Source organism: Lepus europaeus, chromosome 4 (assembly GCF_033115175.1).
Source record: "Lepus europaeus isolate LE1 chromosome 4, mLepTim1.pri, whole genome shotgun sequence".
Taxonomy (NCBI): Eukaryota; Metazoa; Chordata; class Mammalia; order Lagomorpha; family Leporidae; genus Lepus; species Lepus europaeus.
The window spans coordinates 131,774,154-132,062,511 of record NC_084830.1 but is presented as its reverse complement, the minus strand read 5'-3'; the positions used below and the strand labels follow the sequence as shown (position 1 = coordinate 132,062,511).

Here is a 288,358-nt window from a genome sequence, read left to right as displayed (position 1 = left end):
TGGACCTAATATCCTGAGCAAGTGGATCATGTGAGTTAAGACTTCAAAGTGTCAAGAAATGAAATGTTCTTGTTTTGATTGTTCTTGTCTTCATTTATTAGTGATATCAGAAAATGCTGATGTTACCAGTTAAAAATATTTCAAATTTAGACATTCAAATATTTTCAGATTGTCTAGTAATTACTAATCATGGTTGAAAATACTGTGGAGCCCACATGGAACAAAACAAACACAATTCCTCCCACTACATAGTCGGCAATTTTGTGAAGTATGTCTTTCTGCTTCTCCTTTCTCACTGGTTTTTCTCATTACTTCTTTTTTTTTTTTTAAACTTTTATTTAATGAATATAAATTTCCAGTGTACAGCTTATGGATTACAATGGCTTTCCCCCCCCCATAACTTCCCTCCCACCCGACACCCTCCCCTCTCCCGCTCCCTCTCCCCTTCCATTTGCATCAAGATTCATTTTCAATTCTCTTTATATACAGAAGATCAATTTAGTATAAAGATTTCAACAGTTTGCACCCACATAGAAACACAAAGTGAAACATCCTGTTTGAGTACTAGTTATAGCATTAAATCACAATGTACAGCACATTAAGGACAGAGATCCCACATGAGGAGCAAGTGCACAGTGGCTCCTGTTGTTGACCCAACAAATTGACACTCTAGTTTATGGCGCCAGTAACCATCCTAGGCTGTCGTCATGAGTTGCCAAGGCTATGGAAGCCTTCCAAGTTTGCCGACTCTGATCATATTTAGACAAGGTCATAAAAGACAGGGTGAGGATAGTAACCAATGATCCTAAGAGTGGCATTTACCAGGTTTGAACAATTATACAGCATTAAGTGGGGAAGAGGACCATCAGTACACACAGGTTGGGAGTAGAGCCATTGGTGGTAGAGTAGAGGTTATGATTACAAAGGAATGAGGCCCAAGTGCACTAGACAGGGCCTAGAACAAAGGACAGAGTCATTATTAGAGGAGCTAAGAAAGGTGCTGTCTAAGCTACAATTAAGTTTTCTGATTGAGAGGCAAATAGAACCTGATAGAAGGGGCTTGATAATAATCTGGTGGGCTTTAGGCCTTGTAAGTTAAGAGGCCCAGACCTATCTATCTCTTCACATGGGGTATATCCTAAGGGAGGTGTGAACCTCCTAGGGGAAGGCACTCTGTTGACTTTCATTACTTGGCTGGCCTGGGAGGAGAGCTGGCCAGGTAAAGGCAGGGGGCATCTCTAACAAGAAATTTACAGTTCTGCCTGTAATGTTGCTGACCCTACTTGACCATCCCCTCAGCTGCAGTGGTCATTTTGGAAGTTGGGCTGAGTGAAGGGCTTTTCAGCTTAGAGCCAATAAGATCTGTGGCTCTGACCTGGGCATCCTTCGACTCCAGGGCAGGTCCATTTCCAGTGATCCAACTCTTGGCTGGCAGAGCTGCCAGGGCTCTTCACAAGCTGACTTCTGCTGAAGCCCAGGCTTACCACCTTGAAAGCCACTGCAGTGGACTGGCCTGTTGGGTCTCCTTGAGGGCAGATCACTGTACAGATCAGCCATTAATAGGCCTGCCACCCATTGCTTCTGATGCCTAGCTTTCTTTTCCTCCTGGTTTGTGTTCAAGCAGACCAGAGGATGCAAGTCAAGGGAGTGCCCGTTTCCCATCTCTATTCTTCAGTGGCCTGAACTACAAGTCTATAGTCACAGGCATGTTCTGCAGTAGTTTTTCTAAGGTAGACAATGCCCATGAGGAAAATTATATTCTCACTTAAAAACTTTCTTTCCTTTTGGTCTGAAAGGGAGGTTTTTTCTACTTACTGTATACTTCGCTGATGGCGAAGTGAATCTAGCTATGAGATTATTATTTGAGTTCTTATTTTGGCTATGCTATTGCAGAAAAATGTTAGCCATCTCTTTTATAAGGTCTAAAGATTAAATTGTGCATCCTACAGATTCCTTCATAATAGAATTAGTTTCCTACCTTGAAGAGAATAGAGAAATGAAAGAACAAGTTGGGCTTAGAATAGAGAAATGAGGGAGCAAGTCCTAGATCACTTGCTGACAATAGCAATATCACATGAATACTTAGCAAACTGTTTCAACCATTAGATAACAACTTAAGAAAACATTTACCAGAAGGTCCAATGCCTTCTATAAATTTTAAGAATCATGTATTTGAAAACACCTCTTAAATATCTAACATGGTGTAGTTTGTTTAGCCAGTAAACTTAAGCACAACCATCTAAAATGTTTTGTTTCTTTCTACCAACAAGTCTAAAACATATGATACACAGATTCAGGTCACACAAATTAAAATGTATCTTTGATTGATTTTAGCAGCTTAAATTTATGGACAATCTTATCTATAAGCCATTTAAAATAAAACTCTTAATAAAATTTCCCCATGTGGACATACAATATGTACACACATATAATATAGCATAATAGACCAATATAGCAATTTTAATAATAGCTTTTAAAATCTTTAACTCTTTTTGTAGATTGCCAATTGATTTGAATTGCTTTTTCTTTTTAGTAACCTCAGTTAACCATACTTTCTCTCAGTTGGTACTGTTAATACATTATTGGCTTCATCTGTTTACAGAGCCATCCCAAAGTACTGAATACAATAAAAGTGGCTGGAAAAAGTCCATAGGAACCTATAGGAGGACAGCTAAACACAGAACCAACAACGCTTTAGTTTTATGGGCAGCAGATCATATATAACTGTGGATGACAAAAGACTTTAAGTCTCCATGTTTAAAATTATAAACTCATCAACCAACAAGAGGCACTTGCTTACTTCACAGTATTTTTGAAAGCACCTGTAGGATTTTACAAGTATTTAACCCTTTAGGCCTCTGGGGCTTTCTCATTAAGATAACTATCATGTCTAGTAACACAAGATCATTAGACTTTTTAATTCTCAAACATTTGTATTAATAGCATTTTCCATTATAGAAACTTAAAGTCTGGTACCACATCACATCTTGACAGTCCTTCTAATATACTCCAAATAGACTGATTAGTTGGTGTCTCTATAAGATGAGAGAGACATAGGTCCTTCGATTTTTTCAGTTGGGCCCAAACTGGAAAAACCAAAGTCCAGGATTTACTGGAAATTTTAGAGCCCAGATTGTTTGAAACTTTGATTTTTTGAATGCCTGTCAAGAATGCCAAGAAGGCTCAAAATCCAAAATATCTGGTTGAAATAAGATTCCTTAAAATAATGACATAACATAGACCAAATTTGATCATTGTTGCAAGGTGATTATTCAAATTTTTGAAAAAAGCACATATTTAAATAACCCATAGCTCTTAATAAAAATTCAGCTGTTTTTGAACAATTAGAATTTAACAGACATCAAGAGAACATAATAGATTACTTTAACACATTGCTTTAACAGAGCATCAGAGTTTAATTCTATGTCAAAGAGAAATTGAGCTTCCTGTGATCTTTTGCTGTGAGGTTTCCTTCCTTTACCTTCTTTCATATTGGTGACCATGTTTCTGTGTTTCTGTGTGTAAGACATCTTTAAGCATCTTTTGCAGGGCAGGATGAGTGGCAACAAATTCTTTCAGTTTCTGTTTGCTATGCAAAGTCTTTATTTCACCTTCATTCACAAATGAGAGCTTTGCAGGATATAGTATTCTGGGCTGGCAGTTTTTCTCTCTTAGTACCTGGGCTATGTCTCGCCATTCCCTTCTAGCTTGTAGGGTTTCTGATGAGAAGTCTGCTGTGAGTCTAATTGGAGATCCTCTAAGAGTGATCTGACGTTTCTCTCTTGCACCTTTTAGGATCTTTTCTTTATGTTTTACTGTGGTGAGTTTGATTACAACATGTCGTGGTGAGGATCTCTTTTGGTCATGTTTATTAGGGGTTCTATAAGCTTCCTGTACTAAGATGCCTCTGTCCTTCTCCAGACCTGGGAAATTTTCTGCTAGTATCTCACTGAAAATGCCTTCTAATCCTTTCTCCCTCTCCATGCCTTCAGGAACTCCTAGAACCCGAATGTTGGGTTTTTTAATAGTATCCTGTAGATTCCCGACAATATTTTTTAGATTTCTAATTTCTTCTTCTTTTCTTTGGTTTGCCTGTTTCCTTTCCTGTTCTCTTTCTTCTAAGTCTGATATTCTCTCTTCTGCTTCGCCCATTCTGTTTTTAAGGCTCTCTAATGTGTTTGTCATTTGCTCTATTGAACTCTTCATTTCATTATGATTTCTAGTCACTATCAGAGTTTCTTGTTCCACTAGTTGTTTCATTTCATTTTGATTCCTCCTTAATATTTCACTTTCACGAGAGAGATTTTCTATCTTGTCCATGAAGGATTTCTGTAGTTCAAGAATTTGTTTTTGAGAACTTCTTAATGTTCTTATCAATTTTTTGAGATCCGCTTCTTGCATTTCTTCGATCTCATCATCTTCATAATCTTGAATTGGGGTGTCTTTTTCATTTGGGGGCGTCATAGTTTCTTCCTTGTTCTTGTTAGCTTGGTTTTTGCGTTTGTTGTTTGGCATGTTGGAGATATTTGGTTTCTTCACTGTGGTGTTTTTTCTTGTTACACTATGGCTCTATATTAAGTGGACTGTCTGCTTTCAGTGGAGCCTTAGAGGCTTGAGATGAGTGTGGACTGAGAGCTGTGTTTGGTTCCTCAGGGTTGAGGGTGTGTCAAGGATGACACTCCCAGGTTAGGTGTGGTAAATCTCTCTTTCTTTTTTTGATTTAAAAGGGAAGTAATTCCACACAGCTGAACGTAATTGGAGGTAGTTAGCAGGCAAATGATATACCCACAGGAGCCAGAGATCGGAAGCTCTTTCCCAAGGACCACACAGGGAATCTCTGCTGCCCTCAGTGTGGGCTCCAATTCTCCTGCAGTCTCCCACTGGGTTGCCAAGTTAGATGCTAATCTCCTGTTATTTCACCCCTCCCCACAGAGTCAGGTTTTTCTGCTAGGCTCAGGGCAGGTGCAGACCTGAGGTCGCCCTGCTTATGACGTATGTCCAAAATGGCGCCTGCTCTGTCTTGCTCGCCTTTGAGAGGTGAGCGGAGAGAGAGAAACTTGTGTCCGTATCAGTCACTTTTTAAATTTTTTTTCTCTCTCTTCTAGTTAGCCTGGTGAACTTTTCCCCACGGAGTTTCAAGCCTCGTTCCCTCTAGCCTCCTCTTTCCGCTTGCCCGCTGGTATCTCGGGCTATGGAGGTTCGGCTCACCTCGCATTCCAGCGCTGGTGCGTTGAGTCTGCCGCTGGTGTCCCGAACTTGGGCTCCCACGCTCTCCACGCAGGTCCACTGTGAATCACTAGTTCCGGAAGAGTTTCCTCTGCTGTTTCATCCCCTACTCTTCCTTGACCCTGCAGTATCTCCACTTATATTAAACTTGCTCTCCCCCCGGACTAAGTGTGCTTCCTGCCTATTCCGCCATCTTGCCGCCTCCCCCTCTCATTACTTCTTGTTTCCCTAAAGATGGCATTTGGATCCCAGGGACAACTTATATAAGTTAATTACATTTGCATGATATTGTTACCTATTGATGTTTCTTGCAAATATTGACTTCTGGATACTGACTTCTGGTATCTGGATATGTCTGGAATCTCTGTAGTATAACACAGCTCCAAGAGTCACTGCATCATAGCAGCCTGTGACTACTTCCTCTCCTTGTTATCCACCTACTGTGTTAGCACCCTCTGCTGAAGGACATTCTGACCCTTTCGATTATAATATCTCTTAACTCTAAGCCTCCTTCTTCATCTATCCTCTCAGCATTTGTTTATGTTGAAACTCTAATTGTAAGTTGTTCCTAGTGATCTTCATTGCAGTATGAAAGGTTTTTCTGAGTATGAGGTCCAAGCCTGGATGCCTCTCTTGTTATTGTTATTCTGTTTCACCCATGCCAAGTGGGATGCTGCATCGTTAAAAGCCAAGGAGTTTGAACTGAGCCAGAAAAATGAGGTCTAGACCCTAGACTCCATTGCTGCTTCTCTTCCCTGACCCCTCTCCTCATTTCTCAGAAAGATTACCCTTTCCTAGGTGATTTTATAAAAGTTCCAACAAAAAAAAAAAAACAATCTTCTTCACTCTGAATAAATATTGCATCATTGCAAATCCAAAATTCTTGATTTTGGTCTATTGTATGGCTAGGCTTGTTAAAATTTCAATACTGAACAGTATTACTAATTTTTTGATTACTAATTTTTTGGATTAAGTTGGTGGCTCTTCTTTTTTGAAAACATGCCTGCATCTCATGACCTAGGATAAATGGTTGAAGAATCCAGCCATTTAGGAGAAGTGCTTATGGCTACCCGGGAAGTAATATTTCAAAGTAATGCATGTTGAAACATATGAACAGTAGTGGGGAAAGGAAGAGTTACATGAGTAAATAAAATACTCAGATACATGCAGATGTAAGTATATCCTTGGATCCAGACTAAGCATTTTAAAAACAAGGGAGTTAAATCTCAATAGCTGAAGTAGTATCATAGATCAGCAGCAAAAACTACAGAATCAAAAATGAATTTAAATTCCCTTATATGTATATTAAATAAACGTAAATGATTTGTGTATATTCTGGTAATATTTATAAATAAATGCATAATGTTTATATATAGCACCTCTACTTGAAAAAATAATCATGTATTTTTCTCTTTATAAAAGGTATGCATAGCTAAATGTTGGAAGTGAGCTGTGTAAGTTGGGACTAATTTTACTATGCACAAAGCAGTGACTTGTCTCACATCTGCTTCCTTCTTCCACATCCACCTTCTTTTTGTTCATTTATGTTTTTCTGCATGATTTAATATATTGAAATATCATTAAATTTTAATGATTTTCCTTTCAGAATGATACAGAAAACAACATTTAAACTGCTGTCTGCTACTTAGTCTGTAGCCAAAAGACTAAATCATTGTGAATAATTGCCTGTAACTCATTTATAACCTTCTATTATCTCAACTTCTTATTTAAGGAGCTAATTAAATGATTCTCCAGAGAATGTTTCTTCCCTTTTCCTTTAAGTTGTAGTTTTAAAATATTTCACATTGTCTCAGAAACCTAACAAATTGATTACTCAAAGTTCCAACTTTTTAAAATATATACAAATGGAATATGTATATATATATATATATATAATATATACTTACGAAAGATTTTTCTCTCCCCCACAGCATTTCTGAGCCAATACGTGGATTTTTGTGCTGCCAAGCTTTGTTTTGGTGAGTAGGGTAAATATTGAAAACAGAATTGAAAGCATTCAAAGAAAGAGGGAAGAATTGTACTGCAAAAAAAAATCTATTGGGAAGGAAAAAAACCTCTTGATGGTTGCTGAGAGACAGGAAAGGAAAGAATGAAAAGTGAGGAGGGAGCAATATTTAGGTGAACAGTGAGAGTTCAGATTTTGAGAGTTTAGAACAAGATAGCAGAAACAAGTACCAAAAAAATTCAAGCTTTTGAGAGAGGGGGAGAAATGTAACAGATATTTTAGAAAGGCTACCGTAGATTTTATGATGGAACATGGCAGACTACTGCTGTGTTGTCTTCCAATGTTTGTTGATGGTTTCCAGCTCTTGTCCCTAGTGGACAGCACATTGTACTTTGACTCTGCCCTGTCTCGTTACAGAATGAGAAGGAAAGAAAGGAAAAGAAAGTGAAGGGAGGGGAAAATACTGGTCATGGGATAGGAAGGAGGAAGGTAGCCACAGGGCCTGAAACCAAGCCCACATAATGTTTGTGTATCAAGGAACTGCTCTTGATACTATTTCACTTCACAAGAAAAACACTTCAAGATCATGACAAGTAGGCAAACTTCTGTAATCACCATTAGGAAACTTCCAGGCTTTTATTAAGTGTGTTTCCATTTACTCTAATCTTCTGAAGATCTCTGTATCTCCTCTTTTCAGGAAATGTTCAAGGAAAATTTAAACACAGTTTTTAAGGTTATTATTTAGCATCTTTGAAACATTGAATGCCTAATGTCTAACTTACAACTTTTTGGTAAAGAACTTTAAGGCCGGCGCCACAGCTCACTAGGCTAATCCTCCACCTGCAGCGCCGGCACCCCGGGTTCTACTCCCGGTCGGGGCGCTGGATTCTATCCCCTTGCTCCTCTGCCAGTCCAGCTCTCTGCTGTGGCCTGGGAAGGCAGTGGAAGATGGCCCAGGTGCTTGGGCCCTGCACCTGCATGGGAGACCAGGAGAACCACCTGGCTCCTGGCTTTGGGTTGGTGCAGCGCGCCAGCTGTGGCGGCCATTTGGGGGGTGAACCAACGGAAAAAGGAAGACCTTTCCCTCTGTCTCTCTCTCTCTCTCTCTCTCTCTCTCTCTCACTGTCTAACTCTGCCTGTCAAAAAAAAAAAAAAAAAGACTGTGTTTCTCTCTCTCTCTCTGTTTCTCTCTCTTTGTGTGTATGTATATATGTGTGTGTGTGACAGAGAGAGAGAGAGAAAGAGAGAGTGAGTTCACTTTGAATGAAAATTCTTTGGTACTTGCCCAGCACATTCTTTCCTTTTACTCATATGCCTTTCCCTCCTTCCAATCCATGCTCCACTCTCCCTTCCTCTACCCTTCAGATTTATTAAAACCTTATCAAGGAGCAAGAGTTGTGATACAGCTGATAAGAGTGACTGGTCAAGTCCCTACTACTTTGTTTTCAGATACAGCTTCCTTGTAGTGCACCCTAGTATGCAGCGGATGGTGGCTTCACGTATGTGGGATCCTGCCACCCATGTGGGACACTCAGATGGAGTTCTAGACTCCTTGCTTTGGCCTCATCTAGTCCTGGCTCTTGAGGGTATTTATTTGACATGGGTACTAAACCAGCAGATGGACAATCAGTCTCTTTCTCTCTCTCTCTCTATCCTCTTCAAATAAGTAAAATTAAATAAGCATTTTCAATAATTGTCAGAGAATCAAGTAAAAGAAAATAATTATCAAGTTATACTTTACTTTGATCAAACAATCCTATCTTGATTATCAAATTCAGTAAAATATATTCATCATTTTGAAAGACATAAAATTCATTCTATTAAGATAAATCAAATTAAAATTCTAAAAATAAGTAAATTCCAAAAAAGTCATGAATGTTCTAACATAAAAGGAATGACATTTGAGGTGTCTATCTACTTTTTCAAACTGTCTACTTTAAAATTAATCCAATTATTTTGATATATAATATATGATTTATTTGTCCATAGATTACATTAATCTCTTGTGTTTCAACTGGGTATAGATTACATTAATCTCTTGTGTTTCAACTGGGTATATTTTGCATTATAATCTACCCATACCTTAACTTGATCCATTTTTCTCTGTATTTTAAATAGCAGTTTGTGGTTTGAGACAAACTTTCTCATTATTATTGTAATTATTTTTTTGTTTCTTTTGTTCCTCCAAAGGAAGTTACCAGCACCTCACTCTGAACTACCTTGCAAATAAATTGACCAGGATAGTTACTGGGGTTGATCTAAATTATATGCACAGTCTCTTTTCAAGGAGTTAAAACTCTAAGATCTTCATCATGCCTATTTTTCATTTTGCAGGGAAAGGTAAATAATAGCTCTGACATTACATCCTTTAAATATTTAATTCAGTAACTTTAAAATCAGTAATTTTTTAACAACTTAAAAATAAAACTTTGACTTCTTTTTCACTCAATAATTGGAAATCACTAACATTTGACTGCAATAATGATTTTAGAATTAATAAGTGGATTCTTGTCCAGAGGTGTACTTGTTCCTATATAGCTCTGGTTACAGTGTAGAATACCTGTCTCCTCAGGTATACACCTTTGATGAATTTGACTCTGAAAATCCCAGTTACACCCAAAATTTCACTCCCCTAGAGTGACTGACTCATCTGGACCACAGACAGGTAGAACCAGTCTGAAAGAGTCATGGGGCTCAAGTGGAACGCACCCAAGTGAATCATCCCTTTAATGTATGAAACCTTAGAGGAAAGAGCAGAGAGAATGTACTGGTTGTCAGGAAAATGCAGGCTTCTCCTGGAAAATGACATCCTCTATTAATAAGATCTAAGGAGTGACTCACATAATTGTCCTAGTTTTTAAGATGTCACATGTTCCAATAAATACCTAAAGCATGTGGGACTGCACTTGATTTTAGAATAGGATTTTTACAAAGAAGGTGGAGATCCCAACTCCCTCTATCATGTCTATATAAATGTCTGATTGTGTGTTTTAGTGTTTTCTGGGAAGTGTCTTGACAGAGAACCTGAGCTGGACAAGTAGCCTTGATCTGAGTGGGCTAACTGACACCATGAAAATATCAGGTGTCTTCCTGCTCCTCTCTCTGGCTCTTTTCTGCTTTTTCTCAGGTGAGTTTTTGTTTTTTCTTAAAATTAAGATCCCATATCTGTACTCAACTGGAGATGACAAGAGTAGTAGTCCAACATATTCAAAATTCTAACAAACTTTATGTGAAAGACAAGTTAAGAGACATCATCGTAACAGTGCTGGTAGCAATTATGATGATGAACATGGTAATGGTGATGATGATAAAGCAAGCACCATTTATTGAGCTTAAATAAATGGGCATCTAGGCATGTGCTAAGAGATTTTCTGTTCAATCTCCAATGGTGATATTCATAAGTAGTCATATCCCTAACCTACTTATACAAAACTGGCACCGAAAAGTTAACAAAATTGCCAAAGGACTTGCAACAAGTAAATAGAACTTATAATTTGAATCCAGATCACAACTGATGTTTGTTCCATAGAACTAGTCTAGAGGATGAATAACTGCAACAAATACTAGTTTGGCTTTTCCAGTGCAAAAGAAACTTTCCCGTCCTTAGTTATTATTACAAAGGACTCACGGAATTGAAATTGAAATAGGGGAAAATGTAAACTCAATAAGAAAATCCTTGAAGTAATTGAACCTTGGTGTTCAGAAACATATATGTTGCTGGTGAACTAAACAAGTTTTTCAAGCAAAAAAATATCTTTGGTCATTTTAATGAGAAAAAAATCTTATGATGATTCAGTGCACGATTGTACATCAAGGTCATGTTTTTTGTCACAGGGCCATCAGAATGGGTGGAACAATTTTATATATTTATATATTTATATATTTACTCCCTTCTACTGTGTTGTATTATAGCAGATAAAGCACATGCTGGAGTCTGTAGACCCAAGATTTAGTCCCATCTCTTCCTGTAGTAGGTTGGGTCAGCTGAAGAAATATGTCAATTGTCTGAAAAATTTTCTCATTTGTAAGATGCTAGCAGTAAGTCTAAGTTGTTGGTATGTCCATGTCTCGTGTATCTTGTCTGTGACAATAGCACATGAATTTAGCACTATTAAAGATTTTAAATTGCAGAACATGTTAAAAAACATTTTATCAATGAGACTTCTAGAAAGTCTATGGTTCACTGTTGCTGCTCATATTTATGTAAACAAATGAAGTTTATTATATGAAGAAATGGGTAAATGATTCTTTCTATATTATGGAGTAAGCTTGATTACTGGAGCTAAATAACTTTTAACATTATAGTTCAGTCAACTGTTGAGATGGTAGAAAAATGCATCCAGCCATGTTAAAATTTAGTTACAATAACAGAAAGTAATTGCTATCATCATATTGCTTCTCTTTGCATAGGAAGATAAACTGTTCATTACTAGAATATAGTTGACTGCTAAACCTAATTTACCAAAGTGTAGACTACTGTACCTAAGTTACCAAAGCATAAGTATTTCATAAATGTAATAGGTATTATTTAGAATGAGTGTCTAAGAGCCTTAATGTTAGAACACAGAAATAAATTTTAGTTCTGGCATTTCCACTTTATAGTTTTGTGACCTTTCTGAGCCCAATTTTCCTCACATATAAGTTGAGGATATAAAAGAACGACTTCTAGGTGGGGAACTGAATGAGAAAAATGTATGTAAGGTGTTTAACATAGTAGTTGAGGTGTAGTAAATATTCAACAAATGTCCATTAATATGATTATTATCACTAAACTGTGATTAAAAAGAGCACTAGATTGGACTCCAGCATTGTGGGCATTGGTCCTGGTTCTGCTGTGCCATTTACCACATATGAGACATTGGGCAAAACTCTGCTCTTCTCATCGCCATTTTGTGCATGGAGAATTAACAGATAATCGTAATAATGAGTTTTCCATGGGTATGAGAACTGCTAAGAGCGTTTACAAAAATATAGACTCCCGGGCCCTATCAGATTTTATATCATGGACTTTTCAGGGATTACTCTAAGAATTTGTATGTGTAGTAAACTCACACTGTTAGTTATGAATCAGTGAGGTTAGTAATCATCACTGAAAATGATCAGTAACTTCCTTTCAAGTGTAAAGCCTCATTCTGTCTTTAACCCCATTAATAGAGATTGAACAAGAGGCATCTCCAGTTCTGCTATGGGCAGCCCTAGAGATGGAGTATACTCATCTATACTGCTTCTCACTATAGGGGCTTTGGGCTTATGTGGAGAGCTGTTGCTGTACTAGGCACACCTCAGAAATAGCTGCAGATAAAAATTCAGCAGCAATTTCCAGGACTATACCTCGGATTTTTACAATTTCCGCTTGTTAAACCACCGGGCTATTTACAATGATCCAAAATTACAAAACAAATATGAAAAGGGAGGAAGAAGGAAGGAAACAAGATTGTATATATTGACTTTTTTTCTCTCTTGAGGAATTTAGAGAGGTGTAGAAGTGGAACTGGTCACAGAGAAGAAATTAAGTTGGTCCTTACCAGTTTACATTTGGGCCAAGTCTTTTTTTTTTTTTTTTTTAAGATTTATTTTATTTATTTGAAAGAGCCACAGAGAGAGGTAGAAACACAGAGAGAGGTCTTCCATTCACTGGTTCACTCCCCAGATGGCCGAAATGGCCGGAGCTGTGCCGATCTGAAGCCAGGAACCAGGAGCTTCTTCCAGGTCTCTCACATGATTGCAGGGGCCCAAGGACTTGGGCCATCTTCCACTGCTATCCCAGGCCACAGCAGAGAGCTGCATGGGAAGTGGAGCAGCTTGGGACTAGAACTGGGGCCATATGGGATGCCGGCACTTCAGGCCAGGACTTTAACCCACTGTGCCACAGCACGGGTCCCTGGGCCACGTCTTTAGAGTTGAAGTCCTGCACAAAGCACAGGAGAGGGAAGGGCATTGTGGTACCGTGGATTAAGCCACCATATCCCATGGGGGAGTGCTGGTTTGAGTTCCGGCTATGGCACTTCCAATCCAGCTTCCAGTTAATGCATCCTGGGGCGTAGAAGATAATAGCTGAAGTGCTTGGGACCTTGCCACCCCCATATGGACCCAAATGGAGGTCTGAGCTCATGGCTGCAGAGGACTCCAGCTCTGGTTGTTGCCAGGATTTGAGGAATGAACCGGCAAATGGAAGATTCTCTCTCTCTCTCTCTCTCTCTCTCTCTCTCTCTCTCTCCTCATTTCAAGTAGATGAAAATAAATAAACATAAAAATAAGGTGCAGAAGAGCAATTTTGAGATCCAAAACAAACAAATAAGCAAACAAACTTAATACCTTTCCTAAATACTTGTAGCACAGGCTTTTTGGGAGGAACTTCATGGACTGAACCTTGAAATGCAATTATTTGAGGGCACTTTTCAATCCAACTTCTCCAAAATGAGACCATAGACGATAATAAATTAATGACAGAGATAAGACTCTAATATTAATCTCCAGATCCTTAAATGTTCTCCCATCCTCTTCAAACATTCTACAAATGTTGCTTCTTCAAAAAAAAAAAAAAAAGATGTCTATAAATTGATCAGCATCCCAGTCTCTACTGCCCCTTAAGAAGTGAGCAGGCGTTAACAGAATGGAACGCACAATGTGCTTTGGTTTCTTGAGATCGCCAAGAACCAGGAGCAAGCGTTGGTGATTTTCCAGTTTCGTAAAGCTTGCTTCTTGCAATTCCTAAGTTACACTGTTTGGATTTTGTGCTTTTTTTTAGGTGTCTTCACTCAAGAAGGCAAGGTGAGTGACTCTTTTTTTATTAATCTGTTCTTCTGATCTGGGTGGATGCATGGCTAGTATTCTTTGGCAAAAAAAGAAGTTTGTCTGTGGGTAAAAGGGCAAAAATAATGAGCTGAACAATTTTGCAGGCCAAATGTAAAAGTCAGTGAAATAATTACTTTTAAAAAACTGTAATCCTTCTATGGGTATGAAATTTTTAGTTTAAAACAGGCTTACATACATAGTCTCATGTTTTGTCAAAGGAAAATGAACACAAATAAAAGTTAGATGGCTCTAAGATAAAATTCATGTCTGGCACTGATTTCACTGTGTGATCATGCACACGTTACTTGACTTCTCTGAGCTTCCATATCTGAGACTACAGAAAAAAGGATATTATCCCTATTCACTTCACAGAATTGAAGTTGCGCTTAAATTACATAAAATATCCTACAGCACTTGACAAACTGTAAAAGGTTATATATAGATTAGTTACTGGCTAATAATTAATAGCTTCTGGAAGAGTTAGGACAGAGGTTATTATTTCTTTCTTAGAAACAAGAACTTAAAGTAGGCAGAAAACTTGCTCAATGTTCCGTATTCAGGACACACAGACTGGTTCACTCAAATCTGAATACAATTTGGGGTTAAAAATTGAACTGGGAACAATTTATCCTCATTGGTGGGCTTTATATTTTCCAAATTACTTCATCACATCTCATATATGAATGGGATTCAATGACCTATAAAGCCCTTCTCTGCCCTAAATATCTGAATTATTATGAACCAAGCCTGTCTTGCCAAGGCTGCTATCTCTTGTTCCCTCAAATATAAAGGACAGAGAGATTCCACTTCTCTTCTGCATGGCTAGAGGGAGGGTGGACTCTCAGTAACAAGCAGAAAAAATTGAAACTGAAGTTAGGAGCATGCCTGCTCAAGTCTGATCCAGTCAAAACCAAAGAAACGAAGATTTACTGACACTCAAGCCATTCTTCTTATGCCAAGAATTCTCTCCATGATGAAACATGTGATGGGAGATTATAGTTACCAATCTAAATTATAGACCTTTAGCATTTTTATATTCTTTCAAAAAGATTATTCATGCTAAGCAAAAACACATTCCTGGACTTCTGGAACTCATGTTCCAGTAAAATTTTTTCTCATAAACATACTTGAAAGTGACCAATATGTTGCTCCCTTTTTAATTTGCCAAGTAGGTACATTAAATTACATAATAATAATAATAATAATAATAAAAGTAAAATAAAACAGTTTGCCATAACTAGTATTTCATTAAGAAGCTGTAGTATAACTCCAAAAGATTCTCAGAATAAGGATTTTTTTAAAGATTTATTTGAAAGGCAGAGTTATAAAGAGAAGATACAGAGAAACCTTCCGTCCATTGGTTCACTCCCCAAGTGGTCAAAACAGCCAGGGAGGGTCCAGGCCAAAGCCTGTTTCCAGGTCTCCCACATGAGTGCAGGGGCCCAAGCAATTGGACCATCTTCTGCTGCTTTCCCAGGAGCATTAGCAGGGATCTTGATCAGCAGTAGAGCAGCCAGAACTCAAACTGGCACCTTTTGGGATGCTGGTGCTGCAGGCAGAGGTTTAACCTGTGCACCACAGTACTGGCCCCAGGATTGTTTTCAAAAGTGAGTAAATTTTACTTTTTGAATCAGTCACTACATTGTCTTTGATGTTTTTAATATTATTTTATTTTACTACCAGATTCTGTATTTGAAAATCATATTCTTAAAGATCTATTTAAATGAATAGTCTAGTTTGGAATTAACAGAACGACCCTCTTAAAAGCAGTGATTGACAATCATTTTCAGTTACAATACTTTTGGCATAATTAGGTTTATTTTTGTTTGTAGCTTAAGATAAAAATTGGAGAATTTGAATACAGTTAATTAAACAATGTTTCATGACTAGAAAGAAGTTGAGGCTCTTCATTTTTCCTGAACAGCTTTATTTTACCTACAAGCAATGTATTGACCAAATAGCTAAATACAACTGCATCTACAACTTTCCCATCTACAGATGGGAAAACTGAAACCCAGAAAGAGCCGGTCAGCTGAAGTCTACTTGTCACTATAAAGCTGTAGAGTCACCATCTCTGGATGTTGGACTCTATATTAGTGGATTTTAATTAATAATAGATAGCAATTGTCAGCGCATGTGAAAAAAGCTTTGAGCAGAATCTCTAAATCAACATAAGATAGTGATTAATATTTTGAAGCAAATATGATAACAGCAGTTTAAAGTAAGATAAGTTGTCTCCATGTGTAAGGAGGATTTGAAAGTAAGAGAACTGTTGTATTGGTCCAGACAAAAAGTTTTGAGAGCTGATACAGATAGTAAATCTGGACTTAGCCACGAGGCCTTGAGGTGAAGACACACATAAAAGGTAACGCTAACAAGGGTAAGAAATGGCAGTGTTGCAATCTGAGGGCAGGTTAATGAATCTGAAAAATGCTATTATGAAAAATGGAATATGGAATGCAAAATGAAAGCTTGGATACAAAACTTTGAAAGAAAAATTCAGAGATATTTTGGACATCCATAAGCTGTGTGACTAAAGGTGTCTCTTAGACTGAAAATCGAGAATCAAAGTTTGAGATAATGAAGTAAACTCATAAAAATAAGTCTGGGATTTATCTGTTCCTTTCGAGAATATATGTTTGTAGATGAAATCAAGATTATAAAACCACCTTCTACATTATTATAATTAGTATTCTGGAGGAAAAATAGAAGGCAACAGAGAAGAAACAGTGGGAGAACCAGTAAACCAAATTTCCAAAACGCTGAAGTGATGAAGAGTAGCACTTCTCATGAAGAAGTCATCAGATTTTACACATGGCCAATGGGTGTATCCCAAAAGGCACCATTTTAAAAATGAAGGTAAGGCCAGCGCCGCAGCTCAATAGGCTAATCCTCCGCCTAGCGGGGGAGGCACACCGGGTTCTAGTCCCGGTCGGGGCACCGATTCTGTCCCGGTTGCCCTTCTTCCAGGCCAGCTCTCTGCTGTGGCCAGGGAGTGCAGTGGAGGATGGCCCAAGTACTTGGGTCCCGCACCCCATGGGAGACTAGAATAAGCACCTGGCTCCTGCCATCGGATCAGCGCGGTGCGCCGGCTGCAGCGCGCCAGCCATGGCAGCCATTGGAGGGTGAACCAGCGGCAAAGGAAGACCTTTCTCTCTGTCTCTCTCTCTCACTGTCCACTCTGCCTGTCAAAAATAAAAATAAAAAATAAAAATAAAAAAATAAAAATGAAGTTAAGAAGGAGAGAGAAGGAGAGAAAGCGCACAAACTAGCTGGGCCAAGCCAAGGCCAGGAGCCCAGGACTCTATCCAGGTCTCCCACATAGATGGCAGGGGCCAAGATTTGAACCATCATCCTCTGTCCCCAGGATGCATAAACAAGAAGCTGGATTGGAAGTGGAGTAGCTGGGATTCAAGCTGGCAGTTCCATATGGGATGCAGGCATGTGCAGCAACTGTGCCAAATACTAACCCCAAAATTTTTGAGAGCAGCTTCAGAAGTACAGAAGAGAGAAATAGGGGGAGATAAAGCCAAGGCAGGCAGTGGTTAAGAACACTTGTATGGCAGATGATGGAGCTGATTTAACCACATAGATAAGTGTTTAAGTGAAAGGAAGAAAAAGTGTAAGCCCATTTTTTCCCAACCAAGTCAAATTATTTTGTTTTCAGTATTAGTAAAGATGACTAATCTATGCACTACAATCTCTCCATTCCAAACTGTTTTAAGAGGCGCAATTCTATGAAGAACCTGAAGAGGTCAGACTGATTCTGAATACTGACATCCATGTGCAGAAAGTAATAACTTTCTGGAGTGGAATACCTCAGGTGATAAATGGAGTTTCTTGCCAAATCCAGAATTAATCTAAAAAACATTTCAAAAAATGCAATATCACTAAAATAGAGTAAACATTAATGGGTTTCCCAAATTCTAGATTTTGATAAAATGTATGTCATTAGTGTTTATAATGCCAACCTTCCACATAACATGTAATATTTTACAAATATTTTCAAACAATTAACCCCTACAAAAACCCTAAGAGATTAGCATTACCAGCCCCTTCAGAACAATGAAGTTCTTCCATAATGTAATATAGGCAATGCATGAGAGAAACAAAATCTAAACCCAGGTCAGTCTAATTCTAAGGGACAGCCTCACAATGCTGCAGCTCATTTGGGACATTTTTATTAGAGTCTAGGGCATTTCACCTTTCTCAAGTCTTCTGAGTGCCTCAAGGATGAACTTTGAGGGAGATATATTATCCTGCCATCAGCCCCAGTCTAGACCTGCTTTGACTTCCACTGACAAAGCAGTGGTTTTTATATGGTTTATAAACCTTTATATGGTTTCCATATAAAGGTGTTCTATGTATATAAAATATACATATTTATATGTAAGTATGTAAAATTTTATAAGTATATAAGATATTTATATATAAATAAATCAAAGAGTGGAAGAAGTTCTGGTGGAGAGATCTTAGTCTACTTCTAAAATTGTGAACACTGTGATCTCTTTCTAGTCCCAATCCTGATGCCCCTTGCCTCATTCTTTGCCTTATGCCTCCATAAGTGGGTGACTCTGCAGAGACATCTGTCACCTTCCACAGCCTCTGAGGCTCACAGAATGTGGTCTTCTTTTGTGTGCAGCCACTAAGCTATAACTTCTTACAAAGTGCATGGAGAGTGCTCTCTACAAGTAAGAGAGGGAGAATCTGCACACCAAAAAAGTTGCTTTCTTTCTAACTCAACTAAAGGACAAAGAATGTAAGAACTTTATTTAAGTTCATGGAAAGTAATCACTGCTAACCCTTGGACCATCACAGCTGAAAGGAACCTTAGATACCATCTAGTCTCCATGTAGATCATTTTATATGAATTCCAGATGGCTCTCAGAACTACCGTCAGGAGAGGCTGACAGCAAAGAAAGATTTCTTTCTATACTCCTAATAGAGAATGATTTCCAATATTCTACATCAACCTGTACAACTGTTTGGGACCACATTTTACACCTTTAACAACACTGGGAAGATGGAAATTAGACTTGGCAAAGGTTTTTTGGATGACAAAACTTAAATGCAAGTACTGTGTGCTTTGTTGAAGATAACACAACTAGAGCAGAACAAATTCTATAGCATGAGTCTCACTTAACTTCAGGGGTTATCAAAGGACATTATAATTTTAAAAAGTGTGAAATGTATCTGTTCTAAGAAAGTTTGATCATATGCCAGTTGATTGACTTGCTTCTGTTTAGTCTCTTCCAGAGACCAGGTAAAGGGGATTGAAGGGTAAGGGAGGAAGGGAGGGTCTAGAAACTCTCAAAGTGAATGTTTTCCCCAAGTACTACTTCCATATCTGCTTTCTAAAGGACAAAAGAGGCTGGATCACAAGATCAGAGGGCCGATTGCGAGGGAAAGGTGTCTTAAGGAGACGCCTCTTTCAAGTAAGAGACTTTTTTGTTTCTTTTCCTAGTTGTCCTGACACGAGAGACTCACAAAGCTTTCACTGAGACACCCTTGGCTTAGCTTCCAAGTTGGCTTTGCTTGTCCCACTGTGGCATCTACCCAACATGCGTGGTTGTTACACACGTTCTTCTCTGCTTCCTTAATGGTGTACTGACTGAGATAGTGTTCATTACTGTTTCCCCTTGACATGACCAATACCCATCCCTGTGTCTTCTATACGTAATACTTCATCAGTGCCTATTTTGTTTGTTAATATTTTAAATAAGTGATTCCTTTTGCCAATGCTCATACATTTCCTTATTAAGTCCTTTCTAAAAATAAATTTTGCTGTGTGTATTTTGGATTTACAAATGAAGCTATGGGATACATATCAATAATAAAAATGTTACTATAGAGAAGCAAATTAATATATCCAGCATCTTACATTGTTACCCATTTTTCTGTTGTTTTTGTGTCAAGAACAGCTAAAAATCTACTCATTTAACATGAATCTCAAATACCTTACAGGTTTATGACCTGCATCCCTCCTTTTGTCCTTCGGGCTTTATAAGCTATTTTCATGAAGCCCAAGTGTTCTAAGTGTGGTCAAAGGTACATGGTGGCAGTTAGTTCTTAATTCTCCCAATGAGGATGTATTGGAAATCAAGTATATTAGATATTTGAAAGTTCTGGATCAACAGTGAGGAAGAATATGTTCAAGCTTTCATAAACATTTCCGTTTTCCTGAACATGGTGTTCACATCTGTCAACTGGTTGATATACTGTTGCTGAATATACCTTGTGAGAGTATTGCTCAGTAGTTTGATTATGAAACAATTGGTAAACATAAGGCAGTGTTATTTTTAATGGAACTGGAATCAGAAAAAAACAAAGTTCCTCTAAAGTGTTATGACACTGTACAAAAAAAGTGCCTTTTAGAGGAGTTCGGTTTAATATATTGCATATCACATCCTCACATCCCTAATATTCAGTTTCCCTTAAACGCCAAATGTTGACTCAGTTGATATTGTGTTTAAAAGAAATCTTAGAACCTGAGTTTACTTCTGAGAGAACTCTATAGCCAAGGATATATTAGTAGCATAACAGCTACCATTCCTTCTATAGAGCCATGGTTACAATCAACCCATGTTCTTCTGAACAAGATTGAATGCAACATTAAAATACTTCTAAACACAGCAACTGAGGTAGCTGTTACTAAATTATAGTAGGCTCACAAATTCAAATTCTACATACATGACTCGGAAACAGAGTAGGTTACAATGGAAACACTGGAATTTTATTTTCAAGGGATAGTAAGTGGACGTTACATTCACAGGGAAAATAAAAAAGCAATCAGGTAATGTCTTGGAACCCCTTACAGGATCAATTATAGCAATGCAGAAGGTGTGCTATTGAAGTACATTAATACAGTTGAAAAAATTAATGTAATTTAATGACCAAAAGCTACCCTCAGTTGGAATGATTTACATGGGGCAAGAGTCCTACAGATAGCATTTAACATCATTAATTTACTACTCAATACAAAAATGTAATGTATTTTCCATAATAAGCTTCATGTTTCTCAAATAGTTAACATTCTGCTTAAGCAGACAAGGATAGCTATTTTCTCCTTGGAGATGTCACAACTATATAGATATACATGACTTTAAAAGTTTGTTGTCCAAAGCTTCTGTTTTGAAGAACAATCCATTAGATAGGATGCACTGATGTGACTGTCACTGTGCTTACTTTGGTAGATTGACTGTGCCGAGTTCCGTGACCCTAAGATCTTCTGCACCAGGGAATCTAATCCCCACTGTGGCTCAGATGGCCAGACCTATGGCAACAAATGTGCCTTCTGTAAGGCAGTGGCGTAAGTGTTATGCTCACCAAACCTGTCCATTGTGCACACAAACTTTAGGATATGATTAAGATGGTTATCTGGATATATTTTTCTTATTTTTTTTACTTATTTCTAGTTAAACACTTCAATATCAATATCAGTACATAATGAACACATTTATTATGTCTGATCAATACCAAGCTTTTCTCCAGAGCAGGTCAATGGGGGAAGATGAGAACTGAATAATGGATGTAGGTTATTGAAGGGCTCTGTGGTGTGCTGTAAAAAGCCAAATTCTGGGGCTGGCATTGTGGCAGAGTGGGTTGACTCCCACTGGAGTGCTGGCATCCCATATGAGTGCCAATTCAAGTCCCGGATGCTCCACTTTCAATCCAGCCTTCTGCTAATGTGCCCCGGAAAACAGAGGAAGATGGTCCAAGTGCTTGGGCCCCTGCCATCCACATGGGAGACCAAGAAGGAGTTCTGGGTTCCTGGATTCAGCCTGGCCCAACCTTGGCTGTTGTGGTTATTTGGGGGTATGAATCAGCAGATAGAAGATATGTGTGTGTATGTGTGTGTGTGCATCCCCCTTCCTACCCTCCCCAAACTCTGCCTTTCAAATAAAAAAAAAAAAAAATACCTGAGTATTTGGCTCGGCTTCTTCCATCTTCTCTCATAATAGAACTGTGACACTGTCAGCCCTTTGTCATTTTTTCCATCATTTCTGCCTTTCCCACTTGCATGTATACTTTCTCTTAGGGAGTGAGCACTTAGTATCAAGAAGTCTAAGGTTCATCAGAACTCTGAGATGTGTTTAACATTGGTGTTTTCTACAGTTAGGCTGGATGGCACTTCTGATTGCATTTAATTAATCTTTGCAGAATCACAGGCATGGGTATCCATAGAATCAAATGATAAGAAGAGCCTTACCATAGTTAAACCTGTTTCCAATCTCTGGTGAGTTCCTATGGTATTGTACTGAATATTCATTTGTCTTTCTGTTTCATAGGAAAAGTGATGGGAAGATTAACCTAAAGCATCGTGGGAAATGCTGAATGAAAGCCAGTGTTTGGTGCTGGCTTGTCAGCACTTTCGTTCTTCTGTTTTCATTTCTGCTTTACTTTTTCCTAGCAAATGCCTTAAATTCATGAAGACACATCTTTTACTTTGCCTGGGTCTTGGGGAGTTCAATGTATGCCTATTTCCCTTGATTTGCTTTTCAATAAAGTAAATTCTGCCAAAGCACAGATTATGCTTTTACTTTGAGATCAAGAGTATATATAGGGGGGAGGAGTTGTAATGTAACAGATAAAGCTGCCACCTGCAATGCCAGCATCCCATATGGGTGCCAGTTGTAGTCCTGGCTACTCCACTTCTGATCCAGCTCTCTGCTGTGGCCTGGGATAGCAGTGGAAGATAGCCCAAGTCCTTGGACCCCTGTGCCCACGTGGGAGACCTGGAAGAAGCTCCTGACTCCTGGCTTCAGATCGGTGTAGCTCCAGCCATTGCAGCCAATTGGGGAGTGAAACAGCGAATGGAAGACCTCTTTTTCTCTCTCTCTCTCTGCCTCTTATTCTCTCTCTCTCTCTGTAATTACGACTTTCAAATAAATAAATAAATAAATATTTTTTTAAAAAAGTAGATACAGATGCACCTGGAATAACTGACCTGCTATCAAGAGACCTGTTTTTCTGATTTAAGTCAGTCATTTAGTCACTTTGAAATCTTGGGAAACTCCCTTTCTCTTGGAATATGCATGTGGATCATGAAGGATTTTGCCAATATGACCATACACTGTGCTTCAATTATTTTAAAATACTTTTATGGGGACAGCTCTTCGGTGTATTGGGTAAAGCTGCCACCTGCAGTGCCGGCATCCCATATGGGTGCCAGTTGAAGTCCCAGCTGCTCCACTTCCGATCCAGCTCCCTGCTAATGTGCCTGGGAAAGCTGTAGAAGATGGCCCAAGACCTTCAGCCCCTGCATGCAAGTGGGGAACCTGGAAGAAGCTCCTGGCTTCTAGCTTCAGATCTGCCCAGCTTCAGCCATTGCAGCCATTTGGGAGGTGAATCAGTGGATGGAAGACCTCTCTCTCTTTCTCTCTGCCTCTCTTCTCTGTAACTCTGCCTTTCAAATAAATAAATAATTTTTAAAATACTTATTTTTAAGTATTTGATCACATAATATTGATTCTTCCCAATTTAAGGAAAATATTTTATATAAAAGCAAGACATTTGTCTTCTACAGACCATAGTTTGTTCATCTCTTTGAAATGGTGGCTTTAGATTATATAATGCATGAAGACATACTGTATTTTGCTTCTCAGCAACATCACATGGTCTACCATATAGAAATATGTTACAAAATGTTCAGTAGAGAATATAAACAAAATCTGTGAGAACCTATATATTTAATTATAGTCAGTTTTGAACATTATTATGGACTGAGAAAACTGGATGAAACATTAGAAACCCTAAGGCCCTGAAGCCTAATTAGCAAATTGCTAAAGAAAACAGATTCAGTTGGAAGAAAACTGAAGGTTATAACACAGCTCTTGGCACAGGCATGTAGCTCAGCAGTTTAGATGTCCACATCCCAAACTGGAGTGCCTGGGTTCAAGTCTCAGCTCCTCTTCTGATTCTAGTTTCTTGCTCATGCGTACTCAGGGAGGCAGTAAGTGATGGATCAAGTAATTGGGCACCGGCCACCCATGTGAGAGACTCAGATTGAGTTTCTGTATCTTGACTGTTGTGGACATCTGGGGAATGAACCAGAGGATGGAAGATCTTTCTCTGGCTCTCTCTGTCCCTTCTCTGTTTCTCTTTCAAATAAATAAATTTTTTTAAAAAAAGATAGGAGTTTATTTTAAAAATAGAACACAGTTTCTTTGACAAAGAGATCAATCTCTAAGCATTTATCTCAATTTATCTCAATTCTAGAATATGTATATATATATCTTTTATATATATATACATATATATAAGATATATGTATCTTTTATATATATCTATATATATAAAAGAAATCCAGATGGAAGCCCTGGGAACTCTTGAGTACTTTCATATAACAAAACATGTTTTATATATAATATATTCCTGAGAAATTTCACACACAAAAGTGAATTTACAATGCCGTAACCTTCACTACAGTAACAGCCATTCACTGGGTACACACTCTGGGGTAGACTCTCAAAAATATTTGAAATACAGCTGTGCTTGTGAACAAGGAGGGCCAATGATCTTTTACTGTCGGAAAAATAGACAAAAATAATCAGTATAATAAACATGTAAATGGCATAATAAGGTAGAAGGTGACAAAGGCCATATGGAAAAAGATTAAGCAGAATTGGTAATAGTTGTACTAAATCAGATAGAGTAGTAATTGGGAAGATCCGGACATGAGGGATTGGACCCAGCAAATATCTTGAAGAATAACAAAAATAGAAGCTAGACAAGTCCTTTAGACTGGAACACACCTGTCATCATTTTGAAATTATAGTCTTTTGTGATCAGGATATTTTTGTTTATATATATATACATATATATAACTATATTTTATATTATACAATTATAACATATAAACTATATATCTAGGTAGTGTAAACTACCTATCTTCTTTCCATCTACCATTTTTTGAAATTCCCTTCCTAAGATTTTGTTCTTCTTTTCCTTGCTGTATTTGTAAATTTATTTTTCTACTCACTAGGAAAATGAAATCCTTTACTTTCTACTCATTGAAATAAGTTAGCTCTTTTGATACAACAATCACTTTGCCTCTTTGGACATCTTGCCCCTGACATGGCCCACTCCTTCCCCTCTCTCCTGTTTGAACCCTTCCCTCAACCGAGTCAAATTCCTGTCCTCCGTCCTTCACACAACAGGGTCATTACCACTGCCTTTCCCTTTCCTGCATGAATGTCTCTAGTTCCATCTTCTGCTGCACTGACTACCCCTTCCTCCGTCCACACAAATCTTTCATCCGCATCTTAATCCCACTACTTATTTCAAGGAATCATATCTGAAAATTGTCAGAATACTGCCTCTTGTCTGGTGGCAAGTTTTTCTTTGAGGATGAAAAGAAAAAACTATAAAAATAAACAACAGTGGACCAGAAATCTTCCATTTCTTAGGAAGAAGAGACAAGTCACATAAAAACAAAGGAACAGTCTATATATGGGATTTGCCTTACAGAGATGTATACATTTGTCAAACCCAGTGAATACACACTGAAAATTTATGCAAATCATTGTTGGAAAGGTTTATATTAAAAACTATAAATGTTTAGTGAAGTCCTAACTATGACATGTACAGTAAAAGTCTTGGGGGAATGATATTGATGCTTACAATTAGTTTTAAATTGCATCAAGAATGGCTTAATGGATAGAAGATGAATAGATATATGATCAGATGTATTAGCAAACTAAAATCAAGTTGAACACACAGAGACAGAGAATAGGATGGAGGTTACCAGGGTTGGAGACGGAGGGTGAAAGAGGAGAAGTAATTCAACAAGTTTGCAGTTAGGTAGAATGGACAAGTTTAGAATCTAATGTACAGCATAAAGACTGTAGTTAACAATTTTGTATTCATACTGAAAATGTGCCAAAAGAATAGGTATTTTAACAGACGCCCACAAAGGTAAGAAAGATGATTTATAAATTAGTTTTCATGTAGTAATAATTTTATTTTTGTATTATCCAAACATTTGGAACACCTTAAATATATAAAATAAAAATTGGGCCGGCGCCACGGTTCAATAGGCTAATTCTCCGCCTACGGCACCGGCACACCGGGTTCTAGTCCCGGTTGGGGCGCCAGATTCTGTCCTGGTTTCTCCTCTTCCAGTCCAGCTCTCTGCTATGGCCCGGGAAGGCAGTGGAGGATGGCCCAAGTGCTTGGGCCCTGCACCCGCATGGGAGACCAGGAGAAGCACCTGGCTCCTGGCTTCGGATCAGCGCGGTGCGCCGGCCGCAGCGGCCATTGGAGGGTGAACCAACGGCAAAAAGGAAGACCTTTCTCTCTGTCTCTCTCTCCCACTGTCTAACTCTGCCTGTCCAAAAAAAAAAAAAAAGAAAGAAAAGAAAATTGAAAATAAATGTGGTAAAATATTAGTGGTATAATTAGGTTTACAGGTGTTAATTGTAGAATTATTTTAACATCACTATATATTTGAATATTTTCATTAAAACTTTTTAAAATTACAACACACAAAGTCTATAATAGGAGCAGATATTGACAATTGTGGATTCATTATTGTGAAATTCAGGACAGAACACACTGTTTCAAGCATAGTTTGTACTCTTTGCTCCATTGCATAAAAAGAATTTGTTATCTAAACACCAATATCTATTGTTATAGTTTCAGATGATAATGGGAACATTGTTAAAACTGACTCACCATCTTGTAATCATTAACTATTCTCATTCTTATGCTCCCACTCCAACTGTTGCCAAGTGGTGTCTTTCTTAGCTCTTCTCCTTCTATGATTTTTTTGAAGGTAAATTCATGACATGGTGTGTCAGTACTTAGGCTTGAATGAACATAGGTTCCTGGGTGCCTGTCTATGACAATGTAAAGGCTTCTTTAAGTGAAATACACACCCACACCCACACACATAAAAAAAGTATTAAAATTAAAAAGGATAAACAAAAGAAAGCCAGAGAAAATAATACATAAAATAATGAAGTAAGTCATTAATAATGATGTCAGCTAAAAGCTTTCAGAATATAGCACACACATATATTATCAAATTTAAATTTAGCAATGGCTTTGAAGGCATAGTCCTATTTTATTAAAAAAAAAAGAAGCCTGAAATATGGAACTTTAAATAATTTGTCAACAATCATATAGTCACAGAACAAAAGAGTCTGAATTTAAAGTCAAGATAATTAATGAAAATATCATAATCCTAAACCATATACCACACAATAATAATAAATTGAGTGACTTAAATGAAAGTGTTGAACTGGAGAGAATCGTCATGCTTATTAGGGAACATCAGAAATATATGTATCAATGATTCAACAATGACTCAAGCAAATATTCAAGGAAGTTGACCTGTGTCTGCCATATTTCTAGTGTGTGTGCTATTGTGTGAATTTTGTGATGAAGTTATGGTTGCAGCACGAGAACTGGTTTCAAATGGATTGACTTGGGCTAGGCATGTGGTAAATGGGTTCCATCATCTTTCTCTGAGTTTATTTTTTCTTTCAGAGCTGATGCCTGTGACTTTTTCACTTTTTAAAATTTTTATTTATTTCAGAGGCAGAGAGACAGAGAAGAGAGAGAGAGAGAGAGGAAGAGAGAAAGAGAAAGAAAATACTCCAATTTGCCTGTTCACTCCTCAAATGCCCACAACGACGTGTGGCTGAGCTGGGCCAGAACCAGGAGCTGGGAACCCAATCCAAGCCTCCCACAAGGTAGCAGGAATCCAATTACTTGAGCTATTGCTTACTGACTTCTAGAGTCTGTTTTTGTGGGAAGCTAGAGCCACAAGTCAAACTCCAGCACTCACAAATGTGACTCACATAGAGTAACCAGTGTCTTAAACCCAAGCAAAATGCCTGCATCTTATTAGGGGTGAGCATTTGGTATGGCAGTCAAGATACTACTTGGACACCTACACTCAATATCAGAATACCTGGATTTGACTCCTGTCCACTCTGGTCCCAGCTCCCTGTTAATAAACATGCTAGGAGCAGCACGTGATCACTCAGGTTGGGTACCTGCCACCCATATGGAAGTCCTGGTTCCAGCCTAACACCACCCTAGCTTTTGCAGATATTTGGGAATTTATATTTATGCTTTCTCTGGTTTAGTTGTTTTAGTTGCAAGCCTTAATTAATATTTTGAAGGCTTGATGTTAATTCTTCTGTAAATGTTTGTAGAATTCACCAGGTATCTGATCTACAGCTTATCTTCATTAGATGTTTTTGATTATCATTAAATCTTACAAGTTGTAAGTCTACTCAGATTTTCTATTTCTTCATAATTCTGTTTTGGCAGTTGGTATATTTCCAAGAGAGTATCCATTTTATTTGTTATTTAACTCATTGGTGTGTAATTGTTCATAGTGTTCTCTAATAATTTTTAAATTTCTTTATTAATAGTAATGTCTCCATATTCATTTCTGATTTTAATACTTTGAGTTTTCTTTCTTTCTTAGTTCATTTACCTAAAGCTTCACCAGTTTTGTTGCTATTTTCAAAAAATCAAGTTTTGGTTTTATTTGTTTTTTCCATTGTTTTTATGTTCTCTATCTCATTTTTCTGTCCTTTAATTATTATTCAATTTTATTTCCTTCTTTTGGTTAGATTTCAGTTTAGATTGCTATTTTTTTTTGTTATTTGAGGATTTTATTTACTTTTTTCAGCCTAAATATGAACTTTTATTTAGTAAATATAAATTTCCAAAGTACAGTTTATGGATTACAATGGCTTTTTCCCCCCCATATCTTCCATCCCACCCGCAACCCTCCCATCTCCCTCTCCCTTTCCCATTCCATTCACATCAAGATTCATTTTCAATTATCTTTATATACAGAAGATCAATTTAGTACATACTAAGTAAATATTTTAACAGTTTGCACCCCCACAGAAACACAAAGTATATAAAAGTCAAAGATGGGTTAATGTTTAGGAGTGAAGTGAGGGTACCAGAGTAGATACAGAAAAACTGGCAACAAGAGGTAGAAGAAATGAATCCTCAACTCTGTTGCCGAAAATATTTGTAACAACACTTGCTGAGCAAGCAAAGCGGTTTTGGGAGAGGCAGTCACACCAGTCTCAGGTCAGGGTGACAATGGCAATTACCTGAATTATTTTATTTTTTATATGAATTGTTTTATGGTAAACATAGTTCTTGAGCTCTCATTACAGAGAAAATTGCTGGCTCACCCAATAAAATATAGCTCATTTTGTAGCAATAATCTTATTGAATGTGCAATGCTTTCAAAATTTTATAGACTTAAGGAGATATCATTACATTCTTGCTTACTGAGTATGTAAAGAATCATTGAGCCCCTCCCATAGGTGTCATAACTAATTATAGGTTCAGTTCAGGGACTTCCCAAAAACCTTCCTACCCTTCTATATAAGCAAAACCAGCAGGATCTCATGAACGCATCATCAAGTATGAATTCCTTCCCACCCCTCTACGGACACTAAGTTGTTGTTACTGAAATCCTAAAATCTGGAAGAGACTTGCTTCTACTTGCTAGCAGTATGTGTACCCAGTCTGTAGGAAAATGTTGTGCCATGCTGCTTAGGTGAGAAATGCGATGTGCACCACAATGGATGTCTTTAAGACCAAGCAAAGCAAACTGTGGCGAAAGGAAATCCTCATTCTTTTGCATGCATCGCCTTCTTTATTCTTGCAGCTCAAATGTCATCTTTTCAAGGGTGTTGGGGCCTGGGGTAACCTTTGCCCTCCTATCAATTCAAATTGCATGAGAAATCACTCTGCGCTCTCAGGATAGCTGTACTTCTAGGCTACGTACCCCAGGTGCTGAGTCCCTGAAAGGAGTTGGATTTAGACATATGTAGTCTCTTTGTTTGGAGTTCTATAAGGAATTATGAGTGAAATCATAACTTACCAAGACTCAGTAATGCCTCATTCACAATGTTCATAAGACATCACATACATAATTTTAGGATAAATGAAAATAATGTGTAAAAATATCTTCATATATACTTCAACATGCTGTTCATAGGCCTATAAGGAAATCTGTCTCTTCAGAAGTGTAATGAAGTTATCGGGTGTGTATGTTCCAGTTCCGCAGAAATTGCCCTACCTGTACTCAAATGCCTGAAAATGAGCTTCAGCAACTTCTGACATACTTGTGTTTGAATCTGTTATGCTTATCTTTATTTAATTAACCATTTTTAGAGCAGTTTTTAAGTTCACAGCAAAAGATGGGTGCATCTTACCTTGACAGCATGTAGCTTCTTAACACAGAACTGGTGATAAACATTCAGCGGAGTGGTAGAGGGTTGCTTTGCAGAGCTTCCGCGCTCTCTGACCTGCGAACTCTCAATGCCTTGTCTTCCTGTCACAGTAACTATAGGCTCTGCTTTGGCTTCCCTTCCAAATGGAACACACAGTGAATAATCCTTGCAGTTCTCTCAGGATTAGAACTGTTTTGTTGCACCAGAGTTAAAAGCTCATGTTAATGCACATCTATTTGCATGTTCATAAGGATGTTGCCTTAGAGTAAGGCTACACTGGTCCTATGTAATGAAGTTTTAAAGTCCAAAGGGGCTTGAAAAAATTCATGGGAAATGGAATTAAAAGATAATGCGTGTTTTCTAAGAACTTTTTGAATCTCTTTGTCTTACAAAAAAAAAACCATAAACTTTTTAAAGTAATTTAATTGCATCAAAGGATAGAGACGGATACAAACATATTCAGAATTGAATATATAAAAGAAACAATTCTGGACCAGCCTGGTCAATATCATAACACGATGCTTTAGTTTATAGTGATGAAAGTGATGTTTAATGATGGTGACTATTCAACACACTTATACTTTAGAATGATTTTTTTTTAATTAGCTATTTTAATTTTCACTGTAATTCTATGGAAGAGATAGTTTTTACAATTCCACATACAATGTTACATCTCATAAGATGAGAAGGCCTGTCTCAGACATTGTGATTCCCATGTGCTAATCTAGGAGATTCAGGGCAACCATGTTTTTCTCAGCAAACCACAATTAGTAGAATACATTTCGAAATAAACTTCAACATTCAAGTAAGATTTAGATTGAAATCAGAAACTCCCATCTAAATTTCTCAACTTCCAGAATTTTCTGAGACCCCTTTTTACTGAAAGCTGAGTCAGTCTTACCTTCCAGTTAAGCAAAGAAATGACCAAATAAATATGTAGGTCCTTGGGGGGTGGAGCCGAGAATAGATGGATACATGTTAAATAGATAGATCAATGATAGGTACAGATAGATAGATAGATAGATAGATGGAAGTGACAGAGACAGAAAGAGAGCAAGAGCAAGAATGCAATGTAGCATAAACTGGCCAGGATCTGGAGGCCAAGATTTGGCTTCTAGTCGTTCTGTAGCTGTCTTCTTTATTTTTTTTATTAAACTTTTATTTAATGAATATAAATTTCCAAAGTACAGCTTATGGGTTACAATGGCTTCCCCCTCCCAAAACTTCCCTCCCAACCACAACCCTCCCCTTTCCCGTTCCCTCTCCCCTTCCAATCACATCATGATTCATTTTCAATTCTCTTTATATACAGAAGATCAGTTTAGTATATATTAGGTAACGATTTCAACAGTTTGCCCCATATAGTAACACAAAGTGAAAAACTACTGTTGGAGTACTAGTTATAGCATTAAATAAGAGTGTACTGTAGCTGTCTTCTTTAATACTGATCAGGTCACTGCCTTTTCCTGGCTATTGTTTCATTACATGCAAATGGCACATGGGAAGCATATGCTCTAAGAGTTCTTTCATTAAAATGTTGTTTCAGTACACTGGCTTTAGAGTCTATGAGACGGAGACTGGGGTCCTGGCTGTACACATATGGACTCATGCAAGTTACTTGTCCCAGAGCTCAGTTCCCATATCTTTTAAAACAGTGTTAGTAGCATGACTTCATGTATATAAGTTTTAGTACAATGCTTAAAATACAGAAATCTCTTAGTAGATGGTAGATACTATTGATAGTAAATCATACAATTTTTTTCAATACTCTCAGAATTATTTTGTCTTATCGTTAGAGTAATAAACTCTTCACCCATTATCTTGGTTTTCTTTTAATCAAATGGCTCCTAGGTTGTGGAATTTTCAAATTCTTTTTAGTTTAGCATTTGCCTCTTTGACAAATACTAGATCCAGAATTTCCCTTCATTTCTCTTTGATTAGATAGCTTAGTTGTAAGGCAAGCATTATAGAAGTAAAAAACATGATTGGATAAAATCACATAAATAGCAAATATAATGATGACAGCTTTGTCTGATCATTTGGAGCCTGATCCCTTCTTGTTCAGTTGTGCAGATAACAAGCCTGGTGAGTATACTTGATAAGTTGTCTTCTCTTCTGTGGGCCTCAGTTCTTCATCCATAGAGCAAGACAGTTCTAATGGAAAACCTGTAAAGTTAATTTCAACAGTAAAATTCTGCAGTTCTGAGCTGTTCTGACTTATCCTTGTCTGCTTTCTTCTTGCAGGGGCTCGAGTCAAGGAGGACTTCAGGCATGTGCTTTTCTCTCCAGTGGGCCCTTTCTTATCACACAGGTCTTTGGCAAATGTGAGCCTGGGTTGAGAGATATTGTGCCTGTTCCATTAAGATCTCCTGAGCTCATTTGGCTGGTCCAGTGAGCAAGTAAAATGATGTTATAACACACTGTTCTGGACAAAGTGTCATCACTTGTCCAGATGTCCTGTATTTAATAATGGAAAAGGACTTGAAAATTGTCTCTCATTGTCTTTAAATAATCATTCATCACATTTCCATGTTAGAAGTTTCTATTCAGTCAAAGCCTCCATAATAGTACATTTTAATAAAAATATGAAATGAATATCACTTATTTTCCAATGATTTTGAGAATGACAGTAGCATATATAATAATTATAACAAAGATAATCATAAACTTGAGCTGTGCCAGGCAACCGAGATCTGAGTGATCTATCATGTATATAAAAGCCTGCCTCAGTTTCTTTATGAATAAAATTCAGCTAATAATAACTAATTCACAAGTATGTGAATTTATTTATGTAAAACACATAGAGAGTGTTTGGTGCATAATAAATAATAAATCAAATGAGCTATCTTTTTTTTACTATCTTTTTTATACAACCCAGAAGTTGTCCTCAGCGCTTATCATCCCATTTGGACGCTAACAAGTAAAGGTAAAGCAGCTGTGATTGGCCTGTCCATGATGCTTCCAGCGAAACTGAAGAGAAATAGCTGAACTGCAGCAAAGGTATGGATGAACTTCCCCAGGAATTATTAACAAGAAACAAACCATCTTCACTTGAATACACACATGTGATAGAATAATTTGACAGTAAATATTAGAGATCTTGAAAAGCTGTACACATTGAAATAGCAATTATTTTCTTTAGAATAAATATTGATACATAAAGTGGTCATCCAAGCCAAATTAATGTAAAAACAGAAAAAGGAAACGTACAATAGCGATTTAGAAAAACAGAACATGTCACATCTTTGTGACGGAATAGCATGTCACTAAATCTTCTTTTTGGAATGTGCATACTACGTGGTCCTATTTTTAGTATTATATTTTGGAATACAATCCATAGAGAAGAAATGGAAGGAAATAAGAAAATATTTACACAGGGTATTTTTGAGCAGGTATAAGAAGACATCAGCATCAGGTGGAGATTCTTGTTCAAAAACCCACCAACATGTGTGTGGCACTGATGGGAAAATCATTACGAATTCTGCAAAGCAGCTTCGGAAGCACATGGAGAGGCTAGAGGGACAGTACCTTAGTAGTTTAGGTCTTTGGTATGTAAATCAGGAAAACTATCTTAAGATTTAACTATGCTGTTTATTTTACAGATGGTTTTTAAAAGATTTATTTATTTATTTGTAAGTCAGAGTTTCAGAGAGAGAGGTCTTCCATCGACTAGTTCAATGGCCAGAGCTTGGCCAAGCCAAAGCCAGGAGCTAATATCTGATCCAGTCATGGATCCAGTCATGAGTCATGACTCTTTGACACTCATGAATCCAAGTCCATTGAGAGGATAATTATGCAGGGGAAAAGTTGCCTTCTTCTGGTGGAAAGCTTTACAAGTTTTTTCTCTTTATACCATAAAATTGTAACTTGGTTAAAAGACACTGACTTTTAAAATTGTCTTCCTTCTAAATAGGCTAAAGAGAAAATAAAACACAAACCAGAAATACTATTCTGAGGATCTTAAAATTGGAATGGATTGAAAAAAAAATTACCTAGTTCACCTTCTTTTCTAAAGTTGAAATTTTTTTAGAACTTAAAGGCATTTTTCCTGTACTTCTTTATACAGATTATGCCATCTAGAACTACACAGATAAAATGATTTCTGTCTACCATATAAATGCCCTTGAAAAGATGGAACCAAGGACCACTTTATCCTTAGCCTGCCCTTTTCAGGCTTATATTTTTTCCTGCCACCAACCTACTTCATGCTATATGTTTTCCAGATCACACATTATCAATGATATCTTTTGGAATTCTCCAATTAATTTAAATTTCTCTTATATAACAAAGCTAATCTTGATGACAGTATTTCACTGTTTTATAATATTGTGTTTATGACCAAGTGAAAATCCCAAGGTCATTTTCACACTATCTTCTGTTGGGTGTAATGTCTTGAGAAAAAATGCTTCTTAGCTTGAGGCTGACAAGTGTAATGTTATTCTTCAGACATGAGACCCATTGTCTCTTGTTACCTCTTAAAAACACATTAGCTGTCATCATTCCCTGCTGGATGCATTCGTCACTTACTAATGACCAACATTCAATGCATTTTACTTCCTTTTAAAATATAATTTAAGGCAAGTAATTAGGACATAATTCATATGAACAAAAATGTCTTGAGATTCTCTAGTAGGAATGGATAAACTCATAGTGTCAATTACTGCACCAACTGAAGATAAGCCTTCCCTTAACAATAAAACTTTGAACACTGGTGCTATCATTTTCCCAGATTTTTCTATTTTAATTTTTAAAGGAGAAGATATCTGATAGATGTATATTAAAGATAAGTTGATATTTATGGGAGTTGGGGCGTGAAGCTCATTTTAAAAATGACCACTTGAGAAGCAACACCTTCCAGTTTGTGAAAGGCACTCTATAATTTTTAAAGACTGTGACAGTGTCTAGCAATTAGGGTGGAGAATTTTTCAAATATATAACATGGTCATGATCAGCATGGTTTATTCGGAGAGCATCTACTGAAGAGTTACGCTTAACTCCACTCGCCAATCAAGTCTCAATCAACTGACTCCGCGATGGGGGTATGCATTTTCCTATCCTTCATGTTCCTGGCCATGTTCTCAGGTAAGAATGTCACAGCCAGTGAATTTCCTTCCAACTCTCTGAATGAAAGAATTTGAAATGTTTAGTGATTTAGGAAAGCTTTGTCAGAGGATTTTCAAACAGAAAAATATCCTTCAGACAGATAAATGGAAAAAGTTAATTCCCCCCCAAAAAAAAAAAAAAAAGATACAGATCCAGAGACATAAAAATAAGTGCCCAGTGTAACATGAGTGAAAAGTTTGGTGTGGCTGAATAGAAGAAGAGGCAAAAGAATTGGAAAGGCAAGATTTTATACAGGAATATATAAGTTCAGTCTGGAAGGTTTATGAGAGTTTATGAATATTCAGGCTCCTGTGATCCACAGGGAATGGTTTTGTGTTATGCTCCTCTGCTTGACGGTAGATTAAAAATGTGTTCAAATCCTGGCCTTTTCTACTGTGATTTGGAACAACCTGTTTATTTTAGTCCCAATTTTTTCATTTGTAAAATGAAAGTAATTATACTTTCTTATAGGGTTTTTATATGAATTTTGTGGATAAGAGCATTGGTCACCATTACTTGAGTTCTTGAGTACATGATATTCAATATACTTCTATTACTGACCTTAGTGCAGCTACATGTACACTTATCATTCAGAGATATAAACTTCTTGAAATAATAAATTACACAGTTAACACAAGATATCAAATTAATGATAATAAAACAGATTATAATTTTTCTCCAAATTATGGCCTCCATCTTTCTTATAGCTAATGAAAAGAAGTAAAGGTAAAATTACTAGGACCTTCAACTTATTATGCTTGTAAGACATAGTGGTTCGCTCCTCTCTTGAGTAACCAAAGAGTTGTTTCACCCTGTTAAGTACATGCATGAACATAACTATTCTGTTAAGTAATATCAATCATGTGGTAGTATTAACAGTAGAATGTCACTAGGGAGGTGTTATTGTATGAGTTAAGAAATAAGAACAGAAAACTAAAAAATGGGACAGAATAATGGAGAAACACACACACACACACACATATATACGTGCACATACTTTATTAGAAAACTGACTCATACAGTTAAAATCTCTTACTAGTACATATGTTCCATGATGACATATACCATGTTGTCACTGCCTGGCTAGATGATAGTATGTACTCAGCATGTATTCATTAATGGATATAACTATGTGAATAGTAGACATGGTGGGCATTTGCATGGAGAAGGTCAAGAAAAGAGAGTTTTTAGGAAAGCAATGACAAGCACACAATGGAGTATAAAATCAGAAGAGGAAATTCTAAAATAAAGCAAAGTAAAAAAGCAAAAATAATTATTTTCCAAATTTTCAATTTAAAAATAGATGGTCAAACCATAATCTATTAATATCTTAATTATTCTTTTGACTTCCAACTTTAGTTTTTATTCTGTAATTTTATTCATATAAAATGATATATTAATATTTTCTTTGAATCATCATCTATACTAACAAATGAAAGAAATAATGCAGCTGTTTATTGCTAGAAGGCTGGCAAATCAATTACGGTAAACTGATCATAAGGAATAACATGCAGGCATTAAGGGATTAAATGAAAGAACTCATTGACAAACAGAAAGCTCCACTAAATTGTAAATGAAAAAAACAAGTCACAGAAGAGTGTCTAAAGTGGGCTATTAATTGTAAGAAAAAATATGCATGCATGTTTGTAAATACACAGGGTATCTGAAAAATTCAACAAAAACCTGGTAAACGTAATTGTGTTTCAGGAAGGAAAATGGGTTGTTTGGGACAGAAAAGGAAGGAAAACATATTTTAAACTATTTATCTTTTTTGTATCTTCAGGATCTGGTTCCTTTTGCCGTGTCACCTATTAAAAAATTAAAAATGACTTACAATTAATATTTCAGCCAATTCATTTTTCCCATTTCATCTACATCTCTAAATGTTTTCCAGTTGGTATTAGCAGTTGTTAATCAACAATATTTGATTCCTAGAACTCAAAGAGACCATGCATATACACATCTGTCTGCTGAAATAATTTTTCTCTTTGAGCTATTTTTCTGGTTGTTACCCATATTTCTTATCTTTTATCTCCTTTAGGAAAGAGACAGGATGTCATATTCTCGCTCACATTCTCTATTGTCTAGTGTATACTTCTCACATTACAGCATTGATTATGCTGCTATACATTCCTATTTACATGTTTGAACCTATTACCAGACTTCTCGGTTTCAAGATGGCAGGACCATATGCGTCTTATGCATTAGTTGTATCTCTAGCTATGATTCCATCATAGAAATACACTCTTTAAAATACATATTGGAGAGGCAGAAAGAGTGAGCTCTCTGGTGCTCCTTGTTCCAGAAGCCTGTAATAGCTAGAGCTGGGACAGGCAAAAGCTACTCTATCCATGTCTCCCATCTGGCGACAGAAATTCAATTACTTGAGCCATCACAGTTGTTTCCAATGTTGTACATTAGCAGGAAGCTTGAGTCAGGAACCAGAGCCAGGTATGGAACCTAAGAACTCTGATATGGAATATGAGCATCTTACCAGCATCCTACCTTCTAGACTAGACACCCACCTCTAGATACGTGTTCTTTGCTAAATTGGATGAGTGGCTAGATTACACCCTTAGACTTCACACAGAGTCGCAGTTTTTCAAAGGTTGGTAACTGCTAAACTTCTGTGTCTGTACTTGGAGCTTAACCTCCTGCAGTAGTTTACTACAACATGCTCAGTGGATAACAATTGATGATACATTTGATTTTAGTTAAGTTGACTTGAAAGTACAAGGATACATACTCATGGAAATATAAGGCAGAGTAAATGCAAGTGCAAGTGAAAGCATAAGTATAAATATGAATCTTCCACACTGAAATAATTTAAAAGTCATATAAATAAAAAATATGTATCAAGGAAATCTGTGAAACATAAATGCAAGTTTGAATAAAACTTTTGAGGAAAGTAAACTCCATATTAAGAAGTCAATAGGACACGGAAATTATCAAATAAACAAACAAACCAAAAGAGGCAGAAAGAAATACAACAAAGGATGAGAAGCACAGACTCAATAGAATGCCAGTGTACTTACTTCAAAAGCCACTTCATTTACTCATTTATTGTTTTATAGACTAGTCTAGGGCTCATATCTGCCAGCTGTTAGATCTAGAAAATTCTGATGGTGTCAACTGTTAAGTGAGTAATTATTTTTATGTTTGTGTTTGTCACAATGTTTTTTCCAGGGTCGTCAACCCAGATTTCCAAACCAATTGTTTTCCAACCAGAAGGGAATCAAGAACTTCAACTTTTTCTAGAGAAAAAAAATGATCTTAACCCACCCAAAAAGCAAGGAGGTAGTTATGAGCAAGGAAAACCAGGCACACTTAGTCTGCAAGGACAACCAGGATATTCTAACCAGCCAGGAAAACCAGGGTATTTTAATCAGTATGAAAGGCCAGAAGTTTTGAACCAGCCTGGCATGTCAGAAGCTTGGATTTTGAAAGGAAATTCAGGAGAATATAACCAAAAAGGAAACACAGAAGCTTCTAATGAGCAAGGAAATTCTGGATCTTTTCATCAAGCAGGGAAGCCGGGGTCATCCACTCAGCAGGGCAAGCCGGGGTCATCCACTCAACAAGGGAAGCCAGGGTCATCCACTCAACAAGGCAAGCCAGGGTCATCCACTCAGCAGGGCAAGCCAGGGTCATCCACTCAACAAGGCAAGCCAGGGTCATCCACTCAGCAGGGCAAGCCAGGGTCATCCACTCAGCAGGGCAAGCCGGGGTCATCCACTCAGCAGGGCAAGCCGGGGTCATCCACTCAACAAGGCAAGCCGGGGTCATCCACTCAGCAGGGCAAGCCGGGGTCGTCATCTCAGCATAGGCAATCACGGTCTTTTTACAATCAAGAAGAAAGAAAAAGTGTGGAAGGTCTTTTGAATGGCAATATAAAGAAGACCCAGGTTAGTGTTACTGCCTCTTCAATTCACCTCAGCCACTCTATTTTGTAAGAACAGAAATGGTAGATCAAATACACTGCATTCATGAACAACAATTTACAGTGATTCTGATCCAACAAAATGAACTTTGCAAGAAGATATTTTCACACTTAACATGGTAACTTATGACCTCTGCACTCTTGTACTCCATCTCCCTTTCTTTTCTATAATTTTCTGCTCAAGCCCTCTCTGTGTCTCTCCACATACTCATTTAACAATAGTCAGGGAAAAGTCATACTAGCAGTTCAAGAGAATCCGTTGGATGTTTCACCTATTTTACGCTCTAAGGACATGGATTTGTAAGTAAATGATGCTTTCTTCCAGATACTATGATGTAATTGAATAAATAGAGAATAATTTACAAAGCAATAAGGTGAGCTCAATAGTGAAGGAAATCATTAGTATTGGACCCCCATTTACTGAACCTATATCCCTGCCAGGATTAACCGTCATATCCATTTCTACCTCGCCCATATCTACAAACCACTGAACTGATATTTCTAAATTGAAATCTGACCTGGTATTTCAGTCCCTTACTAAACATTCGATTTTATATTATCTGGAAGATAAAATACAAATTCCTACACAAGGCATTTGTTTTTCACAATTCAGCTCCTGTGTGCCATCCAGCTTCATTTCATGTCACTCTTGCTCACATGCCATCCATATCCTACAAAGGTCTTTGATTTTCCATTAACGTACTTCTAATACTAATGATTTCCTTCACCGTTGAGCTCACCTTATTGCTTTGTAAATCATTGTCTGTTTATTCAATTACATCATAGTATCTGGAAGAAAGCATCATTTACTTACAAATCCGTGTCCTTAAAGCGTAAAATAGGTGAAACATGCAACAGATTCTCTTGAACCGCCAGAATGACTTTTTCCTGACTATTGTTTCTCCATACAGGGAGGATTTCTCTCCAGAGAAGTAAAGTGGAGGATGTTCGACCAGTACTCAGAGCAGGATTTTGGAGTAAATAAGTCAGGGCTGGAATCACAGCTGAGACATTTAATCCATTTATAATCTCAGGCTTGTCATCTAAGTGCATGAGGCATCCATACCTGTAGCTAAAAAAAAAAATTGAATAAAATATACTCCTTTTTTCAATATACTCTCATGTGGATTAAACATAAGGGGTCAATAAAACAATTGGTAAACTATGTATTGTTAACAATAAATGAGCAATGAATATTTGTTTTATTATAATGTACATTGGCTATTCTATCCTTATCTAATGATCTTTCACATTACTGCAGACTGGCAGTACCATCAGCAAGATTCCAGTTAGAAATGCAAAGTGTCCATCTGTCTTCAAACCAGTCTGTGGTTCTGATGGGAAAACCTATGGTAACCGCTGTGTATTCAACGAGGCAAAGAGGTAAGAAGGCTCTGTATTCATTTACATTAGAAATTCTGTTCTGACCCATGGAGAATAAAATAATGTTTCTCCACATAGCTCTGTCTTTTTTTTTTTTTTCAATAGTGGCTTGGCTATTGTTTGTCCAAAGGACACAAAAAATGATACTTAACTCTTGAAAAGTAAATTTAGTTAATTCCTGGAGTAATGTGATTTATTCAAATGTTAATATGGGAGTAAATTTACTTTTGAGTTGTTTGCTTTCCGTATATTAGTTGAACAACCTGTGTATTTAGCAGTTCTTTGAGGACGAGAGGTAAAGTGGTAAGCAAAACAGTCATTTCTGCTTTCATTGAGCTTTGATGTGTGCAAGAGAAGATGAACCTGTAAAATACACAAAAGAATAAACACTACTACAAAGCCCATGCATTTCTAATTGTTGCCCAATAAGTTTTATTTTAAACTTAATTAATAATATGGAAGCTGACATATGGTTAGTTGTTCAAACCATTAAGAGTTAAAATTCCCCGCACAAGAAATAAGGTGGTTATAGGCTGTTTAAAATGGTAACATGTGATGAAGAAAAAGATACTTTAGCTTTCAGAATGTCTGAATATTCAACTATGAACTATAGGAATAAGGAAGAATACTCTCTACTGTTTCAACCATTCTAGAATTAAGTACTTAAGAAGTCATTATTGCAGAAATAAATAAATCTTAAAGTGTTCCCAGTAGTCATAGAGTCGTTAGAAAGGACACTAGACCCCGGTTCCCTATCTGATGAATAAGGTGCCTGGTGCAGAGCGGAGAAGGGACTGGCTGGGAGGTGCAGATTCTCACTGCAGTCACTGACAGCCGCACACACCAGCACCTAGGCCTGCGTTCCTGCACGCGACTCTTAGACAATAACATTTTCTCTTATTGTGGACATTGATTTCTCCTTTTTTTTTTTTAGGTTGAGTAAAGGAAAACTGAATCTGAACCATGAGGGAAAGTGCTAAACACCTATGTGCATCAAACTACCTGGAACTTCAAAACCTCCTGCAGTTCTCTTTGAACAGTGGATTTCCCTGGGTGTTCGTGAGGTCAGCATAAATCATACAATAATTTTTGGCTCAATGTGATTTTCATTTGTTCCACTGCAAATAAAATTTGTTCCAGAGAAGCTTCTGATTCCACAGGTTGTTTGTGTTTTAGACTTCTCAGGCCTTAGGAGTATCTATGAGCCCTTTGTTCCCAAACTCCAGGAATTCGGGTCTCCTCATTGATGTTCATCCTTTGCGAATCAGATCATTAATTTGTAACTTCTGACAGAAACTATCTCAGGATCGCCCATTTAACATTTTTAAAATTTCTTTTAAAGAAAGGGGTTGGGGGAGAATCTCCTATTCTCAGGTTCACTCCCCAAATGCTTACAATAGCTAGGACAGAGACAAGCTGAAGTCAGGAGCCAGGAAATCAATGCAGGGCTACCACATGGGTAGCAAGGAACCACGCACTTGAGCCATCACTTGCCATCTCCCTGGGTACACATTAGCAGGAAGCTTGAACCAGAAGTGGAGCCAGGACGTGGGCCTAGGCATTACAGAATGGATGTGGGCATCTCAAGTGGTGTCTTAACTGGCCAAATGCCTGCCCTTCTCTACTCATTTCTTTATCTTCTTGTTTGTTTTGTATTTTTAGAGCTTGGTTTATTTTTGATTATTTAATCTATTAAAAACCACAATTAAATAATAAAATTATACCTCAATGGACACATTTTTTTCCAGTTCATACCCATTTCTATTGTAACCAACCTCCACTTGATAACATGGCTGCTAATGAGCTCAGTACATTTGTATATACTCACCTCCCCACTGAAAGTAATTCTCCTCTTCTTTTCCATTTTTCATTCACCTTTTCTTTACTCCACTGTTGAGGAAAGGAGTCTTGGGCTAGGATTCTGTGGATAGTCAAAATCCTGACACCCAGCCCTAGGCAGATGGAATTGACAGAAGTTCATTACTCCCGTATGCTCACAGCCTGAAAGAGGAACACACTGTCTGTCAGGACCACAGAGTTCAACCTGGAAACAGACTGGATGAAATGGACTGCAAGGAGCAGGCTTTGCAGTAGCAAGAGGATAAAACCACCCCTATTTGAAGTGGAATTCTGTGATTGGCTTTTTTAAATAACTGGTGGCCTGGCAGTGAAGCCATTAGTTAGCTGGAAGGCTGGTTGAAATGAAGATGATCCTGCAGATAGGGAAGCTATCCTATTAGGTAGGGGCATCATCTGAGAAATTCAAGGGAACTCATACTGAGGATTTTGGTGATCTGCAAGGCTTAAAGATGTCAAAGCAGCATTGAACATTGAATTTGAATGTCAAATCTTAAAAGCAAAGAAAGAAATATACCTTGGCCGGCGCCGTGGCTTAACAGGCTAATCCTCCGCCTTGAGGCGCCGGCACACTGGGTTCTAGTTCCAGTCAGGGCACCGGATTCTATCCCGGTTGCCCCTCTTCCAGGCCAGCTCTCTGCTGTGGCCAGGGAGTGCAGTGGAGGATGGCCAAGTCCTTGGACCCTGCACCCCATGGGAGACCGGGAGAAGCACCTGGCTCCTGGCTTCAGATCAGCGAGATGCGCAGGCCGCGGCGGCCATTGGAGGGTGAACCAACGGCAAAAAGGAAGACCTTTCTCTCTGTCTCTCTCTCTCTCACTATCCACTCTGCCTGTCAAAAAAAAAAAAAAAAAATATATATATATATATATATATATATATATATATATATATATACCATGTCACTTGAAGAAGTGTTAGGTAGAAACCCCATAATCCTGAGTGCTGGGATGTTTGTTCTAGATCTTATTCTGTGATACTTGTCATTCATTTAAGTTCATCTGTCTAGGTTTTCCTTGCCTCTGCATTGTGGCACTACAGTAAGTCAGGAATTAGTTGTCCACAATATTTTTTTTTTCATATCATAACCTGATAGGTAAATTTTCTTATAATGTGCTTCCCAATATATGTCCATTTTTTCTAATTATTTACATCAATTCCAGTAATGAATAATGTAGAACATAACCAAATTTGAAATTTGAAACAGATGTAAAATCAACTTGAAACATCTTCAAGCATCTAACTTTAGAAATAACACAAAATCAATGTCTGAAATGTACAAAACAAAATTGATCGGTTGCAGTGGAACTTGGATTAAAGAAACCTCGCTATTCTACTATTCTCTCACACACAAATTCAGCTAACCTCTATAGTATTTTCACTGCCTAAGTTTGGAAAATCAATAAATACCTCTGTCTTTCTTTTCCTCCGAGGAACTCTCTAATAGAGTAAATTTTCCTGTATCTTTTTTCCTCAGAGCTCCTCATAGACAAGAAAAATAAGTGGAGGATCAAAGTTCAGGAGGCCAGCTAAGGCACAAATGAGAATCTATGGTAGGCTTAGTGGAGTGACATCCAAGTCATGGGAAGTAAAAGCAGCAGTATTTGTGACATCCAAATGTGGGTTTGGTGCTTTTGCCTTCTGGGTATGTAGAGAAATTCTTGGAGTCAAGAATGCATATTCCTGATGAAAATAGGGACAGAGGTAAACCACGCTTACAGGTATAAAGTGAAAGTGATCATTGATGTATTTATCTGAATAAAATTCAAAAATGCTTTCACTTGAAATACTTATTAATCAGGCTAGATAGGGGATTTTTCTAATTCTTCTAATCAACAAGGCAATGAGTTTGTATGTATACTCTTGCATATTTCTCCATTTAAACAAAAACTTACAATTTATAGTGATAGAAACTCATGTCAGGCAGACTTTCTGCTCCTAACCTTTATAAGGTGATTTATACTGCTTAATAAAGTGTACTTTTATTATTATAGCAACATATTTTCATAAATTTAAAATGGTAAATTCCAGTTGATCATTATTTAAAATTGGAATTAACTACATCTAACTCATATTTTTTTGAATCAAAGGAAATAATTAACATGTAGAGTCTTCACATGCTTATAAAAATACAATGTATAAAGTAAGAAATTTCTTTTTCTGGTTAAATCAAAAAACTATTAAGAAAATGTCAAACAATCCACATCTTCTGAAATGGCAAATAATATGAGAAAATAAAGTCAGTGTTTCAGTAGGCTAAGATAAGGTGATTCAAAAGTTTAATATTTAACTGAAGATGGAACTTCTAAAATTTTAGATTCTTTATTATAAAGGTCATTCATGAAATTGCTTGAACAATACATGGAAATATAATTTTCAAGTATCAGTCTCCTTTCAAGAGCTTTATCCAGGGATCAATTCTCTTATAACAGCAAAGAAATCTTTTGAATATCTACCATGTTTCTTCAGTTTGCAAGGCTAATCTTTTTTATTCAGCAGATCACTGTATTGGTATATTTCAGAGGTTACTGACCATCTAGTTGATTTTTTTTTTTTAGAGGAAAGGCTTATTTTGGGGTGGGGGAAGCCTGACGGCCGGTGGCGGGGGGGTGGGGGTGGCGGCGGGAGTCATATTGGTTTTGAATTATTTTCTGATCCTCATTTCCCTAGAAATGTATTCTTCTTCCTTCTTCCCCCACCTATGAATCATGCCAGACTCTCTGCTGCCAGTGCTTCCAGGTCTGCAGTTTGTCTACTGATAATGTCTCCAGCTATGGCAGTCCTGTTAATGAACTTAATTCCCCTGAATTGTTCCCTCTCATATCCTCTCTCCTTCCCATCTCTTTGACTTTTCCTGAGCATTGAGCTCATCTTGAAAGCATGATGCTTAAAATCATCCCATAGGAAGGGAAATTATGCTTTATTCTATTGCTGACTGTAACTGGAATGTCCAGTGGATTTCATTCTTTAATTAAGACACAATTGAATACTTTTTTGTGATCTAGTGAAAGTATGGATATCAAGGCTAACTAAAAATTAGTTTGTGAAACTCAGGTCATAATGCAATATCTTAAGATACATTCATGCTTTATACAGTTTCATTCTTCTTCCAGTCACTTTTTTTTTCTGAGTGGTTTGTGATCACAAATGAATAAACTATATGTGGAAAAAAATCCAAAATAAATGAGTTATGCATATAGAAATGACAAAAATATTTCTGTAATAAACCTATTATATTAATGCAATTAAAATAGAAGCCAAAAATCATCTTGAGGTGAAGTAATTAAACTATGGCTATTGTTGTTAGCACCTTTATTAGATTTCATACATTTAATTAATTTAGCTGTAACACATTGATAAGTTAGAATAATTATAAAGATAGCTTCATGACAAATCCTTCAAGAAATAGTGATTTCTTTGCAAAGACATGGAGTCTATACTTCAGTTCTTTAATGTATTGTTTGGGTTTATGCCAACATGGATAATCTAGAATTATTGACTTCTCTTATGAGTATCATTGATCACAGCAAAGACTGTCTATGAGGCACAGAAATTTGGATGTTTTTGAAATTTTGAAATTAACAAGTAAAGGTAGTGTTAGACACATTGATTGTTTAATGTTGCTTTCTAAAGAAAAAATGCATATACTATTCAAGTCTGGAGTTGATAGAGGAATAGAAATTATTTTAATGTTAATTTATTTTCATTTACTTGAAATGCAGAGCAGTAGAGTGAGAGGGAGAGGGAAATAGAGAGATGTCTTCTGTCTGCTGGTACACTTCCCAAATGCCCACAAGATCCATGGCTATGCCAGGCTAAAGCCAGTAGGCTGGGACTTGAACCAGCACTTGAGACCTGTGAGTGAACAATGAGAAACGCCAACAAAACTCATCCTTGCTCCTTCCATGTGTTACTGAATTCTGCGCTTTTTAATGTTTTATTTATTTATTTATTTGAGATGGGATTTGGTGAAAACAAAATTAAGCAGTCAAAATTTCTTAAACACTCAGATGAGACCAAATTCTTATCTGCCTCGTGCCTCAGAAGGAGTCAACACTTTTGGTGATATTTCTCCCCAAAAGACGTCAAAAGCGTACTAGATTATAGAGAGTTCTGGGTAGAAAATTGTGCCTGGAAGTCAGGCTGTGGTACTGGAATCCATTCTCTTGGGAGGAGAGGTGCATGTTGAATAAGGATCCAGTAAACTCAACACTCAAGTGAAAGGCAGGATAACCTTTTCTTGCTGGGAGATTTATGAGTAAAGTAGACTCTGTGGAGTTTCCCACATCTTTAGGCTATGGAATGTGATTGAGACATGGGTAGAGTCACACCTGTCCAACTTACTATACAAAAAATACACGATGAAGGGCCTGGAGTTGAGGTGAGGGATAAAGAGACCTAGGCTGGTGAGGAAACATCTTACTGATGAATGTTATCTAAGTGTGAACTAGAAAAGACATGGTCGGCCTGCATAAAAGTTCAGCAGAAAAATGCTGGAAGTTCTTTACACATCCATTTTACATTCATAGGCAAATATCTACTCACACTATGAAACTCCTTTCTCCTTCTGACATCCCTGTATCTGGCAACAAACCAGACCATTTAGAATTTATAATCATAATAAGGAAGGATTGAGTCTGTGAAAAGTGATGGAGGTCATGATAATATTGGAATTTTTCAGTGTATTTATCCAAAAGAAAAAAATATTCAGCCACCAAATTTGATCACAGAAATGATCTTTTAGGAAACATCACAAAACAGAATGTTTTCACCCTCTTTAGTATGAACAAAAAATGCACATTAAGGAATGAAAGTAATTTTATTGTGTACATAGAGGAGTTAGCCTTGCTCACGCAAAATGATTAAAAATAAAAATATATAGCACTTTTATAAAATCCAGAGATTTTCTATAATGCAGTAGTTTAATGTTATTCAAAGTCTATAATACAGAAATTGTTCCTGAAATGTGATTATGTCTAAATCTTCTTTTGAGTGTCAGTTTGAAGGAATCTTTTTTTATATTAAATATTATTATGAGCTTCTTCCTCTAAGATTATCTGTAAGACACACTCTCACAACAGCAAACAGTTCCACTTGTTGACTGCAATTCCATCGGGGGAAAAAATACAATTCCTTCAAAATTTCCCTCATCCAAAGTATAGCTAAAGGTACCCAGGATAAAAGAATTGTAAAGTACATAGATTTTCAAATATAGAAAATAAATTCTAGACACTTACTACTCAATCTTCCCCTATGCCACTAGGAAAACTTATTTTAAATCCTAGGAACACTGATTTTATCTTCACCACAGATTAACATGGCCAAGGTATTTCATTCTTGGGCTTCCACCTAAGGGTAAGAAGACATCATGTAGCACGTGGTCTTGGGACAGAGATACAAGTTAAACAAATAGTCAAAACATGACTGATGCTGAGGAACAATGAGTATTTATAACCCACATTATAGAAAATAGAAAAGAATGCATCAGGTGGGTATATCATGCTCACTGAAGAACTATTTGAGAAGTTTATATAAATAAAAAGGCCATGAAAATAAGTAAATGCATTTTGATATGCTAATGGAAAAAATATCAATTATAAATAAGAAAGACTGTCTTAAAGTATCTGTTCCAAACAGATACTTAGGATATTTGATTTGCAAATTATCATTAGGTAATTGAAGATGAACAACTAAAATCTTAAAAATCACAAAATCTTAGAGGTGGAATGAATCTTTCCCATGCTATGTTCCATCTTGTCTTCTACAAAAGGAGTTCTGTGGACGTCTATGAATTCAAGACCCTGATTGAAAAAACTGTAGTCATTCTATCTGTAGAATCCACGGTAAACCAGGATCACATCACAGCCCAGAGGATGCATAGCTCTATCAAAATTCAGCAAAACCCATAACGAACAAATTTCATTTTTTCACCCAAAATTCTGTTGAGAAAAAAAAAGAAAAATAGAGAATGAAAAATAAGTTATTAAAAGAATGGGTTAAACTCTCTGGGAAATGTACTAAGTGCATCTCAATAAATAGTTGAACTTGGTACATGATGCATAGGCTGGGCTGCTTTTTTTACAATAATCTAGACTCTATCTGTCCCCAGTCTTACACATGTCGTGTTCTTGGGACAGCTGACGCTGTCCTTTGCTTAGACCTTACTCAGTTGGAACCTGCCAATACTGGAGAAAGAAGAGGAGTAGGCATTGCCTAAGTGGTCCTTGAGAAGATGGCAGCCGGGCAATTGTAAGAGCAAAGATTTTATAAAGAGAAACAGTGGAAGGAGGAAATGGGAAAATAGGTAAGAAAGTTAGAAAAAAATCCCACAGAAGGACAGAGGGACAAGAATAGGGTAGAAGTGTCCTATGATGTCCTGCAATCTGAAGAAAGTTTGAAAAGATTGCCTTGGGATTTCAGAAGGCATCACTGCTTCCTGCTTTGCTTATACTCCCTGTAGCTGGAGGGCTGCCAGGCTGTCACTGTGGCGTCACCAAGATCAGCTGTGCATCCTCAAGGCTGCTGAATGTCATCATCTTGGTCTCTAGTCACCGTTAGTATATCATAATAAAATTAAAGTCATTTCTACATTTGCAGAACACTCCATATGATTCCATAGAGAACTATGGTTCAAAAGTATTTGTAAGAAATGAAAACTTGGGGTTGGAGCTGTGATGTAGCGGGTAAAGCTGCTGCCTGCAGTGCCAGCATCTCATATGGGCGCCAGTTCGAATCCTGATTGGTCTACTTCTGAACCAGCTCTCTGCTATGGCCTAGAAGGGCAGTAGAAGATGGCCCAGAGCCTTAGGCCCCTGCACCCATGTGGAAGACCCAGAGTAAGCTCCTGGCTCTTGCCTTCAGATCAGCTCAGCTCTGGCTATTGTGGCCATTTGCGGAATAAACCAGCAGATGGAAGGACTGTTCTCTCTCTCTCTCTCTCTCTCTCTCTCTCTCTCTCTCTCCACCTCTGCCTCTGCCTCTGCCTCTGCCTCTCTGTAACTCAGCCTTTCAAATAAATAAATAAGTCTTTTAGAAAAAGAAAGAAAAAAAGAAATGAAAACTTTAGGGAAAGATACAGTGTTTTCTGGATATCTTTTATAGTTATTACAATTATTTTGTATATTTATGCTATATCTAGAATATTGGTATAATGAACTAACATGATGATTTCTTCACTACTTTCAACCAGTAAATATATATGGTCATTTTCTTACATTTTTTCACTGCAGAAAACACACTTATTCCGGTAAGTTCGGCCATTGCTTGCACAGACTGGATCAAGTTCACTGGTGCACATAGGATTTGATTTAAATGTGTATAAAATACAATCTGGCTGAAAAATATTAAGACTGCATGAAATTTGTCAGATATTGAATATCGCAATAAAATATGATTCAATTCTAATATGAAATACCACATATCAAAAACAGGATAAACACATTCTATATGTAGGCTTAGCAATAAAAACTTTCTTCAGTTTTAAAAAAATTATCAACATTTCATATCTTCTATTATTAACAAAAAAGGCAATATACTTTCGATACATTAGTCATATATGCTCCCCCTTCTGTTATCTCTTGTGAATCTTTTCATCACATTCAAATGAGTCTCAAAACTACGTTTTCTATTTCTCCCTCCCCATTTCTTTTCTACCATTTCACCACACACACACACACACACACATTTTGGTTAGTTTTCATAGTATGGTAATTTACATAAAAAACACTACTTTGTATTTTTAAATAACCTACATTTTAGGTAAACTATTTCCATTCTAACGTTTACAGCTATAATTATTTTTTTCACTGTAGTAATCCACTACACACATACATGGGTTTTTAAAACAGATCATTGAGTTGACACCTTTTTCTTGTTTTACAAGAATGAACATTTCTATGCTAAGCAACATAGAATCTCTCAGATATTTGTTTGTAATAACATTTATTCCCCAAAATGGAATTCTGGGATAACAAGATATGCACATTTTTACCATATCAGGGTAATTTCAAATGATTTTGTTTGTGATTTCTGAAGGTTAATACAGTCACATTATAGATTTTTACTTTTTGAAGGTCCATTTGTTCACATATTTTATTTGGTGAATTTTATTAAAATGTATAATTTAAAAAGGTTAGTAGGTTACCCTTTTTAACTACCTAAATAATTCATTTTGTCTTACCTTTCGCTTTTTACCTTGTTTGAACAGAAGGGAAGCTTCTGCAATAATCGAGGACAAAAAAAAAATACACAAATGAAAAGGAATAAAAACATAAACTTATAAAAAACACAACCCGGCTAGTGAGCGACCACATCTCTTAGCAGCAGATACATTCTACCTGTACTAATATAATAAATACTGCCTGTACTAAAAACAGCAGAAGCAAAATACTACATTCTTAAAAGAAAGCAATTTTAAAACATTTTGAAGTCCTAAATTTACCTGAGAAAAAATAATTTTACATATTACTTTGTAACATCTTCCATTGTTTCTTCAGATTTATAGTTGAGATCTTAGTCAAAGAGGACAATACTTACATGATTCATTCAAATATGAAAAATTAAGCAGTACTTAATTAATTAAACTTTAATGCCTTACAGATTGCTTTCTTCTGAAATTCAAACATCATGAGTTTAAGAGTAATAACTTGGTGCCAGAAGTGTCAGTGTGTATCTTCCATACACCAATGGGCCTTGACTGAAGGAGACTCAGAGCAGATGAACATTGACTCAAATTGTTAAGGGGTTCCAGGTTAGGAAGACAAGAGTCCTACTCATGCTTTGATTTAACAACTACAGAATCAGACTTACCAAAAGGAAAAAGAGTTTTGACATTTTCAATTAAGGATGAGCAAAGAGCTAAGATCTACTGTCATTTCTAACCCACCATTCTATCTCTATTTCTCTAACATGAGAATAAAGAATTTACTCATGCAACTTCAAAAAAAACATAGGTAACATACCCTATTTCACATTACCAATTAAATGTTACTGCCTAACACAATTAGTCCCCCTACTCCTGAATTAAGTAATTGTTGACTGCACTTTCTAGGATATGACAAGTGCTTGAGTCAGAACTAGAAAACACACTTACCAGAATAAAGAAGAAAGGCTAGGAGCATGATGAAAATAGCTTTAATCCATGATGAGTAGGAAGGCATTTTTTCATGTCTGTGAATGAAAATGTTTGTATGGTTTATAACTCATGAAGCAGACAAATTTCAAATGTTTAATGTTCAAACAGAATCAGGCTCCACACTTGGAAACTTTCCTACCGGTAAATGAACTGTCCCAAACCCCTAGATTCCTGATGTATGTCAACTATTTCCTCTTTTATTACTCCAGTCCTAATATCAATAAAACACATTATGTGTGCGAAGAAGTCTCCCTGGCCATGTGAGAGAATGTCTAGGCCAGAGTGCATTTTGCACAGGTAAGCAGTAGCTGCTTGCCTTCCCAACACTTTGGGCTAGCCCCTAAGTAACATAACTATGTTTAAGAAAATCTGCACATTTGGACCTCAGTCATTTCAGGCAGCACTGCCCTAGAATAGTCCTTGCAGCAATGCTACACACTAGAACCGTGTCCCCAGATTCTCCACGTGACCTACCTCAAGGAGAGAGATAATGGGGATTGAGGCCAACAGCTCGGGAGGCTGTGCCTATCTTTTTCACTCTCCCTCCTCAGCTATCGCCTTCCAGTTAAGTCTCTTTTATTGACCTGTGAGGGAGGGAATCAATGGGGTAGGACAGATGGCTCAGAGCAGATATGGCAGGGAGGTATAATGTGTTCTCTCTGGGAGCTATAAAGAAGGGCATGATGTACCCAGAAGAGTGAGGAAAGGGAAAAACAATGAGAGTGATTGTAGATCCCAATATAGAAAAGTAATATGAAATCATCCAAGCAATTGCATTGGAAAGGAACAAAATAATTGAAACCAGACAATAAAACTTTTGTTATCTGTGCTTAGATAAGTACCTGGAAACTCAGTAGATATCAACAGTAGAATATGTTATGCCCAACTGGAGATTTTTCTTGTTTAATTTTCTTTATATTTTGAGAAAATTATAGGTTTACAATTGGAAGAAAAAATGCAGGAGGATTCTGTTTGACTACATTTCCTCTAATGGCAAAGCATGTGAAACTATAATAAGTATTTCAACGGGGACGTCAGGTGAGCTAGAAATTTTCACAAGTACTCTTTTTCATACAAATGGCTAGTAAGTATATGAAAAAACGTTGATCATCACTCATCATCAAAGAAATGAAAATCAAAACTACAGTGAGATATAACTTCATACCAGTTCAGATGGCTATTATGGAAAAAAAAATACAATAAGTGTACCCAGCGAAGTGCAGAAATTGGAACTCTTGTGAACCACTGAAAAGAAAGTATAAGGGTATAGCCACAGTGGAAAAAACTGTGAAGGATCCTCAAAAATTGAAAATGTCTCTCTCTCTCTCACTATCCACTCTGCCTGTCAAAAAAAAAAAATTGAAAATGGAACTATTAGAAGATCCAGCACTTCAGTTCTTGGTATATAGCCACAGAAAATGAAGTCAGTATGTCAAAGAAATACTAGCACCCTGTGTTCATCACAGCCAATATATAAGGAAACAACCTATGAGTCCATGGAGAATGTGTAGTTAAATAAATTGTGGTATGTATACACAATGGACCATTAGCCAGCCATAAAAAGAAGGAAAACTATGTTTGTGAAAATGTGGATGAACCTAAAGGAAATCGTGCTATCTGAAATAAGCTAAACACAGCAAGTCTCACTTACATGTGGAATCTCAAATAGCTCAAATACATACTAGCAGAGAGTAGAATGGTGGTTTCCAGGAGCTGGGAATTAAGGGAAAGGAGGAAATGTCTGTCAAACAGTACAGACTTTCAGTTATAAAAGGAACAAGTTCTGGTGACCTAATGTGTAGGATGAATGATAGTGATTGTGTGAATTAATTTGATTATAGTAATCACTAAACAATATATAATCAAATCCTCACATTGTAGACTTTGAATATCTTCAATCTTTATTTCTAAGTGCTTATAAACAGTCATAGTTAAAGACATACCCTTTGATTCCAGAGCATTTCTTAAAAATTCATATTCAAATTATACACAATTATATAGCCAACACAATGCTCAGTCATTCTTTTTTTTTTAAGATTTATTTATTTATTTGACAGGCAGAGTTACAGATAGAGAGAGGGAGTATCAGAGAGAAGTCTTCCATCCACTGGTTCATTCCCCAAATGGCCACAACAGCTGGAGCTGTGCCGATCCAAAGCCAGTAGCCAAAACTTCTTCCAGGTCTCCCACGTGGGTGCAAGGGCCCAAATACTTGGGCCATCTTCCACTTCTTTCCCAGGCCATTAGAAGGGAACTGCATTGGAAATGGAGCAGCTGGGTCTCCAACTGATACCCGTATGAGATGCCGGCATTGCAGGCAGAAGCTTAACCTACTTTACCACAGCACTGGCCCCTGCTCACTCATTCAAAATGAAAATATTTATTGTAAATTAATAAATTTACATAGCTAACACATGCCACAGATTACCAATGGTCTTCAAATAGTATATCTATGTTTCTGCCATTAAATTAATCTTCTGAATTAGCCGCTGGGCTTTCCTGTTTCTTGGGCTGGAAGGTTGAGAGAAATAAAGACACATCTGTCTTGGATACCACAAAGCAAATCCTAAGTCAAAGAAGGCATTGATGGTTATCATCCCAGGACTACATCTCTACATTTCAACTGACTTGTAAATAAGAAAGAAACATGCATGATAAATTTCCCCAAAGTCTTACATTACTTTTGATATAAATTCAGCATTTAATTTCAGACACATGCTAAGTTGTAGAGTCTAAGTCAGTATGGTTTAACATTTGTGAGCAAAACATTAATCTGGAGTAATTGTCAGAAATTCAGGTTCCTAGATTTGAAAATGGGAAGTTTTCATTCTTTAGGACTGAGAAAATATTAGATAGCTTTACAGTTTTATATTTGTATGTAATATATATATATATATATATGTACATATATATATGCACCCACGTGGGAGACCTGGATGAAGCTCCTGGCCTCCGGATTCAGCCCAGCCCAGTACTGGTCATTGCAACCATTTTGGAGAGTGAGCCAACAGATGGAGGATGTCTCCCCTCTGCTCTTGTCTTTCTCTCTCTCGCTCTCTCTGTGACTCTGCCTTTCAAATAAAATGAATAAATCTTTTAAAAAATTACCAGAATAGGGGCAAATGTTATGATGCCACAGATTAAGTAGTCACTTGGGGGCCGGCACTATGGTGCAGAGGGTTAACGCCTTGGCCTGAAGCGCCAGCATCCCCTATGGGCACTAGTTAGAGACCTGGCTGTTCCACTTCTGATCCAGCTCTCTGCTATGGCCTGGGAAAGCAGTGGAAGATGGCCCAAGTCCTTGGGCCCCTGCACCCACGTGGGAGCCCCGGAAGAAGCTCCTGGCTTCAGATCAGCACAGCTCTGGTGTTGCGGCCAATTGGGGAGTGAACCATCGGATGGAAGACACTTCTCTCCCTCTCTCTCTTTCTCTCTCTCTCTCTCTCTCTCTCTCTGTGTGTGTGTGTGTGTGTATGTGTAACTCTCAAATAAATAAATACATCTTTAAAAAAAGTAGGCACTTGGGACATCACATCCCACACTAGAACGCCTGGTATGATTCCTGCTGCCTGTGTTTCTGATCCATCTCGCTGCTAATAAGCTGCTTGGAGATAGTAGGTGATAACTCAAGGACTTGAGTGTTTGCTACCCACACAGGAGACCTAGATGAAGTTCCTGACTCCCGTCTTTGGCCTAGCTGAGCCCCAGCTGCTCTTAGCATCTGGGGAGTGAACCAGCAGAGAAAAGATCTCCTATCCCTCCCCAATCCTTTAAAAAACAAATAATAAACTTTAAAATACCAAAATTGTGCATTGTGTATCAATCCACTGTTTAAACAAAGGAACAAAGGACAATTTGATGAAGATAATATAATTTATCAGTTTATTAAGCAAAATAAGATGTTAATTGCATCATTAAATAATTGAACATAGAAAATAAAAACCCTGAAATCCCAGGATCACAGAATTGGAAAGAACATTAAATGTCTAGAACTTCATCATGCGTCCTATGGGAGGATTCACCTGATCTGTTAGGAATATAAGACCCTGATTGCAAAAGCTTGAGTTAACTGTAGAATCCACTTCTAACAGGGGGTCATAGTGAAAGCCACAGCAATGTGTAGCTCCATCAAAAAGTCAGCATTCACCGTAACGAGCCAAATTAAATTTGCCGCCACTTTCCCTGTAGAGAAAGAGACAGAGAGAAAGGAAAAGAAGTGATTGAAAGGGCACAGGAAACATCTTGAAAAGTACACCATGGGACTGTACACTGAAGAGGCTGTGCCCCACCTCCACAAGCAGCTGTCCCCACCCCCGCTCCCAGGCCTCCTGTATTTCCACTAGGGGCATACCTGACCCTTCCTACTTGTGCAGCTTTGCCCCAGGCTTGGAACCTGTCCACACTGAGCAAGGAGCTAAAAATTGTGTTAGTGGCTTTTGAAACATAGATGACAATAGGTACAAAGACTTTTTGACGGAGAACAGCCATGAGAATAAAAATGGAACTAATACAGGAACGCTTTGCAGAGCCACCAGACCACAAACTCCTTAAGGAGCAGACAGGTCAGGGATCTGGAGTGGACATGTCCAATAATATCCCTGTCACTCCAGGAAAATTTGGAAGGCAGCATGGAGTTCATGAAGTAAAAGTGAACATCATGAGAATTCTTCCTAGCACAAATGGCTCAATTTGATAGATTTCAGAGTATAGCAGAGATCTCCTTAGCATCAGGACTTTGAAATTATGTCATATTGGCGGCTAGTCTGCCATAGTAATTCACAATAAATTCTATCAACTGACTCACATGTATGTGGAACACCCACCATAGTTATGTTCTGAGAGCTCAACTTTCAGAAGTGAGAATTTCAAGGAAAGGGACAAATGGGTTTCTTCATCTTTTACAGCATCGTTAGTTTTGTTGTCTGTGTATTCTAGATTCCAGTAACATGGATTTACTAAGATTTTGTTACTAGTTACTTAGAAAGAGCACATATGTACTAGTGTGTTCTTACTTGTATGCAAGGCAGAACAAGCATTTGTTGCAGTAAGTGTGGCCATTAGTTGCACAGACTGGAAGATATTCTGTGGTGCAAAACTTGCGAGTGTGAGTATACAGATTACAGACTGTCTGCAACAGACACAGAGGACAACATGAGTGCATCAGACAACGACCATTGGAGTAGAAATAGTCTCCATTCTTAATATGTAATGTCATAATCCAAAGTGAGATAAACATAATGTGTTTATATAGAGTTATTTAATGACAAACATTTAATGACATTCTATTTCTTAAAACTGGCATAATAAAATACTTTTAAAATATTAAAGTAAAATATTAAAAATATTTTTAATGTTGAAGATTCATTCTATAATACATTTTGCTTGGTAAATTTTGCATTGAAACTAAAAGTATGTCATTGTAAACATTAAAAGCGATACGAAATGAAGGAGAAGGGAGAGTGGAGTGTGGGCAGGAGGGAGGGTAAGACAGGAAGTGTCCCTGTGCTCCTCGAACTGCTAAATCTCGTCCACTAAATCTGTATGTATGAAATACAGGAAATTTGTTCATCTTCTGTAAATAAAAAGATGAAGTTAAAGTTTTACCTTTTCTACATTCCAAATCGATCAGTAATAACTTACCGGATACCTGTACATTGCTGATTTTAAATAAAGCGTTTCTGAAAGCAAAGCAGAGATGACAAAGACAGTACATTACAAAAGCATCTCTCTGGTGAGAAGTGCCGGGATCTGTAACAGAATTTCCAACTACTTTAAACAGTGTCGTGCGTGCATTCACTTCAATAGGAAAAATTAATCAATACTCTTCCCTCATTTTCAGATTCTGTCTAATATTTCACAATTATCTTATGATAAAATTCACGGACAACACTGAGCTTTAGGGAAGATACATTTCCTCCAAATTTGTCAGAGAGTTCTCTCCTTATACCATTCATTGACTTAAATGACTCAGAGCTGGCAAACAATAAATCTGATGAGCAAGCACTGGCAGATTTAGAAGATATCATTCCTCCTGCACTTTGCAGTCAACAACAATGGCATTTGAGTTCCTTAAAGAAAATGCAATTTAGGGGCCGGCGCTGTGGCATAGCAGGGAAGTGCCAGCATCCCATCTGGGCACTGGTTCAAGTCATGGCTGCTCTGTTTCCGATCCAGCTCTCTGCTATGGCCTGGGAGAGCAGTAGAAGACGGCCCAAGTCCCTGGGCCCATGCACCAAGGTGGGAGAACCTGAAGAAGCTCCTGGCTCCTAGCTTTGGATTGGTGCAGCCCTTGTCAGTTTAAGGATTACAAACAACATCCTCCATTCCTAAATTACAGAGTTATTTCCTGAATTTTCTAGGGAAGCATTTCACTTAAACTAGAATGGACTGGAAGTTTTACTCACCAGAGTAAAGAGGAAATGTGAAGATAATGGCGAAAATGACTTTGATCTTTGATGAGCAGAGGGACATTTTATCAAGTCTGTGGAAGAAAGCTTTAGGAGTTTGTAACAATGTTACCTGCCAAACAGCATGAACAAAATGAATCCAGGGCTCAGTTTTAGAAAGTTTCTTATTTAAGGAAATGGCTCCAAGCCCCTAGGTTCCTTCTTGGGGCGAATCATCCTCTTCCACTGTTCCCCAAACCTGTGCTTCAACAAGGCTTAAAATGTCATCTCAGAAGCCCATCTACAGAGGTCAAGGAAAGCCCAGGAAACTGTTAACAAAATGGAAGGAGCTGACTGCTCTCTCAACTTTTTAGTCTGCCTGGAAGGAGACTGGTTGCATTAAAACAAAACAAAACAAAACAAAACAAAAATGTGCATTTGAGTCTTTGTATTTTCTCAGAAGATAGGAATGATCCCGGCTGGGACAATGGATCTGGATCAGTCCTCACAGCAGCACTGCACAAGAACACTGTCTCCCTAGATTCCCCATCACACCTACCTCACACAGAGATAATGGGACTCACGGCCAGCCGCTCTGGAGACTGTGGCTGTCCTGCCCAGCCATGGCCTTCCAGCTAAGTCTCTTTTATTGATCTGTGAATGAGGAGCTGGGTGGGGGTAGGACAGATGGTTCAGGGCAGATAAGACACAGAAGTATGCTATGTCCTCCCTAGAGGCTGCAAAGCAGGTGGTGAGAGGTGTCTCACAAACACTTCTCAAGGGAGTTCTCCTCAACAGGATGCTTGGGGACAATTTGTTCTTATGAACTCAAAAATATGAGAAAGGGAGATGATAACAGAAGTAGTTATAGATTCTAAGATACCGAAGACATATAGATTCTAAGATACAGAAGAAAACTTTCCAATCACGTGAGTTCAAAACAGAAAACAAAATGAAGTAGGAAAAATAAAGAGTTTGAGGATGACAGACACGAACCTGTCAGTAATATTATTTAAAACTATATGCATACTGGAATCATGGAGAACTTTCTTTTCTTTCAATTTAATATTTTACTTGCTTTTTTTAAACAAAAATACTTTTAATTTACAATATAGTCAAAGGCTTAATACTCCACTCAATGATTTCAACAAATAAAAATTTAAAATATCATATTCAGCAAGAAAATAGGCAAGACTTACAAACAATAATCAGATGAAAAGACATTCGGCTTCACTCACATAAAGTAAAGTTTAAAAGTCACAGTGTCATTAAAATATAAAAATGTATAATTCTTAGCAATTTGACAAAGATTTAAAACAAAGTTTGACAAAACACTATTTGCAGCAAAACTGATACACACAGACATTTCTTCTTTTGTTTTTTTTTTTTTGATTTGTTTTAATTTTAATTTTAGGGGGAAATTTTAAACAGTAAGAATGCACCATTCTGCAGTCAAAATTGTAAATCCACCACTAGTTGACAGGGACTGGGCATTGGCAAGTTTTAGAAGCTCCCAGAACAGCCCCATGTACAGTAAGGTTTGAGGAAATTCTTCTGGCGCACAGGCTGGAAACATTTGGAACAGCAGAGAAAGAGAGAGAGAGAGAGAGAGAGGGAGGGAGGGAGAGAGGGAGAGAGAGAGTCATATATATGTGTGTGTATATATATATGACTCTCACACATATATATGTGTGGTATATATTTATAGTAGTGTCAGTAATTAAATATTTAAACTGTCTGGACTTAGGTTGTTGACTACAGGGCACTATAACCTTAACCCTACCTGATGTTTCCAGGAATAAACTCATCACGAAAGGAACTCATGATATAGAAATAAACTAAATTCAACTAACGCTGAGGTGAAGTTGCTGGGAAGCTCTTTAGACTCCACGCAGTAGACTTCTCTTTATGTATGCATCAGTAGCCATCAAGAGTAAAACAGATTGCCTGTGACTCCCCCACGCAGCCTAGGAATCAACCAGTATAGGAAATGTTAGGTATGTAAATTATTTTATATGGTTTTGTAAGAAAAAATGAATGTATTCGTTTGTGTAAGAGAATGAGTAAGGAGAAGATTATGACTTTAGATGACAGAGATATTAAAGAGACAGAAAAAATAGAGCCTAATCTTCTCAGTGTCACTTTCTCATGAATTGTGGGCTAAATCAATTCACCACTCAGGCAATAATGGGATAAACTTCCTGGATTTGACCTAAGCAAACATAAACACCAGCTGAGCTTCATACTAGGTCCTCTACTGCGTTATACTGGTAAGTGCAAGGTTTTGTGTTGATTTTTCCTTGCTACTGTTGTTGTTTGGAGAACTCATATTCTTGAAAATACAATTATGATACTTTCAAAAGACACTAGATATTTTAAATTTGTTTCTGACTCGAAGAGGCCAAAGTGACTTGATGATGTTTACTACCAGGAGACACAACGGATTGACTGGGTTGGGCATACTTCTGAGTACAACAAGTGTCTTGAGATTAGAGTCTAATGCCCAGACCCATTTTCATGGAATAGGGAGTTGGAAGTTAAATAAGGAAAGAATAAACTGGCAGACAGAACCTGAGTACAAGAGTGGATGCCCATTTTCCTAGGAGATTCTGCATACAGAGAGTTTATCACAGTGCCCCATCCCAGCTGCTTGTGGGGAATGTGTTTGAGAGGTGAATAAGAGATGTGCCAAACTATCTCTCTACAGAAAAAAATATTAAATGAGGAGCACAGAGGGTAGCTAAAGAGAAGGAATCTCTGGACTACAGAAGGAAGCTCTTATTAATTAAAGGGGTGTATCTCCAAACCAGATAAGATTCTGCCTGCAAGATCTAAAGTCCAGCAGAAAAAATTGCTTTGACTTATTTTCATATTAAGTTGCATGGAAGGGTTGGCATTTGGTGCAGAGGTTAATTTACTACTTGGATCACCACATCCCTTTCTGGACTCCCCAGGTTCAAGTTATGGCTCTGCTTCTGTCCCGGATTCTTGCTAATTCACAACTTCATGCCCTTGGGAGACTTCAATTGAGTTTCAGGTTCTGGTTTAGCCTGGTCCAGCTTCAGCTCTTGTGGGTTTGGGGGGAGTTAACCAATAGATAATGCACTTGATCCTAGCCAAAAGGCCAAGAAGCGATAACCAACAGATAGAGCTTCTCTCTCTCTCTCTCTCTCTCTCTCTCTCTCTCTCTCTCTCTCTCTCTCCTCTCTTTGACTCTTTCTTCCTCCCAACATCTATAATTCCTAAATAAACTTAAGTGAATAAATAAATGTTAATTCACATAAACATACGACCTTTCAATCCAGATATCCCTGTAAACAGACAAAGGGTTGCTGTGCATACAAGAGCCTCTGAGGAATTTTTATTGGAATGAAGGATGATGAAAGGTCAATTGAAAGCTTGGATCTGTGAAAAGTAGCCAAGCTTCCGATAGTATTTGAATTTTCATATATATTTATTCAAAGAAATAAATATTTGCTAGCTAAATTTGATCTCAAATATTATGACTGGGATATCTTTTGAAGAAGCATCAAAACAGAACAAAATGTCCATTCTTACTTAGGGAGATGGAAAACTGCACTCTTAGTATAAAGAATTTAAATTATGTACATAAATAAAATGGTATTGTATATAGCATAATTATTACAACAGTAACACCAAAATATGTGATTTTATAAAACTCTACATCTGGAATACTGAGCCTGTTTCTTAGAGGCAGACAAGCATCTAAATCTTCCTTAGGATCCAAGTTTTGTATTTGTATCAAGAAATGTCATAGTGTCTCAGGGCATGCAAGTCTACAATTGAGACAATGTGTCCTCACTAGGATGCTCAGAGATAAACCTAGGAGTGCAATACCAGAAAGTTTAAAAAGTCTTTCGTGAAACAGAATAGCCAGTTCAAGAGTTCAATGTTGCAAGGAGCGTTGCAAGGAAATAAATAATTTCAAGACAATTCCAAAACACAAAGTAAATGGGCACATGAGGCAAGGTGCAGTTAGAGAGATCAAGAATAGCTCATGTGGAACCTCCAGAATGTTCTCCTACAGGTTCTGGTGCTTCGGGCTAAAGAGGAGCCCAGGAGTCTGTACTCCCAACACTCAAGTAGTGTATTGTGTATTCACTTCCCAATATGTTTCTTTAATTATAGTTATGAAAACTATTCATGCATTTTAACCCATTACCTAACCAAAGATAGTATGAATATTTTAACAAAGATAAAAGTATTTAACATTTTATTGAGTGAAATATTTATGATTATAAATTGTGGTAGGTTTTATATTAACAAACTCAAAATTATTATAATAGCTTTTTTTAAGTTATCAATGAAAAATTGGACACAGAGAATAAAGCTCCTTCAGTTACAGGCTGTTAGAGTTGGAAAGGTTCTTTGACATCCTATGTCCATCCTATGTACCGTAGAAGTCTTCACTTGATCAACCAGGAATGAGAACCTAATTAAGGAGATTCTACTTGATTGCAGGAGCCACCACAAAAAGGGTTACAATGAAGCCACAGGCATGTGTAGGTCAGGCAAAATTCAGCATTCACCATAATGCAAAAATACAAACGCATCTTTACTTTCTCTGTAGATGAAGAAGAGGACAAAGAGAAGAAAGAGTAAATAACTGAAAGAACATTTTCAATTTACTGAGCATCGCATTAAGTGCTTCTCAATGAGGATTTGAACAAGGGACAGCAGAGAGAATGTGCTCCACTCCTACAAGCAGCTGGGTCCCACCTACTCCCCAGCCTTGCACAACGCCTCTTCTCCATCTGGGGAAACTTGACTCTTCCCACAAGCTCAGTTCTGACCTGATCTTGAGACTTGCCCAAATGTGGAAAGAGAAAGGACTAGAGTGTGTTTTAATGGATCTCTAGGGGCAGAAGCCAGTTTGGGGATTAAATAGTAAAGCATTTGAGAGGAGGAAACACCCGTGGGAGACACGTTGTGGTCGGGAGAAAGCTGGCTGAACCTTTAGGTGCAAACTCCTTCAGAGCGAAGGAAACATGAAGGGAGGGTGGGTGGAGTGTCCTGTACATTAAGGTTTGAAGGGTGTCATCCAGTTTGGAAGGCAATGTGGCTCATCAGAGGAGTCCTTCTTAATATTAGTGGGCACATTGCAATGGATTTCAGAGTTCTACAGTCACCAGTCTAGCATTCGTAATTAACAATAATCAAGCTAAGTTAAATTAATGGATTTATATATTTGCAGAATACCTAAAAGACATATAATTAGAGGTCAAATACAACATTTTTTTTTCTTTAAACAAAACTACTTTTAGAAGCAAAAATTTCAGGGAGAAGTACAGGCTTGTTCCTGTGGCTTCTATGAATATAAAGATAGTATAATCATTTTTTGGTATATGTTGCTCCCAGGTCATCATAACCATGGTTTTTACTATCATTTTGTGATGATTTCTTTATTGCTTTGGGAGAGTAAATATTTAATCTGTATTCTTACCGCTTTTCACTGCAGAACATGCATCTATTGCTGTAAGTCTTGCCATTGGTTGCACAGATTGGATCAAGTTCTTTGGTGCACATATAGTTTGAATACAAATTGCAGTTTGGCTATTGAACACAGAGACAACATAGAATTTGTCAGATAATGAAGTTTTTAATAAAATCTTTCTTTATTCTTCATATAAAATTTCATATATTAAAATGGAATCATTATGTTCTATTTCAAAGTTTAATAATAAAACTGAGGTGCCCATGACCCAACTAAGCATGAAATACTATTGTATTGATTTTATAAACCCAATATGCATTTAAAAATCAATACAGGTGGCTGGATGTATTTTTTATAACTTAGCTGCCTGTTCTCCCTTCTGTTTATCCTCAGGACAAATGCGACCCGTTATTTCATACAATAAGAAATCATAAAACATAGCATCTTTTTGTCTTCCTCAATAGTATCACCATATTTGCATGTATGCCTTTATGTGTTTGTAAATATATATGTGCCACCAAATATACCTATATGTAGTTTGTATGTAATTTATATGTAATTTGTTTAGTGCTGGCAATGTTGATCATTTACATATATAAGTTGTGTGTATTCTTACATGAACTACTTTCTACACTTCTTTGACCTTTATCTATATAGATGCTTAGAAATATAGTTCATTGTGTTTAGTTCTATATAATATTCCAATACATGAATATATGAAAAGTACCATTTTATCTATCTTGAAGTACATAATTGGGCTATTGGCTTTTTTATTCCTAAGGCAAGTGATTCTACTTAAACACCCTTTAGCACATATTAGATGTTGTGAACAATAAAACTTATGTCCATTATGAAATTTTTAAATAGTGGTATAGTTTTATCTTGTCTTTAATGCCAATCAGTTTTATATAGCTAGAAAGATTTAATCTATTGACCTTAATATAATAATTACAGGTTTTCAATTGTTTTTATTTTTATTTTTTCATTTGTTTAGAGGATTATTTGGTTACACATTCTTTGTGCTGAAGTTTGCTATTAAAATTGACCTTTTCCAACTTCCAAATTAATCAGTATTAACTTACTGGATTGCGAATGACTGGTAAAGGTGCAAAAGCAGTTTCTGTAACCAACAACAACAACAACAAAAGAATAATTAAAAAGAAGAGGAAAATGTGGACAAAATCATACTCTATGTTGGGAAGTTTCCACATTTCTTAGTAGCAGAAAATTATGAGAATTGCTTACCTACACTAAGGCACTAAGGCCTTACAAATAATGAGATGAGCCTTTTTTGCTAGTACTAAAATACTAAATATACAAAATGACTTCAAATCTGGAAAGAGTCTATAGTTGAAAAATTAATATCACTTATAAAAATAATTTTATGTATTATTTAATAATCCACCAAACTCTCCTTTGAAGATGCTATAGTGGCTTTCTCTTCCCATTTTAATAGATAAGACTGCCTACTCAAAGAAGATAATACTTTGCAGAAAGTCCCATAGTATACCCTGTGAACTAATATGTAGAAATTAATTAGTATTTAATTAATGGTACTCAATTAAAATACGAAGGATATATCCAACTCCTCTGTTACTTTATTCTGAAATTACATGAATCAAGATGAACTTTAAGAAAGAGAACGTGTCAGCAGGCAGATCTATGAGTCCTCATCTTACACAAGACCTTGACCTAGAAACTCAAGTACAAATTGGGCTGCCAAGACATGCCAGGTGTAAAGGTGCCACTACTCTCCTCACTTGGCATTTAAACACCATGGAATTTAACCTTAAGGGAGAGAAAAGATAAATAAATATCTTTCATCACAGATGGATAAAACTCTAAGGTCTGCTGCCCATTCGCAATACTTCTTTATCTCTAAGGTAGGGAATGAGTAAAAGGTAATTCACAGGTGCAGTTTTTAAAAGGCATTGGAAACATGTCCTGTCTTATTTCACCAGCTTACAGTTTGCAAACCCCATAAAACAAGCTTGGTCAGTTCTGAATTACAGCAGTTGTTTGCAGCACTTTCCACATGTGAAATGCTTCAACCAGGGCTGGAAAATTTACTCACCAGAATGAAAAGGAAATGTCAAGGCAATGATGAAAATTGCTTTGATCCATGACGAGAAGAAAGGCATTTTATCAAGTCTGTGGAAGAAACTTTTAGGAATGTTTGTAGCACAAAACAAATTGCCCATGTCCGAGTGAAAGTCTCTTATAGCTAAAGGAACTGTTCATGTTCTACCTCTCTATTAACTCCCTGTGTTCTTCCCCTAACCCTCATGATCAATAAAGCATATTATATGAACATAGGGCCTCCTAGAAACTTGAGAGAAATCCCAGGATAAGTCTTTGAACATTGAAAAAGGAACAGTTTACTCTCCCAACCCTCCGAGTCAGCCCACAAATAGTCTGCCTACCTTTAAGGAAATATTCACAATGGAACCTCAGTTTTTACTCAGAAAGTAAAAACAGGAGAAAAGAGAGAACATGAAGCGGTCCTCACAGCAATGTTAGGCGGTTGGGCATTGTCTAGATCTCCCACCTGACCTACCTGAAGGAGAGAGGGCAATGTAGAGTGTAGACACCAGCTGCAGACGCTGTGTCTATTTTGTTCACCTTTACTTCTCAGTCACGTGTACTCAGCTGAGGATTCTCCATTACTGATTTGTTAGTGCGGAGCTGCGTGGAGATAAAAGAGCTGCCCAAGGGCAGATGGGACACAGAGATATTCTGTGTCCTCCCTGGAGGTCACAAAATAGCGTACGAGAATTCCTTCATATATTTCTCAACAGATCTTCCCCCAGCAAGAGGTTCGGGACAAGTCCATCTGATGCATTCAAAAACATGGGGTGAGAGTGGAGAGGTGCTAACAGTACTCCAAGATCCTATCATAGAAAAAAAGTAAAAGCTTTCTAAGCTCCCAGGCAGAAATGACCAAGAGAATAAAAGCAAGCAAAATAAGGAAGCATTTTAAGAAATTCTACATAGACAAATGCCTATTCTGTAACACTGGAAATACATCAGATTGAATGGATATTTGATTCTTACTGTATTTCTTATTTGAGGTAAATGTAGACTCACATAAAATTTTAAATACTAACGCAGAGTGTTCTTGTGATGCCATTAAACAGATCCCCAAATGGGAACATCTTGTAAAGCTATATTATAAGTACACAATAGGAATAGATACCAGCTGAAGACCTTTTACCCATGTCTAGTTCTATCCCAAGGATGGGACAGAATAATTTCTATCTCATAGATTTGTCATAAATATTAGAGATACAAGTCACCATAATCTAACCTGCCTTTTTTTTTTTGGTGGTAAATAAAGTTAAAATGTAGGAAAGAACCTTTGGTTCTAGCACTGTTCCATGCCAATCTAAATAAATTAGTTGAAGCAAAATTGCACTGAAGTCTGGATTTGAAGTTATTGAGAAGGTATGGTAATGTTCTTATGTTCTACACATTGGCCGTTCATTGTTTCCATTCATTCACAGAGATCACAAGCAGGATAAGCAACCATGTCACAGAACAGGCCACACAGTTTTGAAACAAATCAGTGAAAAGAATGTTAGATGTGTGGGTATCTAATACAGCTTCACAAAGAAAATGCAACACGCTCCAGAGGTAGGAGAAGACAATGTCTTCAAGATGAAAGAGGCTGAGTGCATTAAGTCGCTGCTTGTGACGCTGGCATCCCATAAGGGCGCCAGTTCGTGTCTCAGCTGCTCCACTTCTGATCCAGCTCCCTGCTAATCTACCTGGAAAAGTAGCAGAAGATGCCCCAAGTCCTTGGAACTTTACAGCCACGTTGGAGACCCAGAAGTTGTCTCCAGGCTTCAGTCTGGCCCAGCCCTGGCCACTGTGGCCATTTGAGGAGTGAACCAGCAGATGGAAGACTTCTTTCTCTCTGCCTCTGCCTCCCCCTCTCTGTAACTCCACATTTCAAATAAATAAATAAATCTTAAAAAAAGAGAAAGATGAAAGAGATGTCAAAATAGAGCCGGACAGAAGGATGATGGGGACAGAGCTGATGGGGACAAGAATATTCTCCAACTGTCCAAGGCAACTTCCCCTATACTGGGCAAAGAGTCCCACAGAGCAACACGGATGGCCATCGAGGTCTAGTTTAGGCTTGTGAAACAGCAGTTGTGATATGGACCAGGTTCTCCTCCAGCTTATTGAATAAGGTAATGTTTTCTGGACACCGTATATTGTTGAAATAGAATTCTAGATAAATACATTTACTATCTTTTCAAAGTAGTCCAAGATATTCCAAGGTGTCTTCTCACAGAAGAGGATGAAGTTACTTGGTGACATGTTCCAACGAGGGAGTTGAGTTGGTTGGGGACAGGCCTGAGTACAACAGTATATCTGGAGTTTGAGGGTGAAATCCAAACCCATTCTTATGCAAACAGGTGAGCAATAAATTGACAAACAATAATATCACTTTCAGGGAGCACATGAGTGCAGAGATAGGTTATCACTTCTTTTGGGGAGATTTCTAAAAAGATAAGTCTTATTAAAATGTCCCTCGCCAACTGGGTATGTATGACTTTTACAGGGGAGTAAAAAAATTTCCTATTTCACTCTGCAGAATGAAGATGTAAATGGTACTGATGCTGGCAAAGAGGCAGCGAGCAAGGAGGAGCTGAGGTCTGCCAGCCCTGCTTTGCAGCTCTGCCTACTGCAAACCTGCCTGTACTGCAGCCCTGCTGTACCACCACATCCTCCTTCCCTGCACTGCCCAAGCCTCTTCCGGTCTGTCTGGTGCAAATCTACAACGCCTGAAGTTTTGCTGCTTAGAATCGGTGCCAGCTAAAGATATCCACTATGGTTGCAGACTGCCTGCCCACAAGGACCTTTACTTCATTTTCTCATTATATAAAATGACCACGGTCAAGAGTCACAGCCCCATCATGCACCTGACGCCTTAACATTTCTAGGATTTTTGGAAAAAGGCAGGGAAATGGACAGCACTGACCCCCACACAGAGTTCTGCTGTCTGCGTATTCAATGAATCCCCATCCCTGACACCACCCCTGTGCCTTCAGCTCATAAAGGGGCAGCCCTGAATCTTACTGAATGCAGTCCTTCCTTGAGCTTGTCGACTCATTCCTGCATGTGTACTTTCGCTTTGCATGTAAATAAATTTTGCTTACCTATTGACTTTACCTACATCACATCCTTGAATCACTTCTTTTGGTGGAGAAAAAGTGTGGGGCCAGTCACCCTAACAATAGTTCTCAGAAAATTACATATCTAGAGAAAAATAATACTTTAAAATACTGACATCTACTAGCTAAAAAACTATTGACACCTACTAGAATAAAAACCAAAATATAATTTGAGGTAAATTGCACACCTAAGTATTAAACTAAGATGAATAATTTTCTAGAAAAACTAGTGAATATATTCATTACCTGGGAGTTAGTGACAGGTTCTTAAACAGAAAGAAAAAAAGAAGGAAGAGCCACAGAGAAAAATAAATGATACACAGGATCCCATTATTAGAAACTCTACTCACAAAGATATTATTTAAAAATACATAAAAGAACTAGAATTCAAAAAGATTCAACCATAAATAATCAAAAAAGACTCAGTTCTGGAATATGCATATGTGAGTATGTTTTAATATTGTGTATATGTATATTTATCATTTTATGTGCATATACATAAATATTACATTTCTACAAATCAAGAAAAAGAAAAAACCAACCAATTAAAAGTTTAAATTGAGTGGTTTCTTGAGTTGGATCCCAAAATAAAAAAAGTACATCAGAGAAAAAAACTGGTGAATTCAGATTAATGTATGGGGCAATAATTGTTGAAAGCTTCCCAAATCAGAGGAAAGAAATAAGTATCCAAATGCAGGAAGCTCAAAAGTTTCCAGTCAGATTCAGATTACACAAGACTACAACATTATAGGATATTGTCTTTTGTGAAAAGAGTTTCAGTATTTCACCCATATTTTAAATAATCTTCAAGAAAAACCTTAGTCCGTTTCCCATCACTACATAGCCAATACAACGGTGCCATCTTGGAGTGCCTTGTTTGAGGCCTAACTCCACTGCTTCTCATCCAGCTTCCTACTAATAAGCACCATGAGTGCAAACAGATGATGACTCAAGCACTCGGGTTCCCGCCACCTACAGGGAAGATCTTGACTGAGTTCTGGGCTCTTGGCTACAGCCTGGACCAGCCCTGGCTGTTATAGGCTTTTGGGGAGTGAATCAGCTTCTCTCTCTCACTCTCTCTCTCTCTCTCATAAGATGAAAATAAAATACTTTTTAAATTAAAATTTTAAATTAGCTTTTGGAAGTACAGCAAAAGTGTGCTTCTTGTGGCTGGAAGATGGAGAAAGATCTGATTTGAACCCAAGAAAGTCCTATGTCAATGAAATCATTTCTGCTTATCATTGCAGGACCACTCATCAGCCATTCAACTGATTTGTCATCAAGAAACAAAAAGTGATAAATTTTTCCCAAGACTCTTAAATTTTACATTCTATTTCTATATGGTCTTTAATTCATTCAATTATAGACATGTGCTAGATCCCAGAGTCTTATTTAGCATTCGAATTAAAAAAGACATCTTGGAATGCTACATGGGGGCAAACTGTTGAAATCTTTACCTAATATATACTAAACTGATCTTCTGTATATAAAGAGAATTGAAAATGAATCTTGATGTGAATGGAAGGGGAGAGGGAGCGGGAAAGGGGAGGGTTGCGGGTGGGAGGGAAGTTATGGGTGGGGGGAAGCCATTGTAATCCATCAGCTGTACTTTGGAAATTTATATTCATTAAATAAAAGTTTTAAAAAAAAAGATAAAAGCACCAATAAAAAAAAGACATCTTAATAAATGTAATAACATCATTTAACATTTTATTGAGCAAAATATTGAGGAATTTAAATTATACTTTATAACATCAAACATAAAATTAGGATATTAATTTTTTCAGTGTTGAATTATTGAGCATAGAGAATAAACATGCTGAATTGCGGAATCTTGAGCTGGGAAGAATAGATCGTCCAGAATTGCATCTTGGGTCACTCAGGAGGATTCACCTGGTCTTCTACAAATGGAAGACCCTGATTTTAAAACTAATTTAATCTATAAAATCCGCCAGAAAATAGAAATAAAAAACCATAGGGATTTGCAGTGCCGTCTAAACGTCAGCATCTACCGTAATGAGCAACACTAAATTTGCCACCACTTTTTCTGTAGAAAGAATCAGAAAGAAAATAAATAAATAAAAGAACACAGTGAATGGCCTGGGTGATGCACGCAGTGCTTCTAAATGAGAAGTGTCTGAACTCGGGACACGAGGGAGAAGCTGCACTCCACTTCCACAGCAGCTGGGTGCCACCTCCTCCTCCACCCCACATCCCTTCTCTACTGTGAGGCACAGGAACCTTGCTATGTGCTTAACCGTATCTCAATCATCAGACCAGGCCTAAGGAAGAAGATTAATCAGGGTTTTTTACCACAGGTCCTCCAAGAGACAGACGATTTTAGGTAGTAAATGGGCAAATACTGTATAAAAGGGAACACCTGAGTAAAAAAAGTGGGTAGTAAGGTAGACAAGGCCGGCTAAGCTTCTGACCACGAACTGCTTCCGGGTGAAGGACCAAGGGAAGGGAGCACAGATGGAGCTGCCCTGCGCTCTGAGGAAGCCTTCATGGCGTCGTTCCAGGAGCTTACAATCACTAGTTCCTGCTAACAGGAAGGGGCCTATTGTATGGGATTTCATAATGTAGAGAACAGTGCAGTCTGCTTCTTGCTCATTTATGCTCACTATAGCTGGATTTTGCAAGGCTGATTCCTATGGCACCTAGCATCATGGTTATGGAAATACATCACACTGGCTACTAAGCTGCCACCAGTAATTACAGTTAATTGAATTCAGTTAACTAATTGGTTTATGCATTGTGGAACATCAGTATGATTATATTGATAATTCAAATAGTACTTTTAAATTTTTATTTATTTATTTTCATTTTTATTTGAAAGGCAGAGGGGCTGGTGCTGTGGCACAGCAGGTTAACACCCAGGCCTGAAGTGCCAGCATTCCATATGGGCGCCGGTTCTAGTGCCGGCTGCTCCCCTTCCGATCCAGCTCTCTGCTATGGCCTGGGATAGCAGTGGAAGATGGCCCAAGTCCTTGGGCTTCTGCACCTGCGTGGGAGGAGGCTCCTAGTTCCTGGCTTCAGATGGGTGCAGCTCTGGCAATTGCAGCCAATTGGGGAGTGAACCACCAGATGGAAGACCTTTCTCTCTCTCTCTCTCTCTCTCTCTCTCTCTCTCTCAGCCTCTCCTCTCTCTGTGTAACTCTGACTTTCAAATAAATAAATCTTTAAAAAAAAAAAAAAAAGGCCGGCGCCGCGGCTCACTAGGCTAATCCTTCACCTGCGGCACTGGCACACCGGGTTCTAGTCCCAGTTGGGGCGCCAGATTCTGTCATGGTTGCTCCTCTTCCAGTCCAGCTCTCTGCTGTGGCCTGGGAGTGCAGTGGAGGATGGCCCAGGTCCTTGGGTCCTGCACCCGCATGGGAGACCAGGAGGAAGCACCTGGCTCCTGGCTTTGGATCGCGCCGGCCGTAGTGGCCATTTTGGGGGTGAACCAATGGAAGGAAGATCTTTCTCTCTGTCTCTCTCTCCCTCTCTTTAACTGTCTAACTCTGCCTGTCAAAAAAAAAAAAAAAAAAAAAGCAGAGAGACAAAGACACACCAAGAAAGACCTTCTATCTACTGGTTTACCCCTTCAAATGTTTGCAACAGCCTGAGCTGGGACAGGTCAAAATCAGGATCTCCCACATGAGTGGCAAAGACTTCAGTACTTGCACCACCATTTGCTGCCTCTAGTTGTGTGCACTGGCAGGAATCTAGAAGCAGAAGCAGAGCTGGGACTCAGACCCAGGCACTCTGTTATGGGATGCAGGTGTCCCAAGTGGCATCTAAACTGCTGCACCAAGCACCTGTCCCAAATACACTGTTAGAAATAAGAATTTTGAGGCCAGCATTGTAGCAAACCAGATAAAGTCGTCGCATGAGATGCCAGCATCCCATGTGGGCGCCAGTTCGAGTCCTGGATGCTACATTTCCATTCAAGCTCTCTGATAATGTGCCTAGGAAAGCAGCAGGAGATGGTTCAAGTGCTTGGGGCCCTGCCATCCACATGGGAGACCCAGATGAAGCTCCTGGCTTTGGCCTGGCCCACTCCTGGCTGTTACGGCTTTTTGGGGGAATGAATCATCAGATGTGAGATTTCTTGCTCTCCTGCTCTCTTTGTAGCTCTGTCTTCCAAATAAAAAAAATTTAAAAAATAAAAAAGAAAGAAAGAAGAATTTTAAGGGGCTGGTATTGTGGTACAGCTGGTAAAGCCATCTCCTATTCCATATGGGCACAGTTTCATGCCCTAGCTGTGCCAGTTCCAATTAAGCTTCCTGCTAATGGCCTTGGGAAAGCAGCAGAGGATGGTCCAAGTGTTTGGGCCTCTGCCATCCACATCAGAGACCCAGATGAGGCTCCTAGCTTTGGCTTGGCCCAGACCTAGCCACTGTGGCCATCTGGGGAGTGAACCAGTAGATGGAAGTACTCTCTTTCTCTCTGTAACTCTGACTTTCAAATAGATAAATAAATCTTTAAAAAAGAAATAAGAATTTTAAGCTGGATTTGTGGTAAAGCAGTTTAGCCACTGCCTGCCATGCTGGATCCATATTGGAGTGCTGGTTTGTATCCTGGGTGCTCCACTTTCAACCCAGCTCACTGCTAATGTATCTGGAAGGGCAGCAGCAGAGGATGGCTTAAGTGGCCCATCACCGAACAACACAATCACCTGGGGAGTAAACCAGCGAATGGAAGATTGATCTCTTCTCTCTCTGCCTTTCAAGTAAAATAAATAAATATTTTAAAAATAAATACCAACATTAAGAAAAAGAAATAAGAATTTTAAGGAAATATAGTAGTGTGTAACTTTGATTTTAACCCAAATATTGTGGCTGTTTTCAGTATACATTAAGCTTAGGTTATCAGGAATATGAATTTTCCTATAATATTTCACTACTTTGGAAGAGCAAATATTTACACTTGCATTCTTACTTCAATGCAGAGCAGAAAATGCATTTATTGCAATAAGTGCGGCCATTAGTACCACAGATGGGAAGATACTCTTTTGTGCAAATAGTTGGAAAACTCGTGGAAAATGTATTGCAGTCTATCTGTAAAACAGAGAAACAGCACAAAGTTTATTAGAAAAGAAATATTTGAATCATTTTTCTTAAATCTTAATATGAAATACCACACAGCCAAAATGAATAAACATAATCTCCATTTAAATTTAAAGACAAAGATCTTTGTACCCATAAACCAATAAATAAATAAAGCATTATCAATATTTTTATAAAAACTTTCTGTTAATCAGCAGGTCCCATACTGCATCAATGTGTCTTCATTACATTGTCAACACTGCCCCTCTACCCATGACCTTCCCCTTCCACCTCATTACAGGAAATCACCAAGCTGAATGGTCAGCTTGTGATCCTTTGACTCAATTTATAATTTCACTATATATCAATATACACACACATTACATGTCAGTGTTTTGTGCAGTTTGGGATATCTTGGCAATTTATACAAAGAAAACTACGCTAAATGTATTTTTAAATTACATGCTTTTTTACATATTCTCGTGAACTTATAAATTGACATTTGGAGCAATAATTCATTTATTTTCACCTCTATGTAATACTCTACCATGTTAACATATGAAAATCATTACCATTTATCCTCCTAAAAATTGAGAATTGGGATGGTACTTTATTTCCTTTTGTTTTGTTAGGATGTACCATTCTATTCTAAATATATTTTATATTTTCAGTGCTATATACAATAGCAAACAATGGAAATGATTAGAATTTTGGATAGCATAAACACATCACTCCCTGTGTACATAGGGCTAAGTGATTTTGTATTCACTGTGTTGCTTGATCCTGGCGAAAAAAATAATACATAAATATTTTTACTCATTGAAGTATTTATCTTTCCTATGAATCCATTTGTGTGGTTGATTTTGCTGAGATTTTAAAAATTTAAAAAGTTTAAAATTTATATTTTTAAATTCCAAATGAACCTATAGCAACTTACCCAATTCTGTATACGATCTGGTTTTATGGAAGCTTCTGCAACCAAAGAATAGTTTTAAGAGATAAGAAATCTACACATACATTGGTAGCAGGAATTTATTTAAGTGATGTATTCAAGGAATTGTCACTAAGGATGTGAAAATTTTATGCCAATAATAAAAGTATGAATTCTCAAATATATTGAAATCTTAAAGAATCCAAATGAATCTAATTCTGTGAAAAAGTGTTATTTATTATTTAATAGCATCTAATAACCTGCCTGAAGATACCCCTTTGTTTTATTTTATTTTATTTTTTAAGATTTCCTTATTTTTTGAAAGGCAGAGTACAGAAAGGGAGAGAGGGAATGAGAAACTGAGAGATCTTCCATGCATTGATTCTCTCTTCAAATGTCTGTCACCTCCCAAATCCCAAAACTGCGTGGGTCCAAAGCCAGGATCCAGGAGCTTCTTCTGGGTTTCCCACATCGGAACAGAGGCCCAAGAACTTTTCCAGGCATATCAGCAAGGAGATGGATTGCAAGTAGAGCAGTCAATACTTGAAATCCATTTTTAAAAGTTTTATAGAAGAGACACCTCATTGTGGTGGAAGATAAAAGCCAACAAGAAGTTACTTAAACATGAAACAACTTCTGATTTCAGGGCTGTACCCAATACTAGCTATTTTATACGTAAATCATGCACTTCTTTGACATTTAAGAAAGATAATTTGTTGCCAGAAGTATGAATGAGTTACTTCCTTACATAAGACATTGATTACAAAGATTTACAGTTGGTAAGTAAAAGTAACTTAAAATCAGATTTTCAAGGTATTCTATAAGGGATTCTTTCCTTGCTCGCATTTTGCATTTAACAAACATAGAAACTAATCTCCCCAAAATAACAACAACTAATATGTAATCAAAGTCATTCAGTATAGCAATAGACAAAGAGGGAAATTCAATTGCTCATTCTACACCATCACTGTGCCCTCATTTCTGTAATGTGGGAAGTAAGACAAGACAATCCATTGATGAAATATTTAAAAGGAATTTAGAACACATTCTGTTCCATTTTGCCAATTTAAAAAAATAGAAAAAACAATCACTCCATGCCTAAATTACGTAAGAAATTTACCTGCATTTCAAGGATACATGTTTTAAGGATATCTATGTATTCCACCTAGGACTGTAAACTTTACTCACCTGAATAAGGAGCCAAGGCCGAGATGACAAAAATGGCTTTGATCCATAATGAAAATAAAGGCATTTGATTGAGTCTGTGGAAGAAATTCTTCAGAATGTTTGATACAACGGCACAGAAACAACATTGTTCATTTCCAATTAACAGGCAAATGGAATACAGGGCCCGATTTTAGAAAGTTTCTTGCTTGGGAATAAACTTTCTCCAACACTCGAAATTCCCAGTTAACACCACTGACCTGTTTCCTCTCTCCTCCCCGCAACCTTATAATTCAATAAACATAACATAATGTCAGCAAAATGCCTCCCTGAAGACATGATAGAAAGACTAGGCCCAACACCCAGGAAAAAGTGAGGAGCTTATTACTACTCTAATTCTTGGCTAAGTCCATAAACAACCTGGTCCCATTAAAGTAAACATGATCATTCCGAAGTGTGTATTCCTCAGGAAACAAGTAGGACCAATTATTTCTATTCAGCACCAATCTATAGCAGGACTTGTAGCAGTTCCACAGCCCATGGATCCCCACTTGGCTTACCTCACACTTAGAGGGAAGAGAGATGAGGCCAACATGTCTGGAGACTGTAGCTATCCTGTTCTGTTCTTCCTGAACCATCCACGACCCTGTAGCTAAGTCTCTTTTATTGATCTGTGAGTGAGGAGCTAGATGTAGATAGGACAGATGGTCCAGGGCAGATAAGACAGAAGTATTTTGTGTCCTCCCTGGAGGCTACAAAGCAGGTCATGAGAGGTGCCTAATAAATACTCAGTAGATCTCCCCTTAGCAGGAGGTTTGGGGACAGTTTGATCTGGTGAACCCAAAAGTACAAGGAGGAGACATGGTAGTAAGCCTGGTTATAGATCCTAAGATATGGAAGATATGTGAACTCTTTGCAAGCAGGTGAGTTGGAAACAAATAAGATCATCAAGAAAGAAAAAGAACATGGGGAAATTTTAATTCAATAAAGGTCTGTACTTAGTAAGTTTAAAAAACAAATTTATGTTATAAGTATCTGGAGAAATTTTGCAGCCTGTGGATACACCAATCCTCCATCAAGATTGTAAATTACTTCTCAATAGCTAAGTCCTGGTCGTTGGTATAATGATCATATGTATGTTTTTTTATTTTATGTTTATTTCATAACTTTCATATTGTTGAGCATATTCATAATTTTTAAGCAAAAAATTGATATAGTTAATGAATACAATATGATGAGTTTGGACTTTGGTGATGTCATCACCACCATCAAGGTAAAAAAATTAATCCAACACCTTCAAAAGTTTCTTTTTGACTATTTGGATTTCTTTTTGTTTGGCAAATTGTTTTGTTTTGTTTTTAATAAGGACACTTAGAATGAAGTGCATTTTTTTACCAAATTTTTAAGTGCACAACACCATATTGGAACTATAGGCACTATGTTGAATAACAAATATCTAGAATTTATTCCTCTTGTATAACTTTATACTCATTGAACTACTTTCCATTTCCCCCTCACACAATCCCCTGTAAACACTATTCTATAATCTGCTTCTGTAAATTTGACTATTTACAAACTTCATATAAGTAGAATCAAGCAGGGTTTGTCTTTCGTGAGTAGCATAGTATCTTTCAGGTCCATTTATCTTGTCACAAATGATAGGATTTCCTTTATAAAAATATATTTGAATAGTATTCCACTGCATATATGTACTACATTGAAAATCCATTTTTCAGTTAATAGGCATTTGAGTTGTTTCCAAATCTTGAAATAATAACTGAAGATTTTTCAAATTTGATTTAGAAATCATGATTTCACATATCTAAGAAACTAAATTAACTCCAATTAGAGTAAATTAAAAGAATGAAATCCAGGCACACACTTTGAAAATCAAGATAAAAAGAGGGCATTTTTCAGTCCACTGCAGTGGCTTTCAATGTGGTAAGCCTGGGCTTCAGCAGAAGTCAGCTTATGAAGAGCCCTGGCAGCTCTGCCAAGAGTTGGATCACTGGAAATGGACCTGCCCTGGAGTCGAAGGATGCCCAGGTCAGAGCCACAGATCTTATTGGCTCTAAGCTGAAAAGCCCTTCACTCAGCCCAACTTCCAAAGGGACCACTGCAGCTGAGGGAATGGTCAAGTAGGGTCAGCAACATTGCAGGCAGAACTGTAAATTTCTTGTTAGAGATGCCCCCTGCCTTTACCTGGCCAGCTCTCCTCCCAGGCCAGCCAAGTAATGACAGTCAACAGAGTGCCTTCCCCTAGGAGGTTCACACCTCCCTTAGGATATACCCCATGGGAAGAGATAGATAGGTCTGGCCCTCTTAACTTACAAGGCCTAAAGCCCACCAGATTATTATCAAGCCCCTTCTATCAGGTTCTATTTGCCTCTCAATCAGAAAACTTCATTGTAGCTTAGACAGCACCTTTCTTAGCTCCTCTAATAATGACTCTGTCCTTTGTTCTAGGCCCTGTCTAGTGCACTTGGGCCTCATTCCTTTGTAATCATAACCTCTACTCTACCACCAATGGCTCTACTCCCAACCTGTGTGTACTGATGGTCCTCTTCCCCACTTAATGCTGTATAATTGTTCAAACCTGGTAAATGCCACTCTTAGGATCATTGGTTACTATCCTCACTCTATCTTTTATGACCTTGTCTAAATATGATCAGAGTCGGCAAACTTGGAAGGCTTCCATAGCCTTGGCAACTCATGACGACAGCCTAGGATGGTTATTGGCGCCATAAACTAGAGTGTCAATTTGTTGGGTCAACAACAGGAGCCACTGTGCACTTGCTCCCCATGTGGGATCTCTGTCCTTAATGTGCTGTCCATTGTGATTTAATGCTATAACTAGTACTCAAACAGTATGTTTCACTTTGTGTTTCTATGTGGATGCAAACTGTTGAAATCTTTATACTAAATTGATCTTCTGTATATAAAGAGAATTGAAAATGAATCTTGATGCAAATGGAATGGGAGAGGGAGCGGGAGAGGGGAGGGTTGCGGGTGGGAGGGAAGTTATGGGGGGGGGGAAGCCATTGTAATCCATAAGCTGTACACTGGAAATTTATATTCATTAAATAAAAGTTAAAAAAAAAAGAGGGCATTTTTAAAAAGAGAAAAGCCTCTGATTATATAGTAAGTTGAAAGTATGTTATTGTAAAAATTAAAGCAGAAAAAAAAGAAAGGAATGAGGAGGGATTGAGGGAGGGATGAAGGGAGGAACAGAAGTATGGTTGTCTTAGAATTGTTACCTATGAAATACATGAAATCTGTTCTCTTTATGTCAATAAAAATTTCAAAAAGAGATAAACAAAAAAGAGGAAAATGGCTTATAATATGCAAGGAAACAAAAATATAATCAACAGGTAACTTTTCATCAGAAAATACAGATATGAAAATCAGTAGGATGATATATTTCAAGTATTGAAAGAAGGGGGCGAGTCAACCAAGAATCATATATCCTGCATAATTAACAAATAAATTTAAACCTAAAAGAGAACAAAATCATTAGAGATTGTTGGGAATGCAATTGAAAGGCAATTCATCTATCTAAGAAGATCCAGCCCAGGTTACAGGTCAGACAGTCTGGGGGAGAGGACTCAGGAGTAAGACAGCTGAAAGAGCTCTCTTGAGGGAAGACCAAATATCAAACAAAGACCTCAGAAACTTTCACCCAAGGAGACACAATTCGTTTGGATTCATTTATAGAGGGATTTATGTCTCAAGACATTGCTGTAAATAAACAAACAGATAGCTGTGTTCAGGGAGAGTTGAAGAGAGGCCAACTTGTACAACTACCATTCAAGATGACTGTAACCATACTCAAAGTTGTGTTTCCTTGGGGCCAGCACTGTGGCACAGTGGGTTAAAGCCCTAGCCTGCAGTGTCAGCATCTCATATGGGCGCCGGTTCATGTCCCAGCTGCTCCACTTCCGATCTCTCTACTATGGCCTGGGCAAGCAGTTGAAGGTGGCCCAAGTCCTTGGGCCCCTGCACCCAACATGGGAGACCTGGAAGAAGCTCCTGGCTTCTGGCTGCTGGCTTCAGATTGGCACAGCTCCAACTGTTGCGGCCACCTAGGGAGTGAACCAGCAGAATGGAAGCGCGCGCTCTCTCTCTCTCTCTCGGTCTCTACCTCTCTCTAATTCTGTCTTTCAAATAAATATTTTTAAAAAGTTGTGTTTCCTTGAAAACCAACATCAGAGATCTCAGAATTCTACCAACCAAAAAGCAAACTAACACCAAATCCTTCATAAACTCCTGCTAAAGAAGAAAAATTTGCTAAATCACTTTATGAGATCAATAGTACCCTAATATCAATCCAGACAAAGACATCTCAGTAAAGAAAACGACAGACAGGGGCCAGCATTATGGTGCAGTGGTGTTACACAGCTTGTGATGCCTTCCTCTCTTGTCAGAGTGCTGGCTGGAGTCTGAACTACTCTACCCCTGCTAATGCACCTGCAAAGGCGGGGAGGGGGGGATAGCCAAGTATTTGGGCCCTGCCACTCCTATGGGAGACCAGGATGGAGTTCCTGGCTCCTGGCTTTGGTCATCTAAGGAGTGAAGCAGCAGATGGAAGGCTGTTACTTGCTCTCTCTTCACCCTCATTGCTCTGCCTTCTAAAAAATTTTGAAAAATATTTTTAAAAAGGAAAACTACAGATAAAGTCTTTTACAAATATGGATGAAAATTCCTCAATAAAATACTAAGAAAGAGAATCAGCAACACATAAAGAATTAAATACCATGACCAAGTGGGATTTAGCTCAACGTTGCAAAGTTGTTTCAACATGTCATGTATTGTATCAATAAAATAAAAAATCAAGGGGCTGGCGCTGTGGCCCAGCAGGTTAATCCTCTACCTGCAGCATTCCATATGGACGCTGGTTCTAGTCCCAGCTGCTCTTCTGATCCAGCTCTCTGTGGTAGCCTGGGGAAGCAACAGAAGATGGTCCAGATGTTTGAACCCTTGCACCCACCAGGGAGACCTGGAGGAGGCTCCTGGCTTCCGGCTTTAGATCAGAACAACTCTAGCCATTGTGGCCATTTGGGGAGTGAACCAGCTGATGGAAGACCTTCCTTTCTGTCTCTTCCTCTCACTGTCTGTAACTCTCTCTCTCAAATAAATAAATAAAATCTTTTAAAAAATAAAAAACACATTATCATCCAAGTAGATGAAGTAAAAAGCATTTGGCAAAGCCCATAATTGTTTTATGATTTAAAAAAAATTCAACAATGTAGGAAGAGTAGTGAATTCTCTCATTCTCATAAAGTGTACTTACGGAAATCCACAGATGTTATCATACTTAGTGGGTAAAGACTATAGGTTTTTCATCTAAGGCTAGGAATAAGACAAAAATGTCCGTTCTTGGATCACTTCTATAAAACATTGTTCTAGTGGTTTTAGCCAAGCAAGACTGGAAAGAAAATGAAATAAAAGGCATTTAAATTAGAAAAAGTAAAACTGTCGTAACTTGCAAGTGACATGATCTTATATATAGACAATCCTATTCAACCAAAAAGCTATTAGAATTAACAAATGATTTGCTCAAAGCTGCAGGATACAAGATCAATATACAGAAATAAATTATATTACTACAGAATATATTAGAAATCTGAAAAAGAAATGAAATAATTCCATTTACTGTAACACCAAATAAAAATTAAACAAAACAAAATACTTTGGTATAAACTGAATAAAAGAACTGAAAACTTACACTGAGGATAGTACAAATCATTACTGAAACTAATTAAATGAAGAAATATCCCATTTTCTTACATCAGAAGACTTAAAGTAGTTAGGATGCAATGCTCTCCAAACTGATCTACAGGTCTTTTGATTATTTTTTATCAGATTACTTGGTTTTTATTTTGTTTGTTCTTGTTTAGTTTTGCTGCTGAGTTCCTTACAATACTATGTGTTCCTTACAATACTTTGGCTATTAGTCCCTTATCAAATATACAGCTTGCAAATATTTTCTCCCTTCTTGTAGATGGACTTTTCGGTTTCCTTTGACCTTTGCTGTGCAGAAGCCTTTCAGTTTGATGTCATCCATTTATCTCCTTTGTACTTTCACTGCCTGTGCTTTGGTGTCATTTCCAAGACAGAATTTCCAAGATCAGCATCAAGAACATTATCTTCTATGTTTTCTTCTAGGAGTAATGTAGTTTCAGATCTTACTTTTAATTCTTCAATAATTTTGAGTTGACTTCTGCAACTCAAAATCTCATTCTTTTACGTGTGGAAATCTCATTCTTTTACATGTGGAAATTAAGTTTTCCAAATACTAATACTAATAGGAAAAGATTATCTTTTCCATATATGTATTCTTGGTGCCTTGTCAAAGACCAGTTAACAGCATGTGAATGGCTATATTTCTGGCTTCTCTATTCTGTTCGATTGGTCTACATGCTCCTATAGTCCTGTCTTTATGCCAATATCATACTGTTTAAAATAGATTTGTAACTTATCCATGACATATCTTTCAAATCAGAAGTGTGATTATTCCAGCTTTGTTAAAACATATTTGGAGTATTTGGAGTCCTTTTTGGTTCCATATAAAGTTTAGTATTTTTTCCAATTCTGGAAAAATGCATCTGGTATCTTAATTGGTTTATTGAATATTTAGATTACTTTTAATAGTATGGATATTTTAAGAATTCCAATTCTTCTAAGACATGAACATAGATTAAGAAAAACTCCTGAAATATTCATGGGTTCCACAAATGCTTACTCAATAAATCGCAATTGAAAGTATATTTTAAATGCATCTGTACTGAATATATATAGACTATTGTCATTATTCCCTAACAAATATAGTCTAAGAACTATTTATATAGTATTATGCATTTTAAGTATTCTATTCATTATTCTGGCAGTAAGATGGTAGCAAAACAAGGCATGGTTGCTTGCCTCAAGACACAGTGTGCCAGTTAAAGTTACGAGGGTATTTGAAAAAGCCCATGGAAAACTTTGTGGTTCTGCTCTTGGATGAGCTCCCTCCAGCATTTGCAGTCAGATACACATCAGATTTTCCTTATGAACTGTGCTCTTTCCCGTGTCTGAGGTTTCTGGTGGGTCAAGGCAGCTATCTCAGCTCTATACTTTGTAGGCTAGTGAAAGTTTTTTCACATGGAGGCTAAGAAAGAAAATGGAGATAGAAAGACTTCTTGATTTGTAGCCTAGTACTGGTACAACACCACAGTTCTGCCCCCATTCTTCTGCCCACAGAACATAATTCAAAGAGTAAAAAGCAGATAGCTTTTCTTGATGGAAAGTACTGCAAAGTTGCATTGCAAAGGGAAAAAATATAGGGAAGAATGGAGAATTGAAGTCATTTTTTTGTTCTTTTGCCATCTAGTGGTATCCCAAAATGGAAGACTTAACTCGTGCACTGTAAAATCACCTCCAGCTCAAACTATTTACCCATCTCAGAACTTTTACATGAAAAAGAAACAAAATTACAAGTTGCTTAATGTATATGCTTTGTGTCTTGTATTGGCTTAGCCTGTACCCTAACAATCTGTAGTAAAACTCTTCCTAACTTCTATCTGAATAAGACCAAAGTCAGCGAACTCTAAAGGCTTCCATAGCCCTGGCAACTCATGACTAGAGCCTAGGGAGATTACTGACGCCATGAACAGGAGTGTCAAATTGTTAAGTCAGCAACAGGAGTCACTGTGTACTTACACCCCATGCGGGATCTGTCCCTAATGTGTCGTCTAAAGCCAAGTGATGCTATGACTGGTACTGAAACAGTATTTTTATACTTTGCGTTTCTGTGTGGGCGCAGACTGATGAGGTCTTTGCTAATTATATACTGAAGTGATCTTCTGTATATAAAGAGAATTGGAAATGAAAAAAAAAAAAAAAAAACAAAAAACAACCTGGTGTTAAAATGGAAATGGCATAGAAAATTAATTATTTTGAAAAAAAAAATTATGTGGGATCTCTGTCTTTAATGTGCTGTACATTGCTATTTAATGTTATAATTAGTAATCCAATGGTAGTTTTTTCACTCGATGTTGCTATGGGGGCAAAATGTTGAAACCTTTACCTAATATATACTAAATTGATCTTCTGTATACAAAGAGAATTGAAAATGAATCTTTACATGAATGGAAGGGGAGGGGGAGCGGGAAGGGGGAGGGTTGCGGGCGGGAGGGAAGTTGTGGGAGGGGGGAAGCCATTGTAACCCACAAGCTATACTTTGGAAATTTATATTCATTAAATAAAAGTTTAATTAAAAAAAAAAAAACTCTTCCTAACTTCTGTTTAGCATTTCTTTCAATGTTAACTTCATCTTTGTTCTTGCCTAATCTAGAAGACTTGTTGAAATTTTTGGCACCACACTTTTCTCTTGAAGATCTTGAGTCATTAGATCAAGATTAGATGAGGTGGTCTTAGGTATCCATAGTGATCATATATACTAAAGGCAAGTCTGGGAAAACTGCTGTACATAGCAATGCCTATGTTGTGTATTTGTGTGACCTTACTATGCAATCACGTGGAAAAACTCACTTTAATATGGTAATATTGCAAAAGTGTTTATGAGGAACAGGAAGGGAGAAAGGGGAAAATAATAAAGTCAATGCCATGTAACAAGTTTATTGATCAAAATATTTAATGATTCAGAAAAGTTCTCAATTTCATGCTTTCAACATTAACTGATGATTTTTCAGATTTTTCATAAAGTATTTGGAAATTGACAGATAATTAAAAATTTGAAATTATAGGATTTTTGGAATTCCAAGAATTTTCCAGTTCTTATAGTCTATACAGGTTTCCAAAACAATATTCAAGTACTAATCTAGAACTTTAAGGCACTAGAGACTAAGATTCTGTAGAATTCAACAGCATAATGGGATTATAAGAGGTGTCCTATGAGTGTACAGCACCACATCACAGGAGTCAGCATGGGCCATAATGTTTGAAAGAAATTCCATTGTTAGTATGTCTGCAGAGAGAGAAAACATTGCAAAAAGTAGTACGTCAGATTCCTTCATAGTGTTCAAAATACTTCTTGATGATCATCTGAATAAGACATAAAGCAGAGAGCTTGGACTCTCCTTCTTCAAACAGCTGTGTCCTGCTCTCCACCCCCAGACCTGCTGGGTCCTCAGTCCCGTTGTGGGGCTATTTTCTCAATCCTGATTCGGTATTGGGACCGACCCAGGCATGAGGAGGCAGAAGATGATTGAGTTTCCCACTTTATAGCACATTTGTTCACTTCTAATAATTACAAACAAATAAAGTAAGGCTAATTAATCGGAGTATCTGAAAACAAGGCAGCATCATCATATAGATAGCTCAAACTAATCTACGTGTAAAAGTGAGGTCCCAGGATAAAGTTTAAGGGTATATCCTAAAGCTTTAACAGAAATAAAAGAGATATTTTCTGTGTACATAGTTGCAGACTAAGAGAAACACTGCAGTTCCTAGTATACTGAGACTATTATTTCAATATCTAGATAAGCAAATGTAGACTACTGTACTCTTACCTTATTGCTTTGCAAAATGCACAGACATTACCATAAGTGAAATCATTGGATGCACAGATTGGAACATACATCCTCCTACAGACACGCAGTGACTCTGAGTATTTGTTACAGTCTGGCTGTAATATGCAGAGACAAAAAAGAAATAATCAGAGAGCCACATCTGAAAATAGTGTTTTTAATATGTTATGAAATGTGATACACAAAAAGACATTATATTTACATTGCAGACACCTAATAAAACAAACATCCCTGTAAGTAGAACCCAATTAAAAAATAAAATGTTTCATAATTGTTGTATCCTTACCTATCAAGTGGTTCTCCCATATTGCTTCCAGTCCTAAGCTCAGTTTTTATTTATTATTCACTTCTTATTTTTCCTATTTTTAAAGATTTATTTTATTTATTTGGAAGTCAGAGTTAGAGACAGAGGGAGAGAGAGATCTTCCATCCATTGGTTTACTCCCCAAATGGCCACAAGGGCCAGTGCCAAGCCAGGTTCTTCATCCAAGTCTCCCACAGGGATATTGCGGCAAAAACACTTGGGCCATCTTCTACTGTTTTCCCAGGTGCATTAGCAGCGAGCTGGACACAAAGTGGAACATCCAGGACTGGAATCGGCTCCCATATGGGCTGCCAGCATTGCAGAAGGGGGCTTGACTTGTTATGCCACAACATTGGTTCCTGTTCTTCATATTTTTACCACATATAAAATTATTCATTAAATTTTATATTATTTAATTTGGAGTGATTTTGAAATTTATATGAATAAGCATAAAAACCTACTTTGCTCCTCTAAAAATATGCTAGCAAATATAGATTATTTTCACTGAAAGCTTTTATAATTGCTAATTGAAATACAGTTTTCTTATCTATAGCACTTGATATGAGAATTAAAGACATGCATTGAAACATAGTGGCCTCCAAATGAGAAAGCTTTCAAGCAGAAAAAAACTGCCATGAGATATCCAAATAAAATAAATTAAGTGGCCTCCAGCAAACATTTGAGGACATAAAAACAAAATCTTTGAATTCAAAGACAATTTCTAGGACATAAATTGAGTTAAAAATACATAAACAATATTTGACTGACTCAGGAAAGAAAAAGAAACTAAAGTTAAAATAGTTCAGATACAAGTATTAGATTATAAGTGAAGATTAGATTTAAATAAAAATTAAGTCAAGAGAAAAATTACATATAAACAATATTGGGCCTTTCTTTAGCATTTTACTAATAAATGACTATTATCCAAACAAGAGATTATTGAAAAGAGTTTGTCAAAGGGCTTATTTTGAATATACAATATATTTAATTTTCTTTGATATTAAAACAGAGGTGGAAAAATTATATATTCTGAAACAGTAAAAAATACAATTCATAAATGGAAGAAGGGAAATACAAAAGGGGTACAATAAACCCATTGCTTGTATGTAGGAACTAGGTGACAGGGAAAGAACACCATGAAACTCTGGTAAATGAGATGCTCAGTAGATAAATAAATTTATTTTAAAAAGAACAGTTATGGGGCCAGTACAGTGGCGTAGTGGGTTAAAGCCCTGGCTTGCAGTGCAGGCATACCATATGGGCTCCAGTTCAAGTCTCAGCTACTCCACTTCAGATCCAGCTCCCAGCTAATGTGCCTAGGAAAGCAGCAGAGGGTGGTCCAAATTCTTGTACCCCTGCATACACACATGGGAGTCCTGGAAGAAACTCATGGCTCCTGGCTTTAGAATGGTTCAGCTCCAGCCATTGCAGCCATTTAGGAAGTGAACCAGTGGATGGAAGACTTTCTCTCTCTCTCTCTCTCTCTCTCTCTGTCTCTCTATCTCACTCTCTCTATCTCTATCTCTGTCCCTACTTCCCTCTGTAACTCTTTCAAATAAATAAAAACAAATCTTTTTAAAAAGGACAATTACAAACACTTAAAAAGGCATAAAGAATAATCAAGAGAAAAAAAAGAAATTTTTTCTAAATGTAAACTGTCTCATGTAGCACAAAAATCAATAGGAAAGAAACACTAATAATACACCAGAGTAATCCTTTTTTTTTTAAAGATATATTTATTTGAAAGGCAGAGCTACAGAGAGGGGGAGAGAGAGAGAGAGAGAATATTTCATCTGCTGGTTCACTCTCCAGTTAGCCACAATGGCTGCAGCTGTGCCATACACACACCCACACAAATCAGCATCTCATTTTAGGTATTTTTGCTAAATAGAAAACATAAAAAATAAAAAAGGGCAAGTATGCCCATTATCTCCAACATTGTAGTCATATTCCAGTCAATGTATTAAAAAGGTGATTCAATTAGGAGCATAAGAAATGGAAGTAGGGGCCTGAGCTCTGGCAGAGCAGATTAAGCTCTGAGTGCTGGCTCTGGTCCAAGCTGCTCCCCTTCTTCGTCTTCTTTTTTTGTTTGTTTGTTTTATTTATTTATCTGAGAGGTAGAGTTATAGATAGTGAGACGGGGAGACAGAAAGGAAGGTCTTCTATTCGCTCGTTCACTCCCCCAAATAGCTGCAACAGCTGGAGCTGGGCTGATCCGAAGCCAGGAACCAGAAGCCAGGAGCCAGGAGTTTCTTCAGGTCTCCTGTGTGGGTGCAGGGGATCAAGTACTTGGGCCAACTTCTACTACCTTCCCAGGCCACAGCAGGCAGCTGGATCAGAAGAGGAGCAGCTGGGACTAGAACTGGCACCCTTACTCTGATTCTGATACTGCTCCTTGTTCACGTACCTGGAAAGCAGGAGAAGATGGCCCAAGCACTTGGGCCCTGCCATCCATGTGGGAGACCAAGATGGAACTCCAGGCTCCTGGCCTTGGCCTGGCCCACCTTCAACTGTTGTGGCAATGTGGGGAGTGAACCATCAGATGGAAACTCTCTCTCTGTCTCTCTCTCTCTGCCTCTCTGTAAATCTGGCTTTCAAATAAATAAATAAATAAATCTTAAAAAAAAGAAGACACTGAAAATATTTTCAATGTATATAGCATAATAATGTGATGACATCATTCAAAACTCATAAAAATGTGACAAAAACAAATGTCTAAGAGAAAAATGCTCAAAATTTATGAGCAAAGTCATTTTAAAGAAAATGGAAAAATGACTTCGAAACATATGAAATGATGTTTCATTTTATTCATAGTTAGAAAAAAACACTAATTTGTAAAGTCTTCACTATCTCATGAAAGATCACTCTCACATACAGAAATTAAAAGCCGTTGATAGCTCTACTCTTTTTGTTTTTTGTTTTTTGGTTTTTTTTTTTAACAGGCAGAGTTAGACACACACAGAGAGAGAGAGAGAGACAGAGAGAAAAGGCTTCCTTTTCCATTGGTTTACCTCCCAAACGGCTGCTACAGCCTTCGTGCTGTGGCTGGCGCACTGTGTCGATCCGAAGCCAGGAGCCAGGTGCTTCCTCCTGGACTCCCATGCAGGTGAAGGGCCCAAGCACTTGGGCCATCCTCCACTGCACTCCTAGGCCACAGCAGAGAGCTGGACTGGAAGAGGAGCAACCAGGACAGAATCCGGCGCCCAACCGGGACTAGAACCCAGGGTGCCGGCGCCACAGGCAGAGGATTAGGCTAGTGAGCCATGGTGCTGGCTGATAGCTCTATGCTGATGGAATACTGTGGGGACCAAGGCATTCTTATCATTGTTAATGGGAATGCAAATTAAGACAACTCAATGAAGAATATCCTATGTAGTAAAATTTGTGGATTATTGCTAACAAAAGAACACATTTTTATATTTTATAGTTGTAGTCACAACCTAAAATTTTATTTTGAAAAGATTACTGCACAAGGATACTCATGGAAATATTATCTTCAATTGCAAAATGTTGCTATTTAAATGCTGAAATATTAGTGAGTGGATTATCTCCTGTTCCTGTACACAATAGAGTACTAGCAGCTAGCAAAGATGAGGGAATTTTTACATGAATAAGAACATTTCTGAAGTCCATAAATTTCTAACTTATCCTGAAGAGAGAAAGTAACTCCAAGTGTAACTCTGTAATACATCATTTAAAATTATTTTATTTTTAAAAATATTTGATTAACATGTAACATTTTTTGATTAACATGTACATTTTGTGGGGTACAATTTAATATTTCAACACACATATAATGTAAACTAATCAAACCAGGCAACTAGACCTTCTATTTCCTCATCTCCTCTTTGTGTTTTGAACTCACCAGCTCCTCTCTTTCAGTTTTTTATGCAGTATATGATACATTATTATGAACTATAGTTGTCTATTACACTATGAAACACTAGGGTGTGTTAATTCCTATATGTGTTTGGGTACCCAAAGATACTCTCTCCCATCTTCCCTTCTCTCCTCCCTTTCCAACCTCTAGGAATCACTCTTCTAAGTTCAAATAAATTTTGAATCATGTATGAGAAAGAACACATATTTGTCTTTCTGTTTGGCCTATTTCACTTAATGTAATAATTTCCAAATCTATATATTTTGCTACAAATATCGGGGTTTAATTTTATTGTTTAATAATATCCCATTGTCTATCTGTATCACATTTTCTTTATCCATTCATCCATCGACGAACACCTAGGTTGATTCCTTATCTTGGTTGTTGTGAAGGTGCTTCAATGAATATGAGAGTGCAGGTATCTCTGTGATATGCTCATTGTATTACCTTCAGATACATATCCTGAATTGGGATGCTATGTCATATGGTATATTTTCGATTTTTGAGGAACCCCTAAACTGTTCTCCATTATAGAAGTGCTAAGTTGCATTCCCACCAACAGTGTATAATGTTCTCTTTTCTCCACATTCTGACCAGCACTTCTTATTTTTTTGGAGGTATCATTGCAATCCAGTTTTAATGGCTTTTAGCATAAATATCATGTTTGTTGCCAGCATTTTTCATATCACAGATAATCTCACAATAAAGATTTTAAAAATTGAATATTTTCAACTGCTTAACATATGGCCAACTTACCTCTGCCAAAAAACTAGATGTGAAAGATGATACAGTATCTGCACAAATAAAAAAAAATAAATAATTTGGCATTTCCTAGGATCACATCTATTGTAACAAGAAAGGGATGCAGGTCATCAATGGAGAAGCCACAAGGCATTAAGTGAGTCTTTGACACTGACTGTGGGCGGCCGAGTGCTGGTTCTTGCAGCAGACTGAACTCTGTGCTGAATACATTGCAGTGTTAAAATCTACAACACCCACACTTGAAAATATAATGTTCTTTGTTTTTGTTTTTGACAGGCAGAGTGGACAGTGAGAGAGAGAGACAGAGAGAAAGGTCCTCCTTTGCCGTTGGTTCACCCTCCAATGGTGGCCACTGCCGGCGCACCGTGCTGATCCGAAGCCAGGAGCCAGGTGCTTCTCCTGGTCTCCCATGCAGGTGCAGGGCCCAAGCACTTGGGCCATCCTCCACTGCACTCCCGGGCCACAGCAGAGAGCTGGCCTGGAAGAGGGGCAACCGGGACAGAATCCGGCACCCCAACCGGGACTAGAACCCCATGTGCCGGCGCCACAGGCAGAGGATTAGCCTATTGAGCCGTGGCACCGGCCTAAAATATAATGTTCTTTATTACCCACATCTAATAGATTAGTAAACTGAAGACCAAAGGAGACAATGACTTTCACAAGCCTAGAATTAGAACTCAGAGTCAAGCTTCCTGCTCTGTTTCCAAGATTTTTTCAACAACCACATAATTGTGTCACAGAGTAAAAGACATTTATGAGTTTTAAAGCAGGCTAAATGTCTCCAGAACTATCAATGAAGACTTGCCTGATGAAAAACTATGCTGTTAAAATAAATAATGAAAATTAGTCTCAAATGACATTATTATAACAAATTCCATTGGAGCATATTATGTCCAAAACACATAAAGGATTTAGTTTAGTTAAAGTGCTTCAGCTGCAGCAATAAGAAAGGAAATATGTTATCCTGCCCCAGAATTCAGTGTCATTCATAATCACTAAGTAGTTTTCTGCTTTCATATAACAGGAGAAAAAAAATCTACCAACATATTTCAAAAGAGCATTTGAACTGTGTTCAATTTAGTTTGCCAATTCAATGATTCTATACAAAATGGAACAAACAATAGTGTTCCTAGGATATATCAAACCTTGCCTACGTGGCATCAAATTTTTAGGACCAGGATTATAAAATATACTCACCACAAGAAAGATAAAGTGCCAGCATGGCAATAAAAATGGTTTTGATCCTGAATGAGAAGTTGGCCATTTGATATCCTTAGTCAACCTAGAAGAATGTTACAGAGAAACTTTAAGAACAGTTATGACATAGAGCATCGTAACTTTTCAAAGAATAGACTTTCTATATTCTCCCATTCAAGAAAAAGACAGTTATAACTCCTGAGTTTCTGTATTCCTTGCTTTTCACTAGGGAGCTCATTCCCTTCCTCCTCCACTGCTAAAATCAAGCAGAAATAACCATGTTAACTAATGCATATTGAAAATTCCCCAGACAATATTCTTCATAGCATTTCCGAGTACATGCATTTCAATTTATTCCTCAGAAAATCATGAATAGCTGTTACTAAAAGGACCAGATCTGAAGAAATCCTAACAGCAATTCAACATGTAAAAGCCATCATAATTTATGCCTCAAATAACCTACCTCCAGAAGAAGAAATGGTACAAAGGGAGACCGTGGCAGTCTTGTTCACTCTTGAGTTCTACTCTACGTCCACTCTATTTATTTGTCTCCTATAAAGATCTCTGCATAAGGAAGACAAGAGTCAGGGGAGATAAGTCTCAGAGGGAGCACATGTTCTGGCAGTAGACAGGAACTTGCCTCATTATAGACATCATTAAAGTTATGCCTCCAACAGATACTCAAAGGACAGATAATTTCATCTGATGGACATCAACAGATGAGGAGACAGAGGCTGTGAAATCTTTCCATCCAAAGGGAGCTTTGAGAGTCAAGAGATCTCAGGCAAGAAATGCAGAGTTCCAGGAACTGCAATTTTAAAATATGGCTCAAATCTCAACAGTTTTAAAATCTGGACAGATAAGAATATTTGGAGAGCTTTGTAGAAACTTCAGTGCCTAAATTCCTCCCCAGACTCTGATTCAGTTTTCTACTTTAAATCCTAATCATTTGTACTTTCTTAAGTCTCCAAGATGACAGTAGAGTATGGCTACAGTTGGGGGTAACTGAGCTGGAGCCAGAGAATAATCTCTGGAGCTCCATTCCATCAACCTTGGTACTTCTCTATACTGAAGCTCCAAGTTTAATGGAAACGTATGACACAAACTTATCTGTGGCTAGATTTATTAACATAACATTTAAATGGAGCTCCTTTCCATGTTATCTTACACAAATCAGTGTATTCTTTCTGCATTTCCAAGATGGTAGAATAGGGAGGGAGCTTACTGCTCTAGTCTAGGGGAAGATACCTTAAAAAAAAAAAAAAGTGGAGAGAGTGCAATCTCAGGGAAGAGGGAGGGAGAAAACTGCAGAGGAAACTCCATGCAATTAGAGGAACACTGTAGATCTATGTGGAGGGTGTGGATGCTCACAACTCAGGACCCCAGCAGTGGACAGCCTCAGTGCCTGCTGAGAGTGAGATGAGACCAGAGTGCAGCAGCTCAAGCCACTGGCGATGAAGCTGCAGGAAGAACCTGGCAAGAGTCCAGCTTGAGCTCTGCGGAGAACAGGGTACTTGCCAACCAATAGGAAAAACGAGGGCATATTTCTCTCTCCAAACACCCAGCACCAGTGTTCTGTAACTAGCTGACAGAGGATGGATGCCATTTTGGACACGTGTAACAGCTGTACCAGCTAGTGTTCAGCATGCAGCAACCAGCCGACAGGAGACATCAGAGTCAGGCTAGGAGAATTGACAGGGGACTGGGTGCTCATGACTGTTAGAACTTTGTGTGGTGGGAATGTGAAAACACTGTGGCAGGGCTGGTGCCGTGGCTCACTTGGTTAATCCTCTGCCTGCAGCACTGGCATCCCATATGGGCACTGGTTCTAGTTCTGGATGCTCCTCTTCCAGTCCAGCTCTCTGCTGTGGCCTGGGGAAGAAAGTGGAGGATGGCCTAGCTGCTTGGGCCCCTGCACCCGCATGGGAGACCAGGAGGAAGCACCTGGCTCCTGGCTTCGGATCGGCATAGCTCCAGCCATAGCAGCCATTTGGGGAGTGAACCAACGGAAGGAAGACCTTTCTCTCTGTCTCTCTCTCTCACTGTCTAATTCTGTCTAATAAAATAAATAAATAAATAATAAAAAAACTAGCGTCTCAAGACCCAAGAACAACAAAATCCAATTGAGAACCAGGCAATGGACTTCAATAGACAGTTCTCAAAAGAAAATATATGAAAAAATGCTCAACATCACTATCCATTGGGGAAATGCAAGTCAAAACTACAATGAGATATTATCTTGCCCCGTCACAATAGATAGAATCCAAAACACAGAGAGTAACAAATGCGAGGGTATGGAGAAAGAGGAACACTTTTACACTGCTGGTGGGAGTGTAAATTAGTGCAGCCACTGTGGAAAACAGTGTGGCAGTCTCTTAAAAACTAGAATTAGACTTGCTATGTGATCCAGTAATCCCACTGCTTGGGTATATACCTAAAAGGATTGAACACAATGAACCAAAGAGATACCTGCAGCACCATGTTTATGGCAGCACTGTTTACAATAGCCAACATTTGGAACCAACCAAGGTATCCATCATCAGATGACTGGATAAAAAAAATGTGGTATATATACACAATGGAATATAATTCAGCTATAAAAAGAATGAATTTCTTCCATTTGCAGCAAAATGGATGCAACTGGATGACGTCATGTTGAGTGAAATAAGCCAGACCCACAAAGAAAATACTGCATTGAAAGAAATGTCTGTCGATATCAATATTGTGGCAAACACAGTTTTGTAAAACCTTGTTTCATATCTTTGTCAGAACAATGGTTAAGAATGTTATACTGCAAAGGTATAAATGATGTGTGATTGCTTTAAAATGTACTGTACATGGGTGCAACGGCCATTTTTTCCATTCAATTATTGTTTAGAGTCATTGTCTATATTCCCACTAACTTAGGGTCTTTTTGTTTCTACTTGTTAAACTTCTTACTCTGTGAAGTATTAAGACTTTTCACTGTAATATAATTTTAAAATATATTATCTCAAAAACTAAAAAAAAAATAAAGAGAGAAGGAAGATAGTGGGAGACAGGGAGGAAGGGGTAACATGTTCGTGGAATTGTATCTACAAATCACAAAGAATCATTTAATAACTAAAAATTAAAAATTAAAAAAGAAAAATAAATCAAAATGAGATGAAAAGGAATGCTGTAGTCACCCCTTTTTCTGTGATTTTACTTTTTGTGGTTTCAGCTACCTGTCAATTATGATCTGAATATAACATAGAAAATTCCAGAAATAACATAGCCACTGTGAAAAAAAATCATTTATTAGTTTTTAATTTTAAAAAAGCCACTGTTTTTATTATAATAGTGAACCTTTTGGAGTTGGTGCTATGTCAGTAGGCTAATCCTCTGCCTGCAGCACCAGTATCCCATATGGGCGCCAGTTCGTGTCCCAGCTGCTTCTCTTCTGAACAAGCTCTCTGCTATGGCCTGGGAAAGCAGTAAGAGATGACCCAAGTGCTTGGGCTCCTACACCTGAGTGAGAGACTCAGAAGCTTCTGGCTCCTGGTTTTGGATCAGCTCATCTCTGGCCATTACAGCCATTTGGGAAGTGAACCAGAGGATGGAAGCTATTTTTCTCTGTGTCTCCTTCTCTCTGTTGGTTAATCTATCAAATAAATAAACAAAATATTTTAAAAAAAATAGTGAACTATCTGAAAAAGAAATTAAGAAAACAATTTATTTTTTAATGCTACTGTAAATGAAAATACTCAGGAATAAATTTAACCAACAAAGTTACTATGTACACTGAAAATATGTGTATGAAATAAACTGAAAATGACATGAGTAAATGGAAAACTAGTCTGCATTCATGGGTTAAAAGAATTAATTTTATTAAAATATCTATACTAGCAAAATAAACCACAAATTCAATGTGATCCTTATTGACATTCCAATTCCATATTTCCCCAGATTAAAAAAGAATACTAAAAATTGTATGTAGCCACAAAACAGTCCAAATATGAGGAGTCTTCAAAGAGTTCATGATAAACATATATTATGAAAAAAACTACATATTGATTTCATAAGCGCTTGGTACCAAAAGGAGCCTACCCTTTAATTTTGTTTTTTTTACAAACCATTTGAAATACCCTTGTAGCTAGAGAAATCTTGAGAATGAACAAAGCTGGAGGCATCATACTTTCTGATTTCAAACTATATTACAAAGCTTTAGAAATAAAAAATAGGATGGTATTAGCATAGTAACATAGACTCATGAAACAGAATAGATATCCCAGAAACAAACCCACTCATATCAGGGCATCTAATATTTGACAAGGATGCCAAGAATGGAGAAAAAATAGTCTGCAATAAATGGCACTGGAAAAGTGAATAGCCACACACAAAAGTGTGAAATTGGATCCTTGTCATATACCATGCACAAAAGTGAACTTGAAGTGGATTAAGTACTTAAATGTGAAATCTGAAGCTATAAAATTCCAAGAAGAAAACATAGGAAAATAATTCCTTGGCAATGATTTTTTGATAGAACATACAGGGGAAAAAAAGCAAAAAAAGTAAATAAATGGGATCATATCAAGCTAAAAAGCCTCTGCACAGCAAAAGAAACTATAGCAGAAGAATAGGAAAAATATTTTCAAAGCATATACCTGATAAAGGATTCATATCCAAAAGATATAAATAACTCATGTAACTCACCAGTAAATAATAATTGTAACAACCAACTTAAAAAATGACAAAAAGACACAAGTTCAAGGAAGACATTCAAATGATCAATAGGTATATGAGGGTTTATTTGCCACATGCTAGTTCACTCCTCAAAGGCCTATAACAGCCAGGGCTGGGCCAACCCAAACCCATAAGCCCAGATCTCAACCCTGGTCTTCTATATGAGTGGCAGGGACCCAAGTAGTTGAACCATCATGCTGCCTCCTCAGGTGCCTGTTAGTGGGAAGCTGGAATCTGAAAGCAAGATTCACACCTAAGCATTCTGATGTGGAATATTTAATTGCAGCGCCAAACACTCACCCTGAGGATTTGCTTTTAATGTGATGGTCAGAGAAGTCTTCTCTGAAGAGATGCCATGTGAGTGGATACCAGAAGGAATCAACCAGTCATGAAAGAGTATGTGTGCCTATCCAGAGACCAAAGAGTTTGAATCTGAGGAAGAAAATGGATGGTGTGCTTCAGGTATAAAAAGAGGCCAGAGAATATTGAACAGTAGCTCCAAGGACACTAAGGATTCAGGATTTTATTTCAAATGTAAAGGACCAACACAACTTTGTTTGGACTTCAAAATCCACACTGTTTTGTTTGGAAGGATAAATCCAGAGAGATCTGAGTAAGAAAAGACAGAAAAGTAGTTATAGTTTTGTTAGTTCAAGATAAAAAGAACTAAAAAGATTTTAGATACATATTGAAACTTGAAGTTCTAACTCGTTAATGGATTTGATGTTGAGATCTGAGAAAGAGGAAGATTGAGAATAAACCAGAGTAGGTTTCAATGTAAAAAACTGAGTACAGAGGCAAACTGCTGTTACCTTTAATTATCATAAGGTAAATTACCTACCCACAAATCCAGATACTTTATCTTATTGTCACCTAGAGTTCCTTGGTCTTAGAAGTCTGCAATAACTGACTCTCATAACATCACTATTTTCTTCTCTCAAATTACGCACTGCAATCCATAAAGATCCTCTATTTTGACGCCTCTGTTTTCTTCTATCATCTCAGCCCAAACTAATTTTCACTGCTTTCCTAACTTGATTCCTAATGACATTCATCTGAACTCCTCCTTTTCTACTGCCCACCGTTCTCCTGCATCCATCTTTCTGCCTTATCTATTGAGTGAAACCCAAGGCCTCCTGTCACAGTTGAACTTCATCCATCTACTCACAATCTTGGATGGTGAATGTTTACAGGGAACAAAATGGTACAGCAGCTACATAGATTAAGAACAGCATAAACTTAGAGTTGCCACCATCAGAAATATACCCAATGGTGCTTACCTCAATCAACATTCAAAAGTTCAATTTGATAAATAATATCTGCAAGCAAACACAGATAAGAATTATGAGAAAATTTTTTTCTCTATGTAGGAGAAGAAAATTATATACAAATTGATTACCAATTGATTAATGAAATGTGTGAATCACACTTTAAATAAAGGCAGTTGTTTGAGCTCAATAATACATAAAATGTAAATCCTTAATCAATATTAAACTGATTGATCACTGTCAAGGATATGATGATGATTTCCTGCCATGTATGTTCAATTCTCCTAACCACTCTTTCAAGAAGTTACCAGTTTTGTCACTTTATAGCTGAAGAAATGGAGGCTCATGGATGAGATGTGATCTACAAAACTACTCAGCTATACACTGTTGGTGGGAATATAAACTGGTACAACCATTATGGAAGACGTTATGGAGATTCCTCAGAAAACTAAAAATAGATCTTCCATATGGCCCATTTTCCTGGGAATATACCCAAAGGAAATGAAATTAGCATATGAGATACCTGTGCTTCCATGCTTACAGCTGTTCAATTCATAATAGTAAAAAAATAGGATCAACCTAGGAGTCCATCAACTGATCACTGGATAAAGAAAATGTGGGGGACTGATGCTGTGGCTTAGTGGGTAAAGCCGCCATCAGCAGCGCCAGCATCCCATATGGACTCCAGTTCAAGTCCCGGCTGGTCCACTTCCAATCCAGCTCTCCATTATGGCCAAGAAAAGCAGCAGAAGATGGCCCAAGTTCTTGGGCCCCTACAACCACGTGGGAGACCTGGAAGAAGCTCCTGGTTTGTGGCTTTGGATCGGCACAATTCTGGCTGTTGTGGCCATCTGAGGTGTGAACCAGGGGATGGAAGATCTCTCTCTCCCTGCCTCTGCCTCTGCTTCTCTGTAACTCTGCCTTTCAAACAAATAAATAATAAAATCTTTAAAAAAATGTATATATACACGGTGGAATACTACTCAGCAAAAGAGTGAAATCCTGACTTTTGCAACAAAATTGATGCAACTGGAAATTTTTATGCTTAGTGAAATGAATCAGATGCAAAAAGACTAATACATAGAGACAGTATGAAAAAAATTCAATATATATGAGTGAAATTGACATATTTGGATTTGAATATTGCTATAGCCCTTGTCTATATTCCTTCTGAACAGTAGTCTTTCTACCTTTTACTTGAATTCTTTGTTTAGTGGATCATTAAGCCTTTGACTATAATATTTTATTGCAAAAGTTAAAAAACAAGGAAGAAAGAGGAAGGGAGGAAGGCAGGAAGGAAAGGATCATTATACTCTTAGAATTAAATCTATGACTACATTAAATCTGTTCTCTTTACAGTAATAAAAAGTATTTAACTAGTAAACAACATATTCAAGGCCTATTATTAGTGTTCTCATTATAAACTTTGGATTTATTTTTCAATACCTCACCATCACCACGGTATCTGTAGACAACTAGATACTTAATTTAGAAAAAACTTAAATATTATCATTTCTGACATAATGCTCTGATTTTTGCTAAAGATAATTAGTTAATCAGAGAGATAGGAAATAAAATGTAAGGATCCTTAGGCAGAGTATTTCCAGTTTAGGAATGTTAGTAATGTGGCAACAGAGGCCTAGAACACTGGAAGAATTTATTTCAGTGAGTTAGTTGCACTGATGAGAACCCAGAGTTTCTGCTTCTCTCCATAGGGGCCTCAGACATCACATATTGTCTCATTTCCTTTTACAGGAAATTAGTTAGAATGATACATCCAGAAAAACAATAGAATTTTTTAATAATTGTGTCAATGCTCACAATGTTGGTAAAAACAACACAGCCTTAGAAGACTGCTGAATTTCTTATGCTTTGTGGAATCTCAGTACTTTTATCCCAAAAGGCAAGCAATATTACTCACCCAAAACAGAGGAAAATACCAAGATCTAGAACATAATGACTTTGGTTACCAGTAGACCTCGAGTCATTAGGTTTTTGTAGTAAAACTTCAATAAATTGTGGGGGAGAACTGTTGAGAAATGCACTTTAGTTTTCCTAAACCAAGAGATATGTTTCTAGAGAAACAGATTCCAGGGTCAACATCAAAAAAGAAATATCAACACAAATGAGCATATTTCTTATCCCACCGCTTGTCCATCTGTACTTTCAACGTTTCTCTCTGAGCAAAACCGAAAATGCTTACCATGCAGGGCTCTGCCTGTCTTTACAGACACTCAGTCCATCTCCATTAAATCCACTCTTGCTAAAGAGGAGGAGATTCACCTCCACCTGAACCGGGGTCATCCAGGGGCTACAAGCAGTGAATGTAGAGGTCTTACATACTCCTTTAAGCACAATCACTTTCCACTGACATTCCTCGAAAGGAAAATAGGAGAGCAAAATCAGTAGTCTGTCTGCTACTATCCAACCAGAGGCCTCTCTATGATTGAGCTTTTTGTAAGCTGTCCTGCTGGAAGGCAAACGTAACAGTCCAGGAGAAGTAGGACAATGCAGCACCCTGAACCAACCCTGGAAACTCTTTATACAAGAGGCTCTGGAAGGCGCATCAGAGCTAATTATCCACAGGTGTGTGGGCAAAGCCTGTTCATCTTGACATAAAGTCCCAGAACAGTGGAAAAATGAGAAACCAAACGAGGTGACACCACCCTTTTATAGCGAGAAGACATTAACAGAATATTCTGCTTAAAAGAATCAGCACCACAAGGACCATTGAGGCATGGAAAAGCATTGCTTGTCTAGAGCACAGTAATGAGTCTCAGGTGACCAGTTTCGACACAGCTGTTGACCTGAGTTGAGTGGAAAGGCTAGAAAGGGGATTAAGTGGTGTGAGGCTCTGAATAGCTAACTAAAAACGTCAATAATGCCTTAAAAGCAATACAGAAACAACAGATTTTTGTAGAGGGAAATATAGCAGAGTAACACCTGATGTGGTAACTGTCCTACTTCATCAGCATGACTCAGATCTTTTAATTAGAAAATCTTGGGATTAAATCTTCACTAGCTTTTTATTACTACTACTGTCTTTTAAAACTTTTACTTACTTATAATTTTATTTTATTTGAAAAGCAATGAGATAGAGAAAGAGGGATCTTTTATCTATTGGTTTATTCCTCAACTGCTTGCAACTGGAAGCTCTGCGTGCTAAAGCCAGGAGCCCAGACTCAATCCAATTTTCCCACATGGGTAGGAGGAACCCAAGTACGTGAGCCATTACCTGCTGCCTCCGAGGGTGAACATGAATGGGAATCTGGAATTAGAATCAAAGCCAAGCCTCAAACGAGGCCCTCTAACATTGGATGTCCAAGCATCTTAATAGTTGAGTTAAATATCTGTCCCTATGTTTTATGTTTTTTTTTCCAATTTTATCTAAAACCATCATTTTTGAAATGAGATTTGTCATAGTTACTGGACGAGAAGTTACAAATTTAAATTGCCTATTGTACAATTACCAGAAGGAAAATAAGCCAACATGTTGAAATATACACAAACACATATCTCCCAACAAGTAGGATAAATTACAATGCTTCATTTTAAAAGTAATGGTTAAAGATATAAGCATGCTCCTATTTTATGGAGCATTATATTTGGGTTTCTGGAATAGTTACACTACTAAATAGTTACCTGAGATAATGGGTAGGAATACAGTAAAATATCTTTAATGCCATGAATCTGGAATATGGTATCTAACAATAACAGTAAATGCTTCCATAGCACTTAATATGGGCATACTATTTTTACAAGTTTACACATATTCATTTTTTCAGTCCTTCCAATACCTCCATGAGGTAAGCTTTATAATGCTCATTTTACAAAAACTGAAACACAGAGAAGTTAGATAATATTGAGAAGATATAATTGTGATAGCTGATTTTTTGTGTGTTATGACTGGGATAAAGGATATTCAGATAGCTAATGATGGATGTCTCTGTGAAGGTTCTTCCAGAAGTTGGCATTGGATCAGAAGACTGAGTAAAGATTAGATTGCCCTCAACAATGCGGGTGAGCATCATCCAATCCTTTGAGAACCCACATAGAATAAAAAGGCAGAGAAAAGTTGATTTTGTTCTCTCCTTGAGCTTATCCTCCTACCCTCACACATCAGTGCCCCCAGTTCTTGGGCTTTCACATTCAGACTGAGTTATGGAACCAGCTTGCAGATGGCAATCATGGGACTTCTAGATCTACATAACCAATCAGCCAACCCCTCATGACAACTCATTTCTCTAGGGCACAGAGAAGTTAAGCCAACATTTATTATGCCTTATTGCATATTGGAGCACTGGTTCAGGTCCTGGCTCCTCCGTCCTCTGTTTCCAACTCAGGCTCCTGCTAATGCATCCTGAAGCAGTGGATGATCACTCAAGTGTGTGGCCCCCTGCTGCCCATCTGGGAGATCCGGATGGGGTTCCCACTCCTAGTTTCCACCTGTGCCTAGCCCTGATTCTTGCAGGCATTTTGGCAATGAGTCAGGGCACAGAAGGGCTCTCTGCGTGTTCTCTCTCTCTCTCTCTCTCTCTCTCTCTCTCTCTCTTACACACACACACACACACACCTCTGCCAAGTAGATGAAGATAAACATTAAAATATTTCTGTACATCTGTATATATATATATATATCCTACTGGTTCTATTTTTGGGGAGTGCCATAGAGGGTATAACCCTGACTAATACAATACCTTAAATATCATGTTAAATGTTGGAAAAATACAGTTACAAATAAAACCTCCCACTCAGCCAAAAAAAAAATAGAAAAAGAAAAAACTCTCCACAGAGATCTAAAATAAAATATTTTATGATTAAAAGGGATTAAATCAGAATGTGCTATATAGCATCACAAACACTCAGTTAAAACATTATAAAGACAGAAAAATCTCACCCATTTATATACCAAGCTGTTACATTCATATTCTCAAAAAAATTATGACTAATCTTCAAAGAGGATTTAACAGCAGAATTTCTCAGTTTATCCTAAACTCATGTGGTAACTGGATTGACTATCTGTGTTAGCTCATTGGTTTAATCAATGGGAAAAATAAACTTCTAATATTTTTATGACAACTTGTTTGGAGTGAGACACCAGCCAAAGTTAGGCTCTTACCATCCAAAGAAACTAAAAGACAGGGTGCCAGCTTCCTTAATGATTATCTTGAATTGTAGAAGCTGGCTACTGACTTATTTAATTCTTTCAAATGAGTTTTTAAAATTTATTTATTTGAGAGGCAGAGAGCCACAGAGAGAGAGGCAAACAGAGACAGAGTTTCATCCCCTGGCTCATTTCCCAAAAGTCTGCAATGGCCAGGACTGGGCTGGGCAAAGCCGGGAGACAGGAACTCAATCTGGGTACTTCTGTGGGTAGCAGCAACCCAATAACGTGGACCATCACTGCTGCCTACCAAAGTGCACATTAGTGGGAAGTTGGGATCAGGAGATGAGTTGAGACTTAAACTGGCATTTAGAATCTAACTGGTGTCTTAACTGCTAGTCTAGATGTTTGCCCACTTTTCAGAGAGGTTTCCCACTTGATGGTTCACTATCTGAATGCCCACAATGGCTGGGGCTGGGCCAATTCTAAAGCCAGGAGCCAGAAACTCAATCCAGGTCTTTCTCCTGGGTGGCAAGAATCCAATTACTTGAGCCATCACTGCTCCTTCACAGAATATGCATCAACAGGAAATTAGGATTAGGAGCCATAGGCAGGTATTGGACTGAGGCACTCCAATATGGGATGCGGCTACTTGCCAGCTAGGTCAAATAACCACCCTTACAAATCTTTTTAAAGGATTGATGTATATCCCAAGTCGGCAGAGGAAATCCACAGTTACAAGTTTTCAAAGTACATGCTTTAAGGAAAGGGAGGTGGAGATAACTTCCTTTTTATACTAGGGAGAATTAAAATTTAATTATCTCATTTTTAATTTACTCAGATCTTCCAATAATTAACTGTAAATATTTTTGCAAGTATTATTAAGTCTTACAAAATCCAGGTCTAAGGAGTATTTAGATAAGAAGGCTGTTGAGTTTATTTACTTATTTATTTTGCAAAGCCTACTACTCCTGAGTTTCAGTCCATTCTTGTGTATGATAATTTAGCTTTGGATAATTAATTGTTCCATCTTTCTAAGTAATGTTCCTCATGGCCGTTATCTAGCATCAAAGTGTTCTAAAACATTCATTAAAGGGTATATATTGAAAATCCATTGTTTAATGTTCATAGTTCTCATTGTTTTAAGTCTTGAAGACAAACCACCCTCTGGTCATTTTTTGTATCTTATAATATAGTAGGTTGCAAAATCTTGGACAAATAAATATTTTTGGAGTTTGATTTTTTAGCTCTGCTTCCCAAAAGGAATGTGGACTACAGGAATCTGTAAATTTGTTCATTTCTCATAACAGTAGAAATAATATGATAAAAAATAATGTTTTTGTCTGATTTTGTATGTTTTGGTATCCCCAAGGTAGGAGCTATCGGTATTGAGACCCTTTACCACAATCTGAACATAAGTTTGAACATTTTAAAAACATTCTTTATTTTCAGGCTGGCGCCATGGCTTAACAGGCTAATCCTCCGCCTTGTGGCGCCGGCACACCAGGTTCTAGTCCCGGTTGGGGCGCCGGATTCTGTCCCGGTTGCCCCTCTTCCAGGCCAGCTCTCTGCTGTGGCCCGGGAGTGCAGTGGAGGATGGCCCAAGTCCTTGGGCCCTGCACCCCATGGGAGACCAGGAGAAGCACCTGGCTCCTGGCTTCGGATCAGCGCGATGAGCCCGCCGCAGCGGCCATTGGAGGGTGAACCAACGGCAAAAAGGAAGACCTTTCTCTCTGTCTCTCTCTCTCACTATCCACTCTGCCTATCAAAAAAAAAAAAAATTCTTTATTTTCATTTCTTTGAAAGTCAAAGAGAGAGAGAGAGAGAGAGAGAGAAGGAGAGAGAGAAAGGGAGTATTTTGCTACTCTATCTCTTGTCCTAAATGCCTCTAATAAATAGGGCCTGGCTGGGCCAAAGTCAGGAGCCTAAAACTCAGTCTACATCTCAGAGCTGGGCAGCAGGGAGCCAGGTATTTGAACCATCACCTGCTGCCTCCCAGGGTGCAATTATCATGTAGCTGGAATTGGAAGTGGAACTAGAACTTGGATTGCACATGGGTATCCTAAGCAGCATCTTAACCACTGCGCCAAATACCAACCCTGCACTAGTTTTTGAGGAATGGAACCTTCAGCCTATTTAAATATCAAACAACCCCTAAACTGAGAAAAACCCTTACCTTCCACAGGCTTTATACTATGAAATCCTAGTACATCAGGAATCTAATAAAATTGGTTGGGAAGAACTTCCTATATTTACTTTCAGTGTGGCTTGTAAAGATATCTGCTAACAAATAGTGCATCTTTTCAATGATTTGAATACTTCTGGTTTTTTGTCAAGTATAGTAAGAGGCCTTTATATAATCATCTTGCACTGAGCTGACTTTGTAGATGACACGGCAACACTAACCAAGCAAACAGAATCCATGATAGATTTATTTTGTTAGTAATTCCTATAGCTGAAATTTCTTTGAGCCCCCTTTCAACTCATTTGTCTATTGCCTTTAAAAAATCACATTTTAAAAACCTAATTGAGGTTACCTATTATTTTAAAAGTGGAACTTGTAAGTTCAGGATATACTACATTTTAACAGCAGCCTTTTTAACCTCTGTCAACAAAACTATGGCCTTTAAAAACTTCTCTTTTCTGCTCTGTGTGAGCCACAATTAAAAACTGGTATTTGAGCAAGCAGCTGCAAAACCTCTAACAAATCAGTTATTAATATTCCATGAGACAAATCAGTTCCCATTAAAATTTTTAAAATTCTCTATTTTCCCAATTATATAACAAGCACCAAATGTATTTGCTAAGTCCAGAACCAAGAATTACAAGTTCTATTAACTCATCTATTTTTTCAAAGTTCATTATATATAAAATATGAGTTTCTAAAATGTTATAAGAAATCAGCATAGCACAGGAAGCCTTAAGTTAATCAATTTTAACCTGAGTGAATAACTTCGATAGATTAGGTAAACACTAACAAATACACAATATGAACAGACATGTCAGATAAAGCAAGTCCCCTTTTCTCTCTACTCCCAAGAGAATTGTTAGAATCTTCCACTAAGAAGGAAAAAGAAGAGCCTATTGCAAACAAGTTATTTTTGGCAAGATTACTATCTTCAAATTTTGAACTTGGAGGCACTGAAAGGCTATATCTGACCAAAGATCATAGCACGGAGTACAGCACTGTTGGACTGGCAAGTTGAGGACTTGACATTCTGGCCACATTGTGCTTGCAGGGGATCAGGAGAACAATTCAGTCCAACAAACTCTAAGTGAAAGTAAAGCCAAAAAATTTTCAGTGCTGATGAGAGATGCTTCAGAATTCTTTTCCCCTTGACATCATGACTAGTGATGATTTGAAGATGAAGGGGGCGATGTCCAAAAAGATCCAAGGATGCTGGATGGAGATCTATAACAGGCTTGTTAACCAGTAGATCTAAATTCGCTGCAATCTTTCTATAACTAGTATCCATATTCCACTGCAAAATCTAAAGGGACAAATCCCACTGACTGAGAAATATTATGGAGTTCATTTTGGTGAGCTTGAAATTCCTGAAAGAGACCGGTGTGGCGGCTCAATAGGCTAATCCTCCCCCTGCAGCGCCGGCACACGGGGTTCTAGTCCCAGTTGGGGCTCCAGATTCTGTCCCAGTTGCTCCTCTTCCAGTCCAGCTCTCTGCTATGGCCCGGGAGTGCAGTGGAGGATGGCCCAAGTGCTTGTGCCCTGCACCCGCATGGGAGACCAGGAGAAGCACCTGGCTCTTGGCTTTAGATCAGCGCGGTGCGCCGGCCGTGGCGGCCATTTGGGGGGTGACCCAACGGAAGGAAGACCTTTCTTTCTGTCTTTCTCTCTCTCTCTCTCACTGTCTAGCTCTGCCTGCCAAAAAAAAAAAAAAAGAAAGAAAGAAAGAAAGGAAGGAAGGAAGGAAGGAAGAAAGAAATTCCTGAAAGTATTTATGTCATCAGAAAAAAGTATATGATGAAACCAATTATGGCCCACTGTCAACTTGAGAAAATTAATAAGATCTAGCTAAATGTCTGCTAAATATTTTGTACATCTAGAGACAAAATCAAGTAGATTCTGGGAGACAAGGATCACTGATATTTGACACCATCTCCTGACCCTCCTTTCCATCCTACTGAATTGGAATGCACACTGAAGAAGCTTAGGATTTAGAATTTTTAATGAAATTTTCTGTGATTATTAATTAAGCAAATTAGGAAAATGCTGACTTCCAAGGACTTTCCAATGAAAGATAAGATTAAAGAGGTGGTGCCCACAGAGCTGGAAGTCTCTCACCCTCAGATGGGGTACCGCCAGCCTAAAGTAGACATGTTTCAATAACACTTGTCTTTCATAAAACAGTCTCAACACTTTACTTTGGCAGAAGTTAATAATTTGAAAAACAAATTGAATGAGAAGAGTAATATTATATCTTGATCTTGGGGTTTATTTTTCACTATCATCACAGGTAATGAAAAGAAAATCACATAAAATTAGAATGTGTGAAGGATATCAACACTTTGAGGTTGAACGACATGATACATGAATTGAAAACGTCATGAGTTGAAGAAGCCTAGTATTCGTCATGAGTTGAAGAAGCCTTGTGTTATCTGTGAGTTTCCAGTGTTAGATTTACAGAATCAGCCTCATTACACACACACACAACCTATGACTCTTCCCTGAGATATTTTCTGACGCCTCCACAAATCTCTAGAGTCTCCATCATGCAGAGAATTATTTAAAGATACGTTTATAACTAAGCAAGGGCTTGAGCTACTCACAGAAGATATTCTTGCCCTCCCCTATCATCATGTCATTCAGTTTAGTGAATAAAGACTTTATAGTTTCTGTAAACATCACAGTCTATCAAAAGCCAAGCCATGCTTCCTACCTGGGTAAGAAAGGGCATTTCCAGGCAACAAGTCAAAGTCTATGGTGATGCTTATGGAGTCTATCAGCTTAAACTATTTGTCAAACTTTTAGGAAAAGTTCTGAAATGGAGTGGTATTCAACATTTTAAAATAAAATAAAAATTTTTATAACATTTTAGGACTCATAATCAACATTAAAAGTTGAAATTTACTGACTTTACAGCAACTACAATATTGCTGGATATGATAAAATGTTTGGCAACAAAGTAATCTTATCATTTAATGTCATACTCCATGAACTTTTTGAAGTCCCCTTGCATGCAACACCTCAAAGGATATGAACAGAGTACTAAAAGTATTACAACACTGGAGTGGGGATATCAAGAACCTGGAGTTCTGGAACAATGTTTGGAGATATAAATTCAGGACTCATTGGTATTAAAGTGGAATTAAAATTCATGAAAACTAAGTGAGATCACTTAAGGAAATAAAGAAGACAACTCTACTCTGAGTGCTACAATAGAAATAATTATAAAAACCAGTAAAGGATACTGAAAAGGAGCAGGAAATGATATGAGGGGAAATCTAAGAGCCAAGTTTTAAAAGTGCTATCAAGAAGAAAGGAGTAATAAAGCCATATCAAATGCTCCTGGTAGACAGCAAAAATGAGATACTAGAATGCATTCATATTTAACAACATGGACGTCATTACTGACCTTACCAAGAATCAATAGAGTGATAAATCTGATAACTTGATTTAGAATGGGATTGGGAGGAAATGGGCCAAACAGAAACTGGACAGCAAGCACGGTCAACATTTTGAAGGTGTTTTACTCCAAGTAGAAGTGAACAAATGGCACAGCAGCAGGCAGGAAAAATACAGTTAAAAGAAGGTTTATAATGTGGGATAAAAATCAATGTATTATATTCAGACAAATGACAGAAGAGAGAATAAAAAAATAATATAGGAGAGAGGTTATTCTTGAGCAGGTGAGAAAAAATAGGAGTTATGTTTGGTACACATATGCATTCACAATCCCTGTGAATTGCTTGGTCTTGGAATATCTGAATTTTCAGTCTTTGTAGATAGCACATCTTTCCAATGTAAACGAGTCCATATGAGCTCACATGAACAATGTACAAGTTTTTCAGGTGCCACATATCCTCAATAACTTTTTTTTTTTTTTACAGGCAGAATGGACAGTGAGAGAGAAAGAGAGACAGAGAGAAAGGGCTTCCTTTGCCATTGGTTCACCCTCCAATGGCCGCTGTGGCCAGCACATCTCCCCGATCTGAAGCCAGGAGCCAGGTGCTTCTCCTGGTCTCCCATGGGGTGCAGGGCCCAAGGACCTGGGCCATCCTCCACTGCACTCCTGGGCCATAGCAGAGAGCTGGCCTGGAAGAGGGGCAACTGGGACAGAATCCAGTGCCCTGACCAGAACTCGAACCCGATGTGCCGGTGCTGCAAGGCAGAGGATTAGCCTATTGAGCCGGCCTCAATAACATTTAATATCATCAATTTTATTTTAATCACTTAATGAGGATTTTATGACACTGGGTTTTAATTTCTATTTCTATTTCTCTTACAACAAATTATGTTGATTCTTGTTATGCAATACAATGGAAGCCACTTGGAAAACTGAACAGCCTCTACCAGAACATTTCTCTGAATCATCATAGGAAAGAGAACCCCACTTACCAAAAATTTGTAACCATATATGAATGCTTACAATAGTATATGTCTATTCTGTATCCTGAAGCATTATACATCTTAGGATTATTTGTTAAAATAGTCTGCTTGCATTAATACAAATATTTTCTTTGTCATAATACTACATTTTGTATAATTTTCATTAAAATTTCCTTTTAAATTCAGGTTACATATAGAAACATTAGTTCATTTGTAAGCATATGGATAGAGCACTTGGTATTCATTATTAATTTTAAATATCACTGCATGTATTCCAGAGCACAGAGTCTGTGATGCCTTGCATTACTGAGGCTTCCTTTACAGCCTAAAGCATAGTTTATTATTTATTATAAGTGTTCCCTGAACACCAAGAAGAAAGTTTACTTTGTTTATCTTATCTAAAGTTGTGCGTATATGTAAGAGTCAAAGCTAATTTTACTTAAGACTTTTGTCTACATTTTGTAATAATTGCTTTCATTGGTTCACAGTGTTCTGATTTTTGTCTTTCTTGTATAGTGATTGTACTTCTTAAGAGTCTAAATGACTTGGTATGGACGCTCATGTGCCCGTACATTTTGCCTGATAAAGTGTCCTAAGGAAGGACTGAAGTCCAGGCCCTGTCCAGGGCCTTCCTGGTGATTAGTCGAGGTGGAGATAAGTCAAAGGTCAGAGATCTGGACAGAACCTCAGTCAGAGCCACGCATACTTGTACAACTAAACCTGGGACCTCCTAGAATCACCTGCTCAAAGACATGTGCAGCTTCAGTAACAATGGTTGCCGTGGGAGTTTGGAGGAAAAGGAGTTGGAGGAGGGAATAGCCTATGGAAAGTGCTCAGCTCACATTTATTTGTGTCAGTTTTTAGCCAAAGCAGGGATTTTACACTAACCTGAGAGGGTCTTTGAAAAGTTATTGAAAAAATGTATATTATAAAAGAAACTATACATGGATTTGAAAAATTTTGGTACCAAAATAAATGTGTATTATTATCATCATCATAATTATTTGAGAGGTAGAGAGAGAGCAAGCGCTCCCATTTGCTGGTTCACTTCCCAAGTGTCCATGATAGATGGGGCTGGGCCAGACTGAAGCCAGGAGACAGAAACTCAATCTAGGTTTTCCATACGGGTTATAGGTTATGGGCTGAACCACCACCTTCTATCTCTATGGTCTGCATTAGCAGGAAGCTCGAGTCAGGAACAGAGACAGAACTTATACCCAGGCGCTCTGTGATGGAATTCAGGTATCTTAAACAAGTGGCTGTCTTAAAGAGGATCTCCAATAGCATCTTTTTTTTTTTTAACTTATTTGACAGGTAGTGTTAGACAGTGAGAGAGAGAGAGAGCGAAAGAGAGAGAGAGAAAGGTCCTCCCTCCACCAGTTCATCCTCTAAATGGCAACCACGGCCAGCGCGCTGCACCTATCCGAAGCCAGGAGCCAGGTGGTCTCCCACGCGGGTGCAGGAGCCCAATCACCTGGGCCATCCTCCACTACCCTCCCGGGCCACAGCAGAGAGCTGGACTGGAAGAGGAGCAGCCGGGACCAGAACTCAGCGCCCACATGGGATGCCGGTGCTGCAGGCGGAGGATTAGCCAAGTGAGCCACGATGCGGTGCCAGCCCTCAAATAGCATCTTAATCTCTAAGCCAAACACTCACCTCTCAGCTTATCTTTTAATTCCCTTTTTCCATGTACCTTTTCTTGAACATACTTCATATTATCTATGGATACCATTGGCTTCAGTGTTGTGGCTGACCTCTGTGGTTTAGAAGTAAAATATGGCTGTAGTCATTAAACAAATTATTAAAGTTCAGGTTACGAAATATTGATGAAATATGGGCTGTCTCAATATTCTAGGTGGCATCATGACTGGCACACCTGGATTCTCCAGGTGGCTTGTTGCTAGTGGGAGGTAACCTTGTCCCTTTACCTCAGTGTGCCTCGTATTATTTTCTCTGTGGGACATGATATGACTAAGTTGGCAAGTCCTGCTCTCTCCATGTGCATGAACTGAATTGTGGAGATTGAGAACCTGTTCAAGTTTTGTTTAGTAAATACAGTGAATTGATGTAGCTTCCACTGGCATTCCCTTTCTACCACCACTGCCTTCAAATCTTTGTTACTCACTGACTTGTTTTAGCCAGCTGCAGTCTAGTTTCTGAGTACCTGACATTTATCTGAGGGCAAATCTTGTCAGAGCTCCCTTCAAAATACACCAGGAAGCTGGTGCTTTGACCCCACCACCCCCGGCATCTGGACACATTTCTCTCTTGAAACACAGCAATCCAGTCTCCTCACTGCTCTCTTGAATTTCTTCTTAGCTCTGTGTTTATTCTCAACACAGCACACAGAGAAATGGCTTTTAAGAGTCATTTCCTTGTTCAACTACTGTTACTATTTCTCAGCGCTTTTAATGGCAAACTCTGTATAACGCCTGGCAACGTCTTACCTTTGGTCATACTCCCTTCACCATTTCTGCTTCTTTGTTGCGGCTCAATAGTCTGATGTAAAACATGATTCTTGCTCTTTGAAACTGATCTCTTCTCCCTTTCCACCAGCCACACTGGTCTCCCCATCCCCTACCAGGCCACCCATATTTTAGCCTCAAGTCCTGTAGGCCAGCTCTTTCTCTCTCTGCCTCTGACTCTCTGTAACCCTGTCTCTCAAATAAATAAAATGAATATTTAAAATAAATAAATAAATAAAATTACACCTTCTTTCCCAATTCCCCTTCCTAATAGAAAAATATAAAATGTCCAGGAGTGGTTGCAGGAATCTCTGTGCACCATTAACATCCTACACATTGGAGGAAGGGAACGAGGTTGAGAGCTGAAGGGGTAAATCTCCTTTGCAATACTCTAAGCAGTGTGAATTGCCTATTATAGCAAATGGGGTAGAAATGAGCATACGCATGTACACACACACACAAATACATTTGCAAAATTCAAATATTAATTCTCAAAACCAGACTAATATATTTTATGCTATAGGCTCTGATGCATAAATGAGTTGTGAAGTTAAAATAAGTCATAAATGATACAATGATGGAATAAATTAGAAAGAAACAGAATAAGAAAATATTACAGTACATTACACACAGTGTGACTACAATAGTGAAAAACTTGTTTTAGATATGTTTGTGCATATATTTGAGTTTTGAATACAATTTAAAATATATTTCCTACTATGGATTGCTGTTAAAAAATATGAAAAACACCCATATGAACATGCAAAAGAGTTAAGTAACTTCTGACTGTAAAATTCCCATCTCTTCCTAGAAGACACCCTGTTTTTAAGCAGACCACTGTGTATTTTTTTAGGCTCCAAGAACGTGCTCTTTCTGCTCTCCCAGAAATAGAAAGAAACCAAACATTTCTCTCTAATGAAAGTGCATTTTTAGTAAGGACTCAATTATCTTTAAAAGTAGGCCTTTGATCGCTCCTATTTTACTCAGGTAAACAGAAGAAAGTGTTCTCTTCTTTTGTTATCTTATGTGGAGTAGTTTCCCTCTATTCTTCTGATATTAGTCCCACACATGACGTAGGCTGACATTACCAACTATCACATCTCATGGCTGATGGCCTTTCTACTTCCTGGATTTCTTTATGTTGCTTGATTTTTTTTTTTTTGACAAAAATAAACTTTTTATCAGTTTCTTTGTGTCTGGTGTAACAAAGCAATCAGCAATTTAATAGAGTTAGGTTTATAATGATGTTTTGAAGACTCGGGAGCTAGGAATTAATTGGAATAATGCTGAACTAACAGAAAATTGGGGCTTGCTTTTAATAAAATTATGACTCATAAACACATTAATTCTAATGGACTCCATGCCATTTCTTTGGCCTAGCATAATGTCTAGCACTTAGTGGGTTATGAATAAGGATGAATAGTGTAAGCCAAAATTCTGGCCTTTCTCTTTTGCTAGTATCCAGATAATGTCCATGAAACAGCTAGTAAGCCTTATAGTGCAATATGAAGATACTTCAAGAAGTCTGTAAAAATTAAATTAAAAAATAAGTTTATTTGGCATCAAATTTTTTTTAAATCCATATATAGAAGAGGTCTTTAGGTTAGTTTCCCAGTTCATTTTATGAGATTCCAAAATGGACTCCAATACAACAGTAATGGGGGACTTGCACAACCCTTTCATCTATGGACAGATCAAAAATATGGAAGATCAACAAAGAAACAATAGCGCTAACCAATACCAAGAACAAAATGGACCTAATGTCTACAGAATCTTTCATCCCACAGTTGCATGGAACTTTCTCTAGGATAGATCATATGCTAGGCCATAAACCAAGTCTCACCAAATTAAAAAAAAAATCAAAATCATACTATTCATCTTTTCTGACTGCAATGGAAGGAACCTGGAAATTAACAACTCAAGAAAAACTTAAGAAGAACATATGCAAACACATGGAGACTGAGCAACAGGCTCCGAAATGTACAGTGTGTCATAGAAGAAATCAAATAAAAATAAAAAAATTTCTGGAAATGAGTGAAGATGACATTACAACATATCAAAACTTACAGGATACAGCAAAAACAGGATTAAGAGGGTAGACTATAACAACTGGTGTCTACATAAGGATTTGGAAATATACCAAAAAATGAGCTATTGATGCATCTCAAGGACCTAGAAAAATAACAACAAACCAAACCCAAAATTAGTAGGAGGAAAGAAATAATTAAAATCAGAGAAGAAACAAACAAAATGAAGACAAAAGATCAGTAAAATAAAGAGCTGTTTTTTGGGGAAAAAAAAAAGGAAAGAGACTCAAATCAATAAAGTCAGAGATGAAAAAGGAAACATAACAACAAATACCACAGACATAATATGAATTACCAGGAATTACTACAAAGAGCTGTATGCCTACAAACTGGAAAACATAGAAGAAATGGATAGATTCCTGGACACATACAATCAAAATGAGTCATGAAGACTCAGAAAACCTAAACAGACCAATAACCAAGTCAGAAATTGAATCACTAATAAAGACCCTTCCAACAAAGAAAAGCCCAGGACTGGATGGTTTCACTGCTGAATTCCACCAGACACTTAAGGAACTAATTCAAATCTCTCAAGCTATTCAGAACAACTGGAAGAGAGGGAATCCTTCCAAACTCCTTCTGATAAAGTCAGTATCACCCTAATTCCTTAACCAGAAAAAGAAACAACAGAGAAAAGAACTACAGACCAAATTATTCTCCCCCTTTCTAACCCAGTGCCCCATCTCCTTTTCTATTGATTCCCTCACAAATCACTTCACTCTTTACTTGAAACACTTCACTCTCTAACTTGAAAGTCTTAAGCTTACTTCCCTTATCACTGTTTCCATAGCACACCTGGATTAGGCTTGGGTCACAAACTGAGTAAATGGGAGAACGTGACTTCATCCAGACTACACCTTTACTATTACACAGCCTGCAGCTGCTCACATCTGTCCATGATCTCGCCAAACTGTGGTTCTATGCTTGGCTGTATCTAATAATATTGCATGCACTACAGAATGAGGGAAAAAAGGAGTAGGTAAGAGCTCTGAGAGGATCATATTATCCACAGCAACTTCCAAGGAGCCACTGAGTTAGAATCTTCCAAATGGAAACATTGGGAGCTTCCTATATTACCAGTCACTACAACCCAGCAACTAGGTAAAACAAAGAAAACAGAGGTCAGCCATTTGGTGCAAGTGTTAAGATGTCATTTGGAATGTCATCATCCTACACCAGAATGCCTAGGTTTGAGTCTCAGTCCACTTCTTATTTCAGCTTCCTGCCAATCAATGCAGACCCTTTCGAGGCAGCAGGTGATGGCTCAAGTACTTGGGTTCCTGACATCCATATGGGAGAACCAGATTGAGTTCCTGGCTCCTGGCTTCTGCCTGGCCCAGCACTGGCTGTTGCAGGCATTAGAGGAGTGAACTAGCGATAGGAACTTTCTCTGTGTCTATCTGTCTCACTCGCTCCCTCTCTGTCTTTCAAATGTATAAAATAGATAAAATAAAGTGTAAAGGAAAACACATGGAAAATACTAAAGTGATTACTTTTATCCTGCTCATAACAGAAGTAAACAAAACCTCAGTCTACTGACAGTTGTGACCACCCTCTACCATTGTCTTGGTTATCCCAGTCCCAGTCATTTACCCAATTTTTAAGCATTTACCAGCACCTCACTGCGTGTTGGGACCATATTCTTTCCTTTCTATTTCCATGTCTAAAAGAAAACGGAAGGACAACAGAAAAATTAAGAATGTATAAAACATTATAAAAAATGAAAATTTTTAATGAATTATCAAGTGACAATAAATTGTCACAAAGTATTCTTTCTGATAAAATCACTTACTGACACTGTGTGCAGAGGCTTGTAATGGTGAGAATTGTAAACAATATGTAACCTCAGGCATCTGAGTGGTTAGGCATATCTTGGAGATTAGACAGCAATTTATTTGAGAATCTAATGTAAGAATATATAATCTTTTTTACTTAATGTAAATTTAAAATATGTTATCTCAAAAACAAAAAATAAAGAAAGAGAAGGAAGGAATGAAGGAAGGAAGGTGAGAGGGGGAGAGAAGGAAGAAGGGAATATCATTATATTCTTAGAATTATATCTACAAATTACATTGAATCTGTTAAAAACTAATTAATTTTTTAAAAATTTTAAAAGAACATGTAAAAATATGCATGGAGGATTCCAAACCAAGATGGCAATGGAGTCAGAGGCTCTGTGACCACCTGCCCACCCAGACGTCAACATGAATAACTATACACGCACCCAGTCACCTTCACAAGAGCTACAGAAGCCAGGTGAGACACCACAGTGCCTCATTATGCTATAAGAAAAATCTCATTTAAAAAGCAAGAAGGTGCTTGTGTCACCCTCCACCAGCTCCATAGAGCCTGGCATGCAGAGACACACACACTTTGAGAGAAGAAAAATGAACTGAATCCCACTGCCAAGACCACTACAAAAACATTCAGTCAGACTGAACCTCCCTTTCTGGGTCCCCAAGCCCATTTCTGCAGAGTATTTTCAGCTTTACATCCAGGTAGCCTCTTACCCACCCAACCTCCAGCACAAAGGAAACCTCCAGTCATGTGGAGAGGTCAGAAGAGAAAGCTTAGGATCATGTCTCAGAACCTAAAGACTGCTACTCCTGGCCAGTGCTCACATTCTTGCTCACATACTTGCCAAATGTCAAGTGGAGACCTGTGTTTGGAAGGGTCACACTCATTTTGGTGTGTATCACTGCCAGACTGGGGTAGGCTTAGCAGACACCCCCAGGACTTTGTGGGGATCTGTGACTATGCGACCCAGGTGTGACCAACCTGGGGCCAGTCTGATTGACTAGAGAGCTGCCTTTATCACCATCCTTCAACCTTTGACAGATAGAAAAGGGCCTAGGGACCGTGTCTTGGGACAAAGTACTTGCTTGGTAAAGCCCAACATTGGGCAGATCCTGATGGTCTTTTCCTTGGCAAGTACCTGTGAACAGACTCTCTGGACTTGCCCCATTGACAGGTAGACACCTGTGCACTGGTAAGACAGACTTGTTTTGATGGGAATCAACACTAGCTTCTTGTAGGCCTTGTGTGCTCCCATAAGACTGCACAAGGTATGGTGACTGTGAGACCCAGGTGTGACATACCTAGGGCCTACCTGAGTAGGTGAGGAGCTGCTTCCATAACTCCTATTACAACTTTAACCAGACAGTAAAGAATCACAGGACAGTTGGAGACTCATTGCCAGACCCATAAAACCCAGCACTGGGCAGATCCCAAAAGGTCCCGGACACTAAGCCAGTGCTTGCAGACAGAACTAGAAGTTGTTCACGTGATGCTGATTTGCAGATACACAGGTGCAGGAGTTATGAGGTCAGCAGTTTCCAACAAGGTATCAGGGACAAGCCAGGGAGTCCAAGCAGAAGTTTGCTTTCCCTCAGGAATGACAGCTTAGTCCTACGCTGCCTGTGGCCTAATGTCTGAACATAACCATTCTGTAAATCTTATTTAGTTTTCTAGTTATTATTCACAGTGGAAAGGCAAGCCCAATAACAGATAGTCTGCCACAGTCAGAATTAGAATCCACAACCAGTGATTTAATTTACACTGGAATGCTGGGTACAGTTTATCTCTGATTTGGATATGTCCACTCTGTATATGTGTACATAAAGAAGCAGTAATATTGGCCTAAAATATTTAATTCCTATGTATGTTTCTTTTTATTATAGTTTTGTAGTACACTGGTTTTATTTTTCTGTTTATCAAAAAAGGTATAGAATTTTTCTGAACAAGATTGTGATGAAAGTATTTACTAGGTTACATGGTGTACGAGCGCCCTCTTCAGTTGCCAAAGAGAAGTGCAACTTATAAATACTAAATGACATCTTTTGATGAGGAAGGGCAGGATCACAATCATTTGATTCATTAATGGTACTCTTAAAATATTATTTATTTATTTTGTATTTAAAGTGTGAAAATCCTGAGATACACATACAGAGATACAGGAGAAAAATTTTCCATATACTGGTTCACTCCCCAAATGCCCACAATAGCCAGAGGTAGGCCAAGTCAATGCCAGGAACTTGGAACTCAATCCAGGTCTCCCGTCTGGGTGGTAGGGACCCATGCACTTGACCCATCATCTGCTGCCTTTGAGGGTATACATTTGCAAGAAGTTGGATTGGAAGTAGAGTAGCCACAACTTGAGTCAGGCATTCTGGTTTGGGATGTGGCAACTTAACCACTACACCACACATTCACCCTCATTAGTATTTCCAAATTCAGATTTTTGCTTCCCTCTATTCATTTATTACAAACCTCTACAAAATATCTCTGTTCTCTTCAATGCTTCTTCCCCAGACTCTTTGCCTACTCAAGATTTCCATGTCTCCCCCCACCCATTTTCTAAATGCCTTCATTGCACCATGCCTTCAGCTAGTAATCTAAAGAAATAGGCTTAATACTGTAAATAGTCTTCCAGTCCGTGTAAGAGGCTCTTCTGATGTTGAACTTCCGGTAATGTAAGCAATGTCCCATCAGCGGCATATCATGTCCACAGTCTCCTGTCCTCTACATGACCTCTAATCAATTCCTCACCTCTGCATGGCTGTCGGAGCTAAAGCTGCTGGTACTCCTTGAAGTGCACTTCCCAATTACATGGAATGTGGCATGAGTGATGCTATCTATGGACAAATGTTCCACTCACCAAAATTGCATCAGGGTTATTTATTGTCATTTAAAAACACTCAGAGAAACCATAGCTAAACTTCTTCTGGTGATTGAAGTAGGGCTTTCTGGAAGACATTATAAATGCCCTGTCTGAGGGATTTTCCAGTTCAAAAGGAGACTAGTCATTATCACTGGGTTGAGAGAGCACATAAACAAACATTATCACAAACTTCCAGCCCTTCCCTCTGTTCCCTTAAAAGGCCATCTGCCTTCTCTAAAAGTTCATTTGTTTTTCCACAGAAGCCCTTTCTCCCAATCCCATTCCTTTATTATTAAGACCCTTGTCTTCAGCTGTTTGGAGAGCCCCTTGTTTGCGGGCTCCATATGCACAGGACAAAACTCTGTCCTTACTCCTGAGACTCTTCATTTGCAGGCCCCCAACTATTCAAACTGTAAATGACAGGGAGAAATTTTTCTGAAGAAATTGGATGGGATGCTCATGACTCCCTCCTCACTCCAACGAACTGCAACGAACAAGGCAGCAGTAGTAAAATTTCTTCCCAAATTTCCAGATCTCTGCTCAGGGCTCAGCTGAGTGAAGGTGGTAAGAGCTTCTCCTTATCTCTTCTAAGAGGGATTTTTTTCAAATTGAGATTTACAGGAGGAAACTTTGGTTAGAAATTGATAGTCCTCTGAGTATGTGACTCATTATAGATAGCCATTATCTGCCTTTGTCCTGTGTTGTGTTGTCTAAAGTCATTCTTTGTAATAAGAAAATCATAAGGTAGAACTCAGCCACAAGAACTATAAACCTTGTTGTTCACCAATAAAACTGGATGAGCTTCTAGTTCCATCTCAATCCTATGTCTGGAGAGTCCGGCTTCAGAAACCAGAGGAAGGGCAGCAGATTGCCTCTCAAGTCCACATCTAGAAGTGCTCAACCATTAAGTTGGGAAACCGAGACATAAGGGTGCCATGGGATTGTCTAAATATAAATCCTTCTCTTTACTGCTGACTTTGTTACCTGTGGCAACTTGTTTCTTTCTCTTCAAACCATGAAAATTACTTTGGTTGTATTTTCTGTTTCCACTTTGAGGATGCTGCCTTTATGTGTGGTTAAGCCATAAAACAAGCAAATAAAACTCTTATTGGTTTGAGTTACATTTGGAATGAGTATAGTCTTTGACATGGGACTCAAACCTCAGCCTTCTTTGTTTGAAAGGTATTATTTTTACTGGAAGTTCTTATTCCTGACACTTTATTTTGAGGCCTCTCTGTTCTAGTCTGTTCCTTCCAAGGGAACTTCTCACTTGACTGAACCCCTCCCCTCTTCTTCTCAACCCCCTGCTGGCTGAATGTTCCACTAATATGGCACTAACTGTACACTTCCTTTCTTCTTGATGTGACTTTCCTAAGCCCATTGGGTGCTGTCAATGAGCATAGGAACACGAAATGTCACCATCTAGAGCAAAAGCCATGTCTTCCATTAGACTTTTTGTGAGAACAAGTGAAAAAGTTAAAAGCTGTCTCTGTAATATTAGTGGAAATCGTAAGTCATCATATTGTGTAAGTGATCTTGTCTAATCTGGCAGATCATTTTAAGATTATAAAAATATAAAGTGAAGAAGAATCAGGACCAGCTTTTAAATAAACTAAAAAGGTTTATGCCTTAGTCAAGGTTAAAAGATTTAAATGAAAGTTGTCAAGTCTCTATTTGTGTTTGTATATTTTTAGATGTACATTATGTATAAACTCCTAAAACTTGTGATTCAAGTTATGATTTTTCAACTTTATAAGATGATGCAAAAGCAATATATATGTAATAAAAACTACTTACAATTTTGAATTTGGATCTGTTAATAAATTTAATCTTTCTGTCACATTGAATATTGCACTATGAAGAAATATATACTTATTAAATTACTACACAGTCATCTCTTACCTAGATTTCCCTTTTAAAAAAGATTACTAATAGTTGAAAATTATAATAAATATATATGTGTAAAACTACTAGACATAATAAGGATGGAAGGAAAAAACTTTGGGTGAAAAGTATGAAGGAATGTATAATGTGTTGATAAGGGGGAGAGTAATCTTATTCTTTTTTTAAGATTTATCTTTATTTGAAAGGCAGAGGTACAGAGGAAGAGGCAGAGGGAGGGAAGGGGAGAGAGAGAGAGAGAGAGAGAGAGAGAGAGAGAGAGAGAGATACAGAGAGACATAGAGTCTTCTAACTGCTGCTTCACTCCCCAAATGGCCACAATAGCCAGAGCTAAACCAATCCAAAGCCAGGAGCCAGGAGCTTCTTCCAGGTTCTCCCACATGGGTGCAGGGACCCAAGTACTTGAGCCATTTTCTACTGCTTTCCCAGGCCATAGCAGAGTTGAATCGGAAGTGGAACAGCTGGGACTTGAACCAGTGGGACTCGAACCATATGTGATACCAGCACTGCAGGCAGCGGCTTTACCCACTATGCTACAGTGCTGGCCCCAGTAACCTTATTTCACGGGAAAATAAACAAGCTGACTTCAGTTCCTTTCTTCATATTCAAGTTTTACCATAAATAATAATCCCATAATAAGCAACCAAGAACTAATGGAGGATCTGAGTCAGCGATGAGTTCATGTCAGTGTTTTGGAAATAACATTCTTGAAATATCTAAAAAAATGGAAAAATTATCCTGCAAGTCAGAAAGAAGGCACATGACACTCATGGATGTAAAGACTATATTTAATGTTGTTTCTTTTTCCAAATTTAGGACTGCAATCAAGATTTCAGGAGGGTTACTTACTGGTGCACTAGAAACAATCATTCTAAAATACATCTGAAAAGACACAATTTAAAGAATTTCCAAAAACATAGCAAACAAACAAAAAATGATGAATGGGGGCTGGCTCTGTGGTACAGTAGGTTAATCCTCCACCTGTGACACCAGCATCCCATATGGGCGCTAATCCCGGCTACACCTCTTTCAACCCAGCTCTCTGCTATGGCCTGGAAAACAGTAGATGGCCCAAGTGTATGGGCCCCTGCACCCGCAAAGGAGACCGGGAAGAAGTACCTGGCTCCTGGCTTCAGATCGGCGCAGCTCCAGCCTTTGCGGCCATCTGGGGAGTGAACCAACAGAAGGAAGACCTTTCTCTAAGAATCTTTAAAAAAAAATGATGGATGGATTTTTCTTCCCTTTCCTGTTCTTCCCATTATTATTCTCTTACATATTTACTGAGTACCTATTACGTGGCAAAAAAAAAAAAAAAAAAAAGGAAAAGAAAAAGCTCTTCATTGTGGTTATAAATCACAATTAAGTACAGAGAGGATCATTTGTTTCATAGAATATATAGTCTAATTACTCTGGAGGCAGTTTTGAAGGGTTTAAAAGCACTGGCTTTGAAAAACAGTGAGATTTAATGTAAGAGAAAACAAAGATGCTGGCCAACAAAGGCAAAATATATCATATACAACATTCTCAGGATACAGTTCTAAGAAGACTGTGGAAGAACAAATCAAGCACAACATTCATTTTCTCAAACAATGTAAGGAAAGCAAGCAAACATGAGGTTTGGAGTTAATCACATCTCTGCCCTTTGTGGCATCATTAGGAGTGAGTGTGATGAGGAATGTGAACCACATCAACAGGTGCTAATAGAAAGAAGCAGGGCCGGCACCGCGGCTCAATAGGCTAATCCTCCGCCTAGCGGCGCCGGCACACCGGGTTCTAGTCCCGGTCGGGGCACCGATCCTGTCCCGGTTGCCCCTCTTCCAGGCCAGCTCTCTGCTGTGGCCAGGGAGTGCAGTGGAGGATGGCCCAAGCCCTTGGGCCCTGCACCCCATGGGAGACCAGGATAAGCACCTGGCTCCTGCCATCGGATCAGCGCGGTGCGCCGGCCGCAGCGCGCTACCGCGGCGGCCATTGGAGGGTGAACCAACGGCAAAAGGAAGACCTTTCTCTCTGTCTCTGTCTCTCACTGTCCACTCTGCCTGTCAAAAAATAAAAAAAAAATAAAAAAAAAATAAATAAATAGAAAGAAGCAAACAAATGAATGTGTAGATCCCTAGGTAAGTTGACATAGAGTAAAGGACAAAACAGGAAAAGCGTCTAGAATGTTAAAGAGGGGAAACAGGGCTAATTCATCCTGCAGTTTGTTTAATCAGTAAAGAACGGATGAAGTTTTTCACTCAGTGTGGATGGCATGGGGTCAGATAACTGGGGGAAAAAAGGCTCAAAAAAAGGGATTTGTACGGGACAGATGGCCTAAGTAGCAACAGGACATTAAAGAGGCTTCCTTGAGAGTCTAGAAGGCATAGGTAAGTAACAACAATAGCAGAACTGTATAGTCAATTGTATAGTACTTTTTCTATCCTTCTCCATAATCAAGGTCTGGAAGCTGAATTGACCTAACTTGGAAGAAAGAGGAGACTACAGAGCATGATGTCAACAGAGAATGAACAGACATGTAAAGAGGCTAAATATAAATGTCAGACCACAGGGTTCAGTCTGGTACAGGAACACAAAACAACAAGGTACTAACAATACAGCATAAATTAAAGCCTGTGAGGTGGAACTTTTCAAAATCATGGCAAATTTTTTTAACTTTTATTTAATGAATATAAATTTCCAAAGTACAGCTTATGGATTACAATGGCTCCCCCCCCCCATAACTTCCCTCCCACCTGCAACCTTCCCCTCTCCCGCTCCCTCTCTCCTTCCATTCACATCAAGATTCATTTTCAATTATCTTTATATACAAAAGATCAATTTAGTATATATTAAATAAGCTTTCAACAGTTTGCACCCACACGGAAACACAAAGCGAAAAATACTGTTTGAGTACTAGTTATAGCATTAAATCTCAATGTACAGCACATTAAGGACAGAGATCCTACATGAGGAGTAAGTGCACAGTGACTCCTGTTGTTGACTTAACAAATTGACACTCTTGTTTATGGCGTCAGTAATCACCCGAGGCTCTAGTCATGAGTTGCCAAAGCTATGGAAGCCTTTTGAGTTCACCGACTCTGATCATATTTAGCCAAGGTCATAGTCAAAGTGGAAGTTCTCTCCTCCCTTCAGAGAAAGGTACCTCCTTCTTTGATGATCTGTTTTTTCCACTGGGATCTCACTCGCAGAGATCTTGGCAAATTTTTGAACTTGCCAGAGCTGAGGTGTGGTGCAGGGCAACAAGTGGAGAAATGGGAGGCTTGGGCAATGCAAATATTTGAGACATTGTGATTTCCCAAACAAACAGAAAAATATACCCAATAAATGTAGAACAGGCAAGACTTCTGAGAAGTAGAGATAGAGCAGTCTGGAAAGACTAGTACCTGCTTGAATCAAAATTCACCAAAAGTTCTGGAACATGGTGTGACATTAACCTGCTATGCAGGTAACAAATCCTTCAGCTGTCCGTTCTTCTTGTTCTCGTGACACACAAACAGAAATCAGAAGTGCAGAGCCTCCAAGTTTGTCCTTGCCTGCTGGAGCATGAAACATCAGAGGGGGTGGCTCAAGAAACAGATCAAATTCAGAAACAACCCTCAGAGTAAATTCATGCCACACAAGTGGTCAGTGTCCTAAGCAAGGAGACTGCCACTCTGCTCCCCACATTCCTCACCACCAGACATTCAGAACAGCAACTCTTCTCAAGGTTAGTTGGGAAATCAGGTTTGGTCCCATCATTCAGGTAATTTCGCTTTGCCTTCACTGTTCTTAATCCATGTCAGTGATTTTTCCCATCACTGGAAGGTCTCAACACTAACAGTGAGTCAGTCTCTCTCTCTCTCTCTCTCTCTCTCTCTTTTTATTACTTTTTTCCTCCAACACCCTCCTTTTCTTTTCTTTGCAGGTGAAAGTAAGGGGAGTCTCTATCTTAATGTGGTTCTCCTTTGTTTCTCTATGTGCCCACCTGTTAGAATTTGAAGCAGAGACATGAATTCCCTAGAACATGATGAAAATGAAGAAATGGACTTGAATAGTCTTTTCTCTCTGGGTCTAACAGACTCATCTCTACAAAGTAAAGTTTGATTTAATAAATCGCCAATTTGGTGTATTTAAGCTTTTATATTAATACCAATTGGCCCTCTCAATATTCTACAAAGTTCATATTTCTTCTGAGACTCACACATCCAGGAGATGCTGAATCTAGGACTGAAACTCTGATTCCTGACTACCAACTCCATGCTTTCTTGCATCTCATTCATTTCAATAAATCAATCCAAGGCCAAAATGTTAATGGAAATGTGTATTATGTGTTAATGGAAATGTGTATTATGAAAAAACTCTATGTGGGCTTCAAAATGAATATATGGCTTAATTTCATTTTCCACAAACTTCTGAAGTTCCTGTCTGTACATATGTATGTCTACTGATTCTTATATCAGGGAAAGTACACATAATCGGTATAACCCAGGACCAATAATTCCATTCGTAATCACATCTTTATATTTGTGCCCATGTGACTGGCACAACAAAATGAGAAACTAGCTAGGAAATTAAGTACTTCACGTGAGAGAAACTAGTCCATGCCAGGAAATCAAATAGCTTGTGTTACAGGGTGACATGTGCCTGCATATGAGGGACAACTCTACTTCACACCTATTCTACTTCACACCCAGAATTCTTATGATTGTATGGTATGTCTATAATCACTAATAAGAGCATCCCAGTTTAGGTAATAAACTGTAGGGAAATTTTATTTATAGGTAACATGTTTGGAGTCATGACGCCTGAACGAGAGTCCTAGGGTCAACTTTTGTTCCAGGCCAGGACTGTGATGTATGTAGGCTGATTATTGGCAGAAAGGAAAAAGTTAGTTTTCTCCCCTTCCCAAGAGCAGAGGGACCTTTCAGGCCAGTGAGGCTGTCAGGGTCAACTGCAGCGGAATGGCACCCTGTTGGGGTATGGGGTATCTGATGTTTGGAAAGCCAGATCTTCCAGAGATTAGGACTAAATTGTCTTGGCTATTTTTGTAGACTTCACCAAAGAAGGATACTAGATGAAATCGAATGGCTGTCTTTCTCCAAAGATCATATTTTTCCTGGTATCCTCTACTTTGGCACATACTGTTTTTTCAGGTGAGTGACCTTGTATTTTGGCAGATATTAAATACCTGATTTTCTTAAAGTTGTACGAAAGGGAAAAAAGTCATTTGTGATATTGGATGGGGAATGCTTTGTTTAAATGTAAGCCTTTGAGACTGTCAATCAAATTCAAGTATCATGGAAAGATATTTCCCTGTGGGGCCGGCGTTGTGACACTGTGGGTTAAGCTTCCACTTACATCACCAGCATCCCACATCAGAGTGCTAGTTCAAGTCCTGCCTGCTCTGCTTCTGATCCACCTCCTGCTAATGTGCCTAGGAAAGCAGCAGAAGATGGCACAGGTGCTTGGGTCCCTGTCACACATATGAGAGACCAGGATGGAGTTCCTGGATCCTGGCAGAGACCTGGCTGTTGTGGCCATTTGGGGAATGAACCAGGAGGAAGAAATCACTTGCTCTCTCTCTCTTTCTCCATTTCAAATAAGTAAATAAATCTTTTTTTTTTAAATAATAACGTTTTCCTAAATGGAAAAGTCAGACTTGTTTTCTGCCTTGTGGATTCTCATGCCCTTTTCAAAAGAAATCCTCGAAAGTAGAACAAAATTGTAATGTTTGTGTGAGTAGGATTTTTTTCTGATCAAAACAACAATGCATTTTCATCCAGGCTTCAGCAGGTTCTTTAAATGATGAGAATGGAAAATAAAACAGAAACAAAAGCATTTGTGAGAATTGTGCTCAGATCATGTGTGTGTCTGAATAGTTTGGGGATAAAACTTATGTCACTTGCTATTACAGGTTAAAGGATGACCTCTTAAAATATCTAAGATCTAATATCAATCACCAGAAGTTTTGAATATGCTATTTCTCTTGGAAAAAGATATTTTTGCAGATCTGATTAAGGTTCTTGAGATGGGAAGATTATTCTAGATCACTGAGGTGGGAACAGTATCATCACAGAGATTCTTAGAAGAGGGAGGCAGGAGGACAGGGCTCAGAAGGAGATGTGACAGTGGAAGCAGAGGCTGGAATGATGTGAGAATGGAGCCATAGTCCAAGGAATTCGGGTGTCCTGTAGAGGCTGAAAAAAGTAAGGAAATGGTTCTTCCCTAGAATTCCAGAAGGAATGCAGCTACCACGCTGGTGCCTGGGTTTTAGGGCTTCCTACCTCCAGAACTGTGAGATAATAAACCTATGTCATTTGAAGTCACGAATTTTGATAATTCCTTACAGCAGTGACAGGAAACTAGTACACTAGGAAGAAGTTACAGAGTAGTAAAGCTGATGCTACAGTATATCTTACCTACTTTTGCATTCTTACATTCTCCATAAATGTTTCACAGCAAATGCTCTGTAAAGGAATATTTAAAATTTAGCTACCATCAATTAATTATCTGCTATGTGTAGATTCTCTGAAATATATTTTATTATTTTATGTAACCCTCAGTTGGACAGAATTTGATTAATCATAATAGTTGGTTGGTTCAATAAATGTCACTGGGACCCATCACATATCAATTTGCATTCCCACCAGTAACATGAAAATACATCTTCCTTAACAACTAATCTGATAGCTGAGATGACATTTTAGTCTATTTTTAATCAGCAATTTTCTTCTCATGGGTGAAGCTGAATACGTTTTGTAGATTGTAAGGATTAGTTCTATATCCTTATTGAGGATGTGGGTGAGTGTGAACTGTATGTATTTGGTATCTTGCATGCTCTGAAATTGATTTTATTTTTATTTCATCAATTTTAAATAGTTCTGAAGGACCCCAAATCTGGGAATCGAGTGGTCGCCCAAAGACCCAAAACTCTAGCCCAGTAGATGCAAAAGCAAGAGGATATTTAATAAAACGTTTATACAAACGGGCTCCCCAGCACCACAGGCAGTCGAGAAAGAGAGCGAGGGAGCCCCAGCAGGGGTTACAGCAGTTTTTAAAGACAATAGCCACCTGATTAACATATGTATGTGGGGCGTTAGGTGATTAGCTACCTTGAAGGGCAAACTCTTGTTTCGATTTTAGCGAGGGAAGGGGTAAGTTTATACAATGGTCACAGAACCTTATTGCAACTCTTTTCTGGACCCCTGCAAGTTTTATCGCGTGAGACAGTTACACAGAGCAGTTTCCCAAGGTTATTCTGCAGGCGGGTGGAGACACAGTTATCCTAAGGAATGGCTACTGTCAGCAGCCAAACTTTTTAACCCTTTACTATAATATTATTTTAATATTTACTTTTAGCAGGGGTCTTACAGTTCTTTATATACTAGAGATGTTAGCTCTTTATCAAATACCTTTTAAGCCTATATATGTTTATTTTTTTGCCAAGAAGTTATCTTTAATTTTATGTAATAAAATATATCAGTCTTTTCTGTTAATGTATTTAGATAAATGAGTCATTTTCACAAAGTCTCTCCCTATAATTAAGATTAAAGAGGGATTCTGTCATATTTTAATGATTGCATTGCCTTACTTTTTTTTTCATTAAAAAAAATTCATTTGAGAAGCGGAAAGGGAGAGAAAGAGTCAGAGAGAGCTTCCATCTACTGATTCACTCTCCAAGTGCCTGCAGTGGCTCAAAGTGGGCTGGTACTCAAACCAGGAACGAGGAATTCAATCCAGGTTACTCTTTGTTACAGGGACCTAAAGTACTTGGGCTATCGTTGCTGTCTCTCAGAGTCAGCACTGCAGAAAACTGGTCAGGAACCAGATTCAGGATTTGAACCCAAGCACTCTGACATAGGATGTGGGTATCTTAACCACTAACCTAAATGTCTTCTCCAGGTTTCATTTTTAATATTCAGATCCTAATTCATTTGAAGTTTATTCTTACTTGGTATGCAGTATATATGGGTAATTTATTTTATTTTTACTAAATGAGGCACATTATTTTTCTTTTCTCATAACTACACCCAACTTCTTTTGTCATGTAAATACTTTGACTTTATAGGATTAGATAAAAACATGATCATTTTCTATTTAGCATGATCTGGTCCTGGAAAGATTATCAGGTCTTTTGTTTACTTTCTGGAAATATTGCTAAATACTACTTAGCATTTCTCTATTAACTTTTGAAAATTCTCATTTTGGGAACATTAGAATATTTTCTGATGTTTTAAATATTTAACAGTGAGAAGTAAGTAATAGCCAAACTACAATAAGCCCTTTCCTATTCCTCTACTCCTACAAACTCAGTCTCCTGAAAGCCAGGCAAAAACTGGAAGCCTGGAACTCTATTTGGGTCACCTTTATGGGTAGCAGGAACCCAAATACTTGGCCTGATCTATTAGTTGCTGCCTCTTACCTGTATCAGCAAGAAGCTGAATAGGACGTGGAGTTGGGACTTGATCCCAGGCACTCCAATATGGGACGTGGGCATCACACACAGCAGTTTAACCCACTGTACCACAACGCCCACCCAACTTTAAGTTTTCTTGTCATCACTGAGTCCTTTAAGCACAATGTGTTCATAGGAACTAGCCTAATACATTACTTACTGCATCACATTTAATCTTTACAATACTCTTAAAATGCAAATAATTATCCCAGTTATAATGAGGAGGAAATCAGAGACAAGAGTCCAATAACTCACTGAAAATAACATTGTTTATAAGTTATGCACACAACCACACAACATTGTTTACTCTCTTCAATTACATAGGAAAGCCATAAATATGACTGTGAAAATAAAAGTAATGGATAAAGTAGCTAACACAGGAATGGTGTCTACAAATACTGTTGCTATAAATTATTTTGTATACTTTTGAGCAAATGTATAGTTAAGTCATAGTTCTTTATTCCAAGTAGTTTCAGTAAGAAAAATCATATCCCATGGAGCACTTTAACTTACTGTTTGCACTTTATTTGCAGGGATTTTCAAACCACGTGACAGTTCTAAATGGCCTACGGTATATTTGCATTTCTAATTCTAGATTCTCTTTCTAATAATGATCAATGTCTTGACCTGACTTATCTAAAATTTAATGAAAGTAAAGTAGAAAGAAAGGACTTTATCTGGACTCTGGCATGTAGCTTAACCTTTCCCGGCTTAGATGCTTTCCAATGCAATAAAAGCATTATAGTATAGTAATAACTTATAGTAAAATGAATACATATAGTCAAATAAAATATATGAGTCAGTGTATTTCTGAGGATTAAGTGAAATAACACCTGTCATTTACTCAAAGTCACAAAATTGTGGTAAGTCCAAAATTTATTCCTAGTCTCGATACAGAACCTTCATTTTACCAACCACTCTTGAGCCCTATCGTCTAGAATTCACAAACACATCTATCTCTCCACTCAGAAACTTCCTTCTGAGTTAGAGACCAAGGTTAAATGAAAACTTCACATTTGGAGTTAAGCATGGACATTATAAGGTATGGATTGAGGAAATGATGGGATGGGGCAGACGCTACAGTCAGAAAAACAAAAACAAAAATTGGCCACCTGGTGGGAAGCCAGAGCACAGGAAATTTTTGAAAAGATCAATGAATTGTTAAGATTTGCTATTATTTCTATCTGTGGCAGAAGTGATAGGCAAGGCACAGATGGAATTGAATAATACGAATATTCATTACTCCTATGATATTTTGTGGTATGCGCAGCCCCCGTGCCATATATATCAGCCACTGGATCCTCTTTATGATGCAAACTGTCCTAATGTGACAGCGTATGTGTGTGCTACAAACATGCGTACTTACCAGAATGAGTGTTTCTTCTGCACTGAACAGTGGTAAGTTAAAAATAAAACACCATTACTATATTTTTTCTCTATGTTTCTTCATGTAAGTTCCAAACAACATAAGCCAAGGAATTAGGTTTTACTGATGTGTACCATTAAAAAAAAATAGCCTGTTGTTCATGAAAGATTGGGGTAGGGACAGGCATGTGGCACAGCTGTTACAACAATGCTTCAGATGCCTACATCCAAGTGCTGAGTTTGAGTCCTGCTCCACGTCTAATTCTGGATTTCTGCTAAGGTTCATGTGAGAGGCAGCAGGTGATGGCTCACGTGGTTGGGTCTTCTGCCACCCATGTGGGAGAACTGGATTGAATTATTGGCTCTCAGCTTCAACCTGGCACAGTGTAGGCTGTTGCAAATGTCTGAGGAGTGAACCACTGCATAAGAACTTTGCCCATCTGACTGACCATCTGCCTGTCTCTGCCTCTTTGTCCCTCAAATTAGTAAAAATGAATACATTTTTTAAAATTTAAAAAAGAAATATCAGGAGCAGACTATTTAGACAGCAAAAGTTTCTTTTAAAAATGTAGTTAACATTCACAGTAGACATTTTTAATAGAATCGCTTACATGATATTTTGGGAGAATTTCAGAGATCATATTTATAAGAAGTCTACAGATTATATTCAAACAATAAATGAAAATCCATTATTTTAAAAATCACTCAAATTTTCTTTCACAAGTCACACTGACAAGCCTATGTGTAGTACCTTATCAATGTCGTTTGAGAGATATTAGTAGATATAGACACAGATAAAGATGAAGATAAAGCAATAGGTATAAATGAAGACCTAGACATATATACAGGCACATACTATTACATATGAGTAACAAAGTGGTTATGTTTCTTACATGTATAAAAATTAATAGCTAACTTGCAATATTATTTGCCTTTCAAATAATTTCAGTAGGAAATTTAGATTAAAAATCAAGAAATTCCTTGAGATATATTTTAGCACCATTTGACGCTGTTTTTAGAAGTCAGCCTATGTCTTTTTTTTTTTTTGGTCAGGCAGAGTGGATAGGAAGAGAGAGAGACAGAGAGAAAGGTCTTCCTTTTTGCCGTTGGTTCACCCTCCAATGGCCGCTGCGGCCGGCGCATCTCGCTGATCCGAAGCCAGGAGCCAGGTGCTTCTCCTGGTCTCCCATGCAGGTGTAGGGCCCAAGCACTTGGGCCATCCTCCACTGCCTTCCCGGGCCATAGCAGAGAGCTGGCCTGGAAGAGGGGCAACCGGGATAGAATCCGGTGCCCTGACTGGGACTAGAACCCAGTGTGCTGGCGCCGCAAGATGAAGGATTAGCCTGTTAAGCCATGGCGCCGGCTCAGCCTATGTCTTGACAGTAACCCTTCCACAATTTGTGAGATCTCCTGGGTTGGGGTTCCAAGCCTACTCAGGTTTGATGATTTACTAGAAGGCCTCATAAATATAACAGCTGTCATTTTCATTGTATCTATTTATTACAACGAAATATACAAGTTTAAATCAGCCAAGACAACAGGGTGAATAGGTCTAGGAGTATCACTGTTGTGGCTCTATTTTACCTCTTGGTAGAAAAATCCAGTATGTCTATGCTGATTGGAAAAGTACTGAGATGGGAATGGGTTACAGGATGAAACTTTTTTTGAAAAACTTCACAGAATGGGGCCAGCACCATGGTGCAGTATGTTAATCCTCCGCCTGCAGTCCCGGCATCCTATATGGACGTCGGTTCTAGTCCTGGCCGCTCCTCTTCCCATCCAGCTCTCTGCTATGGCCTGGGAAAGCAGTACAAAATGGCCCAAGTCCTTGGGTCCCTGCACCCCGGTGGGAGACTAGAAAGAAGCTCCTGGCTCCTGGCTTCAGATCGGTGTAGCTCCGGCCATTGCAGCCATTTGGGGAGTGAACCAACGGAAGGAAGACATTTCTCCCCGTCCCTCCATCTCACAGTCTGTATCTCTACCTCTCAAATGAATAAAAATCTTTAAAAAAAGAAAACTTCACAGAACACTTTTTTGGATAATCAACACATAAAGAACGTACTGACTGTGGTGGTGACAAACAGGAATAAAAAAATGATGGATGTAAAGGAAATTACAAAGCAGCCTTCTTTATAGGACTTAAAAGACAAAGAAAGTGCATTTGAGAACAATGCCCACTCTCCTTATAATACTAATCTTCTTTCTTTTCTCTTCCCTTTAGGGAATTTGGTTCTCGTATTAAATTTGCCAAATATGGAAAATGTGATGAATGATTAACAGAATGCCTCCATTTGCTTATTCTTTTAGCTTCCAAATATTATTTCTTTTGAAATTTGATGGTGTAAATTAAATAACACATCCCTATGCTGTACCAAATTTGGAACAAAATGGGGGAAAAAGGGAATGTAACTCACAGATAACCAAGTATCACTTTATTACAAATAAACATAATAAAAAGGAACTAACTAATGGACAATTCATTTTTGGGACCTGATTATTTAAAGATATATATTGTGGAGCTTCCAAGTTCTGTTCACCAAGTGGGTTTTCTGGCCCCCCAGTGAGTAATGCTCACAGAGTGCAAGTTTCCTTGCACAGTCACTCCATACTGTGTTTGTCTCACTTGTAGATGAGCAAAAGAGAAAATATTTTCCCTGCAAAGGAGGGAACCACTGAGTCACTTAGGCCTATTGCTATTTCTGCAAACTCCCCAAATAGATAACCTAACACCTTTTGTAGTTGGAGAAGTAAGTTATCAGAGAGAGATGAGGAATATCATGACAATGGATGTCTGTTACTCAAAGCAATGACACTAGCACGGAAATGAGATCCAAACTCTGCTCTCAGTCGTCACTGCTTAGTTTGAGTTATATTAGCTATCAGTGTCCTTGGCTGTAGCAGTTCCATAATTACCTTGGTTTGGATTATTTCATTGTTTATGCAGGTGAGTCACCCATCACTTTGCCTGGCATTTGGCCTCAGGTAGGTAATGACTACTTTGTGAAAGTCACTAGTATTCCTTCATTCGTTAAGCAATATTCAGGTCTTTTGATCTTCTATGAGCTCACATCAGGTAGCAAAAATATCTCACTATAACCAACATGGAATGTTGTTAGCAGCTGTTTTGGGAATTGAGGTTTAAAGAAAGCAATGGAGTGGACATCTTCTGCTGCTGTTTTCATATCCCAATATCTACATTTCTAGTGTCAGAAACCCCAATTACCTCTTAGCAGACTTCTCAAACTTCAGCTTTTGTCTTCAGTTGTGTTGATTCCATCATGATCCCTGTGGAGCCTACCACCTAGGCCTATTCTAACCTACAAATAGAAGTCCTTCCACCACAAACATCAGTATAAATATCAGTAGATGACTCAAACAGAGCCTCTAGTCTTGACCTGGAAGTGCTGCAAGAAAGACTATCTTTTCTCTTACACATGGACCTGGAAAATGTTTCCTGAAAACTGAAACTAGTCTCTGGTGAGAAAAAATAGGGCCTCTTTAAAAATGAAATCAAGGCCAGCGCCGTGGCTTAACAGGCTAATCCTCTGCCTTGCGGTGCCGGCACACCGGGTTCTAGTCCCGGTTGGGGCGCCGGACTCTATCCCGGTTGCCCCTCTTCCAGGCCAGCTCTCTGCTATGGCCCGGGAAGGCAGTGGAGGATGGCCCAAGTCCTTGGGCCCTGCACCCGCATGGGAGACCAGGAGAAGCACCTGGCTCCTGGCTTCGGATCAGCGAGATGAGCCGGCTGCAGCGGCCATTGGAGGGTGAACCAAAGGCAAAAAGGAAGACCTTCCTCTCTGTCTCTCTCTCTCACTATCCACTCTGCCTGTCAAAATAAATAAATAAATAAATAATAATAAAAATGAAATCAAAATAGAGACAAAGAAACAGAGAGAAACTATATTTCAATGACATAAATTTATTGTTTCAAGCCATCCCTGCATCGTCTGTTCTTTGACTTCTCTTTTAAATGGAATAATAAATTCCCTCTTCTCTTACAGAGTTGGTATCATGTTTTCTGTTCCCTGAGACAAGCCAAATAATAGATTCAAGAAGAAAGGACTTTGGGGGAAGAGAACTAGTCTCTGGGTGTATTGCTTTTGCAAAAATCCTTTCTCAGAGTGTAACTATATTGGAAACCACTCTTTGGTCACAAAGCCCATATGGGCATCTTGACCCAGGCATTAAAAAATATATAAAGAGGTCAATTTTTAAAAAAATATTCAAGAAGTTCAGAGACAGAGAGACACAGAGACAGAGACAGAATTCCATCTGCTGGTTTACTTTCTAAATGCCTGCAGTCATCAGGGCTGGGCTAGGCTGGACCAAATCCAAGAACTGAGAATCCAACCCAGGTGAATGGCAGGGACTTGGAAAGCTGAGCCATCACCTGGCCTCTTCTGGGGTCTACTTTGCAGGAAGCTAGAATTAAGAGAGCAAGGACTTGAACCCAGGAACTAGAAAATATATAACACCTTTGTAATTTTGAGGACCAGGAATTCTTTTCTGTCAAGGGAAGAACACGTCTTGTAGAAGTGAAATGTATTCCCTATTATTGATCCAAGCTATTGAATGCCCTGCAGGCATCTTAACCATTAGACCAACAACCACTCAAAATGTTAACTTTTGGGGCTGGCACTGTGGCATAGCAGATAAAGCTTCTGCATCCAGTGCTGGCATCCCATATGAGTACCGGTTTGTGTCCCAGCTGCTCCACTTCCAATCCAGCTCTCTGCTATGGCCTAGGAAAGCAGTGGAAGATAGCCCAAGTCCTTGGGTACCTGTACCTGCATGGGAGACCCAGAAGAAGCTCCTGGCTGCTGGCTTCAGATCAGCACAGCTCCAGCTGCTGCAGCCAATTGGGGAGTGAACCAGCAGATTGAAGACCTCTCTGCCTCTCCTTCTCTCTCTGTGTAACCCTGACTTTCAAATAAATTAATAAATCTTAAAAAAGGTTAACTTTTATAAAAAGCTTAATATGAATTCATGATTACAGAAAATCATATTCCTGCAAAAGAAAATCCATAAGCAATATACCATGGCTGAATTACTAATCATGGCAACAGATCTTTATTTCAAGAGAACAAAATACCAAAAGATCAGCTGTATCTCAACTAGCGAGTTCTAGAGAATGTCTTTATCAAAGTCATCTCTTGAATATTCTTGCTATTTCATGCTTCTTCTCACTAGCCCTTATTCCGTGGGTCTCTTCCCTAACAAACGTATCCACTGTGTCCCCAGATCCTTGGTTGTGTGATAAATAAGCTCACCTACAGGCTCATCCTCATTACTAAATGCTCCTTGCATTTCCTTGCCCTGGCTGACTCCGGAGTTTCCCCAAGGGTGATGCTGGCATAGAGCAGAGTGGAGCATGCCCATTCTGCTACAGGGCTGCAGGGGAGACTGGCACTTTACTGATTTTCTGAGGCAGCTTCTGGGCTTTTGTTTCTCTGTCCTATTGGAAAGGCAACATTAAGCACATGGTAGCTTAATCAGTCACTTTAGCACTGTTTTTACATTCTGGCCATGCTCCCAAAGTAACATACGTATTTTGGCTTCTAACATAGCCTTTCTTCCCAACATTCATGTCATTGTCCTACAGCGCTTCACGTCCACCTGGTTGATCATCCATACCTTAACTTGGCAGTCTCAGCCGAACATTTTACTTATTTTTTTAAAGATTTATTTATTTGTTAAAAGGCAGAATTACAGAGAGAGAGAAATAGAGAGAGGGAGAGAGACAGAGAGAGGTCTTCCATCTGCTGGTTCATTCCCCAAATGACTGCAACAGCCAGAGCTGAGCTGATCCGAAGCCAGGCGCTAGGAGCTTCTTTCAGGTTTCCCACACAGGTGCAGGGATCCAAGCACTTGGGCCATCCTCTGCTGCTTTCTCAGGCCATAGCAGAGAGCTGGATCGGAAAAGGAGCAGCAGGGACTCGAGCCACAGGCGGTGGCTTTATCTGCCAAGCCAGAGTGCCAGCCCCTCAGCTGAACATTTTAAATGTCAAGTGTGCTACTCTCCAATGTGTTTATGTGTTGAGGAAACCCACTTGTGCTACTCTAATTTAGAATTCATTCCTAAATTACACACATTCCTATTCAAACTCCTCAAATTTCACGACACAAATAGATTGCAAGGCATTCAATATCCCTGTGATCAATACTAAGGACTACATTTCACTTCTACAGGGCATGCTCTCCCCTTGACAGAAAAGAATGCTAGTTGCTCAAAATTGCTAAGAGTGTTATACAGTGTTTGTGGGATGAAAAGGTTTTCTCTTGGTGGCTCTGTGGCACAGAGAACTGAGGGAAAAAGACACAGCATAAGGACTTGGGTTTGCTTCCTATTACAACCAATGTGACTTGTGACTGACGTAAGTCGTAAAAGGAAGTGGGCATCACCTTCTCTACCTCTTATGTGAGTTTTTAAACTTAATACACAGGACTCTTTGTAGTCATTAAAAGCATGCAAATAAACAGCATCACTGTCCAACAGAAAGGCATAACCTGATGTGTTCTAAAGGATGTTCTAGTGGTGCAAATACTGGCCTTAGGTGTGAAACATCTCTGATGCTTCCATATTACAAAATCATTTGAGAAACTGTAGCACCGAAGAGACAAGTTTTAAAATGACACTTTCATTCACCCCATTGTGAAATTATACATGTCAAGCATTGTATTGATTCTTCCCAACACAAATATCAACAAATTCCTTGACTTGTTTGATTGATTTTTAAAGATTTATTTATTCATTTCCCTTTTAAAATTATTTTTTCATTTATTTGAAAGGCAGAGTTAGAGAGAGTGAGAGAGAAGCAGAGAGATCTTCCATCTACTAGTTCACCCCCTCAGGTGGCCACAATGGCCAGAGCTGAGCGGATCAGGAGCCAGGAGCCTCCGCTGGGTCTCCCATGTGGGTTTAGGGGCCCAAAGACTTGGGCCATTCTCCAATGTTTTCCCAGGCACATTAGCAGGGAAAAGGATCGGATGTGGGGCAGCCAGATCTTGAACCAGGATCCACATGAGATACAGGGCCCACAGGCTCTAGCTTTAAATGCTATACCACAGCACCGGCTCCTATTTATTCATTGCAAAGGCAGAGTGACTGAGGGAGAGACAAAGCTAGAGAGATCTTCTATCCACAGGGTCACTTCCTAAAGGCCCTCCCAATAGCCAGAGGTAGACTAGACAGAACCCAGGAGCCAGGAGCCCCATGCAGCTCTCCCAAATAGGTGAGAAGAACCCAAGCAGTTGGACCATCATCTGTTCCCTCTCAAGTGCATTCGTAGGAAACTGGATTGGAAGCATAGGACCAGGCTCTCCAATACAGATGAGGGCATCCCAGTGGTGGTTTAACCCACTGTGCCACAACATCCGTCCCAAATTGATGTTCTTCATAACCAAATGGTCTTGGTTGATACAGAAAGATGAAATTATCACTATGTTTGAGACTGGGGAGATAATACCTGAAAGTATTATCTTCGCATTTGGTTCCTTTGTGTTCCGGGACATTACTTATCTCTACCACTAGATGCCAGCCTCACTCTTCTAATTTGGTTTTACTTGACTAGTTACTTCATGGGCAGCTCTCAACTCTCTATCACCTTTCAAGCTAATCACACAAACCATCTCTACTGGCCACAAGGAAGCTCTTCTTTCATTTTCCTTCTCCCTTCCCTCGGTGCCCCCACCTAGTGAGTCGATTCCAAGAGCTTTCTTTGGAGCTGGTGTCTCTTAGGGCTCCAAAGCCAAGCACATTCTACAATGTTTCCTTGTTAACACTAACTATCTCTTATAGCCTAACACTAGTTCATTATTTAGTCTCACCATCTCTTCCCTACCAAAAATTATGATAACCAAAATAAAAATCTCTCCCAAATGAGAAGGGTGGTGTAAGGAGAATAAAAATGGGAAATCATGGAAAATTCCATCGTTTATTTTTTCACCAAAAAGTAGAGAGCCCACATTTGTTCTATTTTAATAGAGAAACAAATGAAGCTTAGCCTAGAAATCTCTTATCTTTAACTATCTTCACTTTAATATGAAAATCCTGTGCTGTTTGGAGACAGACATGAAAACAGGTAGAAAACCATGAAGTCCAGGGGGACTCTGATAAGTGGTTCTGGGTTCTGGGTATAAGCTGAGAATGGAAACAATGACACGAGGTCCCACATGAGAATGTGAGTGTTCCAGTACAGGTGAAGGGGTGGAGGGACTCCCTGGCAGAGCCCATGGGCAGAGACAGTTCAACAATTATGCCAGGTTCAATGAACGTATGCACCATGCCAAAAGCCAGAAGTGTATCTTATTTTTATTGTTTCAGTCTCCTCCACAGCCCTACTATCCTGATACCATTCTCACCCCCATTTTATAGATGATAAAGCTAAACTTAACACAAGGTAAGCAAACTATGTAATACTATAGATTATAAAGGAGGATTGAGACATGAACTCAAGATACGCTGCAGCTAGCTATAAACTGATATTGTCTGTAAACACACATAAAAAAGAGGGCAGGCAGAGGAAACGATAAGAGATTTTCCAAAAGATACAAACCATATAATCTTTAAAATATTGATCCTGTCTTTTAAGAAAGCATTCTGCCTAAAGGCACTAATGGACAAATGCATACCAAGATAAAATGCTGTTTTCAAAATTGTAAAAGCAGTCCTCATGTGGAAGCCTAGTTTTCTTGCTCTCTTTGCAGCTATTTCCAATAAATCAGCAGATACTCTTAGTATCAACTTTTAGGATTTTATATGCTGTTACTCTATTTTCTCATCTCCAGAGCTACTTAATCTCTATGAAACAGTAAGAAATATTTTTAGAGCCCAGGCAAATGAAATCTGTTGGTTTCAAGAATACTTATTGGGTATCTATTCTGTGCCATTCACTATATGAGGCACAAGGCAGATAAACCCCTGTTCTTGTAGACTTCACATTCAAAAGGGCTTGTGCAAGGGCATGGTTCTAGAAGGATAATAAGAACCACAAACTAACAAAGCACAATCTGAATGTTAGAGAAGTATACGATGCCACGGAAGATCAATTTGAGGAGCCGACATTTGGCTTAGCTAGAAGTAGGAGGAGGAGGCCAGGTGAAAGCTGAGGATGAAGCTCCAGACACACAACCAGTAAGGTCCAGAGTTAATTTGGCCTGTTTTAACAGACAGATGGGGGATAGGAGAAGATAGGAATCAATGTCAAGTTCACAGAGATACAAAGGTTCCAATAATGTCATGTAGGTGCGGCTTTTTAAGCCATGGGTAGAAGTCTAGGTCTTTAAATGAGATGACAAGCCATTAAAACAATGTTCCTTCAATACTTTGATACTTGGAGCTAAAGCTTGGCTCTTCTACATATTTTATCAGTAAACACTTCATCTGTTTCATGACTGATTTTACAGATTCTTGCTCTTCAAAGCACAAGATCATTGTTAAAAATGCAGATTTACAGGGGCAAGTGTTGTGGCATAGCAGGTTAAGGCTGCCACTTGGGACATCTGCATCCCATAGCCAGTACCTGGGTTTGAGTCCTGCTTCTGCTCTGCTTCTGATTTGCTTCCTATTAAGGTGCACCCTGAGAGGCAGCGGATGATGGCTTAATTACCTGGGTTCCAGTCACCTATATGGCAGATGTGGATAGTTTCTGGCTCCTGGCTTTAGCTTGGCCCGTCCTGGATAGAGATTGAAAGTGGATGGAAGATATCTCTCACTTGCTTGCTCTCACTCTCGGTCTTTTTTTTTCAAGTAAAGAAAAATAAATATTTAAACTTTTAAAAACTCCAGAATTACAGATCTCATCTTAGATGTACAAAGTCAAATTTGCATTTTATCAAGATCCACAGGGAATTTTCATGCATATAATTTGAGAAGCATTGATTTCACTCATTAGAGGAGACTTTCTGAAAGATAAATGCATTTAAAAAATGTATTTTCCAGCTGGCGCCATGGCTCAACAGGCTAATCCTCCGCCTTGCGGCACTGGCACACCGGGTTCTAGTCCTGGTTGGGGTGCCAGATTCTGTCCCGGTTGCCCCTCTTCCAGGCCAGCTCTCTGCTATGGCCTGGGAGTGCAGTGGAGGATGGCCCAAGTGCTTGGGCCCTGTACCCCATGGGAGACCAGGAGAAGAACCTGGCTCCTGCCTTCAGATCAGTGCAGTGCACCGGCCACAGCGCAGCGGCCATTGGAGGGTGAACCAATGGCAAAGGAAGACCTTTCTCTCTGTCTGTCTCTCTCACTGTCCACTCTGCCTGTCAAAAAAAAAAAATGTATTTTCCCTATAGGCAATACAAATTTTCCAGAGACATTGTATGGCTTGGTGTTAATGATTCTGAGCAAGGTTCATGACCACATCTTTAGTGGTCAGTAGTTAGTAGTTAAAAATACAAGCAGTATGGAGCAGGCATTTGACCTGGTGGTTAAGACATTGGTTAAGACACCCACATCCAATACTGGAGTACCTAGATTTGAAACTCAGATCTGGCTCATAATCTAGCTTCCTGATAACAAGACCTGAGGAAGTAGTAGGTGATGGCTCAGGTAATTGGGTTCCTATCCCCCATGCAGGAAACCTGGATTGAGTTCCTGACTCAAGGATTTGGCTCTGACCTAGTCTAAGGCATTAGGGGGCATTTAGGAAGTGAATCACCAGATGGGTGTGTCTCTGTGTGTGTCTCTGTCTGTAGAAAGAAAAGAAAGAGAGAGAGACAGAGAGAGAGGAAGGAAGGAAGGGAGGGAGGGAGGGAAGGAGGGAGAAATGAAAGACAAAAAGAGAGAGAGAAGGAAGGAGAGAGAGAAAGGAAGACTTCGTTCAAATTTCAATTCTGATACACAGTACTGACTTTCAAGTTACTTAACCCACTTGTACCTTAACTTTATTTTTTCTCTTTCAGTTAATTACACTCAATTTTTATTAGATAACTTTAAATACTGATGGGATATCGTGAGATATCTTGATACATGTATATATCATGCAATGCTCAAATGTGACTTAATTTTCTTATGTGAGAAGAACTGCATTTGGTATGTAAGGACTCCTTTACAGCACTTATTTTTATTATTGTCACTACTTTACAATTATATCACCATCATTATTTTACTATCAACACTGTCACCCTGTGTTCCTTTCTCCTGTACAATATTAGGAAAGTTTGAGTGAGTTGGGAGAATCACACCATTAATGAGAATTATAAATCAATTGTGATGAAAGTTACTGTGAGAAAATATAGACACTCAGATCTCATTAGACATTATTTTCCTTGAATACCTTAATATTTCCATGACTCCACTATGACTTTTGTGCAAATGGTTCATTAGTTTCATCTTTTTCATGACCGTAGCTCTAGTCCCATAGTTCAAATCTCCTGATATACACTCTATCTGAATTTTATACCATAACTTGCAATCCAAAGGTTCAGACTCAAACATCACTTCTCGTAGGCTGGCTCTTTCTCCCAGTTGTCCCTGTTTCAATTTTTCGAGTATCACTCTCAGTCATGAAGCTTGTCAAACATGCTGTTCTTCCTTTTATCTCCTCATGATTCCATCTATAACCACAAAGTCACCAAACTCCCTAGGGAAGGTCTGAAACTGTATGCTTTTAAGGACAAACCTTTTCTTTAATTGTGAAGACTGAGAAGGGTGTTTGTCTTAGCGGTTAGGGTGTCTCTTAGGACAACTGCTTCCCATATCAGAGTGCTTGGGTTTGACTCTCTTCCTGCTAAGGGCACCCTGGAGGCTCAAGCAGTTGGGTCTCTGCCACCTATGTAGGAGACCTGTATTCAGTTCCTGGCTCCTGGCTTCAGCCTGATCCAGTCGTGGCTGTCAGAGTCATTTGGTGACTGAACCAGAAAGCAGGAGATCTCTGTTTTTTTTCTGCCTCTCTCTCTCTCTCTCTCTCTCTTCCCACACTGTGCTTTTCAAATAGATAAAACACATTAAAATTTTCAAATAACAAATTTCAAAGACTAATACTTTTATAGGAGATACTAAAATGAATTACTAGAAAATGAAATGATAAAAAGTCAGAAAAAGTACAAGCCAAACAATTATAACTTTGGATAAAAATTAATTTTAATAAAATCAATATATATAAATATGACAATGGACATGAATAAAACAAAAATACCGTATCTGTTTATTTGAAAGTGCACGTATACATGATTGATACAGTTACACAATTTTTGTTTTTCTTCAATTATAAATGTTGAGTGAAATATGAATCATCCATTAAAAACACAGAGCATTTTGAAAGAACACTGTTTTCATGTTCTTCTTGCTTGTTAACTCACCTAATCTGTTGACAATGTCTCTAGAAGATAATGTGTATCTAAATTCTTTGTGTGTTGTTGTTTTACTTAAGTAACACTCATTTTTAAAAAGCCAATTTCACAGAGAATATTTACATGAATTTTGGAAAAGTATTTTAAGCAATTTCAGCAAGCTCAGCATCTTCAGTTTTAATTTTTATATTAAATGAGAAAAGGGATACTGATTTTTTTAAAAAGATTTATTTATTTATTTGAATGTCAGAGTTACACAGAAAGAGGAGAGGCAGAGAGACAGAGAGGTCTTCCATCCACTGGTTCACTCCCCAATTGGCCACAAGGGCCATAGTTGAGCTGATCCGAAGACAGGAGCCAGGAGCCAGGAGCTTCTTCCAGCTCTCCCACACAGGTGTAGGGGTCCAAGGACTTGGGCCATCTTCTACTGCTTTCCCAGGATCGGAAGTGGAGCAGCTGGGATACAAACCAGCGCCCATATGGGATGCCGGCGCTGCAGGCGGCAGCTTTACCCGCTATGCCGCAGCGCCGGCCCCAGGATACTGATGTTTTAAAATTAGCCTCTAATCCTTCATCAGCAGCCGGCTTCAAAAATTGCTGTGTAAAGTTTGCCAACATGAATTTACATTTGTTGAAAGAAACCATAAATTTCCTATTTCTGAATATTCTTTTGACAGAAAATAAAATTTGACTTGGATATAGTGCTAACTCTTTGGTTGAGGAAGCATCCCGTATGTTTTCTTCTCATTTCAGGATCAGTATCAGAATATAAGTCTATGCAAAACTTCAGTTTAAGACCATATTTGTTGACAGTGTAATTTGCAATTTTTGTAACTGTTCAGAGTCAGTTGCAATTATTGTCAATGAAGAAAAGTAAATCCTTTGTATTTAGATATATGTAAACTACAAAAGTCTAGTCAAGTTACGCAGGAAGACGCTTCACCAGTGTACTTACATTAATATCGTACACCAGGTGTGAGAACATTGTGGTGAGTGTTGTTGAAAAGTGATAGCTAAGCATCCATCTTTGCTGAAAATTCAGATTTCAAATACACATCTTTGATCCAGTCTTCAATGATGTCTCAGCTATTCTGTATGGATATTTAAGTTTTAGCAATCTGAAGTAATATACAACAAGGAGCTCCAAAAGTTCTAATGTATTTTGAGCAAACATTAAACTTCTGTTTCTATCATCCTTTTATTTACTTATTTTAGAGTTAGGTATTTATTTGAGAGGCAGAGTGAGAGAGACAGAAAGAGATAGACAGTGCCTATCCTTTGGTTCACTTGTCAAATGCCTACAATGGCCAGGATTGGGCCAGGTCCGAACTGGGAGCCAGGAACTTAATTCAGGTCTCTCACATGAGTGGCAGGAATCTAATGACTTGAGTCATTACTAGCTATCTCCCAGGGTCCAGATAAACAGGAAGCTAGACACAGAAGCTACAGCTGAGTACCAAACCTCAGTTCCCCTGTATGGGACATGGGCATCTTAATGGCTCAGCTAAATACCCACCTCATTCTTTAAAATTCAATAGAGGAATTTAGTGATAGTTTCTTTTGAAGAATTATTTTGATTTGAGTTTATTTCTTCATGCTTTGTACATGAATGTTATTTAAAAGTTAGTGTTTTAATTGTTTCATTAAACAATAAATCCCCATAATTGATGAAACATGATGGTTTTAGCTGTGAAATTCTTCAAGAAAAACATTTACCTCTCTGAATCCCACACAGATGACTTGCTTATAAAATTCCTAGGATTTTGGTAAAACCATTTGAGTCAGTTTATCACAGAGGATCTCTTCAGTAAAGAAAGAAGTTATGTGTCATGTTGAGGATAATGAACCTGTGAGAGGAACTGGATGGTGGGCAACCATGAGAAAAAGAAAGGATAAACAGTACTCAAACAATTTTTTACTATTCTCTGGACCAGTATAAATATAATTAATCTGTTCTGCCATATATTGATTTTTAACATATTACCAATAAAATTTATAGTAAAGCCTATTTCATATTTTCCCATAGACACAAAAGAATTACATAAAATAAGTTCTTAAATGCCATGGTAGAAGAGGCTTTTTAATTAACCATTTCTGGGGCTGCTGGCGATGTGGCGCAGTGGGTTAACACCCTGGCCTGAAACGCCGGCATCCCATATGGGTGCCGGTTCAAGACCTGGCTGCTCCACTTCTGATCCATCTCTCTGCTATGGCCTGGGAAAGCAATAGAAAGTGGCCCAAGGCCTTGGGCCCCTGCACCCGCGTGGGAGACCCGAAAGAGGCTCCTGGTTCCTGGCTTCGGATAGGTGCAGCTCCGGCTGTTGCGGCCAATTGGGGAGTGAACCACTGGATGGAAGACTCTCTCTCTCTCTCTCTCTCTGCTTCCCCTTTCTCTGTGTAACTCTGATTTCAAATAAATAAATAACTCTTTTAAAAAATTAACCATTTCTTAAATCTTCCCATCACTACTTTTTTTTTTTTTTTTTTTTTTTTTGACAGGCAGAGTGGACAGTGAGAGAGAGACAGAGAGAAAGGTCTTCCTTTTGCCGTTGGTTCACCCTCCAATGGCCGCCGCGGTAGCGCGCTGCGGCCGGCGCACCGCGCTGTTCCGATGGCAGGAGCCAGGTGCTTCTCCTGGTCTCCCATGGGGTGCAGAGCCCAAACACTTGGGCCATCCTCCACTGCACTCCCTGGCCACAGCAGAGAGCTGGCCTGGAAGAGGGGCAACCGGGACAGGATCGGTGCCCTGACCGGGACTAGAACCCGGTGTGCCGGCGCCGCAAGGCGGAGGATTAGCCTACTGAGCCACGGCGCCGGCCTTCCCATCACTACTTCTCCAGAGAACCCAGACATTCCTTGTTTCTTCTCCTCTCTGGCTCCAACTTCTGCTGCTGCCCAGTTCATTGTGTTTGTTCACAGCTTCTAAGCTCTGGTTAATCTTCCAATGATGCCCTTCCTGTTCTCTGGTTCCACTAACCTTGACTGATTGTCTCCTACATGTTTTCCTCTTCTTGTCTTTTTCTATTTACTTCTAGGAAAGACATAGTCTGTCCTTGACTCACTATCTCCGAAGAAGATCCCTGGTTCATTTTTGTCTTGGTCTCATTTTCTCAGCTCTTCTGTTTCCCTTGGGTTTCTTGTCTTGGGCTTCTCCCTCCTCTTGCCCTTTGGCAGTGTCTCCAGCTTCATCTGTCTGGTTGGATCAATCCTACCTCCCAGGCTTCTTTCAGCAATTAAAATATGACTTACATTTTCTGCTCCTGTGTTCCTAAAGACTTTCATGTCCTCAACTACTTCCATCCCCCATAGCGTCACCATTTGTTCTTTCTTCATGTCTTCCCATTTCATTGCTTCTTTTGTCGTTCTCTCCTACCGCTCTTGTGTATTTAGCAACTGTTTCACTTCAGCTGCTTTTATTCCCGCAATCATCACCTTCTGAACCTAGAGTAGACCTTCATATGCACATTGGAATGCCTGAGTATCTCACAGGCTACATCTGTTTCGAAGTTCCTCCCAATTGCTTCTCCACTTTGTTTTCTAGCTCTTCCAACAATGGTGGATCCCTATCCTCTCTCCTGTTCTTATTACAACATTCCTCCTTTCTAAATGCTATTCATATTTTAATTACTGAATATTATGATTAGTGGTGCATTAATCCTTGGATTATAAAGTTGACTGAAATTATGTTTTTGCAAAAATTAAAGAATAAAAGAAAGGAAGAAAGGATGGGGATTGAGGGAGGGAAAGGGATAAGAAGGGAATTATGGCCATCTTGTTAGAATTGTACCTATGAAATATATGAAATTTGTTATCTTTATATTCATAAAAGTTGAAAAAAGAAAAATGTTAAGAAATTTAAAAAAAGCTGCTCCCCTCTGCAAAATAAACCCATCCATACACACATACTATTCACATTGTTGCAGCTAATTTGTAAAATTCTAGTTCCTGTGCTGTGGCTCCTGTAGCTTTTTGGTTTAGCTCTCTTCAGTAACTCTATACTTGTCAGCTAATCTCATTGTTGAAATCTGCATTCTTCCCCCAATACACGTTATTTTTCTTTCCTCATCTATACTATTTTCCCATTGTTCACCGATTCTGGCTACTTCCGTGTGTGGGTACCACACGGGTGTCCTAAACTTACATCCTATGATATTTAATCCACCTATGCACATTCTGCCATTTCTATCCTACTCATTTTTCAACTGTTCAAGAAGAGCTTGAAAATGTCCCTGAATCATTTGCCCTTGCCCACCCACCTGGCTTGTCCTGATATACCCCACCAATTGTCAGAACCTGGCTTTTATCTTCATAGGAAACTGATGTATTCAGCTGCTTATTAGCCTAACTGGTCCCATTTGATCCTTTGATTATTTCAAACTTGGAGTTGATTCTATTCTATTCTTCAGTCCTTTTCAGACTCTAAAATATATTCCAACTTTTTCCAGTGACTTCATCCACAGTTTACATTTGCTTAGCTGCCTTGTTGTTTGCTTCTTATTCTGTTTTACTTCTAGTTTATGCTTAAATTACCCACATGCTCATTTCCTAAGCTGATCCCATATCCCGCATTACTTCTAGAGTTAGCCAAACTGCAAATGCTGAGGACATAGCCTTCCACATAACTGTTCCCACTTATGATACTACATGCAGGTTCAGAGCCTCCTTAAACTACACTCAGGTCCAATAATTTACTAGCAGGACTCACAGATCTCAATGAAGGCTGTTATCCTGATGGTATAATTCATTACAGGGGCAAGATACAAATTAAAACCAGTTAAAGGGAGAGACACAGAGCAGGGACAGGGCAAAGCCTACTTTGTCACCTTCTGAGGAGTCAGGATGACTACTTCCCATGTGGCACCTATGTATGACAATACACATGGACTACGGCCAGTCAGGGAAGTTCCATAAGCCACTGTATCCAGAGTTGTTTTAGAATTTCATCACATAAGCAAGATATATTGATTTATTCATGATTGATGACTGATTTTTCACATTACTGAACTCAGCCTCAAGTCAACTGAGACCTAGTGACCCAAAGCTTCCACCCTAAGTCACATGGTTTTTCTTTCTGGTATTCTGAGCCCTACCCTAACCTGTCATGTATGGCCAGCTCCACCCTGTGATGTGGTGTGGACAGCCTGTGTTCCAAACAAAGACACTCCCAAGACAAAAAAAAAAATTATATCCCAAAATCCTAGGGCAAATGCCAGATACTTTTTGGTATATGGCCAAATTCTTCACCACACCATCCAAAGTTCTCTGATGCTACCATGCCCTCCAGAGTTTGGAGATTGATCTAAAACTTACTTCTTCATATTTATATTATGTAAGCATTTTTGACTTTTGCTTTTCTCTTTTTTATTTCACAGAAATTGTCCAGACTGCCTCACTTCTTTTCCTTGGTTCCCATTTCATAACGTCTTTGAGTCTTCCATTTCCCACATAAAACTGGAATTGGAGTTTGTGAGGGAGAGTCCCATTTAATTTAAAAAGCTACTGAGAGATCTTCTTACTTTTCTACATGCTGAATATTAAGGTCTGTGGTAAATTAAGCCTGTGATTATAGAGTGGATTAAAGTTTAAAACATTAAATTTTAAAAAAAGAAAGGGAGGCCTCACCAGAAACTAACACTAATGGGACAGTGATCTTGAATTACTGGATTCCAAAAGTCAAGAAAAAGAATTTCTGTTGTGCAGAGAGAGAGAGAGAGAGACTGACTTAGCTTAGGTTGCACAGTTGGTCAGTGGCAGAGCCCAGCTGAGCATTTCCTTCTCTGGAATGCTTCAGCTCACATGTTACTTTGTCCCTTCTTTCAATTTTGTTGATTGCTTTTTTTTTTTTTTTTAACAGGCAGAGTGGACAGTGAGAGAGACAGAGAGAAAGGTCTTCCTTTGCCATTGGTTCACCCTCCAATGGCCGCTGCGGCCGGCGCACCGCGCTGATCCGAAGCCAGGAGCCAGGTGCTTATCCTGGTCTCCCATGCGGGTGCAGGGCCAAGCACTTGGGCCATCCTCCACTGCACTCCCGGGCCATAGCAGAGAACTGGACTGGAAGAGGAGCAACCGGGACAGAATCCGGCGCCCCGACTGGGACTAGAACCTGGTGTGCCGGCGCCGCAAGGCGGAGGATTAGCTAGTGAGCCAAGGCGCCGGCCATTGACTGTTTCTCACTTAAGTGGGTCAAAATGGGTTTTCTCTCTCAACTGCTAAACCAGCTACACCAATGAGCTGATCTCACTGCCCACCACTCCCATTTATGTCTCTTCTTTCCTTTCTTTCTTTTGGCTTAAACTCTTATTGAATGTGAATTCATGAAATTCCATGCTGGTTATTGTGGGGATAGACACAGAAGAATAAAATAGAACCATTTCTTTCAAGGAGCTTGAGGTGACCAAGGGAAAAATTGCAACATTAATAAAAATAATTAAAAGGGAAAAAAATAAAGTGATACTTATGCAACTGCTTTTGGCACCCTAAAACAAATCAAAACAAAACAAAAAGCTTATTGGGGCTGGTAGGTAAAGCCACTGTTTGTATCCTATATCACAGTGCTGGCTCAAATCCCAGCTGCTTCATTTCCAATCCAGCTTCCTACTAAAGCATTGGAAAATGATTCAAGTGTTTGGGTCCCTTCCACTCATGCGCAGGACCTAGGTGGAGCTCTGGGCTGCTGGCTTTGGCCTGGCCTAGCCCAAGCCATTGCAACCATTTGGGGAGTAAATCAGCAGATGGAAGCACTCTCTCTCTTTCTCTCCCCCCCCTCTCGCTCTCGCTCTCACTCTCTTGCTCTTTCTCTCTCTCTCCCTGCCCCCATCTCTGTCACTCTGCCTTTCAAATAAATAAAATAAATATGAAAAAAACTACCACTCCCTTTACCTCCATATTTCCAGTCTTCTTGCCATGGCAAGGGATGCATATTCCATTCCCTTCAAGAGAAGGGGGCCACAATGCTTGCTTCCTTCTATATCCCTTTCCCTCTCTAATCCACTAATACACCAAGGCTCTGTCTCATTTCCAATTATTATTACAAATTTTTTTCTTAATGTGGAAAAAAATTTAAGGATGCTTTTCATATTTAAAAATTTTGGTCAAATTATCACAAATCCATTAAACTACAATGTCATTATAGCAAAGAACAAACTGAAATGGGTGTTATTATACAAACATTAAAATTGGTGATAAGTCATTTCATCATTATTATATTGGCACAATGTGAGTGGATCTTTAATGAAAAGATACATGGCAGGGGGAGAAGACAAGCAGTCACTTTGGAAATAATCCATAGCTATTAGGAGAGGCTCTCTGTCTCTACCTGTGCCACTTGTGGGCAGGTTTGAAGGTCTGGAACAACCATTTGGGTGATGGTATGAGGAAAAAACAATAGTCACTCTAAAAGAGATAATGACTTCCACTTCTTGTTCTCTTATCAAGAATGAACACAGTCAACTGTTCAGGGATATTGGTTCCAACATCCCCTACAAATACCCAAATCCTTGTATGCTCAAGTATCTGATATAAAATTGTGTAGTATTTAATATAACCAATAGGGTCCTCTGGTATACTCTAAATCACCTCTAGATTACTTATAATACTTAATACAGTATAAATGCTATGTGAATAGCTATTACACCACATTGTTTAGGGAATTATGAGAAGAAAAATGTCGGTACACGTTCAGTACAGATGCAAGCACTGTGTGCCTAACTACATAATACAGGATCTATGGTCGTAATTTTATGGTGCACAATAAGCACAGGAATACATTTAAGTTAGAAATTTAAGAAAGAGTAAATATGTGGTAGAAGGTGCATTTGAACCCAAGTTTTCTCCAGTCAAATTCACTCCTGTCTTGTTTTTTAGTGACTCTTACAGATGATAATTATATGAGTCATCTAGCACACCTCCAATAACGCAGAGCTCATCTCCTAACAGAGTATTCTATTCCATGTTGGCCAGATATGGTTATTGAAATAGTAGGAAAAAAATATAGATTCCAGGATAGTACCCACATCTTCTTCCTACTGAGCCTATTGAAAACTTTATGGCATTCAGGTTCTACATTTGTGTCACTGTATGCACCTGCATAGTGATATCATTCATTATCTCCAAAATCCAGTTGTTCTTAGAATATAGGGCTATCTCTCTCACTGTCTAGACCATCTCAGGCCATAAATTTCAGACCAGAATCTAGGTCTATTCACTCATGTGAGTAAAGAACACTGCAGTATTCTTTGGGACTCAGCCACTGTGGAGTCTAGCTCCTGACAAAACTCTCCTCCTTCTGCTCTGGCCTTCCAGACTGTGGGCATCTCTCCAAACCCTTCTCTTTTCATTTGCCTTCTGGTAGTCTCCATTCAACCTGACATTATTTTACCCATCTGTCCTCAATACTCCCTCCCCCACAGTTAGTCATGCTGTATTAATTTGGAACAAAAAGAAGAAAAATGTCCCTGTGACTCCTCTCTCCTCTTTCGCCCCTTGAACCTTGCCACCTATCCACCACTTTCCATTCCCATTTCAGACCACAGACTGGTGAAAGGGGTATAATTACTGATCAGGAAGTTTATGAATAAAAAAAATATGATGAGGATTTGCAAGAGGGAGAAAAGTACAAAAAGTCTCGAACTTACATGGTCCAACATCTGACTTTTTGATATTCTATTGGTGAAAACAACATGCATTCAGTAGAAATTGGACTTTGATGTTGAATTCTGGTCTTTTCTTGGACTAGAAGCATGCATGACAATACTTTCTCACAATGCTGGGCAATGGCAGCCTGCACAGCTCCCAGCCAATCACGGAATCATCACAGCAAACAACTAATGCTCAGCATGCTGCGTTGCTGAGCTATGATGTTTGGGAGGTTAGTTATTAAACGCATGTAAGACATAATATTTTCCATTTATTCTGCATTTATCATATGTAACTCCATCATAAATTAAAGAGCATATGTATATAAAACATTTTAAGGTATACTGTCTTATTGGATGAAAACTTACCCCAAATTCTGTATTTGCAAAGTTGTTCTGCTTATCATTCACTAACAATCATTATGTATGGGGCCCTTTACTACTCTTCCTATTCTCAGGCATCTTAAGTTAAAGGACTATTTAGAGATTAAGAGAAGCCCCCTTTGGAGCCAATGTTGTGGCTAGTGGGTAAAGCCACTGCCTGTGACACCAGCATCCCATATGGGCACTGGTTGGAGTCCTGGGTGCTCCAACCAGTGCCCATATTAGCTCCCTGCTAATCTGCCCGGGAAAAGCAGTGGAAGATAGTCCAAATCCTTGGGACCCTACCACCTACATGGGACACCCAGAAGAACCCCCTGAATCCTGGCTTTGGACTGGCCAAGCTCTGGTCATTGCGACCATTTGGGAAGTGAACCAACAGATGAAAGATCTCTCTCTCTCTCAGTCTCTCTCTCTCTCTCTCTCTCTCTCTGTAAACTATGGTTCTCGAATAATTAAACTAAATCCTTTTTTTAAAAAAGAAAAGAAATAAAAATAAAAACACAAAGAAATTTGAGTCTAGATATAAAATTTCTCTCTCTCTTCATCTCTCTCCCAAAGTATATATATACATAAATATTTTGACCTAGAAATTTCACTACCATTGATGTACTCTACTAATATAATACATAATACTACCTGTACAAAAGTATTGGCAGAAAATATCTTTATGTCAAGGCAGATTATTATGCTTGATGTGAAAATGGGAAAGAATGTTGTGGGAGTGCACAGGATAAAAATGAATATAACCATGATAGACTATCCAGAGAGCTTCTACTAAATCTCTTACCTTCCTGACAATCTGGACACATTGAGCTTTTCATCAAGAATTTTGAATTCAGATTTTTATTCATTATTTGAAATTTTTTTTTTGACAGGCAGAGTAGACAATGAGAGAGAGAGAGACAGAGAGAAAGGTCTTCATTTTTCATTGGTTCACCCCCCAGTGGCCACCGCGGCCGGTGTGCTGCAGCCAGCGCACCGCGCTGATCCGAAGCCAGGAGCCACGCGCCTCTCCTGGTCTCCCATGCAGGTGCAGGGACCCAAGGACCTGGGCCATCCTCCACTGCACTCTCAGGCCACAGCAGAGAGCTGGACTGGAAGAGGAGCAACCAGGACGGAATCCAGCGCCCTGACTGGGACTAGAACCCCGGGTGCTGGCGCTGCAGGCGGAGGATTAGCCTATTGAGCCGCGGCGCCAGCCCATTGTTTGGATTTTGACAATGAGCACATACAATATTTCCAACTGTGCCAAAATTTTATTTTATATTTCTCTCACCTAGAATTTGCTAATAAATCACCACCAAAGATCAAAAAGGCTGGACACCATTTGAGTGGTGAGAATTAATACTATTCAGTAATACTACTGCTATCAAAAAAGAGTCCTGTGTGAACTGAACTCAACTTTGACTTGGGCAGAGGTGACTGGACATTTTAGGGACAATGAGAACCTAAATAATGGAAGGGTGGAGTTTGAATCAAGTCAGGGAAGTGGAAGTTTTTGAAAACCAGGAGGACAAGAGGTTAGTTAATGACTCAACCCTCTGAGTTTGCTGAATGCTTCTTTTCCAAGGGAGAAAAATACTTCCTGTATCTTTTTATTTTTAATTTTAAGTTACACAAGTTTCATGTATTTCATATATACAGATTTAGGAACATAGCAACACATCTCAAAGTGCAAAGAAAGGATTTCTAATTGCAAATTTTTAAAGTAACTACTTTGCCTCTGGCAGTCTTGAGCTTTCTCAGGCTCACACTTAAGAAAGGCTGGGATCATCCTAGGGATACAGCTTTGAGCTAGCTATTAGAAACTGTGCATGGGGCCAGTGTCGTGGCACGGTAAGTGCCGTGGCATGGTAGGTTAAACCTCCGCCTGCAGTGTTGGCATCCCATATGGGCACTGGTTCATGTCCCAGCTGGTCCTCTTCCAATCCAGTTCTCTGCTATGGACTGAGAAAGCAGTGGAAGATGGCCCAAGTGCTTGGGTCCCTGCATCCATGTGAAAGACCCAGAAAAAGCTCCTGGCTTTGACCTTGCCCAAGCCTGGCTGTTGTGGCCATTTGGGAAGTGAACCAGGATGGAAGACCCGCCCCCCCTCTGTCTGTAACTCTACCTATCAAATCAATAAATAACAAAACAAAGAACAAAGAGAGAGAGAGAGAGAGAGAGAGAGAGATAATATATAAAGATAGAGAGAAACCACGCTAGGATTTGTTCAAGTCTCGGTGTGTATTGGAGGGAGAAGGATGGGGATGGAATCACTGTGCTTAGAGTTTACAAGTTTTTCTAGGGCAAGGTTGAAGCCTAGTTAAGAAGAGGGCTCAGAAGACTCTGAATGGACTTTGGTCAAGAACAGAATGTCACTATGAAAATACTTCAAACAGTTCATGGGAAAAAAAAAAGGAAGAACAAAATGGGAAAGTTTATTTCAGTGCTGCAAATTTTTAAATCCATGCACACCTTTTTCATAATATGTATTTTCCATGAATTTTTGAAGATACTTTATGTATCAAACGTGAATAAAGTCAAGTCGATAAATCCAAGATGTATTGGCTGAGAGCCTAATTTGGGTACATGCCCAGGCTTTCAGCATTGGTTGAAGACTCAGACCATCTAAACAATCTTTGCCTTTATCCCCATCTACCGGGATTTCTCACAGATAGGAAAATCACTTTACACTGAAGCATGAATATTGCTGCGGACATCTGATTGTTAGAAAGCTCCACTAACCTCAATTCAAACCTATATTCCTGATGCTTTCAACCATTAGGGGCTTTCATGAAAGACAGAAAGATGCTTCTCTCTCTCTCACTTAACAGTAAAAGAGGAATCATCTGTCGTCTACTCAATGCAAACTTAAATGTATCTTCTCCAATAAAAAAAGAAAATCTCAATACATCCTTCTCCTTTCTTAAGTCTTGTTACTTGTATTTATATCTTTCTGGCCATCTGGTCATAATACAGAATCTTAGGACTATTTAGCAATTATTTATTGAGCCATTCCTACTCTGCACTGTGCTAGGTGCTATAATAGGCAGTTAAAAACAAAAAGATGGGCAAGATCTTGTTCTTATGTTACCTGAATTCTAGAAATGAGAGACAATGTACAAATAAGTGAGTAGGGAATGTCAGATAGTCAGTGTTTCAGAAATGAATGCTGTGATGAAAATCAATTAAAACTTATATGATTACAAATGAGGCATATCATAAAAATTGAATAAATAAATGTTGCATGGATATTTGACACTATACACTACTAAGACACAGACCAATTGAAATCACTGGAAGGAGAGCTTAATAGTAGTAAATAATAAGAGAAACTTGGAGGTAAGTCAATTTAAGGAAAACAAAATAGGTGAATGAAATTCTCTACCTAATCCGTGGAAATTTGAGTGTAAAACATTTAGCCTAGTCACGGAAGATACAGGCTACAGCCTGTTTTTCAAGTTGAGTGTTTTAAGAAAAATGCAGCCATTTTATAGAATATAGAATTGGAGAAAATAGGATCCCTGAATGGGCTGGTACACCTGTGCTAAGCCTAACTGTTTTCTTCATACTAGCTGAACCCCTGGCTCCAGGAGAGCAGCTCCTTCTCGTCAATCAGGTGCCTGTTCAAATACTATCTCCTCTAAGAAGCTCGCTTTAATCACCTAATTTAATTCATCTCCAACCCTCCCCTTTCCACTCCATTATCTACTCTAAAACCACGATATATTTTCTATAAAATACTTGTCAAGGTCTGAAATCATACAATCATGTTTTGGATGATGTTCTTATTTTACCATATAAGAAAGTGATCTCTGTAAGAGTCATGGAAGTCTTCATCTCCAGTGTGGAGAACACTACCTGAAACAGAGAAGGGAAATGTTAACCGTCTAGTGCTACTTGATTGAATATTACTTTATTGTCATTAAGCAATGTTGTGTTAACATGTCAGGGTCTGGTGGGCTTATCGAACTCTGTACTATAAAGAAAACATGAAAAAAACATTAACTAGGCACTCTTGAGCTGCGAGTCTGAAAGCTTCCTTCCGAAAGAGGGAACACTCTTGCTCTGATGCACTTCATTGTTGTGAACCAGAAAGTATGGAAGCCAGATACAGGAGGAGTTTTGTTCAATGTGATAATTTCTGAGCAGTACAAGAAGGCCAAAAGTTCAGTGATATTCCTTGGTAATGTATCTGGAAAACTGTTGTAAATTCTTACTTCTTAATGTCCAAGTAAACAATGTCATACCTTTGGATGTTATTATATGTTCAGTAAAATAGTAAGTCAACTATGGACAATTAAGTTTAGGAGAAATTAAAGTGAAAATATTATGTACTGCAGAAAATTTCCTAGAATATTTAATAAAATAAAATAAATTGTGAGCCCCCTCAAAAGAAAGCATACATTCAGTATTTTCCATAACTGGATGAGGAGAGAATTCTTTTTTAAAAAATTTATTTTTTAGATTTCTCTCTCCCTCTTTCTCTCTTTCTCTCTCTCTCTCTCTCTCTCTCCCTCCCTCCCACCTTTTCTCTTTCTCAGCATATAGACAAATGGAGAGAAATCTTCCAGCTGCTAGTTCACTCCCCACATGCCTGTAACGATCGTGGAATTCTTTTTTCTAGAAAATATATATTAAGATTTCAGGGGACCAAGGGGTAGGCATTTGGCCTAATGGATAAGCTGCCAGTGGAAACACCCACATCCCATACTGGAGTGCCTGGGTTCAACTCCTGACTTCACTTTCAATTCCAGCTTCCAGCTAATGTGCACCCTGACAGGCAGCTGCAGATGGCTCAAGTAGTTGGGTCCCTGCCACCCACACATCAGATCTGGATTGAATTTCTAGCTTGCTTTGGTCCCATCCAGGGGACCATCTCCTCATCCTGTCTCTCAAACAAAATAAATAAATAAAAATTTTTGTAAATGACTTCATGGGATATCAGGGTCTTGAAAATCAAAGGTCTACGATTCTCAGGATGTGAAAAGGCCAAGAACTCTGGGGTCTGGAAGTAGAATATTATAGATGAATCGTGTTCCCCTCCCCAAAATTCACATGCAAAAGCTCTAACTAAATGCCACTATATTTTGAGATATGAACTTCAGGGGGTAATTAAAGTTAAATGGGGTCATAAGGGTGAGGCTTTAATGCAATAGGGCTGATATCCTTTTAAGAGGATAAAGAAACACTAAGGATTAAATCCACAAATAAAGGCCACATGAGGACACAGCAAAAAAGCTATAAACCAAAGAGAGAGACCTCGGGAGAAACCAGTCCTGCTGGCATTTTGACTATGGATGTCAAAACTGAGATAAAATAAGTTCCTGCTGTTTAAGCTCCCCAGTTTGTGGCATTTTGTTATGACAGTCTTATAAGATTAATACACTTTCCAATATTGGCCAACTCTTGGGTTATAGGTATCTTTCAGCACTGAGTAAGATAGACATGATTTTACCAATAGGGCTGAGAGCTGGGTGTGAGGTCACCTAAGAGCAACATGACTCAGTAGGAAAAAAATCGCAGTTTCTATTCATTCACATCATCTTGTCCCATGATTGGAGCTATTTAATCTCAGTGGCTCAAAGATAATTGAATGCTAACTAAAGCACAGAATCCCTGTCTATGTTAACTTCCTGTTCCCACAAAAGGCAGGGAACAAGGTCCTGACAGACACAAGGTCAAAATTCAAATATACAGATCTCTAGCTCACTATGGGCATAATCACAGTGGAACCTATATTAAAACAAACAAAATAGAACAAGAAGACCTGGAGTATGAAGGGGCCACACAAAGGAAAAATAAGAGGAAAGACAAAAACACTAGTTAGTCCAGCCAAATCTTGGGCAGTGATTTCAAAACCATTCCAGGAAGGAAGGCCTTGAGTGGTTGGTGTGTTTGCTAGGTATCAAAAAGCAACATGCCCTGAGGAGTTGGCTTCCCTCCCAGCCTCACTCATCAACCTTGTTTGCCATTGTGTTGAAGGTCAACTTTAAACTCTTTTATTTATTTCTATTTTATTTGAAAGGGAGGGAGGGAAGGAAGGAGAGAGAGATGTGGGGAGGGAGGGAGGAAAGGAGGGGGAGAAAGCAAGGGGGGCGGGGAGATCATAGTTTCTGGCTCATATCCCAAAAGTTCACAACAGACAGGGTTGGGCAAGGCCAAAGCTAGGAGTCCAGAACTCCATCTGTCCCCACATGGGTTGTAGGGACTCATGTACTTGAGCTATCACCTGATTGCCAGGATGTGCCTTAGCAGGAGGTTGGATCAGAAGTGGAGTAGCTGGGACTCAAACCAGGCAGTCTGATATGCAAAGTGTGTGTCCCAAGTGGACACACTGCTATGCTACATGCCTACCCTGAAGGATGGATTTTTAACTTAAAAACTTGAAGCAGCAATCTAGATTACTTTCACTAGGTATAGAGGAAGAAGAAAGCACATTGAAAAAGGGACCATCACAGATTGCTGCTTAGATAGATGGGGGTATAGATAGGACAGGAATCCTCGGCCCCTTACTCGGTCATCCTCTCTCCCCACTGGGAACCTCCTGCTTTCCAGATGATTGGCACACAAGAAAATGTCATGCACTTCCCCAGTGCTCTGCTGCTTATTTAAAAGAGCAGCTGTCTTTCCAGAATCCTCTGTAATACCCTTATTATTTCAGTGTCCAGTGTGTCTCCATATCTACCTTGTAAATTTAGGCTTAAAGGCAGCACATCAGAGTGGTTGGAAAGCATCTGCTCTTTACCTTAAACCAACCAATTCTTGGAGCCATCATTGTGGTACAGCAGGTGAATCCGCCATCTACAATGCTGCCAGCATCCCATAAGGACACTGGTTCTGGTCTCAGCTATCCCACTTCTGATCCAGCTCCCTGCAAATGTACCTGGGAAAGCCATGGAAGATGACCCAAGTACCTGGGCCCCTGCCACCCATGTGAGAGACCAAGATGGAGTTCTGGGCTCCTGACTTTGGCCTGGCCCAGCCCTGGCCATTGCAGCCAGTAGAGGAGTGAACCAGCTAATAGAAGATCTCTCTCTCTCTCTCTCTCTCATGTTACCTTAAAAATAAATAAATTTTAGGGAAAAATATTTCTCTAATCCATGTTTCATCCAGTAAATAACAGAGAATAACTGTAGGAGTTTCCTAAGTTTCTTCTAAGGTTTAAGTGAGAGAGCTCACACAGCAGGTGTAGCACAGTTCTAGCACAGGGTAAGTGCTTAACAAATGGCTACCTTTTCTTTTATTAATAAAGTATCCCATTCCTATAGCTGCAGTCTGCACCTGGGTTACTACGAGCTGTGGCACTGGCTTCCCTATTTCCTCCAGCTTATTGGCTGAGAAACTCCTCATTCAGGTCATGCTGCAGTTAGACTCCCTCACCCTTAACTAATCCTCTAATGAGTCATCCTCCCCTTCCTGTGGCACTTCAAACCTAAGAGGAAAGAAACTTTCCAAACTCTCAGGCTTTCTTCCTACTCTGTTTTGAATTTCTTCTGCATTAACTTCACCATGGCTTCCCCAGGATGGACCCATGGGCACAGTGAGTCTTCTAGCCTTCAAGTCCCTCCCTCCACCCTGCCCCCTCTTAGGAATACATGAAGGAATGAACACACTACCCTCTGCCTGAAGTGTATGGCTTCTCATCTCCAGATTACTCTCATCCCAGCGGGACCCTCAGTAATTTGTGGCTCAGTGTCCAGCTTGAAATTTTCCTCATCATGTAAACAATTACCAAACCCAAACAAGGCCACACCCTTCATCTCCACCCATCCTTCAACTGCTTTATTTTTTGATACAGTCTCAGGATCATTGTCTCAACATCACCTCTAAGAAATGAAATCTAATACCTTACCTTCTAATCACAGCCTCAGTAAACAACTGTTCATATTCCCCATACCTACAAGTTCACATTTTGCCCAAATCTTGACCTCTACATATGGAAATGCTTACAAATTTCATAGTCCATCAGAATATTCTGGAATCCGTAACTCTTTTCCAAGACGTGTCACCTCCTAACAAGTCTTTATGGTCCCCTCAAGTCTGAGATGTACCCACTTCCTATCCATAAGGTCACTGGTTTTCATTTTACACTCAGAATCACAATGAATTTTGGTAGAAATATCCAGAGTGGTGCAGACTGGCCTTCTTGAATCTAGTGCTGGTTTCATCTAGTGGCATTTGGTTTTACATCCATTATTATTTATCTGCTATGTTCCCACTGATGTCTGTGCCAATATTTCTCCATACTTCTCAAGCTTCCAGATAAACCTAACTCTTCCAAGGCAAAAGGCAACCCCAGAGCAGGCATTTGGTATAGCGATTCAAAGACCACTTGGGATACTCAATCCCCTACTGGTTCAAGTTCTAACATTGCTTCCGATTCCTGTTTCCTGCTAACGCACACTCTAGGAAGCAGTAGGTGATAGCTCAATTACTTGGGTCCCTGTCAACCATATGGGAGACCCAGATTGAGTCTTTGGCTCCCAGTTTTGGCATGAAACAGCCCCAGCAATTTGGGGGATGAACAGAAGATAGAAGATTAATCTCTGTTTCTGATTCTTTCCCATCTTTGTTCCTTTCAAATACATAAATAAAAACTTTTAAAGACTCCTTTTTTATTTGAAAGGCAGAGTTGAGAGAGAGAGACTAAATCTTCCATCTGCTGGAAGTGGCTGCAATCACCCAGATTAAACCAGGCTGAAGCCAAGAGCTTCATCTGAAACTCTCATGTAGGTGGCAGGGACCCAAGCACTTGGGTCATTTTCTGCTGCTTTTCCTAGGACATTAGCAGGGAGCTGAATCAGAGGTGGAGCAGTTGGGACATGAATTGGCACCTAGACAGGATGCCAGTGTCACAGGTGGTAGTTCTACCCATTATGCCACAACACTGGCCAATAAAGAAACCTTTTTAAAAAGACCTAGTTCTTCCCTTTGGATCTGAGACACACTCCAGTATGTTTGCCATTATTATCAAATGCTATACACTGTACATAATTACATGTGCTATACTTTTCTATGACTAGCAGTGAAACTTGCTGAAGCTTCCTTCCATTCCTCTCATCTCTTTCAGCTCCAAAACATTTTTAAAAAATGTGTGACCCTGTATTTCCATGTCACCCTGATCACCCTTTGATCTCATTCCTACTACTCTTAGCCAAAATTGCATTTTCAAACTGCAATAATGAAATCATGGCTTTTCTCAGTATTCATTTTCTTCAAACTTTCAGAGAAAACAATACAACTTATAATTACCTCTCTTTATAAGACTCTTCACTTCATTTCTCTTCCATGACTGAGCACAGTTAACTCCATTAATTGTTATTGTGATTACTGAATGATTACCTAAATCTTCTGAACCTCAACCCACTCACTGGTGAGATTAGGATAATAAAAATTCCTTCTTCCATGAGTTGTCATGAAGATGACATTCCACATCATCAGTTACCATACATCAAGATCTAATTAAGAGTTTGCCATCCTAATAAACACACACACACAACCCTGCATACATATCTACAACAGATTTTATGTATAAAAATCATGTGTCACATAACAATGTTTTGGGACACTTGTTCCATAAAATTATAATGTAGCTAAAAATTCTGATCACCTTGTGACCTTCTAACCATCATAATGTCATAGTGTAATGTGTTACATTTGTAGTACATAAACCGATATACTACACCTCCAGCCATATAAAAGTATACCATATACCATTAATGTACAATACATAATACTTGATAATGATAATAAATTACTATGTTACTAGTTTATTTCTACTTTATTTCTATTTTTATCATTAGAGTGTATTTCTAATTACAAAAAAGCTTACTGTAAACTAGTATGCCATGCTACACTTACTGCAGCCTCATACATCTCAAGTTCTGCATCTCTTAATTGCATCATTTTTCTGTGCTTGACTTAGTATCTGTTGCTTTGTTTACTGTGGCCCTGAATCTCATGGGCCATACCATGTAGGGGGCTCTACCATCTAGGTTTGTGTACGCATACTCTATGATGTCTGCAAATGATGACATCCCTAATGATGCATTTCTCAGAATGCAGCCCTATTGTTAAGTGGTGCCTGACTCTGCGTGCATGTGTGTGTGAAAAATCTTCATGCTATGTGCCAAAGTTGTGGTGCAGAGGGTTAAGCTGCTGCCTTTGAAACCAGACCCTATACTGGAGCACTGATTTGAGTTCCAACTGCTCTGCTTCCAATCTGTCTCCCTGCTAATGTGTCTGGGAAGGCAGCAGATGACAGCCCAAATAGGTCTCCATGTGGGAGACCCAGTTGGATTTCCAGGCTTCTAACTTTGGCCTGGCCCAGCCATTGCAGCCATTTTGGGAGTGAACAAGCAGATGGAAGATTTCTCTCTCTCTTTTTCTGTAACTCTGCCTTTCAAAAAAACAAAACTTTCAAAAAAAATCTTCACATTCAAAAACACCCAGTTAAGTAAATGTCATATCTAGAATGTCATATCTAGAATATTTAGAAATAAGGAAGAAAAGAGTTCAGAAGTTAATATAATTCATATATTCAAAGGCACATCACCAATAATTTCAGAAGGAAGATTCCAAAGAGATCCATCAAACCTAGTGTCCATGTGCTTAACCACTGTATTATATTGCCTCCCAAAGAAATTGCAAAAGTCCAAAATTTTAGAAGGCCTTGCAATATCATTTATTATTCACTTAATTTTTTGTAGATGTTATTTCAGAATATACAGTCCATCCTTTCTGGCTGATATAAGCTCACAGCATTTACATGACTTATTCAAGACCAAACAGCCAGAAGGTGTCAAGAGTAATATGGCCATGTCCTACTCCAAACCTCATTAATGCTAAAAGTCACTGTTTCTTCCACTAGGTTCCAGCTTGCTTCATAGGTTCATTGCCTCAAAATGAAGAAATATTTTTCCAGGAGCCAAAATATAAGCACAGTTATAGTCTATCTAATATAAGTTTAATATCTTCCATTTTGGTAATGAAAGAGAGTTCAGGATTTTCACTTATTTCATAACTAGACCAGTGTCCCATAATTAATCTGCTCTACAGGAAATTTAGAATTCAAAGTAACAGTTCACATCTTTGAAGAGGCAGGAAAATACTTCTGTCCTCAAACAATTAATCTGTTGAACATATAGGAAACAGCAATTAAGTACAAGGACAGCAACAACGCCCACGGTGTGACAATGTTTTTGATTTTCTTAGGGCCAACACTGACTCTGGATGACCTCACAGGAAAGGTGGAGGAACTGAGACTTGCCATATAAGCATGATCCCTCTCTCCTAGGGTGCAGCCCATTCAGCTGTGGTCACCATCTCAGAGCCACCTCTGCATCACAGCCATGTCCACCATGAGGATCGCTAGGGAGCTCCTTGTGCTCTGTGCAGTCATCCATTTCTGCAGCAGCTCTGGTGAGTTAGGGGAGGACAGTGCCCATACAGCATTTAGCTTCTTTTCCTAAGTGATACTTCTTGGGATATGAGCATCTAAAAGAGTTTGGTTGTGTGGATTTAAAGTGCATAGGTCTGTAACAGAAACAGCCCTGGTCTGGGAAGGGAAATATCTTACATTCTAGCAGGTGTTAGAAGGATTTGGATCTCAGGTCTTCCTTTTAAGGATTCTTATTTGTACCTATGGACCAAAAATTTCCCAACTTCTCCATACTTCTCCATTTTATAAGGACAATGAAAGTTGTTATTGTTATTAGAAACTGTGAGATTTTCCCAAATCAATATAGGAGGATTAAATCAAACATAATTCTCCAAAAGCTGGGACACAATTGAAAAACTACTTAATTAAAGTAAGTTTCTAGCTTTCAAAACACATTTCATTACATTCCTTCCTTTCAATCAGGAGGGAGAGGATATCAAAGCTCTTGGGAGTGGTGACTGCAAGATTTATTGCTATCTGCCTTTGAACCATTACCAAAAGATGTAATGAGCTCTAACGATTGTTCTGTGATCAATACAAAGAGGAAATTTGAGCTATTCTCTACCTAAACTAAGGACCTACCTAACCCACTGGTCATTCAACTTCCTTAGCTAACAACTAGGATTTTGCATAAAGATGGGGAATGTGCTGAGCCTCATTGCCAGAGGGGATTCAGGGTCTTTAATTGTAGGACAAAACTTAAACTAATTAGTGAGATTTCAAAGCTTTAATTTTCTATTTACATTTCTTTCAGAAGTTACCAGTCTGCCTGTAACAAAGGTGAGTATATTGAACAACATTTTAATTTGTATTGCTATTGACTAGTAGAGAATGAATACTTATAAATACAGGATTAATTTGTATATTTAAAGAGGTTGAAAGTGGCAGCAAACACAGATAAATAAATGGCCTTTCCTTTTCAGAATTCCACTGAAGAAATATAACATTCATATGAATAAAAATGGCCATATCCTTAACTTATTTTTTTAAAAAAATTCCAGAGCTAAAGGAGAGAACTGCCTTTCAACTGAGCAATTAATGATATTTTTTGTGAATGAATGACATATGAAACGCAGGGCAGAGGTGCCTTGATTAATTGCACAAACTCTGGATTCAAATCCCAACTCTACCACTTATCAGTATTATACAAGCTATGTCTTATACAATCTTACACAAACTATGTCTCTCAGCTTTAATTTCCCCACCTGTAAATAGAGGTCATAGAAGAAGCTATCTTATTCATTTGTTCAAAATACTAAAGAAAATCCATGAAGAATTAAGCACACAGAAATGCTCAGCAATTGTTAAATGAGTGTAGCATTAACAATATGAGTCTTGTTGGTAGTACTACCATTTTAATATTATTTCTTACAGAAATAACCACAGCAGCATCAAAATATCCAAACTGGAGCTTCTAGCTCTTGTAGCCTGTCCTAGCCTTGTTTGAGGTCTGGGAGAAAAGCTGGACATTCTTTTGTGTCTGACCAGGTGGACTGCAGCATTTACAAGAAGTATCCTGTAGTGGCCATTCCCTGCCCCATCACATACCTGCCAGTTTGTGGTTCTGACTACATCACCTACGGGAATGAATGTCACCTGTGTACTGAGACCTTGTGAGTACCTTGGGAAGAAAAGCAGGTCTGGAAGCAGTGCTCTTCACTACAAACTCTCCTCTTTGCAGCACTCTGCCCAGCTCTCCATGGGCTGTACTTACTCTCACACATAAAGGCTGGTAGGGTCAGAAATCTGAATGCTATCCAGTCAGAACAGGGTTGGGCCACCTGCTCTTTCAGCTTAGACTGCTCCCATCACAGGACATCCACTTCCTGTATGTCAACTGTAAAATTCCAGCAAGACCAAGATTTCTCAATCTACTGTCACTGGAGTCCAGAGATTCTGTAGAGGCAAGTCATGAGTCACCACAGGTAATAAGGAGGTTATTTAGGGTAGTCTCCAACCCCAATCTCAGCTTTTGGATATTTTAAGTAGTAGAGTTCCACACTATATCTTGTTTGAAGAAAGAACCCTAAACTCCACACTAAAAAGTAATTGAAAACCTCTATTTTGCATGACTTCTAAGATTTAATCACCCTAATAGGTTTATTCTTAGATACACTATGTCTAGAGATCCTTTTTACTCAGTTTCCTAGAGTTATCTAACTATCTGTAGTCTTAAGAAGAGATAAGGTTGCCAAAATGATTGTTTTTCCTTTATCTAAAATAGAGGATGCAAGCTGTCAGTACTTGGACCAGAATCCCATAGACATGTTTTGCTTATGTATTCTGTGCTTGGCCCACACAGTGTTTTTGAAGAAATGTAACTAGGCAGATGTCACTTCTTTGGTGCACGATGTGCAGCTTAGCACAGACTATCTCAAATCAAGTCCACTTTGATATTTGTTAACTGCCTTTTAGGTTCCTGCATTTTGTCTACTTCCTTAGATCTTGTGTTTCTCATATTTGTGATTTTCCTTACAAGTTAGAATATCATTTAGACTCTGAGCCCAGAATGACATGTTTATGTATTTATTACTATTCTGCAAGTTTTATTTCACAAAAGAAAAGATTCTGTAACACAGATACACACTTGGCTCCTGATCAGGAAAGTTGCGATGTTCAAGGGCATGGATAGGAAAACATGGCAGACCAGGAAAAGCTGAGGGATAGAAAAGTTCAACTTTCTTTGTTAGTCTTCTTTCTTTATTGTTTTAAGATCCTGAGTGATCAGCTGGGTTCTAAGATAAGTGGAAGCAACAAATGGGGCAGAATATTCACTGGATTAGGAAAATTCAACTCTGTCAAAACTACCTGTGGCAAGAGCATTCCTTTTGGGTAACTCCATTCTCTCATGTATAAAACAAGGCTGTGTTTCATAATCGCAAAATTTTCTTTCAGGTCTACTATTGTATAAAACTCCTCTTGTGAATCTTGTTAACTTTGTCTTCCTTTAGGAAAAGCAATGGAAAAGTTCAATTTCTTCATGAAGGAACATGCTAATTTCTCAATGGATGTGGGTAGAGAAAAATGATACATATATCATCAGCAGCATCACCCTTGGGCTCTGACTGACTTATGTTCATCTTCTCCGAATATCTGAGTGGAAGCAGAGCCAGGTTCAGAGTGAACTTTATTGAGTGGAGAAAGCAGCTGTGCTCATCCTACAAACTCAGAGTGATTTTTAAAATACCTCAGTAAAAGAATCTCCCTCCAGATGCTTATCCTTCCCTCTGTTTATATTTGTTTCTCCATCCTCAAGGTATTATCTCAGTTAATAAAGAAAATTGAGGAACACACAAGTCTTGTTTGGGAGACATTTTGTACAAAGAATTTCAATTATCTTCCAAGAAAGATGTACATATACACATACACACACACATGTGCACATGCACAAATATCATTGAATACCTAAATTTCCCCTGGAGTTTTTACCCACTGGGATCTAGCCTATGGATCATACTGGTTCTTTACCTTGGTTTATTTTCCAAACTTCCCTAAAAGGGAAAATCTTTTGTTCCTAGAAGGAAGAAATCATTCCTAGAAGGAAGATTATAGTGGTCACTTCTTTCCATAAGAATTTCTCATGGGCCTAGTTTTACTACAAAACTGATGGAAAGATTACAGTTCCATCATTGTTGTAGGGGTGTAACTGTTGACACTCTACTTGAAAAATACATTCACAAGGTTGACAACCATCAGGGCCAGTGAAGACCAAAAACAAAGAAGTTCACCCTTTTTAAAACTGACAGACTTTCAAATATTTGAAGATGAACATTTTGTTTCAATTAAAATTTATTTTCTCCAGGATAAAAATCTCTGCTTATCAACCATTTATCAACTCTCATAGTCCTCATATTTGTCTATCCTGGACCATTTTGCCCATATCTATTACAATTATGCATTGACTATTGCAAAGTATGTTGATATATTGTCCAGAAGTGGACTAATCACCCTAATATTTATTAGAAAGGTGCAGAGAAATATAAACTATCACCTCTACTAACCCTTTCCTCCTATTAATACAGCCTAATAAACTGATGGCCATAATTACAACATAGAAACATCATTAGAGTAAGATCTGAAGTTTGCAAATATCAGGCTTGATGCATAATAATAATAAACTATCTAAAATAAATATATCAGAACCCCATCTCACTGATTATAATTCAATAGAACTGAAGAAAGCCCCCAAAGTAAAAAACCTTTAGTTTTTATACATTCTGTATTGGAAAAATCAGATATACACATCTGACCCAGCTCAAAACCATAAGGTATTTGTGGAAAACAAAATCACTGCTGCATGGGAATAGCAAGAAGCATTTCTTGAGGAAGGTCAAATCTGGTCCGGGTTCAAAGCGGCAGAACTGTGTCTCTGCATCAGAGTCATTCCTGGCAAGTGGGAACTGAGCTCAACCTCCAGTTCTCTCCCTAACTGGCCCCTAACAATCTCCCACCCACTGTCAGTGTCTGTGAAGATGCATTGTAAATATGTCCATTGTCAGGAAGGTTTAGCCAGAATATCCACTCAACACAGTACACACAGCAAAGAAACAACTTTCTCCACAGTGACGGTCACATCTTGTTTAAGGATCTGCATTTTAACATTTTGGTTTTATTCTGGTAAGCCATAACATCCTGTCTGTTACTCATTAAGTCTAAGAGTATACTTAAGGGGAAAAAATGAGTGCTTAATCACACAACAAAATTGTGTGATGGAAAATGGAAAATAAATCTTCCTGCAAATAATTTTAATGGGCAATTTATAAAGATTTACTTATTCATTTATTTGAAAGGAAAAATGACAGAGAAGGAAAGATAGAGATTTTCCATCTGATGGCTTATTCTCCAAATAGCCACATTAGCCAGGTCCAGGCTAGGCTGAAGTCAGGATTTAGGAACTCCACCCTAGTCTCCCACATGGATGGCGGGGGTCCAAGCACTTGAGACATTCTCTGCTGCTTTCCTATGCACACCAGGAGTAAACTGGATTAGAAGTGGTGCACCTGTGACCAGCACTCCAACATGCCAGTGTTGCAAGCAGCAATCCAAACCACTGCACCACAACGCAAACCCCAACGAGCAATTTTTCATCTTTATATTTTTCCCTGTATTTTCATTTTTGTTAAATCTTCTTGGTTATACCAAACATAGCATTGGTTTGATTCTATTATGAAAGGTTGAAAATATATATTACATAAATTATATAAATATATAAAATTATATAAATATAAATTATATAAATATATAAAAACATTCAGTTTCATATTTTCTAATCCCAAATCCAATCCTCTTTTCACTATGCCATGATGATTCCTATGGCAATGTGTTATCATTCACTCCAAATCTAGAGAAAATAAGCTATAATTAAAACAACTGGGACTGGCGCCGTGGCTCACTTGGCTAATCCTCCGCCTGCAGTGCCGGCATCCCATATGGGTGCATGGTTCTAGTCCCAGCTGCTCCTCTTCCAGTCCAGCTCTCTGCTGTGGCCTGGGAAGGCAGTGGAGGATGGCCCAAGTGCTTGGGCGCCTGTACCCGCGTGGGAGACCAGGAGGAAGCACCTGGCTCCTGGCTTCGGATCAGCGTAGCTCTGGCCGTAGTGGCCATTTGGTGAGTGAACCAATGGGAGGAAGACCTTTCTCTCTGTTTCTCACTCTCACTGTCTAACTCTGCCTGTCAAAAAAACAAAACAAACAAACAAAAAACTTTATTTTATGTGATGTATGGTCTTGCATGAGCAAAAACCAGTTTTGGAAAAGAATCAAAGAAGTTGAGATCTGCTCCAAATCATGTCTTATTCATTAAAAAAAACATTAAATATGTCCTTTACTGAATGAATAAATGCAGGCAATACTTTTCAGCACTCAATTTTTTGTGGTAAAAAAATAAAAATGATTTATTTACAAAACTTCAAAGAATTTTTGCAGAAAATATTAATTTTTTTTGATAGGCAGAGTGGACAGTGAGAGAGAGAGAGAGAAAGGTCTTCCTTTACCGCTCAATGGCCACTGTAGCCAGCACGCTGCTGCCGGCATACCGGGCTGATCTGAAGCCAGGAGCCAGGTGCTTCTCCTGGTCTGCCATGCAGGTGCAGGGCCCAAGGACTTGGGCCATCCTCCACTGCCTTCCCAGGCCACAGCAGAGAGCTGGACTAGAAGAGGGGCAATCGGGACAGAATCCGGTGCCCCGACCGGGACTAGAACCCGGTGGGCCGGCGCCGCAGGCGGAGGATTAGCCTATTGAGCCGTGGCGCTGGCCTACAGAAAATATTATTAACTATGAAAGGAAAAAAGTAACTTTATGTTAGAGAAAACTGGCAGAGACTACCTTGCTCAAGTGATCAAAGTTAGCATCATTATTGATAAGCTATTCAACATCACATATAATACTATCTGAAAAGAAACACTGGAGAACACAGCATAACTTCTTGATTCCTCTGACCAAAAGAAGCATAATCTGAATATAATCATAAAACATCAAACACAAATTCAAGAACATTCTACAAAATCATTCGTCTATAATTTCCAAAAACCAAAGAAATGTATCAATGTTCTTCCTTGAAGGAGACTTAAGAACATGACAATACATGATCCAAATGGATATTTATTATTATTGCTATTGTTATTATTGAGGAATAGTTCACATAGCATCAAATTTGTAGCTTTAATGTGTATAGTACAGTAGTTTACAGCCAATTCACAAAATTGTGCAACTATCATCACTATCTAATTCCAGGACATTTCATAGTTCCATAATGAAACTCCATATCCATTATCAGGAACTTCCATTACCCTATCTTTCTAGCCTCTGAAATCACTAATATAATTGCTGTTTATGGATTTGCTTTTTGTGATTAGGCGCTATGTGCTGTGTCAGGCTTCTTTGACTTAGTGGTATAAGGTTTTCAAGATTAATTCATGTTTTTGCACGTTTTAGTAAATCATTTTTTTAGAGCTGAATAATATTGTATGGATACACTACATTTAATCGTTTGTCAACTGAAGAATAATTAGGTTGTTTCCACCTTGGAGTTATTATGAATAAAGTTGCTACACAGGTTCTTGTACAAGTTTTTGTATGGAAATACATTTTTAGTGATTTTGGGTAAAAGCCTAATAGTAGAATTTCTAGGTTACATACTAACTCTATGTTTAACTTTTTGAGAAACTACAAAACTATTTTCCACAGCAGCTGCACCATTTTACCTTTACATTTACACCAACAATGTCTAAGAATTCTGATTTTTCTGCATCCTTGTCAATACTGCATCTTTTTTTCTTAAGTTTATCCATCTATTTAATGAATGTGAAGTGGTATCTGAATTAGGTTTTGATTCGCACTCCCTAATAACTAGCAAAACTGAGGCTTTATTCATTTGCTTTTGAACATTTTTATTTCTTTGGATAAATGGCTATTCAGAACCTTTACTCATTTTTTAAACTGGATTGCTTGGTTTTTATTCTAGAATTCCATGTTCTTTATATATTTCAAACACTATTCCCTTGATAGATACATGATTTGCAAATTTTCTCCCATTCTCTGAGTTGTCCATTGAAGTGCAACATCTTTTAATTTTCATAATGTGCATTTTAACTATTTTATCTTTGTTTCTTGTACTCTTACTGTCATATCTAAGAAACCATGTCCCATTCAAAAGTCAAGAAGAGGGGCTGGCGCTGTAGCACAGTAGATTAAAGCCCTGGCCTGAAGCGCTGGCATCCCATATGGGCACTGGTTCTAGTCCTGGCTGCTCCTCTTCCGATCCAGCTCTCTGCTATGGTCTGGGAAAGCAGTAGAACATGGCCCAGGTCCTTGGGGCCCCTGCATCCATGTGGCAGACCTGGCAGAAGCTCCTGGCTCCTGGTTTCAGATCGGTGCAGCTCCGGCCGTTGCAGCCATCTGGAAAGTGAACCAGAGAATGGAAGACCTCCCTCTCGGACTCTACCTCTCTCTGTAACTCTGTCTTTCAAATAAATAAAATAAATCTTTTTAAAAAAGTCAAGAAGAATTATGTTTTAATTTTCTTCTACAAGTTTTATGGTTTTATCCCTAAAAGTTTTTAATCCATGTTGAGGTAATTTTTGTATAGGGTTCCACATTGTTTTGCATGTGGATATCTAGTTGTCCCCATACTAACTTTTAGAAAAACCACTCTCCAAAGTACTATCTTGGCATCCCTGTCAAAAATCAATTTACCATATATGCAAAATAACCCTGTAAAAAAAAAAGACAAAAATAACCTGATGAGACATTCTCAAAAGAAGACATACAAATGGCAAACAGCCAAGCGAAAAAAGGGTCAACACCTCTAATCATCAGAGAAATACAAATTAAAATGACAATTAAGTATTATCTCATATCTGTTGCATGGGGTAGCGTTAAAAAAAAGTACTTAGTCAGTGTTGGTGAGGGTGTAGAGGAAGAGAATCCTCGTATATTCTTTATTTTCTCTTTTTTTAAACTTTTACTTAATGAATATAAATTTTCAAAGTACAGCTTATGGATTACAACAGCTTCCCCCCTCCATAACTTCCCTCCCACCCACAACCCTCCCCTTTCCTGCTCCCTCTCCCTTTCCATTCACATCAAGATTCATTTTGAATTATCTTTATATACAGAAGATCAGTTTAGTATATATTAAGTAAAGATTTCAACAGTTTGCCCCCCCCCATAGTAACACAAAGTGAAAAATACTGTTGGTGTACTAGTTATAGCATTAAATCACAATGTACAGCACATTAAGGAGAGAGATCCTACATGATATTTTTAAAAATTGATTAATCTTCTATGCAATTTCCAATTTAACACCAAGTTTTTTTTTTTCATTTTCAATTATCTTTATATATGGAAGATCGATTCAGTATATACTAAGTAAGGATTTCATCAGTTTGCACCCACACAGAAACACAAAGTGTAAAAATACTGTTTCAGTACTAGTTATAGCATTACTTCACATTGGACAACACATTAAGGACAGATCCCACATGAGACGAAAGTACACAGTGACTCCTGTTGTTGATTTAACAATTTGACACTCTTGTTTATGGCGTCAGTAATCTCCCTAGGCTCTAGTCATGAGTTGCCAAGGCTATGGAAGCCTTTAGGGTTCGCCAACTTCGATCTTATTCTGACAGGGTCATAGTCAAAGTGGAAGTTCTCTCCTCCCTTCAGAGAAAGGTACCTCCTTCTTTGAAGGCCCCGTTCTTTCTACTGGGATCTCACTCACAGAGACCTTTCATTTAGGTCTTCTTTTTTTTTTTTTTTTTTTTTTTTCCAGAGTGTCTTGGCTTTCCATGCCTAAAATATTCTCATGGGTTCTTCAGCAAGATCCTAATGCCTTAAAGGGCTGATTCTGAGGCCAGAGTGCTATTTAGGACATCTGCTATTCTATGGGTCTGCTGTGTCTCCCGCTTCCCATGTTGGATTTTTCTCTCCCTTTTTGATTCTATCAGTTAGTATTAGCAGACATTAGTTTTGTTTGTGTGATCCCTTTGACTCTTAGACCTTTCAGTGTGATCAATTGTGAACTGAAGATGATCACTTGGACTAGTGAGATGGCATTGGTACATGTCACCTTGATGGGATTGTATTGGAATCCCCTGGCACATTTCTAACTCCACCATTTGGGGCAAGTCCAATTGAGCATGTCCCAAATTGTACATCTCCTCCCTACCATACAACCCAGCCATCCCACTCCTTGGAATTTACCCAAAGGAAATTAAACTGGCAAACAAAAAAGCCGTCTGCACATTAATGTTTATTGCAGCTCAATTCACAATAGCTAACACCTGGAACCAACCCAAATGCCCATCAACAGTAGACTGGATAAAGAAATTATGGGACATGTACTCTATAGAATACTATACAGCAGTCAAAAACAATGAAATCTGGTCATTTGCAACAAGATGGAGCAATCTGGAAAACATCATGCTGAGTGAATTAAGCCAGTCCCAAAGGGTCAAATATCATATGTTTTCCCTGCTCGATGACAACTAACTGAGCACCAAAGGGGAAACCTGTTGAAGTGAAATGGACACTATGAGAAACAGTGACTTGATCAGCTCTTGTCCTGGCTGTTGATGTACAATGTAATACTTTATCCATTTTAGTATTTTTTTGTTCCAGTACTGGTGGTTGAACTCTGTAATTAACACACAATTATCCTTAGGTGTTTAAATTTTAACTGAAAAGTGATCCCTGTTAAATATAAGAGTGGGAAAAAGAGAGGGAGGAGATGTACAATTTTGGACATGCTCGTATATTCTTGACCTATACTAGTAACCTTATAAATCTGTTCTAATGCAGTAAGCCAGCCTCCATGGAAGAAAAAAAAAGGCATAGCAGTGACTTAAGAATATTAATTACCAATGACAATAGGGAAGGATATGCTACACAGACTAAGTTCTTAGGTAAATTCTCAAATAAACCATAATGCTCTCTCCACTTTCCCCATGCCAACACACAATGAAAATACTTTATAATTCTTTAGGAAAACAAATCCCAGTTTCAAAGTGACTCTAATTTTTTTTTCAGTTTAAACACAAGGCTGCCTAAAAAGATCTTGCTTACATAGGATAAAAGATTACCACAGTGCTGCAAGACATTTCTAAAGAACTCAAGAGACTTTGTGTCAGGAATTTCTAATTTCTGGATTGTGCAACATTTATTTTTCTATTGGTGAACACTTAACCCTTGCATACACATCTACAGATCTCAGACTCTGGAGCCAGTTTTCACCAGAGAAGTAGAAGAGGCTTAAGCAACTGTAGTCCCACCCTGCCCAGTATTCTGACACTGCTGTAGAGTGACAGTTATGTTAATCCTCCTCTGACTCTGGGTCTGAAGTCTTCAGATTGAGTCTTTTCTTGGTCTTCAGCTAACTGCTTTCTCCCTGGCCTTGAGCACCCCCTATTATGGTTTCATCCTGGAGTTTTGGTGATTTCCCTATATCTGGCATTTAAGGGTAACTATAATCCTAAATTAACTGATCCTCAGAGGAAATATGAGCTAGAGTTTTTGAGACAGATTGGTCTGGATTCCAGTACAAGCCAAGTTGTTTAAAAATAAATCTTGAAAATATTATTTAATCTCTTTGTGCCTCATTGACAACTGTAAAATGGGAATAGAAATATCTATAACTTCTAGAATTTTTACTGGATACATTTCCATGTATCCATGGAAAGATGAGGAAGGGAAGATTTGGAAAACTATAATTGGAAAGAGAGTACACAAGTTACAGTACAAAATAGGAGCTCAGTTTCACCAGGCTTTTTGAAATATGTCTCAATAACAAATTATATACATGCTTAAGGTCAGGAATGGGACATTGAAGGTCATTCTATACAATGTTTTACTTCATTTGTGAAACTTGAAAAATAATAGAATTTTTTTTACATTTAAAGATTCTTAAATATTATTCCCAACACTAGTAACAGTCAAAATTTCTTATTTTGCCTCACATCACCAAAACTTTATCACAGCATAATTCTGGAATTTGGAACTTCTCATCTAGGCTACTGATCTTCAAACTACTGCAAATAGTCCAGAGGGTTCCATGGCCATGACTCAGGCATCCTAATAGGAAAATGAAGACTAGGGAATGAAGCTACCACATTTCTACTTCATCAGAGAACCTGTTATGTGTTTATATTGTTTATATATAGCATTTTCCAACTCCACTATTTACTCTTGTGATTTTCAATAACTTATGTGTCTCTCTGTACCTCACTTCACTCATTTTTGTAGTCTTGGTAGTCATAATACTTATCTCACAAATTTGTTTTAAAAGCTAAATGAGTTAATGTACACACAGCTAGAAAAAAGTACCTGACATAAAATATGCTAAGTATACACACAGTTATTACTATTAGTATTAAAGTGTTTTGCTGCTAAAAAAGTAAAAGTTAAAAATGTGGAAGGTGGTCACCCTCATATTCAATAAAGGAATAGTTTCTTCAGGGTTCCTGACAGATATTCAACTATCCACCATAGCACATTTAAAATCATGAGTGCTAACTGATGGTGAAGCGTTATTATTAATCCTGAAATTATTTATTATTATTCAAACTTTTGTTAAAACGATAAGGAAAATTTTATGTGAGAATATTACAATAGGAGTATTGTAGTAGGGGAGAAAGGTTGGGATTCAAACCAAATTCAAAGAGGACAAGTAGGGATTTATAGTGAAGACTATGGGAGAGGATTGTCAGTGCCTGGAAAATTACTAAGAGGAGATGTTAAGGTTAGGTAGATTCTTGTCAGACTTAACTACAGTATTCATACTAAAGAGAGGCCAAGGACCTTTATATCAGAGATGAATGATGAAAAATTTGATCAAATATCAAAAATGATGAGACATCAAGAATAGTGGGATGATGGGATGGGTACACCAAAGACAGGCTAGGGTACAAGGATAAGACCTTTGTGGTAGCAGGTAAAGCCACCATCTGTGACAATGGCATCCCATATGGGTGCTTGTTCATGTTCTGGCTGTTCCACTTCAGCTCTCTGTTGATACCCTGGAAAAAGCAACAGAGGATGGTCCAAGCATTTGAATGCCTGCTATCCAAGTGGGAGACACAGAAAGCACCTTTTTTTGGCCTGGCTCAGCCCTGGCTATTGCAGTCACATGAGGAGTGAACCGCCAGGTAGCAGATCTCTCTGTCTCTCCCTCTCTGTAGCTCTGACTTACAAATAAATAATCTTTAAAAAAGAAAGAAAAGAAAAGAAAAGAAAAGAAAAGGAAAGGAAAGGAAAGGAAAGGAAAGGAAAGGAAAGGAGAAGAGAGAGAAGAGAAGAGAAGAGAAGAGAAGAGAAGAGAAGAGAAGAGAAGAGAAGAGAAGAGAAGAGAAGAGAAGAAAGAGAGAGAGGATTCAGAGGAAGCTGACTGACATTGGCCAAGGACAGAGTCTTTATCAAGCTATGTTAGGGCAGTTGCAGAGTTTCTCATTGATCATGACAATATGCAATACAATATCTAAGGCACAGAACATGCACATGAGTATTTATTAAATGATCAAGTAAAGGGAAAAACAGATAAATATCTTGCATGAGGTCATAGAGAGAATGATGCAACTGACAATGAATTCAAGTCTGTAAGACTACCACAGGTTCAGTTCTCAGGAACATTCTGAAACTAGTCCGGAAATAATTCTGGCACAAGTTCCAGTTATCTTTATCCTTTTAAGGACAACAAATATGAATTGCAGCCTCTCAGCCTTAGATATTATTTTCATTAGTGGTATACAGAGTTTCTTTCAACTCTACCTATAAAACTGCAGATGTTTCTTTAAGACTTTTTATCAGATACTCTTTTTCTAAAAATGGCACATTCTAAAATCAGTATTCTAGACTTTATCATTTATGACCCAGGGCTTTTACCATCTCCTTTTTGATCTATCAGCCTGAGTTTGTAGACTAGGCAGGCATGGCCAAAGCTTCAAGAACAGTTAAGAGGCCAGTGTTGTGGTGCAGCATGTTAAAACCTGCAGTGCCAGCATCCCATATGGGCACCGGCTAGACTCTCAGCTGCTCCACTTCTGACCCAGCTCCCCAGTAATGTGCCAGGGAAAGCAGCAGAGGATGGCCCAAGTCCTTGGACCTCTGCACCCATATGGGAGACCTGAAAGAAGCTCTTGATTCCTGGCTTTGGATCAGCTCAGCTCCAGCCATTGTTACTATTTGGGAAGTGAACCAGTGGATGGAAGACCTCTCTGTCTGTGTCTCTGCTTTTCTCTGTAACTCTTTCAAATAAATAAAATAAATGTAAAAAAAAAAATTAACAGTTGAGCCTTGAGATCTACTCATGCTAAGATGACCGTATAAAAAAGCTCTTTATGGTCTGCATGGATGAGGTCAGTGATCTTCTGAAAGCCTTTTGCTAAAAAAGCTAAAGATTTGTCAGGTAAATGAGGATGAGTGCTCATGAGCTCCACCAACTCTACCACCCCTTTAAATGTGAGATTTGGGGGAAAGTTATTTCCTTGATAAAAAGCATTGATCCCGCCTGCAGTGCTAGCACCCCATGTGGGCGCTGGTTCAAGTCCCAGCAGCTCCACTTCCAATCCAGCTCTCTGCTTTGGCCTGGGAAAGCAGTAGAAGATGGTCCAAGTCCTTGGGCCCCTGCACCTGAGTGGAAGCCCTGGAGGAAGCTCCTGGCTTCGGATTGGCTTAGCTCTAGTCGTGGCGGCCATTTGGGGAGTGAACCAATGGTAGGAAGATCTCTCTCTCTTTCTGCCTCTGCCTCTCTGTAACTCTGCATTTCTGATAAATAAATAAATCTTAAAAAAAAAAAAAAGCTCTAATCCCTTGGCGCCAGCGCTGAGACACAGTGGGTTGGGCTGTCACTTGTAATACTGACATCCCATATGGGCACCGGTTTGAGTTTCAGCTGCTCCACTTCTGGTACAGCTCCCTGCTAATGCACCTGGGAAAGCAGTGGAAGATGGCCCAAGTACTTGGGCCCCTGCCATCCACTTCGGAGACCCACAAAGAGCTCTTGGCTGCTGGCTCCTAGCTTCCCCTGGGCCTGACATCTGGGGGGTAAACCAGCGGATGGAAGATCTCTCAATCTGTCTCTCTTCTCTTTCTGTAACTTTGCCTTTCAAGTGAATAAACCTTTACCAAAAAAAGCACTGATCCCTTTATATGGCTGAAAAATATTCCATGTGCATATATACTACATTTTCATTATTCATTCATTCAGCAATTCAAAACTAGGTTGACTCCACATCTCAACCACCACAAATTGTGCTGCAATGAACATGGGAGTACAGGCATCCCTTTGATATGCTAACTTCATTTCCTTTAGAAATAACTCAGAAGTGGGATAGCCTGGTCATATAGTAGATGTATTTTTAGTTTATTGAATAATGGCTGCACAAATTCACTAAGTCTGCATAAGGGTTTCCTTTCCTCACATCTTCACCAGCATTTGCTTTTTTTCTTTTTCTTTTTTTTTGGAGGGGGTTTAATTCTAGTGTTCCACAGCACAGTGAGTGAATATACTTTCAGTAAAGTGTTATATTCTGCATAAAGAACTAGAAAAGAAGAGCCAGTAGGCTCCAAACACAAGGAAAAGGTAAGAAAATAGAAACATTAATTGCTGATTTGATTAGCAGACATTGTAAATATGTGTCAAGATAGTGTACTATATCCCATGAAAATGTACAAATATTACTTATTACTAAAAATATTTTAAGAAATTTTAAAAGGTTTTTGGTCATTGCTTGCTCCTACTGAATCAACATTTTGGCGTGAATACCTCTTTCTGCTCAGTCTGGAGAAGTGAAAAGGAAGTGATATTGGATATGGGAAAGTGACAAAAACAATAAAACAGCTGGGCTGAACATGTTCCTGGAAAAAGTACTGTAACAAAGAGTATTCAGTAATCTCAGGGAAATTATTTAACTTCCTTAAACTCCTTCATCTGTAAAACAAAGAAAGAATAATAATATCTCTCAGACTTGTTAATATGATCAGGTTACATAAAAATGGGCAAGTACTCATAAACCTTTCAGTTTGTACAGAGGTAATGCAATATCTTCCACAAGAAAAGAGTTCCGATGCCTAGCAGACATTTATGACACCTTCCTGGTATTCTGCCACTGAAAATAGATCTTTCACAATATATAAGGCAGGACTCACATTGCTGGGCAGACACACAAGGTTACTTTTTCTGCCTGCATCTGACTGCCGTTGGCCGGTCCAGCAGCATGAAAACAGCAACATCTGTCCTAGTCTTATTTCTAGCATTTGCAACGATATTTGGTGAGTATCTCTGTCAGAGCACTGCCTCTGCCCTATTATAGGCAGCCCGTGTTATTTTCTGTCCACAGAAATTCTGGAATACATGGATCATATAGGTAATAGGGGAAGCTTTCTGAAATGCATTTTTGCAGCTAATTGCAAAATCACATTACATCAATAGTTGTGTGGATGTTAATAGTTGGCTAGGGTCAAATGCTAATCCCTACAGATACTTTCTGTAACATTTAGGGAAGATGATCATTCAGATTCTGCTTTGAGCTGATATTACCATTTATGGGGACCTCATTTCTTCATAAAACATTACAATATATTCTTTGTTAACATGAGGTATTGTTCTTCCATTATTAAGTTAAAATACACTTCCCTAGGTTTTTAAACTATGGGTTCAAATTCTACCATTTATGCCTGATACGTAAGAGTGATGCTTCTTACACATGTGGTTCACTTGCTTTTTCAGCATTTACTGAACTCAGACTGTGAACTAACCTGAGTGTGAATAAGACAAACTACTCTTTTCTCACAGTGGCAGTTCCCTCCTTTTGGCTCCATGCCAATGCTGCTCCAAAGAAGGGGGAGGAGGATTAAAAAGATCTGTATTAAGGGTTTCAACCTTTGACATTATGCCGATACACAGTTCTCAAGAGAGCCTTATATTCTTATGATAAGCTGAGAGATAAAATGGAATTCCAAGATTGTTTCTCTAATAACATTAGGTTCTTTCAGAGTTTTAGTTTAACACTGTCATCACTGCTTTTCTTCCAGATACAAAATGTGTCATACAGGAGGAAGAGGTTAGTATATACATTTCATTAAATTTATTTTATTTATTGGGGGGGGGGGAGATAACCTCCCATCTGCTGGTTCACTCTCCAAATGCCCAAGATGTCTGAGCCTGGACCAGAATCGGGAGAGACTGAAGCTGGCAGGTGGGAACTCAATCCAAGTCTCCCAGATGAGTGGCAAAAACCCAATTACGAGAGAGATCACTACTGCTTCTGAGGGTATGCATTAGCATAAAGCTAGAATCAAGAGTCAGAATCAACTATTGAATCCAGGTACTCCAATATGTAATATGAACATTTTAACCACTAGGCTAAATGCCCATTCTAGTACATACATCTTAATATAAAAATCCTACCAGTAAAGAAAAATTTTACTAGTGAAGGAATACTTGATACAATATATTAATTAATTTTTGTGTGTTTGATGATTTACTTTTTGAGTACCAAAACTGATTTTATTAAAAAAAAACTATAGATTTCTAAAATGAGGTGGTAGAATAAAGTGGTGAGACACTAGTGTCAGAGTTATAAAATCTTTGGCTTGAATTCCATCTCCTTGGTCCTGTGGCTGGCCCTGTACAACAGGACTTAAGATTACAAGAAAATTGATTAGGGCAATATCTAGCACATAGTAAAGCTCAATAAGAACTTTGTGAGTCTTATTAACATTTTTAAATAAGGCTAGGACTGTGGTATAGTGGGTAAGGCCATCACCTCTGGTGCCAGCATCCCATATGGGCACCAGTTTGAGTCCTGGCTGATCCACTTCTGATCCAGCTCTCTGCTGTGGCCTGGGAAAGCAGTAGAAGATGGCCCAAGTCCTTGGGCCTCTGTACCCGTGTAGGAGACTCAGAAGCTCCTGGATCCTGGCTTCGGATCTGTTCAGCTCCAGCCATTGTGGCCATTTGGGGAGTGAACCAGCGGATGGAAGACCTCTCTCTCTCTCTCTCTCTGACTCTGCCTCTCTATAACTCTGCCTTTCAAATAAATAAATAAATCTTTTTAAAAATGTTTTTAATTGAGTCACAGCTTTATGTTTTCTATCTTAGTGAAGATCTAACCCTTGCTTCATGACTCAGATTAAAATATGAATATTGTTGAGAAAATATAGGTGTGGTAGCGAAACCTTTAAATCAGTGCTGAGGCAATTTGAGTTCTAGTCTACATTATGTTGCTTATTAGTTATGTTATCTTAGGACCCAGGCAATTTATTTCACATCATAGATTCTTTGATCTATAACCATAGATATAGATAGATGGATGGATGGATAGATAGATAGATAGATAGATGAAGAAAATAATAGGGGGTTGGGGATATATATTTCTAAGTTCAAGCTATCATTCATGATTGAATAGCTGAGTGAATGACAAGATTTACAGAAGGTTAAGAGCTTGGAAGCATCCCAGTCACATTTTGAGCGTCACTTCTGGGATTTTAGCAGGCAAAGAGAGAAAATGAAATTATGCTGGCATAGCCTTAAGTATGGGATGTTGTTGTTTGTGTTTTGCTGTACAAAAACCTTAAGGTCTTCCCACCACTATGTCATGCATACTAGTCTTCACACTGGCATCCTCCAGCTCATCCAAAACCTTAGAGATGTATGGACAATAATATCAGAAAAATGAATTAAGGGGAATGATTCCAATTTCAAGTCTGAGTATATCAAGTACAGACATGAACAACTCTTAAAATACTACATCTGAAGTTCTGGCACATTGAGCTGCGGATGCACAATCTTTCTTGTATAGAGATTCTGTTTGTGTAGGCCTGGAAATGAAGTCAAGAGACAAAAACAGTAGCCATCATTTATTATTTTCCAAGCCCTGCAGAGAAAGTGTGTGTGTGTGTGTGTGTGTATCAGTGTGAATCTACTTTCTACTTTTTAATTAAATCTTACAATGTAGTCTTTATTATCTTCATTTTATGAGTAAACAAGATAAGGCTTAGGAAAGTCAAATAATTGTTCCAGGGTTATATAGTCAGGACTTGAACTCAGATATGTTTGACCTTAGTGTTCATACTCTTTAATATGCACATTGATTTAAAATACCAAAAATATTCTTGGGAATTTGCAACCTGCTTCCACAGGCAGCTCACCACCTTGCTTTTACTCCAGGGATTTAGACAGTGATTCCAAGTGTGGTGTTAAGATGCATTTGTCTAAGGGCTGGCAAAGTGTGTAACAAGTAACTTGTTACCAATAACTAATGATAAAAGTTACCAATAATGTTAATAGTCCTTAACATTACAGTCGTTTTCCTTATAGTATATCACACACTTGCATTAATTTTGGACATTTTAACTGAAAGAGAAACTACAGGACAATTGATACAGAAAATATATTGTACTTCTGGGTGATTCCCAAGAGAATGGTTACATTTGTGAATGTGCTGTATGTGAAGAACTGATGCATCAACCAGTGAAGTGTAAAAAATTCTACTTCTAAACAAATTATGATTTGAGAACCAACTACCGCAAAGGTTTTTTATCTATTTTGTTCATTTGAAAAGCAGAAAGAGGGAATCAGAGACAGAGACAGAGATCTGTAATCCACTGGTTCACTCCTCAAATGTCTGTAACAGCCAGAGCTGGGTCAGGTTGACTCTAGGAGGGGGTAACTGAATCCAGGTTTCTCAGTACTTCAGTCATTATCTGCAGCCTCCCAAAGTGCACATTAGCAGGAAGCTGGAATCAGGAGCAGAGCTGGGACTTCAACCAAGGCGCTCTGATATGTGATGCAGACATCCCAAACAGCATCTTAACTGCTGTGCAAAACACCTGCCCTAAGCCAATTATTATTTAGGTTTTTAGATCCGATAAAAAAAATCTTTGCACTTGGCATATCTCAAATGAGTTAGATGAAGACCAACATTTGTAATAGGATATAAATGAATAGAAAGCCCTCTGAAATTGCTTGGAAAATCCCAAATCCTGGGAATAATTATTTTCGTGAAAGAATTTAAGGTTTTAATATGCCTTCTCAGGTTGACTGCAGTCATTATGAAAAGCTACCACCAGGAGAAGAGAGAATTTGTTACGAAATATATGCACCAATTTGTGGATCAGATGGCAAAACTTACGCTAATGATTGCTTCTTTTGTTCTGAAGTTAAGTAAGTATTCAAATGTATTTTTTTCTGTCTTTACTATAAAGTTATATATTAAGACAAATGTACTCAGTTGAAGATGTGATTTAAGTTATAAAGAATATCCAAATCATCTCACATTGACTTTAACAAATAGAACCTTCCAATTTATAGGAGTTGAGAGTCCCTGGTTTGAATTTATCCCTACATATTCTGGCAGGAAGAATGAATCAGGGAATCCTAGAACCTCCACATTGGACAAAAACTAAAGGTCATCCTATTTAACTTTCACCTGACTATTATTGCTTAAACTCTCTCAACAAAGAAGTAATCAATTCATCTCACAGTCTATGCCTGATTATTTCCAGGGAGAAAAAACATCCCCTTTCCTCAGTCCACATCTGTCAGAATGAGCCATGTGTACTGTTAAGCTTCAGGAACTAGGTTTGGATATGTTACAGTCCCCTAATGATTAGTACAAAAGGGACAGAACCTGAAAAGCCTGAAGAGTTTCATCTGTTCAGAGTATGACTTCTCAACAAAATACTCGTTTGAGCTATAGTAAAAAGTATATTTCAAAGGTGAAAGAGATAAAAAGGTTTTGTTTTTTTTTTAAAAAAAGTGTTTTTCTTTTTATTTGAAAGAGTTACAGAGAGGGGGTGGGGGGGTGAAAGTCAGAGCTCCAGGAAGAGGGAGAGACAGAATCTTCCATCTGTTGGTTCACTCCCCAGATGGTCACACTGGCCGGGGCTGAGGCCAGGCCAAAGCCAGGAACTTGGAGCTTCTTCCGGGTCTTTCATATGGGAGGTAGGAGCCCAAACACTTGGGCCATCTTCCACTGCTTTTCCCAGGACATTAGCAGGGAGTTTTATCGGAAGTGGAGCAGCCAGGACATAAACCAGAGCCCCTAGGAATGCCATTGTTGCCAGTGATGGTTTTACCCACTATGCCACAAAGCCAGTCCCCATAAAAGTAGTTTTAAGATTACAAAGTAATCATCTTCATTACATATTAGCATACTAAAAGTATAGAAACATAGATCTTTTAAATATTTTCAAAAAATCCACGGAATGAAAAAAAGCATCTAATACATGTGGCATATTTTCCTGGATCTTTTTTAAAATAAGAGAAAATCGGGGCCGGTGTTGTGGCATAGCGAGTAAAGTCACCACCTGCAGTGCCGGCATCCCATATGGGTGCCGGTTCAAGGTCGGCTGCTCAACTTCCTATCCAGATCTCTGCTATGGCCTGGGAAAGCAGAAGATAGCCCAAATCCTTGGGCCCCTGCACCCACATGGGAGACCCAGAAGACGCTCCTGGCTCCTGGCTCCTGGCTTCAGATCAGCATAGCTCTGGCCGTTGCGGCCAATTGCAGAGTGAACCAGCGGATGGAAGATCGATATCTCTCTCTCTCTCTTTCTCTCTCTCTTTCTCTCTCTGCCTCTCCTTCTCTCTCTGTGTAATTCTGACTTTCAAGTAAAATAAAATCTTTAAAAAAAATAAGAGAACATTAAAATATTTTATGAAAAGGGACTTCTAAATGAGTGTTTCCTTTAAACGAAAAGTACACTGACATACTTTTGGAGATAAAAATTCATATGAAATATTTTTGAGTTTCATCATTATGTAATCAACAACAGTTTCAAAAATATTCCTAAATTACAGTCACTCTTTCTAAAGATGTCAATAAGTAGGGAAACTTGAGTACATTTTCAAGGTTCATTGGTGGAGCCTGGATGCTAACGAAATGCCTATGGGCTCAGAATTTCTCATCTTTTTTTCTCTGCAGGAAAACTGATGACAAACTGAAATTCGTACATTTTGGAAAGTGTTGAATCTATCTCGTGATTCAAAAATATGTCTTAATGCATCTATTCAAAGAAGACACTTCTTTTCTCATATAATCTATTCTATATTTTCTAACCTTGTCACCAATTGTTGATTTATTTCTTCAATAAAATAGAACAGAATGTAATAAATATACAACTGACTGTCTTTGAGGTACAGGTAGAATCGACTACATTTGTTTTACGTTTGTAAGTTTAATAGGCCATCTTAGGGCCATATTTTGTGTCAAAGGGGTCCATTAAGACCAGTAGTAAAGGGTTCGGCACTGTGAAGCAACAGGTTAACACCCTGGCCTAAAGGACGCCGGTTCGAGACCCGGCTGCTCTATTTCCGATCCAGCTCTCTGCTATGGCCTGGGAAGACAGTGGAGGATGGCCCAAGTCCTTGGGCCCCTGCACCTGCGTGGGAAACCCAAAGGAAGCTCCTGGCTCCTGGCTTTGGACCGATGCAGCACAGCTCCAGCCATGGTGGCCAATTGGGGAGTGAACCATCGGATGGAAGACCTCTCTCTCTGCCTCTCCTCTCTCTCTGTAACTCTGACTTTCAAATAAATAAATAAAATATTTTATTTTGTTCTCTCCTTTTCTATTTTTTATTTTTTAACTTTTATTTAATAAATATAAATTTCCAAAGTACAGCTTTTGGATTACAGTGGCTTTTTCCCCCCCATAACCTCCCTCCCACCCGCAACCATCCCATCTCCCACTTCCTTTCCCATCCCATTCACATCAAGATTCATTTTCAATTATCTTTATATACAGAGGATCACTTTAGTATATACTAAGTAAAGATTTCAACAGTTTGCACCCACACAGAAACACAAAGTGTAAAGTACTGTTTGAGTACTGGTTATACCATTAATTCACATAGTAAAACACATTAAGGACAGAGATCCTACATGGGGAGTAAGTGCAAAGTGACTCCTGTTGTTGATTTAACAATTGACACTCTTGCTTATGGCGTCAGTAATCACCCTAGGCTCTTGTCATGAGTTGCCAAGGCTATGGAAGCCTTTTGAGTTCGTCAACTCCAATCTTATTTAGACAAGGTCATAGTCAAAGTGGAAGTTCTCTCCTCCCTTCAGAGAAAAGTACCTCCTTCTGAGAGAGGCGGCAAGATGGCGGAATAGGCAGGAAGCACACTTAGTCCGGGGGGAGAGAAAGTTTAATATAAGTGGAGATACTGCAGGGTCAAGGAAGAGTAGGGGATGAAACAGCAGAGGAAACTCTTCCGGAACTAGTGATTCACAGTGGACCTGCGTGGAGAGCGTGGGAGCCCAAGTTCGGGACACCAGCGGCAGACTCAATGCACCAGCGCTGGAACGCGAGGTGAGCCGAACCTCCATAGCCCGAGATACCAGCAGGCAAGCGGAAAGAGGAGGCTAGAGGGAACGAGGCTTGAAACTCCGTGGGGAAAAGTTCACCAGGCTAACTAGAAGAGAGAGAAAAAAAATTAAAAAAGTGACTGATACGGACACAAGTTTCTCTCTCTCCGCTCACCTCTCAAAGGCGAGCAAGACAGAGCAGGCGCCATTTTGGACATACGTCATAAGCAGGGCGACCTCAGGTCTGCACCAGCCCTGAGCCTAGCAGAAAAACCTGACTCTGTGGGGAGGGGTGAAATAACAGGAGATTAGCATCTAACTTGGCAACCCAGTGGGAGACTGCAGGAGAATTGGAGCCCACACTGAGGGCAGCAGAGATTCCCTGTGTGGTCCTTGGGAAAGAGCTTCCAATCTCTGTCTGGCTCCTGTGGGTATATCATTTGCCTGCTAACTACCTCCAATTACGTTCAGCTGTGCGGAATTCCTTCCCTTTTAAATCAAAAAAAGAAAGAGAGATTTACCACACCTAACCTGGGAGTGTCATCCTTGACACACCCTCAACCCTGAGGAACCAAACACAGCTCTCAGTCCACACTCATCTCAAGCCTCTAAGGCTCCACTGAAAGCAGACAGTCCACTTAATATAGAGCCATAGTGTAACAAGAAAAAACACCACAGTGAAGAAACCAAATATCTCCAACATGCCAAACAACAAACGCAAAAACCAAGCTAACAAGAACAAGGAAGACACTATGACGCCCCCAAATGAAAAAGACACCCCAATTCAAGATTATGAAGATGATGAGATCGAAGAAATGCAAGAAGCGGATCTCAAAAAATTGATAAGAACATTAACAAGTTCTCAAAAACAAATTCTTGAACTACAGAAATCCTTCATGGACAAGATAGAAAATCTCTCTCGTGAAAGTGAAATATTAAGGAGGAATCAAAATGAAATGAAACAACTAGTGGAACAAGAAACTCTGATAGTGACTAGAAATCATAATGAAATGAAGAGTTCAATAGATCAAATGACAAACACATTAGAGAGCCTTAAAAACAGAATGGGCGAAGCAGAAGAGAGAATATCAGACTTAGAAGACAGAGAACAGGAAAGGAAACAGGCAAACCAAAGAAAAGAAGAAGAAATTAGAAACCTAAAAAATATTGTCGGGAATCTACAGGATACTATTAAAAAATCTAACATTCGGGTTCTAGGAGTTCCTGAAGGCATGGAGAGGGAGAAAGGATTAGAAGGCATTTTCAGTGAGATACTAGCAGAAAATTTCCCAGGTTTGGAGAAGGACAGAGGCATCTTAGTACAGGAAGCTTATAGAACCCCTAATAAACATGACCAAAAGAGATCCTCACCACGACATGTTGTAATCAAACTCACCACAGTGAAATATAAAGAAAAGATCCTAAAAGGTGCAAGAGAGAAACGTCAGATCACTCTTAGAGGATCTCCAATTAGACTCACAGCAGACTTCTCATCAGAAACCCTACAAGCTAGAAGGGAATGGCGAGACATAGCCCAGGTACTAAGAGAGAAAAACTGCCAGCCCAGAATACTATATCCTGCAAAGCTCTCATTTGTGAATGAAGGTGAAATTAAGACTTTTCATAGCAAACAGAAACTGAAAGAATTTGTTGCCACTCATCCTGCCCTGCAAAAGATGCTTAAAGATGTCTTATACACAGAAACACAGAAACATGGTCACCAATATGAAAGAAGGTAAAGGAAGGAAACCTCACAGCAAAAGATCACAGAAAGCTCAATTTCTCTTTGACATAGAATTAAACTCTGATGCTCTGTTAAAGCAATGTGTTAAAGTAATCTATTATGTTCTCTTGATGTCTGTTCAATTCTAATTGTTCAAAAACAGCTGAATTTTTATTAAGAGCTATGGGTTATTTAAATATGTGCTTTTTTCAAAAATTTGAATAATCACCTTGTAACAATGATCAAATTTGGTCTATGTTATGTCATGATTTTAAGAAATCTTATTTCAACCAGATATTTTGGATTTTGAGCCTTCTTGGCATTCTTGACAGGCATTCAAAAAATCAAAGTTTCAAACAATCTGGTCTCTAAAATTTCCAGTAAATCCTGGACTTTGGTTTTTCCAGTTTGGGCCCAACTGAAAAAATCGAAGGACCTATGTCTCTCATCTTATAGAGACACCAACTAATCAGGCTATTTGGAGTATATTAGAAGTACTGTCAAGATGTGATGTGGTACCAGACTTTAAGTTTCTATAATGGAAAATGCTATTAATACAAATGTTTGAGAATTAAAAAGTCTAATGATCTTGTGTTACTAGACATGATAGTTATCTTAATGAGAAAGCCCCAGAGGCTTAAAGGGTTAAATACTTGTAAAATCCTACAGGTGCTTTCAAAAATACTGTGAAGTAAGCAAGTGCCTCTTGTTGGTTGATGAGTTTATAATTTTAAACATGGCGACTTAAAGTCTTTTGTCATCCACAGTTATATATGATCTGCTGCTCATAAAACTAAAGCGTTGTTGGTTCTGTGTTTAGCTGTCCTCCTATAGGTTCCTATGGACTTTTTCCAGCCACTTTTATTGTATTCAGTACTTTGGGATGGCTCTGTAAACAGATGAAGCCAATAATGTATTAACAGTACCAACTGAGAGAAAGTATGGTTAACTGAGGTTACTAAAAAGAAAAAGCAATTCAAATCAATTGGCAATCTACAAAAAGAGTTAAAGATTTTAAAAGCTATTATTAAAATTGCTATATTGGTCTACTATGCTATGTTATATGTGTGTACATATTGTATGTCCACATGGGGAAATTTTATTAAGAGTTTTATTTTAAATGGCTTATAGATAAGATTGTCCATAAATTTAAGCTGCTAAAATCAATCAAAGATACATTTTAATTTGTGTGACCTGAATCTGTGTATCATATGTTTTAAACTTGTTGGTAGAGAGAAACTAAAAACATTTTATATGGTTGTGCTTAAGTTTACTGGTTAAACAAACTACACCATGTTAGATATTTAAGAGGTGTTTTCAAATACATGATTCTTAAAATTAATAGAAGGCATTGGACCTTCTGGTAAATGTTTTCTTAAGCTGTTATCTAATGGTTGAAACAGTTTGCTAAGTATTCATGTGATATTGCTATTGTCAGCAAGCGATCTAGGACTTGCTCCCTCATTTCTCTATTCTAAGCCCAACTTGTTCTTTCATTTCTCTATTCTCTTCAAGGTAGGAAACTAATTCTATTATGAAGGAATCTGTAGGATGCACAATTTAATCTTTAGACCTTATAAAAGAGATGGCTAACATTTTTCTGTAATAGCATAGCCAAAATAAGAACTCAAATAATAATCTCATAGCTAGATTCACTTCGCCATCAGCGAAGTATACAGTAAGTAGAAAAAACCTCCCTTTCAGACCAAAGGGAAAGAAAGTTTTAAAGTGAGAATATAATTTTCCTCATGGGCATTGTCTACCTTGGAAAAACTACTACAGAACATGCCTGTGACTATAGACTTGTAGTTCAGGCCACTGAAGATTAGAGATGGGAAACGGGCACTCCCTTGACTTACATCCTCTGGTCTGCTTTAACACAAACCAGGAGGAAAAGAAAGCTCGCCATCAGAAGCAATGGGTGGCAGGCCTATTAATGGCTGATCTGTACAGTGATCTGCCCTCAAGGAGACCCAACAGGCCAGTCCACTGCAGTGGCTTTCAATGTGGTAAGCCTGGGCTTCAGCAGAAGTCAGCTTGTGAAGAGCCCTGGCAGCTCTGCCAAGAGTTGGATCACTGGAAATGGACCTGCCCTGGAGTCGAAGGATGCCCAGGTCAGAGCCACAGATCTTATTGGCTCTAAGCTGAAAAGCCCTTCACTCAGCCCAACTTCCAAAGTGACCACTGCAGCTGAGGGGATGGTCAAGTAGGGTCAGCAACATTACAGGCAGAACTGTAAATTTCTTGTTAGAGATGCCCCCTGCCTTTACCTGGCCAGCTCTCCTCCCAGGCCAGCCAAGTAATGAAAGTCAACAGAGTGCCTTCCCCTAGGAGGTTCACACCTCCCTTAGGATATACCCCATGGGAAGAGATAGATAGGTCTGGGCCTCTGAATTTACAAGGCCTAAAGCCCACCAGATTATTATCAAGCCCCTTCTATCAGGTTCTATTTGCCTCTCAATCAGAAAACTTAATTGTAGCTTAGACAGCACCTTTCTTAGCTCCTCTAATAATGACTCTGTCCTTTGTTCTAGGCCCTGTCTAGTGCACTTGGGCCTCATTCCTTTGTAATCATAACCTCTACTCTACCACCAATGGCTCTACTCCCAACCTGTGTGTACTGATGGTCCTCTTCCCCACTTAATGCTGTATAATTGTTCAAACCTGGTAAATGCCACTCTTAGGATCATTGGTTACTATCCTCACTCTGTCTTTTATTACCTTGTCTAAATATGATCAGAGTCGGCGAACTTGGAAGGCTTCCATAGCCTTGGCAACTCATGACGACAGCCTAGGATGGTTACTGGCGCCATAAACTAGAGTATCAATTTGTTGGGTCAACAACAGGAGCCACTGTGCACTTGCTCCTCATGCGGGATCTCTGTCCTTAATATGCTGTACATTGTGATTTAATGCTGTAACTAGTACTCAAACAGTATGTTTCACTTTGTGTTTCTATGTGGGTGCAAACTGTTGAAATCTTTATACTAAATTGCTCTTCTGTATATAAAGAGAATTGAAAGTGAATCTTGATGCAAATGGAAGGGGAGAGGGTGCGGGAGAGGGGAGGGTTGTGGGTGGGAGGGAAGTTATGGGGGGGGTGAAGCCATTGTAATCCATAAGCTGTACACTGGAAATTTATATTCATTAAATAAAAGTTTAAAAAAAAAAAAAAAAAAGAAAAGTACCTCCTTCTTTGATGACCTGTTCTTTCTGCTGGGATCTCACTCACAGAGATCTTTCATTTAGGTTTTTTGTTTTTTCGTTTTGTTTTGTTTTGTTTTGTTTTGCTACAGTGTCTTGGCTTTCCATGCCTGAAATACTCTCATGGGCTTTTTAGCTGGACCAATGCCTTAAGGGCTGATTCTGAGACCAGAGTGTTGTTTAGGACATCTGCCATTCTATGAGTCTGCTGTGTATCCCGCTTCCCATGTTAGATTGTTCTCTCCTTTTTAATTCTATCAGTTAGTATTAGCAGACACTAGTCTGTGATCCCTTTGACCCTTAATCCTATCAGTGTGATCAATTATGAACTGAACTGATCACTTTGACTAGTGAGATAGGACTAGAAAATGTAAGGCCCTGAAATTGATTAAATTTTTCTCAGGCTAAGATAACACCTCCTGTACCTAATTTAGCTCTTATATAATCCCTGAAATGTGAATAAACAAAAGGGAGACTTCAGTCACACTTAGAAAATACTGCTTTTCTAGATGTTTCTTATGGTTTAGACACTGACAGCCATGAATTGTGACTGCTCTTCAATAGCTTCCTACCAGAAGATGTCTACAAAATGCAGCTGAAAAAATGTAAGCGTGACTTTGTGTAAGTTGCCATGTATTCGTTGACATATCCATTGTTTTTCCTTCCTTGAGATTTAGGGCCTGAAACTTATGTATCCCACTAACACATCATATGTTGCTTGAAGAGCAGAGATTTGTTGTTGTTGTGCCCTGTTGTAATTCACAACTCTATGTATTTAATGAACACATATCTACTGATCCTTACTTTGTCAGTGTCACTGCACAGCCTTATAGAATACAAAGGTGAGCAGAGTAAATTTGATCTTATTCTATAGAAACTTATATCCTGAGGAGGACTTTGATATTCTTGATACAACATCTTGCATAGAAAAAACACATTTAGTAAAACTGAATTAAAATTGATCAATACTTCCATTGGTTTATAGCAACATCGCATTGTACATGCATTAAACATATGGAATCTGACTATTTGTAAAAAAAAAAAAAGTCAAAATAGAGTCAAGTCCTTTTGAGCTCTGTAAAACCAGAAATATCACAAATCTGTCAGAGATATAGGAAGCAAGACTCTCCAGCACAACGATTCAAACTAATTCCTAAAGAATTCAAGTCAAATGGTGTTTCTTATTGATTACTTTGTTTCCTCTTTTGTACTTTCTCTGGGGGAGTGAGCTACCAGAATGATGCAGGGCCTTTATTATGATCACTTGAAAGCACTCCTCAAAAAAATCCTTTAAAGATTTTGAAAACATTAACATAGACTTCCTTTATTAAATATCCACCATCTGCCAGATACTGCTAGAAATGCATCAGTGAAAAAGATGTTGGGGCCACCACTGTGGTGTAGCGGATAAAACCGCTGCCTGCAGTGCCAGCATCCCATATGGGCACTGGTTCAAGTACTGGCTACTCCATTTCCAATCCAGCTCTCTGCTAAGGCCTTGGAAAGCAGGAGAAGATGGCCCAAGGCCCAGTGGCAGCGAGCCCCCTCCAGTGCCTATTTTGAGACTGTAGAAGCAGTGTGGGCAGAGAAGGAAGAACATCTTCCACAAGCTTTCAGCTCCGACAGCAGAACCTGGCTTACCAAAGGGGTTCCCTGAAGCTGCATGGGAGACCCAGAGGAAGCTACTGGCTCCTGGCTTCAGATCAGTGCAGCTCCAGCTGTTGCAGCTACTTGGGGAGTGAACCAGTGGATGGAAGACGTCTCTCTCTCTCTCTCTCTCTTTGACCATCCTTCTCTCTCTGTGTAACTGTGAGTTTCAAATAAATAAATCTTTACAAAATAAGAAAAATGAAAAAATTAGTCCTTTCATCATTGAGCTTTAAGTCTACAGAGTAAGAATGATTTTAACAGTACATCTACATATCTCTACACACACAAACACACGCAAAAATTAGACTAAACTAACTTAGTTGAGTAATCAAGACCTCCCTGAGAAGGTGACTTAAAAGCACAAACTCAAATAATGGGTAGAAGTTAGCAAAAGAAGATCATTTCTGGGAGTGGGCTAAGTTGGAATGGTTGAGGGAAATAACCATGGAGTTATCAATAATAATTATTCCAAGAAGAGGGAACACCAGTAGACTGCAACTGAAACATAGATCTCACCTTTGATTATTGTTTACAGCCTTTGTCTACACTCCTGAGGAAAAGTGGTATTTCTACTTACTGCTTGCTGAATTCTTGATATACTGGAGAGGTAAGCTTATTATAAAGCAGACTAAAATATATCATTGTAAAAATTTAAAGAAAAATAGAAAAAGAAGGAGGAGGGAGAGAGGGAGTGAGAAAGTGAGGGAGGGTAGGGTGGGAGTAGCATTATGTTCTTAAAACTGTATATATGAGGGGGCCAGCGCCATGGCCATTTGGTTAATCCTCTGCCTACGGTGCCGGCATCCCATATGGGTGCTGGGTTCTAGTCCCGGTTGCTCCTCTTCCACTCCAGCTATCTCTCCAGCTGTGGCCCGGGAAGTCAGTGCAGGATGGCCCAAGTGCTTGGGCCCCTGCACCCGTATGAGAGACCAGGAAGAAGCACCTGGCTCCCAGCTTTGGATTGGTGTAGCGCCAGCCATGGCAGCCATTTGGGGAGTGAACTAATGGAAGGAAGACCTTTCTCTCTTTCTCTTTCTCTTGCTGACTATAACTCTACCTGTCAAATAAAAAAAAAAACTGTATATATGAAATACATGAGATTTGTTCCCTTTATATAAATTTTTTTAAAAAATGCTTTAGTGGGTTTCACCACCTACAACCCATCTGAAGTGGCTACTTCATTCTCCAACCTCATCTCCCTCTATTCCGTACTTTTCCCCAGCTGGGTCACCACTCTCAGAGCTGCCATGTGCTCTGGCATTTGCACATGCCTGTCCTTCCTCTATTAATTCTCTTTCACAGTGTCCACCTCACTGATTCCTTCACCATCTTTCAGCCTTAATGTCATCTTCCCTCAAGAGCTTCTTTGAATCTAGTCTTCCCAGACTAACTTGCACCATCCTAAATTTGCTTTAGCTCTGTAACTATCTGTCTCTATTGTGTTGTTAGCTTGTAGCTGGGCTTCCACAGGTGTTCAACTAATGCCTTGTAAGTTAACTGAATTTGGCTCCTATCAACAAGCAAGGAAACCACGATGTCTTATCCCAGATAGCCCTGAATTGTCACTTCTGATCCAGCTCTGACATTAGAATATCCACATGGGATCTGTTTGTGCTCCACACCAATCCAAACTCAGAATGCTTCTTCAAATTCCCTTTAAAAATCTACAAACATACAAATAACAGGAAGCAATAAATGCTTTTTCTAGAGACTATGGAGTAACCTCCAAAGTGGCAGTTACTTTATTACATTCCCATCATCCCTTTCAAACTACTATGTAAAATCCTTGTCATATGTAATACAAAAATTGCCATAAAATTTTAAAGACACACAAATAATGTAACATAAAAACAAATGTATTATCAAAACCTACTGCTAGAACTGAATCCTATTAAATTCTATGAAATCCAACTTTGTTTCATTGTTAACTAGCTCTTCTTTATGTTTAAGCAAAGCAGGCTTTACGACATCCAATAAACTGCTGTTTCTGGAACAAGTGACTCATATCTGTCACAGAACAACATTAAGCTGAAGCATTGACTCTGGAATGTTAATTAACAAGAAGGGCACAGACCAAGGGCATGGAAGCAAAAGACACAAATACATTTCTTAACAAAACACATCCATGGGGACACATCCTGAAAAGTTTTCAGAATTTCTTAAGGAATTCTGCACCTAAAGACAGCAGTCAAGTTAAATTTAAAATTTTTTGGAGATTTATCTATTTATTTGACAGAATTAGGGGGAGGGAGAAAGAGAGAGAGGGAGAGGAGGAGAAAAAGGGGAGGGGAGGGAGGGGGGGAAAGAGAGAGAGAGAGAGAGAGAGAGAGAGAGAGAGAGAGAGAAAGAGAGAATCTTCATCTGCTGGTTCACAGCCCTTTTGGCTGCAACAGCCAGGTCAAGGCCAGGACCAGGAGCTTCATCCAGGTCTCCTGCATGGTGGCAGGGGCCCAAATACTTGGATCACCTTCTGTTGTTTTCCCAGGTGCATTAGCTGGGAGCTGGATCGGAAGTGGAACAGCCGGAACTCAAACCAACAGATTGGGATGCTGACATTGCAGCTTGACCTGCTGCACCACAGCACCGGTCCTAAAATTAAAGTTCTTAGGAGTTCATGCTTACACACAGGAAAGGGACTACTAAAATTCTCTAAGATGCTTCTGGAGAGTTCCAGAAACTGTAGGAGACTGTGAGATCGTTCCCGGTCCTCAGTCTCTGAGGCACTCCTTTCTGGAACATGGGATATTTAATGCTCACAAATAGGCTCAGAGTTGAAACAACTGAAGCTCCACCCAGACAAGTTTTAAGTGACACACTGAAGCGTAAGGCTGATGGTTAGGTTTCAGTTTACCCCATGTCTCAGTCTGGAATCTCACTCTGCCTGTGTGTGACACCCCTCTTCTGGTCCCTGCTGCATCCTCAGCCTGAGCCCCTGCCTCTGGTACTTTGCACGGGTAGGCTTTGCTCCTTGCGCTTCCTGCCCACCTTACTGCTAGACATGGAGCCCACTGGCAGACACTCAGAGACACTGGCAGACTTGTGGTTTGCACCCTGGTCACCCTGCCCCCACTGTCCCTCTTTGGGTTGCCTGTCTGGGCTCCAGTTATTTTGTTATTTATCTACAAGGTACACAAACTGAACTACCATCTGTTTGCTGCCACACCCTTTGGGTGTTAACTTGTTCTCCCTGACGGACTCAAATTATTGGTGTAGCCTGTACAATGATTAAGATGAGGGGTGGAGGAGGCTTCAGAGGTGGAGAACCTTGGGGCCAACATTAGGTTTACCACATCTGAGTAACCTAGAGTTAGTGTCATAATCTCAGAGGTTCAGTGCCTGCATTGCAAAACAGGGACAGCAGTAGTTCCTTACAAACTGGCATGAACTAATGTATAGATAGAGCATGACATTGTGCCCAGCATGGAATTAGCTAACAATAAATGGTAGATTTAAAAAATAATAATGACAGGTGCCAGCACTGTGGCATAGTGGGTAAAGCCGCCACCCGCAGTGCTAGCATCCTATATGGCCCGATCCAGCGCTCTGCTATCGCCTGGGAAAGCAGCAGAAGATGGCCCAAATCCTTGGGCCCCTGAACCCACGTGGGAGACCTAGAAGAAACTCCTGGTTCCTGGCTTTGGATAGGCCCAGCTCCTGCTATTGTGGCCACTTGGGGAGTGAACCAGCAGATGGAAGACCTCTCTCTCTCTCTCTCTCTCTCTCCTTCTCTCTTTCTTTCTCTCTCTCTCTGCCTCTCCTTCTCTGTGTAACTCTGACTTTCAAATACATTAAAAAATCTTTTAAAAATTAATGACAAAAAATGTGACGTCATATTTATCCTCTAAGTACATGGGTGTTCCTAATTTATGTTCTGGCACCTTCTGTTTTTTTCCCCAACTCTGTCCTGTCACAATCACCACCCCCACCTTCCCCTGTCCTGAGATCCAGCACCAAGAACCTCCTATGAGAGCAGACCATCACTGTCACTGACGCAGAAATCAACAAAGTGGTTTGACTGCAACAAAATGAGAATACACAACTGTTCATTAGGACCTTGTGAAAAACATTTTTAAGAACTGTCTTCATTTTTAGAAAATAAAAGTATATGTATGTATACATCTATTTTTCTGGTTTTTAGCCCTCTGAAAGCAAAGAATTAAGTCTTATTAATCTTTGTAAATTCATATTTGTTTATGTATATTTACTTATATTTATTTTTCTATTGATTCACTTGTACATGTCACTTTTTTCCTTCTTTTTTTATTTGGAAAACAGAAAGATGGGGGAGAGGGAGGGAAGGAGGCAGGGGGAAAAAGAGAGAGTATCCATCCACTGGTTCACTCCCCAAATGCTTGCAGTTGCTGGAGCTGGACCAGCCAGGAGCCTGGAGCTCAATACAGACCTCGCACCTGGGTGGCAGGTACCCAAGGACTTGAAGAATCCCCTGCTGTATAGCAGGATACACATTAGCAGGAAGCTGGATGGAAAGTGGAAGAGCCAGGACTGAAATCAGGCATTCCGATATGGGATATGGCGTCCCATGCAGCCAGCTTCACCACTGTGCCAGATCTACTTCAACATTATCAATTTCCTAAAAGAATGTTTATAATATTTACAATGGTATACCACCTAACAGCTAATTCAGTTATGGAACTTAATAGAACTTGAAACAAAAACAAAACACAGGTATAATAAGTTAAGGGATTAATCTCTTTTTTTCTGACTAAAGAAAAACAAGGTTAGTGGAACAGATATGTTGTTCAACACAAATAAAACTTGTTGGAATTATGATTGACAACCGTACTCTTTGACTCCAGAACTCAAGTTCTTAAACAATGCTGCGTTCCCGAAGCAACATCATAAACCTTAGCCTCAGAGAAGCTCATCAGAGAAGAATCTGGATGTCTGTATTCATTTTCAGGGAAATAAATTTGATTCTCAGCTACCCAGCCTTTCCAGGTCATGAGTATTATTGCCATTATTGTTATAGAGTGCCTTCCAGTCCACGAATCCAAAAGTCAAGAGAAACTGCTAATAGGCTTGTTATAGAACCATTCAACGACTCTTTGAAAATGTTACTTTCATATTCAGAGTTTTTGCCGCATTTTTCAAGAAAAGACACCAATGAAAATTATCTTGGTTACATCTTGATTCAACATAACTAAGTTAATTCCTAACATTTTGCATGGTGAGAAGTAACAAATGTTGTTCTTACTTTGCACAAGTTAAGTATTCCCTCTGAGGTTGATCACAATGGAGGTCTCTAGAGCCATCACAATGTATTTGACCATTTAAGGTTAGCCTAGTTTGGAGACAAGGCAATCATGGAGTCCAGCTTCTGTACCAGTGGATTTTCTTTTCTTTTCTTTTTTTTTAAAGATTTTATTTATTTATTTGAGAGGTAGTGTTACAGACAGAGGGAGAGACAGAGAGAAAGGTCTTCCATCTGCTGGTTCACCCCTCAAATGGCCGCAACGGCAGGAGCTGTGCTGATCCGAAGCCAGGAGCCAGGTGCTTCCTCCAGGTCTCTTATGTGGGTGCAGGGGCCCAAGGACTTTGGCCATCCTCCACCGCATTCCCAGGCCACAGCAGAGAGCCAGATTGGAAGAGGAGCAGCCGGGACTAGAACCGGCGCCCATATGGGATGCAGGTGCCGCAGGCGGAGGATTAACCTACTGCACTATGGCACCGGCCCCTGTGATTTTCAAGATATCCACACAGATTCTCACTTAAGTGTTTAAGGATGCCAGAGATTTTCCTCTCTAAATCTGAAGAAGCAGCTTCCAACAGAGAACAGATAGATTCACAGTAGATGTCTGATGAGCTTGTATCAACAAATTTATGGCTCTTGATAACTCATTCTCTACTGGACAGCAGAGATTACTTCTTAAACTTTTCAACCAAAATCAGTGAGTGGACTCTTCTGTTTTGTGTCCAGTCTGTAATATGACCTGCCAGATTTCCAGCTCAAAAAGAATCCAAATAAATGGGCAGGGGTTGCTGCTGTGCCACAGCAGAGTAAGCCACTGCTTGTGAGAATGGCAGCCCACATCTGAGTGCTGGTTCAAGTCCTGGATGCTTTGCTTCCCATCTACCTTCCTGATAATGCAACTGGGAAGGCATCAGATGATGCCCCAAGTACTGGGGCCCAGCCACTCTTGTGGGAGACCAAGATGGAGTTTCTGGCTCCTTACTTCTGTCTGGCCTAGACAGGGCTTTTGCGGTCATTTGGTACCCAAACCACAAGATGGATGATCTCTGTCTCTCTGTGGCACTGCCTTTCAAGCAAACAAATCTTTTTTAAAAATAGACAAAAACAGTTAGTGATGAAGGCTTTACACATCACTGCATCAGACTCACAAGAAAAAGGCACTGTTAAAAAAAAAAAATGGGTAATGAACCCAGGAACTTGTTTTTAAGACTTATTTCAGTCATTGACTAGTTCTAAGATCTTAGACAAGTTATTTAACTTCTTTAAGGCCTAGTTTTCTACTCTATAAAATGGAGATGATGATAATATGCACCACAGACCTATAAAAGGAACTTCAAAATGCTCAAAGAATGGGGCCAGCATTGTGGCATAGCAGGTAAAGATGACATCTGTGATATTAGCATTCTATATGGGTGCCACTTCAAGTGGCTGCTCTACTTCTAATCCAAATACCTCCTAATATGTCTGGGAAAGCAGTAGAATATGTCCCAGTCCTTGGGCCCCTGCACTCACACGGAAGACCTGAAAGAAGCTCCTGGCTTTTGGCTTTGGTCTGACCCAGCCCTAGCCATTGCAGCCATTTGAGGAGTGAACCATCAGATAGAAGATCTCTCTCTGTCTCTCTCTGTAATTCTGGTTTTCAAATAAATAAAAACAGATCTTTTAAAAAATATTCATAAGAAAATTATATTTAAAAAGTTATTCTAGAGGTAAAAACAATTCAAATCCAAGTATAGTCTTCATAATATGCATTTTCCATGAATGTATTGTATGCAGAGATTTCAAAAACGTTTCCTACCAAAATAAGCTTTTTATATTTTATTTCCCATGAACTTTTTGAGGTAATCTAATTTTTGTTAATCAAATGATACAATATATGGATTTGCTAAGAATTGTTCATGCACAACCCAAATGTAAAGTGGCATTAATATGGATCATGTTAGGTAATCATGTTTCACAAGGAAATCTTTCCCATGATTCATCAGGTCTTTAAATATATTCTAGGGTCCTATTATTGGAAAAAGTCATTTCTCAACAGAGATGACACATCTGGCCAAGATATAATGCAGTCTTTCAATGGGCTAGGCAATAATTGCAAGTCACTTTTCTTGCCTCCACCTTACTGCCCTAGCCTACCTCTTCCATTTACCTTCTTCACTGAGAACCTGTGTCTGGAAAACCTGGGATTCTTTTATCTCAAACATTAGCAAGCCTGCTTTGTTCTTTTCTTTTTTTTAAAAAAAAATGTATGTTTCTTTCTCCATCAAGAAATCACTACAACACATAATCTCAGGATCATAGTAGGCCATAATGTTCATCTAGGCCAATTTCCTACTACATTAAAGAGCTTCCTATGAAGTGTCTGAAAGGTGATTATCATCTAACCTCTGCTTTGATGCAACAATTCTCTTATTTAAAAAAACCCCACCCCATTATTGACCTGCTTGGGTCAACAGAGTATTCTGACTTTACTGAGCAGAAATCAGTGTTGATTTAACTCCTCATTTTTGACAGATGCAACATTTTGCATGTTTAAAAAATATATTTGTCCATTCCATATTTACTGAGTACTGAATATGACCTGGAAATAGGTGTTAACTTAAATCCTAATTCTAATGACCACTTTCCGAGGATAAGGGTCCTTTTTTGGTACTCCACCTCCCCCAAAGGAACAACTGTCATAGTCCCACCTTTGCTGAGTAAGTTAAGTCTCATCATTACTTTGATTCAAAGCCTTGAAGAGAATACCATGTTGGCTTGGAAAGACTAAAAACTAAACCAAATGAACAGATTAATTTCCCTAAAAGGGTTTGATTTCATTTAGATACAAGTATGCTTGCTTCAGAAAAAATGGTCATGTTGCAACATGGGGTATAGAATTACTAATTTCATGTAATCTGAAAGTGGAGATTAATTTTTCTATCTCCAAATCAAAAGTCCTTTCATATGTCTTATAGTACATAAAAGATATGACATAGAATCACTTATCCAGGACCAGCACAGTGGCATAGTGGGTAAAGCCACCGCCTGCAATGCTGGCATTTTATATGGGCGCCAGCTTGTATCCTGGCTGCTTCACTTCCAATCCAGCTCTCTGCTATGGCCTTCAAAAACAGTAGAAGATGGCCCAAGTACTTTGGCCCCTGCACCCACATGGGAAACCTGGAAGAAGTTCCTGGCTCCTGGCTCCTGGCTCCTGACTTCGGATACGCGCAGCTCCAGATCGGTGCAGCTCCAGCCATTGCTGCCAACTGGAGAGAAAACCAGTAGATGGAAGACCTCTCTCTCTCTTTCTCTGCCTCTCCTTCTCTCTCTGTGTAACTCTGACTTTCAAATAAATAAATTGTAAATCTTAAAAAGAAGAATCACTTATCCAGAATCATCAGAAGTGAACTTAATATGGCATGTAGTTTTGATTTGTAGCTAAGTATTTACTACTTTAACTATCAATGATGGTTTTATTTTTTTAAAATTTGGGTTTGAACAATTAAGGGTGAAAAGCAGAGTTAGAGAAACATGCACACACACACACACACAGGGTAGGGGAGACTCTTCCCTCCATTGGTGTACTCCTCAAATGACTGCAATGGCCACAAGTTGGCCAGGCCAAAACCAGGAGCTAGGAACTTCATCTGATCTCCTGCGTAGGTAGCAGGGGCCTAAGCACTTGGGGCTTCTTCAGATGCTTTTCTCAGATGCATTGGCAGAAAGTAGGATCGAAGTGGAGCAGCAGGGACTCAAACTGGTGACAATATGGGATGCTGGCACTGCAGGCAGCAGCCTAACCGGTTGACTCACAACACCAGATCTTGGATTTGAACCATTATTAAATGGAGTCAATAGAGCACAGCAGGCAAGTGCATGGCTTTAGAATCAGACAGAATGCTGGTTCCAAACTTTGTCATTATGACTATGGCAGATCCTTTTAATTGTCTGGACCTCAATTTGCTTAATTATACAACAAAGAATTATAATATGCATCTTAATGAACTGGTGTGAGCTTAAATGGCATAGTTCTTAAAAAAGTATTAAGCATAGCCCTTTGTGCATGGTAAGAATTCTAGGATGCATGGGGCCGGCACTATGGCAAAGCAAGTAAAGCTGCTGCCTACAGTGCCAGCATCCCATATGGCTGCCGGTTTGAGTCCCAGCTGCTCCACTTCTGAACTAGCTCTCTGCTATGGCCTGGGAGAGCAGTGGAAGATGGCCAGGTCCTTGAGCCCCTGCACCTATGTGGGAGACCCGGAAGAAGCTCCTGGCTTCAGATTGGCACAACTCTGGCTGTTACAGCCATTGGGGACTGAACCAGTGGATGGTGGAGCTCTCTCTCTCTCTCTCTCTGCCTTTCTGTGTAACTCTGACTTTCAAATAAATAAATAATCTTTTAAAAAAGTGACTGTGTATCAAAATTATGAACTTTATAGGCATAATCTATTCAAAAAAATTCACATTTTTTTGGTTCAAAGTTAAATACAGAAGTGGCTTCATTTCTGTATTTAAGCTTTATAAATAAACTCCATTTGGAAGATTCTTTTGGAACTTAATGTGTCATACATTCTCTCTAAAAAGTAATACTCTGCTGATGTATAGGATTTTCAGAAAAGTCTTTTTTTTTCACACCATAAGCTGCTTGCTAAGATGAACCAGAAAATCATAAATAATCCCTCTTGAAAGCTAGTGCTTAAATCCTCTGCCCCAAAGTCCACAAATTTGTGTCTTAAGTCACAGTGAATACTCCTAGAGACAGGAGACTCACTCTGCACAATTTGCAAAACTTATTCCTGAATAGCTAGAAAGTACCCCAATTTTTTCCTATATGTTAAAAATTGGCAAATGGCTTGAATGTTTTGCTAAATCTAAGATATCTTTTTTGTGCTAGAATCTCCAAAGAAGGATTTAAAGAGTTTATTAACAGAATGAAATAAAAGTTTCAAAATAATCATCTTAAAATACACATTAGTAGTGCATCAAGAAGCAAAGTATAGTTACAATCAAATCTTAACAAGTTCATGTCTGTCATTTTAATTATTTCCAAAATGTAATATTTATGAAGAAAAACAAGCATCAAACACACCAGCAGTATACTGAAGTCCCCTCACCCTCACCAAAAATAATAATAATTATTATTATTATTATCCAAAATAAAAGGAATCTTCTAAACTATTTTTATTCTCTAGAAAACAAAATTTTAAAATTATGACTTAATGGATACTAACTACATATGGTGAATTAAAAGATATTGTTCTTTAAAACATTATATTAGTCACTAAGACATTCTTGGACTGCAGGTATTCCCTTCAAAATTGTTGACAAGTAGGAGTAAATTTTTCCTATCATAATGGTAAAATCTGCTGCTAAGCAAATTCTTACAGTTTAGTATTTGTCATTTGTCTTTGTTTTTCCTCCATGAAATAAGTATTAAAAATTTTGAATGTTCAGTTGGGCAAGTGAAGTGGTTTTATAATAACTCATAGCTCACTCTAGGTACAAGGCAATTATTTCCCAGGAAAAGTGATATTTTTATCTATCATTATATATTTAATTGCTTTTTAAGTAGAATAGATCTCAAGGATATTCTCCCTGAAAATTTTAGAATGAAAATTAGATCTTTTGGGTTTACCTGAATCATAATTAATGGCCAATGCAACACAGATTTTTTTTCTGCTAAAAACTTCTTTCTTGACCAATAGCAAGAATCTTGGCTCAATGGGCCAAGACACACTTTTTATTAACACAGGCTAGTAAAATAAAGTCTATGCTTTGGTTTGTTCACATGGATTCTTTACTGAAACTGGAAAAGTGAAGGAAAACATTTCATACATTAAAATTACCACCCTGACTTCTGACAATTAGAACATGTACTTCTAACAGGAGATGATATCCCCTAAAGTGTGATACTAAAAACTGCTTTGAATGAGGACTCTTGTTCTTACCCTCCCAAGGGGATTGGTTAGAAGTATGTACAAATAAGATCAAGTTAAAGATGGGTTAAGGGAATAATCTAGAAGGGGATTACAAGGTTTTAAAAGGTAGATGTCCTCCACCAAAAGCTCCTAGCCTTGTGTAAAGAGGCATGGCTGGAGAGGAGTAAGGACAAGGTCCTACAGAAATTGGGAGTCCAGGGCAAATGAGGACACAGGATTCATTTTACACAGGTTTAAAGATGCTATCAGGACAGATACTTACTAAGTTATTATGAGGAATAACATAACAGAGAAGGAAGGTACCCAGAACATAATATAACAATGTTCAATTAAATAAATGTTATGATTTTTGTCGTTGTTGCTATGGTTATTGGAACACACTTGAAAAACCAATAGGTGCTACAGGAACACAGGTAGTATTTTAATAATACTAATATTTTTGGATCCTATTAGACACTGAAAGGCTCTGTCATTGATGATTATATAAGGAGAATCCACATGTGTGATTGTTCTGAGTTTGGAGAAGCTCTCTGGATCAGCAACAAAAGGGTATTCCTAAGAGGTTTGAGGTTTGGATCCCTATTTCTACTTTCTGGTTCTAAGCCTTTCTCAAGCAAAGCTTTCTTCCAGGTGGACACATATTTCTAGCACATTGCTTGAATCATTTAGAGATTACTTAATAACAAAGATAGAATCTCTTGTTTGAATATAATGCAAATACAGAGTACTCAGCTGATACTCCTAAGTCATGCCTCTTGAATCCATCCTATTGCCCTTGGTCACTTCAGTACCATGAGGATGGCATGTGTCTTCTTTTTCCTGGCTTTTCCATTGATCTTCAGTGTATCTCTCATCTACCACTGCCCTTACCACTGCCCAGCAACAGCAGTCCCTTGACTAGTGGATGCTCAAAGAATTCAGAGTTACTGTCATCTCCCAGAGGGGTGGGTATGCTTTTCAGCTTACAGGAACTTTAGAAATGTATTTTTAGCATTCTTTGACATTTGAGAAATCACAGAATCTCAAAGCTATAGACTATAAAGAGTCTCAAAGACTATAAAGATCTCCCCCAACTTCTCATTCATAGAGGAAAACTATTCCATATCTCTGAGCTACTACATTTGCTTCTGTCTCAAAAGCCCTGAAGGTGAGGAATTCAGGCCTCTCTAAGGCAGCTTGTTTCAGGTAGGCATCTCAAGCATTCAGGAAACTGTTGTTCTCTTAATATTTATCCATGTTTGTTGATGTGTAATGTTCCAGACACTGGACTAGGAGCCCAAGATGCAATGACAAGGACAGCTCTTTGTCTTCAGTGTGAACCAGCATGCTAAATATGGCAGTGGTTACTTGGGTGACCTCTGGGGTTAGCCTTTCTAGCTGTGAATTCAGTAGACAGAACTGATGGCCTCTATGACCTTGAAGGAACTCCCTAACACTTCTTTACCTTGGTTTTCTCATCTGTGGAACTGAGATACTATTAACATTTACTAATAATTGTTATGAGGAATTAGGCAAATGTATGCATTCTTTCCTCTGTCTGGAGACATGGAAAATGAGTTTCTTAGTTTACTTGAAAGGTTTAAGTAACTTAATGACACTCTCATGCCTACCCAAACCATTACCTCTCCATAATAAGTCATCCTAGTTCTTCTATCCATTCCTAAGATTTGATATCCAGATCCTTCATCATCTTTGCCTCCCTATAAAGCCCTACTTTGTGTGGCATCCAGAACTTAACACATTACCCAAATACTTGCAAATATTTGTCACTAGGGTCCTCTAGAATAGTTGTTTCACAATGGGGAATGGAAGCACTGAACAGGGTGGGACTTGTCCTGGTAAGTACTGAGTTCTGATAGATACAGAATGAGAACCCAGGCTTCTTGACTCAACTTTTTTTTCTTTTCACTCTATTTCTCTATATAAAAAATTGTCTGATCTAAGACAGTCTATTCAAACCCTAGCACTGAGAAGAACCTGGTATTTCCAGGAAATCGAAGAACAGATCTTAGTTTTAAAAGAATTTTTTCTTTAAGACATTCTCATTCTGTTGTTTTGTTAACAATATGAACTAAACTGCGTGGCATCCAGTCATAACACAGCCTTTGGCATAAAATCACTCACTTAAGATCTTTTAAATGTATTTAATGAAAGGAAGAGTGAGAGGGAGCATACATGTATGCAAGAGAGGCAGAGCTACCAACAGCTGATTCACTCTGCAAAGAACCCACATCTCAGGCTGGGCCTTGGGCCACAGCCAGATCAATGCAGATCTCCCATGTGGGTGGCAGAGACCCACATATCTGAGCCATCTTCCACTGCTTCCCCTGGAATGGGGTGTGGGGAATGGAACCCAGGATGCAGGTGTCTTGATTGCCATCTTAATTGCTAGGCAAAATGTCCATCTGATTGTTTCCAAGCCTCTTCCTTGTTATGCAATCCAGGTATTATAACAAAATCACACACAGTGGCCTCATTTTTCCATGGACATCTCTCATTTTTAATATGCTTTATGTTAAATATGAGATATAGGAGATACTAGGTAGCATGTCTTAGGGAAGAAGGATAGGGTAGGGTACTGAATAAAAAGAATATCATATGACATAACAACTGCCTTTAGAGAATAATGAATGAAAGGCTCTAGAAAATCATCTCTTCAGTCTAAAACTGTGCTATCCTAACATATTAAGTCACTTTGGACCTGCTGAATCACAATCTTATGAATTGAGGGAAGCAGGGACAGAAGGCAGACTTGTAGATTTAAAAAAAAAAAAAACCAAATGACTTCTAAAGTGACTGTCCTCACATTTGTTTCTCTCTTCCTGGTTAAAAACCATATTGTAGTTCTAGTGAACTGAATAAAAATCAATCAGGGCTAGTCATGTGGCAGAGCGGTTAGGACACCACTTGAGCTGCCTGTACCTCCTGTCAGAGTACCTAGCTCTGCTCTCAAGACCAACTTCCTGCTAGTGCTCACCAGGGGAGGTTACAGATGATGGTTCAAGTAGTCAGGTGTCTGTCACCCATGTGAGAGACCTGGATTGAGTTCCCAGCTTCCTGTTTCAGCCTGGACCAATCCACTATTATGAGTAGTTTAGGAATGAACCAGCTAATGGGCAATATTTCTTTCTCTCTCCAGCTCTAAAATAAAATAAAATAATTCTAAAAATAAACAAATCAACATTAAATTATGTTGTCATGCCATGGCTCTACGTCAATTAAACATGAACTATTTCCCCTGGAAGTCTTCTTAGTTTTTGATGACCTGGTAACTTTGCTCTTGATGTCACATGTAAATGGATCATTAGCAAAATGACATCATAATGGAGGTCTGAGTTCTCTTAATGGGGTCATAACCCTTGGTTGAGTGGGAGAATTGAACCGTAAGAGATTTTCTAACAAACTCTTGGCTAAAAGAATTCATATAGATGAAAAACTTTGTTCCTAATGGAAAAGATGAAAACTTTCTTCATGGTTGTCTTCACTATTGGCTATTTCTCATGTAAGGATTTGTTAAAGAACTTAAGAGGGAGAATTAAAAATTTGACCTAGGGGAAATTAAAAGTCAATGATAACTTTTCTTAGGTATAAGAATTTTGGGGACTTTGAAACTTTTCTCAGTAATGAAAAATTCACTACTCAATTGGAATGAATATCAGTGGTTGAATCTATTTTATAATATTCTATGAAATTTTCCATATACAAATTCAGAATTGAGATACTTTAAGAGACTATCTGTGGGAATTGTAACAAATATCTGACAATTTGATTTCTGAGCTGAAAATTTAAACTCTCCTCCCTCTTCTTCTTAAACCTTTCCCATCATACTATATCACAAATTAGTATTTTGTGAATGCGTATACACAAATGTATTCTACACAAAGTAGGGTCAGTTTTTGACACTATTAGAGCACCAATGGACATTATCAGATCTCAAGAGAGGGCTAAGCTTTTTCTAATTAACTGCAGCAAAGTGACACCATCAAGGGAAGTCCATGATGTGAAACTGTCTGCTGACTGAATAGTGCTGGTGGAGGGGAAGACAAGGGAAAGGCTCAGTTGCAGTGCCTTAAAGGAATCAAGTTGTCAAAAAGAACACAAAATATGAAGGTGAAAGAAAGTTTTAGCAGTTTTGGGAAGTGGATGTTGACATACAGATCCCAAAGGAGAAGACTTCTTACAAGCAGGTAGAGTTTTAAAAAGGGGTATAACGAAGACATGCAGTGATCACAAATGAATATTATGACAGAATTATTAGCTAGCCAGAATGACTATGCGAAACCAGACCTTTCACTAATGGGTCTGCACACTGAGCAGCCTAACAGTGATGATGTGCTGAGGCCCAGAAGGTGAAACTTGAGATTGAAACCATCCTATCAAAGGTCAGCACTAAAACTAGGAAGGGTTTAGGGTGAGTTCCAATAAGTATCCTTGGCATAAGAGAAGAAAGAAACAGTGTTTGGGAATAAGGGATGCCTAGATAAACCTTGTGAGGAAGAATCATTTATTTTTCCATGACTTTCATGGTTATTGACTGATACTGATAATAGGCTAATTAGGTGTGCAACTTTCTATGCTGCATTGTTTTATTTGAACATTTCTACACATTTTTATTGCAGGTACTTTTGTTGAAAGTTCACTTAAGGTAAGTTTGCCATTTCCTAAACAAGAATAATTTTTCCAATATTAGTCTTATAAAATTAATGTTGGGTTAAACCATGTTAAACCACACAACACTGCCAATATCTGACCATTTTCAATCTATATAATGGCAATTTTATATAGTTCAATCTAAATGTTTGCATCAAAATAGATTCTCAGGAAAACCAGGATTCATCTCTGACCCTGGCTACTTCCTTATGCCTTTATACACCACTCTCAATTAAAGCTCCTAATGTTTGTTTTTATATTTTTTCCCTCCCTTTAAGTTTATTGCTGTTGCCCAGGTCCACGTCCTCCTCACCTCTTGCCCATCTTGTTGCAATAGGCTTTAATGGTCTTCTTCCATTTAGGTTTGCCTGCAGTTTAGAAAACTATGGCCACCTGTTTTTGAAAATATACGTTTCTTAGAACACAGGCATGCTCATTCCTGTATTTTTTTTTTTATCTATAACTTCTTTCTGGCTATAAAAAAAAAAAAAAAGTTGTGTAGTTGGAACAGAAGTCAAAAGGCTATTTACCACCTGGTTCTTAACATGAAAGGTCTACCAACTGCTCCTCAAACTTCTGCAACCTTGAGGATGGACTTTGTAAAATACAAATCTGACTGAGAATTCTGTTGGCTAAAAGTACTGCCTCCTGGTATCTACAGGATAAAATTTTTGCATGCTTTATAACAGTCTTCTTAATCCAGTTCCTTTTCTTTAAAATGGAAATTTCCCTTCATCTTGGTTCTAAATAACCTTAACTATTTTAGGGTCCATGCTATTCCAGTTCTGTGTCTTTGTGTTTGTAATTCCCTCCAATTATACATCTCCCTATATTTATATGCAATTATAAAAGGCATTTGCATCTTTTAAGAAGCCACAAAAGCCCTCCCAAATATACTATGGAGGCATAACCACTGAAAGAAAGATTAAAGATATAAACAGTATTTCCCAAAGAGTGATCTGAGTACCTCCAAATGGTATTATTATTTTAGTTCATATGTGAATGAATTTATTTTAATAATTACAATTTTTTTCAAGCAAAATATAACTCCAAACTTAAGATATCATGGATTTTCACACTAACAACAAATCTAAGGTTGCTATATTTTAGAAGTTAGCCAAGAGCTGGGATTAATTTAATCAAGACACTCATATCTCACATTGTAGTACATGGGTTTAATTTCCGGTTCTGGCTCCTGATGGCAGCTTTCTGCTAATGGAGATGGCTCAAGTAATTGAGTTCCTGCTACCCACAAGGGAGACCTAGATTGAGTTCCTGGCTCCTGACTTTGACCATCCATACCCAGATGTCATGGGCATTTGGGGAGTGAACCAGTGGATGTGAGCTCTATGTCTGTGTGTGTGTGAGTCTCTCTCTTTATTCACCACCCCTTCCCTGTCCCCTCTTCCCTTCCTTTCCTCTCTCCCTCTGTCCCTCAAATAAATACATTTTAAAAATAGATTCTTAAAGTGAGCCAATGAAAAACACTTTTAAAGTAATACATGAGTTTGAAAGGAATCATGAAGTAAGGCACTGAAGTTTGAGATACATTGTTGAAACGGGAGCCACTGAAGTCTTACACATATGAGAGTAGCCTGATATATTGAATATTTGGAGGAAGCTGTGATCTGAACCACTACAGAAGACTGGCAACTCATTCCTAATCTTACTACATATTTCTCAAGAACTTTCTAAGCCCTGTCTTACCTGTAGATAAATTATTCTAAATGTAAGGTCCTCTAAGATCAGATTACTCCAATTCTAGTACTATCACGGAAATAAAAACAAAATGGGACGATATTGGGGAAATTTAACCTGGCAGGTTCTTTTCTTTCTTTTGTGGAACGCTAGTACTCCAAGGACTGAACAGCAATGCCAGAGTGGGACCAGACAGTGTGTCCTTTTCCAGGCACCACAGTTAAGGAGGCCAGGGGGAGCTCTGATGAACAAAAATCATTCTAGAGGCATCTCAAGAGTACTTATAATCATTCCCAGACAGTGATTGGAGTCATGTTTGTCACTCGTGAGAATGGTTTCCTTCCCTTCTAATAAGCTGTGAATGTGCATTACACAGACATGGATCCGGTAGCATAGCTTCAGATGCCCTACAAGGTGGTAATCCCAAAGGCTCAGGCTGCTGAATTTAAGATAATGTAATCCTAGGCCGGCACCGTGGCTTAACAGGCTAATCCTCCGCCTTGCGGCGCCGGCACACCGGGTTCTAGTCCTGGTTGGGGCGCTGGATTCTATCCCGGTTGCCCCTCTTCCAGGCCAGCTCTCTGCTATGGCCCGGGAAGGCAGTGGAGGATGGCCCAAGTCCTTGGGCCCTGCACCCGCATGGGAGACCAGGAGAAGCACCTGGCTCCTGGCTTCGGATCAATGAGATGCACTGGCCGCAGTGGCCATTGGAGGGTGAACCAACGGCAAAAAGAAAGACCTTTCTCTCTGTCTCTCTCTCTCTCTCACTATCCACTCTGCCTGTCAAAAAAAAAAAAAAAAAGATAATGTAATCCTGACATTCAAGGTTTAAAAGAACAATTTTTAAAGGATTTATTGATTTGTTTGAAAGGCAGAGACACAGGGAGAGAGAGGGAAGGAGTGGTTTACTCCTGAGATGGCCACAACAGCCAGGGTTGGGGCAGGCTGAAGCCAGGAACTCCACCTCAGTCTCTCACGTGTGTTGCAACGTCCTAAGTATTTGAGCCACCTTCTGCTGCTTGCCCAGGGGCAGTAACAGCAAGCTGGATCAGAAGTGGAACAATCAGGACTTGAATTGGTGCTCATATGGAATGCAGCATCACAGGCAACAAAATATGCCACAACACCAGCCCCAAAAGGAAATATTTTATCTCCCTACTGCAGAACACCCAAACATTTATATTAAAAACCATTAAGAGATGATTGTGGAATGGAAGGCTTGATGTATGAGTTTTGTTTTAGGTCATTATGTGCGGTTACTATCAAAAGAAGATTTCCATGCAACAGAAACAGAAATGCTCCATAAGAGTCAGTCCATTGTGTGCCTCTAATAATGTAACATATCCCAATTCCTGCGTGTACTGCTTCGCTAACATGTAAGTGATCTGATAACCAGAACCCCCTTTTTAAAATCATATGTATAGTTGACTTATAAGTCAGGCATATACTATTTATAGTTTTTGGAAAATGTGTGTGAACTCCTGAAAATGTGATTCCATAAATTAAGAATAGTGTCACAGGAGTTTCTGTTCCACTGGCTGAAACTAAAAGGGAGTAAACAAATGGGACTATGAGTCCCGCCTCCAATTTCCCAAGAGAAGCCTCCTTTTTATTTCAAAATTAGTTTCAATATGAAATTCTACATGCAGGAAGTCTCTGTCCCTAAAATATTAAAAATTCTAGCTATAAGAAACATCACTCTTTTCAAGAAAAGACTAATGCAGCAATTCTCAGCACTCAAGGTCAGAAGACCTTGGGTTGAATCCTACCTATATGATTAGGTGACACTGGGTAGTCTGTCTCATAAAGCTTCCAAACCTCAAGTTCTTATCTACTAATCTAACATATCTTCTGCTTCATTTGCTACATACACTCCATCCTCACAGACTGTTCTTTCTTGATATTTTCAAACATACGAAGATTTTCCTGCTTTGCTAAGAGTGTGCAAGTGTCCTCTTCCCACAGAAGTGCCTTTTCCATGTTTTCACCACTCAGGTTTCACTCTAAGCATATATTCCCCCAGGTGCCTCCCATGACTATCCTACATAAACCAGATTCTCCTCTGACATTTTTCCAGGTTAACCCCCCTCTTTTTCCTCTATAATATTATCATTAACTCCCAAATATTTTACATTTCTATTTTGTTATTTTTGGCCTATAATCATCTGTAAGTCCCACAAAGTTGAAAGGCAGACTTTTGATTTATTCCTAGCATCTAATACCATATCTGTATTAAGTAAGCCCCAATAAGTATTGTTGAATCAATAGGTTAATGACTCGTGAAAGCTAATTTTTTAAAAATGTTTATCTTATTTATTTGAGAGGTAGAGTTAGAGAGAGGGAGAGTCACAAAGAAAGGTCTTCCATCCACTGGTTCACTCCCCAAATGGCCACAACAGCCAGACCTGAGTAGATCAGAAGCCAGGACCAGGAGCTTCTTCCAGGTCTCCCACATGGCTGCAGGGGCCCAAGCACTTGGGCCATCTTCTACTGCTTTCCCAGACCATAGCAGAGAGCTAGATCAGAAAAGGAGCAGCCAGGACATGAAACGGTGCCCGTATGGGATGCCGGCGTTGCAGGAGGAGACTTAGCCTACTACACCACAGCACTGGCCCCCTAAAGGTAATTTTTTAAAAAATGTAATTACTGCCGGCGCCGTGGTTCACTAGGCTAATCCTCCGCCTTGCGGCGCCGGCACACCGGGTTCTAGTCCCGGTCGGGGCACCGATCCTGTCCCGGTTGCCCCTCTTCCAGGCCAGCTCTCTGCTGTGGCTAGGGAGTGCAGTGGAGGATGGCCCAAGTCCTTGGGTCCTGCACCCCATGGGAGACCAGGAGAAGCACCTGGCTCCTGCCATCGGAACAGCGCGGTGCGCCGGCCGCAGCGCGCTACCGCGGCGGCCATTGGAGGGTGAACCAACGGCAAAAGGAAGACCTTTCTCTCTGTCTCTCTCTCTCACTGTCCACTCTGCCTGTCAAAAAAAAAAAAAAAATGTAATTACTCATTGTTTTGGCTCAGTCTCTCAGAATGCAATGTTTGGGGTATAGCTCTGGATGGGAACCTCAGCTCTTCCGTTTAAACTATGTCTTAGGACAAATAACTTATCCTCCATAATTACCTCAGAGATGAGGTGTGAGCACTGAAACATACAGAGGACTCAACAAAGTACCTGTCATGTGATGCTCTTTCGTTAATATGGCAGTGAGTGACCCTGTGTTGCTGTCAACTAGAAGACCAACCATCCCAATCTTCCTGGGACTAAGGTTTTTCCTGGGACATGCAGCTTTGAGTACTAAAACAGTACATATGTGTGGACCTATGCTTTTATTTTTCTTGGATATAAACCCTTAATCGCGTATGAAATGTGATAACTCTGTTTAACATTTTGAGGAATTGCCAAACTGTTTTCCAAACAGTGGCAATATTTTACAATCCATTAACAATTTGAGGGATTCCAATTTCTCCACATCCTCACCAAGACTTGTTACTGTCTTTTTGCGCTAACTATCCTAATGAGTGTGAAGTGGTATCTCATGATTATGATTTCCATTTTCCTAATGACTGATGATATTAGACATATTTTCATGAGCTTATTAGCCATTTGCATGTCTTATTTACAGAAATATTCAAGTTGTTCATTACTCACTTATTAATCATATTATGTTTTTATTGTTGACTTATGAGAATTCTTTATATATTCTGGTAATAAATTCTTTATATTAATTTTGAAATATTTTATCCATTATGCAGGTTATCATTTTATTTTATTAATTGTGTCCTTTGAAGCATAATTTTTATGAAGTCCAATTTATCTATTGTTGCTTATGCTTTATGTGTTATAAGTAAGAAACCATTGCTTAAGCCAAGGTCATAAAGATTTACTTCTATATTTTCCCCCAAGAGTCTATAGTTTTAACTCTTACATTTAGGTCTTTGTTCAACTTTGAGCTAGTATTATTTTTTGCATATGGTGTGCTAGAGGGGAGCCAACTCCATCGTTTTACATGTAGATATTCAGTAGTCATAACAACATTTGTCGAAAAAAACCTATTCTTTCTCCATTGAATTGTCTTAGATCCTTTGTTAAAAATCAACTTACCACAAATTTAAGAATTTACTCCTGTGGATTATGCCATATACAGTGGCACAACTGCCTTTACTAACTGTTCTCAAGGAAGTAGTTATTGCAGATTTCCTATAAATTACTGAATCTAATGACCTACTATTAGAACATTAAATTTTTTTCCTAGAATTTCACTATTTGAACTGGTATTCTGAACAGCTCTCTATATTATTGTTTAACAACATCCTTACTACTTCCTAAGAATAGACCCAGAATAGCCAAAATACCCCTGAAAAGTGCAAGATTGAAAAACTCATATTTACTTATTTCAAGACTTACTGCACAAGACAGTAATTAAGACAGTTTGGTACTGGTTTAAAGACAGACATATAGACTAATATAATCATGGGGAAAATTATTACAACATTTACCAAATGTGTAAATCTGTATGTTAAGATGTAGAAGAAGAAATCAGTGAATCCTGAGGCACTTGGGAAAAATCTATTGTCTTTTCTGAATCTGAATTAATTCATCTGCACAAGAACCATAATTATGGGTACCTTCTAGGATAGACTATGTTGAGACTCACTGTAAAAGTGACAGCAAAGCAAAGATGTCTCCAGGGAAGAAGGGTCTAATGAGAAGCAAAATTTTGTAGCTATGGGCTGACTATAAGCCTGGAGTTTAAAAACCAAGGTCTTTCTTCCTTCACAGTTCATATTCTAAAACAACCAGGTTAGGATGCAGAAAGGCTAGATTTCCTAAAACGGTCTCTAAATATGTATATCAATTTCTCTTAGAGCTTTGAATCTTACTCTTAAAGTTGAATACCATGGAAAATGCAGAAAGCCCTCAAACTCTTGAATGTCACGTGATTTTCGTTTGATCATCATGAGTGAAACCATTTGAATTAAGCATCATCTTTCCTTCATAAAGCAGAGTTTGTCATAATTTCTTATTTTTTTCAAAAATAAATTTTAACTGTATGGAAAGCTCCTCTTTGACTCAAGACATGTTTAATGAACTGCAGTAGAAATGGTTCTAGAAATACGAAGCTGAATAGAAAGTAACCTTTGTCTTGAGTAACTCAAATAGGTTAACTGGATAATTCAGTCATTTAATCTCAGTCATGAGATTGAAAGACATGGCTACAGTTTTGCTCTTCAGCAGTAACCAAAACAGGTATGTGCACTAGTGTAGTTTATAATCCATTGAAGAAGCAAGACAACAAATGACTATTAAATGATATGATAAAGAGAAAAACAACCCATGGAATCCACAAGTTTATCTTAGCATTGGCACAATTAGTCTCCTACTTACCTTTGAATCCTGATGTTCTCCTGTTTAAGATAAACAATTTTATAGAACATTCACATCAGATAAAGCCACCATGTGACTAGGATGGATCAAGACAAAGGCAATAGTAAGCTGTCTCATGTGAGAACAAAGGCAAGCATCAGCATTGTCCAGGCACAAAATAGTAAACATTCCCCTACCACAACAATGTAAGTGATCATTGCTTCTTCACCAGCTATACATTTACCCTTAGAATAGTCTTCTATTTTTTCTAAATAAGGATTTTTAAGATATCCAGTTACAAAATTACTTCCACTTTCTGAGAATATCTAATCCAAAGCAAAGCTTTTTCCTTATACTTTTCTGCAAATGCCCTATGACTCCCCAGATATATGTACTCCCATGCTGCAATAAATAATGAACCCAACTTGTTCAACTACAGGTGTGTTCCTGGTGGTCTCTGAAGGGAGGGCATGGCGAATGCAAAACTGGAAAGGGGCAATATCATCCCTGTTGCTCAATCCCTCTTTTTTCTCACTTCTCTCTCCGAGGGCATAAAGAATATGAAAATGCTTGATCTTGGACAACTAAATTAAGGAGTAGGGAATGTTTTCTCTATTATTCATTCATTCACTCGTATGCTACTTTGCTCTAAAAATAATTCAAGGTGGCTAATACCATGTAGTGGATTCAAGCAGTTAGCTGAGAATTGTCATACAAAGAAAACATTCTGATTTAAAGAAAAAAAAAAAAACTGATAATGGAACTATAAGGTTGCAGGCATGTACCCCAAGTGACACTGATGTTCAGGAGGATACACCATCCCAAATAAACAGGGTTGATATATTAGGTACTTGCTATCAGGTCATACCTAAGTCTCTGTCACCATAAGCATTTTCTTCCCTTTGCTGGAGACTTTTTATTTTCACTTCCATTCTCAACTCCTATTCCTTGTGAATGGCAAGCTCAGTCCAGAGACAGGATGTAGAAAAGAAAATACATTTCCCTCTTGAAGAATATAAGAAGAACTAATTAAATCCTCTGGTAAATCTAAGTCAAGTCACTGTTGGTCTAATGATATTTCAAATGAACCACTGCTAGTCTCAAAAGGGGAAGTTAAAGTATATAGGGACTCGATTTCCACTTGTTCCAATGTCTGGAGTGGTACTGGTTGTACTCAGTAGGCTAAGGTACTGCAAAGCACTAGATTGTCCTGCACAGTGAAAAACTGACCTATCCAGAATGCTAGTAGTATTCCTATTGAGAAACACTTCACCCGTAGATGGCCAATGTCTATTATATCCATTGCTCCTGCTTCTCTCCATGCCCACATCATATATAAGTAATTAACGATAGTACATGCCATTGAGGTGGATATAGCCTCAAAAATCTTTGCCAACATAGCCACATAGGCATGCCTTCCCATCAGATTTCACAGGATAAACCAAACTTAAGAGGGGTATTCAAAAGGTCCATGGAAATGCATATTACTAAAAACCTACTTATGAATTTCAAGATTTTTTTGCAACAAAATAAACTTTTAATTCCATTTCCAAAAAACATTTTTGAAGTACCCTCCTATTTGTCACTGTTGCCCTTACCTTTTTAAGATTAAAGAAGCTTCATGGTTTCTGAGACAGGGTCTCCACCAGGTACTTGAGTGCTCTTCCATCTTCCTATGCCTGTAGCCATGCCTTGGCCATCTGACTGCTTTGATAGTCTTTTTAAGACAGGTGCCCTTTCAGAGTTGTATACTCTGGCTGAGGCCCTACATCATTCCAAAAGGTCTTTCTGACAGTAAAACCTACCAGCATTAGCTCTCTAAACATCACTTGTTTCTAGCGCAACAAGTGAGCTACACCCTCTACTGGAGAAACCACATGCAGTCTATTGAACTTCTCTGGAAGCATAACACCCTTTGTCTATCACTTCCAGTACTGGTCAAACTCCCTGGGTTTTGCAAAAAAAAAAAAAAGAAAGAAAAAAAAATTTCAAAGTGACTGAGGTTAAAAAAAAATTAAAAAGGAACAGGTGAGGAAGGGGACAGCTTACATGGCTGCTATATCTGAAAATCTAGAGGAATATCTGAATTGGGGTATGGCTGAATCTATGCTCTCCAAAAATTTTGCCAGAAATTCTTCTCTCTATGAAAGACAGCATGGTATACATCCGTGCTCTTCTTGATGCCATCTTTATTATCAAATGTGGTTTCCGAATCCAACCTCTCTCCCAGCCCCAGTGGAAGACTCTGGGAGCTCTAAAGTTTTAACTTCAGTGGAAGAAATATTTTCCCTTTCCAAAATTCTGACAAAGAATTTGAGTCTTATTATATAAAAGTACTTCTAAAAGTGGAAAATGCAGTTAAAATATATTTTACAGTAAATAAAGCTTGAAACCCCTGTATACATACTAGTCAACGTAACAGTTTCATTCAATCATAATAGCTACAAAATACATAATACTCATTGAAATGGACTGAATTACAAGGCCCTTCAGAGGGCAAGGATGGGTCATATGTCAGGAATTCAGCCCTTGCAACTTCAATTACCCAAAAATAGCTCAGAAGCAAGAAACTCTTGAACAATAAAATAATAATAGCTAATGTTTGTGGAATGTTTGCATGCCAGACACTGTTCTGAGGGGATTACACACATTACTTCACAAGAAACAAAGATAAGAATGTGGAAAACTTGGAACGTTTGCATGTTGTTGGTTGTCATTGAGAAAATATCACTAGTTGGTTTTTACGGTGATTTGTAGGTATGCTTTTGTTTCATTTTCCAAACTTGAGGCAGGAAACCTATCTCATCCATTAGGAGTTCTAGTTCTATCACAGTACTTATTTACACAAGAAGGTAAGTTATTCAAATGAAGCAATTGTCTTCAACTGAATAAAAAATTCAACTCAACTGAAATGAATCTTAGTGAACGCCTTCTATATATGTCAGGCGCCACACTAAATATTTTACATACAATTTCTATTTATTCTTCAAAACATTCTAAGTAACAGAATAATCCAAAGTTTGTTTCATTGAAAAGGACAGAAGCAAATAATGTGGGAATAGAATTTTCTTTTCCTTTATGGGAAGAATGTGATGTGAAACTAAAGATGCATAGTACATGAACATGATGAGGTGCACTGTTTTGTTTTCCCTCCCAGAGCGCCAAATTAAGATACACAGTCTGACACAGGGAATGGGAAAGCTGGAACTCTGACTGTCCAAGACAAGACGAAAACTTGGCAAACTATGGTTGGGAAAGGAAAAGAATATTAGGTTTGGTATCAATCCAGAGAAGAGTAGAAGAGAACAGGGATTCTCTAAGCCATTTTCAGTCCTTTTTGCCCCACAACAGTCATGATTTTTTTCCCTCCTCCCCCACCATTTTTGTGAAATTGGGTGTACGCAGCTTCAACACACATTAACTTCTGTCCAGGTGTTTGTATCCATTTAAATTTAGAAATTTTAGCCCATAGAAGTTATACGCATGTAAAGACAATACAAGATTTGGGAAGTAAAAATCTGGATTTCGGTCCAGCCCCGTGACATTGTGCAAGTCAATTATCTTCCCAGAAGATACTTCCTTACCTGTAACAGTAAAAAGCAACTATTAGGAGGATCCCTGCTTGTACATCAGAGTCCTAGGAGTTTTTAAGGAAATACTGATGTGAAAGTCCTTTGGCCTGGCAAACACCAGGGGTTTTCAAAAAGTTCAAAGAAAATATGTGTTATGAAAAAGTTATGCATAGATTTAAAAACGCTTTGCATCAAAATAAATTTATCTTTTAATTCCACTTCTCAACGACGGTTTTGAAATCGCCTCACTTTGTAAACTAAATGCGGAGACAATGTCTCAGAATCCCAGAAGGAGCGATTTAACGTTTACACTTTTAATTAACTGCAATCTCCTCGCACACACTCCAAGCCCCAAACGCTGAAAAGGTGCTCTGTTTTAATTGAATGAATTCTGGAAGCATTTCTATTATTACCTATTGGCTTTGCAAATGAGGAAGTCGAGGTCCAAGAGCTTACCCAAGACTACAGATTATCAGCCAGGCTGAAGGCCGAAACACTTAAGTGGAGATGGGAGTCCCCCTCCTCAGACACCGCTAGCTTCCCGCCCAGCGCTTCAGCATCACGTGACGTGCCTGGCTCAGTTTTCCCGACATGCCACGCTTACCATGGCTGCCTCAGCATGACGCCCCTTTCCACACCCAACATGGACGCCAGGGCCGGCCCGGCCCCGGATGACAAAACTCCGGAAACGCCCGAGCGGCGGCGGAAGCGGAAGCGGCTCGGCGGTGGGGGCCGCGGGAAGTGTCTGTCGCGTCTCTCCCTCCCTCTCAACCACAATAACAGACGAAGGGCCGGCGTTCGGTGAGGCGGAGGCCGAGCGGGTCCTGGAATCGGGACGCGGACAGCAAAGCCGGGGTGCGTGCGGCGGGGTGGAGGCGACCGGATGAGGGCTCTGGGGTCGCGGCCGCCCGGGCTGTCGGTCTCTGGTCCCCGTCGGGCCCGGAGCTCCCGGTAAAGCAAGGGTCGAATTTGTGGTTCCTGACTGTCTAGGCCTTGCTTGCGGGGTTTGCCACCGTGTCTGAACCTGGCTCAAGACTCCAGCATATAGAGCTCTTTCTTGGCCTCGATTTTCTCGAAGAAATGGTGAAGGTTTGGCCTGGACGACTTTTGGGACGTCCTCCCAACTCCAGGCGTCACGAATTGCCCAGTGTAGTGTTTAAGTCGATGTCTCGGCCAGGTGACTGAGGAAGGCTTGTCGGCAGCTTACTGAAGGGATGTCTCTGAGCAGGACGCCCTGAATACATCTTCGGGAGGCTTCTACGCCTGGGGACCGAGAGTCCTGGGTGTTAGCCTTACCTTGACCACTGACTCTCTGTGTGACCTTGTGTGGGTCCAGTAGCCTCTGCCACACTTTGCTTACTTGTAAAGGGTTGTGTTGGACGCCTTTGACATCCTGCTAGTTCGGAAAAGCAGATTCTCAACTCCCCTTGCATAGAGTCTTTAGAGACAGAACTGAAAGGCATGCCCTCCCTGCACCCTAAATAGCCAGAAATCGACCCAGTAGAGATGGCTGCTGCTATGTGTCTTTCCAAACACCAAGCTGGCCAAGGGCAGCTGGACACTCAGGGAGGTTCCTGGGCGGTGGGAAGCTGTTATCTACAAGATTTTGCCTTAAAAACCAAAATCAGCAGTGGAAATCATTCCCTAGTGAAAAACAGGAGACACTGATTTTTATGCTTAAGCTACTGTTTAAAAGGTGCTTCACTTCGGGCAAATCCTTTCCTCTGCCTGGATTTGAGGTTTATCTGTCAAAGGAAGGTAGTGCATTAGGTCACTGATTCTTCATCCCTGTTCCCATTCTCCCCAGCACCACTGAAAGGGAAAATGACTCTGTAAGGCCATAGTTCTCTGGAGAAGGTGGGGTATAGAGAATACATATTATGTAGCTGTAGGTAAAAAATGCCTGTGCTTGTAATTTTTATCTTTCATTTTGAGAATTACTGGTTTGGATGATCTGTAAGCCTCCTTCCCTCTCTTTAAAATTTCTGATGCTCATATTCTAACTTTCTCTTTGAGTAAAGAACATGTGTTTATTGAAACGGCTGTATGCCTGGAGGTGCAGTTTATCTTTAGTCAAAAAGATGCTAATGCATAGTGTAGGAGGAAAAAGGAAAACTCGATTTTAGCACAGTAACATTGGTATAGTGAAATGAAAATGAACTTGAATGGGAGTTGAAGACCTGGAGATCCTCACCTCTGCACTGGTATGCTGTTCCTCTGGACTTTGACAAGCAGTTCACCTCTCTGGCCACACTTTCTTATCTGTAAAATGAAGGATTGACTTACATGATTCTTAGATTCTTTACAGCACAATAATTTTTTTTCAATATGAGCTGCTCAGTAGATGTGGTGTGGTATTCCTTTAGATATTAGAGGGTTAGGCAATGGATATATAAAGTATTCTATTAATTTAATGATGGTGCAAGGTTACTTTGATATAAGCAAGCTAAAGCAAATAGAAACTAAAAAAAAAAAAAAAATTTAGAAACCCAAAGGGCAACTATATGTGATAGCAGCAAATCACAGCATTGTAGCAGATGTCTTTGCCCATATGTCAGAATCCTAGAGAGTTTTCATAAAGTCCATGGAAAATGTGTACTATGAAAAAGCTATGCATAGGTTTAAAAATTCTTTGCATCAAAATAAATATACCTTTTAATTCTATTTCTTCATGGCAGTTTTTGAAATCTCACTCTAAACTGCATGTGGAGACAATGTCCCAAAATCCCAGAAGGGGTGACTTAATGTTTACATGTTTAGTGAACTGCATTCTCAGGGAAGCCCTGACCATTTTGGATCAATGAGGACATGGGAAATGTGAAGTAGCAGAGGGTTATTTTTGGCAAGGATAATGAAAAGTAGTTTGAATTGTAATAAATGGGAATGCCTGAGGTAAGAAATGGAGTAAAAGCACTATTTCATTCTGAGACTTCAAATTTCATGGGGAGGAAGATGCTGTTAATTAAGAAAAGGAGATTTTCTAGGCAGTTGTCATTGATTACATACAGAATGAGAAATTTATTCAAAATTGTGAAAACTTTATAAGATCCCTAAATTCTTGGTCAGTTGTAAGGTAATTTGGTTTATCTGTGCTCTATGAAATTTATGAAAAAAATAGAGAGAAATGTGCTAGCAAGAGATAGGCTCGTGTTCCATAGAATCTGATGTGATCCGAGGAAAGGAGTAATTAGATTAAGTTGGGAGATGGAGGAGGATGTTAACAAGATAGAATAGGTATAGGAAGATTTTTAGTTGTGATGGATTTGGAGAGTAAAGGAGTGGAGATCGGTTTTTTCGGGTATCAGCTATTGTCAGAATTATGACCCATAAGTGTTAAAACCCTTAGGAGTAAAAGATTAAAAGGAAAACTTGATTTTGTAAGCAAGGATGTATTGGTGCTTCTGTGTAAGTGTTAGAGGCAGCTTTGAGTATTAAGGGTTAAAAGATAGTGGTAGTTTGGGGAGCAGTTCAAATAAATTAGTAGAGACATAGTTTTATTTGAGATGAAACAGTGATTTGAACCGGCAGGATAGAAGAGTAAAGCACTGCTTAGAGAAAACTTATTTTTGAAGAACTCAGGCTTAAGAATGTGCTTGGGACACCAGGACAAAAGCAGTGCTTCCTGTGGCTAAGGTCTGCTAAATAGGCAGCCACAGAATGATGGTAGAGTGATCCAAGGTAGCTATAGAATACTCTGTGGAAGCCTAAGTGAGATGGACCATAAGCGCTAATTTATGAAGGGGTGTGTAGTCAGAGGCAGTTCTGTCAGAGCATCCAGAAGCCCATCTCCAAACACTGGGACACAGCTCTGGAATGCAGGGAGACAGCTGCAGTGGCAGAGGACTTACTTGATGAAAGGGTGTGTCATGGAGGCTGGAAATCTGAATCTCACTCTGAATCTGACAGTACTATGTAGCCATGGGCTAATAACTTAGCAGCTTACCTGTGTTGTTCTGTTTTCTCATTGAAAACTTAGGAGCCAGTCTTAGATAAGGTTTTCTGGATGAGCTTTAATTTCTGTTTGAGCCATTTGAATTGTAATATTGTATAAATGAGACTGAGGCGAGAAGGTGCCACTTTGATCATATTCTCAGATGGGTTTGAATCCACACAATATTGAGGACAGTGTGAATATGTAGTTTCTGAAGGCCCCTTCAACTTTTAACATTTTTGAATTCTATAATTTATCAGGATGACATGTCATTGAGATTCAGAGTCTAAGCCACTAGAACTTGATAACCCTAATAACACCTGGTATTGGAAAATACAGTCTTCACATATTTGTACTCACCTGTTACTCACCATCCATTGTCTGTTCAACTAGGTCCCCTCCAATTCCTTTTTTTCTCCGATGCTGATAACTGGAATTTGTTTCCTCTTTTTAAGTTTTCTGCTGCTTTGGTCCTAACTTAATGGTGTTTCTCCAATGATGGCTGAGTATTTATTGGCATTGGTGGTATTTCAGAAAAGAGCTGAGAAGAAAGCAAGTCAAAGAAGACTGGTCATGGCACTTTTATACTTTTCTGACTTGCTTTTAGCTCTCTTCCCATTAAAAGGAAAAGCAATTAAGAATGAGGGTGCAGCACTTCTGAGAGACATTATTGCCACTTGGGACTTAGCATGAGTTGCATGGTGTTTTCTTCTGAGGGAATTCTGGCTTTACTGGGTATTTCATTTAATGAAGATGAAGCAACTTTTGTTGTCCTTTATCAAGATTGAGCAGAGTGAGAAAAATAAATGAGTCTTTTAGTGAGAAAGCTTTTAGTATCCTGAACACTCCAGAGATACTTGCTTGGACTGGACAGGGCTGGTGGATTTCTCCTGGTTGTAGGTCCTTATGGGTCAACCTCCTAGCTGTAAGCTAGAGATCCTGTCCTTTTCCCCAGTGTTTGTCTGGTAAGTACCTTCCCCATCAAAGGCTTAGAACAGGGGAGTTGCTACTCCATCTGCAAAGCAGGTGACTACAAGACCAGTTTTTCAGTTCTAGACATGATATGAGAAATAGACAGTTTTCCTAAGTTTTTGTTAGTCCTGCTCATTGAGGCTTTTTTGATGATTGGTGTTAATACATACTGAAGATTAAATAGGTTTTTGTGGGTTTATTGGAGACCTAACCTCTGTATAATGTTGGATAACACCAAGTTTGAGAATAAATATTTTTGAGTTCTAAGCAAGTAATATCTTATAAGCTTAGTAATATTTAAGATACAGGCTATTTGGCTTAAAAATTTAAATGTAGCTTATGTACTGAGGCAACTGACACAAAATCACAGCACTGCAGAATAGTAAGGAATAATCAAATATAGACTGATAAGAGTACGGTGTTAAGTTATAAAGAGGTGTGGTTTTGATGAAAAAAAAAAAGGAAACGGCTAAGAAAGCTTTTTAAGGTATTAAGAGTTAAGATCATGATCTCTGAAGATTTGTCAAGGTTCTTAAAGTTGAAACTTATGCTAAAATATGAAAATGCAAGAATGATTAGTCTATGCTAGTTTATAGTCTTGTTGACACTTTATATGCTGTAGGGTCACTGTTATCGGTGTCCTTAATAGAGTAAAACCTGATTGCATTGTTCCCTGAGTTACAGGCTTGTTGCTGAGATTATTTGAATGCCTTCATAGGAAGAGTGTTCACAAGAGCATGAAATGGTTCTCAGTAGCAGCCTTGAAGCTACTGGCTGCATAAAAAATAATGGAAAGATTGGTGGATATGTATATATCAGGCATTTGAGAATTTATTATGAGTAAGGACTTGTTATCACTTAGAGATTGAAGAGTTAAAATCCTTTCCCTGGCAGAAACATGACCAATAAAAGACTATATAAATAGCTATAAAAGCATATGCTAAGCCCCACAGGGAGTGCTCATGGAGGACTTAACATTTAAACTAGGTTTTGAAGGCAGGATAGTTTCATAGGCAAAAAAGAAAAGAGAACTCCATTCCAATTAGAGTTAATAGCATATTCCAAATAAAAGACCTGTGTTTGTTTAGGGAACTGGTAAGATACTGAGTGTACCAAGGAGCAAGTGGTAGGGCTTGAAAGATGAGATTGGAAAGGTAGCTTGAGACCAGATGGGAAGGATTTTGTCCTCTATGAAGCAGGATCCCTTGTGGGCTTATTTATTTTTAAGAAATAAAAGTGTTCATAGGTAAATGAAAATTTTCAGATAGTACAGAAAAATTCAAAGTGAAAAGTTTCTTTCCTGTTCTTTCTAAACCTCTATTCTCACTCCCCAGAAGTAACTGCCATTAATATTTTGTCCCAGATCCTTTCAGAAATGTGTGCCATATGCTATATTTTGATTTTTGACTTAAGAATGTAAAGTTAGAGGAATATTTTTGAAAGATAAATCTGGATTCAATATGTAGTATGTTATGATGAGCATTTTATTTAGGATTTTTGTTAGGCCTATTGTGTGGTAGACTTTGGTGTAGACCCTGGAGAGGCGGTGGTGGGTGTTATTTAGGAAATTACTGTAGTACCTCATACAGGTATGGAGAGAGTTCTTGAAAGCCAGCAGGAATGAATGTAAGAACAGAATTGTAAAGTTGATGAAAATAGCCAAACAAGTGGTTATGAAAAATGAGAAATCAGGATATATTTGGGCAAGGTTTCTAATTTGGGAAAACCAATGGTTTGGAACCATAGCAAGGAAAACAAGTTCTCTGTGTGTGTGTTTCTCTTTTGCAGAAGTGGGTACGGTTGTGAAGAGAGTTCACTCTGAACATAATTTTTTTTTTTTTTTTTGACAGGCAGAGTGGGACAGTGAGAGAGAGAGACAGAGAGAATGAACATAATATTTTTGAAGGATGTTCAAGATACTGAGGTGAAGGTTTCTGATAGGCAGAGAGAATAAAGGTCAGATTTCAGGAGAGGTAGATGGTAGAGTTGTTTGTTTTTTGTCTTTTTTTTTTTTTTTAAGTTTATTTGTGCTATCGGTAGTCTGCGGAATGGGTACAGTTGCCCAGGGACAAGGGCGCTTGTGGATGACTTGGCAAAGGAGACTGAGCACTGGTTGTAGAGGAATGAAGATAATTGAAGAAATATCACTTTGGGAACCAAAGAATGAGAGGGTTTTAAAGAAGGTACCCTGTGCATCAAATGGATCAGATAAGGGAGGCCTTGAAAGAGGCTGTTGGATTTAGTAACTAAAAGTTCACAGTAACCTTACAGCAATTCCAGGAGGTATCGTAAGATGGAAAGATTAATTTGGAGAGGTGAGAGGAGTAAATAGGAAAGGTAGTCAGTGATATAATCTGAAGCATGTGAGTGTAAATATTTTTGTGAGTGGTTTCTGAGTGTAAACTTTATTTCTCCAGAGGTCTATTGCCAATATGTGAATATTATATTTAAGCAAGCCTCTGAAAAACCAAAGTAGATTTCACAGATTCATTGTACTCTAGCTTATGTACCTACTCTTTGCAGAATTGGTTTTTTTTTGTTTTTTTTTTTTTTAGGAGCATCTTGTGATACCTGTTTATTGGCATCCACATGACAATTCTAAAAGCTTATTTCTCTGGCTTTCCAAGCTGTAGCCAGTTAGAAATAACAAATTAGGGTGTGTGTGTTTGGAGTGTGAGTGGGATGCAGGGAGAGGCAAACATTCTGACACCTGCTAGAAGTAACAGCAAATGACCTTTCAGTGAGGAAAAAGAAACCAAACACAGGCATAAGAAAAAAGGATTTACTTAACCTTGTAGTTGACATGCATTTCTTGCTGAAGCAGAGTAATCCCAGGACTCCCATACCTCAGCAATCCTTGGCCACCTGGTGCCCTTCTCCCTTGCTGAGGTGGCTGTAGTGGTTTCCTATTACACTTAGGATTAAGGGCCTGCCTAGAGGTTCAGCCTCTTACTCCCATTTTCATATCATACTCTGTACGTTAACACCTTTGCTTTGATTTCAGTTCCTTGAAAGAGCTAGGATCCTTCCAGAATCCAGATAGTATTATTTGTACCACTGAGAATTTTTTCCTTCCTTCCTACTCCCTTTTTGCTGTTATAATTCCTGTTCTTTTAGAAATCAGCTTAATTGTCCATTCCTTAGGAAACTATCAGTGACTTAGGTCCCCTTGCTATTTGCTGCTTTAGAGATGTGTTTGCTTTTTTTTTTTTTCCTTTTATTAATTTATCGATGAAAGGTAGCACTACAGAGAGAGACGAAAAGAGAGTTTCCATCCACTGGTAGGAGCCCAAGAACTTGGACCATCTTCTGCTGCTTTTCCTGGTATTTTTAGCAGGGAGCTGGATGGAAGTGGAACAGCTGGAACTCGAACTAGCATTCGTATGGGTTGGTGTCCCAGGTGATGACTAGACCTGCTGTGCTACATCACAGGCCCCTGTGTTTACTTTCTTTAAAAGGTTTCCTCTCTTTGTAATCCCAAACTCATTTGCATGGTTGATGTCTGTTTCTGCTTGCCTTCAGGATCTTTTGTTCACAATGCTGTACACACAACAGGGGTTCAAAATAGATGTGTGAAGTCCTGTCTGAGTTAATGAATATATGATTGAGCCTCCTTTCAGTTGTGAACCTATGTCACCTCCTCCATCTACAAAGTTGTCAAGGCTAAGGAGGCCAACATTTCATATAAGCTGTTCTGTATCTTGGTCACTATAATTAAAATATTTATTCTCAGACAATTTGACAATCAAGGTGTTGTACTAGGTGCTGATCAACAAAGCAAAAGAACCAGTTAGGAATTAATTCACCTGACCTTCTTCCTTCTCCTCCATTCCTCCCTCCATCATTAAACCTTATTTTAAAAACAAATTGTACATGTGATGCAAAAGAGAATTAACCTCAAGGGAGAAGGGTAGTTCCATTCTCCCTCCTTATTGTATATTTATTTTTAGAAGAGGAGATCTGTATTTTATCAGATTCACAAAGGAATCTGTGACCCATCGGCATACTTTTAACCTGTTGCTTTCTAGGTGGCAGCATGAAGAATTTTAAAGGTTGATTTATGTACACAGAAGTAAATTTGTGGTAGATCCATCACTAGAGCCAAAGAGTCGCTTTGCCTTCTGTGGTAGGAGTATTTCTAGAATTATCTGAAGCTAGAAGAAAGGGTTTTGATTACCCAGTTTAATGATCTTCCTTTACATTGAAATTAATACTTGGAGAGGGGCCTGCGCTGTGGCGCAGTGGGTTAATGCCCTGGCCTGAAGCGCCGGCATCCCATAGGGTGCCAGTTCAAGACCCGGCTGCTCCTCTTCCGATTCAGCTCTCTGCTATGGCCTGGGAAAGCAGTGGAAGATGGCCCAAGTCCTTGGACCCCTGTACCCACGTGGGAAACAGCCATTGCAGCCATTTGGGGAGTGAACCAGCAGATGGAAGACCTCTCTCTCTCTCTCTCTTCCTCTCCTCTCTGTGTAACTCACTTTCAAATAAATAAATAAATCTTTAAAAAAATATACTAAGAGAAATTTAGCAAGTTAACAACAGAATACAAATTAGAATACAGGATTCTCTTGGACTTTTGCTCTTTGTAAACTGCATATGTGTATTCTCAACTAGTCTTCAGAAAAAGATGTTCTGTGTATTTTGCATGAAACAGATATTTTTATTCATTTGTGTTTGTATTTTAATATGAACACTATTTTACCTAGAGTTTTGTGTTTTTGTTTTTGTTTTTTTTGACAGGCAGAGTGGATAGTGAGAGAGAGAGAGAGAGAAAGGTCTTCCTTTTTGCCGTTGGTTCACCCTCCAGTGGCCATTGTGGCCGACGCATCTCGCTGATCCGAAGCCAGGAGCCAGGCGCCCGGTCTCCCATGGGGTGCAGGGCCCAAGCACTTGGGCCATCCTCCACTGCACTCCTGGGCCATAGCAGAGAGCTGGCCTGGAAGAGGGGCAACCGGGAGAGAATCCGGCACCCCAACCGGGACTAGAACCTGGTGTGCTGGCACCGCAAGGTGGAGGATTAGCCTGTTAAGCCACGGCGCCGGCCTTACCTAGAGTTTGATAAGGATAATTTCTGTGTTTGACTTTGGGATGCTGCTTTAGTCTGTGCTTTGCTTTCTTTTTAGGTGCTTCAATCTCAGGTAAACGAGGGAAGATTTTGATACTGGAGACAACTCAGCAGCAATGGGGCCGCGAAAGAAAAGTGTTAAAACCTGCCTCGTGAGTAATGAAATCCCGGAGGAGACTATATCAGATGAAACAAAAGATTACATGAATCAGCTGTCACATGAAGTACTTTGCCATATTTTTAGGTAAAGTTTTGTTGATTGACTTTTACCTATCTGGGATATATGAGAGCAAACCCTAGAGCTGTGATGACTCAGTGGTAGCCCCTACACATGTGTGGCATTTAAATTAAATTGAAAAACCCAGTTTTTCAGCTGTACTTGCTCTATCTCAAATGCTTAGTTGCCACCTGTGGCTAGTGGCTAGTGTATAGGACATAACAGAGTATTAATAGAAAATGCTTCTTTTGTCACAGAAAGTTCTGTTGGACAGCCCTTTTCTAGACTATGTTTCTAGGCTGATTGGAATTTTTATTGACTTTTGTGATTGTAGCATTGCCATGTGTATACAACATAAGGTGGTCTTTCTGTCTCTACCTCTCTTGTAACTCTGTCTTTCAAATAAATAAAATAAATCTTAAAAAAAAAAAAGAAAAGAAGAAAAAGCTGCATGGTTTCAAAACTTTTTTGCACCAAAGCAAACTTCACTTAATTTCATTTTCTACTAACTTTTTGAAATATCCTCGTGTAACTATGAAGAAAAAATATATTTCTTATTCTTTGGGCAAATGCATTGTATAATAATCTTCATTTTTTGATTGCTGATCTGTTCTTATTTAATGAGAATATGAAGGTCTTCAAAAAGCTCATTGAAATGCCTATTATGAAAATCTACATGGATTTCAAAAATATTTTGTACCAAAATAAACTTTTAATTCCTTTTTTCTAAGAACTTTTTGAATAATATTGTATAATATTAATTCAGGCAAATATTTCAAATAATAATTATGAAGGAAAAATGCCAAAACTTGATTAAGAAAACAAATTCAATATTTTTATTGTTTATAAAATGTGTAGTCATGTAGTTTCTGGAAATTATTCTGCTTATATCTGAATTACAGAGGCTGAAAGTGGTTAGAGGCAACAATAATGCTTTTTGATGGATTTGATTGGATTCTCTTATTTAAGTAGTTTTAAAGGGAAAGCAAGAGGGCTGGAGGTAGAAATAGAGTGGAGAAATGTTCAGCACACAGAAGTGGACTTTTATTTTGGAAACAGCATGATTTCTAGGAATTTAAGTCAGAACAACTGTGTTGACATCCCTGCCCTTTTTTCCACTTACCTGGCTGTGACTTTTGGCTGGTTTGACTTTTCTGAGTCCATTTCAACACTTGTAATATCTATTATATCAATGACAATTTCAGCAGATAACAGAAATACACTCAATAGGAATTTCAGAAGGGAGTATTTACAGGGCTTGCAGAGCCAATAAGGGATGTTGAAGAATTCGTCTAAGGGACTAGCAACAGTGGAAGGGCAGCATTGCCCCCTGCAGCTCTCCAACTGGTACCTCCCTTTGGTCAAAGTCAGCTGTTAGCCAGAGGAGGGAACATAGCAGGGCAGAGATGGGGAAGAAAGGGGACTAGGAGAGGGCTGTGTGGCAAACCGCAACAAGCTACATAACTTTGTAAGGTAATTGTAAAATAGAACAGCACAGTGTTTGTGACACCATACAAGCTTGATAAAGGGTAGCTTTTAATTTAAAAAAATATATAGGTGAGGGTGGTAAGAGAGAAAGATGAGATTTTCTGATCTTTCAAAATATGTATTGAAATTATTGGAAATAGAACAAAAATGGAGGTTAATGAAAAATTTTAGGAAGCAAGAGATAATATGATCAGAGAGAAAGAAGTTGTAATTCAGATGAAGTGTCATGGCTTAACCCTTATGCAATATATTTTATCTATATGTGACCTTCAAGGTAAAAGATGTAGGAAATAAAATTGATTGCTATAAAATTAGTCAGCATATTTGTTGACAGCAAAAATAGTAGTGTCAGGGCCAGTGCTGTAGCATAGCGGATAAAGCCGCCTCTTGTAGTCCTGGCATCCCATATGGTGCTGGTTCGAGTCCCCGCTGCTCCACTTCCAATGTAGCTTTCTGCTATGGCCTGGGAAAGCAGTGGAAGATGGCCCAAGTACTTGGGTTCCTACACCCACGTGGGAAGACCTAGTGGAGGCTCCTGGCTTTGGATCGGCACAGCTCCGGCCATCGCGGCCAATTGGGAAATCATCCAGCGGATGGATACCTCTCTCTATCTCTGCCTCTGCTTCTCTCTCTGTATAACTCTTTCAAATAAATAAATAAATCTTTAAAAAAAAATAGTAGAGTGTCAAGCAGCAAGGGGATGATTGAAAGGAAGAAGAGAGTTCCTAAAGGAAATGGATTCTGTAAAAAAACAAAAAAGAAATAGTATTAGTTCAGATTGGCAAGTTCTGCTCACTCTTTCTCATGTGCCCCTTGGAGCCTAAAATACACTGTAATTTTTTCTTCCTTCCTTTCTTTGTTTATGTATTATTTGGTTATTTTTAAAACTATTTTTTCTGTGAACACTTAAAAAGAAGGCAGATTTTAATCAAACGACCTTTGGAGAGAGCTCAGCACTTTATTTGCATACTTGAATATTTGCTCACTTTTTTGTTTTTAGTGAAAAAGCTTAATGACCTTTTACCTGTAAAATACTGGGAATGTTCCTAAGATCCTTTTTCATTTGAGTTGTAGGGCAATGGAGGAAGGGAAAATATTACTTATTACTAAAACAAAGTACTTGCCCATTTGATAAATATGAGTTTCTTTCTTGTCACAAAGGTACCTCCCTCTGCAGGATATCATGTGTATGGAATGTCTCTCACGGAAGCTAAAGGAAGCAGTGACACTGTATCTGAGAGTTGTAAGGGTTGTGGATCTCTGTGCAGGGCGGTGGTGGGAATACATGCCAAGTGGTAAGTGACTTTAGCTTGTAAGGTGCAGTAGAGCACTACTAGAAAATAGTATTATTGATCCTGTAATATTTTACTTGTCCTGAGAAAGGCATTCTAAGTTACTTCGTCTGTAGAAAAGCAAGATTGTATTTAAAGTGTTTACATTAGTTTTAGATTTGTAAAGTGCATTTTTGCCTGAAGCTGTATTGCTTTAGTCATCTTCAGTTTTAATTTTCTGCTTGAAGAACTACTTTTAGCCTGTTGCATAGATATGTGCCTGAAGAACGCTTACTGAGTCCTTGATTGACTAACTATATGTGTGTTTTTTATTCTGTAAGGAAGGGTTTTTGATAAGTAGTAACATTGTTCATCATAGTTTTCCTCTACACCTTAACTACACTCCCTAGTTAAACAAATAGTTACCTATTTTTGGAAAACTGTTATAATAGGCCCCAGTATTTGCACTTCTAGAATTTTCATTTCTTTAGCACTTTTTAAAAGCCTATACTAGGCCTTAGAGGTTCTTAAATAAGGCGCTGACTTTGCAGGTGAATAACTGAGTCACTTTACCATAATGACCTCAGATGAAGAAACCAGTGGAAGAGAAAGCTGATGACTTTAGCTAATAAGCAAAGTATACCTGAAAGGAAAAATAAAAATGAAAGGCCAATCAAGACTTTTTTTTTCTTAAACATTAATCTATTAATGAAAGTAGTCACTGTCCAAGAGTTTTGAATCTGTCTTTTTTAATCTCCTTTTTCTCCAGTGTCTGGAGATAATGAGACTTTAAAAATGTGACAGGACTGAGGGGGTCAGGAAAGAAATCCTTAACAAAAGTGAAGGGCTGAGGAAATAAATTGTTTTGTTCTGTGGGATAAACAAACCCTGGAATATTGTGCACTTTGAAGTATTTTAGCCTTTCAAGAGAAGAATCAAATGATAACTTTTGACCAGAATACGTGCCAATATATACTTGTAAAAAACATTGCAAAGACCTAATAAGGCTAGAATTTAGTTTGGAACGAAGCAAACCATGGATAGCTTCAAAAACTTTGAAAAGCCATCCTAAGGGAAAAGGATTCATCTTATTTCAGAGGATGATCATTTAATGCAAGAAAGAAAAAATTTAGGGAATTGTGAAAATGATTCTTACTCCTTACAATAGTTTCTTTAGCAGAGGTAAGGCCAGCAGACATTCTGGAGATGGAATTATTGCACTATAGAAACAAACAGGATCACGCGTGCTGTGATCTTAGCAGTAATCTCTCTGCCCCTTCTCAGAGAGTTTGCCCATGGCTAACTTTTAGGCTGGGGTGAATACCTTGAGCCCAGGGCTTCCTGTCTCTGTCATGAATATGAAAGAATCAAAGCAGCCAATCTCTAGCCTAGAAGAAGATCACACTAACTGCTCACTAATACTACCCTTGCCTGTTCCCTGGAGTTCTAACACTGATCCTTTTCGTAATAGTACTTCATGGTTTACATAGGTGATTTCTTTGGATTCTCACATCATCTCTGTAGAGAAGGTGGAACTTTCCCCATTTAAGATGACATTGTGTTCAGACTTAGTTTCAGATTCCAGTACTGTCACTTACATGCTGGCTCTTAAACTCTTTTTACTTCATTCTTTACATTTGTAAATGGAGTGATAGTCTTATTCATTGCATTGTGAGAATAAATGAGAAAAATGTAGAATGGTTAACATAGTACATGCTCAGTAAGTAAAGGTATGTATATGAGAGTAAGAAGAATGGCTATAATTATGGAAACTTGGTAATCCTCAAGGTCCTATCTTATTCTTCACTGTGTGATTCTAAAGTTAACATATGTGTATTAGACCTGTACAAATAGCACAACCTTGACAAATTTGGTACATAAGACCTAGTCATTTGGAGCTTAATTTTATTCTTGAGACTTAAATTTTTTTTGTCAGTGGATTTTGCACCATGAAAAAAGCCCCACTAATAGGCAAAACACCATATGCTATGGCAATAACTTGCCTCTCTCTGCTCACATCTTATTGATTCCTACCATGAACCACAACTGGCTTCACAGGTAGTTTTCCAGCCGACTCAGCATCCTCTCAGTTTAGATGATTCCTACTCTCTTAGCCACCTTGCATCTGTCTTTTTCAAAAGAATGAGTTATCTAAAATGGCCTGAAAGTGATAGTTAAAACACAGGACATAGCAGTTATTAGGAAATGGATAAAATAAAATAATCTAGCATGAAGTGGGAATTCATTTGAAATCATATCTTAAAATTTGTATTTTCAAGGCCGGCGCCGTGGCTTAACAGGCTAATCCTCCGCCTTGCGGTGCCGGCACACCAGGTTCTAGTCCTGGTTGGGGCTCCGGATTCTATCCCGGTTGCCCCTCTTCCAGGCCAACTCTCTGCTATGGCCTGGGAAGGCAGTGGAGGATGGCCAAAGTTCTTGGGCCCTGCACCCGCATGGGAGACCAGGAGAAGCACCTGGCTCCTGGCTTCGGATCAGCACAATGCGCTGGCTGCAGTGGCCATTGGAGGGTGAACCAACGGCAAAAAGGAAGACCTTTCTCTCTGTCTCTCTCTCACTATCCACTCTGCCTGTCAAAAAAAAAAAAAATTTTGTATTTTCACTTGTGAGTTCCACAACAATAACAAGATTTTATAGATCAGAGAACACCTTTGTGGGGAGGGCAAGAGGGTGGGTGGTCCTTCTGTATCTATCAACCAAATAGATCCAAGTCATTTGGGTTAAGAATTTGTTCCTATTTGAAGATTTCTATGCCTTAAAAGAAACAACAATAAAAAGACAGTAATAAATTAAAAGTCTCAGCTGTAAAGTATTAACTCAGAGTATGTGATGTTTCAGACACATATCCTCTGTTACTAAAGGAATATGAATACATTTTTTATTGTAACCATTTGTTCAGTTTTTAACTTTTGATAAAAATTATAAATACCTAGTAAATGAAAAGAAAGATGAACTTAACCTGGCTTTAAAACACTTTGAACTTCTCAGGCTTCACAGATTCCAGTTTTCTCACGCTTTTAAAGAAGATGCCAGATGTTGAGCAGCTGTATGGTCTTCACCCTCGGTATCTTGAGAGGCGAAGAGTAAGGGGCCATGAGGCTTTTAGCATTCCAGGAGTCCTAGAAGCTTTGCAGGCGTGCCCAAACTTGGTGGTGAGTGCACATGGTTGAACATTTTGACATCAACTGATGGATGAAGTAATGGACTTCATTAGTGATAGAACTGATGTTCGCTCACATGCAAACTTCATCCATAACAAACTTTGGTTTAGAATTCCATTGTGTACTTAATATCTTAGGATACAGAAAGAGGCGCTTTGAGTGCTAAATAAAAAGTTGTCTTATGTCTGTCTGCTTCGGTGTTATTTTCTAGGGTGTGGAAACTTCTCATTTGGAGTTGGTAGAATCCATTTGGACATATATGCCTCATGTCCATATTTTGGGAAAATTTCGTAATCGTAATGGAGCATTTCCAATTCCTCCTGAAAATAAGCTGAAAATTCCTATAGGAGCCAAAATTCAAACTTTACATTTAGTTGGTGAGTACTTGTTTCTTACATCACATGTAATTCCTTGAAATGCCATCTAACTGACTATTCATTGAAAGAAAATGTTGAGGATTTTAGGCGTGGCTTTTTTGATTAATGTTGGCAAAGAAAATGCTTAGACAATTTGGATAAAAATTTAAATTTTTCATTAAAGAACTCCTCCAAGAGGAAATACTACTTCTTAAATAGTAGTATTGCATATAATTACTATATACAATATATCTATTATCATATAATCTATTCCCTTTTTGAAGAAAGTTTAAATAATTTTGAAAGTTTCTTTCCCCCTCCATTGAGCCAGAAGCCTTCCCTCCTCTAATGTTTACCTTTTGGTCCAAGTTCTACCCTCTAGAGGAGGACTTTTGATAAAACTTTTTGAAATGATGCAGATATCCTATATATATAGTCCCATTTGATATATATTTTCTGAGGCTGCTATTAACTGAAGAACTGAATAGTTTATTTATTTACTGAAATAGCCATGTGTAGCTTGTTGTGCCTTTATTATAACTTAGTTGTAGAAAATTACAAACAAAGCAATTCCAGATGATTTTGACCTTACCAGCGTGTTCTCCAAGCAAAGTAATCCTTGCATGTCCTTCAACCCAGATCCAAGGTGAAACTCTGCCACTTAACCTTTTCCCTGACAAATGGAGATATGGTCGTCTTTTTCCAAACACCTTATTTGCACTGGTCACATTGTGTTTTATATGTCTATAAATATCCTTTTGACGTTATATCCCAGTACTTTCAAGCTAAGGGATGATGGAGGCCGATATTTTCTGAAGTTTAATTTGTTATCTTTGGCCTAGACTTAAAGAGATTTTGAGGGGCTTTTGTTTAATATAGTTTGACCTTTAATATTTTTTATTTAATATTTTATTTAGCACGTAGATAGTGTGTATATGTTGTATTGCAAACATTATTCCAGGCATTAGAGATGGTTTGATGGACTGAAAACTAATGAATTTCTGGAAGAGGGAAGGTAGCAGGGATAAGGAGTAGGTCTTGAATAACATTTAGGTACGCATTTCCCAAAGAAAAGATTTCTAACAGTCCCTCATTTATAGGATCAGAGAGTGATCCTTAATGGGAATTTAGATACCTGCTTTGAAACTGAATTTTCAGATAATAAAGGAATTTTGTAACATCTGAAGTTTCCAATATAAGCTCCTTAAGGTCAAAGACTGTTTTTATATCTTTATATTTTCCACAGTGTCTATCATGTTTATTGCAAATAGAAATTTTATTGAATTGCATTGATTTATGTAATCTCTCCAACAGTTTAGCACTTAGTATATGTGATGGAGATAGAAAGGTATATAGTAAATTAAGGAATATGAATACTAGTAGGGTATGGGCAGTTATGTCCCTAGTTTATAGATTTGTGGCAAGCTGGATTGAACATAGGGTATAACTCCTGAATCTGTCTCATTAGTATTACAACTTCATGGTGGATGCTTAACTTGCGTTTGTGAATTCTGCATCTTGTATCTGAATCTGTACCTCATTCCTCTGCCTTTCTCTCTTTAGTCTCTTCCCCTTGTGCATGTGCGTAGTTCAAGCTAAAGTTAACTGTGATGCTTTTTGAGAGCTCAGTTAAAGAGTAATCCTTGTAGTTACTGTGGGAATATCCTGAAGAGTTTAGCTTTTCAAGATTCAGCCATTTAAGTACCCTATTTTTGCTTTTCTAGTTATTCTTGCTAGAAGTGCTTTTACTGTCTCAAGTTTAATTAAAAGTTGCATTAAAATGGTTTTGCTAGCTACTGCTGGTCACATACCATCACCCTAGATTTTGGATTTCTTTCATAAATTTACATCTCTTCCATGGCTTTTCTCTAGCCTACAGTATTAGACTTTAAGCAAGTTTCTCATACTGCTTCTTTCCATAGAATTTATGTCCTCTTTCTTCCTCATCTTCTGAATTTTCTGTTAGTTTGCACCCCTCATTCTTCCAGATGTGTTTCTTTGAGGAAATGATCCCCAATATTAAGCCACTCATGGATCAGAGGCATTAAATACCTTTATTCATTTGAAATTCAAAAATAAGTGTCAGCCTTTTTCAGTCTCTCAGCACCATGTTGACTGGATTCTACCAGATATTTACTTGCAGATCTTTTAAGGTTGATACAGTCGTAGAAGCAACTTTTCAAGTTCTACCTCTGGAGATCTCCTAGAAACCACACTATTTAAACTCAGCCAGCCTGATTTTGGTCCAGGAAATTTAGTTTTCCCACTGGTGGGACAGTGGGCATTGGTAGTCAAATAATAAATTTGTGTATTCCCTCTACATCTTCACAGTTGTGCTTCCAGTAACCTCTTTTCATTTTACGTTTTCTGGGCAAAGCTATCCTGGAAGAGTTGTGGAGTTACGAGGAAGATGTATGTAAAGGGTAGAAATGCTTTTTAAATCCTTTCTTTTTGTATGTCTTTTTAAAAATATTAACCCAAGTAGGCTATTTATGATTTGCCAAAAATGTTTTTTACAAGGTTGTTTTAAATAAGCTTAACTTGAAAGGCTTTAATTATGTAATTTATTTTGATAAAAATATTCTTGAATAAAATGTTAATTTAGACAATATACACTTATTTTATACAGAAAGTTTTCTTTTTTTCTTCTTTCTTGATATCTTGTTTTAGGAGTGAATGTTCCTGAAATTCCTTGTATCCCGATGCTAAGGCACCTTTATATGAAGTGGGTAAGGCTTACTAAACCACAGCCATTTAAAGACTTTCTTTGCATCAGCTTAAGAACTTTCGTCATGAGGAATTGTGCAGGTAATGGTACACAATTACAGTGGAATTAAACGTGTTCTTTTCTAAAATATCCTAAGGCAAAGTCCATAGCTGCATTTGTAAATCTGTAAATAAAATGACATTATGCTGTTACTGCTGTTCCTATTATCTTTTGAAGGTAAATACACCTTTTGTTTTAATAGCATTAGAAACATGATTTGGTTTGACCTTTGCATAACAAAACAAGAAAGAATATCTACATATTTCTTATAACCACTTAGACTTTTCGTAGAATTGTTTTAATAAATGTTAATCTACTTTCTTTTTCTCTGATTTCTAATCATCTACATGTCAAAGTTATCTGACTCAATCTACTTTAAATATTTGTTTTCGTATTATTCTTAGGAACAACAATCTTCAGTGTCCACTATTGCCCTAGGGCATCAGCTTCACAGTCCATAACGGACAAGTCCCCTCTGGATATCCTTATTTCTCTCTTTTCCTGGTGTGCCTTCTTTCCTAGTCACAGCTGTTCACTCAGTGTCCCCTACACAAGCGTACAACTTTGTCCTGTGTCTTTCCTTATTCTCTGCTGCTGTTTCCTTCTCTTGATTTCTTTCCCTGAGTTTTCTTTAATTCAAAACTGTAGAGATTTCAGGGAATTTATAAAAAATGCTACATTATCTCTCCATTGTTATTGAAAAAACCCTTTTGCTGAATAAGTGAATGATTAATAAGCTAACACCTTCATTCATAATAAGAATTATAGGAGGTGAGCGTTTGATACAGCAGTTAAACTGCTGGTTGGGACACCTGCATCCCATTTCAGAGTCCCTGGGTTTAACTTTGAGCCTCACACATTATTCTGGCTTCCTGCTATCGTGCACCCTGGGTGGCAGCAATTAATGGCTCCAGTAGCTAGATCCCTGCTACCAGTGTGGGAGATCCAGATTGAGTTCTCAGCTCCTGGCTTCAGACTGGTCCATCACCTGTTGTTAGCATTTGGAGAGTGAACAAGTAGATGACATTTTGCTGTGTCTCTTTCTACCTTTCAAATAAATAAAATAAACTTTAAAAAAAAAAAAAGAATTGTAGATTATAGAGAATCATAAATTGTGAGTTACTCATTTCAGTCACTGTTTTGATCTTTAAGGCAGTTAACATTGTTTCACTGAAGGATTTTTTTTCTCCCCTCTAGGACCCACAAATTCCTTAAAATATGTCCCTTTAGTAACAGGCTTAGCCTCTGCCCGAAATTTGGAACACTTAGAAATGGTCCGAGTTCCTTTCCTTGGAGGTCTTATTCAACATGTAGTTGAAGACAGTTGGAGATCAGGTATTCATTTTCTTTAGTTACTAAATATTTTAAAAGTCAATATAAATATTTTGTTGAGTTTTTATTTAGTCTCATGAATATTTTGAAAAGTTAATGCTTGCTAGTAATTGTACTTTTTTTTCAAGTAACCATGGACTAGTGTTAATTTCCTTCTTATGTATGTCTTAACCTCAAATGGTACAGTGATAGGGCATGTTCTCTCATTTTGTAATACTTATTACATAATTAATATGAGCGGTTCCAACTGTTACATTTAGACTCTTTCTTAGTAATGTTAACAGGGATTTCTGATGCCCTTTGGTGCTAAGAGATGTCTTGTGACATGGACACCCTGGGCCTCCAAAGGATTTCAGGCATTAGTGATGTTAATAGCTAACATTTGTTTAATGCTTTATAATATATAGAATGCTTTCATGTTTATCACTTGGATATTAAATCCATCTATCAGATCATGGCTTTTGAAGGAGAAAAATATTTTATTTTTAGATCCCTTAACTATAGCTAAATAATAGTAAGATACAGAATGTATCCTATATTAATCATATCTGGTAGCAAAAAAAGAAAAAAAAGTTTTCACTAGACAATTACTAGTTGAAAACTAAAAAAAAAAAAAAAAAAAAATCTAACATTGAATATCTAAAATAAAGGCCGGCGCCGCGGCTCACTAGGCTAATCCTCCGCCTTGCGGCGCCGCACACCGGGTTCTAGTCCCAGTCGGGGCACCGATCCTGTCCCGGTTGCCCCTCTTCCAGGCCAGCTCTCTGCTGTGGCCAGGGAGTGCAGTGGAGGATGGCCCAAGTACTTGGGCCCTGCACCCCATGGGAGACCAGGATAAGCACCTGGCTCCTGCCATTGGATCAGTGCGGTGCGCCAGCCATAGTGTGGTGCTACCATGGCGGCCATTGGAGGGTGAACCAACGGCAAAAGGAAGACCTTTCTCTCTGTCTCTCTCTCACTGTCCATTCTGCCTGTCAAAAATAAAAAAAAAATAAAAAAATAAAAATAAAAAAAAAGAATATCTAAAATAAAATGAGAAATCATCAAATACCAATGGTAACAAATAGACGTAGTTAATACTGTTAAGATACAATAAAGAGGGCCGGTGCTTTGGCATAGTAGGTTAAGCTTCCACCTGTGGTGCCAGCATCTCATATGGACACCTGTTCAAGTCCCAGCTGTTCCACTTCCTTTTTTTTTTCTTACTATTTTATTTATTTATTTGAGAGGTAGAGTTACAGACAGTGAGAGGGAGAGCCAGAGAGAAAGGTCTTCTTCCGTTGGTTCACTCCCCAAGTGGCCGCAACAGGCGGAGCTGCACTGATCCGAATCCAGGAGCCAGGTGCTTCTTCCTGGTCTCCAATGTGGGTGCAGGGGCCCAAGCACTTGGGCCATCTTCCTTGCCTTTCCCAAGCCATCAGTAGGGAGTTGGATTGGAAGAGGAGCGGCCAGGACTAGAACTGGTGTCCATATGGGATGCTGGCATCACAGGCAGAGGATTAACCTACTGCGCCATGATGCCAGCCCCCATGCTCCACTTCCAATCCAACTCTCTACTGATGGCTTGGGAAAGCCAAGGAAGATGGCCCAAATGCTTGGGCCCCTGCACCTGCGTGGGAGACCTGGAAGAAGCTCCTGGCTCCTGGCTTCTGGCTTTAGGCTTCAGATAAGCCCAGCTCTGGCTGTTGTGGCCATTTAGGGAGTGAACCAATGGCTGGAAGACCTCTCTCTCTGTCCTTCCCTCTCTGTCTATAACTCTGCCTCTCACATAAATTATTTAAAAAAAAGAAAGAAAGAAAGAAACAATGAACAGTAAGCACTACCTTCTTAGATATTTTGCCAGTTAATCATGTCTAATTAATGTGCTATTCATTACACTCAGTCAAGGATGGAACAGGCTCCCTCAGGACCAACAGCATCATTATTATGGCTTACAGAATAAAAGGCAGAAGGAAAAAGAAGGCCGTAGGGAGTCCATTTACTAGAGAGAAGACCTGCAGAGAGATGTCAAAAGCTTGTTTGTATAAAGGGCCTAAAAGAGAAATAGAAACTTTTCTTCTGTAGTCAGTATTTAAGAACGCCCTTGCCTTTATAATTTATTCTAGGAGTCAGCATACTTCATGCAAAAATTAAATCCAGATGGATCAGAGGTCCAAATGTGAAAAAGAAAATATTAAATATTTTAAAATAAGGTTGGTGTATTTGGTACAGTGGTCAATGCACCACTTAGGACTACTAATGGTTCCAGCTTCCTGCTAATGTATACTTTGTGAGGTAGCAGATGGTGATTGAAGTAGTGGAGTTCCTTCTACCCATGTGGGAAATCCAGATTGAGTTCACAGCTCTAGCCTGTCCAAGTTTTGTAGACATTTGAAGAGTGAGCCAACAAGTAGAAGATCCTTGTTTGTCTGTATCTCTCTCTCTGCATTTCAAATAAAAATACTTTTTAGAAATATTTTGAAAGAAAACTTAGAATATATTATTGTTATTGAGTATGCAAACATTTCTTAAACAGGACACCAAAAAGTACTTACTATGGGGCAGGCATTGTGGTATAGCCAGCTAGGCCACTGCTTGGGATACCCATGTCCTGTATGGGAGTGCCTAGGTTGAATTCCGACTATTCCACTTGCAATCCAGTTCCCTGCTGATGAGCACCCTAGGAGGCAGCATGTGATGGCTCAAGTACTTGGATCCCTCACACCCACATGGGAGATCCTGATGAAGTTCTTGGCTCTAGCCTTAGCCTGGCCCATACCAAGATGTTGCAGGTATTTAGACCGTGAACCAATGACTGGCAAATCTGTCTTGGTACCTCTCAAATAAATAGGAATAAGTAAGTAAACATCTTTTTAAAACCTACTTGCCATAAAGAAAAAGTTGATAAACTGAATCAAATTAAAATTAGAATTTTTTTGGTTTATCAAAAGGTATGATTAAGAGTATAAAAAGCCAAGCTAAATAGTGGGAAAAGGTATTTTGTGATACGAATATCAAAGACTTCTGAGATTAGTAAGAAAAAGGCAAACACCACAATAGGAAAAATGGAAAAAGATTAGAATAGAAAAACCTTTATGTAAGGGCTACCCATTTGGCCAGTAAGCATATGAAAAAAAATGGATTTCACTAATCATCAGAGAAATGCAATTTAAAACCGTATGATGCATAAGTACAAACATGACTATGCCTATACATGACAAATGTGAAAACAAATAGTAATATTGGTTGGGTTGTGGAGCAGCAGGGCCTTTCTTTAGCTTAGTGATATAAATTGATAAAACCATTTTGGCAGAATCATGTTGACCATAAACAACAACAATGATAGCATTTCTGGCTTTAAGCCCAAACAGAAATGTATGCCTCTGTTCACCAGAAGACTGATTCAAGATTATTCCTAGAAGCACAGTTTTTAATAGACCCAAAGTGGAAACAACTCAAGTGCCTATCAGCCGAAAAATTGTTAATTAAAATGTGGCATACTCATTAAATGGAATACTGTGCAGAAAAACGGAATGAACAGATTACAGCTGCATACCGCAATGTGGATGGACAAATCTCATGAATAAAATGTCTGGGAAAAGAAGCCAGACACAAAAGTGTGTGTACTTTGTGATTTCATTCATGAAATTTCAGAACAGATCAGTCCTTTGTGAAAATTCACTGAACTAAGGAGAACATAAATGATTGTGTCACTTTTCTTATATGTACATAAAAATTTTCAAAGCATGAAATAAAGAATAAGTTGACATTAAAGTAGTGCTTGTCTTAGTCCACGTGATACATGAGAGGTTCAAAATTTGGCCAAAAACAACAAAGTTCCCTTTGTTAGCTCTGGCTTGCTGAAAATCCTCACTTAACTGTGTAAATCTTTTGGATTCGTCCCTGGATGCATCAGAACGTTTTTTTCAGAATCAGTATCTGCTTTCATCTCTTTTTAGAAGATGATTAGTAGTTACTAATCTTGAATGCAGAAACAAAACTTAGATTTATTTTTAAATCAGTAATTATCGTCTGTGGCCACAGTAGGGAAAATTTGTCCTATGGGCCTTATAAAGCCCACAAAATCGTTTGTCCTGGCCCTGCCAAGGCAACCACAGGTGGGACTCTACAAATTCAATAGCTCAATATCAGGCTAATTTTTATGTTGATAATTTTATATGGCCTGCAAATGATATGATAAATATCCAGATAGCCCTTGGCAGAAAAAAGGTTTCCCACCCTAATCTAAGGTATGTATAAATACCTTTCTGGAAGTACTGTGGTCAAATCACTTAAATACCTGTTTTTGTTCCCTTTCTTCTTCAGGTGGTTTTAGAAATTTGCACACTATTGTTTTGGGAGCTTGTAAAAATGCTCTTGAAGTAGATCTTGGTTACCTCATCATCACTGCTGCCCGTAGGTATGTTTCCTTTTCATGTTATACCTTTTGTACTAGAATTAATAATGTTATTTTTCTGTTTTATAGAAACTTGAGAAAATGTATGTGTGTGTGTACGTGTACATGAAGCTTGATCATGCTTTATTCAGATGAAATACAAAGGAGTTTTTTAAATAGCCAACGATGTTACATAGTAGTAATCTTGAATTGTAACTGATAACCAGTTGAGCTCTACTACATTCCTAGCAAGCTGTGGAAGGGCATGGTCTCATATCCGAGAAAAACAGTCAGCTATCCAACAGAAGTTGCCTTTGAAACTCTGCTGTCAGCAGCCTTTTCAGGGAACATTTTCTCAATCTGTTTGATAATCTGAATTGTTTTAGTTAGTTAGTAGTAGTATTTACTATTTAGACAACAGTGTTTAAATTGGCTTTTCCAGGATCTGACCTTGTAACAACTTAATATTTTAGCCAGGTAATCATATTACGTTATGCCACATTTACTGTTTCCTATATATAGTAAAGATCTGTTTCTTTTTTTTTTTAACATTTACTTTATACTGCATTAACCTTTTCTTCAGTTTATTCAAAATGAAACTCTTAATTTCCATCAATGGAATATTAAGGATATAAGTGAAGTAAAATGAAATGTTGCTTCTAATTTTAAGTAAGTTAACATCTAATGGGAGAATGATGTTAAAGAAAGGAAGGGCATTTGGCACAATGCTTAAGACATTGCTTGAGACACCCACATCTTATATCAGACTGCTTGGATTTGAGTCCCAGCTCTGCTTCTGATTCCAGCTCACTGCTAATGTGCAATCTGGGAGTCAGCAGATGATGGTCCTTGTCATCTATGTGGAATACCTGGATTGTGTTACTAGCTCTTTGCTTCAGCTTGGCCCAGCCCTAGCTGTTGTGGACTTTTGAATGAACTAGTAAATGAAAGATCTCATGTTGTCTCTCTGACTTTAAAATAAATAAATCAGTTAATTTAATAAAGATGTAAATAGCATCAGATGCATATTCTCCCTTTGACCCAATCAGGTTTAAGAAAGCACTTGAAAAATTTTAAGAGTCTTGCTTTGTAGTTTCTTGTTATTTTATGTGGTTTGCATCTTTTATACTTTTTAGGGGGGGCGGGAGAGTCGTTGACACCTGTGACATTTTAGTAAAAATATAAACTGCGTTTAGAGCCTCACATCAGGTCTAATGATTTTTGTATTATTCTGATACATATCTCTTTGTTCATAGGTTGCATGAAGTTCGGATCCAGCCTTCCCTAACCAAAGATGGTGTCTTTTCTGCCCTAAAGATGGCAGAGTTGGAGTTTCCCCAGTTTGAAACCCTTCATCTGGGATATGTAGATGAGTTTTTGCTGCAGAGTAAGACTTGTTTTATTTCCTAGGGTTGCTGTCAGGCATTAGTCACCTGAATAGGGATATGTCATATTTTGCTGAATATGAGACAACTTAAAAATCTTCAGCGCTCTCACTTCTTGTAAAAGAAACTTAAATTAAATATGTCAGTGATTTTTTTGGTCCTGTATTGCTTCTGATATTAGCATACTATAGAAAATATAATGATTAAAGGTTTACCAAAAAAGGATCCTTATTTTCATTTGGTATTGTCTCTACTTTACTGCCCAAGTTTCTTTCCCATTCTGCTTTATTTTTTTTCACAGAATGTCATCTTTGGTTCCATTTGTTGAATTTGACCTACCACACTCTCGAAGCTTTTGATGGTCCTCTCAGATGAGGTCCTTTCCCTGCCCATGCTCTTCATTTCCATAATAAACCCAGTGGGGGTTCTGGATTTTCCAGATAGTGTGAGCACATAATGGTCAGTATTTATTTAATGATCATTGCTGTTGGAAGTCTTGTTCACAGCACTTTCTAGAATGCATTGATAATTGAGAACTCATTCTTTTGGGTTTAAATGCATGTCAGTTCATTATTGAAATGTTTTTCCACTTGGCCTAAGAAAGACATGCAAGAAAATTTCCACCAGAATTTCTGAGTGCAGATTTCTGCTAATGTGCTGCAAGTGATGGCTCAAGTAGTTGGTCCTTGCCACCTACATGGGAGATCTGGATTGAGTTCTTGGCTCCTGTTTTTATTTTTATTTAAGTATTAGTTTTTTCCCCATGTAATTTGCAACAGTTCTTTATTTGACACTGTCATACCTGATGACATTTTTTCTTTGGATCTAATTTCTTTTATAGAAGAACAAGGCTTAATTCTTCAGATCAGGATGGAGGATGGTCCAGATCAAAGAACTGACAGTATTTTATTTTTTGTTTCTAATATATCTTACAATAATTTTGTCAACCCTCTAATTCTGTTCCACAGTTTAAGTTCTTAGTAATATTGGTGCAGAATTTCGTAAAGATCATGTTTTTCTAGCCAGTTTAATGTTGAAATTACTATAAATTGATACAGCCTTGAGAAGATAAGCTTTTCTTCAAAATAACTTTAAAATGCTAAAGTAGCCTAATGATTTCATATAAAATTAATGTATTTAGTATCTGTGTAATAGCCTAAAATTAATAGCCTTGAAATTTCTATGATTTTGTTTTTTGTTTCCTAGAAGCTGTTTATCTTTAGGTCATTTACAAGATTGATTCAAGAATTCTCTTTATAGCTAGTTATTTCCCTATAGTGTTTCTCTCCCTCAGCACATAATTTCAATAGGATAAAACTTTACGTTCTTGACCAGAATTACCTCATATTTTTCAACACAATTTTTGTCATAGTCTGTTTCATATTTAATAATTTCTTAACTTTGTTTTATGAGACTTTCTCTTCATATTTACTGCAGTTCAATCATTTATTCCATATACATTCTCTTCTCTTTTCTTCCAAAGACTGTGATGATTCTTTTTCAGAAGAGTTGCCAGGTACTTCTAGCAGACTTTCTTGAGAGCAGTGAGATTATGCTGCTCACTGTACGCTTTCACTTAGCTTCTCAGTAACAGTCTTCTCATCAACTCAGATTTTGAATTTTGCTCTGGAAGATAGCAGGTAGCTTCTGGTAAAGTTTGCCCCTTTTTGTTATAAAGGGTTTGGCAGAATAGATATATACAAGTACTGCCTTTTTCTCCAGACATTTATCCTAAGATGACAATACCAGATTCAAGAAATGGTTGTGCTGAAAAGCAGACACTGTATATTAGGAATAAAGAAAAGTGAATGGAATTGTTGAGTGACTGACATTGTTAAGGTACTGATGACATGTTGAGAAAAATCAGTGACCCAAAGCTGAATACTTAGAGAAGGGTTCTTCATTTACATGGATTGATGCCCTCAAAGCCTCAGCTGAAGGTGTTAGGGATGTCAGGACAATCCTCAGAAGTAGTAGTCAGTAGTAGTCTTTATTTCTAGAGCTTTGGTGAGCAATAGAATTGAAGCCTGCCTGTTCCTAGTCATGGGACCTCTGCCAGTTATTTAAGTCTGTGTTTTCTCAATTTTTAAGTGGAAATAAGTCCTTTACCTCATTTTCTCTTGAGTGGCTCTGTGGAGGAGAAAACTATACATACATTTTTAATAGTCTCTGACACTTAAGATGTGTTCTGTAAATGCCAGCTTTTACTTTTAGCTGACCAATGAGTTAAAGAAAGACTATAAACAGAAATGAATCTCAGAAACCATCATCAATGTTTTGAGAGAGTGTGACAGCAGGAAATCCCAGAGCAGGGACAGGTTGAATGCATAAAATAGATTTGTCACGTTAAGCTGCAGCACGTTTGTGGACAGTGCCCAAGAAACAGGTGCAGTTCAAGATTGACCCTATCTTAAGGTAAAAGACAAGCTGCATCTTGAGTCCAGCGGACAGGAATATGGTTGTTAGTGGGGAGTCTAAAGAAAACAGCTTGACTAAGTTGTGAAGGATGGACTAAGTTGAAATCTGTAAGAAACCTCAGTAACTACTAAAGACAGACACTGTAATAAGAGTTAACTTATTTATATGGAAAGTGAAATTGCAAGTTTGATGTTTTCAACTTGTTCTGAGTTAAAGGTATTGTAATGTTCAGGGCAGCTTCACCACAGTAACAGTTTTCTTTGAAATCTGTATCAGTTGCTTGTAAGGATTATGAGATATTTATTGAGTGTTTTGAATTCCCAGAATTATCCTGGGAGGCAGCAGATGGTGGCTTTAGTACTTATGTCACTTCCACCCAGGTAACAGACCTAGATGGAGTAGATTACAGGCACCTGGCTATGGCTTGGCCCAACAATGGCTGTTATAGGCATTTGGGGAGTGAAGCATAACTGAAGAAAAGACTGTATAGATTCATACAATGGTGAAGTTTCACTTCTTGTATAGTATGAAGTTTATGTTTTTAGAATCTTGTGTAATAATATGTAGAGAAAGGTAAACTCTGGAAATTGAAATTTAGTTTGCTGCAAAATCTCTCCTTGTGTCACTCTATCTTTCAAATAAATAAACATTTAAATTCTCAGCACTATAAGGACGCAGAACAAGTAACTGCCAACTAACTGGGCAGTCCCTTTTTTTCTTCAAGGAACTCTTATCAGTGCAGAGTCTTAGAGAATGAGGGGTGAGCAGATGGAAGAAAGAACGACAGAAGGCAAGGGGTAAGGTGGGAGTTCCAGAGACATGATCTAGGATGGAGGGTCTTCTTGTACTTAGACCCATCCTGCTAGTTTCTGACCAGACAGTGATCCCTAGAGCACCAGTGGCATGTGTTTGGATTGGAAGTGCATTTTCAGAGGATAATCTATTATTTACTAATCAATACCAGGTACTCTAAAACTGAATTTGAATTCCCTGTGTTTGCCTTTCTCTACATGTTACCACAGTAGACTCCAAAAACATGATCTTTATATTGTACAGAAGTTGCATATTTAAGATCTTAGTTTCCTTATAAAAGGTAAAACTAAAACTTTACTGTGATATGAACCAGTATGGTCAGCTGTGCTTCAAGAACTTTTGTTTTCTTTTTTCCTTTTCTAAATAGTTGAAAATGATTTTTTTCCTGTTATCTATCCCTTGTCTTTTAATATAGATTTTTATTTTGTGTAAGCACTGCCATACATAGAATATCTATCCTAAAATTATACCTGAACTTGATAAGGAACAAATGACTCAGAATGATCATAGAGTCTGATCATATTGGATACTAAGGTACAAAATTGACCATACTCCATGACACTTGAGAATTTTACTTTCTGTGAAATTGATTTCTCTTTCCAGGCAGAATGGCTAATGCAGATCTTGTGAAGTATGGTTTGGCTGATGTGGTGGAAAATCCTGGTATCATCACTGATATAGGGATGAAAGCAGTCAATGAAGTTTTTTCATGTATCAAATATCTGGCAATTTACAATTGCCCCCATCTGCATAACCCGTACAATTGGATCTCAGGTATTATAGACTAAATAATACAGCTATATATTTATATTGCAAGCATATGTCTGTTTTCTGTGTGTTGTGATTGAATTCCTAAAGTAAAATGTAGGTATTTTATATATATTATTCATCTAAAATCTGTGAACCTTTGTTAACTGAGTTAGAAATATGTTCATATTCAAATACCTGAAGTTCTCTGCCTACAATATTTGCACTGTCCTGGGTATGTATTTGAGTGCCCTGATCTTCACATGAACATCTTTGAGTCAGGTACATAAAGTAAAAGTTAGGAATTATTTCCTAGGATCTAGGATATTAGCATTGTTTTTTCCTTAATTACCTTCAAAATGGCACATCATCTGAAAGGACAAAGGCATATCTAAAAACTTTAATTAGGTGGCTTAGTAAACACTAACCTGAGGTTTAATTTTCTGTTGACTAGAAATCCTAGATGTGTAATTTTTGCATTTGCTATTTTTCATTATGACAGGAGTTCATTTTACTCCCTGAGAGAATACAGATTGAATGCTTGGGAGCAGAAGTGTTTTCAGATTTCAGATTTTAGGGATGTGGTGAGATTTGAGAATATTTCTATAGACTTAAATGGCTAGGCACCATAGTCCAAAAATCCTCAATCCAAAATGCTTTAAGATCTGAAATTATTTATTTGAGAGTCATGTTAGCACGCAAAAAATTTTGGATTTGGAATATTTTGGATTTCAGATTATGGATGCTCAGCCTGTAATACTATTTGCTGCTTTAAAGGTACATCTTAAATACCTAAATATACAAACCTTGAAATAAATTCAGGTCAAGGAAGTTTTCTTTGTGACATACACTTTAACCAAGCAGAGTCCCCCTCCCCCCGACATCTGCAGAACAGCCTCCTTACTGTCACGTGACCCTGGTCATTCCCTAGGGTCTCTGTTCTCACAAACCACTTTCCAGGTCTGTTTTAGGGTCCTGGCACTTCTGTTGAAATCACTCATTAGAATGGCCATGTCTCACCTATACCAGAAATTAAATCTTGTCCCTAGCCCAGCTAAACCAAGAAGTTTTTGAGAAATATGAACTTTAGGATGTAGCAGGTGTAGATCACTTTTTAAAAATAACATTTATTGGGTTTTTGGTTTGTTTGTTTTCTAAATACAGAAGAGTATAAAGAAGAAAACAAAAAATGGCCTATAATCCCATCACTCAGAACTCCTGTTAACACTTAAAAAATAAAAATAATACATGCACTTGATAAATTTCAAACAGTACAGAAAGGTACAAAATGAAAAGTCTCCTCTTCTCAAAGGTAACCATTATCAACGGTTTCTTGTATATTCTTCTGGACAGATTATTTTGTGCATATTACAACCGATACATGTATAGCATTTAAAATTATTTATATATGCAAAAGGATCTTAATCTGTATACACTGTCCTGTAGCTGTCTTTTGCACTACCTATGTTTTGGAGAGTGTTCCATATCAACGAGCATATTTAGCTCTCCTTCGTTCTTTTGAAATAGCTGCATAATGTTCTGTTAAATGAATGTGCCATAATTTCTTTATCTAATGTCCTGTTGTTGAAAAGGCATGTAGATTGTGGAGTGAATCCCATTTACATCAGGGCTGACTTAATATCAAGTTAATGTTTCCCAGGCCATTTAGTTTTCACAATGGAATTAGAAATGCAAACTTCTTAGTTTAAAAGTCATCAGGTTTGAGATCATGGATAAAAGAAAAGTTAAAGAGAGAGGATTTGAAATTCTTTGTGGACTATAGCAAAACTCATAAAAGATGTGATAATGTTATTTAAATTCTTTTTGGTCCTGTCATTTCTTCAACAGACCACTCAAGATGGACTCGATTGGTTGATATCAACTTGGTGAGGTGCCATGCTTTGAAGCTGGACTCATTTGGCCAGTTTATTGAATTGTTGCCCAGTCTGGAGTTTATTTCACTGGACCAGATGTTTCGTGAACCACCCAAGGTGAGCCCCTGAGCTGGGATTTTTTTTGGTTTTTGTTTGTTTGTTTTTAATAGTTTCCTTCACAGTGTTGGATTTCTTATTGCCAGCCTCAATGAAGGTATAAAGTTTGTAATGAATTTTTTCTTGTAAATGATATAAAAGGTCTCTAGGAAGGGTAGGGCAAGGGTGGGCATGGAAATTTAAATTAAGACAAAAATTACTATTTTGAGTAATTAAATCTGAATATAATAAAGATCAGGAATTTATTTTGGAAACATTTTACTTTGCTGCTGTCTTTTCTTTTATGTACCCTAGTATATCTTAGGTTGCCCAGTTGTATAAAATTTTACTGAAAAGTGCTTAAAAGGGGTAGGCATTTGACAGCGGTAGAGAAGCTAGCTGCTTAGGATGCTCACGTTCCATATCAGAGTGCATGGTCTTAAGTCCCCATTCCTTTTCTAAACCAACTTCCTGCTAATGCACACCCTGGGTGGCAGCAGATGATGGCCAAAGTACTTGGGTCCATGCCACCCATATGTGAGATCCAGATTCAGTTCCAGGTCCCTTGGCTGTAGCCTGGTGCAGCCTTTGCTCTTGCATGCATTTGGGAAGTGAACCAACAAATGAAAGATCTCTGGGTCCCTGCTTCCAAACAATCAGAAAGCAATTGAAAATAAATAAATAGTTTAAGAAAGAACTATGTAATGGATAGAATTTTGTAGCATCATGGCAATAAAAACTTAATTACTCCTTCAACTAATTGTGTTCCTTCTTGTCAATTATTAATAGATAACATTCCCACTATTCAAGTAGTGCACAATAATTGGGGAAAGTTTAGGATATGAGGTGAGATTACTGGGTTTCCTGTTCCAGCTGTAGCACTTATGGGTCCTCTGCTGTGGGCATCATTTGTGAATCAGGCCAGTAATATTTTACCTTGCTTGAAGTGCAGTGAACCTTAAATGAATTTTTTCATGTGTATGTGAAAAGTACTTTATAAAGTACTATGTGAATATTAGTTCTTATATAATAGTGAAAAGAAGGATTTAAAATGAAAATGTGTGCGGTTTGGTTTTGTCTTAGGGCTGTGCTCGTGTTGGTCTGAGTGCAGGCACAGGAATTGGAGTTTCCTCAGCCCTTGTGAGCAATCAGAACTCCAACAATGACAATGATAACAATGCCCAGAATAACAATGCCAACATTCATGATAACAATCACCATCATCCAGATGACTCAGATGAGGATAATGACTTTCGGCAGGAACTGCAGCCTGGAGAGCAGCAGTTTGCGGCTGAAGGTAATGCAAATCTCTCCTGAGCTTCACATCGAACTGATGATGTATTACTTTGGCTCTTATTTCTCTGACCTCATCCTGTTCTCTTTTCCCCTGTTTGAACTTCTCAGTTTCTATATTCAAGGGATCTAGTTGACAAGGCAAATGAGTAGGTGGAATTTTCTTTCTCTTCTGTTTCTGGGGTATCCTGTCTACAGAGTTTGTAAAGGAACTATCAGGATGGGAAGGACTGATAGATGCCATTGCATTAGGGTGCAACGATAGCCTTAGAAGCCTGATTTAACTGGAATTTAACTTCCAGGTTTAGGTAAAGGAGCATTTTACTATCTCCTTGATCATGAAAGTGGAGAGCATTTTTGGATGTTCTAAGAACTGAAAAAAATGAATGGCAACCATGTGATAGACATGGCACCGTTAACATACCTTTAAGCATTAAATCTTCGCCAACTACCCAGCAAGTTAAGAACATGAATTAATACTTACTGGGTTTCAGTTATGTAATTATCTGTCTTATTTCCTTTAATATTGGCTGAACACCTGCTGAGTATCAACCCGTGTATCAGTAGATTCCATCGGCCCCTTTACTGATGAGTGAGGATGGAGTGAAATTGTTTTCTTACCAAATTATCTAGTTTCCTAGCCGACCCAAAGAACTGGAAAAGGACTATTAATCTAACCATCTTTTTGCTACCCTTTTGCACACTCTTAGATGTAGCCAATATTGAGAAATAGGGTGTCCTAATGTTATATAACTACTTTTATAATGAAAACACACTGTGAGGATCGCCTGTATGCAGTATCTTTACTTTTTCATTCACAGATTTTTTGTAGAAAACTTTTCTTTGCTCTTGGCAAAGCCATTAACAAAGCAGTCATCTATGATCATTACTCCACTTGCATCTTACTTGACATCTCAACGACATTTGACTTCGTTGCCCACTTCTGCCATCTTAAGATACTCTCTTGGAACTCCAAAACCATTTTCCTGGCTTTTCTGCTACCTCATTTAACATACGTCTCCTCTGTTCCTCTTTGGTCCTTGATTTCTCTTTATACATTTTCACTGAATCTCATTACTTTGTTACTTACTGTATGCTGTTGAATTCCCAGTCTTTATTTCCAGCCTTGAAAAGTAATTCATGCTATATGCAGCTATATGTAGCTCCATGGTTTTTATTTCACTCTTAGCATTTTAAACATACGATCAAATCTCTATCCTCACACCCACTCCAAAAAATGCAAAGAGAAGTGCATTATTCACAAGTACTAAGGGTGAGAGGGGTGTGAAGTCAAATATCATCTGTCTGACTTGTCTGAGTGCCGTCATACATTGTGCAAATCACTAGCAAAGATCTGAACATGGCAGGGCATGGGCCATCCATGGGAAACTTAAAATAGCTTCAGTGCAAATCCTACAAACCTACTTGTGGTTGGCATTGATACCCTACACTAGAATGTTTTCTGTTGTGAAATCACGTATTTGTACAGCAAGGACAAAAAAATACACATTAAAGAACACATTTGACTTAATTCCTATCTTTATTGATTTAAGAAAGAAAATGAAATTTAAAGTTTAAAATTTGATTTATAAATATGGGTTTTTTAACTTTATTTAGTAAATATAAATTTCCAAAGTACAGTTTACGGATTACAATGGCTTTTTCTCCCCTATAACCTCCCTCCCACCCGCAACCCTCCCCTTTCCTGCTCCCTCTCCCATTTTATTCACATCAAGATTCATTTTCAATTATCTTTATATACAGAAGATCAATGTAGTGTATATTAAGTAAAGATTTCAACAGTTTGCACCCACACAGAACATAAAGTGTAAAATACTGTTTGAGTACTAGTTATAGCATTAATTCACATTGAACAACACATTAAGGACAGAGATCCTACATGAGGAGTAAGTGCACAGTGACTCCTGTTGTTGACTTAACAATTTGACACTCTTGTTTATGGCATCAGTAATCACTCTAGGCTCTAGTCATGAGTTGCCAAGGCTATGGAAGCCTTTTGAGTTCGCCGACTTTGATCTTATTTAGACAAGGTCGTAGTCAAAGTGGAAGTTCTCTCCTCCCTTCAGAGAAAGGTACCTCCTTCTTTGATGGCCCGTACTTTTTACTGGGATCTCACTCGCAGAGATCTTTCATTTAGGTCCTTCTTTCTTTTTTTTTTTTTTTTTTTTTTTTTTGGCCAGAGTGTCTTGGCTTTCCATGCCTAAAATACTCTCATGGGCTCTTCAGCCGGATCCAAATGCCTTAAGGGCTAATTCTGAGGCCAGAGTGCTGTTTAGGGCATCTGCCATTCTATGAGTCTGCTGTGTATCCCACTTCCCGTGTTGGATCGTTCTCTCCCTTTTTTATTCTATCAGTTAGTATTTGCAGACACTAGTCTTGTTTGTGTGATCCCTTTGAATCTTAGACCTATCAGTATGATCAGTTGTGACCTGAAATTGATCACTTGGACTAGTGAGATGGCATTGGTACATGCAACCTTGATGGGATTGTATTGGAATCCCCTGGCACATTTCTAACTCCACCATTTGGGGCAAGTCAGCTTGAGCATGTCCCAAATTGTGTATCTCCTCCCTGTCTTATTCCCACTCTTATATTTAACAGAGATCACTTTTCAGTTAAATTTAAACACCTAAGAATAATTGTGCCATCCCACTACTTGGAATTTACCCAAAAGAAATTAAATTGGCAAACAAAAAAGCTGTCCGCACCTTAATGTTTATTGCAGCTCAATTCACAATAGCTAAGACCTGGAATCAACCCAAATGCCCATCAAGAGTAGACTGGATAAAGGAATTATGGGACAGAATCCGGTGCCCCGACCCCAGGCCAGCTCTCTGCTATGGCCCGGGAGTGCAGTGGAGGATGGCCCAAGTCCTTGGGCCCTGCACCCCATGGGAGACCAGGATAAGCACCTGGCTCCTGCCTTCAGATCAGCACAGTGCGCCGGCCGCAGCGCACTGGCCGTGGCGGCCATTGGAGGGTGAACCAATGGCAAAGGAAGACCTTTCTCTCTGTCTCTCTGTCTTCACTGCCCACTCTGCCTGTCAAAAATAAAAAAAAAAAAAAAAGAAATTATGGGACATGTACTCTATAGAATACTATACAACAGTAAAAAACAATGGAATCCGGTCATTTGCAACAAAATGGAGGAATCTGGAACACATCATGCTGAGTGAATTAAGCCAGTCCCAAAGGGACAAATATATGTTCTCTCTGGTCGGTGACAACTAACCGAGCACCAAAAAGGAAATCTGTTGAAGTGAAATGGACACTATAAGAAACAGTGACTTCATCAGCCCTTGTCCCGACTGTTGATATATAATTTAATACTTTATCCCTCTTAGTATTTTTTTTTGTTCTAGTTAATACTATTGGTTGAACTCTGTAATTAACACACAGTTATTCTTAGGTGTTATAAATATGGTTTTAGTAGATGAGAGACTTGAATACAAACTAAATACCTAAGATACAGAAAAAGTTATTTTGAATTTCTAAGCTATAGTTATGATAATATTCAACTTCAGCAGTTAACTAGAGGACTACTATCATGTACAGTATTTTCAATTTTATTAAAAGCAGAGACACAAAGGAATAAGCAATAATGGAAAGATTGAAGAATAGCAGGAGGAAGCCTAAGAACACAAAAGGTAATGGCAGCATTTATAGAGTAAGAACAATGGCTATAAACATTAGGTTTCACAGGTCTTGCCCAGGTGGCAATATATTTAGTTGTATTTATTGCCACACATATACATCAGGTAGATTTTTTTTCAAAAATAATTAACTGGAGAAAGACTGTGATTCTTGGTTAAAACTAAGAGGAGTACAGGGCTTCAAAATAAAAATGACTGTCAGAAACTGTTAGTTAAAACAACTGACATAGATGGTTCCACTCACATTTAGCAAAGTGTTAATAATTAATTTGAAACTGGTAGTGACATGTGGCTCTCTCTAATGTATAATTTTTAGAAATTTTTATGCTTGACCTTCGATTTCATTTGGTCCAGCTCTAGAATGAATCAAATTGCTTATCGTTGCTCCGTTCTTTTTAATTTCAGTTTGCATTAAGTAATGGACTTTAAAAGAAAAGCATTGTATAATTTTAACAACCATTTAATTTGTATAAATTAAGTGGATTTGTTATAAAATGCTATGATGAATCATGGTGTTTTGTGGTGAACATTATCATTAGTGCAACCTCCAAGAAAAATATGAAGTTGTTTGATTTGCCAAACTTTCATAAATTAATAAGATTTTCCTTTTTTAAATGTATTCTTCCAGAAGGCTTATGATTATTTAATTGTTGTCTGGTTAACAGAAAATATAACTTCTTTTCTTGAACTTTGCTGTACTGTAATAAAACAGAACAATAGATATTCATGTTTTTTAAAAGTTTACATTGTCCTAACAAAATTTGTGCGTGTCAAAATCATGCTTATGTAATTACTAAAGCATACTGTTTAATTGTTTAAACAAAGTTCTACCTATACATCATGTAAGTAATTTTTCTATCTTGACTTAAAACAACTTCAGGAATGTGATGTGTTTAAGTATAGTGTTATGGTGTGCACGCTCTTGCCCCAGCTACCCTAACTTAAGCACTGAGTAGAGTTGCTTTGCAGCTTTATTGATAGCAGGGATTCACAAGCAAGTGTGCCTCGGCGTCACTTGGAAGACTTGCTGAAACACCGCTGAGCCTTGCCCTCAGAACTTTGAGTGAGTAGGTCTGAGTAACTCCAGAGAATTTGCCTTTCTGACAAGTTCCTCGATGGTGCTGATGCTCATGGTCTGGAACCATACTTAGAGAACCAGTGCTGGTGGAAAAGCCTTTATTTTTTAAAAAAATTCATTTATTTATTTGAAAGGCAGAGTTACAGAGAGGCAGAGGCAAAGAGAGAGAATATATTTCATCTGTAATAGCCAGAGCTGAGTTGGTCTGAATCCAGGAGCTTTTTTGGGTCTCCCACATGAGTGCAGAGGCCCAAGCACTTGGGCCATCTTCTGCTGGTTTCCTAGGCTATGGCAGAAACATGGATCAAAAGTGGAGCAGCTAGGTCTCAAACCAACACCCATACGGGATGCCGGCACGCAGACAGTGGCTTTACCTGCTAAGCCACAGCGCCAGCCCCAGGGCCTTATTTTTAAAGCCTAAGACAAAGTATAATCTGAAAATAACCCCAGTAAGTGTATTTTGTTTTTTAAAACAAAATTAAAAAATGAAAACCAAGAAGCAGTTAATCAAAACCAAAGGCATCATCATCTCTTTGCCAGAGACCAAGTTAGTGATAGTCTTTCTTTGCTACCTACCTGCTCTCTACAACATTGAGTCCTTTAGCAAGTCTTACTGTCACTAAAACATTCCCCATCATGTCTTTCTTTCCTTTTCCATTGTAACAAACTTTTTTTAACATAAATGTTTTTTTTTTTTCAATACCCTTTTTTTTTTTCTTTTTTTGACAGGCAGAGTTAGTGAGAGAGAAAGAGAGACAGAGAGAAAGGTCTTCCTTTCCGTTGGTTCACCCCACAATGACTGCTGCAGCCAGCGTGCTGCGCTGATCCGAAGCCAGGAGCCAGGTACTTCCTCCTGGTCTCCCATGCAGGTGCAGGGCCCAAGGACTTGGGCCATCCTCCACTGCCTTCCTGGGCCACAGCAGAGAGCTGAACTGGAAGAGGAGCAACCAGGACAGAATCCGGCACCCCAACCAGGACTAGAACCTGGGGTGCCAGCGCCGCAGATGGAGGATTAGCCTATTGAGCCACGACGCTGGCCAACGTAAATGTTTGAATAGCTTTTAGACTGGTCTTCCTACTTTCTCTGTAGCCCAGCTAAAATTAGTTCTTTCCTAAAATATCCAGGGTACTTTAAAAAAAAAAAAATGACAATGTTGATCCCTATTTAAAACTGTTTTATAGCTTTCCATTGCCTTAAATTAAAATCCAGGTCACAAACTGGGGTCTCTTGATCTTGTCCTGCTCTGCATCTCACAAAACATGCTTGAACATACCATCAGGCATCTACAGCCATGCTAACTGGTGTTTCTTAGAATTTCCCCCATCTACCTTTTCAAGGTAGGCTTCTTAATGATAAGTTCTAAACTTAAATGTTAATCTCTGAAGTGTCTTTCCTTGCTACTTGATCTTAAGTAGTCACCAATCCACTGTCACACCGCACTCTTAATTTTGTTACATAAGATGTTGCTATCTGATGTTTTTATTAATGTTTTTAAGAAGGTTTCTTTTACTTCCCGTACTGGAGTAACCCATGTTTCCTGGCACCTTGGAATAGTAACAAACTGTAGTTGATCCTCAATAAATATTTAAATGAATGCAACGAAAGAAATTATCCAAGTTTGGGGCATTCTATTAAGTTAAACATTTCCCCAGATTTTTCTGGTATCCTCATAGCAGGTGCTCAGCACTTTGGAAAACCTTATCATACAGATAAGTGAATGCACTTCTCCTCGTGCCTTTCCTTGCATAAAAGCCTTCTAGTGGTTCCCTTCTGCCTACAGGAAACAGTTCAAAGCTTTTTAGCAAGACTTTCTAAGCTTGTTGCAAACTGAGGCTCAGGCTGCCTTCTCAGCCGTATTTTCTCTTTCACATACCTCATCACAACACAAGCACCTGTTCTTTATTTTCGCTGGACCACTCACTCTTCTGGAAAAAAAAAAAGATGTGGCATACCTCCTGGTATGAAATGTCATTTCATCTCAGTGAATCTTTCCCTGATCCACAGGAAAATGAGTTGCTTCTCCTCTGTCTGTGTTCTCCTTGAACTTTTGGACTGATCTAGCATTTGGTAAATACGTTCTAGCATTTGACCAAGTATGTTCTGACCTGACCTTACTCTGTGTATATGCCATCTCTGCCAGAATATGTACATCCTCTTTAAGAACCAAGACTGTAGATTTCCCATCTGCTTGTGGTTATATATATAAAAGCAAGCATAGAGCCTAATACAGTATGTACACATTAATGGCTAATTGCTCTTCATAGTTTATTAGAATTGAATGAGAGAAGGAAATTGATTTACTTTTACAGAAAATTTCCCAGGAGGTCAATCTTCATTTTGTCACTAACTGGAATGTAAATGTCACAGGCTAGAGCTGGGAAGAAATTCCAGATGAGACATTGAACAGAAAGGGGAATGTAATTTTGTGTATGTTTAAGACCAAAACAAATCCCACTGTCTTCATGAAAGTTAAAACCTTACTACTATATATTTCAGTGACATATATCTGAATGATGACTTTTTGGATTAATCCTATTTTTCCTTCTTTCTTTGTAAATTGTATGAGTTTGTTTTGTCTCCTTAAGTAGGTGGTTTATTTTTTTCAAGACATGAATCCTGCCTTCTTTTGCTGGTTTATTCATTTCACTCAAATGGTTGGTTCATTTCAAAGCCAAGTCATTGACCCTGCCTAGGTATTGAGGATACAGTGGTGATGAAGGTGGACACAGCCTCTGCTGCCCTCTGAGTTGTGTCCTAGCAGGAAATGTGAAAGGTAGTTCAGATTAAGTGTCCCTTATCCTAAATGCTCGGGGCCAGGGTGTTTCAGTTCTTGGAATATTTACTGTTTGAGCACCCCTAATCTAAAAGTCTGAAATCTGAAACATTTTAAGTGATGACATGATGCTCAAAAATTTTGGTTTACAGAGCATTTAGGATTTTGGGTTTTTGGACTGGGGATGTTCAATCTGTATTCCTGTGATTATTGCAAACTGAGACCAAAGATGGTTGGAAAGAAAGAAGGTAAGTAAGAATGAGTGCCTTGGATATTCACCTGAAGAATTTAGATTTAATATTTTAAAGAGGTGGTAAAAGCCAGGAATTGTTTTATTTACTTCCTCTGGGAAAGTGATTGTTTATCTTAAGAAGATACAGAAAACTAACTGAACATTTTTTTTGGCGGGGGGGGGGGGGATGATAAAATGATTTTATTTAATAAATATAAATTTCATAAGTACCACTTTAGATTATAGCAGTTCTTCCCCTCATACTTGTCCTCCCACCGCAAACCATGCCACCTCCTACTCCCTCTCCCATCTCATTTTCATTAAGACTCATTTTTAATTATCTTTATATACAGAAGATCAACTCTATACTGAGTAAAGATTTCAACAGTTTGCACCCACACAGACTTACAAAGTATAAAGTACTGTTTGAAGACTAGTTTTACCGTTAACTCTCATAGTACAACTCATTAAGGTCAGAGGTCCTACATGGGGAGCAAGTACACAGTGACTCCTGTTGTTGATTTAACAACTGACACTCTTATTTATGATGACTCATGTCATGAGCTGCCAAAGCTGTGGAAGCCTTTTGAATTCACAAACTCCGACCTTATTTAGACAAGGCCAATATCAAAGTAGAGGTTCTCTCCTCCTTTCAGAGAAAGGTACCTCCTTCTTTGATGGCCCCTTCTTTTTTTAAACTTTTATTTAATGAATATAAATTTCCAAAGTACAGCTTAAGGATTACAATGGCTTTCCCCACCCCCATAACTTCCTTCCTACCCGCAACCCTCAACCCTCCCCTTTCCTGCTCCCTCTCCCCTTCCATTCACATCAAGATTCATTTTTAATTATCTTTATATACAGAAGATCAACTCTATACTGAGTAAAGATTTCAACAGTTTGCACCCACATAGAAACACAAAGTGAAAAATACTGTTTGAGTACTAGTTATAGCATTAAATCACAATGTACAGCACAACATGAGGAGTAAGTGCACAGTGACTCCTGTTGTTGACTTAACAAATTGACACTCTTGTTTATGGCATCAGTAATCACCCTAGGCTCTAGTCATGAATTGCCACGGCTATGGAAGCCTTTTGAGTTCACCAACTCTGATCATATTTAGACAATGTCGTAGTCAAAGTGGAAGTTCTCTCCTCCCTTCAGAGAAAGGTACCTCCTTCTTTGATGACCTCCAGCAGGATCTCATTCACAGAGATCTTTCATGTAGGTCATTTTTTGCCACAGTGTCTTGGCTTTCCATGCCTGAAATGCTCTCGTGGGCTTTTTAGCCAGATCCAAGTGCCTTAAGTGCTGATTCTGAGGCCAGAGTGCTGTGTAGGACATTTGTCATTCTATGAGTCTGCTATGTGTCCCACTTCCTATGTTGGATGCTTCTCTCCTTTTTAATTCTATCAATTATTATTAGCAGGCACTGGTCTTACTTATGTGATGCCCTTGACACTTAATCCTATCTTTACGATCAATTATGAACTTAAACTGATCACTTTAACTAGTAAGATGGCATTGGTACCTGCCAACTTAATGGGATTTGGAGTCCCATGGCAAGTATTTAGCTTTACCCTTAGGGATAAGTCCAAGGGAACATGTACGTACCATCTCCCTCTCTTATTCCCACTCTCATTTGTAGCAGGGATCAATTTTCAATTGGATTTAAACACCTAAGAATAATTCTGTGTTAAGTAAAGAGTTCAACCAGTGGTATTAAGTAGAGAAAGAAAATACTGAAAAGAATAAAATAGTAAGCTATTCCTCAACAAGGGCTGATCAAGTCATTGCTTCTCATAGCGTCAGTTTCACTTCTCCAGGTTTCCTTTTAGGTGCTCAGTTAGTTACCACAGATCAGAGAGAACATAGGATATTTGTCCCATGCTTATCTCATTCAGCATGATGTTTTCCACATTCCTCCATTTTGTTGCAGATGACCGGATTTCATTTCTTTTTTTACCACTCTGTAGTATTCCATAGAGTATATATCCCATAATTTCTTTATCCAGTCTTCTGCTGATGGGCATTTCAGTTGAGTCCATGTCTTAGCTATTGTGAATTGAGCTGCAATAAACATGGAGATGTGGATAGCTCTTTTATTTGCCAATTCAATTCCCCTTGGGTAAATTCTGAGGAGTGGGATGGCTGGGTCATGTGGTAGGGCTATATTCAGATTTCTGAGATACCTCCAAACTGTCTTCCATAGTGGCTTTACCAGTTTGCATTGCCACCAACAGTGGATTAGTGTGCCTTTTCCCCCCACATCCTTGCCAGCATCTGTTGTTTGTTGATTTCTGTATGAAAGCCATTCTGATTGGGGTGAGGTGAAACCTCATTGTGGTTTTGATTTGCATTTCCCTGATGGCTAGTGATCGTGAACATTTTTTCATTTGTCTATTGGCCATTTGGATTTCCTCTTTCGAAAAATGTCTCTTGAGGTCCTTGGCCCATCTCTTAAGTGGGTTGTTTGTTTTGTTGTGGTGGAGTTTCTTGATCTCTTTGTAGGTTTTGGTTATTAATCCTTTATCAGTTGCATAATTTGCAAATAATTTTTCTCATTCTGCCTCTTCACTTTGACTGTTTGTTTTGCTGTACAGAAACTTCTCAATTTGATGTAATCCCAATTTTTAATTTTGGCTTTGGCTGCCTTTGCCTCTGGGGTCTTTTCTAAGAAGTCTTTTCTTGTGCCAGTGTCTTGCAGGGTTTCTCTGCTGCTCTCTAATAATTTCATGGTGTCAGGTCGTAGATTTAGATTAATCCATGTTGAGTGGATTTTTGTGTAAGGTGTAAGGTAGGGGTCTTGCTTCATACTTCTGCATGTGGTGATCCGATTTTCCCAGCACCATTTGTTGAAGAAACTGTCCTTGCTCCAGGAATTGGTTTTGGCTCCTTGATCAAATACAAGTTGGTTGTAGATGTTTGGATTGATTTCTGGTGTAAACTAACTGAACTTTATGTCTGGCTTAATACAAGAATAAAATTACACCTTCTCTATCACTGATAGCCAATAATAAATAAGGATAACTTTGATGCATATAAAGCATTTAAAGATCTTAAAATATTAAAAATGCACAGTTTGTATCTATTAATGATCTTTGGCACACATTAGCCAGTAAATGATACTATAGAAACTAGAAAGTAGGTGGAGAGAGGTGCAGTTTAACTTCCTGCCCAAGATATCCTTGTTTAGCTGGTAGGCACGATAAGATTGATTGCCCAAGATAATCACAAGGTTTCCTAAGTAGCTGGCTTTCACCATCTTCAAAACAGATAGCTTAGAGGGAAACAAATCATACAGACATTCTTGGTAACATCTGCAGAGATGAATGTGGCCCTTTCTTCTCTCAACTGCGTCATTTTCTCCTTTCTTTCATCTTATGGCGATGGGCTTTTCTCCACTGTGTGATTTTCATTTCCTCCTCTATAGAATAATTGAACACTTTTTGTTAATACCGCTACAATGAAGCACAGGAACCTGCTGTTTTTCCAGAATGACTTCAGTAATCTGGAGGCTGTTCAGTCCTCAGAACTGCCAGTTTTGCTTGCCATTGTGATTTTTTTTTATGCCTTTCTTGGTTTTCACTTTGACTTTTTTTTGTTTTTTTTCTTGAAGCATTGAATGAGATGGAAGACATGGTACAAGAAGATGGAGAAGTAGTAGCTGAGGATGGGAATGACACTCCAGCTCATAGTCAGGCAATTATTCCTGTGGATGTTGATGAGGAACAAGCAGGTAATCAAGTGACTCTTCCTACATTCATCATTCTGACTGCTGGAGCCTGACTCTGAGAAGACTTGTTTGCCGACATTGACAGCCACTGATGTACTTTATGGTGTTTATTGAAGCATGCAGCATATTCTTGGTATTCTTTGTTTGTAACTGTGACAACAACTGCTTTTCTATGTAGCCAGGTATCCATGTCTGTCTGTCTCTGTTTCCCTTTCCTCAGCCTCATCCCGATTTTGTGTGTGTGTAGAAAAAGAAAGCAGTGAATTGTTGATGGAAAAATTAATAACCTGATTAAATATTCTGCTTATAACTTCACATCATCTCAGTTGGGGAGGAGCAGTGGAGTGGTTGACTTGGTTTAATAAAGAGACCAAGATCTAGACTGTGTCATTTCATGACTTATGGCAGACAGTAGATTCATATGCCCTCAAAGATTACTTTATGCAACCCTGTGCTTTGCAGATGGGAACTAATACTCTTTCAAAAGTTTGATAATATACTAGAGACCGTTCAGCTAGCAGTCAAGGGAAAGATTGAGGTTAAAACTCAGATTTTCTCACTCCTGATCTTTTGTAATGCTACCTTGTCTTTGAATTGAAAATATCTCTTAACTGTCCTTGTTTTAAATGTCTTACAGATGTGCTCACTTATTCAACAAATAATTACTGAATGCCTACTCTGTGCCAGGTGTTGTAAAATGTGACTGGAAAAAGACATGGAAGGTTCCTTGGAGCTTTCATTTGGTTGATGTTGCCATTATTAGTCACTTGTCAGAAAATTGGGTCATAATAGCTAAAGGTTTAAGAGTTGTACTGGAAAGCAGATAAAGGATGTTCAGCGTAAACGTACATACTCAAATAGCAAGAACGCATCTAGCTTTCAAGAATGTATTTTCTGTTCTTTTTATTCTCCATACTTGGAAATAGTACTTTACATAAGAGCCTTTCTTGGGCACAAATTAACTGTTAGGCCTGTATTTTTTGTTTTAGGACCTAGTGGTCTTCAGCGTGTAGTAAAACCAACCCCAATAACTGTTCATGATTCAGAGAGTGATGATGAAGAAGACAGTCTAGAACTCCAGGAAGTCTGGATCCCTAAGAATGGTGCTCGGCGTTACTCTGAACGTGAAGAAAAAACTGGAGAGTCAGGGCAGTCCAGGGAACTGTCAGGTGAGCAGTTGTGTCTTCCTCTGTTAGTGAGAGTCACCGTCAGAACTGACACACGTGACCTTTGTATAATGTATCCCTACTGCAGCTTATGTTGCAGTTCACACATTCCTTAGGGAATGTGATAGGAAGCAAGAAAGGCTATTGCCAAAGTAAGAGGGTAATCTGGGTGGTACTACCATGGGCAAGTGTAGCACAACAAAAATGTTAATGAATGAGGGCTCAGGGAAGAGAAGTAAGTGTTTTGAGTCCCCCAATGGAGGCTTTAGGTAGTTGCGCATCACAGTATCAGGGATTAATTATTAAGAGGCCTGTTGGTCATGTAAGGCATGGCTACTGAGTCATCCAGAGCAGTGAACAACCAGTCATTCCCCAGTTAATAATCTGTCCAGCTGTGCTTAGTATTGGTGGCCAGTGCGGTGCTTGAGGGAGAACTCAAGTACATTTTCCTAATCCCTTGCCTTCCTTTAAATCTAGTTAGTACCTTTTGCCATTTGTCTCACCAAGAGTTTATAATTCTCTTAACTTTTAGATTCATACATCTTCCTTGTCTTTCCCTTTCATTTCTCAGAACTGTGTGCTTACCACTTTTTGCAAAGGATAAATTTGTTTTTTTAATTATCCACTCATTTTTCCCTTGTATGCCATTACTCCTTAATACATTTGAATGTCCTTCAAACAATTAACACTGTACCTGAAATATATATGCACTTCTGTGTATAGAAAACTCAATTCTTTGGCCTTGGAATAATTTACTAACCACTGACTGATTATTCAATTTCTGTTTTACTCATCTTAAGCAATAACTTTAGTTGGAAGGAGCTTTTCTGGCAACTGAAATTTAGGAAAAGTGATATGGCCAACCTACTAACATAATGTTTCCCAAAAAATTCACTTTCTAAATTTAGCAACTAGAACCTCTGTTGACCAGATGAAACCTTATTTGCTTACTGCTTTATACACTCATTGAGCCTTACTGTGCCCCAGGTACTGTGTTAGGCATTGTGAGGGATACAGAGATGATATAAGTTATGGTATCTTTAAGAAGCCTCTAGTATGGAGAATCAGGTGAGAAACACAGATAATATTCCAGGGTGTATCCTACAGTGGCTTTGGGGTGGGTGTGCAGAAGAGATTGAACAGAGTTCCACAGATGACAGATTGGTGAGAACAAAGACCCTGAGGCAGTGGTATATTGGGATACAATATAGCATCTAAATAGAGGGGACAAAATGGAAAGATAGCTTGGAATCAGATCATGAAGAACTGTGAAGGCTGAGCTATGGAAGTCTAAACTGTGTAGGCACTAGGTAACCATGGAGAATATTTAAGCAATTCAGTGAGATAATCACATTTGTATTTTAGAAAAATTAGTATACATTGTTTCCTGTTCCAGATTTACTCTTGCCCTTTGTCCAGAATTTATACTGAAATCTTTTCTTTTCCTCGGGCCGTTCTTCTTTTTCTGTAAGCAGTAAGTGGAAAAGGCAAGACTCCACTTCGAAAGAGGTACAACTCCCATCAGATGGGCCAGTCGAAGCAGTTTCCCCTCGAGGAAAGCAGCTGTGAGAAAGGCTGTCAGGTCACCAGTGAGCAGATCAAAGCCGATATGAAAGCAGCTAGGGATATTCCTGAAAAGAAAAAAAACAAGGATGTTTATCCCAGCTGCAGCAGCACCACCGCCAGCACAGTGGGAAACTCCAGCTCACACAGCACTGCTTCTCAAAGCCCCGACTTTGTAAGGACGGTGAACAGCGGCGGCTCTTCCGAGCCTAGCCCTACAGAAGTGGATGTGTCCAGGCAGTGTGTCTGCTCCCCCGGTGGGTCAGAGGACTCTGAGGCCATGGAGGAGGGAGATGCAGAGAGTTCTGTCTGCCCCAGATGCTGCTGTCACAGGCCCCAGGAATCCCAAAGGAGAACTAGCAGGTGTTCTGATGAGGAACGTCCTTCAACCAGCCGAGCCTGTGTTGTGAATGGCCCGGATGGTACGAGATCCGCCTTTTCCTTTAGGACTCTGCCACAAGGGGGGTCTGCAGGCCCAGCACATGATGAGAGGACTAATGGGAGTGGCTCTGGGGCTACAGGTGAGGACAGGAGGGGGAGCTCCCAGCCTGAGAGTTGTGACGTGCAGTCTCATGAAGACTACCCTCGGAGGCCCCTAACCAGGGCCAGGAGCAGACTGTCCCATGTACCGCTGGTATCTGAGTCAGGTATGACAATGCTCCCAGGATTAGCAACTGCAGGGTAGGGCTGGAGAAAGGCATGAGCTTGTCCTGTGAGTTTTCTTACAAAAAGCCAGTTTGGCGAATTAAATTTGTTTTGGGGGTTCTGTTGATCACATGTATTTTGAATTAATTTTTGACAGTGGGTTGGTGGGTGGGGGTGTAAAATAGTTTGTAAAACATCCAACCCAGAAAATTCAAATTGTTTGGCTTAGAGAATGTAACTGTATGTATTTATCTTAAAGTCAATGCTGATTGTGATGTTGAAGCTGCATTCCACACTTAAGGAAATCTAAACGTAACCAAAAACAAAGACTTGAAGTTCCTAGGGCTGGGGGAGTATGTCTCACTAAAGGTTCCTGGGGATATTCCTATGTCTGTGCAGTATTTAGTAATTTTTTTTTTGTAATCAAGTTTTGCTTCCAGTTCAGTTTGCCAGGACATAACCAGGTAAGTAAATAGTTTTGACTGAGAATTACTTGGATGAAGATAATCCTCAAAGCAGATGTACTTAATTTCATTAATATTTGTGATATGTATGCCAAATCATTGGGTTGAGCAGCAGGAGTAAGTATATTTCTTGATCATAATTCAGTGTCTATTTCTGACCTTATTGAAAGGCCTTGCTAACACTTCAAAGAGTATTCATGTTTTTATTTGCCCATTTATTTTAGTTTAGTTTTTAAATTCAGTCAGTGTTTCAGTTTAGTCTGTGGGAGCTAACATTGTTTTTTATCCCAAATTGTCACTTAGTTGTTTGAATGGTATTTATTGATATCCATTGCCAGGCCATTACTTTGAAATGCTTTTTGATCATGTATGAAATTCATAGATACACTTGGGTTATCTCAGGGCCTTCTTTTCTATTCCAGTGTTCTGTCCTCTACTATTCACAATTTTCTTGACCCGTCATGTGTTTGTCACTTATTTTTATAGATGGCAAATTCTAAAAACAAATCTTAGGTTTTGTTTAGAATTACAATAGAGACAGTTGTAAAGAAAATTGTCATTCTTACAGCACTGAGTCTTCCTATTTAGAGACCATTGTGTTTCCCATGTTTTCATGTGTCTTGGTAAACTTTTAGTTTTCTGTTGCTGTTTTAATATGGATTTTCATAGTAATTGTTGGGATTTTGACATTTTCGTTTTTTGACTGTGTTCTTTTTATCACCTTTAACCATTTCATTCTGACCTGTTTCATGACTGGACCTTTTAATTATGTTTAATAATTCTCTGGATTTGAAAGGGGGAAAAACACACTATGTAGTCCTTTTTTCTATTATACTTATTATTTTGTCCCTTTTTTTTTTTTTCAATTTGAGAAGACTTTCTAGTGTCTGTACTTGACATGGTTATAGTAGGTAAATGATTTCCTAATATTTTTTGTCTATTTACTTTCAATTAACAGGTTTTTTGGGGGGTTATGAAGTGCTGATTTTAATATTATCTAGGCCTCTTTTGGAAAAAAAAAAGTTAGGTTGGTGGTTTACAAACTATTTTTAATCTAGCATGTTGTTGATATCTATTGTCCATTAATTTTTAAGGATTTGAAGAGGGAAATCCACACTAATAAAGGAGCAATCATGATAGTTGTGGAATTTTTACAAATCCATTAAGAAATAATATTTGACTTTTTAATTTAGTTATTGATATGTGACCTTGTAGGGTATTAAAGCCATGTAGAAGATATTTAGTTATTTATATTGTAAATTTCTGTAAGTTGTTCTTTTTATCCTCACTGTATAATAATTTATAAAATAAATACGACAAAATCACAAATTAGGCTGTCAAAGAATAGCATTTAAGATTAATTTATTTTCTTAAATACTGTCTCTGACACCCTAAGACTGTATTGGTCTGCTTTTCTGTTTCTGTAACATCTTCAGGATTAATATGAACCACACATGTTGTAATTCCACGTTTTACTCTCTGTCTTTCCAATAGACCATGAGCTCTTTGAGGGCAGGGACTGTGTTTGCTTGTTCACTATTATATTCCCAGCTTCCTGCACTATGCCTTACACAGGGTGTGGAGCTTAGTGAATAGTTGTGAACCTAGTAAGTGTAGAAGCTGTCATTGAGATATCTGAATGAAATTGGGATTATGAAATCACAATGAATTGTCCCTAAACAAAATTAATTGTTCTGAAACAGGGAAGGAGGCATAAGAGGGTGACAGTAAGCACAACGAACTCCAGTACATTTTCCTGTTACATTGGGAAGCTGGGAATTTTCAAAGTCATCTACATATAAAATGAGACTTAATTTTACAACTTTTGTTTGGAAACATAACACTCTAATTTGGATACTGTGGAGAGGAGGAAATGATCTGAAGATCAATTAAAGTAGAGGGAGAAAGAAATTCAGGAAGGTAAAAAATTTGAAAATCGAATTAAAAAGGGCAGTGTCAGTAAAATAGCCTAGGGCACTGTTGAGGAGTGCAAATAGACCTGTTTTTTGTTAGTTTACCATTTGCGGTTTGGAGGGAGGGTGGCTGGGCCTGCTGGGAGGTTCTGAAGGGAAACAGGACCCACAGGATGTTAAAATTTGTGTGTGAATTTTGGCTGTTAGGTTAAATATACTGCATTGAATTCAAATTTTCTTGAAATCCCTCCAGGATACTGTAGAAGGGGGTCTTCATTGGGTAGCTTAGGTTAACGTGTTTTTTTAGGAACCCCAAGAATTTGATGGTTTCAGAATCTTCAAAGAACCATGATGGGTAGAAATCTGGGCTCCCTTTTCACCTCCAAATGAAGCAGCTGTTTTCAGCTATTTTGTGTAGAATTTCACGAAGATTCCAATTGGTACAGAAAGGAATCCAGTATGTAAAAATCCACTTAAACTAGATTTCTAGAATTTCCATCTAATCCCAAGCTCGGAGAATTTGCAATATTTGGACTTTCTCTCCCTGTCTTACTTCTTTAGTCTTTTGTGTTTAAACTGACAGATTTACAGAGTGGAATATTTGTGATCTAGCAGTAGGATCTGAGAGAGCAGTATGCTGGAGAGTTAATGCATGAAGATCAACTGAATTTCATTCAGTATATATAGTGTTACAGTATATTTAAGTATCAAAAATGAGGACAATGATTAGTCTCTTAGACTATATATAGCTGCTTTAATTAAGTAGTAAGTTTAACTTACAACTTATTTTTAAATAAAATCAGAATATTTGCTTTTACAATTATAATGTTAGATTAATGCTCATACTAGTAAATAAGTTAGAATCTTACAGATAAAAGATTGAAAGTTTTATAAGCATAGTTACTGGCATCAAATTGCATGGGTTTGACTCCTGGTTCCCATTTAGCACCTTGGCATTCCATTTTACCTTACCTTAGTTTCCTAATATATAATAAAGGATAATAATAAATCTGTCTCAGAGGACTATTATAAAGATTAGATTAATACAAGTTAAACCCTTAGAGTAATGCCTGAAACAGTAAGTGCTCGTAAGTATTTGTTACTCTGTTTATGTGCCTATAATACATGACTGCCGTTCTATAAATGTTGAATGCCAGTTCATTTAATAAATGTTCATTTTAGCTTGTTGCTGATTGCTGACAGTGAAACAAAGCTGAAATAAAACAGTGTTGTTGCCTTCAAGACATTTTTAGTTTAAATGAAGAAGACAAAACAAGTATGTACAGAAAACAACAAAACAATATAAAGTGTTTGGAGTTGCAGGATGATTTATTAGATATGGGTGGCATTTGAGCTAGACATTTCAGGGATAGGTAGTATTTCAAAATGTTAAGGTGGAAAAAAGTGTTCTGAGCAGAAGAAATTAGAGTGATTAATGGCTACAGAGATATTGGTAATGAGAGACATAGCTCTAAATGTTAGGCATTGAATCATTCACTAAGTAGCAGCCAATAATTTAAAAAATTTTAGCAAGAAAGCTGTGAGTTTTAATCCAGCCGTAGTATTTAGGATGTTTTTTGAATCAGAAAGACTAGAACAGGAATGTTGATTAGATTGTTGGAATGGGCCAGGTATGAAAAAGTTGCTTTTTGTTTGTTGTAGGTGTGTTTTAGGTAATGGAATGTGACCCTGTTTTGGAATATTCTGTTGGAAATACTGATCTAAACCTTTTCTGTTGGGAACTAAGTTGTAGATGTGAGAGTTTTTGGAGTTTATATATATGCAATTGAATACGCTCTGTTGAAGGAAAGAAAACAAGACTAAAATTTGCAATGTTTTTGCCTCTTCTAGAAGTTGCCAAAACAAAGCCACGTCATGCTATGAAACGGAAGCGGACAGCGGATAAATCCACTAGTACAAGTGATCCTGTGATTGAGGATGACCATGTGCAGGTAAAGAAAAAAACCTCACTTACCTTTCACAGTCCAGCCTTGTTCTCGAGTAACGCAGAACTGAAGCATCTATCCTTGTTAGTTTCTTGGTTATGAAGAAAGCAAGTTTGTAACAGCTAAAAGTTTTCAGTTGTACCAGTGAAAATACTTAAGCCTTGAAAAAGAAAAAGAAAAAGGGAGAACAGAAAGATAAACTCACATGTAACATTTTCTCCTTGCAGGTTCTTGTATTAAAATCCAAAAATCTTGTGGGAGTCACTATGACCAATTGTGGAATCACAGATCTAGTGCTAAAAGACTGTCCCAAAATGATGTTCATCCATGGTATGTATTTGGATCCATGTTATATTATACAGTAGAATAACTGAATTTAAAGAAGAAGTCATAAAAAATATAATTAACATTACTGGATTATTTTTCAAAGGAAACATTGTGCTGAATTATCCTTAATTCTATCCTGTTCTGTAATTCTCAAATAATTACTCTACAGTAAGAGTCCATGCGTAGGGACTTAGTTCAGCTTTTAAAATAGCCTCTCCTCCAAAAGATCATTGCTCTGTGATCTGGCAGTGTGGATTAACAGTATGTATGAGTATTGGAGTCTGTTAGAACTCAGCTCCAATCCCTGCTCAGCCATTTGCTAGCTGGGTGATTTGGGATGGTTTGATGACTGCACCTTCACTGCTTAACTGCTCTGTATTTGATTAGGATGATCAATCATTCCTTAATTCACATCACATTATCACTAGTCCAGGCCATACCTTTCAGTCTCATTTGTCTCAATTGCAAATCCTATCTGTCCCCACCATATAAGCCCATGCATTTAATATATGTCCTTCCAGTATACCATTCATGTCCTTATTTACATAGCAGTTGTATATGTCTGTCTCAAATAGAGGGCTTTTTGTGAGCTTTTCAAATTTTAAATTTATGTCCATACATTAATGCGTTTTTTTTTTCCTTTTTCATTCGAAAAAGGAATTTTTATATCCATTAATAAAAAATTATAGACATCTGATTTACTCCTGGTTTTGGACAAATTTTTTGTATTTTCTTTTAAAGATTTATTTATTTGTTTGAAAGCCAGAGTTAACAGAGAAAGAGGGAGAGACAGAGAATCATCCATCCATTGGTTCACTTTCCAAGTGGCTGCAACACTCAGGGGCTTCATCCAGGTCTCCCACATGGTTGGCAAGGGGCCCAAGCACTTGGCCAGCTTCTACTGCTTTTCCAAGATGATTAGCAGGGATCTGGATTGGAAGTGGAGCTGAAAGGACATGAGCCAGCACCCACATGGGATGACAGCATTGCAGGCTGCAACTTTACCTACTGTGCCGCAACACCAGCCCCATTCATTTTCTTCTATATGTAAAATGTGCATAATTATGCCTAACTCATAAAGCATTTGTGAAAGTTAAATGCAGTGATTGATATGTCCATGTGTATATGTGTCTAAACACCCCATACTCTCACTTTAGGGTCTACCTTCTTGTGAACAACTAGTAATTTATAGTATGTTAGTACTGCAAAAAATATTGGTTTTTTTTCCTTTGTACTTCGCTTATGGTATAGGTAGTAAACAAAACACAGAAATCCCTTTAAAAGGTGCTTGCCAAACATTTTGTTGTGAGCTAGGAGGATCCCAGAAAAGAGAGGTGAAACAGGTTCAAACATTTACCTCTCTCTTAATTTCTACAAGACTCCAGATCCTGAGGACCCCAGACACCAGAGTTCACTGTGAAGAAGTAGTACTTTTCTCTGTCCCAACTAATGAGTTCTTTGGTCCTCAAAAATCTAATGAAGCATCTCCTATTGGAGTTTACTCCTAAAACAAAACATGAGCCTTTCTCAAGCTCAGAGATCCTCACAACAGGACTGGTCTTTTTGGCCTTATGGCAGAACTGAAAGAACTTTCAGTATGTCAGCACCCACTCTCTGGGTCTGATCTCTGAAAATCTGAAACTCTGCCTTCAGACGATGCTGATTGTCGTCTCCTTTTCTCTGAAAGGAATGGGAAAGTAGCTTTCTGAGAATCTAGGTAGTTTTCACCTCTACACTGGACTGATGAGTGTCTTCTTAGCTTCACTAATCTGGTAGATGAATCACATGACCTAAGCTGGCCTTCTGCCCTTTAAACCAAATTGTTTAGCTCAGTTTAGCACGGGACAAAGGATCTTAGATAATAGCTCAGTCTCCAGATACCAGGTCAGTTAATGGCAGATAAGATGACCAGATTAGAACAGATCTTAACTATGTCTGGGTTTACAGCTGAGAAACTATTGAATCTTTATCACCATCTAATCCTTTCCCTTTTTCTTTCAGTTCTCATCCCAATCCTCTTCCTTCCACCATGTCACAGGTGACATGAAAATGAGTCTGAAAGGCAGGATACTCACTTAGTGTTTAGACCTCAAAGTTAGTTGCAACTAGATTGCTCAGGAAGGTAGTGACATTTAGGGCAAGGATCTACAGAAGATGTCCTTATAAACAATAAAAACTTCAGCAAATTAGCCTTATGCTTTTATGCTTTTATTATCTCTTCCATTTAATCACACTTCTCACTTGAGTTGAACTAGGTTGAAATTTGAGATAAAAGGGGGAGGGATATTTTTCTCAGGTTGGTATACTAGTGCAGCTTATTTTTCTGTATAACCTCATGTTTTTTTTTGTGTTTTTTTTTTTTTTTTTTTTTTTTTTTTTTGACAGGCAGAGTGGACAGTGAGAGAGAGAGAGAGACAGAGAGAAAGGTCTTCCTTTGCCGTTGGTTCACCCTCCAATGGCCGCCGCGGTAGCACGCTGCGGCCGGCACACCGCGCTGTTCCGATGGCAGGAGCCAGGTGCTTCTCCTGGTCTCCCATGCGGGTGCAGAGCCCAAACACTTGGGCCATCCTCCACTGCACTCCCTGGCCACAGCAGAGAGCTGGCCTGGAAGAGGGGCAACCGGGACAGGATCGGTGCCCCGACCGGGACTAGAACCGGTGTGCCGGCGCCGCAAGACGGAGGATTAGCCTGTTGAGCCACGGCGCCGGCCTATAACCTCATGTTTTATTTGTTAAATGAGAAGACTGTTTTATCGTAGACTAGCATTTTTAATAATAAAACTTCCTGCAGTGATGGAAGTGTTCTGTTTATACACTGTTCAATAGTCACGTGTGGCTGCTGAACACTTGAACTATGGCTAGTAATTGAGGAGTTGAATTGTTAATTGTATTGTATTTTAGCTCTATAAATTTAAATAGGTACAGATGGCTAGTGGCTACCGTATTAAACTATACAGCTTTAGACTAAAGTATCGGCTATTTCTTGGTCTGATTTTAATGATCTGCTTTTATAATTATTATAGGAATCAAAATCAACTCTGCTTACTTCCTGTGAGTGGATTTAAGCTAATATATATATGAATTACTCCAGGTTTATTTTTATCATTAACCATAAAATTATATAATTTACTTATTTAGATTTCATTCCTTTTTATTTATTTAAATAAATAAATAAAGAGTGACAGAGAGACAGATGGACAAATGAACATAGAGATCTTCCACCCAGTGGTTCACTTTGCACATGCCTGCAGTAACCTGGGCTGGGCCAGGATGAATCCAAGAGCCAAGAACTCCATCCACGTTTCCCACATAAATGGCAGGGGCCCCAAGTACTTGAGCCATCACCTGCTGCCTGCAAGGGTGTACATTAGCAAGAAGCTAGATCAGAAGCAGAGTGGGTACTCAAAACGAAGCACTCTTATATGGAATGTGGGCATCCCAAGTGGTATCTTAGCCATTGGACCACACACACCCCGACTCCAAAATTGTATGCTTTTTAATTATCCCTTTGAGTAAATGTTTCCAAAGCAATCCCTGTTTACGTATTTTTTGGAACATAGTTTCCATGACATTAAAATTTTAAATAAAAAACATATTTTTTCCAATATGGACTATTAGTGTTTATTAGTGTTTCAATATGGAATATTTTTATTTATATAAATGGAACCAATTTCATGTATCTTATACATACAGTTTTAAGAACATGACCCTTCTTACCCCATCCTCCCTCCCTCCCACCTTTCCTCCTCCTTCCTTTCTTATTTTTCTTTTAATTTTTGTGATAATATATTTTTTCTTTGAGATTAAAAAAAGATATTTTTATTTATTGAAAGAGTTAGAGTGAGAGATCTTCCATCTGCTGATTCACTCCCCAAATAACTACAATGGCAGAAGCCAGGAGCTTCTAGGTCTTCCACGTGGCTACAGGACCCAAGCATTTGGGCCATCTTCCACTGCTTTCTCTAGTGCATTAGCAGGGAGCTAGATCGGAAGTAAAGCAGCCAAGACAGGAACCAGTGCCCATATGTGATGCCAGCACCATAGGCAATGGCTGTACCTGCTGTGTCACAGCACTGGCACCTGTGTTTTTTGTTTGCTTGGTTTTCTTTTTTTAACCTCTCCAGCTTCCTAATCTATTTCTTTTAGAGTAGGACAGATTCTAGATTTTTAACTTTCATTGGCTAGTAAACCAAGTGTGAAGGGTTTCAGAGATGTGAATTTGAAAAGGGAAAAAAAAAAATCCCTTCAAATCCACAAAGGCAAATTATAAATGTATAATACTTTACTGTCTTAGTTCCTTTATACCATGTGTTGATTAACTTAGATAATATGAAAACTGTATTTTAATGTCCCTTCTAGCACAGGGTGAGCACATTTTTAAAACACAACAGAATCACATTTTCACATCTTTTTGTCAACTGTTATTTTTTGTGAGAATATTTGGCCTATGTTAAACATATTTACAACTACATTATTTTGTGCTAATAGAATTTGGACCAGTCCTCCAAAGCTGATTCCAAATGAGATGTATATTGCTCTGTTATTTTGTATAATTATTTATGGAGCTTACCATTGTTTTCATTTTGTAGCTACCAGGTGCAGGGTACTGAAACATTTAAAAGTAGAAAATGCACCAATTGTAAACCGATTTGACTATGCACAATGCAAGAAATTAAATATGGATCAGGTACTAGACCAGATACTAAGGATGCCTCCTGAGAGAAACCGCATCATATACCTACGCCCGATGCAGCAGGTAAGGAGCTCTGCCCCTTTCGGTGGATGCATATATGAGGGTGTTTCAAAAAGCTAGTGGGAAATGGAATTTAAAAGATAAGCCTGTTTTGATGTGAAAAAAAAAAATTTCTAAGCCTATGCATGGCTTTTCGCAATATGCATTTTCCACAAACTTTTTGAAAATCTCCATATTGTGATTTATTTTTGCTTGTTTGTTTGTTCTTCAGCCCTTTGGAGTTAGCCATTATCATTATTTGCTCAGACCATAGTAATGATTCTTTAGATTCTACACAGTTCTTTTAACCAAGCTAGACTATTCTTGCCAGTCTTTCTCATTAGTGCCTCTCTACTAGATTTGTGTGGATTTTAGCAAGTTACATGATGAGGGGAGTTGTTAGAAACAAGTTTTTGTTTTGTTTTGTTTTTAGGATTTATTTATTTGCTTATGTATGTATTTATTTTAAAGGCAGAGTTACAGAGAGAGGCCTCCCATCTGCTGGTTCACTCCCTAAATGGCCACAATGGCGAGGGCTGGGCCAGGTTGAAGTAAGGAGCCAGAAACTCCATCCAGGTCTCCCACATGGGTGGCAGGAACTCACGTACTTGAGCCATCTGCTGGTTCCTAGGCACACTAGTAGAGAACTGGATCAGAAGCAGAGTAGCCAGACTTCCATCCACTGGTTCACTCCCTATGCAGCCACAATGGACTGGGGCTGGGCCAGACTGAAACCAGGAGCCAGCAACTTCTTCTTCTTCTTCTTTTTTTTTTTTTTTTTTTTTTGACAGGCAGAGTTAGACAGTGAGAGAGAGAGAGAGAGAGAGAGAGAGAGAGAAAGGTCTTCCTTTTCCGTTGGTTCACTCCCCAAGTGGCTGCTTCGGTCAGCGCGCTATAGCCGGCATGCTGCGCCGATCCGAAGTCAGGAGCCATGTGCTTCCTCCTGGTCTGCCATGTGGGTGCAGGGCCCAAGCACTTGGGCCATCCTCCACTGCCTTCCCAGGCCACAGCAGAGAGCTAGACTGGCAGAGGAGCAACTGGAACTAGAACCCAGAGTGCTGGCCCCACAGGTGGAGGATTAGCCTAGTGAGCTGCAGCGCCGGCCAAGAGGAGCCAGGAACTTCTTCCAGGTCTCCCATGTGGGTGCAAGGGTGCAAGAAGTTGGGCCATCTTCTGCTGCTTTCCCAAGCCATTAGCAGGAAGCTGGATTGGAAGTGGATCAGCCAGACATAAACTAGTGCCCATTTGGAACGCTAGCATTGCAGGTGGCAGCTTTACCCCCTATGCCACAACTCCAGCCCTGCCATACTCTGTGGCACACTGACAGTTTAACCATCTGTGCCACAAGGCCCACTTCCAACAGGGTTTTATACTTACTTAAAGTTACCTGTGGTTAAGAGTGCAGACTCTGGTTTTAGACTGCCTGATTCAAATTCTGACTTTCTGACTCCCAGCAGATCACTAGACTTATGTCTTAATTTCTTCAACTGTAAAATTAGAATACTAATAGTATACCTGGTGTTATTGTGATATTTAATACGTATGATGTGAAGGAACAGTTGCTGAGTATAGTAAGCAATCAGATGATAGTGGCCATTATTATCCTTATTATTAGGAATGTGCTGTGTATATGAGACTCTATGCTTGATGTCAAAAGAGAATTTAAAGTAAGCATTTATAGTCTTTGTATGAGTCTGTTCAACAAATTCTTGAGTCTCTCAACACTCAGATTTTTCTGGGTGCTGAAAAATACATTGAATGTTATCCTTCCCTGAAGAAGTTTGTCTTCCTAAAAAGGAGATAAATGTAAATGCCACTAAGATTGCCAGTGTGGGGTTTGTAACTAGGGATAGGAAAGAGAGCATTCCATCAGAAAGCAGTGTGAACAAGGACTACAGGGGAGGCAGGAAAATGTGTTTCCTTTCTCAAAGTGGGCAACAGGCCAGTTTGAATAGAGTGAATGGTATCATATATTCACAATTCTGGAATGCAGTCAATACTTAACCCCATAAAATACGTATTCAAAAGTAGACTCTGCGTTGACTGAGATTGGTTACCTCATTGAAGATTCTTTGGTTTAATGGATACTTATGTAACAGTGAAATATCAATCACTGAGTTCCCTATACTGCGTAACTGGTAGATCTTGCTTCCAGCATGACAGGTTCTGTTCAGATCAGAATGTGATTACATCAGCCAAAGATTTTTTTTTTTTAAGCTGGCCCAAGGAGCAATTGATCAAACTCTAGGGGATAAATTACTAAGGCTTTCACTTTCTGAATCCAAAGACTTTTGTGATGTCTTCCACAGGTGGACACACTAACTTTAGAGCAGAAGCTGTTTAGTGGTCCCTACCCCTATCACATCTGTATTATCCATGAATTCAGTAACCCTCCCAATGTCCGGAACAAGGTGCGCATTCGCAGCTGGATGGACACTATTGCAAACATCAATCAGTAAGTCACTCTGCGGCCCCTAAAGGCCTTTTCAGTCATTTCTCATAGCCAACACTCCCAGAAGCAAATAAGTTGCAGTAGTTTCCCCTTCTCTGCAGGGATGTATTCCAACACCTCACAGATGCCTGAAACCATGAATAGTACCAAACCTTAAATATCTGGTTTTTTCCTATGCATACATACCTGAAATGAAGTTCAATTTATTCATCGGGCACAGAAAGAGATTAACAACAGTAACTAATATACTCCAATAAAAGTTACTTCAAACTTACGAGTTGTTTCTGGGGTTTTCCCATTTAATATTTCAGACTGTAGTTGACTGTGGGTTCTGACACAGTGGAAGGCAAAACTATGGATATGGGAGGACTGCTGTATTCTTTATTTTAAGTGATTCCATCTGAGCTTTTTAGGCAGACATTTGAAATTAGCATAATTAAAAACTGAGGGAAATGAGCATTTAAAAAGCATACATGTATGTTTGTGACTTTTTATTTTCAAACTTAGTGAAAATTACAAAACAGACTATTTATTCATATATATTTAACTTCATTTCTTTAGCCTTGAGATACGGGAAAGAGATCAAATTAAAGAGAATCTTAGGAATGATGTTTTATATCATCAGAAAATTGGACTTTTTATCTACTTGTTATGTGATTTTTGTGTTAAGTACCTTCTTCATAGAAGGCATTTGCTTCAAGAATGGCTTTCTTTCTTGCCCCATTTGATTTTGAAGATAGTGAAAAAAGTAATTTTGAACAGGCTAGGCTTATATTCTTTTGTTTGAGTGTATCTTACTTTTGTTGAATATTTAATGTTTGGCTTGAGCTGTTCTATAAAATCTGGACCTGAAGCAATTTTCACAGCCTCTTACCTACTGTACACCCTAACATTATTTCCAGTTTGTAATTTTTATTTAATTTTTCCTGTTGCCTCCAGAGAGCTCATTAAATATGAATTCTTCCCCGAAGCGACCCGAAGTGAAGAAGACCTAAAGAAGTACCCCAAGTACCCCTGGGGAAGAGAAATATATACTTTAGAAGGTGAGTTTTTAAAATGATCGTAAAGCTAAATAGCTGGGAGCTACATGAAGGGACATGCCTTAGGGATGATATGAATGTAAATCTTAGAATTCCTCAAAATAATGCATGATTGGAGTATCTGCAAGGATGCAGGGACTAGATCATTAGCTCTGCCTGTTTGAGTCTTTACCATCCCTCGAATAATCAGAAGTACTATTGAAACACAAAACATAGAGAAAAACTCATAATTGCTATAGGGTGAGCATTGGAAATGACTTGAGGACTCCTGGCTCACTCTCACTTTTACGTTCTGCATATAAAATACTCAGTTTGGCCCTGTCAGCACTTCACACCAGTTGCAATATTACTTCTGTCTTCTTATTTTAGGTGTTGTGGATGGAGCTCCATACTCCATGATTTCTGACTTCCCTTGGCTGAGGTCACTGCGGGCAGCAGAGCCCAACAGCTTCGCTCGATACGACTTTGAAGATGATGAAGAAAGTAATCATGACCTGGCTTTATTTGTATTCTCTGTTTTTAGTGTATCTGCACTAAATACTTAATATGTTTTTGAGAGTTAGGAGAAGTGCAGCTTTTAAATGGTTTCCCGGTATACATGTTTTTATTTTCCTCTAAAGAAACAGCTCTGAATTTGTATAATAGGTGCTCAGTGGACTCACTGGAGATATTGACATTTCCACCAATTTTATTTTGGTATGATTTAATCAGATCTACTGCCTTAGGCATCTTTAATATAAGACTAAATGAATGGGACCCATTCCATGAAGTATCCATGTATCAGTTACATTATATTTCAGTAGATAAGGATAGCTTATGCACCAGCTGATATACATATTGTTCTAATTATTGTACATGTCTTCCCTTTTCTGTCTCATTTTCAAGGCACCATCTATGCCCCTAGAAGGAAAGGACAGCTGTCTGCAGACATCTGTATGGAGACAATAGGAGAAGAAATCTCAGAGATGCGTCAGATGAAGAAGGGTGTGTTTCAGCGAGTAGTGGCAATTTTTATCCACTATTGTGATGTCAACGGAGAGCCAGTTGAAGATGACTACATTTGATTGGTCCCTGTTTCTTTCCGGCTGTTCTGGCAGAAAGCATCTGAGACCATCCAGCTGCCAGAATGCTCCACAGAGGCTTGGGGCAAGCAGGGGGAAGGTGCTGGCTCAGTTTGATACATAGGCAATATATAAGGAACATTGAAATTGTATACAAAGATTTGTACATAAAGGAAATATACAAAGACACTTCCTAAAGTACCAACTTTATATCATATGTTTATACAATTTAATTTAAAAATCCATTTTAATGAAGGCAGATAATTTGAAAGAGTTCATTTTCTTTTTCCTTAGTTCATAAAGTATCTTTTTTTGACTGAGCCCTCATTTATATGTTCTTAATCACTGTCATCCCCTTAAATCTGTGCCTTTTTCTTCTTGAGCAGAGCTGTTTGAGTAAATCTGTTGAAGAGTGGTTGTGTCTGTGTGCTTTATTTTGTTATTAAAATACCAACTAAACCCTCTAGACAGAGAAGGCTATGTTTGTGTACAATGATGTGTTTTTTTTTTTCTTTTCTTTTCTCTTGGCTTTATAATTGCCATGTTTCTTAAAAATCAAAAAGACTCGTGAGCTTAAAATAAATGACATGGAAGGAGAAATGGGAAGGTTTCCAAAGCTTTTCTAGTTATTTATTTCCACATCAATTGTATACCTGCTTTATCTTCAATATAAAAATAAAAGTTTATTAAAATTTTTTTCTTGCCTTGGACCTGAATCCCTCCTTTTAAAGAGTAGTAGCAAAGACTGCATAGAAAAGCAAGATATAGTTTTGTCTAGATAAGACTTCAGTGTTACCCAATTTATTATCTCTTTTAGAAGTTCTGGGGCTGCGTTATGTTCTTTTTTTTTTTTTTTTTTTTTTTATTCATTTGAAAGTCGAAGTTACACAGAGAGAGGAGAGGTAGAGAGAGAATCCGCTGGTTCACTCCCCAATTGGCCACAACGGCCGGAGCTGTGCCGATCCGAAGCCCGGAGCTTTTTCCAGGTCTCCCACGTGGGCACAGGGGCCCAAAGGCTTGGGCCATCTTCTGCTGCTTTCCCAGGCCACAACAGAGAGCTGGATCAGAAGTGGAGTAGCCGGGACTCAAACTGGTGCCCATGTGGGATGCCGGCATTGCCTGCAGCGGCTTTACCCGCTAAGCCACAGCGCCGGCCTCTGTGTTACGTTCTTTAACTCACAGAACTCTTAACATAGCACTAGGAACTACTGAATATAGGTCATCAGGAAATGACCTTTCTTTTTCCTCAAGGTGAGAAATTGCCCTGGGATGGCAGGGATATATGTTTCTGTTGTGGTGTCAAGGATCAAGAACAAAAACTTTAGGTCAACACCCGCATTCTAGTCATGACTTTGCCACTTGCAAACTGAGTGACTTTAGCAAATTAAACTCTGAAGGTCTTTGAGAAAATGTAGAAACTCCTTGCAAATAGGCATTGCAATTATGGTCTGTATAAAGTGTAAATGTTCTTCAGGATTTTTCCAACCCATTCATTTACAAGAAATTAAAGCCCAAAAAGGCGAAATTACTAACCTATGGTCATGACCTGGTTTAGGCTAGGTAGTTAAGACAAGAATCCCATGTATCACTGAGCTACCTCTGGTGTTAATGATAGAAGTACAAGAATGGCAGCAAGTTTGCCTAATATAATATTCTGAATAATAGTATCTTTCTTCACAGTTCTTTCTTCAAAGGCTCTTCAGAGATTCTTCAAAGATTTCTTCACAGTTCTCCCTACAAAGATTCTTCTGTTACATGAGGAAAAATAATTCAACTAGGTACCATGTTCTGTCACTCTTTATTTTTTAATTTTAGAAACAGCATCCATCCAGTGGTTGACTTCCCAGATGTCCCCAGGAGCTGAGTTTGGACCTAGGCCCAAGTCCAGGAACCACCTGGGAAGTCAGTTCAGGTCTCTCACCTGCGTATCACCACTACCTCCAAGATTCTGCATTGGCAGGAAGCTGGAATCAAGAGCTGGCACCAAGAACGTAGCTCAGGCACTCCCATGTGGAGCTGCTAGACTAAGTGCTCATTCCCAATTACATTGTTTTAAACTTCTCTAGAATTATGGTCAGTTACACACAGGAAATAAATTACGGAACATCCTAGGTATTTCAGAATAAGCTGGGTTCCCCAATCTTCAGCTAAAACTCAGTGTAGCCCTGGTGTTTCACTATATCCACAACCAAATCATCTAAACAATGCTTACGTTGGCCACAAGGGGCTGCTGCTTTCTAACTTCTTTGTTTATCCATGTTATCTCATGTTAGCAGGGAGCATTGAAAGCATTGTGAAGGTACTAGACTAGAAAGACTGACAAAAACAAATCTTGGTAGATGTAAGGTCCTGAAATCAGCATTTGGTAAACATACAGAATGAATGACTGGAAAGTGATTACCGTCCAGCAGGGATCAGCAAATTTTCGAAGTAGGGTCAGATAGTAAATTGAAGACCCAAAGGACCACACAGGCAACTACTCAGCTGTCATAGTGTAAAAGCCATAGGCCGTGTAAACAGATGGACATGGCTATGTTACAGTAAACTTGATGGACACAAATTTGAATTATACATAATTTTCACGTCACAAAATACTACTCTTGATTTTTCCCCCCAGCCATTTAGAAAAGTAAATGTGAAGGCTTAGAGACCAGATCTGGCCCCCAGGGCAGTTTGCTGTACCTGCCATGGAGAATTAACTTCTCCTTTTTATCCTTTCAGTATTGTCTCCAGCTTGTAGTGCACTGTGGCACATTTTTAAAAGGACTTAAACATCTCATGATGACCTATGACTGAATTAAGTTTATTATCTGAGAATCTAGTATCTCATGGTACCAAGAATAGGGGTCTGATTCTTTAAAATGTAAATAACTGGCACCACCATTTTTATAGGGACTTTGTAGTCAGAAGACGTGAGTTCAGGTTCTGACTTCCTCAGAGAACTGCAAAGTGACCTGGAGGTAGTCACAGATCCTACCTTTGAGCCTTAGTTTCCTTGCATAAATATTCATTTGTAATCCATGGTTTATATAGGCTAACAATATAATTTGTATATTTAGAAATAAAATGAATTTGAAGAAGGAGAATAAGCACTGTTAGAATGGATAGACATGAAGTGTTTTCAGTCCTGACTTCTGCCCCATATAAGCTCTGTGTCCATGAGCAAAACACTTTCTCTGACAAAGTCTTTCCTCTTCTACAAAATGAAGAAAACAATCCCTCTCCATGAGCTGCTGTGAGAGGCACAGAGATTTTGTGAAAGCACAGAGTAACAGTAACGAACCTGCAGGGTGAGATCATTGATGCTCACTGGAACCCGAGGAAGCATGGCCAGTAGCGTTCTGGGTTCCAACCAAGAAATGTGGGGGAAGTCAGACTACCTTCTGCAGGAACTGTCCCTGTAGGGGTAGCCACTGTGATGATCTGGAACCCACTGGGTCGGTGCTTTCCGAGGCTCCCATACCTCTTCTCACAGTCAGTTGCTGGTTTTTCAGTAACCCCAGGCTTATGAATACTAGTATGACCATGAAAGGTCAGTGCCGAGGGCTTTGCCTGTCAGTCAGCCATCTACCTGAATTCCCCCATTGTTTAAAGGTAGAAATTAAGGCTCCCAGAGTGGGAGCAGTAGCAGAGAATAATAACAGAAAGTGAATAACTGAGTTTGGACTAGAATAGGCTCAGCAGTTCCTCTCCAGGCTGCAAACTGATGGCGAAGGGAAAAGTTGGCAACATGAACAAAGAGGTCACCTCTAGCTTGTTGACTGTCCTACAGAGTGTATCACATGCACATGGCATGCATCAATCCCTACAGTGCACACTACTGCACACATTTGGAACTACAGACTTGAGAATCAGCCTGTTATCTTGTCTAGTCATCAGATGTTTCAACTGAGGTTTTTTCTATAAAGCAGGGATGACTTTGGTAACTTTTGTAAGGATTTTATGAGGATTAAATGAAAAAATTCATATAAAGCACTTGCCATAATATCTAATAGAAAGGAGCTCATAAAACATTAGCTTTCTTGTTATTGCTGTTATATTATTATTTTACGTATGGTGTGGAGTGAGCTAAAAGGACAAAGAAAGCTTATCTGAATTGAGTAGATCAGTAGTTAAAAATTTAATCTGGGGTGAGTGTTGTGGTACAATGAATTAAGCGGCCCCTTGGGATGATACCCCTGTGCCTGGGTTCCAGGTCCCTACTCCAGTTCTGATCCAGCTTCCTGCTGATGCTCGCTGTGGGAGGGAGCAGGTGGTTACTCCATTACTTGGGTTGCTGCCATCCATGTGGGAAACCTAGACTACCTGGCCCAGGCCCAGCCCCAGCCCCAGCTTTATAGGCATTTGAGAAGCTAGAAGGTAAAAGATTCTCTCTCTCTCTCTCTCTCTCTCTCTCTCTCTCTCTGTGTGTGTGTGTGTGTGTGTCTCCTTTTTTATTCACTCTTTCAATTAAATAAATAAAACTTTTTTAAAAGAGACTGCTTAAAAAAAAAACTAAGCAGTTTCATTTCTTTTCTATCCTATGTTTTCGTAAGTGTTTAATGGAACTTGTAGTTAAATCACTCTAATACTTACAGTTTAGTAGTTCATCTCTTAATTCTTTTCATCCCTTCCAATTAGCTGAAAAGGTCCCAGAAGGGAGGGAGGGCGCCCCACTAGCTCTCCAACACGCACTCATCTCCCTTTTACACACATACAGAAGACAAGCTTTGAGAGCTAACATCTCATTAGAACTCAACCTTGTTTTAACTGATTGATCTTTGTGCTTGTTTTCTCTTTGGGGGCACTAATAACAGTATACTGTGTCCTTTTAAAATAAATTTATATAAATAAAAACTTGAAATAATGGTAGGAAATGAGTCACAGTACAAGTAGCACACATATTTGGTAAGACTAACAGTGGCTCTGGGATGGCCCATGTTGGAACACTTCCAAGACTATAATCTTTGACATGCTTTCTGTTTTGCAGGGGAGCTCATTGAAGCAAATTGCTGATCAAGGCCCAAAGCTACACATACCACACTCAGGCCTTCAAGCCCATCTCTCAGTTGCTTAAATGCAAACTAAGTGTTCAGACTCAGTTTTATAGACTAGATTAAAAAGATTGAAATTTTGGCTAGAAGAGGTAAATACATTAGCCTTCTTTTTCCTTCTGCTTACCAGAGCAAAGCAGAATAATAGAGTAAAAAAGAAATCAACAGGAATCTCTCACCAAAAAGATAAATGGTAGATAGTACAACACCAAGAAGACATTGTTTTTGTTCTTACTTGAAAACAATATTAAAGGTAATTTCAGTCTCCCTGGCTCCCCTCTCTCCCTCCTCCCTTGTCCATCCCCATTCCCATCTAGACACAATTTGCTTCAAGACATAGCAAGTTAGTAGCATGAAGGAGATGTGTTAATGAGAAAGCAGGTAAAATATCAGAAAAAAAAAGTTCTTCTACAAATATACATTAGGGTGTCAGTGGAAGAAGTTGGATTTTATTTCTTTTGCTTACTAGCTGTGAGTGGTGAGGACCAGAATGGAAGTTTCAGGGCTGGAGAGTCCTGCAGGCAGGACAAGTGGAGAGGAAGCACAATGACCCCCCCATACACACACCTTTATCCCAGGCATAGGGCAGTCTGGCTGCAGCATCCATCACCTTAATGATTGTACACGTCCATCTGGCAAGTGTGACTGGGGCCACATCTACCTCTTCCACAGAAGTATCTCTTCTTGATATTGCAGGTTCCCTGGAAGAGTGCAAGTTCTCCTTCCTTGGACAAGCTGGGAATCTTCTAAGTCTCCCATACACATCTATTACCTACATTCCTGGAAGCCACTGATTTAACTAATGCTAGCGTGACAGCCGTCCAAATATAACCAATCTGATCCTATCCTATGAACCACCAATGTGGGCATTTGGTACACCACCCACAGTGCCCCAACCCCTATAGCAATGAGGTAGCAAAGCATGCTTGTGGGGCCCTCTTCTGCAAAGGACACCCCTTCGTTTACAATGGCAGGAGCTACTGTGCATGCAATTGCTCCCTTTCTATGTTCTTGGGTGTCCGTGACCTCTGAAGACACCAATCATAGGAAGCTCCTGGAAGGTCATTCAGAGAGTCAGGAAGAATCCTGTGATATAGTGGATCTCCTTTTCTCACTAGCATTGTAATCTTTGGATCCCTATTGAATCCAAGATGCCATTTTATATGGACATCTTCCATTGAGAAATAATATTTTTCATAAGAACATAAGGTCGCTAAGCCTCCAGAAAAGTGTTTCATTGAAAAGAAATTCTACAATACTTTTATATGCACGTGTGTGCAAATCAAATAATAGGTCTTATCAATATTGGGGCATTAAACAAAGTTGATCAGAAGCCTCAAAGCAGTGAACATATCCCTACTCACTTCAATCTGATTCTTAATAGCTCTTAGTTGTTCCCTAGGAATTGCTCTGTGGTTGGGAGAGAACAGGGACTACATTTTAGCCAGCATGTGGAGAGTTCAGGGCTTCCAGATTGACTAATCTCAGCCTATTCCATAAAAAGTGAAGAAGGGAAACTACTCTGAGAAGAGGTATTTATCCTCAACACAGGGAGGCCCCATCAGTGTGGTGACCAACTGCCCTCAGTGGGCCAGGACAGTGGAGTCTCCTGGGATGTGCGACTTCCAGTGCCCAAGCCAGATGGTTAGTCACCTAGTCCTTTGTGGGGTCTGCCTGTCCCTTCTCACCAAGTATGAGGATGAAGAGGGTGGGGCACTAGTGAGTTCCACCTTCATGGTTTTATGAAGGGGTTTATGAGGCAATTGTGGCTTCAGCGTTCACACATGAAGAAGAATCAGTAGATCAAGAAGAAAGGCAAGGAGGCCTAAACTCCCAACACATGTGAGTCACAAATGCACCCCAAAACCACCTGCCTCCCATCTTTCCTTTGTTTCACTGTATAGACCAGCAATGAATCCTTCCAGTAGAGTTTTTATTGGCAGCAAAAAGGGAGGCAGCTGGAAAAGAATTTGCCCTCAGAATCTCATCAAAGGGAATAAGGTGACAGTGAGAAGGATTTCCTCAGGAGTTTCTGGGGAATGAAACTCGGGCCGGCCACAAATATAGAAAACGCGATCCCCAAGTTACCCAAGAAAATTAAACTGTGTTCATGTCTTAGCTCAGAGGAGAAAACTGCCCTGCCTGGTGGCACTGGGCACTGCCTCAACTCAGAGCCCTGAGTGCCCCTGAAAGGTGTCCTAAGGGAGCAACTCAGTTTCCCCTGCTGAATTCTGAATTGTAAGACCACTCTCAACCAACAGCCTCAGAACAGCATAGAAGATCGTCCTTTCCTATCTCATGGAAGGAAAATCCAGATTCATCCCAAATGACCTCATCACCAGCATGCCAATTAAAAAAATGGCAACTTTCAACACACACGCAGTCCAGAGCAGCTATAAAGATTCCTTTGCTAATA

At 38.6% G+C, this 288,358-nt stretch overlaps 7 protein-coding genes and 1 long non-coding RNA gene across 11 annotated transcripts; 6 read left to right on the top strand and 2 right to left on the bottom strand.

Annotated features, from left to right (window-relative positions):
* The first annotated feature begins 10,261 nt into the window (after nucleotides 1-10,261).
* LOC133758543 (serine protease inhibitor Kazal-type 6-like) lies at nucleotides 10,262-22,321 on the top strand. Its single transcript, XM_062189721.1, has 5 exons — nucleotides 10,262-10,319; nucleotides 13,941-13,963; nucleotides 19,348-19,422; nucleotides 21,181-21,296; nucleotides 22,276-22,321. Exons 1-5 carry the CDS (start codon nucleotides 10,262-10,264, stop codon nucleotides 22,319-22,321), a joined length of 318 nt encoding a protein of 105 aa, XP_062045705.1.
* A 12,922-nt stretch (nucleotides 22,322-35,243) lies between these two features.
* MARCOL (MARCO like) lies at nucleotides 35,244-41,616 on the top strand. The gene is made up of 5 exons (XM_062189926.1): nucleotides 35,244-35,292; nucleotides 38,500-39,218; nucleotides 40,165-40,230; nucleotides 40,515-40,636; nucleotides 41,571-41,616. The coding sequence occupies exons 1-5, from the start codon at nucleotides 35,244-35,246 to the stop codon at nucleotides 41,614-41,616; spliced, it is 1,002 nt and encodes a 333-aa protein (XP_062045910.1).
* A 32,053-nt stretch (nucleotides 41,617-73,669) lies between these two features.
* LOC133758542 (uncharacterized) lies at nucleotides 73,670-75,885 on the bottom strand. Its single transcript, XR_009865805.1, has 3 exons — nucleotides 75,803-75,885; nucleotides 74,621-74,655; nucleotides 73,670-73,695 (listed from the first exon to the last, which is right to left on the bottom strand). It is a non-coding gene; the product is annotated as an uncharacterized LOC133758542 (long non-coding RNA).
* A 5,242-nt stretch (nucleotides 75,886-81,127) lies between these two features.
* Nucleotides 81,128-219,071, bottom strand: LOC133758779 (serine protease inhibitor Kazal-type 10-like). Its single transcript, XM_062189925.1, has 5 exons — nucleotides 218,982-219,071; nucleotides 91,449-91,533; nucleotides 90,246-90,283; nucleotides 85,288-85,403; nucleotides 81,128-81,203 (listed from the first exon to the last, which is right to left on the bottom strand). Exons 2-5 carry the CDS (start codon nucleotides 91,513-91,515, stop codon nucleotides 81,128-81,130), a joined length of 297 nt encoding a protein of 98 aa, XP_062045909.1. The 5' UTR covers nucleotides 91,516-91,533; nucleotides 218,982-219,071.
* Nucleotides 125,257-132,275, top strand: SPINK13 (serine peptidase inhibitor Kazal type 13). Its single transcript, XM_062189924.1, has 4 exons — nucleotides 125,257-125,335; nucleotides 129,171-129,208; nucleotides 129,908-130,035; nucleotides 132,224-132,275. Exons 1-4 carry the CDS (start codon nucleotides 125,257-125,259, stop codon nucleotides 132,273-132,275), a joined length of 297 nt encoding a protein of 98 aa, XP_062045908.1.
* On the top strand, nucleotides 162,619-165,759 carry LOC133758777 (serine protease inhibitor Kazal-type 7-like). The gene is made up of 4 exons (XM_062189923.1): nucleotides 162,619-162,708; nucleotides 163,482-163,507; nucleotides 164,216-164,340; nucleotides 165,679-165,759. The coding sequence occupies exons 1-4, from the start codon at nucleotides 162,639-162,641 to the stop codon at nucleotides 165,722-165,724; spliced, it is 267 nt and encodes an 88-aa protein (XP_062045907.1). The 5' UTR covers nucleotides 162,619-162,638; the 3' UTR covers nucleotides 165,725-165,759.
* Nucleotides 178,397-184,743, top strand: SPINK9 (serine peptidase inhibitor Kazal type 9). Its single transcript, XM_062189720.1, has 4 exons — nucleotides 178,397-178,492; nucleotides 179,255-179,283; nucleotides 182,260-182,387; nucleotides 184,150-184,743. The coding sequence occupies exons 1-4, from the start codon at nucleotides 178,438-178,440 to the stop codon at nucleotides 184,193-184,195; spliced, it is 258 nt and encodes an 85-aa protein (XP_062045704.1). The 5' UTR covers nucleotides 178,397-178,437; the 3' UTR covers nucleotides 184,196-184,743.
* Nucleotides 219,072-219,239: 168 nt separating the features above from the next.
* Nucleotides 219,240-281,324, top strand: FBXO38 (F-box protein 38). 4 transcript variants are annotated; one of them, XM_062188882.1, is made up of 22 exons: nucleotides 219,240-219,380; nucleotides 228,552-228,737; nucleotides 231,360-231,493; nucleotides 234,476-234,639; nucleotides 234,860-235,025; nucleotides 237,675-237,812; nucleotides 238,969-239,106; nucleotides 243,409-243,502; nucleotides 244,735-244,865; nucleotides 248,698-248,868; nucleotides 250,690-250,832; nucleotides 251,895-252,108; nucleotides 263,485-263,604; nucleotides 264,591-264,770; nucleotides 266,243-266,752; nucleotides 271,204-271,304; nucleotides 271,526-271,628; nucleotides 276,214-276,380; nucleotides 278,666-278,811; nucleotides 279,748-279,851; nucleotides 280,218-280,331; nucleotides 280,734-281,324. In XM_062188882.1, exons 2-22 carry the CDS (start codon nucleotides 228,610-228,612, stop codon nucleotides 280,910-280,912), a joined length of 3,345 nt encoding a protein of 1,114 aa, XP_062044866.1. In that variant the 5' UTR covers nucleotides 219,240-219,380; nucleotides 228,552-228,609; the 3' UTR covers nucleotides 280,913-281,324. The 4 variants fall into 4 exon arrangements, with proteins under 4 accessions (XP_062044866.1, XP_062044865.1, XP_062044868.1 ...); XM_062188881.1 differs by having other exon boundaries at nucleotides 266,243-266,977; XM_062188884.1 differs by lacking the exon at nucleotides 266,243-266,752.
* The last annotated feature ends 7,034 nt before the right edge of the window (nucleotides 281,325-288,358 follow it).

Excerpts from the sequence above, each read along its gene's own strand:
- LOC133758779 (XM_062189925.1), bottom strand. The coding sequence starts at position 91,515 with ATGGCCAACTTCTCATTCAGGATCAAAACCATTTTTATTGCCATGCTG. Across the intron at positions 90,284-91,448 it reads GGCACTTTATCTTTCTTGTG|ATACTGTATCATCTTTCACA; the intron begins GTGAGTATATTT and ends TTATTTGTGCAG. Across the intron at positions 81,204-85,287 it reads GCATTTTGCAAAGCAATAAG|TCTTGCTTGGCTAAAACCAC; the intron begins GTAAGAGTACAG and ends TTTTCTTTCCAG.
- LOC133758543 (XM_062189721.1), top strand. The coding sequence starts at position 10,262 with ATGAAAATATCAGGTGTCTTCCTGCTCCTCTCTCTGGCTCTTTTCTGC. Across the intron at positions 13,964-19,347 it reads TCTTCACTCAAGAAGGCAAG|GACAAAAGAGGCTGGATCAC; the intron begins GTGAGTGACTCT and ends TGCTTTCTAAAG. Across the intron at positions 19,423-21,180 it reads TAAGGAGACGCCTCTTTCAA|ATTGACTGTGCCGAGTTCCG; the intron begins GTAAGAGACTTT and ends TTACTTTGGTAG.
- SPINK13 (XM_062189924.1), top strand. The coding sequence starts at position 125,257 with ATGAAATCGAATGGCTGTCTTTCTCCAAAGATCATATTTTTCCTGGTA. Across the intron at positions 125,336-129,170 it reads GGCACATACTGTTTTTTCAG|GGATTTTCAAACCACGTGAC; the intron begins GTGAGTGACCTT and ends CTTTATTTGCAG. Across the intron at positions 129,209-129,907 it reads ACAGTTCTAAATGGCCTACG|CCCCCGTGCCATATATATCA; the intron begins GTATATTTGCAT and ends TGGTATGCGCAG.
- LOC133758777 (XM_062189923.1), top strand. The coding sequence starts at position 162,639 with ATGTCCACCATGAGGATCGCTAGGGAGCTCCTTGTGCTCTGTGCAGTC. Across the intron at positions 162,709-163,481 it reads CCATTTCTGCAGCAGCTCTG|AAGTTACCAGTCTGCCTGTA; the intron begins GTGAGTTAGGGG and ends CATTTCTTTCAG. Across the intron at positions 163,508-164,215 it reads CCAGTCTGCCTGTAACAAAG|GTGGACTGCAGCATTTACAA; the intron begins GTGAGTATATTG and ends GTGTCTGACCAG.
- SPINK9 (XM_062189720.1), top strand. The coding sequence starts at position 178,438 with ATGAAAACAGCAACATCTGTCCTAGTCTTATTTCTAGCATTTGCAACG. Across the intron at positions 179,284-182,259 it reads GTGTCATACAGGAGGAAGAG|GTTGACTGCAGTCATTATGA; the intron begins GTTAGTATATAC and ends ATGCCTTCTCAG. Across the intron at positions 182,388-184,149 it reads TTCTTTTGTTCTGAAGTTAA|GAAAACTGATGACAAACTGA; the intron begins GTAAGTATTCAA and ends TTTTCTCTGCAG.
- MARCOL (XM_062189926.1), top strand. The coding sequence starts at position 35,244 with ATGGGGGTATGCATTTTCCTATCCTTCATGTTCCTGGCCATGTTCTCA. Across the intron at positions 35,293-38,499 it reads GTTCCTGGCCATGTTCTCAG|GGTCGTCAACCCAGATTTCC; the intron begins GTAAGAATGTCA and ends TGTTTTTTCCAG. Across the intron at positions 39,219-40,164 it reads GCAATATAAAGAAGACCCAG|GGAGGATTTCTCTCCAGAGA; the intron begins GTTAGTGTTACT and ends TTCTCCATACAG.
- FBXO38 (XM_062188881.1), top strand. The coding sequence starts at position 228,610 with ATGGGGCCGCGAAAGAAAAGTGTTAAAACCTGCCTCGTGAGTAATGAA. Across the intron at positions 248,869-250,689 it reads CCCGTACAATTGGATCTCAG|ACCACTCAAGATGGACTCGA; the intron begins GTATTATAGACT and ends TTTCTTCAACAG. Across the intron at positions 276,381-278,665 it reads ACCTACGCCCGATGCAGCAG|GTGGACACACTAACTTTAGA; the intron begins GTAAGGAGCTCT and ends TGTCTTCCACAG.